The sequence below is a fragment of the Perca fluviatilis genome, chromosome 3 (assembly GCF_010015445.1).
Source record: "Perca fluviatilis chromosome 3, GENO_Pfluv_1.0, whole genome shotgun sequence".
NCBI classification, from domain to species: Eukaryota; Metazoa; Chordata; class Actinopteri; order Perciformes; family Percidae; genus Perca; species Perca fluviatilis.
In genome coordinates, this window is record NC_053114.1 from 5,911,538 (window position 1) to 6,174,174 (window position 262,637).

Sequence of the window (262,637 nt, forward strand, 5' to 3'; positions counted from 1 at the left end):
CAACACAAAAGTGACAGGAAACGGACATCGGCGAAAATACATGCACTATGTAACTTTTAGCGTGAGCTGTGGTTCCAATGAGACAACCTGTAGGGGGACCGAAGCAGGAAAAGTTACATAGTGTTGCTTCAAAATACCAAGACAAAGAAAGCGGAAGGAAACGGACATCGCCGAAAAGACATATATCCGGCAGAATTTCCTGCGGCAACGGAGCAATCCCGGAAGTGGAACGTTGTGGATATAGACTACAGTAGCGTTAACAGTTGTAGAAATGAAAAAAAACATCTCAGATATTATCAACATACTATTAGAACCAGAACCTTTACTGATTGTCCTTGGAACTTCTGGAAGAATAAGAAAACTCACCAAGTTCCAGCAACAACTCCTTTCTTACTGTTTCATCACAGCATAAAATATGACTCTTGATGCAACAGGACCTGACTAGTACATTACATCTGGAAAGGATAAGATATGTCATGGACAAACTAGCACAATACAGTAAGACTTGGCAGCCCTTTGTGGTGTACCTGTCACAGTGAAAGTTGTAGAATACACATACACACTGTTGTGTCTCTTTAGGGAGTTGGATGAGTACTAGGTTGAGCAATAGGAAGGGTAAGAGGAAATAAAGATCTCTTGTGTTTTTTTCATGTTTCATGTTTGTTTAAATTCTGTATTGTTGTACCAAATGTTCTGTATACAGATTAAAGATTGTAATCTTACTTTCAATTCCCTACAAAAATGAGCACTCATTTGACTATCTTAATGTCTGTAAAATAATCTTTGGCTCAATAAAAAACATTCTGATAAAAAGAAGAAAAAAAACAGTTGTAGAAATGGTAGTATTAGTATAAGCATAGTGCCATAAGATATTTTCTGGGTGTGCACAAATATGCTCCAACATTGGCGATAGTGGGAGACATGAGATGGGAATCATGTGAGGCTCGTTGGAAGATATGTATGGCCCAGTTATGGAATTGTGTATTAGATATGGACGCAAATAGGTTGACGAGGAAAATATTTCTCTGGGATAAACACATTCTTGGTCCTTGGTCTAAAGATATATGCAAACTGTTTTGCAAATATGGGTTTGGTGAGTTGTTTATTAATAATGAAAAGCTGAATATTGGTTTGTTCAAAGAATCTGTGTTTACTAAAGACAAAGAGCAGTGGGCCGATGATATATGAGCTAAGCCAAAATTCCGTATTTTTGTGATGATAAAACCAGAATATGGCCAAGGGAATTATGTTGTATATAATTTGTCAAAAAGGCAAAGATCTGTGTGCTCAAGTGAGATCTGGTGTTTTACCTTTGACTCTTGAAACAGGATGATATGTTAATGTAGAAGAGGAAAAACGGATCTGTCTCATATGTTTGAATGATATTGAAAATGAGTTCCATTTTGTCTTTTACTGTCCTTTTTATTGTGAACAGCGTGATTTTTTGTTTCGTAAGATAAAATCAGAGATTGATTTGGTAAATATGGATGATGCTCAAAGACTGAGATGGCTGTTCACATGTGAAACATATAAATTAGCCAATTATCTTGAGAAAGCCTGTGAGAAGAGGAAAAAGCTCTTTATCGAGATGATCTGTAGATGAGGATTTGTTTGTATATGCGGTGTGTGTGTGTGTATGTATGTATATATATATATATATATATATATATATATATATATATATATATATATATATGCGTATGTATACATGTGTATGTATATATTTGTATTCATGTATTTCTCCGAATGATTTGTATATGCAACCAGAAGATGTTTGCTAAATAAATTTGTGGTGTCTTGTAATCCCATGTGGGATGGGCCAAATGTTTGTCATGACACAGAAATAAAATTAAACTAACTAACTGACTATAAGCAGCAGAAGTAGCATACTGCGACTCCCACACAGCTTTGCCAGATGTAAGATAATTATCTTATTTTTACGATAATTATGCCCTCTGTTTGAGCAATAATGCCAAAAGTGCCTTAATGTATGATAATGCATGCATGCATCTGGCACACCAGTGGAGGATGTAGCCGCCACAGACAGCGACCCAGAGGTGGAGCTTGAACTTTCTCTGTAAGGTATGCTGTGTTCATGTTGAGTTGTTTTGAATGTTCCTGGAAGTTAACTTTTTTTCATGCAGAATATAAATGTAAATGTATTGTAATATTGGGCTATTAGAAAAATTGTGTGACCTTTGGACTTATGGATACTAGTCTGCATCAACGACGAATGTGTGTTACCGGTCTCGAACTCCGCTCGCTTCTGGAAACAACCACAAACTTCGATCTAGCAAGCTACACGCTGAAAATGGCAAGTTTTAAAGAAAATTTGGATGGTGCAACAAGACAGGCCTGTTTTTCTTTTTTTTCGGGGAATGATTGTAAAGATTTACAAAGAATATGTTTACGGCATTTCCTCTCAAACCGGGACGTTTTGGGACCGATTGGTGGGGATAGCTGTAGACGAAGTACACACGGCGATACACCGGAAAGAGCAAATTAGGTTTAACCACGTATCCAGCTCATTTAAACAGCTCACTGTAGCGACTTCTTTCCAACCTCCATAAGGCGCCGAGAGGCTGAGTCGGGGAACAACCCCCTGTACGACGCGCCGTTTGAATATTTCAGATCCACTTTCAAGAATTTATTGTTCATTTAAAAGTCGGAAAAAACATTAATAAACTAAATCCAGTTGCCTGAAAAATACTGCAAAAAGGTAAACGTAGATGTGGAGAAACTTGCGGTCGACAGAAAATGCAAAAACACAAGCTCACCCCCTCTCTAGCCTCCGCCATGCAGGTGTCCAGGTGTATAAATAGACTGATTATTGTGAGACCAACCCCCATGACGTCCTACGTTATGTAATCGGTGAAAACTATAAACCATAAACAAACATAATATACATGGCTCCTATACTTAATTTACTATATTGTGTGAACACTTAACTTCATTTTATTTTGTATGTGGAGTTTTCTTTTGCGCGTTGCAAATGTTCCACCAAAACACGTTCCGTCCTGAGACTGTTTTGCAGAGCCACCGTCTTTGCGTGCGGAGCGACTGTGATTGGTTTAAAGAAATCCAAACAACCCAGAGTGTTTTTATCTCCTATCCCTGAATGTATGTGTAGAGGAGCCAGACCTTACTCCACAGCGCTGGAGTCTACACAGGTCTGGCAATGCGAGACTAAATGGCTCTGTTTACACGTACATGGTTATTTTGAAAAACGGAGACATTTCCCTTCGTTTATGCCCTTCGTTTACACGCAAACAGAGAATTCCGCCTCTGAAAACTAGTCTTTCTAAAAACTCTGGCCAGAGTGGAGATTTTTTAACCCTCCTGTTATCCTCAAATTTACTAACATCTGTTATCCTTGGGGTCAATTTGACCCCAGGATTTTAAACCTCCAGAAAATGTTGGTAATTAAAAACTTTTACCAAATGTTTATGTTGATAGCCTAAACTGGCAGCTAGAAAATGTTGACAGCACCCCCCCCCCCCTTCCACACACACACACACACACACACACACATCCAGAATACCTATTACGTGACTATTGAAACATATGAAAATCACTACAAAATCTCCTAGATTCAACTTAAATTGAAAAGAAATCCAACCAGACCTTCATCCACAGTCACGTGGGGGCCTGGATTGTAGAGAAAGGGTAATCGCTGCACCCACTTGTCCCATACATCCCTTATTGCTGCCAATTTGTCACAAAAACATTGAATGTTTTCAGAGACAAAGTGGCTGGAAATATTGCCCTTCCAGTTTTAGCATTCCACAGGCTTGCTGTTGCTTCACTTTTTGACTTGTATACTCCTGTATACTCCTGCCAAAATGAGCAACCCAATGTAGGCATGGAGGCCTGTCACATCCACATCTTTCCAACTGTCAACATACACATGATTTCCCTCTAAATTTGTCATCTCAAGTATATCTTTTTCAACTGATGGTGTCATGTAACAACATGGTTGACAGCATATCTGGGGGGGCCTGGAATCATTTTTATCACATTAGCAGCACTAAGTCTACCCTGTCGTTCAAGTGGGGAGAGGGACCATAATAATTTTCTGTTTTTGGGTAAGGTAATGTGTCTGCTGGTGGTTGAGAGACAACAGAAGGGTCAACCCCAAGAGTCTCATTTTCTTCAGAGGAGGATGCCTCATAATCAGGGCCCTCCTCAACATTCTCCTCTGTGTCACTTTCAGTGTCAAAGAGCTGTAACAAAACTTTGCCGACAGAAAACCGTTTCTTGCAGGCCATTGTCAAATGAAAGAGAGAGCACATCGCGCACCAAGATAAATGGTTTAGAAGGCCGCGGTGCCTGCGTGTGAGCTTTTATATGTTCGCCCCTCCCCTGTGTATCATGTGATACAAACCATCCCTGCGAGAACCATAGACTGTATATTATTAATATTAACAGTCTATGGCGAGAACCATATTTTTCCTCCCTCAGAGTGCGGGAACAATATTTTTCCTCCCTCACAGAGGATGGGTGCGTGTGTGGGGTGGGGGTAGGGGAATTGAAGATTGTGAAATTGCAACAACCTGCATGAGAAAGTGACCTCAATATCAACCAAAACAATCTCAGCAAATTTGTGTAAAATGTTCATATTTTCTATGTTTTTTACAGCTAAAACAGCCTGGGGTCAAATTGACCCCAAGGAACACCGATGCGTACAAAATGCATACAGGACATTGAAAATATATCATCATGTTAATTTTATGTGTAACCAGTTGTCCCCATTAAATTAGGAAAAGTCATTCAATATGAAGCAAAAAAAAATGATGTCAAGCACTTTTTTAGAGATGTTAAACATTGAATGGGGTCAAATTGACCCCAAGGATAACAGGAGGGTTAAATCTACGTTCGCACGTTTGCGTGTGAACTGAGACAAACGGAGGTTTAGGCAGCCGAGGAAGTGAGGAAGAGAAGAGAGAGGAAGTCATTTGTTGCTGCTGTTGCTTTTTTGGAGATTCTGATTGGCTAATGTGGGCTTGAGCTTCTCGTTACACCGCCACCTACAGGTATGGCATGCTCTTGACGGCATTGACGGCATATGTACACGGGTGCGTGTAAACTAACACTTTTCTGAAAACTGACAGCTGTGCACGATGTTATTTTTGAAAACGTAGAGGTTGAAATGTCCGTTTATGAAAATAGCCGTCCACGTGTAAACGTGGCATATATGGACACATACCCCCTTCCATGCAGCATGTCAGCTTGCTTTAAAAACAAACAAACAGATGTGGGTAGATTTGAAGGCATGTCAACAGATCAAAATGTGTTTTGTTAAATGACATATTTACTCCTATTTGTTCTCGTGGCTATGACTTGCATACAATAATTGTCCTCTTATGTATATGATCATTTTAAGCCTCTGGTCTAATAGTTTAACATTTCCCATTAGGCAACGCTGCCACATTCTGTCCTCAGAATGTATAATGAATGTTGTAGGAAAACACACCAGGAGGGAGCCTTATTGTTGTTTGATGGGTTTGCTCAGGCAGATTCTGCTCTGCCATGTACTGAATGCCACATGCTTGCTGGCAAAAAAATAAAATAAAATAATAAAAAAAATCCCACATTTGAACTTTCTCTGTTCTATACAAATCTTGCTTTGATGTAAATTATGTTACTTTAGACCACAATTCCTTTCTTCAGAGTGAGCTCTCAGATGGGGGAATGTCAACACTTCCTGGCAGTCTCCTGCAAGTCCACACATGCCTGCATTGGAATGTCTGTCTCACCTGAGGCGACTCCATGTAGGCTGGGCTGAAATCATGCTGCCTGGGCCCACTGACATAACATAAAGATAAGAAATAACGGCAGCTGTTAGATCTCCTACCAAAATAACACTGGATTGTACAGGATGTATGTCTAGGTTTGTTTTATGGCTCTTGGCCAATCAGCAGTGCCATGACTTTCCATTGTGACGTTACATAATCCACCAATAACTTCATGTTCTCCCACAGCTGCTGCTGCTGTGTGGGAGGAGAGTTACCTGGGGAGTCCAGAAGCACTTCCTCCTCCGTGTCCTCTATGCTACCTGGCCAATACCTGCACTCATTCCTGTTTCCTGTCATTCCTACTTTCTAATCAGACGGATTTGTCTTTAACTCTGGAGAAAAGGTAAATAGAATTCATGTCATATTTACGCTCCTTTTGAATTAGTCCGAAACCTGCTTTCATTCATTTGCTTTGCCTGAAAATAGTTTTCACAGTTCACACAACTTATTTATATTTTTTTTTGCTGCACTTCAACTCCTACTAACACAGTAACTGGACAGCGTTTTTTTGACTCCGGTATGAAAATGAAGAGGGGAAAAGATTTGGGATTGTGCTTTTCGCGCTGATTGAGCGCGTCCTCGCGAACGACAGCGTGCAGGCGGAAAGCGTGTGTAACAGATGGGCTAGTTGTGCAGATAAACGGAAAAGAAACCACTTACTGGAGAAAACAGTTCATTTTTGTTGTTGTTTGGCACAACAACAACAACAACAACAACAACAACAACAACAACAAAAAGCGACAAAAAGGGGACTGTTTTGAGACATGTAATAGAACGTGACTGCAACTATTTTGGCCATTTGTGGATATTCTCCATGGAAACGGTTCACTAAAGCAGCTTAATTCAGAGAAATTCCTTCATATTGATCAATACGTGTTGCTGAAGTCGTTCAAATGATATTCCAACAGCTATCATGGTGTCCTATAGTGTGTATATATATAGACTCGGCTGTGATATGTGATGTTTTACGCGAGACCACTCCGGCATTCGCTCGTGCGCTCTGATCAGCTCGCGCATACCGGAGGATCCCGGCGCGAGTGGGCGGCACCAGATGGCGCAGTGATGCTCGAGAACAATGCTGCATTCAAATCCCATAGGGAATAATAAACACTTAAACGCATCACAGTTCAAGCAGCTGCTTTAAGAGCGTGTTCCCCATAATAATCTTTTTGGAAAATTGTAATCTTGATCATGAAAATGAATCAGGATCCACTGCACAACCCTGGTAGGAATAACTAGTGAAAAGCTGTGGTTAAAAGTTTCCAATGTATGTATTCCAAACGGATTAGTTGTGGCCAGGGAAGGCGGGGATATACCTTCTGTTCCTGTTTTCCTACGGAAACCGAACGCAACATCCTTCTAGCCCGTTTTGGCACGATCTTCGCTCAGCTTCCCTGCGCGTTCCCACTCTGCTGTGTGTGTGAGTGGATCATGTCATTAAGACAGACAGCGTCCTCACACACGGACCAGAGGTTTTAGCTTTGAACAGTCTCACTCGGACTCCTAATGTCGTTTAGGCAGACCTGAAATATATCTTCTGTAATCATCTCATAGAGATAAATAGCCTGTACTCAAATAAATAAATAGAACCAATCGCTTCATTTGGACAAATAGTTTTTAGTTTTTTTTGTTGCCAAATTCGATAGGGAACAGTTTGACAGTAGTCTATCAGCTTGTCCAGAAGAATGAATAAGTGGTAGCTCTCCATCCACTGTTTCCATGCAACAGCGCGTGTGGCTGTGAAGCACGCGGAGGGATCGATGCTGTAAGCAGAGAGCGACGGCACAGTAGAGCTGGACCCGGAGCGCCTTTTTAGACCCGATGGAGGGACACGATGTTGGAAATGAGCTGGCTCGGAGCGTAAACCATCCTGATAGTGCCGAAGAGCCCGGTAAGAGCGCCTTATTTCCACTTTTCCAAATTTGGCAAGAAACGCAGGGATGTGATGAGGATCTGTGCGCGCTGGCTGAGACGTAGCGAGGAAATAAATCTGTGCACATGCACTCAGTTTGATGATGTCCTTAAATTCCCTCTGGTTGGTTTAAGGGGGACTGTTGCTGCTGATAACGCACATGTGCGCACTGACGGTACCAGATGTTTGTATGGAGGGAGCCCTCACATCATAACACCTGCAGGTCTTTACATTAAGATGCTGATTTGACTAAAAGACATGATGGTCATTTTTAACATGCATGCTGGCAGGGGTTAAAGTGGGATCTGGCTTCTAGGAGATGGGTCAAGATGGATAAGCACATAAGAAGCTGGGTCCAGACTAGTTTAATGACAGCCAGACAGATTATTTTAAGAGGATGGAGGAATGAAGGGGTGCCGTCAATCCAGGAGTGGGCTTGTGAGATGGCTAGGGTGGCGGCGTTTGAAAAGATGTCATATAAACGGTTTGCAAGGCTGAATGTCTACATTAGGAAATGGGAAAATTCCTTAAACTTTTTGGAGGGCTCCTAAGAAGCTGTGTACCGTGGAAAGGCGTATGCTGTGCTTATTGTTTTATCACACATAAATATGTCTATTTGGTCTACAGTTGTCTATTTTGTTACGAGTTTATTGTATTGTCTTGAATATTTTTAATATTTTATCTTGTCTTTACTTTTTGTCTGAGGAAGTGTAACTGGGTGGACAGCCGAGGCCTACTGCATATGTGTTGATGACGAGTGGGGGGGTTCAGGAAGGGAGGGGATGTGTTGGTGTTGTAAATTGTATGTTTTGTTTACAGTAAAGAAGAAAAATAATAAACTGTTAAACTTGTACTATTACAAAAAAAAAAAGTTGGATCTGGCATGTGAGGGAACCCTAAATTCCGAGGGGTGGGGAAGACTTTAATGTCCACTACAATACTAAAAGAAAACTCACTTTTTAAAGCTAGCTCCTTCTTTGAAAACAGTGGTGAAAACAGCAGGAGCAATTGCCAGGAGCTGAGTTTTCATTAAATCAAAATTATGGCTGGTGTGTTAACTGCATGTCAAAATAATCAGAGCACACAAGGCCAAATTGCCTCCTAAGTTACTGTATAACCGGCTGCTGACAAGCATTTAAAAGACTTTTGTTTTTTAAAGTGGAGTCCGACGCCGTCACTCCACATAAAACGGCTGTCACTCCAGCTAACTTCACAGAGAACAATGAGAGCAAAATGGCATCATCGATCTGTTTTTAACTGAGTATTCTCTATCTGGCTCAGCTAAAAACATAAAAACTCAGAATCTGACAGCACCGCGCTGCTTAGCATGAATAAGGGAAACACTGGACAAACAAAGCACAGGCCATGTAACTGTTGCAGTTGTTTTTCTTGTGCAAACAGTCTGTTTTGGCTTACTTGAAGGCTTTCGCTTCATCCAATACTCTGGAGCTCTAAAAGGCAACCCAGCCACTGGTACCGACTGTAAGGCAGCATGGAAGCCATTAAATGCCGCAAATACCGTATATTGAGCTGTGGTCTTATGCACAGTGGCCAGCTTTATCAAAGAGACAGGACTCAACCTAGGAGGTTGGTCTGGATGAAACTATTTCCGCTTGGCTGTATAACCGGTCGAGTTGGGTACCATTCCTACAGATACAGATAGCTTAATTTATCCCAGGACAATTACGTTTCTACAGTCCACCGAAACATGTATACACATTCATGCTGCCAGTCATCAATGACCGAGGGAGCACAATAAAAAGGCGTATAGGACCGTGTGAGATCCACAAGTATACAACAAGAAAACTATTTGAAACAGGAACTGAATAAAGACGATAAAGTACGATAAAGAGAAACGAAATAAAATACTAAAAATCGATAAAATGCCGAGTGTATACGGACGGTATCTACCGGACCAAATGGTAACGTGGATTTCAGTGCCTCATTCCGATGTCACTTACATGATGTCTCTGGTGCTCCGAAACAGAATCATGACACCAGTTAACACTACACTTGGCAGCAGGAAACGTTAGTTAAAACTTTTTGTTACCTGGGGATACCAAATATTACAATCTGCTGTGTGAGAGTGAATGCCGATTTAAAATGTCCTCTAAATGTCCTCTAAACTGCAGTCCTTGCCACTGCATTTATTTAGCGCTTTTCTAGTCTTAAAGGTCCCATGGCATGAAGATTTCACTTTATGAGGTTTTTTAACATTAATATGAGTTCCCCCAGCGTCTAGAAATGGTGATAGGTGTAAACCGAGCCCTGGGTATCCTGCTCTGCCTTTGAAAAAATGAAAGCTCAGATGGGCCGATCTGGAATCTTGCTCTTTATGAGGTCATAAGGGGAAAGGTTACCTCCCCTTTCTTTGCCCGCCCAGAGAATTTTGCCCACCCATGAGAGAGAGACATCATGGCTTTCAAACGAGCAAAGTGAGAGTTGGTCAAGGCCACATCCCCACTCTCTACCTTGCCCCCTCCTTAATAGCTACAGTCACAGAAATGGCACATACTAAGGAAAGCTCATTGTGGGACTGGCTCTAGTGGCTGTAATTCTGCACCAAGGCTGAATTTCGGGAAAGAGACTTCAGGTATTAGGGGACCACTAAGGTCTATATAAAAGCATCCAAAGATTACCATGTCATGGGACCTTTTAACCACTACTCAAAGTGCTTTTTACATAGTACAGGCAACATTCACCATTCATCATTCACACACCTCTTAAAGATGAACTGAACTGAAATAATCTGCATTGATAATGTGTTGGTTATGGCAAATAAAAATGAATTACACTAAACATTTTAATTAAAAAAAATCAATATAGCTTTTTTTAAGCAACACTAAAATTACGTTTGTTAGTATTAGAACACTGACAATTTCGATGACGTCACTGGCATGGTAGGACCTGCGAAGGTATATAGGCTACAGTGCAGCATACACATGAAAATGAGTAATTTTAATGGCATAGGTTACGCATTTGAGCCTGTGAGGGACAGGCCTGCAGTGTCTGACTACCACCACATGGAGGACGATCAGTTTCAGGCTCCACCTGCAGTACAGGATCGTGTGGGGGGAAGTGACTGGTGTGTGTGTGGGCGCTGCCGGAGCATGGACACTGCAACTGAATCCATCTGTGATTGGACGAATTCATCCAATGGGATCGCTTGTTAAGTTACCTGCACGCAAAATGTTAAAACCAAAATAAATAAAGTTTGAAAAAGAAAAAAAAGTTCGCTGCACGTAGGAGAGTCACCCCAGGTTGACCATAGATGCACGGAGGATTCACGAGTTTTGCCGTTTACGTTAGGCTAGTGTAGAGTTGGCAGATTTTTTCCTTGTGGTCGTTGATGGATATTACACAAATGGATACTGCACAGATACCTTTTTACTATGGAAGTAGCGGCTTTTTCTGCGAGTTGAACTCCCTCTGCATCATCGATGTGCCCTGAGGCGGTGAACACCAGCTAGCATCAGGGTGAGTAGAAAGGGACTGGAGTCTGTTTACAGACCTGCTGTGGTTTAGTTAGCAGCTAGTAACGCATTATTATTGATCTGTGATATCGTCGGAGTCAGGATTTATTCATACAGTCTATGGTCGGAGTGCTAGCTTGTGGAGTTTGACATAAGTGTTTTCAACGTGTTTAGCTGCTAGCCCTTTCCCTAGGTTGGAGCGTGTGGTATCTAGCTTGGTTTTGTGACTCAATTTCAATGAATGGCCAGTGTGTCAGTCTCAGTTTTGTTGAACGCTATTATTTGTGTGTGTAAGTGAATATGTACGTGTTTTGTGTATGTGACAGCAACGTTACATCCAGCCCTTTGCCTAGTAGACTTGCTAGCATGCTGGATAACAGCTAAACATCCCTCTCTGTCCTCTGCCTGATGGGAGCGTTTCAGCGCCCTGTCTCTGCGGCAGATAGCATCGCTGGTGTTGGTACTTTCCGCTGGTCTATCGGTCGGCCCTGTACTGTAGCCTGAAAAGTTGATCTTTGAGGGTATGGCCTCAGGTTTCAGTCTGTTGGACTTAACCCTCACCAGTGACCCTGTTGTATCAAAAGTACAGCTCTCTAAATAGTCTGTCGCTAAAAAATGGTCGCTACAGACTCTAAATCCAGGGGCCGTCGGAGGGCTAGCCAGTTTTAAGGCAGCTAGCTATGAGTTGAGGACTGGTTTCCTTGTCAAAGGTAGCCTGTGGAAATGTATCATAACCCCAGCTGCCTTAGCCCTATACAACTCATTACTGCAGCCAGAGGTAATACAGTATGAACCCCCCTAAACCTGTTGGTTGCCGTTTCCTCAGCCATGTCCGTTAGCCTCTGACTGTTTACATTCCATGGCTGCTTACCATGCCAGTGACGTAGCAGGTTGTGGAATTCCAACATGGCGGCGCCCATGTAACAACAACAACACTTTCAATTTACCATTTTACCCCTTTTAACAAATTCAGCCATTTTAATCATTGTACCAACGAGAAGAAATAAAATACATCTGTTATATCACCTTTACTCAAATTCCAGTTCAGTTCATCTTTAAGGCTGTTTGTAGCCACCGACATGTGAAGCTGTCTATTGCAGCTGAACCACACAGCACTGGTGGGGTTGTGTGTTTTAACCCATTAACTGCAAACTACCTCACAAGCAACATTTTCCAGGTTTTCTGGAGCTTGAAGTACATACAGTCCTCAACCGATTATGACTCAAACATTTACAAACACTGACTGTATTTGGGCCCATTAACTAAATTGCTCTAATTTACATTATTGACATACCATGTGGTTTAAGACAGACTTTTTACCTGTCAGTGGTTTAGGGTAAGTTCATTACAAAGTAATCTAAGTGATGGATTATCTATTTGCAGCAAATTTCCAATATTGATATTGATTAGGGAAAAAATCATAATCACAGTTATGTGGGTCAATATTGAAATCATGATTATTTAATACGATTACTAGTTGACTTTTGGAAAGATGTCGCATTAATGAATTTAAAAATAACGGTGAAAACCGTTTGAAAACAAACTGTGAAATTTCTCTTAATACTTTTCCGGTTTGAACCTTTTTTTCATTCAGAACACAAGACAAAACAAGAGTTTACATGCAAAATTTAATGTGCAAAAAAAAATTTGCAATACGAGTAAATTACTTTACTATTTACTCTGTTTTTTACTATCTTCACTCGGCTGTTTTTAGTCAGTGTGTGTGTGTTTTTATGTTGGTCTTTTGTGCTTTTCGGTAAAATGTATTTTGCTACAGCTACTTTGCAGCAGTACTCTTTGCTTCTGTCATTAAATTCTCTCTCCAGTGTGCCACAAATATTACACCTGCTTTCCAGACATTAATGACCGAAAATTTCTTATGATGCATCCATCCATTTCAGCAGTTATTTGTGTACAGTTCAACTCCATTTTCCCATATTTTGCAGTCCTATGGAGGAACATCTAAATCCAAACACATATTTATTTGTGAAAAAGGTTAACAAACTCTAAATCGACCCAAATGTCTGAACAGGCAAAAGCAGCCTGCCACAGGCAAGGGGTATTAAACATGATTTAACATCATCTTACGAAAAGACTGACGTGTTTGGGCAGTACTAATACAGTATACGTACAGTTTATAGTATGCACAGTAGTGATCAGGCAGTGGAGCTGTGGTATTGAAGTCCCGCCCATACACCTGCCCAGCCAATCGCAAGTCAATCCCAGCTTTCAATCATGATGTTTTTATAGCTTAAAACTAATAAAAACCAAACTTATCAGAAAAATTAACAAGTGAACAAACATCAGCGTGATCATGACTACCTAAAATGACAAAAAAACATATTTGGGGAAGATGTATTTGCGGTGTACTTTGATTTTTTTTTTAGTTTGGCTCATGTCCCATCCATTAACATGGAGGGGGCAGGGTTTATGACCTATACTGCAGCCAGCCACCAGGGGGCGATCCAGATGTTTTGGCTTCACTTAAACATACTATGCATCTGCCCCTGGTAGGGACTTGAGGTCGAAGCGATTCCAGTTCCCAATACCCAACAGTGATGCGGCAGTTCAACGCTTTCGACAATGTTTCGGGAAAAATTTTCGGGACTCATACCGCGGGACTCCCGCGGCAATACCGTGACCGCGGTACGGGAGTTAATTTCACTATTGGTAATGTGATAGAGACAGAATAGAGCATAGAAATCAACGGGAGTGGGCGGGAGCGGGACGGAGAAATGTGTGTTTTGAGTGTGAGAAGATCTCCGTTAGGAATTACATAATGAAATCGCCTAGGCCTGCAGGTAATGCATGTATAGTGTAGCCTAAATTTCTGAGGCAACCTCAGTGATTTGACCGCGATTAACCAAACACACACACACACACACACAATATCAACTGGCTAGCTCCAGACAGCGACGGACAACGTTTCTTTTTCTTTCTCTCTTTTCCGCCGGGTGGCGCACGAGCCTGCTCGCAATGTGAAGTGTGTGTCCGCGACAGAGTCCGCTACAGAGTCCGCTACAGAGTCTGATAACTTTAGACAACATAGGGAAAGAAACGGCAGTGGGACGGGATTCGGGTGTCTTTCTCTCGGGATTTTGCAGGACATGATTTTTTTTTGGGTGGGGGGCAGTCACGTGATCTGACGAGAGTATTTTTGTGGACTCTGGGTGGGATGGGAGCGACAATTGATTCCCGTGTCACCCTCTATCCTGAAGTCAGGTGTCATCACTTTCGTCTAATCGATATTGAGAGACAGGTTGTTTTCCTGACACCAGAGTGCCATCCGATTCACCAAGCCTATATATGCTGTCTCATGTGAGAGAATCCAGGATCCAGTTACAAATGAAGGTTTTTACGCTCAGGGGGCCCACTTCCATGCCAGCTTCTGGGGAATGATTGAGTTGAATGCTGAACAGATTTGATGTGCCTCTCAGAGCACTTCATTGTGAATGATGTAAGTGCTAAAGATTAACATTGATGGGTCATTGAGGCAGGACCCAATTGACTTCATGGGCACTGGGATGATGGTGGTGGTCTTCAAGGCAAGACAAGGCAATTTTATTTATATAGCACATTTCAGCAACAGGGCAATTCAAAGTGCTTTACATAAAACATTACAGAGAAATTAAAAACAAATAAAATATATGTATTTTTAAACAGAAAAAAATACGAGAATAAAATTCACAGTAAAGAAAGGCAACATCAAAAAGAAAGGTCTTCAGCCTTGATTTAAAAGAACTGAGAGTTGCGGCAGACCTGCAGCTTTCTGGGAGGTTGTTCCAGATATGTGGAGCATAAAAACTGAACGCTGCTTCCCCCTGTTTAGTTCTGTCATCATGTGTGCTGTATGTCATGCATGTATAGCACATCTGACAATAAAGCTGACTTGACTTGACTTTAGAAATGTATTTTGGCCCTAAACCATTTAGTGATTTATAAACCAGCAGAAGTTTATATTTATTTGTTTAGGACAATGCACATTAATGAACATTTCTGTAAGTGCACCAGTGTTAGCCAGTCAGCTAATTTTCAACTGTAGTCCTAGTTGCCTAGCATGGGGTACTTTGAAATTAATTCTTTGAGGCACAGGAAGCCAGTGTAAAGACTTCAGAACTGGAGTGATGTGATCCACTTTCTTGGTTTTAGTGAGGACTTAAGCAGCAGCGTTCTGAATCAGCTGCAACTGTCTGATTGATTTTTTTTTTTTAGGTAGACCTGTGAGGACACCGTAACAATAGTCAAGTCTACTGAAGATAAAAGTATTTTCCAAATCCTGCTGAGACATGAGTCCTTTAACCCTTGATATATTCTTAAGGTGGTAATAGGCTGATTTTGTTATTGTCTTAACGTGGCTGATGAAATTCAGGTCTGAGTCCATGACTACACCAAGATTTCTGGCTTTTTCTGTTGTTTTTAACATTGCCGTTTGAAGCTGAGCACTGACTTTCAATCATTCCTCTTTTGCTCCAAAAACAATCACCTCAGTTTTTTCTTCATTTAATTTGAGAAAGTTCTGCCACATCCAGTCGTTAATTTGTTCAATGCACTTAGTCAGTTTTTGTATTGGACTATAGTCCCCAGGCGTTAAGGTTATGTAAATGTATGTGTCGTCTGCATAACTATGGTAATTTATCTTGTTGTTTTCCATAATCTGAGCGTTTAGATTGTTAAACAGAAGAGGCCCCAGAACGGAGTCTTGGGGAACTCCACACGTCATATTTGTATTATCAGATGCACAATTACACAAAATGACACAAAATAGTCCCTATTCTTTAAATAGGATTCAAACCAATTTACAGTGCCTTGCGAAAGTATTCGGCCCCCTTGAACGTTTCGACCTTTTGCCACATTTCAGGCCTCAAACATAAAGATATAAATCTGTAATTTTTGTGAAGAATCAACAACAAGTGGGTCCCAATTATGAAGTGGAACGAAATTCATTGGCTATTTCAAACTTTTTTAACAAATAAAAAACTGAAAAAGTGGGCGTGCAAAATTATTCAGCCCCTTTACTTTCAGTGCAGCAAACTCTCCAGAAGTTCAGTGAGGATCTCTGAATGATCCAATGTTGACCTAAATGACTAATGATGATAAATAGAATCCAGCTGTGTGTAATCAAGTCTCCGTATAAATGCACCTGCTCTGTGATAGTCTCAGAGGTCCGTGTAAAGCGCAGAGCATCATGAAGAACAAGGAACACACCAGGCAGGTCCAGATACTGTTGTGGAGAAGTTTAAAGCCGGATTTGGATACAAAAAGATTTCGCAAGCTTTAAAAACCCCAAGGAGCACTGTGCAAGCGATAATATTGAAATGGAAGGAGTATCGGACCACTACAAATCTACGAAGACCCGGGCCGTCCCTCTAAACTTTCAGCTCATACAATGAGAAGACTGATCAGAGATGCAGCCAAGAGGCCCATGATCACTCTGGATGAACTGCAGAGATCTACAGCTGAGGCGGGAGACTCTGTCCATAGGACAACAATCAGTCGTATACTGCACAAATCTGGCCTTTATGGAAGAGTGGCAAGAAGAAAGCCATTTCTTAAAGATATCCATAAAAAGTGTCGTTTTAAAGTTTGCCAAAGCCACCTGGGAGACACACCAAACATGTGGAAGAAGGTGCTCTGGTCAGATGAAACCAAAATCGAACTTTTGGCAACAATGCATAACGTTATGTTTGGCGTAAAAGCAACACAGCTCATCACCCCCTGAACACACCATCCCCAATGTCAAACATGGTGGTGGCAGCATCATGGTTTGGGCCTGCTTTTCTTCAGCAGGGACAGGGAAGATGGTTAAAATTGATGGGAAGATGGATGGAGCCAAATACAGGACCATTCTGGAAGAAAACCTGATGGAGTCTGCAAAAGACCTGAGACTCGGACGGAGATTTGTCTTCCAACAAGACAATGATCCCGAAACATAAAAGAAAATCTACAATGGAATGGTTCACAAATAAACATATCCAGGTGTTAGAATGGCCAAGTCAAAGTCCAGACCTGAATCCAATCGAGAATCTGTGGAAAGAACTGAAAAATGCTGTTCACAAACGCTCTCCATCCAACCTCACTGAGCTCGAGCTGTTTTGCAAGGAGGAATGGGCAAAAATGTCAGTCTCTCGATGTGCAAAACTGATAGAGACATACCCCAAGCGACTTACAGCTGTAATCGCAGCAAAAGGTGGCGCTACAAAGTATTAACTTAAGGGGGCTGAATAATTTTGCACGCCCAATATTTCAGTTTTTTATTTGTTTAAAAGGTTTGAAATATCCAATAAATTTCGTTCCACTTCATGATTGTGTCCCACTTGTTGTTGATTCTTCACAAAAAATTACAGTTTTATATCTTTATGTTTGAGGCCTGAAATGTGGCAAAAGGTCGAAAAGTTCAAGGGGGCCGAATACTTTCGCAAGGCACTGTAGTACTAAGCCAGAAAGGCCAACCCAGTTTTTCAATCGGTCTAGTAATATGTCATGGTCGACCGTGTCAAATGCAGAACTGAGATCAAGTAATACTAAGACTGAAGTTTTGCCACTATCTGTGTTTAAGTGAATGTCATTAAAGACTTTAACAAGAGTCCAAAGGGACGACTGGCTGGCTCAGGGACATATTAAAGATGTTTTTGCAAGACTTCTTGGTTTCAGTGAAGACAAAATCAGGAGTGCTTTTTATTTGCTTAACAAATGGAATGACGTGTGCATGAAATGTGCTTGAACAGAAATGTTATAATAAGATACATATCCCAACCCCAGGTTAATCAGTTCATTGAGAGCTGATGTGTCAGTGACATGACGTCACTGTGGAGGTGTGATGGGTTTATGCACCTTAATAGCTCATTTGCACACTCCCTGAGCACACATCCAGCACATTGGGTGCGGTATTTCTGATCTAAGGGCTACCATGTCCCCATATTCAAAGGCAACATCAGCAGCACATGGACCTCAGTAGACATCGGTGGCTTCTGGTTAGCATATATTGTGATGTTTTTGGAGTTAGTGACATCATGTGCTGCATACTCCTAAGTTACATGTTTGTGGGTGACGGCTTCCTTGAACACATTCCAGCCCAGTCTGGACAGTAAAAACAGTCTTGTGAGGCTAAGGTAGCTCCAACTGGCCACATTCTGATCTGCTTCGTCGTTAGTTTAACCTGTTTAACAACTGGTCCATAAACAAAAAAATGTCATGGTGGGGGCAGGGTGCAGCCTTAATTGAGTCACAGATTTTTGCCAGGCTCAGAGTTTTCACCCTTCTGTTGCAAAATTGACATGCTGATAAAATGTCAGAAAAACAGATTTGTGTGATTGAAATATGGCCACGATCAAGAAGCTGTGGGGATTAGCTGTTTGAAGTTCACTGATGGTGAAGAACTCATAGTGCATCTTCAGTGTTCATGCTGGGAGGGATGTAACTGCCACCAGTGGCGTTTTAGTATGTAAAAACAAATTAGATGGGGCACACTAAAAATGTTCAGACGTATACATAAGGAAAAAAATTTTGAGACCTGTCTCAGGAGCAAACTCTCGCGAGATCTGGTGACACAGATAAGCTAACGTCAACTAACATTTGTGAACATGGTATCAAAAAACTAATTTTGTAATGCTAAATATGTCTTTTAGCCATGTGAATTTCTAATGTTAGCAAAATAAATTAATAAATTATACAAATGTTACTTTTCATCCATCCACACAACGTTCACTACACTTTCAAATGAGGCCATGCCATCTTGCTATATTTAGTTATAATCTTTTTTTCCATGTAAGGAGGTAAGTTGTGGTGGTGGAGGGGTCAAACAAACACAGGATTTACCCAGGGGACCAGGGTTCATGTCCTGTCTGAAAATAAACAATTTTTTTTTTTTTTTACTTTACAGAACAAACGGTGCTACGTCACATTCTGCACCACATGCGTAACCGAAAGTGCAGTATATGTCTGAAGTCTGATTTGAACCCAAACCATGATATTTTTCTAAACTTACCTGGTGCCCAAACCCTAACCAAGTAGTTTTTGTGCCTAAACCTAACCAAACTGGGACCATTTCACAACGTCAACGACGTGTTTTAAACCTCTACTGCTAAGTTCGCTGGTTTAGATATGAGCTTGTATTTCCTGCCACCGCTAGGGGCGCTAACTTATGAAATGCTCCTGTGGTTGGTGTTAGAGGGGTAGGAATAAACGACCGATATCGTTGTATGGTTTGGAAGACTTGTATCTGTATGGAAAGAGGTTAGTCCGTATGGCTGCAATAGTTCAGTCCGCGATGTTCTCATGAAGCCATTTCTGGGTGAATATCTGATAAATGACAATATTTAATAATACTTAACTCTTAAACATTGACAACATCAAGTAATGCAATGAGAGTTGTGTCTTGCAGCGTGTACAATCAGTTATCCATTGACACTGATACTCATAACAAACACCCATGAGAGGCACATTAAACTGTTATCTTTGATTAATGATATCCGTTAGAGTTGATAGAACATTTTGTGCTTATTAGACTGTGGCACACTGTAGGAGAAGGTAGGAATATAGACTCGGAAAATTTACTTTTTCTTTTGATCTTATTGCTTTATTACACACTGAGGAAGGCCCTCTTGTTGGAATGTCTGTGCCATTTGTGCTCCCTAAGGAGAAAAACTAACTACTGCCTCATAAATCATTTGTGAGATAATTCTTAGCCTCAGCTGCGTTTCTACAGTAATGACATCACATGACAACTGGATCACTGTACAAAAAGAAGATGATCATTTTAGGGATATTACACAGGAACAGCTTGTATTATAACCCAACAGTTGAGCAAGCAAGGCGTCTATCAGTATCTATGGTGACAGCTGGTTCCTGTTTGTGTTTGAGAGGCAAGTGCATCCAGAAGTTTATCGGTTTCATCATCCCAAATTTAACTTATGTCCATGTTGGTCATAAAATGCCCCGTGGATATAATATGTTTTACTAAAATATAAAACATGCAGACACAACGAGAGAGGAGGTCACTTTTCTGATCTTTAGGTTTTCATGAAAGCGGAACTTTGGCCGGACTACACGCGCATTCAAGCCGAGCAGGTTTGGTGGGACACCGTGGCTGAAGTAGGCTCCTCTGTTTGATGTTTCTGTTTCCCCTGCAAATTCAGCGCATCTAATGACAGAACTATAGTGTTCACCAGGCAATGATTTAATAATTGGAAAACTGCATTGGAGAAAGAAAAGGGATCAGCAAGGTGAAGCTCTGCTCCTGGCGGGAGGATGAGCCACTACTGTCCGGCACCGAGCACTCAACCTCCTGCAGAAGCTCCGACTGCAGGTCGAAGGTGCAGCGAAGCAGATCTGGGTCCATCTTCGGTGGGCTGCTGAGCCATCTGATATCGTGGCATCGGTATTAAATTGAGACATTTTCATAACCGGTTAAAAACGTCTCGTACTGGTGGTAAATAGCAGTCCACTTCCGTGTTTTTGTACGGTTGGTTTACACCTGATATGATCAGTAGGCCTATGGCTGTACACATTAACTGCACTGAGACAAACTTTTCAAGTGGACTTAGATCACGGATCATGTTCACACTAATCACACTAGGGGTCAAGTGTACTCTGATCAGGGCCCAAGTCCCTGATGTAAAGCCCCCTTACTGCAATATAGCCTATGCCATTACATTTTTATATTTTGAATTGTCACCTGTATTATAAATAAGATGTTTCCACCATAAATTGGTGCATACAAATGTATCAGAATGCAGGAAATGAAGTGTTTGACGCTAATAAAAATCCTGGTTGAGGACCACCAGAACCCCCACTTAATAAGTCTCACCAAACGCACGTTATAAACCATGAAAAATCATACAGAAACTCTAGTTTTTGATGCCCAACCATTATCTCTTACTGCCTCCCCCCCCATTCAAATCAGTCCAGAACCCGGACTGATTGCGAGGCTACAGGAAAATGTCATTCAAATACACTAAGTAAGTAAAGTCATTTAAATGAGAACAGAAGAACAGCCCTGCTTTAAGAAAATAACAGCTGTATCTCAGGCTGTCTTTGATGGCTTCATAAAATATTAGCTATAGGGCCCTATTTTAATGATCTGAAATGCAAGTATGAAACGCAAAACGCAAGTAGCTTTGTGGGCGGATCTCGGGCGCTGTTGCTATTATAACGGCGGGATAAATGAGTCTTGCGCCCGACTGTATATCTAAAATGGGTTGGTCTCAAGTAGCTAGGTGTGGTTTGGGCGTAACATGAAAATAACCAATCAGAGCATCATCTCACATTCCCTTTTAAGAGCAGGCGCGCTTGTTCCATGGCGGATTGCTATTATGATGGCGGATTTGCCTGGCGCATGCCAGCGGGAGCTGTGGGTCTCCAAACGCACCACCTGCACCTGTTGTGCCCCTTCCTCCTCCAACTCCATCTCCGTCCACCCGCTCCATCAAGAGCACATCGCGCATTGCCACTCCCGGACCCTCAAGTGTCCAATCCCACCGTAGTTCAACATCACATCTCCTTAAGTCCTCTAATATTTCCTCATTTATGTCATCAACACATCCATGATTCATGGAAATGTTGTGTAAAACACAACAAGCCACAAAGAATGCTGCAACTTTTTGAGGACTGTACTGTAAAGTGCCTCCTGACCTATCCAAACACCTGAAGCGCATTTTTCAGTAATATTTTTCCCTTGTAATTATGTATGGTTTGCAAAAATGGGAACTGCTGCATCCGTGTAGATGAGGGAAGCAAGGTGTATGCGCGTTGTGTGCACGCTACATTATGGCTAAGCATTCGCCCCTAAAATAGCATCTGAATAACGCGCTACTGACTTTAGACCAGGTTTTTCCTGGTCAGTGGCGGAATTGTTTTCTGAAACTGCAAAATAGCATCAGGGAACATTTGCGCCTGAACACACCTCCTCTTTTCGCTGAACCACCCCCGGGAGCGCAAATTCATTCCCTAATTTACCGACGTGCGTCTGTGGAGGGAAAGGTCTGCTGTGCGTCAGGTGCAAAATAGAAATGATACATGCGTCGGTGTACAAAGTCAATTGCGCTGGGTGCAAGATAGGGCCCATAGTGTGCTGTTGTGTATACTATCTGTGCAGAGGTGTGTCAGTGTGCATCTGCTGTGGCAGGAAGCTTTGGGCAGGAGTGAGACAGCCTCTTATTATCTCCAGTGTGAAATAATAAATATTGAAGTTAATCTGTAGTTTGACAGCAGTGCTCGAGAGTTCTGCTTCACTTGCACAATGTCACTGAAAGAGCCGCTACAAACAAAAAGTCTTCTAGATTGGGTTTGTGTCTCTCTGGGTTTATGGGGTCCTCTTTCAGTCTGGGGGTCTTGTTATGTAGAAGGGGCTGGGAGGTTTTACCTGTCGGTCCCAGGTACTTATTGTCTCATAATCTTTGCATGACACAGGCAGACTTTGCAGGAATTTTTTTTTATCTTCACCGGGACAGCCATTCAAAAGTACAATAAAGAAAAAATCTAAAAAACAGGATTCATATAAGGCAGTGTGGAAATTGGGCTTTAAATGTAGCATGGGCAGTGCTATCTTTAACATAATAACTTGTATTTCTAATTAGAGCTGCAAAGATAAATCGATAAGTTGTCAACTATTAAATTAATCGCAACTATTTTGATAATCAAATCATTGGTTTAAGTCATTTTTAATGGAATAAAGTAAAAAATCTCTGATCCCAGGTTCTTTAATGTGAATATTTTCTAGTTTCTTCTCTCCTCTGTGACACTAAACTGAACCTCTTTGAGTTGTGGACAACACAAGACATTTGAGGACGTCATTTTGGGCTTTGGGAAACCGCTGATCGACATTTTTCACCATTTTCTGACATGTTATAGACCAAACAACTAATCCATCAATCCAGAAAATAATCAGTTTTTCAACAATGAAAATAATTGTTAGTTGCAGCACTATTTCTAATGCAAACCCATGTCTCTGTTCCTTTCCCAGGTTCTTCTTCCCTAGCCTGTGAGCACTATGGCAGCCCGCAGCAGGAGGTGACTGCCACGATGAGGAGGAACGACAATTACCTGCCAGTCCCTGGCGAAGAGAAGAGCCTGGATGTGGACTTTGTCAACACCAAGGACACGAGCGACGAGTCCATAGTAAGACACTACATCCATGTTATCATTCCAGTGCTACTGGGTTTCCGTGTAGAGCGACGGCTGAGGGCAGTGACTGCTGACCAGTAAAATGTTTTACCACGAGAAAAGCTAAACAAGGCAAAAAGAAAAAGTGAAATATTATTAAAATATCGAAGCCAAGACTATATGGATGGATAGGGGCCTGCTGTCGGCCACTCTGACAGTCAGGACAGGCACATTTATGCCCCTTTGAGAGAGTTTCTGTGTGGGTACCTGTGTTGTAGACGTGCTAGCATCTCTCCTACGAGCCACTCAGCTGCTGTGCGTTTGTAAGTCTCAGTACAAAAACGTAGCTCAGCTGTTTATCGCGGTTAAGTTAATGTAACTGTCTTATAAGCCGTACATATCTAGTGAAGCTCTGCCACTGAGTAGAAATAGATCTCTTGTTCATGTAAAACATGACTGGCTTCTACGTTATGAGGCTTAATTAGAACTAAAACTGTCCAAATGCTTCAGAGTTGCAGTTCTGAGAATAAGATACAGCGTTTTTTGTGTCCTTATACGGCTTAGGCGCAGCACCTAAGCGTTTTTGGGCCCCGCCTAAGCATATGAACGTAAAAACAATGTGGAAAGCATCTGGACAACCTCCTGTTGGGTGCTGGAGGGAGCATCCATTGGTTGTCGACAATGTTCACATGATTTAACTTCACTACCAAGACATCAAACTTAAGATAATATCATATGATTGATTTTGTGGGAACATCAAGACGGGTAAAAGACTGCCTGGGACTGAGTTTTATGAAATTTGTCTGCAACCATGGATTCGTTTGCACGATGACGTAACTGGAATGCAAATGAGCATATGACGTCATTAACACCTAAGTGCTTCAAAAACCCAGGGAAAACCCTGCATACAGTTTATTACATGTAGCTTCTTATAGTATTAGCAGTCCATGAATGTTCTATATATACTTGGGTCCTGTGTGTAGAAAAGTAGGTGATGATGCTCCTATCATGAGAAATAAATGAATTTCCCTGCTTGGACTGGTAGTCTTGTAAGAAGTAGTTAGGATCCAAGGGGTGCTGTTAAGGCACATTTTAATTTAAACCTAGTGTCAGTGAGGGAAAAGTATTCATTAAAATTTTGTTGATACATACATGTTATAAACCATGAAAAATCATACAGAAACTCTAGTTTTTGATGCCCAACCATTATCTCTTACTGCCTCCCCCCCCATTCAAATCAGTCCAGAACCCGGACTGATTGCGAGGCTACAGGAAAATGTCATTCAAATACACTAAATAAGTAAAGTCATTTAAATGAGAACAGAAGAACAGCCCTGCTTTAAGAAAATAACAGCTGTATCTCAGGCTGTCTTTGATGGCTTCATAAAATATTATCTATAGGGCCCTATTTTAATGATCTGAAATGCAAGTATGAAACGCAAAACGCAAGTAGCTTTGTGGGCGGATCTTGGGCGCTGTTGCTATTATAACGACGAGTCCATAGTAAGACACTACATCCATGTTATCATTCCAGTGCTACTGGGTTTCCGTGTAGAGCGACGGCTGAGGGCAGTGACTGCTGACCAGTAAAATGTTTTACCACGAGAAAAGCTAAACAAGGCAAAAAGAAAAAGTGAAATATTATTAAAATATCGAAGCCAAGACTATATGGATGGATAGGGGCCTGCTGTCGGCCACTCTGACAGTCAGGACAGGCACATTTATGCCCCTTTGAGAGAGTTTCTGTGTGGGTACCTGTGTTGTAGACGTGCTAGCATCTCTCCTACGAGCCACTCAGCTGCTGTGCGTTTGTAAGTCTCAGTACAAAAACGTAGCTCAGCTGTTTATCGCGGTTAAGTTAATGTAACTGTCTTATAAGCCGTACATATCTAGTAAAGCTCTGCCACTGAGGAGAAATAGATCTCTTGTTCATGTAAAACAGCATGATTTGACTCTACGTTATGAGGCTTAATTAGAACTAAAACTGTCCAAATGCTTCAGAGTTGCAGTTCTGAGAATAAGATACAGCGTTTTTGTGTCCTTATACGGCTTAGGCGCAGCACCTAAGCGTTTTGGGCCCCGCCTAAGCATATGAACGTAAAAACAATGTGGAAAGCATCTGGACAACCTCCTGTTTGGTGCTGGAGGGAGCATCCATTGGTTGTCGACAATGTTCACATGATTTAACTTCACTACCAAGACATCAAACTTAAGATAATATCATATGATTGATTTTGTGGGAACATCAAGACGGGTAAAAGACTGCCTGGGACTGAGTTTTATGAAATTTGTCTGCAACCATGGATTCGTTTGCGCGATGACGTAACTGGAATGCAAATGAGCATATGACGTCATTAGCACCAAAGTGCTTCAAAAACCCAGGGAAAACCCTGCATACAGTTTATTACATGTAGCTTCTTATAGTATTAGCAGTCCATGAATGTTCTATATATACTTGGGTCCTGTGTGTAGAAAAGTAGGTGATGATGCTCCTATCATGAGAAATAAATGAATTTACCTGCTTGGACTGGTAGTCTTGTAAGAAGTAGTTAGGATCCAAGGGGTGCTGTTAAGGCACATTTTAATTTAAACCTAGTGTCAGTGAGGGAAAAGTATTCATTAAAATTTTGTTGATACATACTGTAACCACAGTCCGTGCTGAAGCAACATTTACACACGTGTGTACCTGCTTACACAGCAATGTGGCAAACAATAAAATGATGATTTCCTTTTAGAAAACTTCATTTGATAGCAAATGTATCTTTAAAGGTACCCCGTGCAGTGTTTTAAGTATTTTATTAGCTAAAATCAATGTCTTCATTCATAAATATGTGCTCATTGGTGTAAAATGACCTCTCAATGATCTGACTTATCCTCGTAAGCAAAGAATTTCTTATCTGTATTTACATTGGAAGGGCAAGTCCAAGGAGGCTTCCATGTCGTTCCGCCATTTTGGAGAACTCTAATCGCTGAGAGGGACATAAAGCACTAGCCTACCTGTCTAGCTAATCCATAACGCGTTTTCGTTCCGAGCCAGCGTCACGTGTGAGATCATTGAGAGGCGCTCGTCACTGCCCCGGCAAATTTGAAAGCCTGCACTGCCCTTTAGTTCATAATGGAGGATCATACTTATGCCGAGCCACAGGAGAAGGAATCCTCGTCAACAAAAAAGCGAAAATTGGAAGACATGTTGTCATAGCTTCTTGGTACATAACTGCTACCGTAGTTGCAACACGCTTTTGAAAAAGCGAGGCGCTAGAGAGCACAGTTCGTTTGAATGCAAAATACAATTCCACCGCTAGATGGGAGAAATTCCTACACAGTGTACCTTTTTAAGTCTATCGGATCTGTGTTGTTCACTCTTGTCTCCTTGAGACTTTGGTGACTTACACAGAAGCATTTAATGAACTTTGATTGAGGAGATTTAGGATTTAACCGTACAGTTAACCACAATCTATTATTGTGTAGTGCCATTCCAATTCTGAAGGGTCTGTCTATTTCCAAAGAGCCATATAAACACTTACCTTTTTTTATTCTGCTCATGGAAACAGACACATTTTTTAATCCAACCATAAATTATTTGCTATATTACATTACATATCCATGATCGGGAAGGAGCTGGATGAAGACAAAAAATCTTATTTTACCAGCTCCTTGTTCATATGAGAAAATGAGCAGAAATAGATAACACTGTCGGGCAATTAACAGATCATTTTAGAGAGAAGAGCAAGTTAAAAAAAAATCCCCTTTTAGAATAACTCACCATAAACCAATTTTAAAAAATAACAATCTGGCAACTTCAAATTGTCTAATTTTTATTTTCATATACATTTTCTTGAACTGAAAGATATTGATACTACCCTTAAATCATTATCCATTCCAGTTTGAGACTTTGCTTTAAACTGTTTGTTTTTTTTGCGTACTGATGTTTAAAATAAAGTTTCCTTCCAGATCCTCATTTTCGAAAATAAAAAATACATCTCCTGCTGAAGCTGTCAAGTAGAGGATCATGCAAAGATATTAATGGCGCCATAACACAGGCACCACCAACACAGATACTCACCCTAATCCTGTTGTTCTGCAAGTTCAGTCTATCTCTCTCTGGAAAATAGGCTACGGTGTTTGTGAGGCCCCTGACCTTGTTTCCGCCTACAGTACCTTTTTGAAGGGATACGGATCCGGAACACTACTTTCCCTTATCATGTAGCAGCTTAGACCCTTTCAATCTCTAGAGACATACAATCATACTTGAACACAGGACAGGTTTAATGATGGAGTATGGCTGAATAGATCTCGTCCCCTCGCCTGTGCTCTAGGAGTGACATCATCTTACCTAAGTTTACCCCCTTGTCTTATCTTACCACAACATGGTGTTTTTAGAAATTCCACATCAGTGTTGCTCTGTGGCTCAGGTATATTGTGCACAGTTGAGTAGGGATGCACCAAATCCAGATTTTTGGGGTTTGGCCGAACACCGAATCCACTGGTTAAGATTCCGAATACAGAATCCTACTCCCATCCTCAGTCCATCAACACCGTAAACACATTATGAAGTAAACTACGTCCACAGCAGTGTATTTTTCATTTTATTTTATTTTAACTGTAAAAATTGTCTCTTTAACACAAGTTTTTATCTGTGACTGTCCTTCCTTTGCCGTACCTGAAGTTGCTGCATTTTGGCTGCTGTCTGTAGATTCCTTCATGCACAACTCGTATTCTTTCGGATGTTTCCTACGCAAATGTTTTAACAGCACCGATGTTGTGTATTGTTTAGGGTCCTTGCCACTGTGAGTCAAATCTGCATTGCAAATTGAACATGTAGATGGACTTGAATGGCCTTCTTTTGACTAAAAGTACTGCCGAACAACACTTTTTCTGCTCACAAGTTCCATTTTCACTTTCTCACAGCCTACTGCATTGAACGGTCCACCTACGTAAACACCTTTTAGAAAAAAATTCTAAGGTTTGGCAGAAACCGTACCCCGTCAAAAAGCCCAATATTTGGCCGAATCCGAACCCTAATCCTGGATTCGGTGCATCCCTACAGTAGAGTTCTGCATGTGCACCTGAAGAGCTAGGAACACACAAGCATGACTCAAAACACGCAAAGGTAAGTTCAAAAATAGAAAAGATTGATTCCAAACAGACAGGGGTCAATAACTAGAGAGAGAGAGAGAGAGAGAGAGAGAGAGAGGCAAACTAACCAGGCCTAAGAAGTCAAAACTGGGTGCAGTAACCAGGGTCAGGATAACGAGGAACAACACTGAAATGCAAATGCAACGCAAAAGACAATCTGGCAAAGGGCAGGTGAAAGGGGAAGCAGGTGAGCGAATGGGTGGAGCTGGTCAGGTGGGAGAATAGGCAAGAGCAGGGTTACTGGAGGACAGGAGAGAGTGACAATAGCTGTGTTCGAAACCGCTCTCGCATTCACTCACTCACTATTCCCTATATGGTGTTTAATTAAATAGTGAACTATATAGGGAATGACCAAACAAGATTTCGGACACTCACTGAAAACACATCGTTGCGTGACTTGCGTCAGGAGATGCGCCCGTTATTTGTGTGACGGAGGCGGGCGCGACCCAGCATCATGTAAACAAACTGAAACTAAAATACTTCTAATACGTCCCTGAAACAAACCCAGCACCCAGGAGGAAAGTAAAAGTTTGTGTGTATATGTTGCATGTTACATTTACGCTGTTAAGAAACGAAAGTCCGCTTCATTTTGGTATACGGCAGTGCTTGAAGTGGGGAAAAGAAAAGGTGCCGGTACTCTCTTTCAGAGATGGCAAAAGTACTCACTTCCCGTACTCAAGTAGAAGTACAGATATTTGTGTTAAAAAATACTCTGGTAAAGTAGAAGTACTGATTTAACTTCTTTACTCAAGTAAAAGTAACAAAGTACAGGCTTGGAAATTTACTTAAAAGTATAAAAGTAAAAGTAGCCTTGCGAATGAATACCATTTTTTATGAAAAGCTGCCTGGACCACACAAATCTAACTAGAGTGGTTGCTGAGAAACTTCAGTGGACTCTTTTTATGCCATTGCCTACATTTTAAATGGATGTCTGCCAATAGGCCTAAAACATGACATATATGATTATTGTGACCGAGTCTGGGACTCCAGGTTAATAAGATTCTGACTGAATAGCAATATATGTATTTAGTTGTGATTCTGTGAAAATTCACAGATCCAGTTTCTCTTTTTTAATCTTCCCCTTAACATTTAAAAGGAATCTACGTGTGTGTGTGTGTGTGTGTGTGTGTGTGTGTGTGTGTGTGTGTGTGTGTGTGTGTGTGTGTGTGTGTGTGTGTGTGTGTGTGTGTGTGTGTGTGTGTGTGTGTGTGTGTGTGTGTGTGTGTGTGTGTGTGTGTGTGTGTGTGTGTGTGTGTGTGTGTTCAAATATGGCTTCTGGAATGAAAGTAAAGAATTCAATATGAATTACTAAACAGACAACAAACAAACATCCATACTACTAGTGCTAACATTATCACCATCAAGCCACAATGCTTTGCCGCAAATGAATGCCGCCGAATCTGTCGAGTCGTTGCATTAAGTGCAACGTACAGTATATTCCCATCCAGTTATATTGAATCCGATATTGATGACGTGAAAAATAATAACGGTAACTCCAGTAAAATTATTTCAAAGTTGTTAGTTAGGACTAGATTAGGACTGTATTTAAAGCTGATTCTGGTTTCCAACTTTGGTGTGTCTGTTAAAACACGGACGGAGACAACCTCTCTCTTTTGATGCTTTAATAAGATCAAGCAACCTGCAACCTCGCTAACAGGTGAAGAACACAAACAACAAAATCACTAGCTAACTTACTTTAAGTTTGCAAGAACTATAGACCAATACAACAACAGGCTTAAATGAACTGACAACATAAGTTATACGACTTACAGTTATCAAGGACGCACACACACACACACACGATCTCAACTGATTTATCCTCTTTTCTCTCACTTTTTTCTCTGTGTGGCGCTCCGCTATTTTCCGACATGCACTAACAATCACTCCTGATAGACGACCTTTTGTACAAAACTAAAGTAACGAGCCAATTTTCTAAAATGTAAGGAGTAGAAAGTACCGATATTCTTGTTAAAATGTAAGGAGTAAAAGTAAAAAGTCACCACTAAAATAAATAGTAAAGTAAAAATATCAGAAAAATCTACTTGAGTACAGTAACGAAGTATTTGTACTTTGGTACTTCCCATCTCTGCTCTCTTTCCTCATCTCCGTTGCAATGTGGTCAAAATAAGGCGCATGTCTGTCGGAGTGCAGAACTCGGCCCATGTTCACTCCATTTAACTCCTGCAAAATTACATCCATTCGCATGTCTTTGAATGGACGCCCGTGCGTTTGAAAAAGCGAGGCGCTAGAGAGCGCTATTCGTTTGAATGCAAAATACAATTTCACCGGTAGATGGGAAAAATTCCTACACCATGTACATTTTAAGTCTATCGAATCCATATTGTTCACTCTTGACAAGAGCTTTGTTGTGTTTTGAGGACTGATAAAAATTCAGGAGCACACACAGTTGGGCCAAAACAGGCTCTACTTGTTACCTCTGACTTGAGATTATGTTTTATCACCGGGCGGCACACAGTTACCATGGCGCCGGAAACAAGTGATTGTTATGGAAAAACTCGGTAGCAGCTCGAATCATATTCCCATCAGGAAGAAGGTTCAGGAGACTTTGGTGACTTACACAGAAGCATTTAATGAACTTTGATTGAGGAGATTTAGGATTTAACCATACAGTTAACCACAATCTATTATTGTGTAGTGCCATCCCAATTCTGGAGGGTCTGTCTATTTCCAAAGAGCCATCTTCACACTTACCTTTTTTTATTCTGCTCATGGAAACAGACACATTTTTGAGTGCCGGTACTCTCCTCATCTCTGTCTTTGAATGGACGCCCATGCTTGCCAATTTTGTATGCAATTCGGAACACTCAAGATGTAGTTTCGTAGTTTCGCATAGATTGAACTTGCCTGCTCAGCTCATTGCGGGATGCCATCTCCGCTATGTCGGCTGCCTTAATGTGTGCTTTCGAATCTCTGTGGTCTTTCAATTTTTTGCGCAGTGACAGCTGTTGCTTCGCCTTGTCTCTGCCAAAGGCTTGAATTAAACATTCCCTCCATTCTCTTGACAGCTTCAGTCCCCTCTCTGTCTGGCCAGCAAGTGATGGGATACACGTTTTGCAGCCCAGTTTGTTATCTTTAAAAACGAGCTAGCTGTTCGTGGAGCAAAAAAATCATTTGGTCCCTTGACCAACAGTCAGGCCATCCATGTGTTTCGTTACTCACGTTATTGTTGACGTCGGTGTCATTGACTAAGGTAACGTTTAGGTTGGTAGCTGCACACTCCTCATTAGCGCTAGCTGTCCCGCTCACATCAACGTTAACGTTAGTTTGAAGCTCATGAGTCGTACCTGATGTTTCTGGTTGGACTTGGAGCTCTGTCGACGTGTCTGTCTCTGGCACACGCATTCTTTTAGTACCTTTTCTGAAGCCAGGCTAACATAACGACATACAAACTCAGGTTTTCAGCAGTGAAAAATCTTTTACGGTCAGGCCGCAGGCATCAGACAGCTTTTTCGAACTAGCGTCCATGGAGAAGCGAACTTCTGATAGGGTGGGCCGACTGCTTGCCTTTAAGTGATTCGTCAAGATCTGAGGTAAGTCATGTAGTGCCCTCTGGGTAGTGTAGTTTATGTAACGTTAGGGTTATTACCAATCTCTCTGACACTGACGTTTTCTCTGTCAGTGGTAGAGTACCGGCTACATGCGAGAAGTATCAGTACGCAAGAAAAAGTGCAGGTACGCTTAAGAGTAAAATGTAGAAGTACCGGCCCACTTCGAGCACTGGTATACGGGAGTAAAATGTAGGGTACATCGTATGTACACTCAAAATAGTAGTGCATTGTGGGTGTTTTATAGTAGACCGAGGAGAATTCGAACACCACTACAAAATGGCGAACACACTATATAGTGCACTATTTCCTTGATAGGGAACAGTTTTGAACACAGCTAATGACAACGTTTACATGCACATAATATTCCGTTTTTTGCCCTTATTCCGACAACGACGATATTCCGACTCAGCTATACATGGCTAATGAAAGTTAATAGTCCACTAATATTCCTATTTACATGTAGCCGTGCAAAATAGGATTTTTTCAAAAGGGTTCCAGCCAAAGAATTTCTAATATAGGAAGAAGTTCCACTCCCTCGTTACTTCCGGCTTCTGAACTGGTTGCAGTTCCACCAGAGTTCCATATAGGGGGCGCTCACAGGCCAGTGCAGAATGAAGGGGACTCTATGGAGCTATAGCCCTCAAAATCCACTTTTCTCAGGATACAATAAAATTTTTTGTCTAGTAATTTGAATGTTGCATTCGAAAGGGGAGGCAAAGAAAATACACACTGCTGGGTGTTAGATTTTTTTAAAGTCGCTTTTTTGTTCTAAAAAGCCTTTTAAAATGTCAATGACGTCATACACATATACAGCCAGAGATGCTGCTTTACGGCAAGCTCTGAGTCGCTTCCTTTGTTCTCTCGAGGCATCGACAACACAGCTGACAGGTTAGACTCTCCCTGTCAATATACGTGCTAGAAAGAGGTTTGCTAATGTTTTAAAGACCACGCCGAAATATTCACTCTGACATTCTGGCTCTGCTTCGGATGCCGTCAAGCGGGATCTCCGATCGTAATCAGTCCTTCACTGACCAATCAGCATTCATTAGCAGAACGCTAGCGTGTTATGGGCAACAACGACCCTGTAACAGCCCTGCAAACTGTTGGCTGGTTGGTTTGTGTACAACAACCATAGAGACGCACAGAGCTGACCACAAGCCGAAAACAGGCAAGAGGTCGTAAACGTTCACAAACTGCGGTAGAAACCCAGATTGAGACACATATTCCCAATGCGCTGTATACATGTCCAAAGAATGCCTCTAAAACCTGAATAATACCAGCATATCAAACATGTCTTAATCGGAAAATACTATATTTGGAAAAAGGTCTTATTCAGAATATCCAAACCGAATATGCTGTTTACATGACCTGTATCAAATTCGGGAATATTGTCATATTGGGAATAATAGTGGAATATTGGTGGGCATGTAAATGTACTCAATGAAAGGACAGACAGAATGATATAGTTTCCCAGGAAGGAGTTACACAGTGACATTTGTATATTTGCACAGTCTTCTGCTCTGGATAACACAGCAGTGATCAGGCCAACTCTAAAGCTTTTGCATGTGCTTTTAAATCAGCCAGTGTCAGGGGGAACACGAAGTGATTTGTTTTACAAAATATTAAAATGAAAAGGAGCTCTTTTTCTATTGAGCTTGAGCAGCAGTGAACAGACTGTGAAGAGAGCAGCACTTAAAGTGCCACTTGAGCTGAAGGCTATTCCTCCAGCTCAGCACCTTTCTTTAATCAGACCGCATTTTCACTGTCATTACAAGCAACACAAGAGAGCTCATTAATACTGGAGAACAAAGGTCTAGGAAATGAAACAAAACTAGACCGTGTTCATTAAACCTCACAGTACAAGTTGTTACGAGAGGACTTTCAGGAAGAGTATGGCTAGTTTTTTTTTATAAGGGTCAGAACTGATATGACATATGACACATGAGGGGGCGTGGTGTGTGACGCTGATTTAACCCGGCACAAGTGGCAGGTGGGAGAGATTTATTTAGAGATTCATTCAGGAAGAAAAAAAATGCAGGCCCTGAAAGCTCAACGTAATATTAATAATAATACATTTATTTTATATAGCGCTTTAAAAGGTATTGGGCGCCTGGATAGCTCACCTGGCGGAGCGCGCTCATTTAAAGAGGCTCAGTCCTCGGTCCAGCGGCCACGGGTTCAACTCCGACCTGCGGCCCTTTGCTGAATGTCATTCCCCCCTCTCTCTCCCCTTTCAAGTCGAAGCTGTACTGTCAGAAATAAAGGCCTAAAATGCCAAAAAATTTAAATAAATAAATAAATAAAGGCACTTTACAAGGTAAAAAAGAAAAGAAAAACAACAGCATGATCAGTATAAAAATATCAACACGCTGCAAACTAAAAAGAACACATGCAAATAGACACAACACATGCAAATGAAGAGACAAATTTACCAACTTGCGCAACATTTACAAAAGATCTTCACTGATTACAAAGAAAAAAGAAATATGAGCATGACAATACATAAATTGGTGTCTTGGGAAAATACAATAATTCAGATCAATCAGCTGTAACCATAACAAAAAATTATAATATAAAAAATAATAAAAGAATAATAAATCATGATCTTGGGATGACAGCACAACGCATTGTATAAGTGGGACTAAATAATAATTCCGTCCTGAATTGGTCCAAACAGGAAAGCAGCACAATTTATTGTAATATGTGGTCAAGACACTAATCATGTGGTAGGAATAAGGCTTAGGGGAAGTTTTGGTCCCAAATGTAATCCATAATGAATGCTGCTTCCTCTTTTCCTCTAGTGGGAAGAAGTATTTTAAAGGGTCGGTTTCTCACTTACCTCTTGTGGTATTTAGCTTTGGAAATACTTTCTGCCTAATAAACAGTCACTGTGAGAATTATCCAGAGATACAAGTTGTATCTCTGGATACAGTTATTTTGTGATTTGGGTGAACCGACCCTTGAAGTTACCATTTTCCTCCTGTCTATCTGTCATTTGAAGCCTTCAACGTGCAAAAATGTGTTCCAGCTGCTACATACTTGCTTACTGCTGCTGTGAAACATATTATTGACTTAAAAAAAACTGCTGGGTTGTCTCTGCCTTGAGCTTATTATTGCTCAGAAATGTGTGTTTGTGTGGGTGGCTGTGTGCATGTGGAAGCCCAGAGGAGAGGAGAACCTCATTTCCCGGTGGCTTAGTGAGAAAAGAGTTCCTATTGGTGAGTGATGCATACACCACCACATCCTCATGTGCCCTCTGAGAAGCCACCTCTGACCCTCACAGCTATGACTACTTCCTGTTGAGAGAGAACTGAAGGTGTGTGTGTGTGTGTGTGTGTGGTGGGGATGAGGAAGGGGGCTATATACAGTAATCTATAATATAAACACACATTCACACGCACCAGCAACACATGATACTTGTTATCACACACACACACACACACACACACACACAAACTGTTCTGTACCGTGGGTTGGTGGCTGTAAAGAAGAAAAGCTGTTCATTTCAGTACTAGTTTCAGTATTAGTTTTCTCTTTCATTGTTGAGCCAAGACCATGAAGGCAATTCACCTTCATTCAGCCTTCATTCATGACTCTTTTATTGACAGCACGCTGTCTGATCTACAACATGTATTGCCATGTGATTGTCTCTCTGTCTTCATGTAAACATCAGTGTTGGCTATCAGCTGCTTTTAATGCTGTCAACAATTCCTTCATAGTATGTGATGTCTTCAGTCTCCCATATCTCTCTCATCGTCTCTCTCACACTAATATGTCGATATTATATCGATATCGTGATATGAGACTAGATATCGTCTTAGATTTTGGATATCTTAATATTGTATTATGGCGTAAGTGTTGTCTTTTCCTGGTTTTAAAGGCTGCATTACAGTAAAGTGATGTCCTTTTCTGAACTTACCAGACTGTTGTAACTGTTCTATGATTTGCCTTTACCTACTTAGTCATTATAGCCACATTACTGATGATTATTTATCAAAAATCTCATTGTGTAAATATTTTGTGAAAGCACCAATAGTCAACACTACAATATTGTTGCGGTATCGATATCGAGGTATTTGGTAAAAAATATCGTGATCTTTGATTTTCTCCATATCGCCCAGCCCTAGTCACTTTATAAGGTACACCTGTGTAGCACTGGGGCTAGTCTGGATCAATGGAATTACATAAAAAAGACTGACATCGGTCAGGACAAAGCCTGACCGATTGTGATTGGTTTAAAGAAACAGAGTGTCTTATTTGCACCCCCGGTACGAATAGCCTCGGCCACACAGCTGAGCTATTCACACCATGTGACGTAACAACAAAAACACGTTGATCGCGTGCACCGAAATCATGGCGAACGTTCATCTTCCATGACCGCAGAAACTGGCATATTAGGAAAGTTTTGTCTCTAAAGTTTATAACAATTGAATTTCTAGTGGAAAATGGATACTACAGTTGCGCTTTCTGTCTTCAGTGAAAGCATACAACAGTTAGTTTGTTAGTTAGTACCTATTTTTTGTATACAGCATGGTTACCTAGCAACCGAGGCTTGAAGACACCAAGTGGTAAACAGTTGTACAGCATTCTGTAAGAACTGCTAGGTGAGTGGTTAGAACACTGAGCTTTGGTCTGGGAGTTTGGATTTCAATTCCCCGGTGAGGTGATTTTGGATTAGATCATTTGCATGCAATTGCGCAAGTCAGTGAACGTGAATTTTTTTTTGCAGGGTGGTAGGGGAAGACTCATGAATATGCCTGCTCTGGTTGGGTTGGTTAGGTTTAGGCAACAGGGGTGGGATTGGTTATGGTTAGGGTAAGAATGTCAGGGCGATAATATTCCAAAAAGGTGTAATACGTGAGTAGTATGGATAATTGTGTGTAAATATATGCCAAGGTACTGTAAATGCACAGGGGTGCAAATAGCATACATTGATATTTGTACCATACGGGGTATTAATAGAACACATTGCTGTGTGCACCGGCGGGTTACGAATAGCATTAATTTCTAATTGCACCAGGGTACGAATAGCATACACTGCTAATTGTACCAGGGGTGCAAATAGCCTCACCCTTAAAGAAATGTCAATAAACCCATCCCAGAATGCTGTGTGGATGTGGAAGCCAGACAGCTGTGGTCCCCTATTGGTTCTGCACTCTTGTTGGCTTTAAAAGATGAACTTTGCTCTGAACTTTGGGGCGGATATATCCCCTGGACGATGTGTCCTACTGACTGTGGTGATCCCCTGACTGACTAGCATCACCAACAGGTTGATATTTGTGGATCACAGTGAAATATTGGATAGATTGCCAGGAAGTTTGGAACAGACAATCGTGTTCCCACCAGGATAAATTATTATTATTCCTTAACTTTCCATTAAAGCCATCATCCGTTAAAAACATGAATTTGTCCAACACTTTGGTTCATGACCAAATAAAAATGTAGTTTGAGCACAAACTAGCACGTCAACAAATCTTAGCATGCTAACATGCTAAACTAAGATAAAGAACATGGCAAACATGGCTTCCAAAACATCATCTCTATTTCTGTATTTACTTTCTCATAACTGCTTAAACAAACAAACAAACAAACAAACAAACAAACAAACTTTAGACCTCAACTTGTATCTATCTTTTAATTTGATTTATTTTACAATGGAGGTGCTAGCATGGCTTGAAGCTAATTTTACGAAATTATATGGAAGACGATCTGTAGCACATATTTTTATTTTTAGAATTAAGTGTTTGTACAAGCCCACAGTTGTTTATACTCTATTTTAATGTCTATGTTCTATTTTCCCGCTAATTTTCTTTTAACATGAAATTATATGGAAGATTATCTGTAGCACATATTTTATTTTTAGAATTAAGTGTTTGTACAAGCCCACAGTTGTTTATACTCTATTTTAATGTCTATGTTCTATTTTCCCATCCACAGTGACACAATTTCCACCCAGGCGTCGTACATTCTCATGTAATGTAATCAAAACAAAGATTTATCTGTTAGTTTATACAGTGTGATAAACAGCTAGCCTTTTGTACTTATGTCAACTTGCCGGGGGTCAGTGGAACTAGCTAAGGATCTGAGTGTGTGTGACAGATGTGTGGGTTGGGGTTCTGTCAGATGGCCTGCAGAAAGTGTGTTCCTAAAATCTCAGCGAACGCAGACACACACACACACACACACACACACACACACACACACACACACACACACAGGGTTACAAGTACAAATACCCTAGAGTTTAATTCATCATGCAGGATACTACACTTCAGCTCTAATCGGACGGATATGACTTTTTTCTTTAGAATTACATGAGATCAGATCAGAAAATCAGTCATGAAAATAAAAATGCAACAAAATGATCCCAAAGATGTCATTTTTGGTAGTTCTTATCACGCTGATGTTTGTTCAAGTGTTCATTTTTCTGATGTTTGTTTTTTATTAGTTTCATTTTATTAATTTGATGCTTTAAAAACTGGGTGAAACGTCATGATTGACAGCTGGACAGGATGGAGACTCGTGATTGGTCTGGCGGGTGTAAGGGGTGGGACTTTGTTACCCCGGCTCCACCGCCTGATCACTACTACGCACACTCTGGCTCCAAAATGACAAGATGGTTGCGCCTGAATACACGGGATATTTTGGCTTCACTTTTGTACAATGGGAGGAAGTGGAGACATCTTTTTTTGTGATTTGCCTGAGTTCATCTAAAGGGGACTATTTTCAGCGGCAGATTAATACACATTTGGTGATTTAGTATCTGTGTCCGTTGTAGGGGTGTGAATCTTCACTGGTCGATTACGATTATCCTGTCAACGATTACATTTGAATCGATTTGAACAAGTTACCTCAGTAGGCAATAATCGATTATGGTCTGTCACTGCAGCGATGCAGAATCGTCCACATCCGCATCGATGCAATAATTAATTTCAACGCCCCTTGGTCATTGTAATTAAGGCCTCATTGATGGGTTCCTAATAGTTTATGGACAGCAATGGCTCTCTATGGCACAGAGGATTAAGATATGTTAGTGTTGCACACTAAGGGCATGTGTTTATACTACAAAATTAAATCTTCAACTACCTGGTTTACAGTATGGTTTTTCTTAGTCAAAATGCAAAGTATGAGGTGACATTTGTGCAGAGATACTAACATGTACAGTATAGGGCTTTATAATCCACAGCGATATGAACACAACAAGACCTTTCATTTAATGCAGTTGGGGATTGCAAATCATAAATAGACAGCACAAGATGCGTATCACTTTGTAGACACTACTGGCCAAGTAAGTTTAATATTTCATGAAATAGTCAACTACATGGTTCAGCTGGAGAAGCACGTGTTTGTTGTATGTTGTGTATGATGGGCACTATGTTATCTACTGGCCTTCTCCTCTGAATATCTTTGGGGACAGTAAGTGGTTTTACGTTGCAGTGTGAAAGTGTATGGTGCCCAGGAGTGCATAAGTGAACCAGAAGCTAAATATACTGCAGAGAATGAAAAGCAAAAACCCCTTTTAAATTGTAAATATGAGTTTGTATCTGCCAGAGCAAATCAATGGGTCCTAGGCTAACATCTCACCACATACATATAAGTACTGCAGAGATCGTTGAGCTTTTAGTATTTTGTATGTATTTGATAAATTGAGTTACAAGTTACTTTACAGATTTAAATTATGAATAGAAAATATCAACAAATGAGAGATGATATATTATTATAATAGATAAATCAAGTAGCCCTACCTTTACCAGCTGCAACATTAAAACCATATGTACGTTAGTCTATGAAATTATGGATTATGATCCAAGAATATGACATAAATTATTGGGAAATGCGCCATTCTGCATAATGAGTACTTTTGGTACTTTAAGTATGTTTTGATGCTAATACTTTTTGTACTTGAGAAAAGGTTTGAATGCAGGACATTAATATTTCTATGCTGTGGTATTACTTCTTTTACTTGAGTAAATGATCGGAGTACTTCTTCCACCCCTGCTTATTTTTAAGAAGTAATGAATGTTTCTATACATATACAGTAATCTATGATATTTTGTCTCTTTGTTTCTTGCTTCTAGCCAATGAAAAATCGTTATGCGGATGATGGCTCACCTCTGTATCCACGGCAAGGCCCTTACTTCTCTGATGGGCAGCGGCGGGTGGACTACGTGCTCACCTACCACATCCAGAAGCCCAACAGCATCCGGCGCCAGTCCTCCAGGTTTGGCGACAACAACTTCATCCGGCGGCTTTGGCGCAGCCTGAACATTAGAAGCCGAGGCGCTGAGGCGCAGCCAAAGGAAGACCCGGAGATCGCCGCCCAGGAGCAACGGACTGACTATCATGAGGATGACAAGCGCTTTAGGCGGGAGGAGTTTGAGGAAAACATCCGAGAGACGGGGCTGGAGCTGGAAATGGACGAAAGGGTGAGAGCTGAATGTGATGTGGTATTTTGACGATTTACCTTTTAGGTATTGTTGCTACGCCTTTCAAGCTGAAGAGCGATGTGACAGTTACCGAGGCTTCGTATCGCTTTCTCATCAAAAGCCAACTCCTTTTATGCCTTCCCCTCGATAACCCCCGCGTCTACTATGCCCTCTTCTGCCGTACAGCAACACCAGTTACCGTCAGCGGAGCGGATGTTTTGGTCTATATTAAAAGGAGTTATTTCAGATACTTCCCTGTCTGTTGTTTACGTTTTTTTTATTTGGCTGTTCACATTACCTTTTTAAAATGAGGCCTATATCAGATTCCAGTGTGAACTGTTTGCGGTTTTGAAATGACATCCGATGCAGCACGCTGTTGCACTAAAGTTAGGGAGGTTATGGACGAAGTAAGCATTTTCACTTTAATTTCAAAATGTTTGTGTAATGGCAGCCATAACATTAATGAGCTGGTGCTGAGGAGGAGAAGAATGAAGAGAAAGAGAGACAAATTGGCTATTTTGGCCTTTTGCGGGATTATGGCTGCAAATTGACTACAGAGGTCTTTGTAACCGGACGACCGATTTGCACGTCAGGAGCGCTACGGGCCTCCATCAGAGTTTCCTCCGGCTTCGCCCTCGCACGCGCTCACATGCTCCACCTCCCCGACGGTGCGTGCGAGACGGCCCTCAATTTCATTGCGCCACGGGGCCCTCTAACTCACGCGCGCGCGTTAAACTCCTTTGGCCATGTTTCAAGACAGGTCGGGTGGGCTGCCGACATCGCCTTTTTAAGTCAGCCGATTCCTGCCCTGGCGACGCAACGCGGTTGGGGCACACTGAGGACAGTCCGCCCCGGTTGACAGCTGCACCGGGAGCAGGGGGCCCCGCAGCGAAGGGCTGTGTTAGCGAGGTTATTGGGTTATTGAGGTAAAAGTCGCATCAAATCTGCCTTGGTTGTTCACACTGCGGCCGCATTGAAAAAAATCGGATCCGGATATGATTCAAGATCCACATATGGAAGTGGCCTGAATCTGATTTAAAAAAATCAGATCTAGTCTAGATTTAAGTGTTCACACTCCTTCTGAAGAAGTCTGACCTGGTCACTTGACCCCAAAAAACACTTTTGCCTGCTGTCTGAATGTAGCCTATGGGAAAAAGTATTTTTGTGCCAGAGGGCATCACATGACAGGCCGGGAGTTTCAATTCCACTTTTTCGGCCGCTATGTTCAATTTTCTTTAAAGTAGGGCTGTCAGCATTAACTGCGTTAATCGCGTTGCGATTAAGGGCCGAGCATAAAGCGAGCAAAAAGAGAGAGAGAGACTGCTGTCCGGAGGATAATCAGTTGAGATGGTGTGTGTGCGTCCTTGAGAACTGTAAGTCGTATAACTTATGTTGTCAGTTCATTTAAGCCTGTTGTATTATTGGTCTATAGTCCCTGCACAGCTAAAGTAGGTTAGCTAGTGATTTAGTTGTTTGTGTTCTTCACCTGTTAGCTAGCGCTAGGTTTCACGTTGCTTGTAAAGCATCAAAAGAGAGAAGTTGTCTCTGTCCGTGTTTTACAGACACACCTGGGGGGGAGGGGGGAGCGGAAGTTAAGTTTGAAACCAGCATCAGCTTTAAATACGGTCCTAATCTAGTCCTCACTAACAAGTTTCAAATAATTTCACTGGAGTTACCGTTATTATTTTTCACGGATCAATACCGAATTCAATCTATTTGGATGGGAATATACACGTGGGCTACGTTGTAACTGTAAGCCCACTACAAGACGAATCAGATTCGCGCGAATTCTGCATTCATTTGCCGGCAAATCATTGCAGCTTGAGGCGTGTAACGTTAGCACTAGTAGTATGGACGGCGACATGATTGAAAATGAAGAAAACAGAGATCCCAGAGATTAGGCAGACAAGCAGCAAGACATTCCCAATCATCCCTGGCCTTATCTGAGAGAGATGTTTGAGATAGGCTAGGAGGCATCAAGTATGACTCCTGGCCAATGTGCTGTGTAACTCTAAAAGTATGGGGAACTTCTTAATTAATCTATGTTTAGTAATTCATATTGTATATATGTAGATTCCTTTAAATGTTAAGGGGACAATTAAAAAAGAGAAACTGGATCTGTGAATTCTCACAGAATCACAATTGAATTCATATCTTGCTACTCAGTCAGAATCTTATTAAGCTGGAGTCCCAGTCTCTGTCACACTAATCATATATGTGATGTTTGGCAGACATCCATTTAAAATGTAGACATTGGCATATAAAGAGCCTGGTTTTTATGTCCACTGAAGTTTCTCATCTTGCACTCTAGTAACATGTGTGGTCCAGGTAGCTTTGCATAAAAAGTGGTTGTCATTCGCAAGGCTACTTTTATACTTTAAGTACATTTCAAAGCCTGTACTTTGTTACTTTTACTTAAGTAAAGAAGTTAAATCAGTACTTCTACTTTTACCAGAGTATTTTTTAACACAAGTATCTGTACTTCTACTTAAGTACGGGAAGTGAGTACTTTTGCCATCTCTGGTTAATGCTGTGCTCATTGTCCTTGGAAGCAATGTCCTAGGTTACTACTGTAGGTGGTAAGCTAGTTAGCCGGACTTATGTTATAGTTTTGTGTGTTTTTGGTTGAAATGTTGACCTTTTTAGCTAATCAAGACAGACCACTCTACAAACTCTTTAAATATTGAGTACCACTCTTAACACGGCCCCATGCACACCACTTTGGGTGGATAACACAAAAGCTCGACAGACCCCCTGTGCCTAGTTATGGTTGCTAACCTATGATCCTCTGTTTGGGGAGGGATTAAGCAAGGAATTATTTGTATCCTTTACATTTATGCTCATAGTTAACAGGGAAAGAATGGTTAAGAGAAAGCAGGTATAACATCCAGTAGCTCCCAAGGCTGATTCATGTGACTGATAGTGGAGAACCTGACAGGACCGAGTGGATGTCCTGGGAATTTGAATGTGTGTGTGAGAGATTTGAATCCCATTTCCATTTATCTTTGTCCCCTGTCTTGATACCTTTTGAGTTCAAATCTATTACCTTTTAAATTCAGCTGGACAAGCAGGAAAACTCAATACACTGATAATAGCAGAGTGATATATTGATCTGTTTAACAGCTGAATTTAAAAGGTAATAGTGTTGAACTCAAAAGGTATCAAGACAGAGGACAAAGATACATGGAAATGGGATTCAAATCTGCAGGGTTAATCCCGACAGCTAGCTATCTGTCCAGTCTGAGTTTTTGTTGCCCGACTAAAACAAGTTTGAACGGACACGTTCTACCAAAACAAGTTCCTTCCCGAGGCTATTTTGCAGAGGCAACGCTGCTCTGTTCAGCGCTTAGCACCGCCCGAGATGATTGTGATTGGTTTAAACAAATGGCAATAAACCAGAGCACGTTTTTCTCCCATCCCGGAATTCTGTGTGGTCTAGCCAGACCCTTCTCCACAGCGCTGTGGAGGAAGGTCTGGCAATGTGAGACTAGCGCTCCACTAACTTGAATGTGGAATAAATTATTTAATCATGCAGCTCTTCTAGACTTTCCAAATGTTATCAGACAGAACGGATCAAATTGGGCCAATGGGCATCACGTGATGGGCCCAGAGTTACAATCTCCCTGTTTGGCACACTATGTTCAATTTGCTGCAAAGACCGGGACACAGTTACACATATTGAGTACAATTGTGAGAAAAATCAAACAAATCAAATTTGCAATGGATTCCAGTGCATATCAAATGTGTCCTTTTTATTGGCATTCAAATAAAAGTGAATGAGGCAGATTCTGTTATCTTTTTGCCTTTCGAGCTGCAAATGAAAGGCACAATTTAGGCAATTAAGTTGATCTGTTTAATAACCTCCTAAGTGGATGTTTTCATTTGAACAATTGACAGTAATAAAATAAACGTCAAATAGGTTTAGATTTTAGAACGGACAGGTCTAAATTGGATCTGTTGACACTCAGATCAATTTCATTTTAGTCAATCCATCTTTGAATGGACTCCAGAGCATTACTGTGACGGTTGTTTTTTTATATCTTATCTCATCTAAACGTGGATGTTGGTTAGGCTACATTCCTTTGAACTCTTCTGTCACTGGTATGGATGTGCTACGTGAGTGGACCCATGAACACAAGGAGATTTGTTTTCATTACAGTAATAGAGAACCACAAATGGGGATAAATTGACTGTACACACAGTGAATCACCATTAAAAACTGAATGAGCAAACCTATGACATAACTTGATTTTAATAAGCTCTGAAAAAGGCTTTTCGCAGCTTACGGTGTCATATGATGTCACTCTAAATTACTTAAAATGTATGGGCAAACTTTGAAGACACTCTACTATGGACGCCTATGGAGTACAATTATTATTTTCTTTTACGTATCAGTACAGCTTGGTGTGTCTACTCATGGAGTCTGACTTAATGTCCCGCCCACAACACCATCTGACTATCTTTTACTCTTTCGTGTTGAACATTTCTAATTTATTAAATCAACGTTTCTAATTTATTAAAGCAACTCTATGTAACTTTTACCGCTTCGGTCCCCCTACAGGTTGTCTCATTGGAACTACAGCTCGCGCTAAAAGTTACATAGTGTTGCTTTAAATCATTACTTTAAGCATTTAAACAAGGTTTTGTGTTTGAGTTTGTAACATTCCAAAATCTTAATTTTCACTTAAAGATTTTCATTTTCACTGTATATGCATGTATATCTCTTCCAAATATCGGTAATCGGTTTCAATCGGCGTTCCATACAGATGCTAAAGGGTGTTTTTTGCACTGCTATTTGACCAAGCGTCAGTATTTGATGAGTTGGGAGTGACAGGTTGGTAATAACAACCCAGCCCAACTAATGACTAATGATTGAAGAACATTTTAAACATGTGATGACATGCACCTATACCAATTATATTTCTAATTACCATAGGGTTGGGTGTCATCTGTTTTTTTCCCCGATACCGTGCTGAAACTATACTTGCTTAGGATCATTTGTTAGTCTGTTTATTGAAGAAAAGTCAAATGGAGATAAATTGACTGTACACACAGTGAATCACCATTAAAAACTGAATGAGCAAACCTATGACATAACTTGATTTTAATAAGCTCTGAAAAAGGCTTTTCTCAGCTCACGGTGTCATATGATGTCACTCTAAATTACTTAAAATGTATGGGCAAACTTTGAAGACACTCTACTAACTTTGTAATTACCATAGGGTTGGGTGTCATCTGTTTTTTTTTTTCCCGATACGGTGCTGAAACTATACTTGCTTAGGATCAGTATACAGAAAAAAAAAAAACATTTGAATTTGATATTGAAGTAAATCTGGTAAATCTCTGTGATGTATAGCTTACAGTTAGTCAGCTAGCTTGAATTGGTTATGTATTTCTGTATCCAGACAGGTCAGTGTGCCAAGCTGGAGGGTGTGAAGTGAGTCTGGCAGTGTGTGAGTGGTTTTACATAACAGCAGAGGCTGCAGAGACAATCCCATATGCAGCAATAAAGATGTGTGTTTGTGCTGAAATTGTTGCAGAAGATTTTCCTGACAATCGGCTAGACAGTGCATCTCACAGAAGAGCAACATGCTGTTCTGTCTACTGCTCCCTTATGGCAACCAAATAAGTTTATATATCATCATTTTGAAAAAGTCATAAACTGTCTCATGTTTCTGCAGTGAGTACATAGAGAATAGGGATTAAATATCCAAACCTTGTATGTATTTCAGACCAATATCCCTGGAATCGGCTTCATGAAGGTCCATGCTCCTTGGAACGTTCTGTGTCGGGAGGCTGAGTTTATGAAGCTCAAGATGCCAACAAAGAAGGTACTCCACCCACCAGTAAATTGTCCCTTTTGTGAAATGCATATTTACCGTAGCTTTTTCTTGTCCTGAGGCTGATTGGACTGGCTCTCAGCGCTGCATTGCTGAGTGGGGACAAGTATGAAGATGAATGTTTCCTGTTCATCTGTCTTTGCATTCATGTAGCATTATAACACCACAGTGGGGCCAATTTGTGGTTGCAGTTCTCCCAAGTCTTGTAATGAGATGTTGATAGAAATCCAATGGGAATAAATAATGCATGAATAACCATCAGACATTTGTTAAGTGCCATACTGCACAATTCCGTCGTATTTACAAGGGGAGAATGTGCAACAAAAACCTCACTGCAATCTACCTTATAGTTAATTTTCAAAATCAGAGGTATTGGATATTGGCACAAAAAACAAGCGTGACTACATTATGATTCAACCTCAGAAGTCAGGATTTAGACATTGTACGCTGTCCTTTTAAGGACTAGATTGACAAGACATTAAATGGTTTTAATGCCATTTTCAGGTAGATTTAACGCAAGCCTACTGGTTCCAAGTAAAGTGCTTTTAAGGTTAGTGAAGGTGTCCCAGAAGGGTCTAGCTTGGGTCCTCTTTTGGTTACTGTATACATAAACCTACTGTATATATTCTCTTAATGCTTTCGATGCTTTTCAAATAACTCAAACAAAAGCTTTTTTTTAAATGCTGACAAAGCAGACTCCACTGTTCAGAGCCTTGCCTACTGCCCACGTCCAAACCCTTCAGGGCTCTCAGCCTTATAGATCTAGAAAAACTGACAAATTACCCTTGCTCTTGGATCACATCTAAATACAGTAGTTATGTCAGATCACAGGACATTTTCACTTCAGCTCTTGAAAAAGACATGCTGATGTCAACGAGACCACCTTTTTAAATATAGGATGCTGAGGAACAACATGCAGTAGCTCAGTCTGTAGGGAGTTGGGCTGGGAACTGGAGTGTAGCCGTTTCATGTCCCCAAAGTACGTTGGTGGACTGTTAGCTGGAGAGGTGCCAGTTCACCTCCTGCAAAGGTGCTCCTGAGCAAGGCACCGAACCCCGAACTGCTCAGGGCGGCTGTCCATCGACAGCTGCAGCCCCCTCACTCTGACATCTCTCAATTAGTGCATGTATAGGTACTGAGCATCTGTGTGTATTTCAGGCATTGTGTGTAATGTGTGTTCTAGCAACATGAAAAACATTGTAATTTCCCTTGCGGGATTAATAAAGTATACATTATTATTAATTTCCAGATACATGTATTTCTTTTGCCTCCTCTTCAGAGTTACGAAGTGAAACAAGGCAGTAATCTGGTGGAGAAGATCCGGCTGTTCATTCACAAAGTCACAGCTCCTCTCCACCCAGAAGTAGACCCCAACCGGCCACAAAGCGTCAAATTCCTCTCTCACCCTTTCTCCAGAGAGAAGCAGCATCTGTGAGTAACGTCTCTGCTGACTTTCTGCTTTCAGTTGTGAAGACTGGCCAGTCAAACTCTAACTTGTGTAGCTTTCTACACTTTTGCTTTGCTGTGTAATGCACACATAACGTCAGCCAAAGAGATTTTACACATCTGAATCTGTAGACAGAATGTTTACATGGGCATTTATAATTTGATCCTAACCCAATTAAGGCACTTATTTTATCTTAATTGGACTGTAGTCATCAGAGTGGGCATCATCTGGGTATCTATCCAGCTTTGCCATATTTTGATACACTTTACATTTGTAAAAATTTGTATTTTAATGTTACCTGAAAAACTTTTCCTGACCGGCAAACTGATTTTTATTCAATTTGTATTCAAATGGACTGTATTAGTCCACAGGTTACTGAAATAAACAGTAAACATTTAATAAGTAGCTAATGTGAAGCTATGCTAATGCTAATTCTATGATAATTGGGTTTATCATCTGTTTCATGTTGGATGCTGTGACCTATGTACCCAGTAAAAATGCTGCTACGTTTAATAATATGGACTATACTTAAAGCTGCAGTAATCAATATTCGTGTGTCATTAATGGTTCAAATGACATAAGTTAAGGTAAAGGGTTGGATGTAGTGATGAACCAATAGAGAATTATCACTTAACTCTGCAGCTCCCCTCGGCTCGATAAACCCACTGTACACTACCTGCCCAGCAACAATAGCACACAGACACAGTTAGAGACTAGCTGGTTAACAAAGTCTATATGAAACAAAGGAACGAATAGTCCAATATTCCTATTGAACAGCAAAATCCGAGTACAGTAGGTCACAACTGCCCTGTGTTTATAGCTTGTTCCGCTGCCCCCGGGCTAAAACATCTCTTCAATCGCGGCATCTCACTTCTCTTAAATTGCGTCCCTGGCTCCTCCTCTTGCCTCCCTTCCTTGCGTCTTAGTCGGTCCCACTGAGGAAGAATGGGAGAGATGCGAGGAAATCATGGGAGGAAAGAGGAAACGAGGAAATGTGTTTTAGAGGGATGAGACGTCCTTTCCTCTGAATCGATACGTGAATTCGTCAGTTGAATGGGCGGAGTTAGCAACTGCTGTCAGCTGCACGGCTACCGGGAAGGCTGCTCTCTGGATCATTGCTCAAAGATCCCTCCTTTGATGCTCGCTCCTCGTCCTCGGGGCAGGAATAACAGCTTTGAGACGGCCTTCATGAAGGAGGGCCAGAACAACCTCCAGTTCAGCAGAGGAGTGAGGAGCTATTAAATAAGAGATGGGAGATGTGAACTTCTTTGTCACCCTGAACGTCCTGCCGTCTTAAAGTGTTACTTGATACTCTATATGCAGTAAAGGAACCAATAGTTCAATATTCCTATTGAACAGCCAATTCCTATTACAGTAGGTCAAAACAGCTCGGTGTATATAGCTCGTTCTGCTGTAGCTAAAAACATCTGTTCAATGTTATTCAGGTGGTAAAATAGAGAAATAGGCTGAATCTCCCTGATATCTCCTCGGTCCTCGGCTGAACCTGAAGTTGTTCTGGCCCACTTCGTTAAGGCCTTCTCAAAGCCCTTATTCCTGCTCAGAGGAGGGAGGATGGAGGAGGGATCTCTGAGGAGCTATGAGTGAGGATACACAAGAGCAGCCTTTTCGTAAGCTGTGCAGCTTAAAGGGTTGCTAACGAATTCATGCGACGCTTCAGAGAAAAGGGCATCTCGTCCCTCTAAAACACATTTCCTTGTTTCCTCTCTCTTCCCATGATTTCCTCTGCTCTCCCATGCTTCATCGGTGGGACAGACTAAGACACGAGGAAGGGAGGCAAGTGGAGGAACCGGGGCTGCAATTTAGGGGAAGTGCGATGCAGCGATAGTGGCTCTCCATGGATGTTACCACTCTGGTAAAAAATCATAGGCCAGTGTTGTTGCACTGTGTGTGCTCAGAGTCAGAGATTTTAAGGGAAAAGGCCAAAATCATTTCAGTGGTGGAGTTAAAGATCAGTGAACAGTGAAAACACTGCCAAGGTGCCATGTTGCAACTGACTTAAAATTCAGCACATTTAAGTAGGAAAATCCCCCCCAAAACTGCCATCCTAATCTCCCAGTACAGTGAGATAATCCTGAAGCAAGAGATCATGGTGAGACATATGTCCAGCTAATAGATGCAAGTTATATCTGTGATTGTGAGACTCTTTTGCAAAAAAACAAGTTAGATAACCGGCAAATTTGCAGTTTTACCCACACAGACAGCACGGAGAGGTAACCACAGAGGTGTAGAATGGACTAAAACATCACGGCAGGAAGGCTGAAGCGTGACGCTCTCCTGCAGCATTCTGATGAAGCTCCCATCTCTCAGCTTTTTCTCCCCGGAGGAAACGCACACGGCTAGCAGGAATCATAAAAGTCATTTACATTTTCTCAACACTGTGTTGGAGGATTACGAAAATGGCTAAACGAAGCATTTAGACTCAGTAAAAGGATTGACTATACAGACAGACATCGTGACTTCTCAGACTCACCCGGTTCTGTCCCAACAAGTAAAACAACTTTCAAAGGCAGTGATCCGAGCGGAAGAATGTCTTAGCATTACCATCAGCCTGCTGGGATGTATGGAGGAGAGAGTGGGCAGTGCGCAGCTATATTTACAGCTCTGACTAACAGCTAGCAGGAGATCTCCCTCCACATCTTTTCCATCACCTAATCTTCATCAGTTTTGAAAGCACTCCAGGCCAGCTCCCTGAGATAAAGCCTAGATATAGATTACAGTCTATCTAAAGTCAATCTGGCTCCATCAGACATGGTGTTTAATGCCTCTACATCTAGGCTAGTCTTCAGCTCAATCATGTCATTTTCTGAGGGAATACTCGAGTCACTCCAGGACTAAATAGAGGATTATTTAAACTTCAGATTAAAGCTGTCTGTCAGTGGAGGCACAGGGACCATCTGGACTGTTTCAATGAAGGCCAACAAGCACCACCAGCAACACATGTATGACTGACAGAAGCTGCCCACTCAGTCCTTTGGATGAAATGCTTTCAGTGCACACACTTCCAAGTGCTTTCCTTCTAAGAATTGCATTCATATGTACTGAGTCTGACTGGCGTTTTTAACTCCTGCACATAAATAGGTAACTTTATGTCAGATTACTGTAACAGCAGGAAGTGATTGTTGTCATTAAGTCAGTTAGGGGTTGTGGCTAGAAGGGATACAGCTACGGCGTTTAGGCGAGAAAAAGTGAGTATCGTGTGGTGACGACGGTTAAGTTTAGGCACCAAAACGACTAGTTAAGGGTAACTACAGTTTTTTTCAACCTGGACCCTATTTTCCTATGTTTTTGTGTCTAAATGACTGATGGGAATAACAATCTTTGACAGTGGTCCAGTATTAAGCAAGATCGCTGCAGTCGGCAGCTACAATGTAGGCAACAGGGCAATTGTTCAGCTTGTATTTACCCTAACAAAAGTGCTGTTTTGCCACTGACAGGCAAAATACCGCCGTATGTCAATTCTTTTGGCCGGATGTCCGTCACCTTCCTCTTTCTTTGTGTTGGCATTCTAATTTCCGGTGGATTTATGAGGAGTATAATGGTTAACTGCTCCTCAGATCTCTGCAGGGTAAATCCAGACAGCTAGCTAGACTATCTGTCCAATCTGAGTTTTCTTTTGCACGACTAAAGCAACTTTTGAACGTACACACGTTCCACCAAAACAAGTTCCTTCCTGGGGCTATTTTGCAGTGGCACCGTGGCTCTGTCCGGCGCATAGCAACGCCCATGACGATTGTGATTGGTTTAAAGAAATGTCGATAAACCAGAGCACGTTTTTCTCCCATCCCGGGAATGCTGTGTGGACTAGCCAGACCCTCCTCCGCAGCGCTGTGGAGGAAGGTCTGGCAATGCAAGACTACCCTCCCAGTGACACTGTGCTACTCTACGTGCAAAATATACGCATCACTACAGAAATACTCTATTTAAGTGTCTACAATTAGCTCCAGCGGCAGAAACGCGGCGCACTTGCGCTGGTGGATCCAGGTCGGCTTGCACCAGCAGCCTCTGAACACAAACAAAATATGGAATCTGTCTCTGCTTAATTTTTGTTAACTTGCCCCACTAAAAATAAGGTTTTCCCTCACTGGGCCTCGAACTTTAAATCAAGTTTTAAATAAAAATAAAGCATACTGTACGTCCTGAATGGCAGTAAAAGTCACCAATGATGCTAATTGCTGCTGCGTATTAACTGCTTCTAAACTGACTGGTTGAGCCAGCAAGGATTAGTAAAGCTTTATCATGCCTTCTCCCTTTCATGTTTTTGTTGTGCATATTATAGCCTCCACCCTGTACTAAAACATAATGACACAAGCTCCCATTTCATTGTACTTGTGCCTGAACATACTTCATTGACTTTATTGTTATTGTACTTTTGATCCTGTCTGTGGCGGTCCTTTTACATCGAATCTTTAATCTCCGTTCATTGTGTGCTAGATAGACAGCATCTTACCGCTCAAGTCTCACGCATTGGGCATGAGACACACGCATTTCAACCCGTTCAGATGCTCACACGCCACACCTTGTATTTCTCACGCAGAGAAATTACCAGGATAACTCCCACCAAGTTGCGCCGCTATTTTTTTAAACAGTGGAACAGGTAGAGGAATCAAGTGAGTTCCCCATAGAGTTCAGAAGTCCCTGCCACGCACCAGCTGAGTGAGTGCGGATTTCAAGTTGCGGCTTTCGTCGCTGTTTGTGACTTTGCCTGAGATTGAGTGACAAGTGTACTCGCACTGTTGTTTATCTGGTTGCCATGACTTCGCGAGTGATGACGTCCTGTCACTGTTCCAGTTGAGGGGAGAGAGAGAGGATGACAGTTCGCTTGAGTTCAGTAGAGCACACGGCTCTGTAGAGTCGTGTAATTATGACTTTATATACTACATGTAGGCCTACATAGCGGAAACCCTGTTGTGCATCTGCCCTATTTCTGATACTGTGGCGGCAGAAATCAACATAGAGGAAACACTGGGTAGCTTTTGCGCTTATTATTATTATTATTATTGTTATTATTATTATAGCTACATGTTGATGTTGTCGGCTGCAGGGCTACTCTGACAGTTTTATATTTTTATAAAGATACCCATTTTATAATAGGCCTACCCATAATACTGTGGAATATTTTTAGTTTTTTCTTTCCTTTTATTTTTACCGCACAACCTCCCGGCCCCCATTTTGAAAACCTTTGGCCTAGGCTGTTTCATTATATTTTATCCAGACAATGCATAGTATTGATTATTGCACACACACACACACACACACACACACACACACACACACACACACACACACACACACACACACACACACACACACACACACACACACACACACACACACAAAGAAATGCTGAATTAAATAAACATTTTTTTATTTGTATATGCAATTTATGTGTCATTTATCAGATCAGACCCCCGTGTTTTCCCCAATATCTACTCTAAGGTCAAGTATGTTCTCTATCAGTCTGCGCTCTTTCTCTGGATCTGCAACTAAAACTGGACCTGTTGTGTTCTTTGTTACCAGATTCGACCTGTCTGACAGGGACAAGTTCTTTGACAGCAAGACCAGGAGCTCAATAGTAAGTATTGGTTTCAATAGATGACCTGTTTGAAGGTGGCTCCTTCAGGAAGCTACATAAGAAGTTTAATTCAGCCCAGTGGCAGCATCTGTGTGATATGTAGGATTTATGGTTGTAGTCCCCTCCTTAAAGGGTAACTTCGGGTTTTTCCAACCTGGACCCTAGTTCCCAATGTTTTGTGTCTAAAGCCTCTTTCCGACCAAGTAGTTACAGGAACATAGTTATAGGAACAGTCCACTTCTAAACAGTTCTACTAACTAACAGAGGAACTTAATAATCCCCAAATTGGTCCAGTCGGAACAGGAGAAAAAAAGGGTTCTATGAACGTTATGTTCTAGGAACTGCAAAAATCCCTCCGGCCGGAAAGCGGCTTTGAAGGAGAATTCTCCTGGGAACAACAATCTTTGAAATAGGTCCAATATTAAGCGAGACCTTTGCAATCGGCAGCTGCGAAACGAGCTACAATGTAATGTTAATGAGCAATTGTGCACCTTCAATTTACATCCATTAAGATTGCTGTTTTACCACGGACAGGCTCAGATTATTATTGATTAAGTGTCTGACAACCTCATGGAAAGGATCCCTTCAGAGGTAGACCATTTTGTTAAAGAGTAAGATCCTATGAAAAACAACCCCGATATTGCCATCGCCAGACCCACCAGACTCCTTTTAAATAAACCGTAATTTTATCAAAGTAAAACACACTTTTATTTTTTTCAACTCACATTAAAAGTCGACAGAAACCGTCAAAAGCCGTCTTGGTCCTGTTCCCACAATCACCACTCTGGTTTGGTTGAAATAAACCCTTAATTCACCTATTTACATGTGGAAATATTTTGCTCTACACACGCTAAAAGTACTGTTTATTTACATGGAATCTGGTGGGTTTGGCGATGGTGATTTTTGTTTCGGGTCAAACAAAAAGGATATCCGTCTTTAACAAAAAGGTCTATCTCTGTAGGGATCCTTTCCATAATGTTGTCAGACACTTAGAATAATAATCTGAGCGTGTCAGTGGCAAAAACAGCACTTTTAGTGGACGGAAACTGATGATGCGCATTTGCCCAATAGTACAACATTGGCGCTCGGTTTGCCTGCCGGCTACAGCGTTCTCGCTCAATACTGGACCAATTACAAAGATTTTTTTTTTGTGATTTACACATGGGGAAATGGGGGTCCAGATTACAGAAATACCGTCATTACCCTTAAAGTATAGACAAATGTGCTTTTCTACATACTTTGTAGATCTACTGTCACAACAAAGACCTGACACCCTGTTTGTGGGTTCCTCCAATAAGACCCCTATTGATATACTCACACCTCACATTACTTAACTAATGAATGGGTAGTGAGATTGACTTCTCATTATTGGATGGAGCTCCTCAATCCGTGCAGTTCTTGGCTCCCAACGGAGCCTCAGCCCTTATCAATAAAACTCTGTTTTACTCTGAGCTCATCCCCAGCCTCTCTGAGGACACACAGGCTGTACAAAACTAATTCTCCCTCTAACAATTTCACCTTTACTACTACACAAGTAAATATTTAGCTCATTCTCCTCATAGGGGTGTAAATCACAAGTTTTATCACAATACGATGTATTGATTCTTTGGGCAACAATACGATATTTGCTGACATCTTAGAGTCTGTCACGATACGATTTTGATTTCATTCAATACAGGAGCCTCCAAATGATATGAGACACTATCATAAGCCCATTTAACACAGTCACATTTATAGAAACTCAAAAAAGCAACTAAAATATAGTTTGACAATGTTATTACTGAGCTCTTCCAGACACTTAAATAATATTTTTAATAAAAAGAATAATATGGGGCATCTTACAGATGATCTGTATCAATATTTTCACTTTGCATCGATAATATTGGATCGTGGATAATTGAATCGTTATATCGATTTATCGCTACACCCCTACCCTACCTTCTCATCTGCATTCTCATGATTCTAAAATTTAACCTGTTTAGTTAAATGTGAGTTTTTTTATTTAACGTGTTGTTGTATCCTTAGGTGTATGAGGTACTAAAGAGGACTAGATGCACCAGAGCCACATACTCCATGGGTAAGACCTCTGCCTGTTCCTCAAATACGACAGATAAATCAATATGCAATTATTATCCTCAGAGTATAGTATAATTATCACCGGAGAAGATTGCAGGGTGTGCCGTCATGGTCTTTGAGCAACATATCCCCAAATCTCCAACTAATCGATGGATTTGCTTGAAATGGATTGAATCTTGATTTTGGTGACCATCTGAGCCATCCTCTGTCCTGGTCCCGGCCGTGACCCGGGGGTTTCCCTTGTGTTTCTCGGTCAGTGTGTTTACATGCAAAGCGGTTGCCCATTCTCCCTGTATATGAGTGGGGAAGAATGGGAAGAATGACAGGAGTAAGTCTACCTCTGGTACAGTAGTTGGCGCTCTGCAATTGACAGCTGGTCAGAATAAGGCTTTATCTTCCAGTTGACCTTTGACAAAATCATACCAACTAAGAAATGTGTCCTAGCATCCGTCCTGAAATGGGTCTTCTTGATAGTCCTTGCCATGGCAAAGTCCTCAGTGGGTTTAAAGGTTTAAAGCTTGTGTTGTTGTTGTTTTTAGTTCCGTTGCTTACAACTGCTATCTTATATTTCCGGGTCAAAACCCATTGCAGCTGTGCTGGGTACCGATTTCAATACTTTTTAGGCACCGACCGAATTGCCTCGAGTATCGAATATGCCTCGTCTTTCAATACCAAATTTCACAACATAAGGAGTAAATCTCTTCAGCTTCAGTAAGCCAGTAAGCATGCAGCATGCTTCTACCAAGATCTAATAATGTCTGTGATTGGCTGTCTGTAGAGGCAGGCATGAAAAACAATACGTTACACAGAGATGAGGCTCACGTAGCAGGAGCTGAAAAATAAATAAAAACATCTGTGCCGTAATGTGTCATTTTGTCATTTATTTTTTGTTAAAATGGATTTTATAAAATTAGTATCGAAAGAAGTATTGTTCAGAAACTGGTGTTGAAGTCACAGTATTGGTATTGGTAAGGGAAATGTTCGAAAGATACCCATCCCTAGGAATGAGAACTATGTCCTTTTTTTTTAAGGTCATTGGTGTGAGGTGTTTGAGAAACCGGAGTATTGCCTTAACCTGAATATAATCGGGTTTCATAATGCATATAAACGCACTGTATGTTTTCACCTCCCCTGTGTTGTCCTGTCTGTCTGTCTTTGTCTCTTCTCTGTCTGTCTCTCTCTCTGTGTATATGTCTGTGTCTATGTCTCTGTCTCTGTCTGTCTCTCTGTGTCTATGTCTGTCTTTGTCTGTGTCTGTCTCTGTCTCTGTCTGTCTTTCTGTGTATATGTCTGTCTTTGTCTGTGTCTGTCTCTGTCTCTGTCTGTCTTTCTGTGTATATGTCTGTGTCTCTGTCTGTCTCTCTGTGTCTATGTCCGTGGCGCTCCGCGCTCCTGTTTGCTGCTCATCGTCCACACCTGCCTTCCATCAACTGCAACCCTCTCCAGCATATCGGCCATTCGGCAACTCATCGACTGATGGTTCAGTCAACCGTGGTAGTTACACTTCAGGCCGCTCCTTGTTCTGAGCATTTGGTGCTTTTTCGCGAGTGTTTCTTATGCATAAACGAAGCCTGTTCTGCTGTGCTGCAGGATCACTCTCCTCTGCCTGCCTATTTTCGCCTGTACCCTTCAGCCAGCGCAGCAAACCACTTGAATCCCCGCTCACCCATCTGCCTTGCTCCAGCATCTTCAGCCATTAACCCTTACAACCAACGCTCTGCTTCTGCTAGCAGCCTCGTCCCTCATCCAGCCTCCAGTCCCCCTTTTTCATGAATGTACTCCTGAGTCGGAGTCTGCGTTTGAGTCTCTCTGTGAAGGCATATCATCCTCAGCTAAAATTTTAAATCCCTGTCTCCTTCTGTCCTCCAAGTTCAACTTTAACTCCCAAGTTGCTTCCAAGGTATTCTACAGTACTGCATCCTAGTGCTTCGGATGTGTTAAATGCAGAAGGGAAATTTCACCATGTTCTACTATGTCTGTTATGAATACTGTGTATTTGATGCTGTAGTGTCTCTAGCAACCCATCTCCATGTGGTCTCTTCCTATATATAATGTGTGTAATGTGATGTCCTGTGATATGTCCATCCCAGGATGTCTGTCAGGTTTTATCTAATCATCTGATGAACACTGGTAAAATGTCATTTCTTCAACATTTCCTGGCCGCATCACTGTGGTAATGATGATGTTAAAGCACACCTTCTAGTGTAATATTTCAGTTATACATACAACAGTTACCAACAAAAAAAAAGAAGACCTAATACAACTGTATTCATATTGTGGGACAGATTTGCTTAATGGTTGAGTGGCTTTTGGTGTTTCGTGGTTTAACTGGCTCTGCTATTGACTCTGTCCTGCCAGTGGGGCAAGTGAAGATGTTCTACATGTAATTCTTCTTCAGTGTAATTCTAAGTATTTGTGTGTGTGTGTGTGTGTGTGTGTGTGTGTGTGTGTGTGTGTGTGTGTGTGTGTGTGTGTGTGGGCTTGTTTAACTATATTCGTGGGGTCCAAAAACCAGGAGTCCAGTATACTTGTGGAGTCGCAACAGCTTTTGTGGGGCAAAAATGCTGGACCCCACAAGTTTAAAGGGCTGTTTGAGGGTTAAGACTTGTTTGTAGGATTAGGGATAGAATTAGGTTATGGTTAGGTGAGGGTAAGGGTTAAGGTTAGGCATTTAGTTGTGATGGTTAAGGTTAGGGTAAGGGGCTAGGGAATGCATTATGTCAATGGCCGGGTCCCCACAAAGATAGCGCCACAAACGTGTGTGTGTGTGTGTGTGTGTGTGTGTGTGTGTGTGTGTGTGTGTGTGTGTGTGTGTGTGTGTGTGTGTGTGTGTGTGTGTGTGTGTGTGTGTGTGTGTGTGTGTGTGTGTGTGTGTGTGTGTGTGTGTGTGTGTGTGTGTGTGTGAGAGAGACAGCGATTATAATCCTGTTGAATATGCTTTCCTACAGGGATCACCAGTCTGCTAGCCAATGGTGTCTATACGTCTGCTTATCCTCTGCATGACGTGAGTATCACCATCACACTGCATGGCCGCCTCTCCCTTACTGGCCTGAGAACAGTTGATACATTTTATATACTGAGAGAATTATTCCAATTCAGAGCTTCTGATACGAAAATGTCCAAACCATCTGCTGCTTATAGCCTAGAATTGATGTGAACTGATCCTATTTGTGACTAGAATTTCTCTCAGGTTTCTCTCAGGTCTCATATTTCTGTGTTGACTTAAAGGCATTTTTCCATAGCTTATATCAGGCTTTTCGCTGGCTCTTAAGTAGTCTAAAAAAAGTATAACATTTCAAAATCAGAATTTTAGGCCTTAAAAAGTCCTAAATTAGCTGAAGTATTGTGTTCTAGGTCTTAAATCATTTTAAACCATTCTTAATTTTCCTACTTCCATGTAACACTACCTCTAATGCTCATTGTAATGCTTTAGAATTATTATTTTTTGATTCCGTGGTGTTGTAGTTTTCTTTCGCTAGTCCAAATATATAATTTGCTGTATTTCGACTACAAATGAGACCAACCTGCAACTTATATTGCAGCCAATCAGCTTTCGTGTTATTGCCGCGAGTCTCTTTCGGCTTGTACCACAGACATAAAACTGATTTTATTCTTCAGCTATGGGGAAGTAGAAGTTTAGCGATACTTAGGGCTTGGTTAAAGCCAATTGCTAACAATGTATTTAAAGCCTGCTGCTCCTGCTATATGCATGATAAAGTGCATTTGTTGTTACAGGGAGACATCGAGGGGGCGAATGCAGAACCTAACGACAGGAAGGTAGGTAGAGCGGGTCCACCAGTCAATAAATGTAATCAAATGTCACCAAACCTACACTTTCAGTCAATTCCCAGATACTCTAAATGTCTCAGTTTAAATGCGTTTTGCACGTCTTGTTCTCTTCTTCATCTTAAAGTATAACTCTCGCCAAAATACAACCTAGGGTCTTTTTGTGAATGTACCCGAACTTTCATTTAAAAGCATAATTAGGACGGAAACGCCACTTTTAAGATTGACCGTATTTTCGTTTTCGGTCAAATGGCCTTTTGAATGGGAGTGCTAGGGGCACTACTATGATCGCATCAAAATCACTATTTTTAAAACACTGAGAAGGCTTGACACAACATGAAACTTTGCTCAAAGTAGTAGAGTTACGCTTAAAATGCAACACAGCATTATCTATAGAAGTGACTCAAACATGCCACTCAATTAGTTATACCATAAGGGATTTAAAAAAACAAACCAAGAGTAACGAAGGATGACAGACTGCCATGCTAACATGACAGCATGTGTGCATTTCTGAGCCTTTACCTCCTACTGTACAAAAAAATGAACCAGGCATTTGGAAAGAAAATAAAAGCTCATGCTGAGTCTGGAGTCATCTCCTCCCCTGCTAACACTCTCCATAATTATACTGTAGGCTGTGTGTCACTAAGGCAACAGCCTAATAATCCCTCCTCTGTTCTCAGGCATCAGAAAAGCTTTAGCTCTGTGCTTTCAAGTGCCTTCACAACAACATACTTTGAGATATATATATATATATATATATATATATATAATTATAATCCCACGTATACATGTTTAAGAAATAGGATTTCCTCGACTGTAGGGATGACAATGTTTAGTCTCAGGCCCCATTTCCATCTGGGATTAACATCCATCCTGAGTGATCCAATCACAAGTGGACAGCTCTACAAGTACAGCTGGGAATGCACCCAGGATGCATTGAGAGACGATCACTCAGACCACATTCAGAGGTGGTCCACATTCTTATAACGACGTGTACGTAAATGTGTCCTGGTCCACTTTCAGGAACGCCTACTCAACTTTGAGCAGAACTACGTTCTCATTCAAAATAGGGCTGGGCAATATATCAATATTATATCGATAGATATGTGAGGCTAGATATCGTCTTAGATTTTGGATATTGTAATATCGTAATGTGACGCAAGTGTTGTCTGGTTTTAAAGGCTGCATTACAGTAAAGTAATGTAATTTTCTTACCAGACTGTTCTAGCTGTTCAGTTATTTCCCTTTACCCACTTAGTCAATATATCCACATTACTGATGATTATTTATCACAAATCTCATTGGGTGAATTTTTTGTGAAAGCACCAATTGTCAACCCTGCAATATCGCCGCAATATCGACATCGAGGTATTTGGTCAAAAAATATCATGATATTTGATTTTCTCCATATTATATATTCAAAGTATTTTTCCTGTCACAGAAACCACTGGGACTGAATCGTGTGTTTTAGATGTTATCATCATACTGTCGGGGATGTGCCCCGCGGTTGCGCCGGCCCCTGGTTATACAATAAGCTTATATTTGGTTCCATAAAATGTACCTGAATTCACAAATATGATATTATAAGATATTGCTAGACATTCCTGCTCTTATGTTGCAACATCTGCTGTTGCTATTTAGAAGCCGGCGAGCCGGAGTGGGCAATGCAGCGGCTGGAAAACGGTTTCATTTCCTGTAGATTCTTGACAGTAAAATTGTTCGCTTTTATTCTGTTATTTAAAGCTTTCGTATGTAGCCTTTTGATGTTAATGAACGTCCGTTACATTCAAGCCATTGCCAAATGAGTTAATACAAAGCTAATTAAGACTATGAGCTCCACACAACTCTCTCTCTCTTTCTGTATTTCTCAGTATGGCTATGTTCATGTTATGTTGTCCGGCGACTATCACGTGCAGAAACTCGAGTGACGATAATGACCTCTTCTGAAGAGTCCATCATGTTTTAATCCTCCATGTCCTCCTGGGCTACTAGCTGCGCGATCATGGGAGGCTGTATCATGTGGACGCGCCAACAGTGTTGTTGTCATTACTTAGAATTCGTCATGGGGGAGACAGAAACTACGCACTATAGCTTTAAAAGCTTTTACTATAAGGAAATGTTGGGTCTTTATCAGCAGTAGTGTAACATGACTCCTACGGATAAGCAGACATGAAACTATAAAATATAAGCAGATATGATATATAAACTAAACTTGAAACCACAGAGATTCAGTCAGAAGCTACAAACGTACAGAAAGCTGAACACACTGAGACTTAAAAACCTCTTTCTCTCCTGCACAGGTCCCGGCGGCCGTCAGTAGACATCCTTATTGTTAGGTTCATAAAATATACGCGTTGAAAACATACTGTAACGCCGTTTGTCAGAGAAAGATTTTGTCCTTTGACACACTGTAGGCAGCACTTTTTTAGTCATCGCACGTTTGTAATGTACGATTTGAGAGAACAGACAATGATGTATGTGTTTATTTGCATATAGAGCGGGGAAGTGAGATCAGATCAGAAGTGGCCCCTCACGATACATGTGGAGACGCATTCTGCTGCCCGGTGTGAACACACATGGGTAGCTTTCCACTTGTGATCGGATTCCTGAGATCGGATATTAAAATGAGAACAGGACCTAAGTGTCGAAGCCCAATCTGATCTGCCATGTGAACGCTCCTGTGATAAAAGCCTTCAATTGCAGCCTCGCTGCTCTGCCTGTGAACGGAGTGTGATTGTGTGTGAAAAACCATTTCACAGTGATTTATGTGCTCGTTGCCTACTACTGTAGAAGGAACGGAGCACAGACTCAGTCAGCTGTTAGATAATCATTGTAAAGACCATAGCATACAGCAATGATTTGCATATAAATCACACACACACACACACACACACACACACACACACACACACACACACACACACACACACACACACATAAACAGACATCAAGGTTGTTTTATTTATCATTCATCACAGTCTTAAATTTACCACATAACTTAAATTATACATGACTAGAATTAACACCGCAATATATTCTAATTGGCTCAAATGCCTAGTCTGTTACAAAACACCCCAAACTCAACTAAATTGGTTACACTTTAACTTTTCTACATGAGACTGACATGACACTGTCATGAACGTGTCATAAAACATTATAAACAAGTCATAAACGTTTATGACATAACTCTTTTTAAGTAAGTGTCATTCGATTTTGTCATGACACGTTATGGTTAGAGTTAGGGTTAGGGTCAGGGTTCATGTGTCAGAACTGTCATGACAGTGTCATGTGAGTGTCATGTATTCATGACAGTGTCATGTCACTCTTATGTAGAAAACTTAAAGTAAAGTGTTACCACTAAATTTGCTACGGGTGGTTATGAGATAAGTTTCACCTGCCTGTGTTACTGTTACATACCCATGGTGGCATTTCGCTGTAACTTAAAAAATAATTTCAATGATACACATTCTAGAGCAAGTTCTCCAACCCTAAACGACCTAAAGGGTTGTCAGTGCCTTCCAAAACAACCTATATGACTGCCCAAAAATCCACCTTTATGGTTAAGTTTGGGCATCAAAACCTTGGTTAAGGACAAAGATCTTGATTAAAGTAAATCGGCTGTTCTCAGGAACCATTTGTGGATAGATTTACGAAAAGTAATGCACTGGACTTTGTATGTGTTCCACGTATGGGTGCATGATATATCAACTCAATATCGTTATCGCGATATCACGATGCACAATATTATATTGAAAGTGTCGCGATAAGTATTCAATATTTTGTTTTATTTTGTGGAGCGCTGCGTCCCGTCCGTTGGCTGTGTGGCTCTGTTGTGTTTTGATTTAGAGCCCGCTTGAAACGCTGTAATGATCATCTTTCATTGGCCAGTTACCGCGCCACTTGCACACGTTAGTGCACGTCAGCGCATGGGTCCACTACATGACAAACCCTATGGCGCGTACCACGTGACGTGTGTGCATATTTCAACAGAGTGTGAGTGAAGAAATGGATATAGACGAAATAAACGGAACGAATCAGAGAAGGGAAAGAAAAGAAAGGACCTAAAAAGAGAGTGAGGGGAGTGAGTGGAGCAAAAGAAAGAACACAAAAGTAAGAAAATGAGTGTTGCTCAGGGAGAAGACAAAATAACAGAGATTGAAGAGGAAACTTTAATGGACAAAAGTAATCCCATCCTGCATCTATTTCTCACCGGTAGCAATCCCGCAACTTTATAAACAGTATTTATGTGAGGCAGAGTTTGGAGTCGGAAATATTGAATATTTTTCATCCACGACCGACCTGTGGTCCAGCCGCACTACGGAGCCGTACATAAGTCTCAGTGTGCACTATATTGTTGTGAATCTATTTTGATGCGTTTTCCAACTTTTTTAATTTTGCATATGTTTAAAAATATCAAAATTAATATCGATATCGCAATATCACATTTTGTCAATATCGTACAACCCTAATTCCACGTATTCATTACTGCACGAACCACATTGACTGCATAATCCAGGAAAGAGATGCTCTGAGTTGATAAAAAGGGTCACCTTGAGTTATAACTGCGCACTTCAAACAAAAAGCTTTACGAGTGCAGCCAGCAGCGAGAGCTTTATGACAGCAGCCCTCCAGTTGGAGGAGCTGGGTACCGTACAGTCAGTTACCTGAGAGGTAGATCTGCACACAGCAAGGACTGCAATAAAGAACAGTGCTCTTCCTAAGTGAAGATGCAAATACAGCATTGAACCTAGCATTACAACTAAAAGTAATTTTTTGAAATACAGTTCACAAAACATTTTACCATTTCTATCATAAGAAACAATGACCAATTTGATCAAAATGTGTACATTGCTAGATTGATCGAAACGTATACAAATAAAATTTGTTTGTAATTTGCTTTTTAAAAATATACACATTACAATACACAGCCCTGGCTGGTTTAATGAAAAAAAAACAAAGGAGTGCACGAGCCACAAAACACTGCTCCAGCCAATCAGCAACAGGCGGTGACTGTTTGCGCAGTATCACTTACTGCACCTTTTAATGTCATTACTGCTTTTAAAAAGGTCTAGACCTGTGGAAATAGAACAGCATATATTTTGTGCATGCACAGTGATACATAATACCATAAATCATTAAATAAAAGCCAGTGGTGGAATCGTATCTGATGACCAGCATAAACTAGTGAAGGCTAGTCGCTAATAAAGGGGGGTCGATTGGCTCACATAGTTAATTCAGCATAATGTGTGTTTCCACAGAACCTTTTGCATCTTTCCAACAACAGAGTCATGTCATACTTACCACTCTGATGCTTTGAGTTTCTCTTGAGCGTCTGCTTCTTACAGTGCAGACGCTCTACTGCTTGCTCCTGCTTCTGCTTGCATATTTCTGCTGATAATCTTGCTTTTCCTCTGAGAGAAACTATGAGCAGCGGCTCTTGGATACTTATAAATCACTGGACTATACATTTTTTGTAGACATAGTAGGCTACTGTCATTTTTGAACATTTTTCTGGCGTGGCCGCGGGCCTACCAATAGCTTAAGCCTGTCCTAAAGTGACTGTAGCTAAAGCGAATTAGCAGCAAGATGCCACCCTTCTCCATAGAGGACTACTACAAACTCCTTCAGAAGATTGCAGTTCTGGAAACCAAAATTTACCGGTTAGAAGTAAACGTGGAAGTGAACAGATCATGTGGAAATGACACCACTTTACCAGTGACCCAAAACAATGGACAAAAGCTTGCTAACACACGGCTAACTAGCACCAGCAAGACCACAAAGAAACAAGAGGGCTGTGGAACGGATAATAAATCAACAAGTGGCAGTCCTCCCTGGAACTCTTTTGGTGCAAAGCCTAAGAGTAAATCATTTTCCTGGGAAATGGGAGGACGACTAACGGGCAGAGCACAGCGCCCTGAGATTTGTGATATGACCGGCTGGCCTGCATTACCACCCAGGCAGAGCCTCTCTTCAACCCTGTACTTAGCAGGACACAGTCGTGGACAGCTGCAAAAGGGAAAATCAGCAACAAAATGCCTCCCCAACAACTGAGTGTGCAGGTGAAGAACAGATTTGCTCCTCTGCTGTAGGACCCTGGACATGACCTGGATTACGTCTCATCGTCACACAGCAGGGTAAGGACTGAGAGCAATTCCAAAAGTAAAAGCTACAGGGAAAGCTAACAACTGGGCCCCAAACTCTGATTGTGGGTGACTCTGCTGTGAAAGATATAAAAAGCAGTAAAAACACCAAAATACTCTGTTTTCCCAAAGACATGGTGTCTGACTTGGCCCAAAGAATCCAGGATATCATAGCAGCACACCCAACTGTGAAGAACATTATACTGCATATAGGGTCAAATGATGTGTGTAAAGCAAGAGTCTGAAGTGCTGAATCGTGACTTTATGAATCTGCTGAACGCAGTCAGCTCCCTAAATGCAAAGGTGTTTATCAGTGGCCCTATACCGCCAGTCAGAGGAGGAGCTGAGAGATTCGGCAGACTGTTGGCACTGAACAGATGGCTTTCAACTGCATGTACCAACAACCATTCTCTGCAGTTCATTGACAATTTTAACATTTTCTGCAGACATCTTTTTAAAGCAGACGGACTATTCCTTAACAAGTCAGGAGTAAAGCTGTTCACCTCTAGCCTACTTTACTTTCTGCCGCCACACATCTGCTCCCTTGGCCAAGGACACGGACAAGATGAACCAAAACAAGAGGAAGACACAACAAAGTGCGGCAGTGAGCCACCACAGCCCCCACCTGAGCAAAGATTTAACCATGGGAGACCAAAGAGCCGGAGATGAGAAATCTCAACACCCCTTCTCACCCGCCCAACACTCCTCAAACCCCTTGGACAACCACGACAGCTTTGAGGACCTCTTTAAGGATACGTCGCTCTCCCCTCTTTTCCCCCATCCCCATGTTGGAGTCTGACTGATCAGATGAAGCAGCTGGTGAATGCTGGAACCAAGTATGCCCCCTTCCTTCTCCCATCGTAAAACGCCAGGCACCTCTGCCCCCTCAAGGACGGCAGCTAACTCCTTCTCCCCAAACTGATAAGGATGCTTGTGTGCAAAATGCAGCAAGCGTTAACTGATATGGGCCGGGTCCAGGCTGCATGCCTAGTAGCACTCATGACTCTTTCCAAGACAAGCCTGGGCCCTGCGTATTAGGTTCTTCCACAATTTATGTTGTGATAGGTAATTAAAAAAGAATGGCGAATAAGCACGTAACTGCAAACTTTGCAAATTTAACATCCATTCCTCGTCAGCCACAGTCTGTCCCAAAAATGAAAAGCCCCCACTAACACTAGCCCTACTAAACGTTAGGTCTTTGGCGGGTAAATCATTTTTAATCAATGATTTTATTATCAAGCACAATCTTGATTTTATGTTTTTAACTGAAACCTGGTTGGACCATAATAACAGTGCTGCTGTTCTCATTGAGTCAGCCCCTAACTTTAGTTTTATGAGTGAGAATAGAGTGAATAAGAAAGGAGGTGGGTGCGCCATTTTGTTTAATGACTCATTCCAATGCGCAATTATCTTACGGAAATTTTGCTTCTTTTGAATATGTGGCTCTTCAGCTAAGATCCTCCCCTCAAGCTCTACTTCTAAATATCTACAGGCCACCTAAATACTGTGCATCCTTCTTTGACGACTTTACTGAACTGCTGTCTATAATTTGTATTAACTTTGACCGTGTAATTATTGCTGGTGATTTTAACATTCATGTTGACAACCCCCAGGACAGAGGGACCAAAGAACTGTGTTGTGTTTTTGAGAGCTATGGACTGACTCAGCATGTGACACAGCCCACGCACAATAAGGGGCACACTCTGGACTTGATTATCACAAAGGGTCTGAACATTCCCAAGGTTGTGGTGACTGATGTTGTTGCTCTCTGATCATTCCTGTGTTTTCTTTAACGGCACTATCTCTGTGCAAAAAGTGTTCAAACAAAAGTAATAAGGAAAAGCGGTATATCACTGAAAACACCAGTGAAAAATTCATTCAGCTTTTCTCCTCTACACCCGCCCTTACTGGGGCCTCAGTCACTGAGCTTGTAGAGAATTTCAACTGTAAAATTACGAATGTTATTGATGCTATTGCTCCCACTAAGATCAAAGCTGTCTCTGGTAAGAAAAGATCTCCATGGAGAAATTTTATAGTTGTGAGAACAGAAAAAGAGAGTGTCGAAAAGCTGACACACGAGTTGGCGAAAATCTAATCTCCAGGTCCATTATAACACTTATAAAGAGAGACTTCGCATTTATAATCTGGAACTAAGAAATGCAAAGGCGGTCCTTCTTCTCTGACATTATTGCCAGAAACAATAATAATTCGCGTGCTTTGTTTGCTACTGTTGATAGATTAACTAACCCTCCAGTACCAGTAGCGCCGAAACTGTTGTCTACCAAGGCTTGCAATGACTTTGCCTCCTTCTTCACAGACAAAATTCAGAAAATTAGACAAACAGTAAGTGCTTCCATATCAAGTACAGGATATGTGTTGTCACAGTGTGCATGCAAAACAAATTCCAACATGACACAATTTCATACAATCAACCTTAAAAACCTGGAGGACATTATACAACATCTGAAAACCTCCTCCTGTTGCCTTGATATTCTACTAACGGGTGTTTTCAAAAATGTTTTGAATTGTTTGGCTTCAGATCTTCTACAGATTGTAAAACACATCTCTGCTCTCAGGTATCTTCCCACAGGCCCTGAAAACTGCAGTCATCAAGCCACTCCTAAAAAAGAACAATCTAGACACGACACTAATGAGCAACTATAGGCCAATATCAAACCTTCCATTTTTAAGTAAAATCATAGAAAAAGTGGTTTGTCAACAACTCAACCTTTTCTTATCGTTAAACAACAGTTTTGATGCCTTCCAGTCAGGTTTTCGACCACACCACAGCACTGAGACGGCTCTTGTTAAAGTCTTTAATGACATCCACTTAAACACAGATAGTGGCAAAATTTCAGTCTTAGTATTACTTGATCTCAGTGCTGCATTTGATACGGTAGACCATGACATATTGCTTGACCGATTGGAAAACTGGGTTGGTCTTTCTGGCTCAGTACTAAAGTGGTTTGAATCCTATTTAAAGAATAGGGACTACTTTGTGTCTATAGGTAATTATACATCTGAGCATACAAATATGACGTGCGGAGTTCCCCAAGGCTCAGTTCTGGGGCCTCTTCTGTTCAACATCTACATGCTTCCACCGGCTCAGATTATGGAAAACAACAAAATAAGTTACCATAGTTATGCGGATGACACCCAAATTTACATAACCTTATCACCAGGGAACTATAGCCCAATACAACAATTAAATATGTGCATTGAACAGATTAATGACTGGATGTGCCAGAACTCTCTTAAATTAAATGAAGAAAAAACGGAGGTGGTTGTTTTTGGAGCAAAAGAGGAACGATTGAAAGTCAGCGCTCAGCTTCAAACGACAATGTTAAAAACAACAGACAAAGCCAGAAATCTTGGTGTAGTCATGGACTCAGACCTGAATTTTAAAAGCCACATTAACATAATTAAAAAATCTGCCTATTATCACCTTAAAAATATATCAAGGGTTAAAGGACTTATGTCTCAGCAGGATCTGGAAAAACTTGTCCATGCTTTTATCTTCAGTAGACTTGACTACTGTAACGGAGTCTTTACAGGTCTTCCCAAAAACTCAATCAGACAGCTGCAGCTGATTCAGAACGCTGCTGCTCGAGTCCTCACTAAGACCAAGAAAGTGGATCACATCACTCCAGTACTGAAGTCTCTACACTGGCTTCCAGTGCCTCAAAGAATTGATTTCAAAATACTTTTACTGGTTTATAAATCACTAAACGGTTTAGGGCCAAAATACATTTCTGATCTGCTACTACATTATGACCCACCCAGACCTCTCAGGTCATCTGGGACAGGTCTACTTGTTGTACCCAGAGTCAGAACTAAACAGGGGGAAGCAGCGTTCAGTTTTTATGCTCCACATATCTGGAACAAACTCCCAGAAACCTGCAGGTCCGCTGCAACTCTCAGTTCTTTTAAATCTAAGCTAAAGACCTATCTTTTTGATGTTGCTTTTCTTTAAATAATCTATTAACTTTAATTTCTTATACTGCACTGTAACTTTTATTCTTATACTGCACTATCAATTTTATTCTTGTCTTTTAATGTTTTTAATTTGTTTATTAATGTTTTTAAATTGTTTTCAATTGTTTTTAACTGCTCTTTAATGTTTTATGTAAAGCACTTTGAATTGCCCTGTTGCTGAAATGTGCTATACAAATAAAGCTGCCTCTCCTTGCCTTTTTTATTCCAGACTCAAATTTAACTCAAATTCTATTGGTGTTAAAGGTCCCATATCATGATCCTTTTCAGGTTCACTTGTATTTTGAGTTTCTACTAGAAAAATGTACACGCGTTAATGTTAAAAAAAACATTTTATTTTTCTAATACTGTGTTTCTGAATATACCTGTATCCGTGTTACCCTCTGTCTGAAACGCTCCGTTTTAGCGCCTGTCTCTTTAAGCCCCCCTCCTAAAAAAGCCCAGTCTGCTCTGAATGGTCAGCATGTCTCAGCATCTGTGCTCCCTGAGTCTCTGCACCGTCACTGCAGTCGGGGAATGACTGTAGCAGCACTTTCTACACGTATAGATAGATAGATAGATAGATAGATAGATAGATAGATAGATAGATAGATAGATAGATAGATAGATAGATAGATAGATAGATAGATAGATAGATAGATAGATAGATAGATAGTATAGTTGTGACATCACAACCGTACGGAAAAAGTTACTTTTTACAATATGGAACCTTTCTGTTAATGACTCTTATACTTCCTGCACGTGTGTCACATTAAAAGCCCGCTCTTGCTACTAGAAGGCTTTTATTGTGAAACCAATGTGCAGGACGTTAATTGGCAATACAGTAGCTTAACACTGGAGCTGAAACAACTAATCGATTAGTCGATCAAAACAGAAATAATCAGCAGCCATTTTCATAATCAACTAATTGTTTTGGTAATTCTTTAAAGCAAACCTAGCAAAACCTCACTGGTTCCAGTCTCTCTCGTGTCTACATGTTCTGCTTTTTTCCACTATTTCATAGACCAAAAAAATAATCAATTTATTGAGAAAATAATCAGTAGGTTAAGGTATTAAAGAAACTAATTGCTGGGTACACCCCTACAACACTTATAAGCCCCTAGGGGGTTTCTTAATCTCACCTGCACAATCTTTATTTTATTTTATATTATTTTAATTTCTTTTGTTACTGTTGTCTTTATTTTATTGTGAAAAATGAACAAATTCAAACACTGAGTACAATTTTTTTGAATATTGTCAAAGGAGAAGGGACTGAAAGTAATTTGAGGGTGGAAACACTATTTGAATTTATCAAGACTAACAGGTAAACATGGAGGAAATATTGAGTGAATGAATAATTCATGTATAGCTTTGACAGCAAACAGCGTCACCAGAAAGACTTGCATGTAATGGCCTGTCTCTAATACATAATATAATATATGAGCATTCACGGTAATTATTATTACGTGACATTGTGTCATGATATATAATCCTTAATGATTGACTCGTGCTTCTCTTCACAGCTGCTGTACGAGCAGTGGGCCAGCTACAGCTTCTTCTACAAGTACCAGCCTATTGGACTCATCAGGTCAGATCAATACTGTTGCAGTGCTCTTGATACAGCCATCAGGTAAATCACAGACACATTCTCACACCGCGTCGATATCTGCCACGGCTCATGATCTCCCAGCAGCACTGGCTGCCTGCACCAGCCTGCAGGCAGGAGAGACACAGATCATAAGCAGATTGGTGCTCCACTGAAACATGATTCTCTCCTCCAAAAACAGTGCAGTGCTGAGCTGACTGTGGTCCAGGAAACTGACTGGCAATGTGAGCTGAATCTGATGGGATTTTCTTATCAAACACACTGTGCTCCGGGGACCGCAGCACTGATGTTACACGCTACACATATTACAAGCAAGATCACCATCATTTCATCATGAAATGGTCTTGTTTGCAAGATTGCTGCAGTATGCAGGGTTATGCAGTTGGTGGAGGATATGAGAAGCTGATTGGGAAATGATTTAAAACATCCAAACACAGCAGGAAGTACCTAATAGCGCGTTCTGCGATTTACCTCGAAAGCCGGAGCTGGGAATGACATCCCACCATAGGTTGAATGCGTTACATTTACAAGTCAGATTTGTCATTGTTTTCATTAGCTCTAGCCAGGTTAGCCATTGTTAGCAATACCAGTTGATAACAACACTGCCACTATAAACATAATAATGAGTCGTAATTCCTGCTTGAAGGAACGACTTATGTGGGCGTTTTTTCAGGGGAGGACAGCTTAATTTAATACTAACCATTACCTGATCTTATCAACCGTGATCTCATTGGTTAATGGTAAGGTGTCATAGAAACTTTGATGTTGTAAATGTAGCACCTTTTGACTTTTGGTATCTCCTCCTGCAGGAAGTATTTTGGGGAGAAGGTTGGACTGTACTTTGCCTGGTTAGGAGTCTACACACAGATGCTGATCCCTGCAGCCATAGTTGGAGTCATTGTATTCCTCTACGGCTGCGCCACTGTCGACGATAACATACCAAGGTATATACACACACACAGGCTCATGAAACACACACAGGCTCATGAAACCAGTCAATATGTTTACATGCACAGCAGTAACCGGGGTATGGTCTTAACCCGGTTAAGTGAATAATTGGGTTATGCCAGTTCTTCCCGTATACATGAGCGGGGAAGAATGGGGAGAATGACAGGACGGTATAGTAGGTGGCGCTCTGCCAACGCACAATGCTTTTTCTTCCGGTTGACCTGGTCAAAATTACACAGACCGATCACTAAATTAGTAAAATCTAACAACTTAATGTTTCATTTACACACTCTTGTCACAGCATAGGAGAGCACAGTGTTCCCGCCAGATGACTGACAACTTGTTCAGCTCATTATGACGTTATCTGTAACCAGTGTCGGGTGGAATTAGCAAGCTAACTTTGTTAGCTAGCTAACTAACATTAACGTTAGCCAGGGGCCGCAGCTGGGGTTGCTCGCTCCCTCCACTTTTTTGCGGAGACACAGCGTTGACAGACCCGGAGATGGATAGTCAGTTTAGCCATCTCGCGATATCCGCTGCTGCCTTGACAAGGAGTAAAACAGATGGACCGCAGGCTCTTTGCTGCCGATGGCCCGCTGATTGGGGTAAAGCCGCCTACACATGATTGGCGTCAAAACCGCTTTGCGCCGGCCATTCCATTGATTTCCTATGGGGAGAGCGGTATAGCCTAACTATGCGCTGCGCTAGCCCTGGTGTCGCCTACCGTGCTGATTTGCCGCTATGCGCTGCGCTCGAAGTTCAAATTATTTCAACTGTGACCAAGTTGCCACTGAGCTTTCGAAAGCGCAACCAATGAGAGGGAAATAGTTTCCTTGCCACCCTTGATGACGAATACCTGCGCTGTGCTTTGCTCTCCCGAATATAATCAGTTTTTTAAACTGCATGTAAAAGCACTGACTGAGCACCTTCTGTTACTGACAGCACCACACATTGAGCGCTAGCTTCAGAACAAAAGTTGAATAATACACTTCTAGAGACAATATATCACGAGACATTTCTAAGAAGAATGCACATCAAATGTCAGTCAGTCAGTCAGTCTGACGTTTATTTCATTTGTAAAGAAATTATGTAAAGAAGTACATAACATGGATTTTTTTTTCGGTCGGAAAACGGATATGATGTACTTGCTGTTGGTGGTACTGTATGAGCAGAAAATATTTAGGTTAATCATTGTTATAAAAATAATTAAAAATAATTGATTTTAAAAACCATTGGAAAAAATCACGATACATATGAATTTTGATTTCTTTCCCCACCCCTATCCTATATTGTTGCTGTCCGTCAGAAACGTTGTATCTCCATATTTCAGCATTTTTATGTTTTTTCTCATAAATCGATGATTATTTATTTTTATGTAGTTTGGTCTTGCATTTGTGACTGTCCTGTGTTTATGTCTTGCTGCAGAACCAATTGCCCTACGGGGACAAATAAAAGTCTAAACTAAACTATTGGTCACCCTTTGTCTGTCTGTCAGTCTGTCTGTCTGTCTGTCTGTGGGTTTCAGAAATATTTAAACAGTGACAAGGCGTTTTATAATTTGCCGTTTTTCATTTCCCGAAAAGCAACGGTTTTGGACAAGGCTTCCCCCCGAAAGCAATGATATGCATGTTGGCCGTTGTGTGGCTTGTTGTGCCATTACAACAACAACAAAAACAGTGCTTTATACTAGGGGTGTTGAAATTAATCATTGCATCGATGCATCGCGATGCGGACCTGGACAATTCTGCATCGATGCAGTGACAGGCCATCATCGATTATTGCCTACTGATGTTACTTGTTGATTTCCCGCTCGCTTTTTTTGGTTTTGCCTTTTGTCTGTTGTCTGCTGTTCAGACTCATTCAGGAAGTGTCTTTTTTAAGAGCAGATACAATATAAAGGGGAGTTTATATATATATATATATATATATATATATATATATATATATATATATATATATATATATATATACAGTGCCTTGCGAAAGTATTCGGCCCCCTTGAACTTTTCGACCTTTTGCCACATTTCAGGCCTCAAACATAAAGATATAAAACTGTAATTTTTTGTGAAGAATCAACAACAAGTGGGACACAATCATGAAGTGGAACGAAATTTATTGGATATTTCAAACCTTTTAAACAAATAAAAAACTGAAATATTGGGCGTGCAAAATTATTCAGCCCCCTTAAGTTAATACTTTGTAGCGCCACCTTTTGCTATCAGTTTTGCACATCGAGAGACTGACATTTTTGCCCATTCCTCTTTGCAAAACAGCTCGAGCTCAGTGAGGTTGGATGGCGAGCGTTTGTGAACAGCAGTTTTCAGTTCTTTCCACAGATTCTCGATTGGATTCAGGTCTGGACTTTGACTTGGCCATTCTAACACCTGGATATGTTTATTTGTGAACCATTCCATTGTAGATTTTGCTTTATGTTTTGGATCATTGTCTTGTTGGAAGACAAATCTCCGTCCCAGTCTCAGGTCTTTTGCAGACTCCATCAGGTTTTCTTCCAGAATGGTCCTGTATTTGGCTCCATCCATCTTCCCATCAATTTTAACCATCTTCCCTGTCCCTGCTGAAGAAAAGCAGGCCCAAACCATGATGCTGCCACCACCATGTTTGACAGTGGGGATGGTGTGTTCAGGGTGATGAGCTGTGTTGCTTTTACGCCAAACATAACGTTTTGCATTGTTGCCAAAAAGTTCGATTTTGGTTTCATCTGACCACAGCACCTTCTTCCACATGTTTGGTGTGTCTCCCAGGTGGCTTTTGGCAAACTTTAAACAACAGTTTTTATGGATATCTTTAAGAAATGGCTTTCTTCTTGCCACTCTTCCATAAAGGTCAGATTTGTGCAGTATACGACTGATTGTTGTCCTATGGACAGAGTCTCCCACCTCAGCTGTAGATCTCTGCAGTTCATCCAGCGTGATCATGGGCCTCTTGGCTGCATCTCTGATCAGTCTTCTCATTGTATGAGCTGAAAGTTTAGAGGGACGGCCGGGTCTTCATAGATTTGCAGTGGTCTGATACTCCTTCCATTTCAATATTATCGCTTGCACAGTGCTCCTTGGGATGTTTAAAGCTTGGGAAATCTTTTTGTATCCAAATCCGGCTTTAAACTTCTCCACAACAGTATCTCGGACCTGCCTGGTGTGTTCCTTGTTCTTCATGATGCTCTCTGCGCTTTACACGGACCTCTGAGACTATCACAGAGCAGGTGCATTTATACGGAGACTTGATTACACACAGCTAGATTCTATTTATCATCATTAGTCATTTAGGTCAACATTGGATCATTCAAAGATCCTCACTGAACTTCTGGAGAGAGTTTGCTGCACTGAAAGTAAAGGGGCTGAATAATTTTGCACGCCCACTTTTTCAGTTTTTTATTTGTTAAAAAAGTTTGAAATAGCCAATGAATTTCGTTCCACTTCATAATTGGGACCCACTTGTTGTTGATTCTTCACAAAAAATTACAGTTTTATATCTTTATGTTTGAGGCCTGAAATGTGGCAAAAGGTCGAAACGTTCAAGGGGGCCGAATACTTTCGCAAGGCACTGTATATATATATATATATATATATATATATATATATATATATATCGACTGCTTGAATTAGTTGGTGAAAACCACATCTAGCGATATATATATATATAACATTGAGGAGGTGAGGCATCGTGATGCATCGTGATATCGAGTCGATTCAAATCGTTGACAGGATAATGGTAATCGAATCTTGAGACCAGTAAAGGTTCACACCCCTACTTTATTCAGACAACATGCAGAAGCACAAAGTTGTGACATGTTATTTATTTTATTTTTTTGGCATGTACAGTAACCTGAATCTAAACCCTTGTTCAGATCTCTCTCCACATTCATCATTTCGCAGTCTTCCACCCCTTTCAATAACTCATCTCTTCCATCCATCCCTGTTTTGTCAGTATGGAGATTTGTGATCCCAGGCACAACATCACCATGTGTCCGCTGTGCGATCGCGCCTGCAGCTACTGGAAGCTGGTGACAGCGTGTGGTACAGCCCGAGCCAGCCACCTGTTTGATAACCCAGCCACTGTCTTTTTCTCCATCTTCATGGCCCTCTGGGGTAGGGACACATTCACACAAATAGCATCCAAAGAGTCAAATAAAGACATGCAGACAAGTCGAATGTTACAAATACAGGGTGTGCTTCTACGCATTGGTAGAACAGTTCAACTCAATAGACACTATCATTTAATAGGGATGTAACGAAACACTCAACTCATGATTCGATAGGATTCACAATTTTATACTACTTTCTCAGGAGTTTTTTTTAACAAAATGAGCTGCAGACAAATGACTTAAACTTATAACTTTATATAAACTGTGCAAAACAACAGATTTTTTGGCCTTTAATTAATAGGACAGCTGTAGAGAATAACAGGAGGGACAACAAGCAGCAAAGGGCCGCGGGTTGGAATCAAATCCGAGCCGCTGCGTCAAGGACTGAGCCTGTGTACATGGGGCGCACAATAATTAGATTTTTAAAACAAATCCCACATAAAAAAAATATAAAAAATAGAAAGAAAATCTCTTCAAATTAATAAACTAAGAAGGAGTAGTGCCGTCTGAAGTCAAACAAGTGAAATCAAAAGTAGATTACGTCCTAGGACGTTCAAAAAATGCATCTCAACCGGTTGTAATCTTTACGCATTTATATTGATTTTTAACTGATTCACGATGCATCGTTACAACCCTATCATTTAATCCAGGGATTTTCAACAGGGGTCCTCAGAGTCAATGCAAGGGGGCCCCCAAACTATTGTTTTAAATCCCCACTGCTTACTGGCCTGTACGTAAGGTAGTCACTAAGGTAGCCATCCACAGATACAGTTAATCCTTAGGAATGTATGTTTAACATTAAAAGATGATTTATAAAAGCATGCCAACAATTAGGCTATTTTAATAACTTGGTATTATATACAAAACAAAGGTATTTATAAAGGCTTTAGGCTGCCCTACAAATAATGTTAGGCCCAGATTAATAAGAAACTTCCTTTTATACAACATATGTAGTAGAGTGTCCCTGATCCGTCTCTTTGTCAGTTAAGGGGACCCCTGATTTAATCCATTCAGCAGAACACATGGAAACACATGTAATTATACAATAGGAATCGGCAAAGGTAACTCTGGAGTAAACACGGAGCCGGCCTTCCTCTGATGTCCTGCCAAACCACTCTGCCATCTGTTAGCAGCAGCAGGGCTGCAGACCAGCGAGGTGTTAGGTGTTTAGATGGAGCTAGTGTCTGACAGAGTCACAGCACGCCGGCCATCTGGGTTCACATACTGTAGTCCTGCATTTGTTGCCTCATTGTCCACTAATCCCAGGAAAAGACCCACACCAACAGTGGATGTCTCTGATCACAAGTATTGTGTGTGTTTCAAAGCCTGATATTGAGGATGTTTTTGTTAATAACAACTAAGAATATTTTCAATCATATTTTCAATGTGATTGCAAACGCCACAATCATCTAGTGCAGCATTAAGTGGGTTTAAATAGGCGCAAGCTGATGATAAGTCGCAACCGGTTTCAATCATATTCAACATCAACAAAACAATCCTTGATATTATAGTCTAAAACAATGATGCAATATGTCAGAACCCTACATAGTTAACAAGTCTCTGTAAAGAAAACATACAAATCACCTTATCAAATGTAAAGCTGTTGATTGCACAGACTTTGCATATGTGTAGGGCCTACATAACTTCATTTCCGTCTTATCAAACATTTTAGATACAGGCACCACATGTGCAGAATGATTAACGGTATAAAAGATACTAATTAATAGGTATTAAGCGTGTGTTTGAGCCTGTGTTTAGCTTGATGTGTATGCTTGGTTATGTAGCGGTTCTATTCATGGAGCACTGGAAGAGACGACAGATGCGACTCAACTATATCTGGGACCTGACAGGCTTCGGAGAGGAGGAGCAGGTGAGATAACGCTACAAATAACTTTACACCCATGCAGTTGTAATTGGTACAAAGGATTAACAACTGCATAAGAAAAGATGTGGTTCTTTGATAAAAAAATGTCTACGGTACCAAAGTCTAATGGTGCGTGTCCATTGTCAGCGTCATTTCCCCGCTTTCCTTTTATTTCTATGGGAGCAGCCGTGCAATGCATTCTGGTAGCATCGAGGGGACTTTGGAGAAGCGGGGGCTGCCTGCTCCTCATTTGCATAAAGTTGACTGGATTCAACCAGCTCGGCTCCTCTCAAAAGCTTACGAAAAATCTTTTAAACTGACAGTCAATCTCAAATGAAGACAGATTCAGCAACTGCATGGCCTTTTTCTCGCTTAAAATGTTTTCAGAAACTTGTTTCGGTGAACTATTTTCGTGAAATAAGAGATTGTGTTCCAAAACGAGTCACCATTATGGTCGGTTTTGAAATCCGGGAGCAGACAGACCCACGTGATGCGTTTGTCCAATCAGCTGCAGCCATCGCGGTTGTAGGAGGGTGGAGACTGTTTTCTTTGTTTGTCAGTGGTCATAAAAGAGATACTGGTGGTACGCCCACTAGCGTGTAATGCTGGGAAGTGGGGCGATCCCTTCGGTGAAAATAACGCATATATGGACACGTACCATAAGACCGTAGAAACATACATAACTAGAAGTTAGTATGACTCCTCAGGTCCTTTTTTTCAGTAAGAAACATCCAATTACAATAACCACTGCTCTGATTCTCGCCGTTGACTGGCTTCCTCTCAACAGCAACGGCGGTCGAGGCTCACGGGTATTATAGTAGTTTCAGCCGTCATTCCAAAATGACAGACAACACATGAATTTTCCGAAATTAAGTTGAAATAATTCAAACTGGTGATTGGAATGGATACGCTGGAGAGTAGAGCCCGACCGATATATCGGCCGGCCGATGTTATCGGCAGATATTAGGCATTTTCCAAACTATCGGTATCGGCATTTATAATGGCCGCTAAATGAATATCGGAATATCGGATTTTTAAATCCCCAAATATTTTTATTGATATCGGCCTTAAAAATCCTTTATCGGTCGGGCTCTACTGGAGAGACTTGTGTTTTCATTTTCCGTAACATTAAGGATATCCTTTAAAGAAAAATTTGAAATGGGAATACAGGATTGGGACAAACACTTCTGGAACCGGTCTCTCTTTATCTCCAGCATCTCCAAATCCCATTTTAAAGTTTGCAAACTGTACCATCTATTTGGATAAAATATTTTCAACTCCTAGTAACAGCTTATATAACATGTGAAGAGTGCTTTTCAATGCACTTAGCTTAAAATGCAGAAAGTAATAAGGATGACATTAAGGTCAGGATATGCATGTGAAAGTACCTCCTCTGTCTTTTGTGTGAGCTCTGTAGTGAGTCAGCCCTTAGCAAACATTTTCCCACATAAACATCACAGCCTCAGACATCAGTGTCTTTTAAAACCATAATGAAATGAAACTGAAACTGAAGTGCATTACTAACGTCTCTCGTGAAAAGATTTTTAGTTTTTATTATTTTTCTGTATTGCTCTAATAGTAACATGGAAGTGCTTTAATCTTCAGAGACAATGATTGCTGACCGACATCTTTTCCCTTATGTGTTTTTGTGTTTGTCTTCACAGGAGGAGCATAAGGTTAGGATCCAACTTTCCAGCTTTTGCTTTAACTTACCCTTTATTTTTTTTTACTTGCTGTTTAAGATCCATTCTGCGGCAACTAACACTGACCTTTTTCTCCCACAAGGTGTCTTAACAATCTGCCAGTCTTTTCACTTCACATGCTCTTTATCTCTTTGCTCCTATGTTCTGTTTTGTCTGCAGCTTTCTCTCTGAGGGGATGAACATCCTGATGCTGGCCATCCCTGTTAGTGTGGCACCTCAACACAGTGCTGTTGCTTCTTCTGTTTGTGTCTACTGATGGCAGCAGAGTTGACAGGAGAATTCGTTGACTCATAGCTCTTGTCTCTGTCCACCTCTTTACTCCACTTTTTTTATTTACTTTTATTTCTTTAGATATTTCCCCATAAAACGGACATAAATTGTGCTCTCCATATCCATAAGACAAGCAGCACACACAGTCCCAAAGTAAAGTAATATGCCTTTAAATAGAAGAAGTGGGCAAAACATTTCCTTTTTTAACATTGTGAAAGGAACAAAAATGGGCCGCCCTGGGGGGTCAATTCATTTTGAGCACGTTCTATGCTAATGGCATAATATAATTTATGTAATAGGTATAATTATTTCAGCCCTTGGTGACTGAAGTTTCTAATATTGTTGAGTTGGGCCAATGACAGAAGTGGCTATTAAAGGGGACCCTTCTCCTCACCCACAATAAACTCATAAAGGTCCACACAGTCACGTTGGACCAATTATACCACCTATTGTATTGGACCCATAAGAGCCCCACATAGTTAAAAAAGTTCCAGTCCATGTTCTCTTAGCTAACTTTAGCACTTATTGGGCCCAAATGGACATGTTGGCTGGGAAGACAGCGGCATGTCCAATCCATATACAGTATATATATATACAGTATCTCACAAAAGTGAGTACACCCCTCACATTTTAGTAAATATTTCATTATATCTTTTAATGGGACAACACTGAAGAAATTACACTTTGCTACAATGTAAAGTATTAAGTGTACAGTTTGTATAACAGTGTAAATATGCTGTCCCCTCAAAATAACTCAACACACAGCCATTAATGTCTAAACAGCTGGCAACAAAAGTGTGTACACCCCTATGTTAAATTCCCATAGAAGCAGGCAGATTTTTATTTTTAAAGGCCAGTTATTTCATGGATCCAGGATACTATGCATCCTGATAAAGTTCCCTTGGCCTTTGGAATTAAAATAACCACACATCATCACATAGCCTTCACCATACCCCCACATCATCACATACCCTTCACCATACCTAGAGATTGGCATGGTTTTATGTCGGTTAGCCTAATAGCTGGTTTGATTTGCATTGAGAAATGAGCTTATGGAAAGTAAGGTTCTGATTCATGTTGAATCAGTCTACACTCTTTTGAATTGTAAAAAAAGTCCAAGCTGAACTAAAAAGTATTTTTATACTACCAGAGGTGCAATGAATGTGCAATTTGAAAGGTGTTGATTGTAGTGATGAAAGCACAGAGAATGATCACCTGGCTCTGCAGTAACTCTCAGCTCTACTTCCAACTCATTATTTGGCTTTTTTGGCCCACAGCTTTACGGTCTTGGTTCAGTCTCACCGCTCTCCCTCTGCATCATCAAGCATTTAGCACCTACATTTGTTTCAGGAGTTAGTGGAGACCAAACCAGTGCTAGAAGCCCGGTGAATATGAGACAGATGGCAAAACATGACTCCAAATAATTCCTAGTGTTACTCTGTGTCTGCTGATGTTGTAAACAGCTGTTTGCTAACACGTGCACCGTGTCGACTTTGTATGGTGATAACATGTCCATGTTGTGTTCACAACTTTTTACAGTGAGGCAAAGTGGCCAAAAATGAACAGATGCAGTTTGAAGTTAAGCAGCAGTAATGATGGGCAGAGAGGACTGGTTTTGAAACAAATATCACATTAAATAATACAAGTAATTGTGAATTTTTACTTTAAGTAATCAAAGTCTTGCTGCTTTTTGTGTCTGTCTGTCTTCACTCCTGTCCATCCGTACATTAGCTTGACACGTGGACCTTCAGGCCAAAAGTGACCGTCTAACCCTCAGCTTTGTGTTTTAATAATACAGTTTCCTCTTTATTCGCAGCACTTCTTCATTCCTCTTGGCTAACTGCAGGCTGTATCACTATGACTGTATATGGGTACACAAACACTCATTTCTGACTGCATATTACATGGATTTAGAGTGTTAATCATATAGTCCTTACCATGAAAGGATTATTTGACAACAGTGTAAATTTGACACGCCACACCATGGAGCTTTGTGTATCAGAGGGAACACATGGATTTAGGAACATTAACACTAATTTACTGGACATTTTCGAATTTGGTATAATGGGCATGGTTTCTTTCTTACCCGGAGACGGATATGTGTGCACACTACAGGCAGAAGGTAGCTGTTACCAGTGGTGGAATCTAACCAAGTACATTTGCTCAAGTACTGTACTTAAGCACAAATGTTTAGGTACTTGTGCCTGAGTCTTTTCTTTTCTTTTCACTTTCTACTTCTACTCCGCTACATTTCAGAGAGAAATATTGTACTTTTTACTCCACTACATTCATCTGACAGCTTTAGTTACTAGTTACTTTACACATTACGATTTTTGCTCACAAAACACATATAGTTTATAAAAAAAAATATTTTATTGTAAATTAAACTACCCGACAATATAACGGCCTACAAGTCCAGCTGAAAAGATTAGCCCATTAAACACACAACTGTTTGGATCCTTTCCCGTTTCTAAAACGTGAGGATTTTTCTGCATTGAGTACTTTTACTTTTAATACTTTAAGTACATTTTCCTGATGATACTTACATACTTTTACTTAAGTAACATTTTCAATTCAGGACTTTTACCTGTAACGGAGTTATTTTTTACAGTGTGGTATTAGTACTTTTACTTAAGTAAAAAGTCTGAATGGATATCAGTCTGTGTGTGTCCACTACAGGCAGAACGTAGCTGTTTAGCTTAGCTGTTAGCTTAGCGGTTAGCCTTGATATCCCAAAGCTTGGGCCAACATATCAGCAACAAAACTGAAACTGCACCATAGTTTGAGTAACATGAGTTAAAAGTTGACTCTGGGTATTGTCGTGCTATTCAAACATCAAACTACTTTGCTTTTATTTTATATCCTCCGCTTAACCCTTTCATGGTGGGTCGATGCACTTTTTATTTTCTTGCACAGAACGCTGTACTTTTTTTAAAACACCATTTTCCAAAGCTTCATGCAAAAAAGGCTGTTCATTTCATTTATGGCTCCATTCTGAAATTCTATACTGATCTTTTCTACTGTTTATGGCTGTGTACACTTACTGCTTACTAACACATCTGGTATGATGAATCAGTAAATGTAACATCCAAACTGATTACTCTTCCAGGACCACAACCGAGCCGAGTACGAGTTCCGGGTCATGCGAAAGACAATAAGAAAGGAGAATCCAACCCTGAAGGTAAAACCCATTTCCGATATATTATTTTTGTGTTTAAAGCATAACTGCACAGTCAGATGAGTCGCCTTAAAAAGCAGGAAATGCCATCTTTCAGTAGTCATCAGGGCATCAAGGCTCTGGGTTGCCCTGCCTGAGAGAATTAGGCTTCTTCATTAGTCTTTCATGACAGGCTTTTATTGTTTTATGTATGTATCTGAGATTTTATGAAAACGTGGTAGTATAAAGAATGTTTTATTCTTGATCCTGGAGCAACCCCGTCATTCCCGTCATTCATTTTAATAACCACCTCCTGCTACTAAGTGAACTCAGTGACACATTTGTTGTTTGTCACAATTGTTTGGCAATTGATTACTTGAATATAAAAGGTAGCTCCTTTTCTGTCAGCAGCTTACTGTTACAACTTTCAGGTAACATGCAATCAGCACTGACTCGTGCAGAAATACAATTTAACGGCAGCTTCATCAGCGTTCTGAAGAGAAAGTGCTGACCAAACACCGAAACATGTTTGTATCAAGTCAAAAGCACTGATGCATGTTCTTTCCTCCAGCATGTTCTTTTTGATTATTATTATAAGCCTTTTGACTTTTGTCTTGTACCAAGGTCAGGTCTTTCTTGACACACACACACACACACACACACACACACACACACACACACACAGTCGCCTGAGATTTCTGACCTAATTCTCAGTAGGCTTGAATGTGACATGATAGCTTAGGGCAGAATTAGCTGTGCTCCACTGCAGCAACTGTGTGTGTGTGTGTGTGTGTGTGTGTGTGTGTGTGTGTGTGTGTGTGTGTGTGTGTGTGTGTGTGTGTGTGTGTGTGTGTGTGTGTGTGTGTGTGTGTGTGTGTGTGTGTGTGTGTGTGTGTGTGTGTGTGTGTGTGTGTGTGTGTGCGCGTGCGTGCGTGCGTGCGCATCTGCGTGCCCACGGCATTAAGAGCTGCTGCTGACAGAAAGACATGACACACAGGTCCAAACAGCTACAGATGTAGTTAATGTTTCAGACATGTTGTGTACTTTATGTCCTTTACACAACTGTGTGTGTGTTTTTGTGTGTGTGTGTTTTAGAGAGAGGAAAGTGAGAAGGTGAAAGTGAAGCTGACGTGTACAGACAGACTGCCAGCTTACCTGACTACTGTGGTGACGATGGTCTTCATGGTGAGTCTCCCTGCCAGTGCTACTTTAAATGGGACATATCAAGAAAAAGTCACGTTTTCAGTGCTCGTGCACATACATGTGGGTATTTGGAGTGCCTACCAACCCACAAACTGTGAAATAAGACAAACCAGTCCGCTTTTGTGGGCTGCCAGAAAACATGGGATTCAACAAGCCATTCAGATGTCAAATACAGGCTCATTAGAATAAGCCGCCCCCCCCCCCCATCTGAGTATCTTCACCCACGGCTTGAGAACAACCTTTGCATAATTTTCTACCAAGCCGATCAGAGTAGACTGGGCTTTTCAGGAGGGGGGCTTAAAGAGAAAGATGCTAAAATGGAGTGTTTCAGACAGAGGGTGAATATCAATCAATCAATATATCTGTCACGTCAAATCATATAAAATACAATTTCACTGAAATGTAATCCTTTCAGCTCCTTCAATTTATGCACCAATCGAGTTAAGGACTCAGGAATTTAAAGCATTTGTTAAGTATCTAAAATAGTCTTATAATATAATAATAATGTGTAACATAGGCTTCACACACGTCTTTTAAAGCCAGGCCGTTGCCTCGGATGCCCAGGCCTAACGGCGCTACTGCCATCCGCCCACTGCGTGACCAACTTGAAATACATGACACACATGGACACAGACCATAGGAACAGCCAAAGAGAGAGAGAATCAGCGGGAACCCTTCTAACCAAAACTGAATCCGAAACAAGCCAAAAATGTTACATAACAAATTGGTCCAAAAGTGACCCCAACCCAGATGCTCAATCTATAGACAGAATCACTGTGACGTCGCGCTAACACAAAAAAATCCCTTCCGGGTAGACAACTGTTAGAATATATTTTGTGAGAGTGAAGTAAGAGGTTGTTTTTTTTTGAGTTCATGAAGCTGACCTTGTTGTGTGTGTGAGATTGAGTGTGAGATATTCCATCAACAATGGAGCAGTGTTTTGCAAGCGCGGGATTTGTGACACAGGGTATGGAAATGACCTCGGCTCTCATGCTCTCCTTAAAGTCTGCAGAAGATTGAGAACACACAGGTATTCAAATCCAACAATAGCAACTTGTGTCTTTTGACCTGAGAATAGGAGAAGCCGAGGTCATGTTTTCATGCTGTGTGTTACATATCGTTAGGAGCCGACTGGAGCCAGAAGATCTGGACTGTATCCAAACTGTTGACAGCACCACCAGGGATGGGACAGAATTGAATAAATAAGACAGTATTTTAACTTAGCGGCACCAGATGCTGGGGGAATCTTTGTAGGTGAAAGATAGACCTGTATTGAAGTATCTGAGCCGTATGCATACGCTCTTGTATTCTGCAATATCATTCACTAAAGCTTGTTATAATTTTAACTGAACGAATCCTGAGTTTTCTTTCTCTGCTCTTCCAGTAAACGAACACTTTTCAGGGTGTATTGACCATAGAATTGGAGTCAGATTAAGTCTGGCCTTTTTAGGGCCAGACCGGTCATCGGTCACATTTTAGAATATTATCCTACACTACTAACAGTGGATTTGAATTGCGGAGATGTGTGTATGAAATCAGCAGGCTTGTTTATTTCTGTCGTCATGTTACACACGGAGGTCCGACCTGTCTGACCTCTCTGCTGTATTTTCTGTGTAGCTTTGCTAGCGTCTTTGATAAACCAAATCTAACATCACGATCAGCAACGTCAACGTAGGCAGAAAAACAGGTTTCATTATTATTTTCATTGTATAACTGTAACAGTGGTTAACGTGTGGTGTGTTTCAACAGGTGTGTACTTAACATCCTGGACTCTGGCTTTCTCTACTTGACTTCAACTTTCAATGTGTGTCACCTGCAGTGACTCTTTACATATGTTTTATATATATATATATTCTTTTTTATTTGTGCATGTAAAATAAAAAGAAGAAATATACAATAATATAATGCAAAGATGGCATTAACACATTTGCAAATGAACATGCATATTTTAAAAATATTTAAAGGAAAGAAAAAATATTTAAAGGAAAGAAGAAAAAAATCCAGACAAGGGGTACGACAGATAGAAAACAAAATATAATAATATTACACTAACATATTTACACTGTGTTTAGCCTTTATACTGTATGATAACTACATGTACATAGTGCTGTGCTCCATCAACAGAAGTTTATTAAGGTTGTTTTTTTTTAAATCATAAATGAAGAGTTAATTTCCTTTCAATATGTTTATGTATGCACCATCCACCAAGGAAAATTCCTTATACGTTTTACTTACTTGGCAATAAATCCTTTTCTGATTCTGATCTTCACCTTAATTGTTTTGTCAACGATTGTCAGATTGGGTGTTCTCCTCCTCCCCTCCCCTTCCCCCTCCCCCTCCTCCACCCCCCTTTTAGATCGTGGTGACGTTTGCCATAGTCTTCGGGGTCATCCTGTACCGGATTAGCATTAAAGCAGCGCTGCACATGAGCACCTACTCTGACCAGTCCAACATCAGAGCCACTGTCAAAGGCACGGCCGCCGTCATCAACCTCGTCGTCATCATCATCTTAGATGAAGTCTACGGCGCCATCGCCCGCTGGCTCACCACACTGGGTGAGGCACATTTCACTGTTAATTCCCTTAAAGGCGTGGTTGATCCTCAATCCAAATATTTGGTTTCTGACTACAGCAAAAATATTTTTATAACAAGCAAAAGCGTTTGTGGGAAAAGGGAAAATATTAAAAAGACAAAACTTATATCTTTTGGGGGGGTGTCAGTAGCTAGGGTTGGGAACCGGAGGGTCGCCGGTTCAAGTACCTGTACGAACCAAAGCACGCAGTGTGGATTGGTAGCTGGAGAGATGCCAGTTCACCTCCTGGGCACTGCCATAGTGCTCTTGAGCAAGGCGCCGTTTTGTGGGAAAACACGAATCATTATTCCAATTATTTTGAACAGGTACTGTATGCCTTTGACACATGTCTGGAAGGCATCTTTAAATAAAGAAAAGGCTTGACTTTGTGTATAAAATTCATACATGCTATCTCCATACACCATTCTGGATAAATGTTACTTTTAAAGGAAGAAATAATAAGCATGCTTTGACACCTACAGCAAAATGCCACGTACTTGCCTTTATAAATACACGGCAGTGAAATTTTTATAGAAATTCAAAATGAAAACACATAAATGGCTCATGAAGGGAAGGGAATTACAACCAAACATCTAGAAAAGTTAAAGCCCATCAACTCCACACACACACTGTCAGTTTGACAGTTTCAATAGCCTTTTATAATAGTGGTGCCAGTGGATAAGTGTGTGTGTGTGTGTGTGTGTGTGTGTGTGTGTGTGTGTGTGTGTGTGTGTGTGTGTGTGTGTGTGTGTGTGTGTGTGTGTGTGTGTGTGTGTGTGTGTGTGTGTGTGTGTGTGTGTGTGTGTGTGTGTCTGCGTTTGACAGTTTCAATAGCCTTTTATAATAGTGGTGCCACTGGATGTGTGTGTGAATGTTGCGTGCTCTCTGCATCTGCGTGCCCACGGCATTAAGAGCTGCTGCTGACAGAAAGACATGACACACAGGTCCAAACAGCTACAGATGCAGTTAATGTTTCAGACATGTTGTGTACTTTATGTCCTTTACACAACTGTGTGTGTGTGTGTGTGTGTGTGTCACGTCTCTCTTTCAGAGGTTCCAAAGACGGACAAGAGCTTTGAAGACCGCCTCATCTTCAAAACCTTTATCTTGAAGTTTGTCAATGCATTCACACCCATCGTCTACTTGGCCTTTTTCAGGGGCAGGTAAAAGAAAAACTTCTCACTGCTGTCTTTTTGTACATTTAGGTTAAATCCTTTTAAATAACTCTACTGTTGGTCATTAGTTTTAAAAAATACTGGCTCTCACCTGCCATTTGATAGACACTTTGATCTAAAACACTGTACCATGAGTATGTTTGGACTGTGTACGTGATCATGCTGTAAACTACCTGCTTTCCTCATCTCACATACAACATGGGATGGTTGTGTTTGGTTTCGCAGGCTCGTTGGGCGGCCCGGAAACTACTTGTATGTTGTTGGATCGTACCGAATGGAAGAGGTAATTCACACTAAACACTGTGCCACTTTAAAGGTCCCATGACATGCTTTTTGGATGCTTTTATATAGGCCTTAGTGGTCCCCTAATACTGTATCTGAAGTCTTTTCCCGAAATTCAGCCTTGGTGCAGAATTACAGCCACTAGAGCCAGTCCCACAATGAGCTTTCCTTAGGATGTGCCATTTCTGTGTCTGTAGCTTTAAATGCTATTGAGGAGGAGAGAGGGGGTGTGGCTTTGAACAACTGCCACTTTGCTCGTTTGAAAGCCATGATGTCTCTTTCTCATGGGTGGGCCAAATTCTCTGGGCGGGCAAAGCAGAGAAAGGGGAGGTAACCTTTCCCCTTATGACCTCATAAGGAGCAAGATTCCAGATCGGCCCATCTGAGCTTTCATTTTCTCAAAGGCAGAGCAGGATACCCAGGGCTCGGTTTACACCTATCGCCATTTCTAGCCACTGGGGGACCATAGGCAGGCTGGGGGAACTCATATTAATGTTAAAAAACCTCATAAAGTTAAATGTTCATGCCATAGGACCTTTAAGGTTACGGCTGTTGTTATTCCATATTTTTATATGTCAATAAATACCAGGAAAAGACTAACTGCGTTAGTCCGTGTCTCAAAAGTTTCCCACTCACCGTCCTACTCTGTCTGTGGCCTCATGCCAACTGGTTTCTACTGAAGACTACTGAGAAAATATATACACCACCATATGATACTGCGGTTTTTAACCAAATGAAACTCAAAGAGGAGGAAAGAGTGCATTTGTTTGGGACCATTTTCAACAGCGGATTAACCTGCATTTGTTGCTGTAGTGCAGTGGCTCCCAGTCTGTTTTAACATGAAGGACCCCTAAACTGAAACAGATTTTGAAAGACTGAAAGATTTTGCCCCAGGCCAGTCTGATAGGATTTTTGAAACCAATGACCAAAATAGTCATACATTCTGTTATCATGTTACTTACTGTATGGGTGGAATTATGGTGATACATTTTAGTGAAAAAAAAGGATTTCCCTTTTTTCTTGGGGATCCCCTAGAACCTCCTAATCCCCTAGAACCCATTTTGGGAACCACTGCTGTAGTGAGTATTTGTTGCAGCAGGACGGTGTGTGTGGGATTGAGTCAAAATAAAGTACTGTGTGTGTGTGTGTGTGTGTGTGTGTGTGTGTGTGTGTGTGTGTGTGTGTGTGTGTGTGTGTGTGTGTGTGTGTGTGTGTGTGTTTGTGTGTGTGTGTGTGTGTGTGTGTGTGTGTGTGTGTGTGTGTGTGTTCATGGTAATGAAGGAATTTGTCAGCCAGAGCAACAGTGTGGCTCACTGATGTGTTTTTAATAGTTTCTGGACAATAATGGAGCTCTCTAACACAGAGGACGAAGAAATATCACGCTTTTATACACACACATAACACTTGGTAGTAGATATATTCACTGTTGGTTTGGGTCTGCACAGGAAATTTGTTGGAAATAAAGAAAACATATCACCAGACCTATCCTTTTAAAGCTGAACATGTTTCTCTCTCCCACACAGATCTTTCAGTGCAACGTGACATCATGACTTTGCGTGAACATACACGGCACTTTCTAAAGCCAAGTGGCATGTTATCTGTACGCATTTTGAGCTATCCACATGTATGTCTACTCCGTATACAGCGGACGGGTTGCAGACTGATCTCCATCTCAATAAGTGGCGTATATATGACATGCCAATTCATATGCCATTTTGGTGTGTTATCAAGACGCATAATCACTTTTCGGACGGTTGGGTTTAGGAAAACAATAACGGGGTTGGGTTTAGGAAAAGAAGAATGGGACGGTTGGGTTTAAGAACACAATAACAGGGTTGGGTTCAGGAAAAGAAGAACGGCGTTGGGTTTTGGAAATGTGACACAAGGCACACGATCCCCGGTCTTCTGGGTGAAAGTATCCCCGGTCTCCTGGGTGAAAGTCCTGTGTTGTTTGACCCATCCACCACCCCAACCAACCGCCCTGTGCGGATTTTCGTACTTTCGTACTACTCACTAAGGCTTAAGTTGACACGCAATCGCAAGGTAATGTAAGTCAATGGAGGCCAAACGGCATTGATAAACACGCTAAAAGGCGATTATGCATCTTGATAACACGCCAAAATGGCATACGAATTGACGTGTCATACATACGCCACTTATTGAGATCAGTCTGTTCAGTGGTTGAACTGATCAGATGTATTTGATCGTATGAGTGTGTGCACTTTTTGGAGATCGGATCCAACCATTCACACGGAGTAACTCCTTGAACATAGACGTTGACTTTTTAATTTTGTTTTGCATTTTCATAAATTTCAATTTGTAAGAGCACATACAGCGAGGGGCTTTTTTTTAAATATTCAAACATGAATATTAAAGAAGGATCTTTGAATTTGGTAGTACACACGCTGGAGTGATGCGTTTTACGTCACCGCTGAGATAGGAAACTGTGGCGTTCATCTTTGGAGACGAAGAGGACATACAAGATTATTACCTCTAGAGTCCATGTTTTTTTTTTTCATCATCCGTGTCCTCCTTGATTTGAAGGGATAAACGCTACTAGCAGCTGTGTGGAGGAGGGGTGGGGGTGTGGGTGGTGTATAATGTGGATACTCCGACATTGTTGTTGTCATTATTTAGAATTCCTCATGGGGGAGACAGAAACTACGCACTATAGCTTTAAATAAAGTGTGGTCTTTTTCTGACCTCACTTTCCCTTTCTCCCCGTCTACTCTTTAAACTCCTCCATCCATCCCTCCCTCCCTCCCTACTTCCCTCCATGCTCTTCCGCCTCATTTTGGTCTTTACTTTCTTACGTTTGTTCTCTTTCTCTCTCTCTCTCTCTCTCTCTCTCTCTCTCTCTCTCTCTCTCTCTCTCTCTCCCTCCCTCTCTCTCTCCCTCTCTCTCCAGTGTGCCCATGCAGGCTGCCTCATGGAGCTGTGCATCCAGCTGTGCATCACTATGCTTGGCAAGCAGCTCATTCAGAACAACCTGTTTGAGATTGGCATACCGTGAGTGCAGAACATACACTTTCCATAACGCTAACACACAGAACATAAGCTGAACCGCAGCATGGGTCATAATACGTGGGTTCAGCAAGCCAGAGAACAAATTATACACTCCCATTAAGTTGTACTTGCGCCCGAGATGAATCATTTAAATGCCTGTCTGGTTTTCAGACACACTTACCTGGGAACTAGACAACACAACACCTTGCCGAACTCTGTCGGCCTGCAATTGTATCTGTCTTGCTTACTGCTTACAGTACTCCATAATGGAAATTAGTAAGTTTGTTGTACTCTATGTACCGTTCAGCACATGGTTGACCATAAGCACAGTTGTACACTGTGTCACAGATGTAGTTCACAGTCCAAGCAGGGTGCAAAATTAACTTTTTTGGCCACCAGCCAAATGGCCAGTAAATGTTCAACTTTCACCAGCCATTCAACAGATTACCATTGCTTTTTGGCTGGTGATTGAATCAAATCTACCAGCCACATACTGTACATTACCAGCATTTGGCTGGTGGTGGACGGTGCTAATTTTGCACCCTGAGTCCGACAATAAAACATATCCAAATGAATGTATCACCATTGCACCACCAATAATTTAGATGGCATGTATGACTAAGATGAGGACGGATCGAAGCATTTGAAGGATATCAAATGTAGCACCCCGAATTGACTTTAAAACAAATGTATAAATTAATTGTACTGTATTGAGATATACAGAGAGGTGTTTCTATTATTTTTCCACCCTATTTATATCAGTTAGGGTAGGCTAAATAAACGAAACACATCTCTGTATAACGCAATGCAGTTCAACATTATTATCGAAAAATGCTTTGTCATTCAATACACAATTTCAATACCTAAGAAGTCAATTTCATCAGCGTCAGTGAGCCAATAAGCATGCAGCATGCTTCTACCAAGATCTAATAATGTTTGATTGGCTGTCTAATGTTACACGTCGTACAGACACACAGGAAAACTCTGTTACACACAGACACGGGGCTCACTTAATTAGAGCAGAAAAATAAATGAAAAGATTAGTGCCATAATGTTGTAATTTATTTTTGTTTTATAAAATTGGTATCGAAAAAAGTATTGTTCAGGAACCGTTATTGAAGTCACGGTATGTGTATCGGTACCTGTATTGAACATTTTTGAACAATACACAGCTCTAGTTGTATCAGACTGCATTAGTGTCAGCTGGGCCTAGGTCTTTCAGAGGGATCTTAATCACTAATGTCCATTTGTTAAACGTCCAATAAAGATAAGGCTTCAGTAACAAGTCTTAAAGTGCTCATATTATGCTCATTTTCAGTTTCATAATTGTATTTAGAGGTTGTACCAGAATAGGTTTTAGCTACAGAGTGAGGCATCGCACTGCTGTTCCGTCTTTGTTGGGAGTCTCACATGCGCAGTAGCTAGGTAAGCACAGCTAGCCAGTCAGTTGCAGAGTATTAGGATGTGCCACACTAGCAGCTAGGTGAGCATTATAACTTGTTACAAAGTGCACGTTTGTCTAGAACTGTTTGGAGCAGTTTGTGAACAGTGTTTTATGTAAGAGATGGTGGACTTTGGGCTTTTTCACTTTGTAAACCTATAACGTTAACAAAAAATATATATAACACAATAAAGGAAAGGGAAAAAGCCAAAAAGCATAATATGAGCACTTTAATGTGTAATTTCCATAATCGGCTGTGGGTATGTTCAGGAAGCTGAAGAAGCTGCTCCGGAGGAGGAAGTCTGACTTGGACTCCAAGCAAGAGGAGGAGCTGAACAGGTCTCTGCATCGCCACGAGAAAGACCACATCCTGGGTCCTTTCGTCGGCCTCAGCCCTGAGTACATGGAGATGAGTGAGTCTATGCTGCATGCACACTGCTGCTCTCTTTGGTTTGTCTTTGGGCTGTACAGGTCATTGAACATCATTTAGACTTTTGGCTTTAGTTATTTCCTCGCCTGCCTGAACATGTATAATAACTACGACTGTCCTCAGCAGCAGTTTGGAGTTTATTTTTTGCCCCCAAAACATATTTATTGGATTTTTCTCTTTAACCTGTTAAAATCCACCACTTTTGCTTGATTTTTGTCTATTTCTCGTTCCCAAAGGGAAAATCTTATAACAGAAGAACTGCAAGGCCAAAATGCATGTATGAGGCTTCATTTGAAACCTATATTCTTCTAGTTCAGAACGAACATGAATTGAACCCCCCTCCAAAGCTCGTAATACAACATTCTCGGCCCAAATAATGAATATAATATATATATATATAATAATAATTATATATTTATTTATTTATTTATTTATTTATTTATTCATGGGCGCCTGGGTAGCTCACCTGGTGGAGCGCGCGTTCATATAGAAAGGCTTGGTCCTCGGCACGGTGGCCGTGGGTTCGTCTCCGACCTGCGGCCCTTTGCTGCATGTCATGCCCCCTCTCTTCCCCCTGTCAAGGGTTAGCTGTCCTGTCAGATATAAAGGCCTAAAATGCCCCAAAATAATCTTTATATTTCTGTGTATATATATATATATATATATATATATATATATATATACTCACCTGAAGGATTATTAGGAACACCTGTAAGATTTCTCATTAATGCAATTATCTAATCAACCAATCACATGGCAGCAGCTTCAATGCATTTAGGGATGTCGTCCAGGTCTAGACAATCTCCTGAACTCCAAAATGAATGTCAGAATGGGAAAGAAAGGTGATCTAAGCAACTTTGAGTGTGGCATGGTTGTTGGTGCCAGATGGGCTGGTCTGAGTATTTCACAATCTGCTCAGTTACTGGGATTTTCACGCACAACCATTTCTAGGGTTTACAAAGAATGGTCTGAAAAAGGAAAAACATCCAGTATGCTGCAGTCCTGTGGGCGAAAATGCCTTGTTGATGCTAGAGGTCAGAGGAGAATGGGCCGAGTGATTCCAACAGATAGAAGATCAATGTTGACTCAAATAACCACTTGTTACAACCGAGGTATGCAACAAAGCATTTGTGAAGCCACAACACGCACAACCTTAAGGCGGATGGGCTACACCAGCAGAAGACCCCACCGGGTACCACTCATCTCCACTAAAAATAGGAAAATGAGGCTACAATTTGCATAAGCTCACCAAAATTGGACAGTTGAAGACTGGAAAAATGTTGCCTGGTCTGATGAGTCTCGATTTCTGAGACATTCCGATGGTAGAGTCAGAATTTGGCGTAAACAGAATGAGAACATGGATCCGTCATGCCTTGTTACCACTGGGCAGGCTGCTGGTGGTGGTGTAATGGTGTGGGGAATGTTTTCTTGGCACACTTTAGGCCTCTTAGTACCAATTGGGCATCGTTTAAATGCCACAGCCTACCTGAGAATTGTTTCTGACCATGTCCATCCCTTTATGACCACCATGTACCCATCCTCTGATGGCTACTTCCAGCAGGATAATGCACCATGTCACAAAGCTCGTATCATTTCAAATTGGTTTCTTGAACATGACATTGAGTTCACTGTACTAAAATGGCCCCCACAGTCACCAGATCTCAACCCAATAGAACATCTTTGGGATGTTGTGGAACGCGAGCTTCGTGCCCTGGATGTGCATCCCACAAATCTCCATCAGCTGCAAGATGCTATCCTATTAATATGGGCCAACATTTCTAAAGAATGCTTCCAGCACCTTGTTGAATCAATGCCACGAAAAATTAAGGCAGTTCTGAAGGCGAAAGGGGGTCAAACACGGTATTAGTAGGGTGTTCCTAATAATCCTTTAGGTGACTGTCAGATATAAAGGCCTAAAATGCCCAAAAATAATCTTAAAGTATATATATATACATACACACACACACACACACACACACACACATTTATATGTATATATATACACACACACACACATTTATATATATACACACACACACATTTTTTAGCTTGAATCCAAGGAAATGGCGGACATGGTTGAAATGTGAAAGAACAGCAGTGGCAAAAACAATTAATAACAAAGCTAATGGCAAAATTCACTCGCTTCTGCTACGTGGCCGGGTATTCATTTAAGGCCTTGTTCCTCAGTAAGGTAGTCATTTTCCAGCTTGCCTGGTGTTTGCTGCAACAGCAAATGTCCTGATCTCTTCTATCAGAGTGGTGCCTTCTACCCTGATTCAAAGTAGATCCCTGAGAAACGCTCAGTGTTAATATCAACACCCTAACCTCTGCAGAGCCCATCATGTTAGGGCAAAACTAACATGCTTAATGGCTGCGAGCACTTTAAGAAAATCACTTAAATACCCTGCTTCTATGTGCCAACAAACCCTCTCCTGTTTCGTTGCTCCTGCTTCATGTCAGACCTTACAGATTGCAAATGTCAGCCCCTTTACAGCACAATGTGTTAGCTTCAGTGAGCGAACTAGCAAACACATTCCTCTGAGCTGACATACAAACTAATGGCCATGTTAAGGTGCACTGTATTTAAAAAGAAATCCAATTTCACAGCACGCAGACTGTCAATCAGTAATGTGAAAACCTTGATTAGATCATGCTTCATGTGCTGCAGAGATTTATGTGCATGTCTGTATACTGTATGTGTGTCTAATGAAGATAAGTAAATTTAAATGTCCGGCTTTCAATTTGGCCGATCAGAGTTAGTGGCTACTGTGGTCGTGTAATTGCTCTTTTTGGATCTTTATTATTAAGCAGTTCCATATATCTCACAAGGAAAGGAGATGCAATCAGTAAAGTGCACACTGAACATTGCGCACAATGTAGAGTGTGTAAGGTAGTCCAGCAATGACAAAACCCCGCCCCCACCCTCTTCTTTAGACAGAGCTGCAAGACACAACAAATCACTTCTCACAAGGCTCAGCATTGATTGTAGTAATTGCCACATAAGTCAGTCAGGTGTAACAAACTGTGGTTCCTGTGTGTAGTGATGGCCAAATGAAGTCTCGTGAAGCTTCGTGATTCATTTTCTTTATTTTCCGAGCCCACTGGATGGTGCTTTTGTTTTAAAGAAAAATGCTCAAGGAATGGCAATTCAGTATAGATGTCCAAGTGAAGCTTTGTGAAGCATTTTCTTTATTTCCTGAGCCCAGTAGATGGCGTTCTCTGTTCAACAAAGGGTTGAAAGCACACTGAATTTTCTTTGAACAAAGAGCGCCAACTAGTTGCGTTGTCACTGCCCAATGTGAGTCAAGTGCAGATGTGAGTCGCGCATGCTCAGATTTAAACGGTTTACGGCATAACGTGTCATCCCCGATGTTAGCCGAGTCAGACCGGCTCTGGTCGAGTGCAGATGTGAGTTGCGCATGCTCAGATTTAAACGGTTTACAGCATAACGTGTCTTACTGAAATTTGTGAAATCCATAAAATAATAAACGTTTCTCTTTACATACAATAACAGAAGATGGTAATCATTTCAAAAACGTTTTAGCTATCTATGATTGTTAACGTTAGCTCAAAATGCCATTCAAGTGTCAGCCTTAGTTGTGTTTGATTGCTAACTTGTAGCCAGCAGCAGCACACACTACAAAAAAGTTTTAGCTATGATTGTTTGATTGTTAGCTCATAGACTGTGCTTTAGCTCAGAAAGCCGTTAGCATCTTGGAGGCTACTTGTCGTAAAGTGACGCATGCGCAACTCACTTCTGCGCTCGACTCACATCGGGGAGTGACAGCGTCAACAAATACAAGTAATGGTTCGTGAAGCTTCGGTTGGACATCACTACAATTCAGTGTGCTTTGAACCTCTTGTTAAACAGAGAGCTCCATCTAGTGGGTTCAGGAAATAAAGAAAATGCTTCACGAAGCTTCGTGAGGCTTCATTTGACCATCACCACCTGTTCAATACAAAGTATATTAGCATAATAATCGTTTAACCTTCTAAACTGATGAGTATTGACTCACTTTTGCATTATTTCAGCCAGTAATAGAAAGTAACAAAATGAGCATGTGTGTACGGTATATGAATATGTCATGGATAATAGACCTTAAAGGTGCTGTAGGTAGGATTGTGAAGATCCAGGACTTAGCAAAAAAATTTGAACATCAACAACTTCTCAGTCCCCCCCCCTTTCCAAGGCCAAAACAGTGTCCTAAGCCCCCCCCCCCCCTACAAGGGAGAATGAATGCCTATGCATGAGCAGTGATTGACATTCAGTTAGCCCTGATTGGTGCATCTGAACAGGGAGCGGTGGATTTTTGCAAATCGCACTACAGGGTGTAGGTGGTGCCAGAGGAAAGTTAGTCTTACCTACTGCAGCGTTAAAGCTGCACTCATCAATATCTTTATATTACCAATGGCTCAAATGTGAAAGGAGTCGCTCATAGTGACAAACCCAACTAACGGTGCAGACGACTCAACGTGCAAACTGTGAAAACCACACCTAGGTTGCATAACATAATGAAGCCCAACAATGTAGGCAGCTGAAAGATCCATACTTTCAAAATCAAATGCAGTAAGACCTCGCATCACAAATCTCCCTGAAAATAATTAAAAGATAAAAGATTACCAAAAAAATCTGCTTCATTTCATAAGAAATTTCCATCAATGCCAGAGGGCGTCATGTACCGGCATAACAAATTCAAGATCACTCTCTCTCTCTCTCTCTCTGCAGTACCTACTTAATTTCTTAATTGCCTCTCCAAGGCAGAGCCTGAACAACCTCATTAGCCCATAAAACCATATCATTATGATAAGCATAGAAATATCTGGCTGCTGGGGATTTCTCATCATAATCCTAGACACAAATCCAAATCAATGCTAATGTGGCTCTGTGTTAGCTGGATGCCTAAATAGGCGACTCTTTTTTTAACAGCAACAGTAAATATAGTCAGATGTTGTATTTTCAGTTTGTTCTGCTGCTCCCGAGTGACAAAATAATAATGAACGCAGCTTTCATTCAACTGAGATTTCAGCCTCCACTGCAGCAGAGCTCCAATCTGCAAATCTCATCAGTCAGGCTCTAAAGGTCGCTACTCCATCCATCTGTTCCAACAGAACAGATTTAAAGATAGTCAGCTGAACATGTACACATGAAGAAAAACACTTACAAACACGCCTTCATTCCCACTGCCATAAACATCTTAAATAAAAAGGCATGACCCACACACCCACACAAACTATGCAAATTTGCACACACATACTGTCATTTTTACCCTGTGTAAATTATTTTTATAAGCTATTCTATGTTTACTGTCAGTTTATTTTTGTACTGTATGTTGGGGGCCACGTCTATGACGATTTTCTGTCATGACAGACAATAAAGTTTTTTTAATATGAATCGAGCAGTTTAGCAGGTTATTTGTACATGTATGCAGTGGCAATGGAGCATTTGTGCAGCTTTTTGGCCCCACACATTTCACCCAAACTTGGTGGATCACAGTGAGCCCACAGTCAGCTTCTCTTCTCTCTTTCTCTTGAGGCAAAACACAATGTGTCCAGAAACTTCTGCTAATTTCTTCTGTTGTCTGTGTCTTCAGTCATCCAGTTTGGGATGGTGACTCTGTTCGTGGCGTCCTTCCCTCTGGCTCCGCTCTTCGCTCTGCTCAACAACATCATCGAGATTCGCCTGGATGCCAAGAAGTTTGTTATGGAGCTGCGCAGGCCGATTGCAGCCAAAGCCAAAGACATCGGTAGGTGTCCACCACCCCAACTGAAATAATATTTTGGCTACATCGCCTTCATTAGGGTGAAAAAATCCCAAAGAAAAGCCTGTGCAAGAAGGAGAAGAGATATGCAATCGGTTTTGATATATCTTCACCTCACTCTGCGTGGGCTCTCTGTATTTCAAATGTAACTACCTCAGACAAGTTTCAACGTACACAGGCACGTGAATATTGTTTTAAAAACATGAATCTATCCTTTAACTGAAGGTGCTGACATAAGGACTCTGAATGCAGTGATTCTATCTTGGACGTCAGACCATCTTTAAATGTACCAAACATCCAGTATATTTTACATAATTACTAATACATACATACTAATAATAACCTTTATTTGTATAACACTTTTCAAAACCAATTTACAAAGGACTTTAATCATTATTGAAGCAAAAATGATTGGTACAATACAAAGAAGTCAAAAGTGACAGGTAACCTAAAGCAATGCAGAAATGCAAGTTTATAAAAATAATAGTTTTTAGTAGAGATTTAAAGGAAGTCACTGAAGTAGAAAGACATATTTCTGCAGGAAGGCTGTTTACACAGTTTGGGGCACAATCTCCTGTAGTTTTAGATTGGGGGACTGCTAGCACTGTTTTGTTGCAAGATCTGAGGTAGCCAAGGCAAGGCAAGGCTACTTTATTTAGCACATTTCAGCAACAAGGCAATTCAAAGTGCTTCACATAAAACATGAAAGAGCGGTTAAACACAATGAAAAACATTCTAAAATAGAATAAGACATCTATGAAATCCAACAATAAAAGTTAGTTAAAAACAAAATCTATAGAGGTTTATTCTTTGACGCAGAAGCTCAGGGTTCTGAACCCAACCTGCGGCAATTTCCTGCATGTCTTCCTGCTCTCTCTCCCCTTTCATATCTAAGCTGTCCTAATGATTAAAGGTGGACATACCCAAGGAAAAAAAAATAGTAATAATGGCAGCATCAAACAGAAACGTCTTCAGCCTTGATTTAAAAGAACAGAGTTGCAGCAAACCTGGAAGTTTGTTCCAGATGTGTGGTGGTGCATAACAACTGAACGCTGCTTCTCCCTGTTTAGTTCCGGTTCTGACTCAGACGACCTGAGATGAGAGCTCTGGATGGTTTTCACATGTATACTAACATGGAGAAATTAGTCTCAGAACCAAATAGAAATGGATTAAAACCACAACCAACCGTAGCTTTCCTACAACTCGACACACGGTTCAGTCTTTCCACCTCTGCGCTTGTGCCATCTAGTGGTGGCTGGCAGTCACTGACCCTGCTGTATACAGCATTGACATGTGGACATGGAGCTGCTGTTTGCACCTTAATCACAGTCCCTGTGTCCTTCTGCAGGTATCTGGTACAACCTGTTGAGAGGCCTCAGCAAGGTAGCAGTCATCGTTAACGTAAGTCTTGTATCTTTACAGTCACTAACTGTGTCTGAAAAATGAAAATGGATGAACATGTCAGAGTCAGATTTATACAGTCTACAGTGTCACCTTATGGAGTTTTTTGATTCTGTAAATCTAGAAATCAGGAAGGAGTCTTCGCCAGACCTTACACCAAACTTTTCAAGCGGACTCTTTCCACAGACTTTCCAATATCGGAATGAAATCATGAGAGTCTTGCTAGATTTAGGGTGTGCTCCCATCGTCTCAATCGTTTGGTGCAAGGTGGTCATAAAACTCAGTCTGAGTCAGTCTTTTTCCTGTCTCAATCAATTGTGTTTGATAATATCCTATAATATAAGTTTTAAGTCTTGGTAGTGGAGTCTGAATATGAAAAGCACTTGCTATTTTATCTCATCACTGACCCCCTCTCATGTGCGATTCTTATTTATTGATGTATGCATTTATATAAATGTTATGCCCTATGTGCATGTCTTGCTTTGTTTTTATTGTAAAATCTGTCTTTCACTGAACAGAAGAGCTCTCCAAATTTTGAAAAGACTAGTCTGACAATTCTCAGACAATCTGTCATAATAGTAAGATATTAGCCTAGTAAGATATTAGCCTTTATTGTCTTTGTACATGGTAAAAGTACAAGTCTTTTAGTGTATGGTAGGCATTAGTTTACCTCGGTCTTTTGATTTCATGAAGACACTGAGCAGATACGCAGTTCTCTGTCCCGCAGGCCTTTGTCATCTCCTTCACCTCCGACTTCATCCCACGGCTGGTCTACCAGTACATGTTCAGCGTTGACGGTACCATGCACGGCTTCGTCAACCACACTCTGTCTTACTTCAACGTCAGTGAGTTCCAGCCAGGCACAGACCCTCTGCAGCCATTGCACCTGGGCTACAGTGTAGAAATATGCAGGTAAGGATTCACTTTACAGCCGGCTGCAGTTAGTTCTGCTGGTGTGTTGGGATAATCATTGATATATTTTTAAATCATAGCTGTCAATCGATTAAAATATTTCATCGCGATCTATTGCAAATTATTTACATTTTTATCTGTTCAAGATGTACTATAAAGGGGATATCTTTCAAGTTTTTAGTGGTCATCACATATCCTTCACCATACCTAGAGATTGGCATGGGGTACTTTCCATAAAATCATCTCTCAATGCAAATCAAACCAGCTATTAGGCTAACCGACATAAAACCATACCAATCTCTAGGTATGGTGAAGGGTATGTGATGATGTGGGCCTATTTTAATTCCAAAGGCCAAGGGAACTTAATTAGGATGCTTAGTATCCTGGATCCATGAAATAACTAGCCTTTAAAAATATAAATCTGCCTGCCTCTATGGGAATTTAACATAGGGGTGTACTCACTTTTGTTGCTAGCGGTTAAGACATTAATGGCTGTGTGTTGAGTTATTTTGAGGGGACTGCACATTTACACTGTTATACAAGCTGTACACTTAATACTTTACATTGTAGCAAAGAGTATATTCTTCAGTGTGTCCCATTAAAAGATATAATGAAATATTTACTAAAATTTGAGGGGTGTACCCACTTTTGTGAGATACTGTACATAAATACTCTTCGTTTTTATGGGGAGTAGATGAAAAAATTGACAAATTGTAAAGTATCACATGAAATCTTTTAAAATGTGTCTTTAAATAATGGTTTGTCTTTCTGTCTCCAGATATAAGGACTACAGAGAGCCTCCCTGGTCCAGCACACCATATGAACTCTCCAAGGAGTTCTGGGTCGTTCTGGCCGCTCGCCTCGCCTTCGTTGTCGTCTTTCAGGTTTGGAACAACACACAGATATTAATATCCAAGCACACATACTGCATGCCTCGACATGCTTTCTTATAGGCATGTCTCTCACTTTGCCATCCATTTTTTATGCGGAGCAAGCAAACAAACGTGCAAACCTCTCATACATATTTGATGAATTTTCAGCCTCTGAGGGAATTAGGAGGTCATTTATTGAGTGAAAACATAAGGAATGAGTCTCTGTAGACTTGCATGTGACCGAGTCTTTGAGAGGAACAGGCTGTCTGCTTCTCTTCCATTCATTTTTTATTTTCCGATTTGATTGATTTCACATTATTCTCCAGTCAACAAGCAGGCCTACTACTGTTACCTCCATATGAAATGTCCACCTGTGTATTTGAAACAGTCCTATTTGCTATTTATCACTGTCGCTTTAATACAATTAAATGATGTTTAATTTACATGGAACCTCGTGGATTTGTGTGTTCCTGGTGTATGTTTAAGCAATAGCTCCGGACTGTGGTATTGGGATTATATCTGCTTAAATGGAGGCAGCGGTAGAGTAGCAAGTGTCAGTGTCCTGCGAGGTAAAAAGAGAGTCTGGTGGCTTTGAAGAGAGCAGAGATAACCGCTTCAGTTCCCTGTCGGGAAGTGCTGTCTGACAGCAAGGTATAGCGGTGGAAATATTCTAAATATAGTGTACACCTAAAGGGCTATTTTGCCAATTTTGAACCAGCTCTGTGTCATGGCAGTGTGTGCAGATGAACGGTGTGGCTTCCTTCCATGGCAGCAGCGCACAGAGCTCCTCGCGGAGCAGCGGAGGCCTGGGGATCTCGGCAGACCTCCGCTGCTCCAGAGATGGGTACTGCTCAATCCACTCCTACATAGTTAGGCCATACCATTTTGTATCGGGTTTTAGCTAGCTAACTTTGTTAGGCTTTCGGTTCATTAAGTTTTTTTTTCTCATACACGGAATGATGCTTATAGAGCTAAACAGTGTGGTTCTGGAAGTAAAAGTCTCATTCATTTTCTCCATAAGGATATTTATTATCAGCCATAATGTCAGAACCATCCGAAGTAGACTGGCCACGAGCTGTGAGATTGTGAAACAAAGGTTAATGTCCCTGTAGAAGCTAGAAGTCCGTATGATATTAAGCTTTTGAGAAAAACATGTTGTATTAACGATGTTATGGAGAAGTGTTACACTACCCACAATCTTAGGCACAACAGCGACGTCTCTGATTGGTGGAACTCGCTCTTACCATAAGAATGTTTACAGCACCTGCGAAACGGCAAACGGCTAGAGCTAGCTTCTACCATTCAAGTCTACGATAGTTTCTCTTGTAACTTTGCCTTTTTTGGCGTTTTCAAAATGTTCTTTTGCGCCGAATCAAATGTTTTTTATGGCCACCATTCATCTCGTAGCTGGTTGACTTGGTTCCAGGCTTAAAACTCTTTATAGTGACTTTGCGCTAACACAGAAATCACTTCTGGGTAGGTAAATAGCCGATTTGAATTGCAGATATATTGAAAAACAGCAAACTTGTTTATTTCTGCTGTCATATTCAGCTGTAACTGTAACGTTTAAAGATATATAGATAAAGACGGAGGTCCAACCTGTCTGACCTCTCTGCTGTGCTTATTTTCTCTCCTGTGTAGCTTTGCTAGTGTCTTTAAAAAACCAAATCTAGCGTTAGGAAACAGCATCATCTTACCGCCCGTCGGACTGACTGCTAGTTCGGGTGGTGTCATTTTCTTCAGTCTGTGGCCCAACCAGTAAATTAACTCTCCAAGCCAACGTTAGTCAAAGTGTTGACATATGAAAGCAGCAAACATTTTAGATGAAGGAGATGAGAGTAGATCCAGCGGTTTCTTGCTCAACGCCGTTAAATTTGTCTTACACAAAAAAAAACAATTTGATTATAACCTACAACAACTGTTACTAGATTTATTACCCCTTAATTACTGCGATTTTTTTTTTTTCCTTTTCCAGTTGATTGACAGATGGAGGGTTGCATGTAACGGCTAAGGTTACAGAGTTAAAGGTGCTCTAAGCGATGTTGGGTGACGTTACTTCTTGTTGACGTTCGAAGTATTGTTAAACAAGCTCGCACCTCCCTCCTCCTCATCCCGTCCCCTACCTTCCGCGCACTAATACATCCATGGCACTAACCCCCCCAACCCCCACCCCTAAATCCTTCCACTCTTTGTTATGTTTAGTGGTGCAGGTTGGCCAGATTGTTTTTGTTGAGCCTGGGCTGTCCACAGAGACCGCGTTTTTTTACAGTGTGTTCAGGGGACAGCCAGCTCGCGGATAGTGAGGAGATGTTTGCTGTATGTGACAAAAAATGTTGTAGCCTAAAAAAGACGTCACATCACTTAGAGCACCTTTAACGTTGCTATCAACGCAGTGTTCCAACCGTAGAGACGGAATGTCTGCGGAATGACTATTTTCTTTAGCAGAAGCAATATAATCTTTTTGAAATCAATAAAATCCTTTTTTTTATTTATTTTTTTACATTGTTATTGGGCATTTTAGCCTTCAATTGACAGGACAGTTGTAGACAGGAAAGGGGGGAAAGAGAGGGGGAAGACATGCAGCAAAGGGTTGCAGGTCGGAGTCGAACCCCGGGCCACTGTGGTAAGGACTGGGCCTTGGTACATGGGGCGCACACTCTACCAGGTGAGCTACAAGAGCACCACTAAAATCCTTTTTAAATCAATATTTTGTGTCAAATGATTGATTTATTTCGTAAGTAGCCGAGTAATAAGCAGGATAATGTAGAGCGAGGCAGAAGCGGGCCTATGTTCTCACAGCCCTATGTTCCCACATTTTCCAAAAATACTTTTTTCAAATTTAGGCCCTATGTTGCCACAGTTCCCACATTTCTAAGATTTTTTTTCCAAAATTAGGCCCTATGTTCCCACATTTCCTTTTTCATAAATGTGTATCCGATTTTATCCCCCTAACCCTAACCCCTAACCCTAAAAAAATCTTGTGGGAGGATAGGGCTTAAATTGAAGGGAAATGTAGGAACAGAAGACCTAATTTTGAAAATGTACTAGAAATGTGGGAACATAGGGCTGTGGGAACATAGGGCCTAATTTTAAGAAAAATCTTAAAAACATAGGGCTGACCTCAGCGAGGCAGTCGTTATAGCGTATACAAACCCCGAGATGTTCCTTTCTGAGCTGTTCCCGCTTGCTCTGTGTTCCCCCCTGTCCTGTGCAGAACGTGGTGATGCTTATGAGTGACTTTGTGGACTGGCTGATCCCAGACATCCCCAAGGACATCAGCCTCCAGATCCACAAGGAGAAGATCCTCATGGTGGAGCTGTTCATGAAGGAGGAGCAGGGCAAAAGGCTCGCAGCGCGGGACAACCACAACCAGGACAACTGCAACTCCCCCTCGTCAGCCAATCAGAGCCCGCCGCGGCCCCGCTCACGGCCAGCCTCGCACGCCAACTGCTGTTAAACTGCTAGCTGCGAGAAAAAACTGTATACAACAAAAAGCACCTGTATACAAACTGTCCATAAGGGAATCAGCTGCATAAAGCTAGCTGTTAAAGGTTAGAAAGGTTTTAAGGCATGATCAGTTTTTAATAATCAGCAAAAGTGCTTTTGCTGCGTTAATGTTGTTTGGGAATATTTGAAGTCAAGAATGACTTGACAGTTAAAACCAAAACTCTGACGCTTTCACATCAGAATTGTTGTTTACCTGTTTTAAAAAATGTTCCCATGTTAAGATGAAGCATTTTACAGCAGGCCAGCCATTAACCAAAAATCCAGCAAGCAACACCCATAGGATGTATGATCACAAAACATTATTTATTGGATGTACAGTACTGGATTTGAAGGGAACAAGCCATTAGCTTCACTTGACTCTGGGGAAATTCCTTGTCAATGACATCATCATTCAGGACGCCAAACCCCACCTGCAACCTAATTTGAATCCTATTTTCAAGCATCCAGTTCATACCTACCACGTCTCCCACGGGACCTGAATGCAGCGTTTGTATTGAAGACAGTGTCTGTCACAAGGGTCCTGCTGGGAAGACTTTCCTCCTGATGTCTTACTGGTGAGAACCTCCCACCTGCTCAGATAGGCCTTTCTTTTCTTTTCTTTTCTTTTCTTTTCTTTTCTTTTTTTGCACAATTATTTACAAAAGCAGGAATTTATCGATGTACTTCTTTGAATATGCAACATGGTCAAGCACATGTGCTTTGTTTTTTGGAGATGAACAGCAAGGTTTTGTCCAGCGGCCTGTTGATTTGTACTATTCTTTTGTAAGAGCACCATTTTGCTCATTTTTACATTTGTTACTCACCGTGCTCAGTGGCATTATTCCTAAAAATAAATAAATAAATAAAGCACAAGTCACATTATTCATTCCAATGAACTGGAATTCTTAAAACTGCCACTGACAAAATTTACAGCAAAAATAACCCCAAAGTGATGTCATGCTGTAGATAGTTCCTGTACATGTCCTGTTAAACCTTATCAAACTCTGCTATTATAGTATAGAGAGTATAGATAAACATTTGCCAAATTTGCTATTACATCAAATCATTCTATTTTTTAAAGCTGTATTAACCAAATTAATTTTATTTGCCACTTGGGGGCAGCAGACCAAGCTGAAAAAAAACACTGACATATTGTCGCCTTAAAAACAATTATTTACACATCCAACACAGAGTAACGTTAGGATTCATTGTGAGTGTTTGTGGCCACCCAGTCCAGTTTTTACTGTCATTTTAGCTGAAGCAGCTAATATATTTTTCTCAGGCTTTTTGATGAACATAGTTATAAGCTAAACTGATACCTTTATCGGTCTGCTCTGTGGTGTTGAGCAGATGCAGTGTGGAGTGGGTTTATCAGAGAAAACCTGTACCTGCTGCCGGAAAACGAAGGCAGATGCAAAGAAGTTTGTGGGCCGTAAAACCAAAACAATGAGCTGCAAGATGCTAAATGGCTCTGCAGGGCTAAAGGGAGCTGTTGATAATTATCTCTCTCTCTCTGTGGGTTTGGCACTACGAGCAAAGCCTTTTACACTACACTGTAATATCATCTATTTTTAGTGTATTTTTTTTTTAATGATTAGCTGCTATAATTAACATGACTCAAAATGAATGCTAATGCTACTCTGTGTCTGGTGGACTTGTAAATGCAACTGTTCGCTAACAAGTTCACCATCTCAACTTAGAAAGGGATGTCATGTCAGTCTTGTGTTTTCAGCTTGCGTCTGCTGCCCCACCGCGGCCACAAAATCCGTTCATGCAAGGTTAAATATCTGCAAGGAAGCTCTTTGTTCACAGGAAGAGAGTCCAGCATTCAATCTTTTGCCTCACTTGTTCATTTGGTGTCTTTTGGATCATGTACACTCCAGGGCAGAGTGCAGTTTACTGATGTCACCTTACAGAGTTTCTCCAGACCAAATTAATAATTCTTGACAGAATTCCTCATCTGTCATTTTTGACCCACCAATGGCAAATGTTGACTTATGCAGCTTTAAAGAGCCCAGAAGATGACAAGTAAATGTATTTATCTCACAGATTAAAAACATGAATGCCATTCACACCTTTGTCTATCGTTAGAGATGCTCAGCTGTGTTTATTAAATAATTAACGACAAGTGTGCTGATAGATTTAAGGTTGTGCACTAAAATTGGAATTTGAAGTCACACGTAGTCGTACAAGGAAGTGCATATATTACAGTGTGTGCCATCATGCTCATAAAACATCAGAAAACTGCATCTTGGAACAAATGCAAAATCAATAGCAATGTGAGCTCTTTATTTAAAAGGACAATGCATTTGTTTTTTTTACTAAAGTAGGAACTTTCAGCTTCTCGATGACTCTGGAATGCAGCACGTGTCTTGCTCAAGGGCACCCCAGTGTTGTTGAGCGAAGCAACAGCTTTACCGACTCCTACCCTGCCTTATATTCTCCCTAAACTATCGCTGGCTCATTTGAGATTTCCATTTAGCAGTTTTAAGGGGATACAGTGTATCAGTCGAACCAGAAAAGGATACACTGTTTCTATACTATTATCTTGCCTTATATTAACCTTATACATTCACTCTTTAACTAATCAAGCACAAATACTGAATAATATTTTGTTTTCTATTTATCAAACTGCAAAAAACTTATGTGGGAGTGACTGGATACCACTTTGAAGAACGTAAATGTACGGTGGACTGAAATAAGGCTAACAAGTACAGTCTACACTCATCCATGTGTCAAGTCCTGCCCCCTGCTGTAAATATATTGAACTATCCCAAATTTAAAGGGGCTGTATTCGATATTCAGAACATTAATATAGCTGCAAACAACTATTTGTAATGTAAAGTAATGGCAGCCTGAGCAGAGAATGAAGTCACACTCGGCGTGTGTTGTGATCCGAGCTTCTCTGTTTTGATTGCAGGTCAGGCTGCGCGTGCTGTTAGTTACTTGCATAGACATGAAAAGAATAGACGTAGCATCAGTGACGTCACCCGTTGGTTTGTGGACTGTGTTTTTGAAGCCTTGAATTTGTCGATATGGGCATCGCTGTCTTGTTTATGGTTGCAATGGCGATGCGTGAAGCTAAACGCAAGTTGAGGATTTCCAATCTTTCTGAACCAAGTCATCCAGCTGACCTGCTGGTAGTCTATATCGTCGACATTTCCCTCCTGGGACAGTTCCGGTGCCGCCAGAATTTCCACCGGATTGGTTTAAAGAAATGCCAATAAACCAGAGCATATTTTTCTCCCATCCTGGAATGTTGTGCGGACTAGACCTTCCTCCTCAGCGCTGTGGATGAAGGTCTGGCAATGCGAGAATAACCTGCTGGTAAACGCGGACCTCTGGGTACTGCAGCCATTCATCTGCATGTACAGTATTTTCCCATAGACTTCTATAGAAACATATTTTTTTGCAACCAGTGGAGTCTCCCCCTGCTGGAAATGAGATAGAATGCGAGTTCAAGGCACTTTAACATTGGCTTCACATTTCAGACCCAGAAGCTCCGTCCATTATTTTAACAGTCTATGACTCCTTGTTTGTCGATATCAGCCGTCGAGGGCCATGGCAAAGCGTTGGTACTTAACGGGTGGTCCGTGAGAGCTGTGTGGAGGCAATCCCAGACCACTTCATTTTCTGAATATCCACTACCGCCCCTTTAAGCCCTCAACCCAGACTAATAGAATGTATTATAAAATGTTTTCTTGTAGTTTAAAATGTTATAAATCTCCTCTTTTTTTATTTCATAACAGTGCAATTCTAAGTGCATTTAATGTATTGAAAGGGAATTATCAGCCCACAGGGGACCACTGATCTGTCAATGAGAGACTTTCACACTAACAGTGATATACTTTATTTTAGTGTCTTATTTTAGAATCCATGATTTAAAATTCTAGAAACCATCAATATGGACCTATGTCGCTGTATCTGAAAAGATGCCTGGGAAAACCTCTTCCGATACAGACTACAAAGACATTTGATCGCAACAGACGTTACTGTTTTTTGGGATATGACTTGGTCTTTTGAGCAAAGACTGCACATTTTATTTCTAGCTAATCTTAATATTATTACTACTCTGTATGTAAGTAGGGTTAGTGTTGATATTCAGTGATAGATTAGGCCCTACATGCTGCCACAGGGCTGTGTGGAGCCTGTGACAGCTATAATATTTCCTTCCTCTGAATCTCCTATAACCTGATGTCACATGTTCCCCTCCTTCCTGAGATGTCCTCCTGCCTGACTGTTGCCATGTTGTATTTACAGCATCAATAAGCACGTTGTGACATGCTTATATCTATTATAATGTATGTCAAAGCACATTTCACAACATGCAGGAGTGCAAATGCATGTATAACCTATTTGTCTGTCTCTGATAATCTCTGAGTCTTTTTTTGTGTTTAAACTTAGTGTAAATAAATGAGAGATGAACTGCTTGGAGTGTGCATTTATTGAAAATTCACTTTCTTTTTTGTTAGGAAACAATCTGATCACGATTGTGATCAACCCCAATAATCCAAACTGGCCGGGGTAATGGAGTCAAAGTGTATGAATGCTGTGGCGAGCAAATATTTTAATTGATAAGATATGCACAATTCTTAAAAAAAAATTTTTTTAAAAAGACAATCCAGAAACACGTGTAAGGTTTTGAATCTGCAGAAAGTTTGGAACAATACAGCAGATTGATTAATTAATTAATACTAATATTTACATAAACAAAGACATTTGCATGCAAAAAAGGCATGCAATTCACCAGAATGCAGGAAAATGTGATGCTCAAAATGTCCTGTGGGACGACCACTAAACACCCCTGTTATAATTTGTCCGCCCTAATGTTGAAACAAACGTTTTCGCTAGGTAGGTGGAGATCACAAAGGTTTAATATCCTGTGTCGCTGTCGCCAATGCTATGCACCTGTAACCCAGCCAAGGAAAGTTTTATTTTTTATTTATTTATTGTTTACACCTCATTATCATTTCATTTGATTCTGGTAGTCCAACTTTAGAAACTTTAGTCGTTTTTTCACACGTTCAATATTTAGCATTTATCCTCTGTTATAATAATAAATACAAATATTCATCGTTATCCAGTGAAATTACTGATTTAGCAGGGGAGGGGTTAACAGTTTTGCAAGGCACTGTATCCGTGTCACATTCTCATTAGGGGCTGAGCCCCCCTAAAGGTTTGAGCCTAGAATCGCCCCTGGTTGAAACTACAGTTACACCCTTGCACAAGGATAAATACATTTTCTAACAATCGCTCCAGTCACTTAGATGACGTGAGAGTAGATACCGTAGATAAAAAAAAGGGGCTCCAGAGGAAGGGAGGGTTGGTTCAAGGTAGGTTCACGCAGATAAATCTTCAGAAAGGAAAACAGTTTGTTTACAATGTATGATACAATTTTATGATACCAATTAAAATAGATGAGAGAGGCTTTGTTCAGAGTTTTCACAGAATGAAATGTAACAGATTGACAAAAATGTTGGTACTTTGATTAAATGCTAATTCCTATCACTAAAGTGCAATATCAACTAAGGTGGGTCTTTATTCATATTATTTTGTTTATTTTGTGGCAATCAAAGTGGTTATCAAGTGCCTGAAATGGGCCAGTACACCAGTACTGAGTACGGGCACTTCTGATGTTAGTCCACATGAGTACCCTTACTTCTAATTATTATTAATAGATGTATTAATAGGCTGAAAATAGGCTATATATCATGATTCATAAGTTAAAAAAAACCAAGCCATTCTATGTAAAATCAAACATTCAGCAGCCCCATATAGGCCGAATGATCCTTTGTTTCATAAGCACATTTTCAGACTGCGATGATTCAACTGTGAGACTGGCAGTCGAATCAGGCTCCTTAGATCAAATCATCAAACAGTTGACAATTCAGGGTCACGCCTACAAGATATACCTATGAATATAAATATTTTTCAAGCAGTTCCATGAAGGTCATGTCATGGAACTGCTGAATAATAGGCTACAGGCACTGTTTTTCTAACAATTCGGGCACTGTGGCAATGTCTTGTGGAGAGACCCTTTAGGAGCCTTTTAGCTCTTGTATTTGAAATTGTGCTCACAAGGTGCATATTCCTAATAAACATGATGTGTTTAATCAAATTACCACAAACTTAAACAAATAAAGTATTATTATTATTACTAGTTACTTTACACATTAAGATTTCACACAAAACACGTGCTTATGAAATACCATGTTTTATTCTAAATTAAACTAGCCAACAATATAACGGCCTACAAGTCCAACTGAAATTATTAGACCATTAAACAAACAACTGGTTGGATCCTTTAAACTTTCTAAAATGTGAGGATTTTTCTGGATCAAGACTCGAGTACTTTTACCTTTAATATTTCAAGTACATTTTCCTGATTATGCTTTTTGTCTTTTTCCCTTTCCTTTATTGTGTTATATATCTTTTTTGTGCACGTTATAGGTTTACAAAGTGAAAAATCCCAAAGTCCACCCCAAAGGGACTTACCATCTCCAACAGAAAACACTGTTCACCAACTGCTCCAAACAGCTCTATTGTAGTCCAGCCTTTACTTCAGAGACAAACGTGGGTCACTTTGTATCACACGTTATAATGCTCGCCTAGCTGCTAGCGTAGCACGCCCTCACATGCTTCTGACTGGCTAGCAATCCATACCTGCCAACATTTGGTTTTCAAAATCCGGGAGATTTGTGACCGGGCGGTACTATTAAGTGTACTGTAAGACCCGCTGTGTTTTAATATGCTGAGTAATGTCATTTTTCCCGCCGTGCGCTACATTAAAATCAATGCAACACACCTTAATAAAAGCGTGGAGATTGTCCATATGACTAGGTAAGATGCATGTAAATTGTTGCGGCCAACACTGTTGAAATTTACAGCTATATTTCGATTTCTTTGCGGGAACACTGCCTTTCCCTGCCATTTTTATCGGCTCGCTTTCGGGTCAGAACTTTCCGCGAAGCTTACACAGCTAGATCAACTGCGCAACTGGGTAATAGGTTGCCAGGTTGAGGTGACAAACAGGTTGAAAATGGTATATGGTGTGTGGATGTGTTTCATACAAGATCTGGCAACTGGTCAACATTAGACAAACATATTGGTCCGATTATTTATAAAGGAGTTTGGGCAATGCAAATTACGGGAGTTTCCTGGGAGAAATAACAAACCGGGAGGGGTCTGGGAGATAGGGCTAAAAAACGGGAGTGTTGGTAGTAGTCCTTACCTACTGTGCATGTGTGACTCCCAACAAAGATGGAACAGAAGTGCAACGCCTCACTCTGTAGCTACAACAGAGAGCTCAACACACAGGGTGAATAGAGGAGCTGCAGCAATGTGCAGAACAACAAAAATATGGTGTTTTTTGAAAATTAAACCACATAAACCTATTCTGGTATAACTTCTAAATACAATTATGAACCTGAAAATTAGCATAATATGAGCACTTTAAGTAACATTTTCAATGTGGGACTTTTGCTTGTTTTGTTTTACTTGTTAGAGTATTTTTTTTACAGTGTGGTATTAGTAGGCCTACTTTTACTTAAGTAACGGATCTGAATACCTAGCTACTTCTTCCCCCACTGCCCAGCTGATATTTGAGTTGATCCACAGCTGGATCCAGGGTTTGAAAGGAGGGGGGTCTGGGGGGGTCCCGGACCCCCCATAAGTCATTAGGGACCCCCTATAAGAATTTATTTTTAGATTTTGGGGGGTCCCCAACAAATATTTTTAACATTAAAAATGATTGTGAAAATTATAGGTCTTTAGTGACGTTTTATATTTATAACAATAATTTATTTATTTCCTAGCGCGATTGGGCAGCAATCAGGGCAGCTAATAGCATCACAGATTGTTAGTGGTCCTCCGGCGCATACAGTACAGTCTATGGCGCAGACACGTATGTTATTGTTGAACACGGCAAAAACGAAGCCTCACAAAGAGTGAAATCCCTAATGAAAATCCTGTAAGGAGGTCGCGATTATGTTTATATCTCCATAATAATTGCTTATTATAGTAAAATATTTGGAGTTGGTGTTCCTATATCAAAAGTTGCATTAACTAACTTAGATACCCAGTGTAACGTAATGATTAGAAGAGTTCGTTTGTCAACCTTTCTTGCTAGCTGTATGTGTATGAAGCATAGGTATGAAGCCAAATAATCTGCCAGCTAACAGCAGACATATAGCAGTTAGACTAGTTATTCAAAGCTAGCATAACAACCTAATTGTCCAGTCAGTGATTACGAAAGATAGCGAGGACTTAATTCAAGTCTGTGAGTTGATTAAAGTGAATGTAATTTGAGCATGAAAGAGTGTACATGAGCGCTTGGTAAGCTATCTAGGAAGCTAATATTATTTTTCTTAATTTAGAATCCTGCATCATGGAGAGAAAAAGAGGAAAAAGAAAGATCACCGACTTTTTTCAAGGGTAAATTGTGCCTTTGTTATACCATGGCTGTTGTTAGGTGAAATTGTAGATATATTGGTCAATTGTCCACAGGTGTCTTCATTAAAATTAATTTAATATAGCCACATGTTTTACCATAATAATAGTAATTAAAACAATATTTTGCACTATAGAATACAGTTAAAAAGGCCAGCTCACAGCAGCCCAGCCCAGCCCAGCCAAATCAAGCTCAGCTTAGGCCCAGTCCTGCTCCTGGAGAGCTACTGTTCTGTAGGTCTTCTCTCCAACCCCAGTTAACACTAACCTGATGAAGTTGTTAACAAATAAATAAAATATGTGCCTGGTCACTTAACATGTTGATTTGGAATAATGTGGTTACTATTGGATTATTGTCATTTTAATGGCTTTCAGTCATGTTCGAATATCGTACTTTTTTTTGTTAAACATGTCCCTAAAGATTTTAGTTCAGGTTATAGATTGACTACTTTAAAACAAAGTAAACCATCTAATGTAGGTACAGTCTTTATAGACATAATTATTATTCAATCCAGCGGCTAGTTGTTTTACAAATTCCATTAACATAAGGGATGAGAAATGCCATTTGTATTTGATCAAACCCTTTGAAGGTGGATGGTGCTGCCATAATGAGTACACCTGGTGGATTTAGGTAACTTAGTTAACTTCCTTGCTCAAGGAAAGAATGACCTGTTATCCACTTTGTCATGTCAGGGATTTATATAAAGTGCTGTAACTTTGTTGCTCCAGAATTAGAGGGTTACCTGTTAGATTATAGCCAATCCACTTCTCCAGACACCACTACAATACTGGGACTAGCCCAAACCATGAAAAACATCCCAAGACCATTATCCCACCTTCAAAATATGTCAATATAATTTTGCCTGCAGTATATAGTGTAGCAAGATAGTCTTCAGTATTTTTTATAATTACATTTTAGGGGACCCCCCAAGAGTCCTAAGTCATTTCGAACCCTGGCTGGATCTGACCCGCCAAAAGGATTCCACAGGAGCCTGTGAAGTATGTGAAGGAGATTAGCTGCCATAGCCTACTAACAGAGGCGGAAGTGAAAGTAAAACTCGAGTGTTTCCTAGTTCAGATCACATCGGCGTCTCAGTGGAGCCGCAAACATGAGCTCTTCCCAGTTTAACGCCGTTTTACTGAGTATATCTAACCAGCTGTCGGCTAAGGAGCTGGAGGATTTAAAGTTTCTGTGCATAGACATCATCGGCAAAAGGCAGCGGGATGATGTTAAGTCCGGAATCAAACTGTTCCAGCTCCTGATGGAGAGAGGCAAACTGGGAGCCGACAACACCAAGTGGCTGTCCGACTCCCTCACACACATTAATCGACAAGACCTCTCACACAAATTGAACAATTTTGAAAGCCAGTGTGAAATCACCGACGACCAACCGGACGACGACGAGAAAGGTACGAGCCCGCGGTGTTGTATCGAGTTGTGTTCTCCCGTCGAACTCTGCCCCCCCCCCCTAACGTTACATTAACCTGAACCAAACCTAACCTAACCCTAACCCCATAACTACCGGTATTCAGGCGACTCAAGGAAGAGCTACTATACTAACGTTAGGCTAATGCTATATTGCTTTTATTGCTATTATTAGGCTACTATAGGCTTCTACTTTTTCTTTGAGAGGTTGAAAACGGCTGAAAAGTCCCTTTACACGTAGGGAACTCCGTGCTTTGAGCCAATGTAAAGCCCCCACATTTCACAGTCTATCAGTTCTTTTTCTGAAATTTGTAGTTCCACGTTTGCTCCCACATTATGTTAGCCCTGTTACAGTCAATGGAAACTTGTAATCTTAATCTCATGTGTGTTCATGGATATTGAGTTAATTGTTTCTGGTGTCATAGCTTGATATGTAATTCACTGAGAGTCATGCCAGTCTAACTCAGTCTGTGAGTGTCATACAGTTGGTATGAGGCTCAGAAAGCACCTGACCTGCCAGTGATAATGCCTCCAGGTTAAAGTTTTTTTTTTTTCTTTCTTTTTTTATAACCTGGGCCCTATTTTCCCATGTTTTTATAAGTTACGGTTTTTTTTGGTACAGTATTAAGCGAGATCGCTGCAGTCGGCAGCACAGAAACAAGCTACAATGTAAGTTAAAGGGCAATGGTCCAGCTTGTATTTACGTTCACAAAAGTGCTCACTTGCAACTGACAGGCTCAGATTAATATTCTAAGTGTCTGACAACATTATGGTGAGGATTTCTAAGGAGGTCGACCTTTCTATTAACGAGTAAGATCCATTTTTTTTTAAAACCTCCTTGAAATTGTGTTTGCTAAAGCCACCAGACTTCATGTAAATAAATAATAATTTGAGCATTGTAAAATACACTTCATTCGAAGTCGACAGAAACAAAATAAAACTATGAAAAGCTGCTTTGGGTCGTCTTTCCACTTTTCCAACCATCACAACTCTAGTTTTGGTTGAAATGAACACATAGTTTACCGATTTACATGTGAATATATATTCGCTCTATGCACAATAAAAGTATTGTTTCTTTAAATGGAGTCTGGTGGGTTTAGCGCAGAGCTGTTTCTGGTTAAACCGAAAGGTCTCAAAGATGTTTTAAAAAGGTCTATCTCTGTAGGTAGGTATCTCTTGTCCGGGTAAAGATTTATAATTTTTTTTTGTGTGTGTGTTTTGCTAATGCAGAATTCGAACAAAGCGTTGAAAGCTGGTTTGAAAGAGGCTGATTTACCAAGGGATCCTTTAAAACCAGTAGCAACTTTACAGTTGAATATTAGCTGATATTTAACTATGTACATTTAACCGATACATAATTATTTTGTTTGAGTTTTAACTTGTCCAGTGGGGCAAGTACATTTCTCTTCCACTTGCCCTACAAAAAAATCCACTTGTCCCGGACAAGCGGACAAGCCTTAATGTTGAGCCCTGCTTTTAGTGGTAAAACAGCACGTTTAGTGGACCAAACTCACAACATTTGCCCCATAGGGTTACATTGCAGCCCGGTCTGTGGCTGCCAGTTACAGTGTTCACGTTTAATACTGGACCAATGTTAAAGATTGTTGTTCATATCAGTCACTTGCATACAAAAGCATAGGAAAATAGGTTTGAAAAAAGAAGGTAGTTACCCTTTGATATATTGAGCAAGACAATGTAACCTGTCAATGTCTTAGTAATATGACAACTTGACATTAACCTAGACAACATAACCTGTTACATATAGGCCTATGTCATAGCAGACTTATATAAAGAAGCTAGTATTTAGCTTTCTGTGTCAACATTAGGTGAAACTGTCAGGACTGTTTTGCACTGGGCAACAATTGTCGACAGCACTGGACTGGAAGTATTGGACAATGTTTTTCTAGATTAGCTTTATTCATTTATCATTTGAAAAAGGTCATCCTCAGCTTCATAAAGGCCAGTTTTACACCTGCAAACTGCTTCATGGGGTTCCCTGGCATTATAAGGCTTTAGGTGCAGCATCCAAGCCGTTTTGTGCACCACCTAAGCTGAATGAATGTAGAAATCAACGTGAGCATCAAAACTAACTTAATGACTTTCCTCAGATCTAATGATTGTAGTTGGTCCCCAGGACTTGTTTAGCCAGTTTTGTTTATAAGCTTTGTGACTGTTAATATCTGCTCTAGCTTTTCCAATGTTTTAGACACAGTTATGGTAATAATGATACTCCAAAATGATGTGGAATTGCATTCATAATTTTATTGAAAAATGTAACATGGACCCCTAAACCCCACTTTAAATATTTGCACCAAATTCTTGCACAAACCTAAGAAAAATGTAAACTACCGTATTGACCCTAATATAAGATGACCCCGATAATGGGACGCCCCCCTCCACCTTTTCAACACTCATCTTTTGGGAAAAAAGTATTTTATGAGGACCTAATCTTGTTTTAATAAAGATTTATTGATTTATTTGAAACTAGTCCCTCCTTTCGTTTTTCAATCACATATTTATGCACCCTGCGGTCAGTCTCATGGAAGCGGCCACCTATGTTGGTGAGAGATGGGCCAAATCAACCAATCGGATCAAAATCTTGCCGAAACCAGTCGGGAGAAGAGCAAAAACATCTTTTCCTCAGAGAAAAGCCTCCAGTGCCGTTTTCTTGCTCTTCTTTCAATGAAGGAATACTTTCTAATTCGGATAAAACTTCTGCGATAGCTACGCTTGTCTCATCCGTGGAAGCTGCCATGTTGTTTAGACTAACAGTCGCTTCTCATTGCGTCACACCTAAACCCGCCTCAAAAACAACACTGATTGGTCGGTCGTTGGGCGAACGGCTCCAAATTTTCTCTATCTCAAGATGCCAGACTGATCTGCGAGTGGAAAACTGGAGCTCGCGAGATCAGGACGGTCTCAAAAGGCTAATTTGGAGCCACCTGTTGTTGTAGATGTATATTGGTGTTTAAAAGTCTAGACCCCGAATATAGGACAAGCTGACTTTTTCAGATATATTCAAAGGGGGATAAAAAGTCTTTAATTTTCAGTCAATACAGTATATCAAACTGTTGACTGAAACTACTATTCAATACCTTGATATATGAATTTTAACATCTGCTTGCCATTCAGAAAGTAATTTTTCTGTGTCCTTAATAAAATAAATAGATGGATATATTAAAAGGCCAAGGTTCAACAAGAAGGGTTGCCCATTGGTCCGGGGCAAGTAAAGCGCCTTGTCTTCATCTAATTCACTTGAGTCTTTGTTATTCTATAAGCACTAATACAAAAATAAACAAAAAAATTGTTTAGGGGCCAGTAAAAATGGAATTTCTTTTCACTTGCCATACCAAATCAAGTTACAAAAAAAACAAAAAAAACATTGAACCCTTAGAGGGATTTTAATTAAATTGTTTAAGTTGTTATATTAACATAAAATGAACCTGTGAACATTATTCTATTGACTGTAAGGAGGGTTGAGTATCGTTAGGATTTCTTCTGATACTGGTGCTAAAACGATACTTTTAAAATGGTGACTGAACTGATTATTTAAAAAAAACAAAACAAATATATATATATATATATATATATATATATATATATATATATATATATATATATATATATATATATATATATATATATATATTTTTATTATTATTATTATTTTTTTTAAAGGAGCACAAAACGACAGTCGGCAACATTTAAGAACAGCCTTTTTATTGACAAGGCCTTAAAGAGCCAAAAGATTACCCATGATGCACTGGGCTGAGCGGCTGCCTGTGGAGGCTCGATGCTGGATGATTTGGCGTCACCTTTGACCTAAATTGAAATAAATTGATTCATTAAAAATGTTATAACAATAACTTTGTCATAACTTTACACAGTTTAGCTGTCAGCATTTTAACCGTGTTTATTCCAGCTGCTAGCTAACGGTAGGCTAACGTTACCTGCTGCCAAGTGTAATGTTAACCAGCGATGCTTCTGTTGCCTCTAACGTCCGTTTCGGAGCATCGGAGAGCAGCGCGGACATTTCAGTGGCACCGAAATGAGGCACAGAAATCCACGTTGTTAATCGGTCCGGTAGATATCGGTCGTTACTCGTTAAGGCAGCGGTGCAGCAACTGGTCTCAGTACCCAACCCTATATATATATATATATATATATATATATATATATATATATATATATATATATATATATATATATATATATATATATATATATATATAATGTAGCTTTCTGAGCTGCTTGGAACAGATGAATATGTAAAGACATACTTCTAAATCCATACGTAGAGGAGAAGTGGGACAGACCTTTGTCATTAATTAGCCCCGGACAGTTCCCAATGGTCTCCATAAGCTGCCAAATATCACCATTATCCTGTGGAGGGTGTTGGATTAGTTGTAGGGCTGGGCGATCTGGAGAAAATCAGATATCACGATATGCTTGACCAAATACCTCAATATCAATATTGCAGCGATATTCTAGGGTTGACAATTGGTGCTTTAACAAAATATGTTCAAACTTAGATTTTAGATAAATAATCATCAGTAATGTGAACATAATGTCAAAGTGTGGAAAAAGGCAAATATTAGAACAGAACAGTCTGGTAAGTTCAGAAAAGCACATCACTTTACTGTAATGCAGCCTTTAAAACCAGGAAAAGACAACACTTAAGTCATATTAGGATATGCAAAATCTAAGACGATATCTAGTCTCATATTGCCCTAATTAGTTGCATTAATGTTTTGCATAAAAAACGAGTCCATTGTTTCCCAAATAAGGACATATTTTCTTCTCTAAACCCGCAATGTCTCCTCTACTTTTGTCAGCCAAACTGGACGTTGCCACAGAGGTGATCGCCGAGCATCTGGGAAGGTCTTGGCGTAAACTGGGCCGCCGACTGGGTTTGAATGACGTGAAGCTGGACTCCATCTCCAGGAGGCATCCCACAGATCTGGAGGAGACGACGCGGGAGCTGCTGAAGGAGTGGAGGAAGAGTCGAAGAGCCGAGGCCCGAACAGCGCAGCTGGTCGAAGCCCTGAGAGCCTGCCAGCTCAACCTGACCGCTGATAAAGTGGAGGACCGACTCGCGTCCCCCTGATACTGATGGAGACTTACAGATAGGACTAAGATACACTTTGGGAATGAAAATGAGAGTTGTGATTAACTTTCAAGGAAAGAAATGATCTATCAGAGAAATTTATACGCAGATGTATATACCGTTATCCACAAGAGAAATCATCTTCTGATCAATAAATCGACTTCCTGAATGTCATGAAACGTATTATATTGGTCATGTTGCACGTTTTTATCTGAAGATGTACTCAGGTGACATTCTGATTCATGAAATAACGATAATTTAACTGAAATGGTGAACTTTACAAGTTAGTTATTAAAATGGCAAATATTCATCCTGCGACATGAGAGACTTCTGCCGGTGGTGGACACTATCACATATATGATAATAAAAATAACTTTCATTAGAAAGCACCTTTCAAAACCAAGTTACAGTGGTTTACAGTTAAAATAAAAAATAGAAGTAGATACAATCCAAAACTTAAAATATACACAAGATTAAATAGTTTAAATTATTACAAAAAAACCCTATCGGTTAAGAAAAAGACATGAGATAAAAGGGAGTTTCAAGAAGAGATTTAAAGTGGTGATAGACTGATTATATAGGGTATTTCACACTGTTCCTTATGGTCTCCTAATGGGGTATGTAACACTGGTTGGGCTGAAAATGGCCTGGTTGATGTTTTATTGGCCCTTATGCATCCCTGTGTTTTGGCCCTATTTGTAACAAGAGCTTTTCTTCCAAATATGGTATGGTCATGAATATTTAGATGAGCTGCGCGCTGATTGGTTGAGCGACTTGCCATTACACGCATATTAGAGACGCCAGCTGATTGGTTGAGCAAACTCCCAATACACATGCATTAGAGAAGCGACAGAATCTCATATTCCAGACACTGCAATGTTTCATTACCAAATTCACTTTTTAAGCGAAATCAACTATATAAAGCTGAAATATGGGCCGTTTTACAAAATTTGATGGCCTATTGCAAATTTGGTAAGACGTGTCGGACTTGAGGAGTTAGGAAGGTCTCACGGAAAGCGGCAGCCGCTGGGCTCCATACCCCGGGCAAAGTCACCCTTTGTGGATACTGCACTACGGGGCTCCGCTGCCAGCGCCGGCATAACTATAATATATTTACGGTTTGAATTTCGCGCCACTGCCTTGATTTTAAGGCATTTTTATGAACGTGAGGCGTCTTTGTAGGATGAGCAGCTGCTTGCAATATGTCCCATTCATTACAATGGGCACATAACTAGCAGCTACACCGTCGCCATAACTAAATTATATTTACAGTTTGAATTTCGGCCACGCCACTTATATAACATCATTCCCCAATGTCTTATAAAGCTAACCGTGTGTCCGATTTGATTTTAAGGCATTTTTAGCGAACGCGAGGCGTCTTTGTAGGAGAGCAGCTGCTTGCTATATGTCCCATTCATTATAATGGGGAAATACCGCAGCTAGCTAGCTACACTGTCGCCATAACTAAATTATATTTACAGTTTGAATTTCGTCACGCCACTTATATAACATCATTCCCCAATGTCTTATAAAGCTAACCGTGTGTCCGATTTGATTTTAAGGCATTTTTATGAACGTGAGGCGTCTAGGACCAGCAGCTGCTTGCAATATGTCCCATTCATTACAATGGGGAAATAGCGCGTAGCTAGCTACACTTTCGCCATAACTAAATTATATTTACAGTTTGAATTTCACACGCCACTTATATTACATCATTCCCCAATGTCTTATAAAGCTAACCGCGTTGTTCCGATTTGATTTTAAGGCATTTTTATGAACGCATCTAGCCTTTTTGTAGATACGAGCAGCTGCTTGCTATATGTCCCATTCATTACAATGGGGAAATATCGCAGCTTGCTCACTTTCGCATAACTAAAGTATATTTACAGTTTGAATTTCGTCACGGCATGAATATTACAGGTTCCTCAAGGTCTTACAAAGCTTAGCTAACACTTGTCCGATTTCGGATAGGGTGAGGCTATTTGCACCCCTGGTACAATTAGCAGTATGCTATTTGTACCCTGGTGCAATTAGAAGTGTATGCTATTTGCACCCCTGGTACAATTAGAAGTGTATGCTATTTGCACCCTGGTGCAATTAGAAGTGTATGCTATTTGCAGGAAGAAAAAAAAAAAAAACTTGTACAGCGAACATTTTAAATGTTATTTTTTACATCTAAGAGTTAGAATTAGAAGTGTATGCTATTTGCAGGAAAAAAAAAAAAAAAACTTGTACAGCGAACATTTTAAATGTTATTTTTTACATCTAAGAGTTAGAATTAGAAGTGTATGCTATTTGCACCCCTGGTACAAATATCAATGTATGCTATTTGCACCCCTGTGCATTTACAGTACCTTGGCATATATTTACACACAGTTATCCATACTACTCATGTATTACACCTTTTTGGAATATTATCGCCCTGACATTCTTACCCTAACCATAACCATCCCACTCCTCTTGCCTAAACCTAACCAACCCAACCAGAGCAGGCATATTCATGAAAATAAAAAATACGCGTTCGCGGGTCCTGACTTGCGCAATTGCATGCAAATTAGCAAATTATCCAAATTTAAAAAAAATAAGATCACCACACAGGGGAATCGAAAACCAAACTCCCATACCAAAGGCAAGCGCACTAACCACTCACCTAGCAATTCTTTCAGGAAATTGAACAACTTTTTACCACTTGGTTTCTTCAAGCCTCGGTTGCTAGGTAACCATACTGTATACAAAACAATAGGTACTAACTAACAAACTAACGGTTGTATGCTTTCACTGAAGACAGAAAGCGCAACTGTAGTATCCATTTTCCGCTAGAAATTCAATTGTTATAAACTTTAGAGACAAAACTTCCCTAATATGCCAGTTTCTGCGGTCATGGAAGATGAACGTCCGCCATGATTTCGGTGCACGCGAGCAACGTTTTTTTTGTTGTTACGTCACAGGGTGTAAATAGCTCAGCTGTGTGGCCGAGGCTATTCGTACCTGGGGTGCAAATAGACACTCCGTTTCGGATATCAATTGAATGTATTTTTGTGAATGTCAGAGTTAGGAGGAGGCTAGCTAGCTCTCATTGATGGACTCCATCTCACCGCGGCTCTATCAATGAGACTCGCGGACATGAGGCGTTTATTTCCCCAATTGTTTGTTTAAATAACTCAACACACATTCCCATTATAAGATTAACTGGAACCTGCGGGCTGCGGTAAAAGATTGCGGGCGTAATAAAGCTCGCTGACACTGCGGTCAGGGCGGCGATGTAGCAAACCCAGGCAGCACAAACACCGGCACTAAACTCCGCACACAGTCGGAGAAAATTTGCAATTAGCCATCCTTTCGTAAAGCGGCCCATATTTGAGCTTTATATGGTGGGTGTTTTCGCATAAAAAGTTTCAGAAGTGAATTTTGTAATGGAATAGCAGAGATCTCGTGCGCGACCTCAGCAAGATTCAGAACACTACCTGATCTAGGTCAGTTGTGTAGCCTATGTAAATATTGGGGCGTGACTGTTCTCTTAAGGTTCTGGATTTTGAGACGCCTTGCGTAAGCAACCTCGGCTTTGTTGGGATTCGCCCGTTTTCAGCGGCAGTTTCAAAATATGAGATTTTCATAGTAAAGGGGTGTCAGTGGGACTTTGAGCTTCTATGTATGTCCTATTTACCCACCGAACTGTCGTTATTCAACTATGACAGGGTAAAATCGGTTTTGCATTCTATCACCCCTTTAAAAGAGGATAGAGACAGGCAAATTCTCAAAAGGATTGCGCAGCATTTGCAACCGCTCAACCTGCACAAACAAGAAGCCGTGTGATTCTTAAAGGAACACGCCGACTTATTGTAATGGTAAGCTTATCACATAACCAGAGTTAGATAGTTCCATACATATTATTCTTCGTACGTAACGCTATCTCGACTCCAGCACTTAGCCGCCCAGCACAGATCCTGCAGGTAACTGGTCCATCTGAACGTGGTTCCAACTAGCCTACCGCCCGAATTGAGACAGCCAACATGTTCCTGTTTACATGTTAGGATTTGTAGAGTCATAGCGTGTACAAAAAATGTAACATTGCCGCCATCTTCTATCCGTAAACAAACCAGGAACTATATTCTCAGACAGGCTTGCTGCAAGCATATCACTCCGCCCAAGTACTATATTCTTCCGCCTGAGAATATAGTTCCCGCTTTGTTTACGGTTAGAAGATGGCTGTGTCTCATGTTAAGTTGTTTTTTGTACATGCTGTGACTCTACAAATCACAACATGTAAACAGGAACATGTTGGCATTATTTAGTCACTTATTCGGAGCAGTAGGATTACTGGAACCATTCACCTGCCTGTCCTGTTATGGCCTGATGCCGCTGGAGATGTCAGACAGCGTTACAGCACGCACGGAGATGAGAAGGGTATGTATCGGCTTGTCTAACTCTGGGGGTTACGGTGAATAAGCTAAATTCCCAATAAGTCGGCGTGTTCCTTTTTAAAGGTACACTGTGTAGGAATTTCTCCAATCTTTGCATTCAAACGAATAGTGCTCTCTAGCGCCTCGCTTTTTCAACTACGATAGCCGTTATGTACCAAGAAGCTATGACAACATGTCTTCCAATTTTTGCTTTTTTTGCGACGAGGATTCCTTCTCCTGTGGCTCGGCATAAGTATGATCCTCCGTTATGAACTAAAGTGCAGTGCAGGCTTTCAAATTTGCCGGGGCGGTGACGAGCGCCTCTCACTGATCTCCTCCGTTTCTGCCGGTTTCAGTCACGTGACGCTGGCTCCGAACAAAAACGCGTCGTGGATCAGCTAGACAGGTAGGCTAGAGCTTTATGTCCCTGTCAGCGATATTTATGAATGAAAACATTCATTTTAGCTAATAAAATACTTAAAACACTACACAGTGTACCTTTTTAAAGCACTGCGCTGCCTAACAAAGTGTCTGAGTGATCCTGTGCTATTTGCACGTGTTTAAATGAGGTAATATGAAAACATCTGGCACAAAGGTGGTCCCTTTCTATGCAAAAGCCACTTCAGCCAGGAGGAGCTGTAGCACGCCATCTGAAAATATCATTTTACTTTTTCTCTCTTTTTCTGCCGTCGTTCTGCCGACTGTGAGTTTGAGTTTCACAGCCGAGAGGCCCGGACAGCAAAGGACCCTTAGTGACAAGCGGAGACTCTGGAACCATTAGTAGGGCCCCGCCAGTGCCAGAGGATCTCAAGCAGCGATCATCAGGCACATCACTGATACAGGCCTAAGCATTCAAGGCTTTAAAAACAAGCAGGGACATCTTAACAGCAGTTCTATGCCTCACAGGTAACCAGTGAAAGGCAACAAGGAGTGGTCTCTTTCTACGGGTTAAAGGCCTGACCGCAGCGTTTTGTATCAGCTGCAGTATTTGGACGTTTCACCTGCTGATAACCAGAATCAAGTGCGCTGCAAAGGTCTGATGAAGATAAAAGCATGGATCACCTAAACCTAAGTAAAGTCCTATATCAGACAAGTTTTAAATTAAGTATAAATGGCTGTTATTTTTTGTTAAATGTACTATATAATAATAAAAAACAATGAAAAAGGGGCTGGAAGCACATCTACTCTTTCTCCCTCATTGAGAAGTTCTGGATCTGGCCTCGCTCTGTCCACCACCACTGTTCGTGCTAGGTTGAGACTAGTCTCGCATTGCCAGACCTTCCTCCACAGAGCTGTCTCGTTCTTCTTTTCCTAAACCCAACTGTCCCGTTCTTGTCCCGCGTGTTACGGAAACTTGCCTTTTATAAGCCCACCCACCACCTTTTCCTTAACCTAACTGCGTCAAAAAGCGACGCCAATAGTCCCGACCCAACGCGTTTAGATATTACGCCAAAGGAGACTTTTAGCGTCAATAACATCGCCAAAGGCACCTGACAGAGCGTCCGTATTTTACGCAATGGGAGTGAGAATGTGTTGGGATTCAATAAGAGTTGTTCACGTGTGATGATGTTAGTCCCCAAAGTAGCTACAGCTGTGTCGATACCAAAAAAATTACTTTGATACTAATACCATCTGAAAAATGCCATGAAATCTCCATATGTCAAAGGTTTTGGATACCAAATGACAGCGTGGATTTTTCTGTGGTGTCCCTCAAAGTCTTGGTGTCTTTATTATTTTATTGATCTATTTTAGGCTCTTCTTAGGCTCTTCTTAAGACACTTTGACAATTCATTCAGTCATTTTGAATGAATTATATTTTTTATGACTAAAGAAACTTGACACAGTGCTGCATCTCTAGCCCAGAAAGAGGCTAGCCCATTTCCAGCCTTTGTGCTAAGCTAAGCTAAGAAGTCTGCTGGCCATCGCTTCACATTTTACAGATATGAGAGTGGCACGGATCTTTTTTACCACAAAATGAATAAGCATATTTTCCAAAATGTCTAACTATTCCTATGTTTTCTGATTCAGAATCAAATGATTAGGAATGCATTGTAATACTGCAAGGGAAATTGCTTTATTTTCTGATCAGAAGCCATCAAACTACTTACACTACTGTGATGATTGATTTTTTTTTATGTGATATGAAAATAAAATCGGATGATCTTTCAAATGTGTCTCATTAACATCCCCAGAATCTACAGCGTGCCTATGGTCTTTGCCATTTTCATGAAACAGTGCAGCGGTAAGCAGTGTTTAATGCTTATGAAGTTACAGATTTATTGTTAAAGGGCAACCCAAACTGCCATCCACCCAAAACCCTCAATCTGCTTCATCGGCACGCTCTGATGTCATCAGGGCGCCAGGTCAAAGGTCACGCGCAGTTTCTGTAGAAGAAATGCATGTCAATAACGGAGACTTTTCACAAGAACAATGCTGAAGTGTGATTGATTACGTTGGCCCCGAAGGACAAAACACAACAGAAAAAGTAAATGAAAGTTTATTTTGTAAAATGTTGGGTTTTGTCCTTCACGTTCAACATAATTGATAGATGCTTCGCTGTGTGAATATTCCAATTATGTTGATTTTAACGTTAAAGAATAGTCCACAATAAGTCTGTCTTAAAACAATATTCATATTAGGGGTGTGCAAAAAAATCTATTCACATTCGAATCGCGATTCAAGCTCAACTGATTCAAAATCGATTCATAGAATTCCAAAAATCAATTTATATTTTAGTTTATTGTATGTCTGCAATCGCATGGGAAAAGTAACTACACTTACACGTTGTGAATCTTTTTTTGAATCGAGAATCGTTTTTGAATTGAAAATTGATTTTGAATTGAATCTTGAGCCTAAAAATCGATATAGAATCGAATCGTGACATTTTCTGAATCGTGCAGCCCTAATTCATATGCCCATATTAACTTTAAAAGAGTTTGTTTCTTCCTGTAATCCTTCCCCTGTTCTACTGGCTGTGTTACCAATGTTAATGATGGGGGATAAAATCCACAGTTCTTTGCAACAAAAAAAATTCTGCCAAAGTTTATCTGAAGTTATGAGGCTTTAACTGTCTGAGTTAAACTAGTCTCGCTTTGCCAGACCATCCACAGCGCTGCCAAACGGAGGAGGGTCTGGCTAGTCCACACAGCATTCTGGGATGGGAGAACAACATGCTCTGGTTTATTGGCATTTCTTTTAACCAATCACAATCATCATGGGCGGTGCTAAGCTCCTTAGTTGTGCGAGAGAAAACTCAGATTGGACAGATAGTCTAGCTAGCTGTCTTGATTTGCCCTGCAGAGATCTGATGAGCAGTTAACCATAGACCCCATAAATCCACCGGAGTTTAAAATTCCAACTTAAAGAAAGCGGAAGGTGAAGGACATCGGCGAAAAGACATGCATCCGGCGGAATTTCCTGCAGCACCGGAGCAATCCTGTAAGTGGAACGTCGTGGATCTAGACTAGAGTAAGACTAATCAACAATCAAGTTGCAGTCTGTTTTGGTACAAAATTCCCTCTTTGCGTGTCCCTAGCCAAGACAAAAAGTCCAAAGAAAAAAGAAAATTCCCGCACGCACTTGTCACCTCCGGATTGGTTGATTTGGTCGTTAATGTTTCAGTCACAAGGACCGTTCTCAATTCAATTAAATTGTATTAATAGTGTCAAATCATAACAGAAGTTATCACAGGACACTCTACAGATAGAGTAGGTCTAGACCACACTCTATAATTAACAAAGACCCAACATGTAGTAGTGACACCACTGCATAGTGCATAGTGCTTAAATACAAATCCCAATTACATGATGATCCACAGCTGTGTGTCACATATGATGAAAAGCATAACATTCTTCTAAGTACATGGTAAAACATAACTCAGGTTTATAATACACATCTGCCCGTCTCCTAACTTTCCAAGAAAAATACATTTTTCTCTTGTTTCTCTGTATCTTTCAACAAACACCCAAAGGTGCCTATGATGCAAAGTACATCAGTGGGCTCCAAAATCAGTTCACATTTTTAACCCACTGCACCCATGAGAACATAGGCACCTTTGGGTGTTTATTGAAATATACAGAGAAACAAGAGAAAAGGTGTTGTGTTGGAAAGTCAAGAGGCGGGCAGATGTATTATAAACCTGAGTTATGTCTTGTGTATGTACTATTGACTTTAAATTATTTATTTTTTTTGATCATGTGTGATCATGGACAACACAGCTGTGGATCATCATATAATCCTGATTTGTATGAACGTTTCAGTTTTTACTCTTTTTTTTTTTACTCCTACATATCATGAGAAAGGTCCTAGTGACCAAAATGTCAATGACCAAAAAAACACAATGCAGAGGTGACAACTGTGTGTGTAGACTTTGTTTTCATTATGAAAAAGGGACGTGGATTTTTTTTTCTCATGTGCGAAAGTATCTTGTGCTCACAAAAAAAAACTAATCTGAGTAGCAGTCAGAACGGCTGCCGAGGACGAGGTATCCATCTTCCTGAAAACGCAAAGAAATGTACCTGATAGTGTCATTAACAAACTTAAAGATGACAAGACAACTGTTAACCGATTTCATGCTGTGAATGTGAAATACTAACTTTAGCCACATAACGTTAGCAGTACTTTGTTAACATCATTTTGCTAGCCTTGGATTGGTTCCTCATGAGCGCGGGAAACTTTTGCGTGCTCACAAGAAAGATACAGAAAGTATCTTGCGCTCATTAGAAAGTTTCTTGTGCCCATCCGAAAGAACAAAAAATTTTCAAAAGAATTCACTGTGTCCCTTTAAGAGCTCCAAACATCCAAGACAACAAGTCCTCATCATTAAACAACACAATGTGTCATTTGTCCATGCTCTGTGGATTTTGTCCCCCATCATTTACGCTGGAAGCCCTTTAGGAAGGGATCTCATCAGGGCCAGCATGGGAGGAATGATCCCAGCAAGCAAAAAGTCTTTCAGTGTTCATACAGGCACCTGACTAAAACAGACTTGAAAAATGTGTTATTTCAGTTTTTTCACTGCAGTGAATTGACTTTGCTATGCATAGAGCTTTACTGTGACTTTGTGATCCTATAATCTTTTTGTACTTTTCCTTCCAGCTAAGCCACAGTATACTTACAGCACTGGTACAGCCTGTTCAGCCTATCAATGTCATTCCTACTCATCTGGGTGGCCTGGCCGAAGGATACGTTAGGGTCGGGAATGGGCATCATAGTGGGGCGGTTGTTCTTGGAGAAGGCGTACCTGGAGAATCACAGATACCACAATGCAAAGCGGGTTGAGCTTGGGTTTGATGACCTGGATGGAAACAAAAACCCTGATACTTGTGATAATGGTTTAAAAGTAGATCCAGGTTGGTTATACTGCTTCCAACAGAGTCACTGATAACACAAGCTCTTGTACAGGCCATCTATTACAGATAGTAGAATTCCCTAAAGTCACCCAGTAAGTGCCTGACTTAGCTGAGCCTCCAGTTTGTCCTGCTAGTCGGAGCAGTAGCTCATATAAGAGCAAAAGCTGCCTGTGTGATTGAATTGTCAGAATGTTACAAAGAAAAAGTGAGAAAAGCACAGGCACTGATAGCAAATACTTATATGCAGTAAAAGGGAAGTGAAAGAAAAATGTAAATAAAACATGAAGCTATCCATACTTCTCATATTGCATGACAGAGTTGTAGTCATAAGGAGTTCCCTGGTTCAGAGTGTTGATTATGTCGAAGTTGTACGACATTCCTGCAGAGACGAGAGAAAATATACATGTAAGTTCGCAGACATTTACGTTTAATAGTTAACCACAAACATTTGCTCAAGGGATGATAGAAAAGAACCAGCAGTTTAGCAGAATGCCAAATAAATATTGTAATAATCAGCTCTCACAGCTGACTAATGAAGCCCATACTGAAATGCTTTAAGCTGCAGTTCTACCTACGGCCACTAGATGGTGGCTCTTAAAAATAGAGCGAGTAACTTAACACTAAATACACTTACATGAGTAAGTAAGTTACGTGTACAGTCACTTTATTTATTATTTATATCTGTTGATTCCAACAAGTCCTCCAATCCATACGACTAGGAGCCTTTCATAAATTAGCACCCCTAGCGGTGGCAGGAAATACGATTTTTTTTCCCTCACACATAAACGTAACAGTCGCGGTTTTAAACACAACGTTAGCATTGTGAAGCGGTCGCAGTTTGGTTGTTTTGGTTAGGTTTAGGCACAAACACTACTTGTAGGTCTAGTAAAAACATTATTATGTTACTTCACAAAAGGTGTATTGGATTAACATCACTTACTCCACCTTTAATAAGCGCCTGTTTTGACATGGAAAAAGAATGTATGGATTAAAAAAGATATCTCCATTGCATTGATTTTGATCCCTTTTTTTAAACTGCCCATCGTTACTCTGATAATGTTATAGCAATGATAAATTGCCAAACTGAAAATCCAACTTGGAAGAATAATTTAGTTTCCTTTATATGTTTGCTTGATTGACAGGTGCCTATCAAAGTCAGCCATGGTGGTTGTTGCTCTTCCTGTCTCAGTTCCGCATACATTTCCTCCTTTTTCACCAATGTTTGATTTTCCGTCTAGTATTTTTTCATTGGGTTTCTGCTTAATGTATTTCTGCTTTTTTCCTTTCAATCATGTTTAACTCAAACAATGAGACTATTTCTGCCTCTACAGCAGCTCTGCCTCTAAGAGAGACTAAAAACAAGTCATGAAATAGATGGTGAAAAGTTCTAACCATCCTGGATGTTTTCCCAGTACACCTTGATGTAGCTGTCCCTGTCGGAGCGGGTCTGTTCATGGTTGAAGCCGAGGGCGTGGAGCAGCTCGTGCTGGACGGTGCTGTGGTACAGACATCCACTGCGGGCCAGAGACACAGTCTGAGCACCACCCTGACGACCCACGTAGGAGTAGCAGCTGGCGACACATAAACATACAGCAGTTTTAGAAATCATACGAGATATTACTACGTGGAAGTGTAAAGGGAAGAGCTGCTACAATCCTCGCAGAACAACAGTGTAAGAGAGTGTGCTGCATTCTGTCAGATCTTTGCTATTCAAACGTGACTATTCTGTATGTCCTGCTTATTCTACTAGTCACTGGTCACTATCAGTGGCTGCTTAAAATGGTTTTGGTCAAGCAAACGTGCGTCACCAGAGAATTAGTCTTGCATTGTCAGACCTATCTTGTTGCCTTGTTACGCGATCCAATTTTTCTTCAAAACTTAACATTTTCAGCACATAGCTTGCTAGTTCGAAGTTTGTTGTTGTTTCCCGAAGCTAACGGAGTTTGAGAACAGCAACGCACGGAGAGCAGGAGGTGAGCACGGAAGTACATGGACATGTACTTCCATTGATCCAGACTAAGAGAGCAAGTCCTGGTTAAAATACTCATCTCAAAGCATGCACTTTCAGGGCTAGATTTATCAAGCCGTTTGCGCCTGTTTCCAGGCGCTAATTGGTCGCAAAGACGGACGTAACCGATGCGGGCTATTTACTAACAGGGCGCACTTGGGTAGAATCGCAGATTGTCTGCCACATGAGCGAGAAGAGACAAGTTGCGCTTTCAATATGCGTTTGTGGGAGGGTCGTGGGGAAAGTGGGAGTTCCACCCAAAAGGTGGGAGGATAACGCAAGAGTCGCCCTAATTATATATTCCGTGGTATTTACAAAGACTGTCAGTAAGAGGCCTCTATTCTGCGGGGAAATTCTCCGCCTCTTAAAAGCAGGTGTAAACCAGCCGCAAATCGAAGTTTCCTCGTAGACCTTTATGCCGCTGGTGAAATGGCAACAGTAATTTGAGCAAGACGAAGACATAGGCGAGGCTGAAAATATTTTTAAACACAAGAATCACACTTTGTCAGTGAACACAACATCATTTAGCGTTACAGATCAAGCAGCCATGCAATATTAGAGTTACTGGAAGAAATCAAAGATGAAATTGAATCTCCCACTCAGCGTTCACATCCCATTCCAGCAGTTGTTAAACTCCTCGCAACATTACAAATATTGGCATCAGGATCATTTCAAACAGTCATAGCATCAGCAGTGGGAATATCGCAGTCTGCACTCAGCCATATCATAGCACAAGTACCGCTTTGCTACAGCGCAATTTACGGTATAGTGGGCGGAGAAAGACTCTGATTGCCTGATGGGTGTCAGGGTTGATAAATACTACGCAAAATGTGGAAGCATAGCGTGCGCTATTACCGAACTCGCATAAACAGACGCAGGGCAAACTGCGCTAGTGTTAGTAAATCAGGCCCTTTGTATCTAATGAAACGTAATCTGTGTTTCATTATAAGTGAATGAAAGGGAGGGCTGAGATGCTTTAAAGCTGCAATAGGCAACTTTTACAACAGAGGCTTCTAGACCGAGGTTTTATCCATGTACGACAGGCACAAGACTGGTTGAAGGTGTAAATGGTTGCAGTAAGAACATAAAAAACAGTCCACGTGTATGGTTTAAACCCTGCCGTGGAGTTGTGAACCTACAGCCGGACCCTTACCCGTTCCTGGACTCGATGCTCAGCCACTCATGATCACCGTTCTGGTAGGGTCTGAAACGGATGCAGGAAACTGAAGAGAAAGACTCCAATCCACGAGTGATGATGGCCGCTTCGCGGGAGGCTGGCAGGACAGATAAATAAAAATCTTAATGAGCATTCAACAATCATATACTGGATTAAAAGGCTGAGTATTGGATTTTTTGATTTTACACACTCAGATTAGATTCTAAAGCAGACCTGGGCATTGTGCGGCCCCCGGGCCACATCTGGCCCTTTGGCCCTAACCCTAACCGGCCCGCGTGAGGTCAATGGGAAGTTAGCAATCAAACGTAAATAAGTGTACATGCATGGAATACAACTGCATTGCTTTTATTTTGAAAACGACTGTTTTTTGTTGTTGCTTTTTTTTGTGTGCAAAAGTATGCAGCTTCTTCTTCTCTGGTTGCAAGTTGCAATTAAAAAGAAGTAGAAGAAGAACTGCAATGTGTCGGACCCCTGTGTCGGCGAGCCGCGAACTGAGCTCATGAGAGATGTTAGCATGGACGTGAATGAGCTGTAATCTCTAAAAATGTCAGCTCACGGGAAAGAAATAAAGGTCGATACAGAGTGCCGAGTTTTTAACCAAACATGGACTTCTAAGTATTTATTTACTGAAGTCAAAGGTAAAGCTGTATGCTTAGTTTGCGGAGAACAGATCGCTGTGTTAAAGGATTATAATTTGAATCGCCACAAAAGCAACAAGGCTTTTTTTTTTACCAAGCGTCAAGACCAGTTTTGTGATATCACACAAAATCGCCAAAACAGTAAAAGCCATTTTCTGAAGGGGAGTTTATTAAAGAGTGTTTGGTGGAGTCTGCTGCGCTAATACGCCCAGAGAAAAAAGAGATGTTTGAGAACGTGCCGCCTGACATAAAATTAATTTTGAGTAGAATTGAGTTTAGTCTATTGGTCCGGCCCTCCACAACAGTCCCTGTTTCTCATGTGGCCCCTTGGGAAAATGAATTGCCCACCCCAGTTCTAAAGGGTAATTCACTGTTTTCTATTACACACATATGGTGAATTTAACTTAATAACAAAGAAACAGTCTCACAGGGTTGCACGGAAATCAAAATATTCACAGGGAAGTCCATCTAAATTAGCTGTCACTGTGACTATAAAGTAAAATGTATATGTCCCTATGGGAATAAATCTAAACAAAACAATGGATGCTTACAGTATTGGTTGGAAATGTAGTAGGGAATGTAGACATTCCCATCGGCATTCTTTAGCCACAGGCAGCCTGTAGAGGTGCAGGGGTCAGCGTTTCTGTCGGCCCCTGGCTTCACAGCGATGTCTCCTCCAATCAGGGTGGGCTCGTCCAAGTCAGGGGCTGCAACACCAACACAGGTGTGAGTTTGAAATACACAGCAGGTTAGGAATGATTCATTTGGTGTACAGCAGGAGCGGGGCTGGAAGAGGGGCATGGGTTGGCACCGGCACCTCCTGAAATATGATTGGCCCTCCTCCCAATCCATGGGTTTAAGTACTGTCGATCTGACAATTGCGGTTTCCATTGGATCAGAGTACTGTCACTTGGCTGCCTGTTGTGCTAACTTTCCCAGCACTCCCAGTCACATGACCAATTAATGTTTCCATGACGACTATCCAAAATTCTGATACCATGGAATCAGCACTGGAGTTGTTTTAAAAAAAAAAGTGGCAGACTGAGCCTATAGAAAATGTGTATTGTAATATGTAATTTGTTAAGTGAAATTAATAATGAATGTGATTTTTTTTTTTTTGCAGAATTAGATAATGTTGTTCAATCCTGTCCAATATTTCCTATATTTCTAAGCAGATTTTCTATGCTGTATTCTGATGAAAAGACAATCTCCCAAAACCCAAATGAAAAAAACAATCTTGTGTAAGTAGATTGTAAAGTGTAAACAGAGTGTGTAAGTGAAGTATAACAAATAAATACACATACTGTAGGCCTTTTTATACAGATCACTCACTCGGGATCATGCATTCAGTGACAGTATTTTTGAATTAAAATAAAATATGGCCACTACAACATGGTTAAGGTCTGCTTAAGGTTAGGGGACTAACATAAAATAAAATAATATATATATAACATAAAATAGTTGGCTAAGGAAAGGCTGGACTTACTGCGGTCTCTGTTGGCTCTCTCCAGCAGCTGACCAACAGGCAGCTCCTTTGAAAAGTCCTCAAGGGTGGCAACATCTGCACAATACATGGTATATGACATCAGAATCACTTGGTTGCTCATCATCACATGTATACTTGTCAAATATCCAATGACACAAAAAGATTCCGTTTTTTTTTTTGAACTACTTTTATATTTTTTTATTGGAAGACAAACATTAAAGGTGCTGTAGGTAGGATTGTGAAGATCCAGGACTTGAACATCGACAACTTCTCAGTCCCTCACCCCTTTCTGCTAAAGCCCAAAACGGTCTCCTACGCCCCTCCGCCCACAAGGGAGAATGAATGTGTGTGCATGAGCAGTGATTGACACGCAGTTAGACCGCAGTTAGTGTGTGTCATTCTGGGACAAAGGCTAGATGGGTAAGAGATGGCTGGGGAACTAAGGGGGAGCATAAGGAATAAATAAAAATAATGAAAAACACTTATACAAATAAATAAATTAAACAATCAATAATAATATCAATAAACAATGAATCAAAAATGCTACTCTATTACCCCCACCAATACTATTACAGAAAAAATACAGATATCTATAATAATGATAATAATGAGTGTATATTAAAAAATACTAATAATAATAGAGTCCACTGGCAGTGAGCACAGTCGGGGCACTGCCAGGGAGCGGATCAGCAGGGCCAGCCGCATTATTGTTTCCTTTTGTAGTTAATGATATGAAATTAAATTTAGTTGGGATTTGTGCTTCCAATTTTTCTGGACTGATTTGTCCAGCTTTGGGTCACCCCCATAAACTTCAAGGATGGAGCTGGCCCATTGTGGGAAACATAAGGACGGGGCTTGTTTATTAGGGATATACAGTCAGATGTAGTTATTCTGTTGGCTGACAGGGTGTCCCAGCCTTCATTCCCCATGCCATGTCAATAATAATACTCTTACTACTATCACACCAAAACATGAATGAGTTTATAAATCAGCCAGGTACAGAGAATATGTAACGTAATTTTCCTAATGGTCAGTTTGTGTTTAAAGCTGGATCAAGAGTTTCATTCTTACCTTCCTGTAGTCGCCCACGGTGACATGGAAAAGAAGAGCAAAATGTTATGGAAGCTCAGTCACAAAGACAGAATACAATCAGCTCTGCTTGCTATGTACTGCTGTTTTGGTGCTGTGCAGGATTAGTGTGATGTAATTTCCACATATTGTTGCAAATTTTCTCTGTGCAGTAGCTTTATACTTGAATCTCAATCTATTTCAATGTCAGACGTAAATCTGCGCAAGGCAATTTATAGCTTGACATTTTCAAATTAACTTCCCAATATCCATTTGACATGCCAATATTTACCTTTTAAGATTTAAAAAGTACGATACCCGTGGTCTAAGACAGTCCAAACATATTAGTGAACAAGAACTGTCTCCCAAATCCATAAACTGGAGTGCTAAAACTCAAGAGGACAACACAGTCTACAGTAAAGAGTCTCCATGATAGGAGGAGGAGTTTGTGTTTGGTTATTCAGAATTTTCTAGAAACTCTATTCAAACTTTAAAATGTTAGGGTAGTATTCAACTTTCAAATCACATTAATACTTTTTAAAATATTCAACCATCTTTGAGGCTTAAAGCCCTTCTGACATTTTTACATTAGTGTGTTTTGGATATAATGTTGGGTATCTAACTGACTGAGTGAGGAGCAGCATATGCACATTTATTTTCACTTTGCTATACCATCCATAGTTTTAACTCTCATACATTTTTTTTAAATCAAAATGTAGGGAATGTTGTGTCCTTTCTAACGATACAAACAGAGCCAAAAGTGTAAGTCCGGTGAACTCCATGGTTACATGTCTGCGAACGGCACAAATATTCCTAGATTTTTGTCCAAAAAAAAAAAAATGTAGGGATAAACATTTTCAATGTTGTACAATGTGCCTTTCTAACAATGTACTTAAGGAGGCAAACAGACTTTCACATGAGGCACAGTGAGCTTCCAAGTGAAGCGGTGTCCACCAACTGCCACACTGCCTCCTGTATTAAATTATACAAGAAATACCAGGAGGAGTACAGAAACAGGCCCTTATCATAGATATCAATTGGGTATTAAAAAGTCAGTCTTCTATTCATTGTCTATGAAGCAGCTCCACACTAAAAACACATCTCTTCTGACTGCACCTTGACTAAGAAGATAATGGTTACAAAACAAATTAGCTCTTACATGTTGCCCTTGCATGTGGCACTTTGTAATCACTTTGTGATTCTTTCTGTTCTGAGACTGTACCTTCACGGTTGAATACATTTACTAGAAGTTGCTTTGGAGAAAAGTGTCAGCTAAATTAAATGTAATGAGAATCCATTGTCTGGTTTCTGGCTTTCTGAGAGAGCTGTTCATTTTAACAAAGTGATTGAACTTCTTTTCAGCATTTTTGGCAATTTCTTTCTGCTTTTGACACTTTTTAAAACAGTTTTGTCACTTCTTTCAAAGTTTTGTTTTAAATTCATGGTCAATAAACCTAATTTATGACATTTAAACCTCATTTTTTAGTTAAAAAGGCAGAAAGTATGAATGATTTTGACTAATAGTTAAGGTCAAAGGATGTTGAGTGGATCACAGACTGGTTTATGTCAAAGTTTAGTCAGGATACTGTTTTAAAACCGTTTAAACATGTTTTTTAAATGTTATAAAAATTGAATAAAACACCCAAAATCCAATTAAAATAATTACCTGCAAAGAACATCCATGCATCAATGTTATATTTGGGTTTTTTGGTTGAAAGAAACCCATATTTCTGATATAAAAAACTTTGAAAACGGGTCAAATTTGACCCGAGGACAACACAAGGGTTAATTTAGGTGGTGTTTCCCCTATTATTCTTATATTTTATACATGTTTAACTCTAATTTTGCTTGTTTTTCTTTTCTTTTCTCTTTAAAGAATGTTTTTAATTGCTCTTTAATGTTTTATTTAAAGTACTTAGGATTGCCTTGTCATTGAAATATATATATATGTATATATATGTATAAAATTGCTTTGCCTTTTGCCTGCTTGTCTCTAGTATTTGATTAAACATTACATATTTTCTCTATTCATTTTCCTCCTTCTGAATTAATTTGTTCTTGGGGTAGCTTCAACCTGAAAACATGACATTTCAGATCAAATAAAAGCTTTGTAACTTCTTTTTGGAATGTGTCCCCTTTTTCCATATTAACATTTATAATATTGATTTCTGATTTGCATGTTTGCATGCAGGCCTTCATGTCATGTCAGAGAGATGAGGGGGTTTCTGGGGTATTTTACCTCAGCCCAGGAAGAGGACACCAGCAGCAGGGTCACGAGAGACCAGGAGAAAACCAACATGGCTGCAACAGACCTGACAGAACCAAGAGAGGATGAAGGAGATGAAGTGAAAACATAATTCACACTGAGGAAATACACAAAATGAAAGTTAGTTTTTTAAAAGCATGTCATCATCACAAATATATAATCCATATTACTCTGAATGCAAAATGCCAATGTCCCATGCAGACTCAGGCTTTAAATGTAACCAAAGTCCCTGGCACTGTGTGTATGAACGATGAAGTGTGCAGACAGGGTTGTTACCTGAAAGACCGAAGAGACAAGTGTCTCGCTGTTACCAAGTGAGAGTTTTTATACTGGTCACGTATTCCAAGAACTAACGAACAACATTATATAACAAATTGTACAAACAGAGCCGCACACCTTTACCACTGTTAATGGAAAATCTTGAGTCCTTGCAACCTGTGGGAAACACTGCATCTGTTCGGGTGTGTGTGTGTGTGTGTGTGTGTGTGTGTGTGTGTGTATGTTTTTTTTTTTTTTAAGAATGGAAATGGAAGGAACATGGCCAATAAATAAAATGAAAAAAGCAAAAAAAGCCTTCATTTAACCGCCACATTCAGCCTTTATGCTATACTCACTTTTAACTGTCACACATTTCTTCACCCATACACTTTCACCGTTAAATTGAATGCAGTATAGAGGTGGATGAATAATGTCTTTGTCATCATGTATTTTTGTTTTGTTTTGCCAATGTATATGTCACCATTATGTGTACTTTTTAATTTAAAGTGAATGAGTGCTGTATGACTGCTGGCTGTTTCTATGTTAGTCCTATGTCACCTGCCTAGGGACTGCAGATGAAAAGTAGTTATTTTTTTACTAATTCTGGCATATTTACATGTTGTTTTTTATACAACAATGTTCATAAATATGCATGGTCCCTATCAAATAAACCAATAAAAAAAAAATATATATATATTTAGATCTTTTACTGCATTAAAAGTACTAATACCACACTGTGAAGTAAAAGTCCTTACATCGAAAACTTCATCATGCAGAAAAGCTTCCCTGTCGGTGTTTTACTATTATATCTAATTCTGGATTAATATTACTGCTGCATTAATGTGTATGTTGCATTTTACTGCTGTGGATTTTTAAAGGCAGGGTTGGTAACTATTTTCAATATACATGTACACTTTTAATTACACCCCGACAGCAATAAATAACTTATGGGCTCTGAAAAAGGAGGGGAAAAGATTAGTCATCTGTAGCTGCTTTAATCCTTTAAAAACGCCAACCAATCACTGCCTCGCAATACGAGCCAGAGTTTCTGCAAGTCTCAGCAAGAAAACTCAGCAGAAGTTGCCCTGCCACGGAGAGCCCCGAGGGCAGGGGGAGGGGTTAGACGGAGTCCCGAGGAGATGCTACTTTCAAATATTGCCAGCTTGTCAACATTCTCGTCCCTGCCTGTAAAGTTGTGTTATTTATACACAATCACCATTTTTCACAAAATGTGTTTAGATGCACTGTACAAGAAAGCTCTGTACCAGGATGGCCGAGTGGTTAAGGCGTTGGACTTAAGACCCAATGGGTGAATACCCACGTGGGTTCGATCCCCACTCCTGGTAATATGTTTGTACTTAAGTGCTGTTGCCTCCTTCTGTTTGGCTTATATACATTCTGAGACAAGTCATAAAATACATTGATCAAACTGCAAATACTGTAAGCACTGTACTAATAAAACATGCTAGACAACTAATCCCCAATTTCCAAACATGGTTCCTCAGAGTCTCAATTTGTTGAACTAGTATGTGGCACAAACAAAAGTGGTAGATTGGCTAGAGATTGCAGTTAAACATGAAGCACAGGCAGGCTAAAATGTGTCCGTTGTTAGGACTTCAATGGAAGTCAATGGGATACAGAGTGAATATTCGTGACCAAACAAGTTTTGCCGAAATAAGTGCAATGTGTAGCAGCAATAGAAGCGTGGATACGGCATTAGATCTAATGGGCAATTACCTACGTGGGGTTGAACCCCACTATTGGTAACAGTAAGTGCTTTGGTTAGTCAGCAACACCGCCATAGAAAAAACAGCCATGTTTTCAGCTTTGTGACAAAGCATTTTTCAGCTGATCCAAGAGGTTTTTTGAAGACTTTACATATTAAGCTTCAGAAGTAGGAGAATTTTCTTTACACATGAAGCAACACTTCATTCTTTGTGCATTGGGGACATTGAGATGTGGAAACACGAAAGGATCTTTCCCAAACTGTTGGGTATCTTCAAATAATAACGCATGTGTAATTACAAAAGGTATATTTTAGGCCGTAAACATCCATCCTATTTAAGTGTCGATGCGTAACTGAATAACAATATTAGGGGAGGGATTGCACTCAAAATGCAATAGAAACAATCCCTCCAGGGTTTTGGTATTTTGTCTTTTATCGTGAGTGCCCTGTCAATGTAGGGGTGTTACCAGGATGGCCGAGTGGTTAAGGCGTTGGGCTTAAGATCCAATGGGCGTATGTCCACGTGGGTTCGAGCCCCACTCCTGGTATTGTATTTGTGCTGTACAGTTGTGTTCTTGGCTTATCTTAACTGTTTGCTATCTATCTTAACTGTGTTAGAAGGAGGAAAGTGCCCGTAGTTTTAATTAGTATTCATTTCATTGAAAAGTTGAGTAACACCACTTACGTAAAAAAGATGTGGAATATTTAAAGTTTTTTTGAAAGTCAAGAGTGAATTATTTGCTTTAAAAGATGAATAATGTAGAAGATGTAGAACATTGTACGGTTTGAATTTATTTTCTAGCTGAAAGATATGTATAATAAAAGTCATAAAAAGTCAAAGTATAGTATGTCGAAAAAAGTTATCAAAAATTCATAGTGTAGCATGTCAAAAAAATGATGAAACTGTCATAGTATAGTATGTTGAAAAAGTCATAGTATAGTATGTCGAAAAAGTCATAGAAAAAGTCATAGTATAGCATGTCGAAAAAAGTGATCAAAAAGTCATAAAATGGGGCGCCTGGGTAGCTCGCCTGGTTGAGCATGTGCCCCATGTTAAAGGCTCAGCCCTCAACGCAGCAGCCAGGGGTTCGATTCTAACCTGCGGCGGTTTGCTGCATGTCATTCCAACCGCTCTCTCCCCTTTCAAGAATTCTTGAAAAGAATAGAATAGAAATTCAAGAATTTTGATAGGATATATCATATACATTATATATATATTAAAAAATGTTAATATAGAATCTCGAAAAAAAATGATGAAACGTCATAGTATAGTACAGTATGTTCGAAAAAGTCATAGTATAGTATGTCGAAAAAAGCGATAAAAAAGTCATAGTATAGCATGTCCAAAAAGTCATATTATAGTATATCAAAAGAAAGTGATAAAAAATATATATATAGCATGTCGAAAAAGTGATATAAAAGTTAAAAAGAAGTAGCTCACCTGGTAGAGGGTGTGCATGCGGCACACCCTCTACCAGGTGAGCTACTTATAAATTATAAATCATCTCGCTAGGGAAGGCTGAAATATCAATTTGCGGTGAAGAGGCTCAGTCTTTCTCCCAGTGGCGGCCCTTTGCTGCATGTCAATTCCCCTCTCCCTCCCTTTAAATGTCTAAGCTTTCCTATCAAATAAAGGCCTAAAATGCCCAATTGGCATTAAACCATAACAGTCCTTCACCCATGGGCACGCCTTTTCTGCACCGGGAAGGACCTCACCACCAGCATGGTAAACAAAGACAGAAAATAATGATTAATGTAACAGAAAACCTTACAATGTAGAAAAGAGTGCACTCCATTTAAACCATGTAAAGCTAAAGGAAATAAACGTACAATTATGAATGGTGTGGCTGACTGCACAATAAACTCATGTTTGCATGGGATGAAATTGTGTACCATATTACCAGTGCTGGCTGTTTTACCCTTGTGTTGTCTTCAGGTAAAATTTGACCCATTTTCCAAAAGTCTGTCTCAGAAATATGGGTTTCTTTGTTACTACCTAATTGTAATTACCCTAAAATAACACAGATGATTCCATACAACACAATACGACAAAAGATTGGCTCTCTACTTTCATTGAATTTGTTCAATCTTTTAGCATTTGAAAGAAAAATCTAAATGTTTCAAAACAGTATCCTGACTGAACGTTGACCTATACCCTTCTTTGATTATCCTTCCTTTTATTATTAGTCTGAATAATTCATAATTTCTGCTTTTTTATCTCCAGGATTAGGTATAATTTCCTATAAATAAGGTTTATTGACCATGAATTCCAAAAATAAGTGTAAAAGTAGTAATAAGTTGGTGTTAGTGGTGTCCATACATGGTAGTGAAAGGAAGTGTAAAAAGGAAGGGGGGGGAAAGGGGCCAAAAACATTGAAAACAGCGCCAAAAGTCAGAACATTTTTGACCCGGGAAGACGACAAGTGCATGATCGAATTGAAGACAACACAAGGGTTAACCTGTGTGGCCTTGGCCATCACAGAATGTAACTTCCCTAGGTTGGAAAAATTCACAGAAAGAATAACCAAATACTTGACCTCATTGAGGAGTTTAAATCATACAGTGTGAAAAAGGCTTTGAAGCTTGTGGTGTGAGATGAAATTGAAACAAAATATAATTCAAGTCATATTTGCACACAAATGGTGACACAAATGTAACTAAGTACTCAAGTAATAATAATAAGGCATACTTTCTTAATCCTGCAAGGGGAAATTACAATGTTTTCACCCTGTTATTATACACATTACACATAGGCCTGAATTACACACACACATGCTCAGTACCTATACATGCACTAATGGAGAGATGTCAGAATGAGGGAGCTGCCCATGGAAAGGCGCCCCGAACAGTTGGGGGTTCGGTGGGGGTTCTAGCTCAAGAGCACCTTGGCGGTGCCCAGGAGGTGAACTGGCACCTCTCCAGCTACCAGTCCACCACCATACTTTGGTCTGTGTAGGGACTTGAACCAGCGACCCTCCGGTTCCTGACCCAACTCCGTACAGACCAGCTACTGCCACCCCCAAGTACTGTACTGTACTACAAATGTGAGGTACTTGTACTTTGTACTTGTTTTTTCTTTTCATGCCACTTTCTACTTCTACTCCGCTACATTTCAGAGAGAAATATTGAACTTTTTACTCCACTACATTCATCTGTTACAGCTTTAGTTACTAGTTACTTTACAAATTAAGATTTCCGCACACAAAACGCATGTAGTTTATAAAATACAATATTTCATTATAAATTAAACTACCAACTGATAGACAAATAAACACTTTTGTTGATTGACAGAACTGTTTGGATCGTTTCCATTTTCTAAAATGTGAGGATTTTCCTTTTAATAGTTTAAGTTAATTTTCCTTATGATGCTTACATACTTTTGCTTTAGTGTAATTTTTTAATGCAGGACTTGTAACTTGTAACATAGTTTTTTTAAAACAGTGTGGTATAAGTACTTTTACTTAAGGAAAGAATCTGAATACTTCTTCTACCACTGTAATAATCAATACATTTTACAGACTTTTCTAACGGCACTGGGGTTGCTTTGAGGAGATTTAGGGAAGTTGTGCCATGAGTCTGTTAAAAATCCTGTTCTGTCTTTATTCGTGTAAAATGTCCTCTCCGGGCTTTTCTCGCTATCCTCCCACGCACTTAAATGTTATCTTTGAGAGCTGACAGAGTCTGAGTTTGAAACATCTGTCACTCTTTCTGAGAGAAAGAAAGTAAAACACGCTCCTCTACTCTTATCAGTGTGGGACATTCAGCACACTGCTGTCAGCATGAACCCACCCACAGCAGGAAACTGTGACAAGGCCAGTCATTCAAATGTGGAGTGGGGACTGTTCATTCCACCCACAGCTAACATTCAATTAAATTCAATTTCATTCATAGCAGGGGTCTTCAACATTTTTTTAAGCCAAGGACCCCTTAACTGAGAGTGAGACGGAGCAGGGACCCCCTACTACTAATATTGTATAAAATTAAGTTGTATAATTAACTGGGCCTACAATAACGTTTGGGCGGCCTAAAGCCTTTACACATACCTGTTTAGTGCATAGAATACTAAGCTATTAATATTTGTTGGCATGTTTTTATCAATCATGTTATAATGTTAAACATACATGTGGCAGAGTGAATCCTTAGGATGAACTGGATCTGTGGATGAGTACCTTAGTGATTTCCTTAACTATAGGCCAGTAAGCCTATCATCAGTGTTTGCTTTTGTCACAAATATGCTGATTTATATTTGCTAATAATATGTTGGATTCATGTTAAGAGATTTTTATTTATGAAAAAAACCCTCAACAAATTAACAATAATTTGGTGGCCCCCCTGCAGTAACTGGGGACCCCAAAGGGGCCCCAGATCCCCTGTTGAAGATCTCTGATTCATAGTGTCAAATCAAAACAGGAGTTATCTTGGGAAACTTTACATATAGTAGGTCTAGACCACACTCTAACACTAATTTACAGAGACCCAACAATTCCCCCATAACATGCCTTATACTATGTCAACATACAGTATGTCTCACTATATTCACTGATATATTGTGTTATACTGTATGACTCTAAAGGAATTAACTTTTAAAGCAACACTAAGCAACTTTTAGCTGCAGCTGTAGTTCCAATGAGACCACCTGTAGGGGGACGGTCCCCCTACAGGTATTCTCATTGGAACTGGCTCATAGTTCTCATAGTTCCAATGAGACCATTGGAACTACAACTCGTGTCGGGTCTAAAAGTTACATAGTGTTGCTTTAAAATGGAGGCTGATTTATTGCAGTTCTTGACTATATTCAACATGTTTAAAAAAATAAAAAAATAAAAACAGATTTACCTTACAGTTTCAGATATTATTTTGTTAATAATTTTACATTTCCATAATAACCCAACTAGACAGGCTAAGCATCTTCCTTTATATAAAACATCCATTGATCAGTTTTTTATTAAATTCTGATGAGAAAATGTAGATTTGATGGATTCCTCTGTGTTATTTGTTTTTATGTATATACAATTAGACTTAGAAATGCCCTTCTGCCTATACATTTTTTTATTCTTAGAAACTGTTGTTTATACGTTAAATATGGCAATTAATTTGGGTTTGTTTCCATTTTCTTCCTCTCTTTTTTATTCCTAAACATAATTCTACACTTATTTTATATGAAATGTTTGAACACTTATACTTAAAATGCACTTGTATGGTACATTGGTATGTCCTTTGGGTGTGTGTTTTTTATATAAACCCTTACAGGTTGCTACCACACCCTTATATTTCTTCAATAACAAATAAATAATAACTTAAATTAATTTGTGTCATTGTAGTAAATAGACAAAGACACCCTGAGCCTTTGAGATGTAAGACGTTGTTGGAAACCTTGTTTGACTGCTCCACCAAAGACAGAGTCTAGATTTTCAAACTGTTCACGCACAAAATAACGAGCCAACTACAGCTGTTTGCTTGTGTTCTGTTAAAGAAATAATTCACCATTTTGTGAAATACACATCTGGAATCAGGACATGGCTAGCCTAGCTAAGCATACAGACTGGAAACACAGGGAGAAACAGATGTCCACAGTTTACACGCCTACCAACACCTCTGAAGCTCACTGATAAACACATTTATCTGATTTGTGCCTCACTGTCTCCGAGAAGCTGCACACAGTCACTATAAGAAATAGTTCCAGCACATACAGTAGTTGGTCCTAAAACCACACATAATTCTGTTTAGCTGGATTTGTGTGTAAAAGCAGGGCCAAAGGCCATACTGTGTGTGTTTGCATGTGTAACTTCGATGTCACACACAGTGTGGGAATTTGGAGCACTGAGCTTCACGCATTTTTCAGCACTTCTCTTTTACTCAGTCTTTGTGTAACTTCATGTGTGCACTGCACACATACACATCATAATTACTTCCTACATTTTTTGTGTGATTTACAGTTACAGACGTTGGAATAATTTGTGAACATTGTTTCACAAACTGAAAAACTCAAACTCTTATTCATGTTTTTTGAGCCAATACCATTTGTAGATTTCTGTACACGGTTATACACATTTAGATGTTCTTGTACACGTTCCCAAATCTCCGAATGCTATTGGCCCCATATTTATTGTGAGTGTTGTAGTATGTGACTGTGTCCAATGGAGGGCAGTCGTCCTTTCTGAATGTGTCCATACTGAGGTTCTCAGATCCAGATCCAGAAAATGTTATTAATCCCCAATCAGTCCAGAGACGATATCAGCTACTCCAGTGTAACCTGTATGTTCATACTGTACTTACAAAATATTGCTCAAATTATTGAGTTTAAAAAATGTATATATGATAAGCGTTTATGGTTAATATTAGTGTGGAAGTAACTGACTGACTGAGACTACAACTACAACTCTCCACAGTCTCACATAGTGTGTGTGTGTGTGTGTGTGTGTGTGTGTGTGTGTGTGTGTGTGTGTGTGTGTGTGTGTGTGTGTGCGCGCGTGTGTGTGTCATCATGGCAAAATGTGGTCCTGGAGACACCTACTGTAGCGGGACTACCACAGATTTTGTTTTTTTTTAACAATGTTTGTATCGATTTTTAATTACTGTAATTACATTTTTAAAAGGATTTTTTATCTCAATGAGTCTTTACTCATGGTTAAATAAGAGGTACATTACATTTAAAAAAGAGTGTTATGATGGAGCATTACTGACATTTGTGTTATTTATGTTTGATATTATTTTTTTTTTGACAATATGCCAGTATTTGAGAGCCTTACTAATACAGTAACAATTAAGGCCAAAAAACATAAATGTAAACTGTATCATATTGTCATACTGAAGAAAAAAAAACATAAGAGTAAAGTAATACTGCAAATGTGTGCTTGCATGGCTACATGTACTGAATGTGGCTACTGTTGATGTATCTCTGTACTAATGTCTTGCTTTCTGTTGCAATGCATTGAATATATTGAGAAAGCTACTGTCTTTATGGTGCCTTGTTGTTTTCTGTTTATAATTTTTTAAGGACATTTTTTGGCCATTTTAGGCCTTTATTAGCTGAAGATAGGAAAGGGGTAGAAAGAGGGGGAATGACATGCAGGAAAGGGAGGAATCAAACCCACGGCCGCTGCGGCAAGGACTGAGCCTCTGTACATGGGGTGCATGCTCAACCAGGTGAGCTAACCAGGCGCCCACTGTCTGTACATTTTTAACTGATGTCTTGCTGTTTCTGGTTCCAAAACATCTTGCCAAAGGACTACAGTTGAAAATTAGCTGGCTGACTAACACTGGCACATTTACAGAAACGTTGATTAAGTTTAGCCTGACAAGCCAGACCCACATCAAGGGGCGGGATAAACAGTTGTCTTTCAAAATCTCTCTGCATGCGATAGGATAGCGCTACAACCAGGCAGAGCAACGAAGAAGGTAGGAGCTAGTTGATAGATTAAACCTTTGCTGTATCCGGTCGGTAAAATTCCAAACACATCTTCCTGTTTTAAGAAAGATTTCAGTGCCGTTCTTTATTCTTTTCTCAAAGAAAAGCTTAACTCCAAGTCTTCCAGAGTCATGGCCAAAGCCGACTCGAAAGACCGCTGTTCCCAGCAGCAGCAGCAGCAGCCATAAGCCCGCCAACCGACTCTATACACAATGTGATAGGCCAGGCAAAAATTTGGGTTTTTCCAGCTCACAAGCCAACGGAGATTTGCTAGACCCCCCTGGCTGCAAATCACATTTGCTGCCGCTAGGGAGCGTCTAGATTCTATGCTAGATTAATGTGTGTTGTCCTTATAAATAAATAAATTAAATGACAAGTGATTGCAAATTTTGATCTCTTACGTGACACTCCACAGACATTTGACCTTCAGCTTGTGATTGTATGGTGGATAGTATTAACAGTACATTCGGGTCAACCCTTGACACAGTGACTCCACTAAAACTGAAAAAGATGACTTCTAAACGATGAAATTAAACAATTGAAGACAAACTGTCAAACAGCTGACATACAAAAGCCCAAAACAATGCAGTCCAGGCGTTAAAGAACTAGTAATGTACTGTATAGATCTACTACATACTCAGAAAATAAAATACATTCACAACCAGATAAGAGAAAGTCACACAATATTCAACTTCCATCTGGGTCTGGTTAATATAACTAGCAGATTCTCTAAAAATAGCAATATTTGAGTGAGGTTTTGATTGTTTGAACATGAGGATTTTCTGACCAAACAAAGTGAGGTTTTCACGGTGCACTACTCAGTCATGTATGGAGACAGTAATGAGTCAGTGGAGTCAGCGTTTCATTCCAGTAGAAGTAACTTTATAGAATGATCATTGGCTGTTGTGCTGATGAGTTCAGGGCTGCAGCTTCTGTTGGTCAGGGAGCCTCTGATCGTCTGTCAGCACATCTGAAAACGCTTCTTCTGTAATAGTGAAACAGCACAGAGGGGGATTAGGTCCAAACTCAATGTTGAATAGGTGTATATGTATATTTATTTTTTATAACGTGCTCATGTTGACACTCACAGCACTTGTAGAGAGTGTTGAGCCTGGCTTTGTCATTGCGACTCATCTCCTTGGCATTGCCAAAGGACACGTTGGGGTTGGGGATGGGGACCATGGTGGGCTGGTTGTTCTTGGAGAAGGCGTACCTGCAAGAGCACACGGAGCAGTTAGGCTGGAGCACAGCACATCCTGGGAAACTTACTGTCAGTGTCATTTTGGAATCAGACTTCACATTCATCCCACACATGAATAAAGTTGTTCAGTCCTGTTTTCTGCATGTCAGGACCATCTCAAAATCAAAAACATATTGTCACAGCCCAGCTTCGAAAAGGTAGTTCATGCTAAGCGCCGGACACAATGACGGTGTGTCTGCAAAATAGCCTCAGGAAGGAACCTGTTTTGGTGGAACATGTGTACGTTTAAAAGTTGTTTTAGTCGTGCGAGAGAAAACTCAGATTGGACAGATAGTCTAGCTAGCTGTCTGGATTTACCCTGCAGAGATCTGAGGAGCAGTTAACCATAGTCCTCATAAATCCACCGGAGTTTAGAATGCCAACACAAAGAAAGAGGAAGGTGACGGACATCCGGCGAAATGAGAGACATCTGGTAGAACCACTATCCCCTACATAAAACGTCGATATAGACTAAGATTACTGCCACTCTCTTTTAACCGGCATTAACCAGAGATCACTCTCCCGCCTCCAGCTGCTCCAGCCAGGCTTCTCACCTGTTTGAACAGACGACATCACGCCAATCCTAGCTTCACTTCACTGGCTTCCTATTGGTTTTAGAATTGAGTTTAAGATTTTACTGATCAATTTTAAAGCTCATCAGGATCTATCACAGAAATGCTGACCCTATACGAGCCAGTTCGTAACCTTAGATCCTCGGGCAGGGCACTTCTAACGTTCCAAAGTCGAGACTTAAAGCTATAGTGCGTAGTTTCTGTCTCCCCCATGAGGAATTCTAAGTAATGACAACAACGCTGTCGGCGCGTCCACAAGATACAAGCCTTCTGTGATCGCACACTTAATAAACAGTTTTTAAAGGTGCCATACAAATAAAGTTATTATTATTATGCACACACAACACAGAAGTGAAGTCAGCTGTTCTCACTTGTGGTACTGCATGACAGAGTTGTAATCGTAGGGAGTGCCCTGGTTCAGGGTGGCGATCTTATTGAAGTTGTGCTGCATTCCTAAAAAGAAAAAAAAGAAAATAATAAAGTTAAGTTTAAAGTTACATTTGTTTGGTTTGTCTTCACATTGACTCTGGACAGAAAGGAGTCCAGCCGCTGGAGAAAAATCTCAATAATCTGCAGAGGTCCGTGGTTTGGTACTGATGGTTTTATGTTCAGAGAAGTGCAGTCACACAATGAGCTTCTGTTTCATGAAGGATCAGGGATTTGCTAAAACGTGGCGATCCCCTGGCAGTGTGATGTTCAGGCTCTTTTTGTCCACTAGGAGGCACCAGGGAGCCACCATACTTAAATTGCAAACAAGATGGGAAGAGACATTTCAATTATTCCCATATGAAGCAAAAGTTTCTGAAACATTTACATTTTTTTAAGGGAAATAATGTTTTTCTTACATGTTTGAAATGCATACATAGACATGATGGATGTAAGTATCTCTCTTTTGAGGAGCAGTGAAGCCTGATGGTCGTGATGAGAACAAGGATTTGGGAACTGTTCAAACGTGTAAGGACAGAGTCATTGATCAGCTCTCATGTAGCACACAGGCTGCTGGGCCCATGCTAGGTACAACTTCCTCTCAAAAGCACAGGACTACAAACAGAGATTAAAGCAGTTTCTAATCTTAAACAACCTTTTTCAAGTAGCTACAGAGCTTTTTAAACTCACTAAGAAATTTGAAAGTGCCATTTACAGTTAGCCCTCCTTAAAGAGTGACAGAATGTGGTTCATGGGAATAAACACAGCACATGAGTTGAACAAAAGCAGAACTGTCTAATATCACCAAGCTTGCCTGTCTGTAAGACAATGGTATAATAGTTTGAAATGTAACGTTCTATAAGTTTTATTTTATTTTAGTTTTGACTTTTCGATTTTCAGTTTAGTTGTGGTTAGTTCCAAGGCAAGGGTGGCCAGTGCACCTGTAATATTAAGCCTGGACCCCCGTCTGGCCCTGCTAACTGTGGCAAATATTTTCATACATTTTAACTCCACCTTTATCCCCAAAGAGGGAATATTGTTCATGTGCAGTGATAGATAAAATGTAGGTTAACACTTATGATTATGACAGATACTTATTCTTGTGTTTATTGTTATATGAGTAGCATTAGTCTTTTGTAAAACCAAATCTATGGAGGGTTAGTGGTATGTAACACTTGTCCTAAATGTATTTGGTACCCTTAAAATTACATGTGGCCCCAGCCTGCATGGCCTCCATTTTAAATGGTCTAGAACCACCACTGCCTGGCAAAATAGTTTCCGTTTAGTTTTTCTTGAAGGTTTTAGTTTTAATTTAGTTTCAGGTTACAAAAAATATTTTTCACTGATAATTTTCTTTTTAGTTTTAGTTTACTATAATAGGAGGTTTTGTGTATTTGTTCACAAGGTTTATGCATGAAATATTAACGTTAGGCCTGCATGATTTCTTGTAAAAAAAAATATATCTTATGAGTGTGTCTTATGTGAATGTACTTGTCTGCAGTTTCCTCTGAAACCAGTCTGAATAATAACCAGCTCCCTTACCAGACTGAACGTTTTGCAGCATGACTTTGATGTGGTTGTCCCTGTCAGAGCGGGTCTGTTCATGGTTGAAGCCCAGAGCGTGGAGCAGCTCGTGCTGCACCGTGCCATGGTAAAGGCATCCACTCCGGGCCAGAGACACCACCTGCTTCCCACCACGACGGCCAACGAAGGAGTAGCAGCTGGACAGGAGCACAGAGGAGTTGAAGAACACTGAAGTGTGATCTTCCAACTCAAAGTCTTCTATAACATCACTTTCTTACCCATTCTGGGACTCAATGCTCAGCCAGTCGCGGTCGCTGCTTCTGCTTGGCCTGAAGCGGATGCAGGAGAAGGAAGAGAAGGACTCCAGTCCACGGGTGATGATGGCCTTCTCCCGGTCGGCTGCCAGGACCACAGCACACAGCTTTTAGCTTCTTACCATCCAACAGCACACAGCATTTAGCTTCTTATCATCCCACAGCACACAACATTTAGCTTCTAGCCATCCCACAGCACACAGCATTTTTCTTCTTAGCATCCCACAGCACACAGCATTTAGCTTCTCTTCATCCCACAGCACACATTTAGCTTAGCTATTTCCATACCACAGCACAAATCATTTAGCTTATTAATATACCACAGCACACAACATTTAGCTTCTTATTATTCCACAGCACACAACATTTAGCTTTATACCATCCCACAGCAAACAACATTTAGGTTTAGCTTCTTAGCATCCAACAGCACACAATATTTAGTTTCTTAGCATACCACAGCACACATTTAGCTTCTTGCCATCCCATAGCACACAACATTTAGCTTCTTAGCATCCAACAACACACAACATTTAGCTTCTTAGCATGCCACAGCACAAGAACAACACAGTAACATAGTGGCCCCAATTATTTGACAACTTTTCTTTTTTTGGAAATTACATTTGAAAAAGACAATGGTATTATTATTCACAACAGCTTTTAGAATGGAGTGTAGTTTTCTGACACCTCATGTAACATGTTTTGTTGCTTCAGAGGAAAAAATAAATGACTGATGAGTGAAAGCACCTTGAGTGACTCAGCGGCTCTAAATGATTGCTTTTTTGAATCCTTACTGTGTTGGATTTGACTGTTTGCTGACTGTTGCATTGGTTGTAGGCCTACATCTGTTTTATTTTTATTTTTATTTGTAGTCATTCATGTCATGACTCCTGAGGACCTGACCTGGCAGAGCGGTGGGGGGATTTCTGGGGCTCCAGCCCCGAATGTTTTCTCCAATGGCCTGAATCTTTGAGGTTTCTAAAATACGTCAACTTTTTAATGCTACTACTATTACTACTACTAGCTATTCCCTAAAGAAATCTAATATAAGTAAGCAAATGTTGTTTTGGGGATCGTTGATTTACAGTTAGAGCAGCCCTGATTACTATGGGATGAATTCAAATATAGCAGATTTATCAGCTAAACACTCATTGTGTGACATCTACTCCAGCAGTGTGTGAAAAAAAAAGTTTTAGATTAGTAATGCTGTTTACGCCAAATTCATACCCTACCTATGTAGCCTAACAAATATAAAACAGGAACATCAGACAATGTTTTCCTGTGGCATGAGTGAAAATGAAAAAATCTGGTTTCAGAATGATGAAGACAAGTGGAGAACAGTTAGATACAAAACAGGATGTTGGCTCTACAGGATGATTTCTTGTCTTTGGCTATCATGTTTTTCTCAAATGATGTACAGATTTTTAGGCATTCTATTATCTCAAATGGCTTGAAAAAAAAAGTGTAAATAGCTGCCTCTAGACCCCTCCATGTTTGGGCTGAGCCCCGAATGTTTACAGCTTCTGGCTCAACTACTTTAACAGTGAGCAGCAAACAGGCCGCTGTCTTTTGTCAAAGTTGTTGCTACAATAGGCTGCATTAAATGAGGAAGCCTGCTGTATATGGACAGAGCATATGCGTGAGATGTGTGTGACACTTACAGAAGTGGTTGGTGATGTAATAAGGAACGTAGACCTTCCCATCAGTGTATTTGCCCCACATGCAGCCTTGGCTGGTGCAGGGGTCGGCGTTTCTCTCGTCCTCGCTGCCAATGGCGATGTCTCCTCCAGTCAGGATGGGATCATTGTCAGAACGGACTGAAACACATCACACACACACTCAGAAACATGTTGAACTGCTGCTGATAGAACAAGGAAATGTCATGTCTGCAGCAGCTCACACTCACTCAGATTACTGTTGGCTCTCTCCAGAAGTTCAGAGACAGAAAGCTCCGCTGAGTCATCCTCTGCACATCAACAACAACACCATTTCACTTTGTGTAAAAATACAGCAGTCACAGCACAATAGGGCTGATCATAAGAAGAGATTACATACCTGCCTGCAGGTTCAGCGTGGGGTTAGAGGGGGAAAAAAACAAACACGTTAGAGATAGATGGAAAGAAATGACTTGAAATAACAGCTAAAAGTTTACAGAAGAATCATTTTTAAGCGAAATAACCAAATTCTTTGATTTAAGGTAGCAAAGTACAAAAAGAGAGATTATGAAACACACATACAGCATTGTGGAACCTAAAATGTTATGTATGTTAGGGTTAGGGTTATCATCCAAACTGTATCATCATCTATGAGAAATTATCAAAATAGTACTAAAGAAATGTGCTTAAAAAAAAAGAAACATCTGCTCTGTATCACATGAGAAACGATTAGCTTCTCCTTGCAATGTTCTTTAAATATCTTCTTTAAGATTTGGCAGCCCTTCCCGGTATACATTGACTCTCTGACTCTCTCCATGCAGAAACTGATAACTAACTTTACTAACTTTTTAATGGTTTTATTTATTTTTGTTTTGCTTGTTTTCTGTCTCCATTTATTACTCTTATTTCTGAGATCTAAAGGGAATTATGCAATATAGTAAACCATGAAACTGAAAAAAAAAGAAACGCTCTAATTAATCTCCAATCTTACAGAATACTTGAGCCTTACTTTGATGTTTGTGACCGTTTTCACGAAAAAATTGGCACATCCAGCATTTCTTCTGTGCAGGTGCGTTGGGAAATATCACAGACATCTCGCACACTGCTCTTGCTCCAGCATCACCATTTATTAAAGAAAACTAATGTTTTGGCCCCTTTGGATCAAGAGTATTATAATTATATATATATAATAATAATAATATATAATTATAATATAATATCTTATTATTACATATTTATTACTTAATACCTAATATATTTACAGTACTCTTGACGAAGATCTGAAGGGACAGAAACATTTCCTTTAATAAATGGTGATGCTGCAGTAAGAGCAGTGTGCAAGATTTTCCTTTTTTCCATGTTTGTGACCATGACAGGCGAGGTTAAACATGCATTCTGTAACACCTAGAAGTGTTGTGTTGCAACGTGACGAATGACCAGATATCACACTGTGCTGTCATTGCTGATTGTTCCTTTTCCACTATGGTCCTACCTCATTGTCGGCCCAACAGCAGGCAGACAGCAGCAGCAGAGCCAGAGCTGAGAATCTGAAAACAGACATGCGAGCCATCCTAGCAGACCTGCAGGACACAGACCCAGCTTCCACTCAGAGGAAAGATATACAGAGTTTGAACCAAAAAATACAAACAGCTGAGGGTTCACACACTGAAAGAAAAAGTGCAGACTTCTTCATTGCATTCTGCTGCAGACATTTGAACTCACCTTGGATTCCTCTGTGTGGACTTGTGCAGCTTCACTCCAGGTTTTTATACAATGTACATGTACAAATGCGTCACTGAGCCCAAATATGGATTATCTGGGTACTGAGAAAGCTAAAGAAGCAGCTAAACTCACAGGCTTATCAGGCATACAGAAACATCTCAATGCCACTGTGGGTGGGAAAAGGGACACCTGTTGCATTTAACATCATAATGTCCAAACACACGGAAATAAGGAAGAAACAAAAGTCCCTGTTATTTTTGATTTGTTCTTATTATTTGCTCATTTTCTGTGGACTGTATTCTTTTATCACAGGTTTGCTAAAAAGTGTGATGAGTATTCAGGTACAGCACATGAAACGTTAAATGAAACCATATTTATGTGCTGTGATTACAAAGGTGAAGCTGGAGCAGGACACCTTACACATGCAGAGGTGGACAAAATAAAAGGAACACATGTACAGTGTAATGAAATGCACCGTTTGTAATTTTATCCAAAAAGACATGGACAAAATAAGAGCAACACCTATGCAGTGTAATACTTTCTTATTTTTTTGCATGGATTACTATATTGCATAATTCCCTCTAGATCTTAGAAATAAGAGTAAAGAGTGGAGACATAAAACAATCAAAAAGAAGAAAAAAAAGACTAAAAATATATTTATATATTATATTATATTATATATTTATATATATTTATATATATTTATAAATATATTTTATTATAAAATAATAAAATAAAATAAAAACATTATTAAAAAGTTAGTAAAGTTAGTTATCAGTTTCTGCATGGAGAGTCAGAGAGTCAATGTATACCGGGAAGGGCTGCCAAATCTTATAGAAGATATTTAAAGAACATTGCAAGGAGAAACTAATCTTTTCTCATGTGATACAGAGCAGATTGTTTTTAAGCACATTTCTTTAGTACTATTTTGATAATTTCTCATAGATGATGATACAGTTTGGATGATAACCCTAACCCTAACATACACAACATATTAGGTTCCACGATGTTGTACGTGTGTTTCATAATCTCTCTTTTTGTACTTTGCTACTTTAAATCACAGAATTTGGTGATTTGGCTTAAAAATGATTCTTCTGTAAAATTGTAGCTGTCATTTCAAGTAATTTCTTTCCCATCTATCGCTAACATTTGTTTTTTTCTCCTCTAATCCCACACTGAACCTGCAAGCAGGTATGTTATCTGTTCTAATGATCAGATCTATTGTGCTGCACTGACAAAATAAAAGGAACACCTGTTTTCCTCCAAAAAGACATGGACAAAATAAAATGAACACCTGTGCAGTGTAAGGGCCGTTACAGAGTCAACGCATCAGTACGCATATGCGTCCGCAAGGCTACGCATCGCTACGCTTCGGCCGCCAATATGCGTCGATGCGTAGCCAAATGTGTCATCCCAGTTTTTGATACGCGACGCGCCGGTGCGCAAAATACTATGCGTTGTCGGTGGGGGCGACACTGCATGTATTGTACTAGTGCCCTATATTTAAATATAGGATACTATATTGTACATTATTCAAAAATATTGAATCAGCTTAGCTGAGCAAATTCATCAAACATAGGACTACTGAGTCACATTTTTCGGTATGTATCAACGTTGTGTGTGTGTGTGTGTAGTCTGCTGTGTGCCCTCCTCAAGAGGCTGAAATAGCGTACAGCAGGAGAGAGAGAGAGAGAGAGAGAGAGAAAGAACCAAATGTATTTATATATTTTTAAAACCTGCTAAACCATGTTTACGTGACCTTTTATTAATGTATTGGTCAGTGCTACCCAATCGTAGCACACTGTACTGGTGGGGAAACACGCCAGCATCTGATAAAAAGAAGTCAGCCAGCCAGCTGCTCCCTGACGAGAGCCACTCTCTGGGAGGGTCTGGCTCTGCCGACCGAACACCGTGGAGCACTCTGCTGCCCCCTGTTGCGTGGGCGGTGTATTGCATTTCACGCATCGCCCGTGACGCTTGGGTCTACTTGCGTCCACTGTTTAGACTATGAAAGGGAGCGCGTCGCTCGCGTTGCTTGTTCGCGTTGCTCGTGTTGCTCGCGTTGCTCGCGTTGCTCGCGTTGACTCTGTAACGGCCCTAATGAAATGCACACTCTGACGTTTTGTCCAAAAAGACATGGACAAAATTAAAGGAACACTTTACAATCTAAGGGCGTTTTCACACATGAAGGTCCGGACCAAGGTTCATGTTTTTGTTACATTGTCTATTTGATCCGGTAAGTTTTGGTTTCACACTGCAGTTATGCAAGCGCATTAAAGAACTATACGTGACAAAACTACGTCCTGCCGTCATCACATACGTGAGCTGCGTCTCCAGATACTTATATTTGATTGGTTTGTAGACGGGCTTCCCCGTCCTCTCGTATCCTCTCTCTGTGTCTGAGTTTTTTCAACTGACTGCTGCTCCCACCTACTGGCGTGGCTCTTTTTGTTTTGTTGTGATGTTGAGAAGCAAAAAACGGGAACTTTCTTTCTGGAGCATTTATTCACAGACAAATGGAAACCTACACCGTACATTTACTAACAAATAAACTGCTGATGTATTCTCTGCTTTGATAGCCGACAGCTGTCTGCTCTGAATGCATTCACCGTCACTCTCTCTCACTAAGCACCGAGCTATTCCTTAAAGGAGCTTCCCCGGTCTTGTAACACAGGGAGAGCCTGCCAGAGCTTCTTGTATTTGGTCCAAAAGTTCAAAACATCCCAAAAATGCTTTCACACTATAAACGAACCGGACCATGGTTTAGTTTGGTCCGGACCGAGACCACCTCTTTTTATCGGACCAAAATTTGGTCTTTTGAGGTCCGGGGGAGGTTTCACACCTGTATTTTTGGTTCGGATCAAACTAAAAAGTCCGAAAGTCCGGACCAAATATGATATGTGTGAAAACGCCCTAAGACAGTCTGTTACTAAATGATTACAAATTGTCATAATGTGGAATTAAGTCCTTTTTTCACAAATCCAATATTTTATAAAGGCATTGTATGGTATGGTACAATATTTTACAGGGTTGTATGTTATCTTTTCAGAATTAAAAAGTGACTTATTGGCACAAGTGTGTGTGAGACTGTACGTCTGGTGTTCCGAGTAAAGAAAAAAGCCTTATCAACTACAGTACAGTATGTGCTACGTTTGATCACCTGTGTGTTTGTCTAGCAGCGTCACTGGGCTCTGGTCATGAAGGGCCTCCATGTGAGAATGACAGAAACTGTGAATATTGCTGATCACCTGCGTGGCTTTTTACTGAGTTCTGCTTCTACATGAATGTTGACCTTGTTTCTGGCTTAAATATTTTCTTATGGTGAGTGCTGGGGCTGGTACAACACTTCTATCTTCTCAGGTCACAATAAAACAAACAGACACAGGCTGAGGTTATGATGCGAATAAGCATGTTTTATTTATTATTAGTAATCAAGCTCAAAGTGGATATTTGCATTATTTGTGATGATGTCATTGGACACTTCATTTCTCATTAGGACAGCATGCAAGTTCATTTGATCAAATTCTGAATAAAAGCACATTCGTTAAGCACAAGATGCATTTCTGGTTTTGCTTGTAAAACATTTCATCTGTTTGCCTCATTTGCTCTGGATTTCCTGTTGGAAAAAAAGAGGGAATTTGTTCAAAAATATCAAATGAATATACATACACACACACACACACACACATGGGCATGCACATACCATACCCTAGGACACTTGAAGTCCTTAAGTTACAGGTCTGTTGACGACCATCACCAGGGGCGTCGGACTGGGGGGAAAAAGGGGACTGACTACCCAGGACCCTCATGTGAGGAGGGCCCAAAAAGATGCTAGAATTAATAGCTGTGGATGCGGGGAGGGGCCCATAGAAAATGCCTTTCTACAGGGCCCAGAATTTTTTGCTAGGCCCCTGACCATCACGTAACCCTAACACCCCTGTTACAATGTCAGGCTCCTCTCTCACTTCCCAGGTTTCTTTTTTCTCTTTCTACAATTGTTTTTATTCATGTGTATGCCTTCCACCGCAGGGTTTTGCGAACAAACTCTTACTAACTATGTAACTATTATTGTACGTTTTTATTTATTCATTTATTTTCTTTCACCTCTATTTTTTCTATTTTTATTTCATCTTTTGATGTTTGGTCGTTAACGTCTGGTTCGACCTGATCTGTCATGTATTTGTTCTACTGTTTGTTTTTGTGATTGTGGAATGTATGATTTTTTTTTTGGAATAAAATTAAAACTCTTACTAACTGAAGGATGTAATTTAATAATGTCCTAATTTACAAATAAACATACACTGTATATCATAGGTTAATGTCTGAATAACAGGAAACATGCATGCACATAAAGGTACATTCATGCTTCCTCTGTATCTGTCCTATAAGGGCAAAATGCCAGAGAAACAACAAAACGCATGATAAATGGAATGAATCATAAAGAAAAGCTACGAAACCCAAAAAGAGAGGAAATCTTCCGTCTGAAGACAGAATTCACAGCTAGGTTCAACTTAATGTTATTATTATTATACTTAAGTTAGATCACATTAAGGATAGCGCGTACATAGCAAGTTCGAAAAAAACATCGAACCACACAACTTACTTTCATTTTTAGAGGAAATGCTTTCTTTGGCCAGGTTTCAAGTAATGTCTGGAAGCAGTCGAATCTGAAATCAGAAAGAAAGCTAAATCTGTAAAAGCTGCTTGATTTCTTTATGGTACTGCTACAATGCACATGAACATAAGTATGATCTTCCAAGGTATCTGTTCAGTCTGACCTAGTCTGTCAATTTTAAAGGTCCCATGGCATGGAAATTTCACTTTATGAGGTTTTTTAACATTAAAATGCATTCCCCCAGCCTGCATATGGTCCCCCAGTTGCTAGAAATGGTGATAGGTGTAAACCGAGTCCTGGGTATCCTGCTCTGCCTTTGAGAAAATGAAAGCTCAGATGGGCCGATCTGGAATCTTGCTCCTTATGTAGTCATAAGGAGCAAAGTTACCTCCCCTTTCTTTGCCCGCCCAGAGAATTTAGCCCACCCATGAGAAAGAGACATCATGGCTTTCAAACGAGCAAAGTGGCAGTTGGTCAAGGCAACACCCCCACCCTCCACCTTGCACCCCCCTCTCTCCTCCTCAATAGCTACAGACACAGAAATGGCACATACTTAGGAAAGCTCATTGTGGGACTAGCTCTGTTGGCTGTAATTCTGCACCAAGGCTGAATTTCGGGAAAGAGATTTCAGATACAGTATTAGGGGACCACGAAGGTCTATATAAAAGCATCCAAAGAGCACCATGTCATGGGACCTTTAACAGTAGAAAGACAGCATGAGAGAGTACTGTTGGTAGGGGATAGCCCAGTAGAAAGACAAGTGAGAATGTAAATAACTCAGAGAAAATACACCACGGATACAGAAACAAGTAGGAAGTTATTTAGTTAGGGAGATGGTAAGGTATATGGGTAAAAAGGTACGTACTGCAGCCATACAGGCGGTTCACCCGAAGGATGTCATTAGGACTCATCTGGGTGGCTCTGCCAATGGCTACATTGTTGTCGGGGATAGGAACGATGGTTGGCTGCCTGTTACTAGAGAAGGCAAACCTACGGTACACAGTATTGATGAGAGGTTTAAACTGTATTGTTGAATGACAATTCGAAAGCTCATGTATGGATCCATACTGGGCATGAAGCGATTGTAAGTGATTTAGGGACAAAATCCACAAAGCTTGTTTTTTGTAAAAATGCATTCTTCAACAGTCTGAGTTATAGACAAATCAATTGAGTATATTCCAAATTATATATTCCTTTTAGTAGAAAATCCCCCCTTAATGTTTTCATGGACAGTGTTTCCTTGAGACTGACCTCCCCCAGAAAAATGCCCAAGCAGCAATTACGACCCATATTTACATATTTATTTATAGTGTTATCGCCCTCCAGTGTTCGCAGTAGTTACAATGGCAGCAAAGCCGGAAGTGAGGAGTGAGGTGACAAAGTATAAGAGTGCCACATTTCCATGTAAGAGGGTAAATTGGGGTGGTGGGTCAAACAAACAGTACTTTTACCCAGGAGACTGGGGTCCATGTCCTGTTTGAAAATAATAGTAAATGGAGACTTTTTTTTAACTTTACTGAACAGACAAAGATTTGTCAGGTTCTGTGTCACGTGCGTAACTGGAAGTGGAGGGTTAGGGCTCACACTAACCCCCTAATCCTAACCCCCCAACCCTGATTTTAACCCAAACCACAATATTATTTTCTAAACTTAAATACTTAGTGTTGGTGCCTTAACATAACCAAGTAGTTCTTTGCCTAAACCTAACCAAACTGTGACCATTTCACAATGTTAACTTTATTTAAAAACTGAGATTAAGATTTGCACAGAAGAAGGATGTGGATTTTGTCTCTTTCAGTGAAATTGCATTAGGAGAGGATCTCTTCATGGCCAGTTTGAAGAGTGTCTAAAGTGTCCCGTAACTTGTTCAACGTACATATAGGCATGTGAGTATTGTTTCAAGAAATACTTGAAAAATGGGAATATTTCATAGCTAGCATAGCATAAATACATTGTTGTAGTATATTATAATTAAGATCAGTGAGTGAATTATACCTTCCATATTGCATGACAGAGCCGTAGTCATAGGGAGTGCCAAGGTTCCTTGTTTGGACCTTGGTGAATTGGGACTCCAATCCTGCAGGTGATCACACAGCTTAATCAAATGTTTTTGAAAAGTGCAATAAGTAAAGGGGTTAACTTAACAGTTATATCTGCTGTAAACTACATGTCACGTTTTCTGTACATATGACTGCTCATTCTAGAGGTCTTGATAACTACATAATTTACATTCCTTGCTACTGAATAACTGCAACAATGATATGACACTTAATATTTTTCACTTGCACACTGTGTGGAAGTCTGGGACAGTGCCTAAGGAGTGGCAGATCAAGGTGGTGGTTCCCCTGTTCAAAAAGGGAGATCAGAGTGTGTGCCAATTAAAGGGGTATGACACTTCTCAGCCTTCCCGGTAAAGGCTAATCCAAATTGCTGGAAAGGAGGGTTCGGCCGAGAGTCAAACCTCAGATTGAAGAAAAACAATGCATATTTCGTCTTGGTCGTGGATCAACGGACTAGCTCTCCACTCTCGCAAGAATCCTGAAGAGGGCCTGGGAATATGCCCATTAGGTTTACATGTGTTTTGTGGATCTGGAGAAGGCATATGACCAGTCCCTATCACTATCCAATCCCTGCACGTCCAAAGCAATGGCTGTGTTGGCCTCCGCCAGGACTGTGCTTTGACACCAATCCTGTTTGTGATATTCACGGACAGGATATCGAGGCATAGTCGTGGTGGGGAGGGGTTGCGGTTCGATGAGCTGGGGATCTCATTGTTGTTTTTTGCAGATGATGTGGTCCTGATGGCATCATCGGTCTGTGACCTTCAGCACTCACTGGATTGGTTCGCAACCGTGTGTGAAGCAGCTGAGATGAGGATTGGCAACTCTACATCTGAGGCCATGGTTCTCAGCAGGAAACCGATGGAGTGCCTACTCCGGGTAGGAAATGAGTCTTTACCCCTAGTGAAGAAGTTCAAGTACCTCTGGGTCCTGTTCGCGTGTGAGGGGACAATGGAGCGGAGGATTGGCTGGTGAATCGGAGCAGCGGGGTCGGCATTGCATTTGCTTTACGGCACTGTTGCGATGAATAGAGAGCTGAGCCAAAAGGCAAAGTTCTCGATCTACCGGTCAATTTTTGTTCATACCCTCACCTATGGCAGTGTTTCCCATACATAGGTACTACTTGGGTGTCCCGCCCAGGTAGATTAAGACCCGCCCAAGAAGATAAAATCCGAATTAAATCTTTTCCACAATCAATAATGTATTTTTTACAGTGCACCCAGACCAGCGGCATCCAGCCCCTCCCCCTCATGGAGTTGTTAATATAGGCCTATATAACATTTAAACACCAGGTAATCAGGTATTTTATCTGCCGGACCATAACATTTATTTAACAAACCAACCAGATTTGATTGACAAAGCACATCAAAGGCTTCACTTTTAATCTTATTTAATCTTCTTTTTTTTTTTTTATAAATAGTCAATAAACCTTTGTTTGAACACAGCCATCACGCACCGTCACATCCTGCGCCACCTACCACCACAAGTAAATTCTCAACCTGTGGGAAACAATGTATGGTCATGAAGGCTTGGTCATGACCGAAATAACCAGATCCCAGGTACAAGTGGCAGAAATGGGGTTTCCCAGAAGGTGGCTGGCGTCTCCCTTAGCGATAGGATGAGATGCTCATCTGTTAGGAATTCGGAGTAGAGCCGCTGCTCGTTTGCGTGGAATGGAGCCAGTTAAGTTGGTTTTGGGGATCTGGTAAGGATGCCCCCTGGCATGTCCAGCTGGGAGAAGACATCGAGGAAGACCCAGGACTAGCTGTTGTCCCCGCGACCTGATTCCAGATAAGCGGATGACGTTGGATTTTTCACTTAAAAGTTTAGAGTAATAAAGGCCAGTTGTATCAATTGTAAGACCATAGCTGGTTGTTGTATCTTTTGCTTAAAGCATTACTAAAGCTCCATCTATAGTTTACATAAAGAAAGTTTGTAACTCAACCCACCAGGAATGACGTTCTGCAGCAGGATGCGAACATGCTCGTCCCTGTCTGACCGGTTCTGTTCATGGTGGAAGCCCAGGGCGTGGAGCAGCTCGTGTTGGATGATCTCCAGGAAAACACAGCCCTGGCGCATCAAAGACACTACCTGGCCATTACCACGACGCCCAATATATGAGAAACACCTGAAAGATAGAAGTAAACCAAACCATTGCCTAACTAAGAGTGTATTTGTGCAGGCATATGTGTGTTATGTGCATTGTGTGGTCCATACCCTCCGAGAGACTGGATGTCCACAAAGTCCCTCTGTCCGTTAGACAAGGGGGTGAAGCGGATGCAAGTGGACTGCGCAAAGGACTGCAGGCCTTGGACAATGGTTTGTCTCTCTCTTGTGGCTTGACAGTAAAAAAACAAACATAATCAGTTTAATGGGTTTTATTGCTGTCATCTTCACTCTGCCTTTATATTAAAAGGGGACGTTTAGCACTTTTACTATACAAGTAGACTACTATACTGCTACTTTTACTACTACTCCTACTACTATTCTGGTACCACAGCTACCACTACTGCTGCTGCTACTATTGCAATACTGGTGATGTTGCTCTTGCTACTACTGTACAAATCTACTACTTAGGGCTGCAACTTACAATTGTTTTCATTGTTGATTAATTGTTTTCTCGATTAATCGATTGGTCTATAAAATCTCAGAAAATGGTGAAAAATGTGGATCAGTGTTTCCCAAAGCTCAAGATGACGTCCTCAAATGTCTTGTTTTGTGCATATTTCAAATATATTTAGTTTACTAGTTTAGGACAGAAGAAACTAGAAAATATTCACAGTTAACAAGCTGAATTCAGATAATATTTACTTTTTTAATCTACTACTACACTGCTATTACTACTATCACTAGATTTAAAACTGTTATTGCTACTACTATTACCTTAATTGCTGCTACTTCTACTATTCTGCTTCTACTAGGCTATTATTTACTGCTGAATACAGAAGCAAAGTAAAAGCCAAGCCTTCAGTACTCACAGTACTCATCGGAGATGCGGTAGGGTACATAGACGTTGCCGTCGGTGGCTTTAGGCCACAGGCAGCCTCGTGCTGTGCAGGGATCAGCGTTCTGTAGACCTATTGGCACTGCTATGTCTCCAAATAACACCAGAGGGTCATCAAAGTTCTTTCCTGCAAAATGACATGAGAAGATCAAGGAAATATCTATCTATTCTTGTTGAACTGCATTTCATCATTTTTTTATTTAACTGCTGTGTTAAAAGCCTGTCAAATCTGGGTCTGATATAAGCTCTTCTTCCACAATGCAGTATCTCTGCTGTATACTTTCAGGTATGTACTGTAACACCAGCATTATTTATTATTTCTATATGTATGGTTAGATAAGTATTACTGTACATTTGCTGCTTGAGGGATAATGTCACCAAAGGGAATGAATAAAGCAGTTGCAGTGGAGACGAACATACCAAGATTAACATTGGCCTTCTCTAACAGCGTGGACACACTGAAATCGTCATCTTCAATGGTGTTGCCTATGGAGTAGAAATCTGTTCATCAATGTATCAGTTACACAATTTACAACTTTATATTTTTACAGAATTTTAATGTCTGAATGTCTTACCAGAGTTCTCGTCACGCTTTTCAAAGGAAGCCTATAATAAGACATAAAGTAATCGTTGGTTGAATACAGTTGAATCAATATGGAGCCACTGAATTTAAGATGTGAAAATTGGCTTCGAAGTTCAGAAAGTGTTTAGTTCAGTCAGTGATTTGACTTAACAATAGCATGTAGGCAGAAATAAAAATCATCAGCGGCACCTGTACTTCCTCCGCAAACTGAAGAGAGCGAGAGCCCCCCACCCATCATGTGTTCCTTCTACAGGGCACCACTGAGAGCATCCTGTCCAGCATCCTGCGCTGCCTCCAATCATAAGACCGGCAACGCATAGTGAAGGCTGCTGGGCGGATCATTGGTGTCCCACTCCCCTCACTCCTGGACATTTACCAAACCCGCCTCACACGCAAAGCAACCAGGATGGTGGGTGACCTCAACAACTGCTCAAACAGCCTCTTCAGCATCCTGCCATCAGGGAGAAGGTACCAGAGCATCCAAGCCTGTTCCACCAGACTGGCAGACAGCTACATTCCCCATGCAGTCAGGAAACTCAACACCCTCCCCTTTCTCCCTCCCCCTCCCATTTGCCCCCACAAACTCTTTCTATTGCACATTTCACAATCTTCATCTTAAGTTTTCAGTACTATTTGATTTTGTCTTACATTTGCACTATTCAGAATGTATTACTGTATTGTACATATTACTTATCTTTTTAATTGTATATATAACATATCCTTCTTTATCTTATTTATATATATTACTTATCTTTTTTTTATATTATACTTGTCGTACGTGTCCTTATTGCACCATGGGTCAGAGAGAAACATATTTTCAATTGCTCTGTATGTCTGGCACATATTGCAGAATTGACAATAAAGTTGTCTTTACTTGACCTGAACTTTGAAAGCTAGTATTTTTTTCTTCAAAATTGCAATGTACATCTTTCGAGGCAGAGAAAGCTAATTTATTGCAATCACGCACTGTATTAGAATGCAATGCAATCCTCAACCTACAAAGTATAAAAAGAAAGACAGAATCTCATTTTAACTTTTGCAATTTTACGGAAGCCCTGAAAGGCTTATCTCCTTTGCAGAAGATGTTATCGCTACAGAAAAGTACTGAGTTTAAAGTCATAATTCTGACTTAAAATTTAGAATTCTGACTATCACTCAGAATTACGAGTTTAAACTCGGAACTCAAATAAATTTTTCACATGAGGCCCTAATCCTCTTCGTATATCTCGTATGTACGAGAGATAATTTTAAAGTTGATCTTGCTTTGACCAACAGTGCCTGCTATTATTTTTTTTTCACCTTGCCTTTTCAGGGCTTCCACGCAATTTAAATTATCTTTGTTTACAAACAGTTTCCATATAAATTACCACACAATTATATAAAAAAAGTTCCCTCATAATGTACATTGGGCAATCAGACTGTACTGCAGATCCTTGTATATTATTGAAGAAAATTTTTATTATGCACTGTAAAATTTCAGAATGTATCACATTTAATTTAAAATTGTGTTATAAAAGTGTTGTATTTATCTCATTATTGATAAAGTAAGTGTCTGTCTGTGCATATGCATGCAAAGTTTTGGATGAGGTTTACCTGTATAGTAAAACTGTGGACAGAGAAGAAGAGGACACTGAGCACAGCCGCCTGGAGCATCATGGTTATAGGACAGCAACAGCAGCAGACTGGGGAGTGTTCCAACTTATATGGGTGTGAAAGCCAACTAACTTTCATCCTAATATGGCATACTGCTCACCAAAGACATGTTGACAAATTCTGATCAACTGAAAATGGCAGTTATTGCTAAAAGAGACAGTAGTTTGTGTAAGATGTGGGCTTTGTTTCCGGCTGTCTGTCCCCAGGCAGGAGCAGATAACACATTTTAGCAGTCAATGATACAAAAAAAGGTCAAACTGATCAATTTACTGACAAAAACGTCTATCTCTTTTTAGACTCCAACATTAAAAACAAATCCTAAATTAGTAGTCCCAAGGTATAAACGGCAGAAAGGCATATTTTTATTATTTTTTAGGAAAGGTTTAAAATCCCAGACCTAAAGCTGAAAAACTAAAACCTGTTAACAGTTTCTCAAAAATTTCACCAGACATATACTATATTTTCAGGATCTTCTCATGAACCATTTGTACATATAGCTTTGCTTTAAAAGAAAAGCATTGCAATTTGTATGTATGTATGTATTTCCATCTTTAAAATTGATAATTGGTCGCATAAAATTTAATGTATTAAGAATTAAAGTAGTGGATTGGCAAAATGATACTAAGGTCACTACATTTACACAAAATACAATTTACTGCAGATGCATTTTTGTAGTTGCTTTATTCACAACAACATAAGGCACTTAAATAGTAATGCCTGAGAATAATGGTCACCCAAGTAGGATATTTATGAATTTTACCTTTTGCCAACTTGTCTGAACACCTGAAATTTCTACACAATTTGTTTTCATTTGAGAGGTCACAAAGATGATTGCTGCATATGCCACCATTAATCATGTGTTATTTATCAATGTTAAAGATTAACAGGTCTGCTCTTTATTTCAAGGGACACGCACGATGAACAGCAGCTAGGCTTTCAGGGTCATCCGGTCTCAGAGAAAGGTATATCTATGTGTCAGTTATGGTTAGCATTATTGTACCTCAGCAAAGCTAACATTAAGGTTCCCTGACAGAAGCTCAGTCTCTTGGGACTTGGCTTATGAAACAAAGGGTTGTGGTTCGAGTCCCTATATGGACCAAGTATTGGTTGTTGACTGGCAGTGTCTGGAGAGGTGCCAGTTTACCTCCTAGGCACTGCTGAGGTTCCTTTTACCCTGCGCATGTCTGTTTTGCGTCTTGTGTAAGATACAACAACTGCCAACTACATGTAAATAAGTAAGAGTAAAAAGTGTGCTGAGACATTTTCACAAATCTTCAGAGACGTGTAATTACAGCATAAGGCAAAATTTTGATCGTGGTTAGAAATGACTGATACTGTAGGGATCAGTTATAGGCCATTGATGAAATCTACTTTTGGGTTGTCAGGAGACTAATGTCTCTAACTGATCTTTACACAAGTCTTCTGTGTGGTTAGAATCAGAGGTGCAGAGCTGTGAAAGCCTTTTTGTGTTTATATGACTTCTTCAAATTGTGGGCACAGTTGCAATATGTTATGTTTGCTTTACACGCAGTCTTGCAAAAAACAGGAACAATGAAAATTTGAAATAAAGCCTAAATAAAAAAAAGACAAACATTGTCTGAGACTACCTTAATGACAACATTACATTTACTTGAGTACTGTGCTTAAGTACAATTTTAGGGAGATTTGTACTTACTTATTTTCATTTTTGGAACATTATACTTCTACTCCACTACAATTTGGAAGCCAATTTAGTACTTTTTACTCCACTACATTTATTAGATCATGTTAGTTATTAGTTATTTTGCAGATACTGATGAAAACAAAATACTAATAAAACTAATAAATTATGATATTATGTTTTAATATTAATGATGCTTACATATCAATGCATCAATACTTATAATCCAATAATATATGTTATTTGAAAGGCCATTCTGCAAGATGAATACTTTTACTTTTGGTGCCAATACATATGTACTTTTACTTAAGTTATTATTTCAATACAGGACGCTTACTAGTATTTCTACACTGTGGTATTGCTACTTTTACTTTAGTAAAAGGTCTGAGTACTAGGGGCGCCCTGGTAGCTCACCTGCTGAGCATGTGCCCTATGTACTAATGTACTTTTCAAATAAAGTCCCAAAAAGCCCCCCAAAAAAATTATGAGATTTCGTTATTTTCATCTTTAATCTGACTGATCCTTCAACATGAAGACTAGGCTTACATTTGATGTCATTCAAAAATATACTTCAATATATTTGCTTCTCATTTGTTTACATTAACAAACACATCAAATTAACTAAATGTTGTAAAACAACTTAAATTAATAAATTATTAACTACATTAAAAATTGCTGAAATGATTGAATTGCTTCTAATACAGAATGTATTAAACCTGACAATTAATAGTTTCACTTCTTGATTGTCAAATGGTTTATGTCATCATCTGTACAAGCATATGCAATCCAGTCTGCTGCAACCATTTCTCATCACACTTAGACTCAGATTTCTAAACAGAGGTAATGTGGCTTTGTCTGGTGACATGTCTATTCTAGTTGATGTAAGAACGAGTGAGGAAAATGTCTCAGTATTGCATGTTTTGCTCTGTATACTCAGTGGTGGGATTTAAGGAGTACTGTAGTAGTACTGTAATTAATGGCTGAGCAGAAAAATCCATGTTCCCATGCATACTCACCAAACTTTGCACCAAGTCCAGTCCTATGCCAAACTTAAGCAGTGTGATTTGTGTGCTAACATTCCTGATGGTGGCGCTACAACAGCCATCTAAAATTCGACACTTTTAAAAATATATAACAAATTAACCATACATGCTACAACGTCACAACTTACGTCAAACTGTAGCCCCAATGGAGAAGAAACTATCCTCTGCTTTTGCCAGTAGCAATTTGAAGTCCATCACTCTACTTTTTGCAAAAACTGCTAAACTTGATGCACCATCACTGGGTAACCATAATTACCTCGGAGTCACAGTTTTAATGTTATGATTGTGGCTCAGGATTTTGTGGGCAGTTTTTTATATATATACATTTGGGTCTGGAAATATTTGGACAGTGACACAATTTTCATAACTAACACAATGGATTTGAAATGAAATCATTGAGGTGGAATTGTAGTGCAGACTTTCAGCTTTATTTTGAGGGTATGTACATCAAAATTGGAGGAAGGGTTTAGGAATTACACACATTTTCATACATAGTCCCCTTATTTCAAGGGACCTTAAGTAATTGGACAAATTAATATAATCATAAATAAAATGTCCATTCTTAATACTTTGTTGAGAATCCTTTGCAGGCGATGACTGCCTGAAGTCTGGAACCCATAGACATCACCAAACATTGGGTTTCCTCCTTTGTGATGCTTTGCCAGGCCTTGATTGCAGGTGTCTTCAGCTGTTGTTTGTTTGCAGGTCTTTCTGCCTTAAGTTTTGTCTTAAGCAAGTGGAACGCATGCTCTATCAGATTGAGATCAGGTAATTGACTCGGCCACTGTAGAATATTTCACTTCTTTGCCTTGAAAAACGCCTGGGTTGCTTTTGCAGTATGTTTTGGGTCATTGTCCATCTGTACTGTGAAGTGTCGTCCAATCAACTTTGTTGAATTTGGCTGAATATGAACAGACATAATGTTCCTATAGACTTCAGAATTCATGCGGCTGCTTCCATCTTCTGTCATATCATCAATAAACACTAGTGACCCAGTGCCACTGGAAGCCGTGCATGCCCATGCCATTGCACTGCATTACACTGCTTTTTTATTCTTGAGGCTTATGAATGGTTTGCACCTTGTGGTGAACCCTCTGTATTTGCTCTTGTGAAATCTTCTCTTTATGGTAGACTTGGATAATGATATGCCTACTTCCTGGAGAGTCTACTTCACTTCACTAGATGTTGTGAAGGGGTTCTACTTTACCATGGAAAGGATCCTGTGATCATCAACCACTGTTGTCTTCTGTGGATGTCTGGGCCTTTATGTATTGCTGAGCTCAGCGGTGCGTTCCTTTTTTCTCAGAATGTACCAAACTGTTGATTTGGCCACTCCTAATGTTTCTGCCATCTCTCGGATCGATTTTTTATTTTTCCACATCCTAAGGATGGCCTGCTTTACTTTCATTGAGAGCTCCTTTGACCACATGTTGTGGATTCACAGCAACAGCTTCCAAATGAAAATGTCACACCTGAAATCAACTCCAGACCTTTTATCTGCCTAACTGATTTTGAAATAATGAGGGAATAGCCCATACCTGCTCACGAAACAGCTTTTGACTCAATTGTCCAATTACTTTAGTTCCCATTTTTGAAAACCATACATAATTACAAAGAAAAATATTACTGAAAATGTGGTGTTTGGATAGATCAGGAGGCACTTTACAGTACAGTCCTCAAAGTCGCAGCGTTCTTTGTGGCTTGTTGTGTTTTACACAACATTTCCATGAATCATGGATGTGTTGATGACATAAATGAGGAAATATTAGGACTTAAAGGGGTGATAGAATGCAAAACCGATTTTACCCTGTCATAGTTGAATAACGACAGTTCGGTGGGTAAATAGGACATACATAGAAGCTCAAAATCCTATTGACACCCCTTTACTATGAAAATCTAAGCATCTCAAAATCCGGAACCTTTGTCACAGCCGTGGGTGTATTAAGAGAACAGTCACGCCCCAACATTTACATAGGCTACACAACTGACCTGAGATCAGGTAGTCTTCTGAATCTAGGTCACGCAGATCTCTGCTATTCCATTACAAAATTCACTTCTGAAACTTTTTTATGCGAGAAATCAACTATGTAAAGCTCAAATATGGGCTGTTTTACAAAAATTTATGTCTAATAGCAAATTTTGTCCGACTGTGTGTCGGACTTCAGCACCGGTTCTGCCTGTGTTTCTGCCTCGCCGCCTGGCCTGCCTTCCTTCACAGACCCCGGCCTGCTGTGTGCTCGATTGAGCCCCGTTACGGCTGGCAACCCACGTCACTTCATACCCGCGCAAAGTCACCGCTTTGTGGGCTAATGGACTACTACCAAACGCCGCTGCTCTGACAGAGCTCCAGGGCCTGCAGTTCCCCTCTTCCTAATGCCAGTTGTGTGTGAGTGAGAGCGCGGTCAGCGAGCTTGTTACGCCAGCAATCTCTTACCACAGGTTCCAGTTAATCTGTGTGTAATTATAATGTGTTGAGTTATTTAAACAAATGATCTGTGAAATACATGCCTGCGGTTGGATGTGATAGAGCCTGCGGCTGGATGGCGCTAGCTAGCCTCCTCTTAGAATTCCTCTGGAATTCACAAAAATTCATTAACTTGAAATCGGACTCCGTTGTTGGCTTTATAAGACAGTTAGATGTTGTATAAGTAAAATTCAAACTGTAAATATACTCAAATTAGGCCGAAAATGAAGCTGTGATTTGTAGCTACACACAGCTAGGATTGAAGGGACAGTCACAGCTGACGAAACACCTAGCCTTCACAAATATTCATTAACTTGAAATCGGACACCATTGTTAGCTTTATAAGACATTTAGTTAGATGTTGTATAAGTGGCGTGACATGTGTGTAACATGTGGTAAGAGATTGCTGGTGTAACAAGCTCGCTGACCGCACTCACACAATGGGCCATTTAGCTAGCAGGAAGAGGGAGTTGCAGGCCCTGGAGCTCTGTCAGGGCTGCCAGCCGTAATGGAGCTCACAGCAGGCCGGGGTCTGTGAAGGAAGGCAGGCCGGGCGGTGAGGCAGCAGCACCGCCGCTTAACTCCGACACACCGTCACAAATTTGCGTAAACTGCCTATATTTGAGCTTTATATAGTTGATTTCTCACAAAAAAGTCTCAGAAGTGAATTTGGTAAGGAAACATTGCAGTGTCTGGAATATGGGAATATGAGATTCTGTCGCTTCTCTAATGTGTGTGTATTGGGGATTCGCTCAACCAATCAGCGCGCAGCTCATCTAAATATTATATAATATAATATCATATCATATTTGGAAGAAAAGCTCTTGTTACAAATAGGGCCAAAACACAGGGATGCATAAGGGGCAATAAAATATCAACCAGGCCATTTTCAGCCCAACCAATGTTACATTCCACATTAGGAGACCATAAGGAACAGCGTGAAATACCCTATATAATCATTCCATCACCCCTTTAAGGTCACACAGGTCAGGATACAAACGGCGCCAAGACGAGGTTCAACTTTCAAAAGAATAATTTATTAAAATAAAAATCAATAAAGTTAAAAGCAATCAATTTAAAACACATTCTTACCAAAAAAGGGAAAAAATAATTGTGCTGAGGCTTACCAGTGGCAGAGAAGGGGGGTATGAGGGCAGTAAGGGGGATCCCAGGGAAAGTCAACCCGTGAAAACAGCAAATGAAAATGGGGAGACACAGCACACAGGGAAGGAGATACCACCACCCGGACACCAACATCTTCGGCTCTCAGCAACTAAACATGGGGAGAAATGGGACACACACACACACACACACACACACACACACACACACACACACTTTAAGTAGAAAACTCACTAAAGAAAAGAAAACTAAACAAAATATAACTGCAACTTTTAACTAAATTGAAAAGAAAGTAGAAAGAAAGTAAAGAAAGGTAGGGAGCCAAACCCCTCAGCTACAAAACAATGGCTCACATAAAACAGGTGGCTCATATATTGGCCCATTAGCCGTAAAGGCAAGACAGGCGCCAGTGGGTGACCGCTATGCGGCTACGACGATCTCCAGCTATACCAGCCCGGTTCATATTGTTTATAGAAAATAACTAATAACACAAAATTCTGAAGAATAAATCCTACCCCATTTAGCCTACGTACCAATCAACCAGCGTTTACGTCAACCTGAAGGAGGCAGCAGCCAAACCGCACGGCAAACTCAGTGATATCCGCTTTATTTGAAGGTGATTGAAATGGCGAGGTCAAAGACTGGCCTGCCAGCCGGAGATCTACAAGCGTTCAATACATAGTAAAATAACAGCAGCTGATAACAATGGAATGAGTGAGAGGCAATAAAGCCACTACCTCACCTGTAACGCAGCAGAGAAACACACACACGGAGTGAGCGACGCGGAAGTATGACGCACTTCCGTCACCAACGAGCAAAAGGGGGCTACTAGCTGTTTTTATACGGGGCCCTGAAGCTGTGATTGGCCAAAAGAGCGCCCGGAAGTTAGGAGTTCAACTCATACTGCTACACATGTTTTAGATGCGCCTCTGCATCAACACACCTGATTCAAATTAACAATCAGTTCACCTGTCTGAAATGATCAGCTCAATAGTTTGTGTCCTAGGTTAACATGCCGTTGTGTACTCTGGCTTCACGCTGTGGGGCCCGGAGACATTCTTAGAGGACCTGTAGCTTAACAAGGCTGATGCTAGTTTTCAGAGCAAGAGGTTCGGAATTCAAATCCTGTACGCACCACTCACCATCTCTCACTTAAACAATAGGCCTGTTTCTTGGGCTTAATCAACGTGATGAGCAGGAATGTTTGGCGGTAATGCTGACAGAACCCTCGTGTATTTGCCATTCTTCTCCATCCACCGCTTTTTAATTTTCCTCCTCAAAATGCTCGGCACCAACCGTTGCTGCAGAGCAGCAATAATTAAGAATACATTTGAGGTACTTATACTTTACTTGAATCTTTTCATGCCACTCTCTACTTGAAACACTGAGTTGATTGACAGAACTGTTTGGATCGTTTCCAGTTTCTAAAATGTGAGGATTGTTCTGCATTGAGTACTTTTAAATTTTTTTTTGGTACTTATATGCTATTAGTTAAGTAACATTTCCAATGCAGGATTTTTACTTAAGTATGTTTCCAGTGTGGTATTAGAACTTTTACCTAAGTATTACTTTACATATTGATTTGTCTCAGTTTTACCAGTGTGAGCAGAGTGTTGGAAATGTGTGATTGATTGATATGAAATGTCTATAGCATCAGATTTATAAACAGGACACAAACTAGAAGAGAAATCAGCAGATGGATAATGGATTTAAGAAGTGTGGAAGAGGGCAGACATTCTCCTTTTGTCCTGAAATAATCCAAAGATACTGTTGTACAGAATGTGTCGAGTAAAAAGAGAAGCAAATCAGCTGCCTGACATTTCCAGTCTTATATTTCCTCTATATAATAGAAACTATGAAGAAAGAGATGCAAATTTGCAACTACAGAATAGTAGCATATTTCCTCGATAGTCTACACAAAATGTTTGTTTTGTGTGTCTGACAAATCAAGATAATACTAACAGTGGTTTTCAAAGTGGGTTCTGTGGACCTTGAGGGGGTCATTTACTTTCACTTTAATTCCATCCTTAAAGGGGTGATAGAATGATTATATAGGGTATTTTACACTGTTCCTTAAGGTCTCCTAATGGGGTATGTAACATTGGTTGGGCTGAAAATTGCCCGAATGCTATTTTATTAGGCCCTTAACTACCCTGTGAATATGGCTCTATTTGGAACAAGAGCTTTTCTTCCAAATATGGTATGCTAATGAATATTCAGAATGAGCTACACGCTGATTGGTTTGAGCAAACTACATAGAAACACACGGGAGACTCGGCAGCAGGCCTCATATTTCAGACACTGCAAAGTTATACATTGTTTGTCGGGCTATTTCGTTATTAAATTCACTTCTGAGACTTTTTAAGCAAGAAATCAACTATATAAAGCTCAAATATGGGGGGCCTTTTACGAAAATTAATGGCTAATTGCAAATTTGGTGAATACGTGTGTCGGAGTTCAGCGCTGGTGCTGCTCTCACCGCCCGGTGCTTCCCTCGCCGCCCGGCCTGCCTTCCTTCACAGACCCGGCCTGCTATGAGGTACTTGGAGCTCGCCACGACTGGCAGCCCACAGCAGGGACTACACACCGCTGCCCTGACAGAGCTCCAGGGCCTTCAACTCCCTTTTTCCTGCTAGCTAAATGGCCCGTCTGTTGTGAGAGTGAGAGCGCCGTCAGCGAGCTTGTTACACCAGCAATCTCTTACCACATGTTACACACATGTCACGCCACTTATACAAAATCTAACTAAAGGTCTTATAAAGCTAACAACGGTGTCCAATTTCAAGTTAATGAATATTTGTGAAGACAAAGTGTTTCGTTAGCTGCGACTGTCCCATCAATCCTAGCTATGTGTAGCTACAAACCACGGATAGTTAGCTTCCTTTTCGCCTTAATTCGAGTATATTTACAGTTTGAATTTCGTCACGCCACTTACACAACATCTAACTAAATGTCTTATAAACCTAACAACGGTGTCCGATTTCAAGTTAATTAATATTTGTGAAGACTAGGTGTTTCGTTAGCTGTGACTGTGCCTTCAATCCTAGCTACAAATCACGGATAGTTAGCTTCCTTTTTGCCTTAATTTGAGTATATTTACAGTTTGAATTTCGTCACACCACTTACACAACATCTAACTATATGTCTTAGAAACCTAACAACGGTGTCCGATTTCAAGTTAATTTTTGTGAAGACTAGCTAGGTGTTTCGTTAGCTGTGACTGTCCCTTCAATCCTAGCTACAAATCACGGATAGTTAGCTTCCTTTTCGCCTTAATTCGAGTATATTTACAGTTTGAATTTTGTCACGCCACTTACACAACATCTAACTAAATGTCTTATAAACCTAACAATGGTGTCAGATTTCAAGTTAATGAATTTTTGTGAATTCCAGGAATTCTAAGAGGAGGCTAGCTAGCTAGCTCTCATTGATAGAGCTCCATCCAGCCGCAGGCTCTATCAATGAGACTCACGGACTCACCCCAATCGTTTTGTTTAAATAACACGTTATAATTACACACATTAAAAGAGTAACTGGAACCTGTGGTAAGAGAATGCTGGCGTAACAAGCTCGCTGACCGCGCTCTCACTCACATACACCGGACATTTAGCTAGCAGGAAGAGGGGAGTTGGAGGCCCTGGAGCTCTGTCAGAGCAGCGGCGTTTCGTAGTCCATTAGCCCAAAACGGTGACTGTGCGCGTGTATGGAGTGCTGTGGGTTGCCAGCCGTGACTGAGCTCCATCTACCTCACAGCAGGCCGGGGTCTGTGAAGGAAGGCAGCCCAGGCGGCGAGGCAGCTACACAGGCAGCACCAGCCTCTGAACTCCGACACAAAGTCGGACAAAATTTGCAATTAGACATCAATTTTCGTAAAACGGCCCGTATTTGACCTTTACATAGTTGATTTCTCGCATAAAAAAGTCTTAGAAGTTAATTTAATGGTAAAATAGCATATGAACAATGTATACAATTTCTGAGATCTGCACGACCTAGAGTCAGAAGACTAACTGATCTCAGGTCAGTTGTGTAACCTATGCAAATGTTGGGGCGTGACAAAGAGAGACTAGAGCCAAATGAGGAGGAGCCGCAATAGTTGACGTCAACTATGGGGCTCGTTGAGATTCGCCCGTTTTCAGAGGCAGTTTCAAATAGTTAGATTTGCAGAGAAAAGAGGTGTCAATGGGATTTAGAGGTTCTATGTATGTCCTAGTTACCCACTAAACTGTCATTATTCAACTATGACAAGGTAAAATCAGTTTTGCATTCTATCACCCCTTTAAGTAACACAATGACAGAATGTGCGACTATTTTTGGTCATTAATTTCACGCACTTTCTATAATAATACAAACATCTAAAAGCTAAAATCCTATCTGTGGTCCAATTTGTACCAGTTTAGGGGTTCTTGCCATGAAAAAGTTGGGAACCACTGCTTTAGAACACACAATTGTTCACAACATTCGTGGCAGCGTTAGCTCAGTTGGTAGAGCAGTTTGTTTATGTAGAGGTTTACTCCTTGACGCAGTGGCCGCGGGTTCGGCTCCGACCTGCGGCCCTTTGCTGCATGTCATTCCCCCTCTCTCTCCCCTTTCATGTCTTCATCTGTCCTGTGAAAAATAAAGGCCTAAAAATGCCCCCAAAAAAATAAATTTAATTGAACACATGTCCGTGCCCCTCGCCTTTGATTATGACTGTGTCAGATAAAAGCAAGTGCCTCGCAGTGGAAGGTGGTAAAATATGTGGACAATTTATTACAGGGAAAAATCCCACAAATTTGAAAGTACATTTGAGAAGCGTATCTTAACAAGGTAAAGGAGAACGCAAAGCCCCTTTTCCCCAAAACAGAAGGTAACCCCGGTACAGGGCATGGATGTGTGGCTACAGGACAGAGAACACTACAGGAGGCTGACAGCTGCTGGTTAATAAATACGCAGGAACACCAAAAGCGGGAAGAAGCGTGGGTTAATATGTGTATTGATACTGGGCTGTCTACACAACTGTGTGAGTAGATTGACTTCTAAAAGTTCACCACTTTACTTAAACCAAAGTTCAAAACACCTGTTCATGTATGTCTTCTTTAGTCTGTTGGCTATTTAGTTTTTTTTCCTGGAACATGTCACTTACACATTTTGCACTTACACATTTTGCACTTACTGCGGCGACTTGTGTAGACTGTTTAAATATTTATGACCATATATAGGCTACATTTCATGTACTGGTGTTATTGTTGAATACATTGTGAATACATATTTCTAAAATTGGTGGTGACTGATGTTGCTCTCTCTGATCATTCCTGTGTTTTCTTTAACGGCACTATCTCTGTGCCCAAAAGTGTTCAAACAAAGTTAATCAGAAAACGGTATATCACTGAAAACACCATTGAATCATTCATTCAGCTTTTCTCCTCTACACCCACCCTCACTGGGGCCTCAGTGACTGCGCTTGTAGATAATTTCAACTGTAAAATTACGAATGTTAATGATGCCATTGCTCCCACTAAGGTTAAAACTGTCTCTGGTAAGAAAAGATCTCCATGGAGAAATTTTGTAGTGGTGAGAACAAAAAAAAGAGTGTCGAAAACCTGAACGCAGTTGGCGAAAAACTAATCTCCAGGTCCATTATAACACCTATAAAGAGAGACTTCGCATTTATAATTTGGAACTAAGGAATGCAAGTCGGTCCTTTTTCTCTGACATTATTGCCAGAAACAATAATAATTCACGTGCTTTGTTTGTTACTGTCGATAGATTAACAAACCCTCCAGTACCAGTAGCATCTGAACTGTTGTCTACCAAGGCTTGCAACGACTTTGCCTCCTTCTTCACAGACAAAATTCAGAAAATTAGACAAACAGTCAGTACAGGATATGTGTTGTCACAGTGTTCACGCAAAACAAATTCCAACATGACACAATTTCATATGATCAACCATAAAAACACTGGAGGACATTATACAACATCTGAATACTTCCTCCTGTTACCTTGATATTCTACCAACGGATGTTTTCAAAAATGTTTTGACTTGTTTGGCTTCTGATCTTCTACAGATTGTAAACACATCTCTGCTCTCAGGTATTGTCCCACAGGCCCTAAAAACTGCAGTCATCAAGCCACTCCTAAAAAAGAACAATCTAGACACGTCACTAATGAGCAACTATAGGCCAATATCAAACCTTCCATTTTTAAGTAAAATCATAGAAAAAGCGGTTTTTCAACAACTCAACCTTTTCTTATAACTAAACAACAGTTTTGATGCCTTCCAGTCATGTTTTCGACCACACCACAGCACTTTGACGGCTCTTGTTAAAGTCTTTAATGACATCCACTTAAACAAAGATAGTGGCAAAATTTCAGTCTTAGTATTACTTGATCTCAGTGCTGCATTTGATATGGTCGACCATGACATATTACTTGACCGATTGAAAAACTGGGTTGGTCTTTCTGGCTCAGTACTAAAGTGGTTTGAATCCTATTTAAAGAATAGGGACTACTTTGTGTCTATAGGTAATTATACATCTGAGCATACAAATATGACGTGCGGAGTTCCCCAAGGCTCAGTTCTGAGGCCTCTTCTGTTCAACATCTACATGCTTCCACTGGCTCAGATTATGGAAAACAACAAAATAAGTTACCATAGTTACACGGATGACACACAAATTTAAAATTACAAGTCAGCGCTCAGCTTCAAACGACAATGTTAAAAACAACAGACAAAGCCAGAAATCTTGGTGTAGTCATGGACTCAGACCTGAATTTTAAAAGCCACATTAAGACAATTACAAAATCAGCCTATTATCACCTTAAAAATATATCAAGGGTTAAAGGACTTATGTCTCAGCAGGATTTGGAAAAACTTGTCCATGCTTTTGTCTTCAGTAGACTTGACTACTGTAACGGTGTCTTTACAGGTCTCCCTAAAAAATCAATCAGACAATTGCAGCTGATTCAGAACGCTGCTGCCCGAGTCCTCACTAAAACCAGGAAAGTGGATCACATCACTCCAGTACTGAAGTCTCTACACTGGCTTCCAGTGCCTCAAAGAATTGATTTCAAAATACTTTTGCTGGTTTATAAATCACTAAACGGTTTAGGGCCAAAATACATTTCTGATCTGCTACTACACTATGAGCCACACTGACCTCTCAGGTCGTCTGGGACAGGTCTACTTGTTGTCCCCAGAGTAAGAACTAAACAGGGGGAAGCAGCGTTCAGTTTTTATGCTCCACATATCTGGAACAAACTCCCAGAAAACTGCAGGTCCGCTTCAACTCTGTTCTTTTAAATCAAGGCTGAAGACCTATCTTTTTGATCTTGCCTTTCTTTAAATAACCTATTTTATCTGCTTTTATCAGAATCAGAATCAGAATCAGAAATACTTTAATAATCCCAGAGGGAAATAATTTTCACTCCAGAGGCCTGTACTACGAAGCAGGATTTGGCGTTAACGAGCTAACTTAAGGCACAACCCAGGATTTTCTGTACTACGAAGGTGAATCAGTTGTTATCGGGTTCAATCGCCGTGGTAACTCATGCTGAACACCTAACCTGGTCGGGAGCAGGTTAAGTTGGAGATCAGAGATAAACCGGTGTAAAAGCACCGCCTACTGACCAATCAATAGGTCGATTAATAACGGCGTCACCATTCTTAAAGAAGATCAGGCGGAGCTCGGTGCAGAGAGAGAGAGAGAGAGAGAGAGAGAGAGAGAGAGAGAGAGAGAGAGGGGTGCGCTCATAAAAGTTAAAACATTGAGAGACCAACAACCCCGTTAACATGGGTATTTTTATGAAATATAGCCTATATATTTTAATGGGAGGGAATTACATATCGGCTTCTTGAGCCATGTGTCGCCAATGTACACATCGGTTTGAATTATGTTTTTATATTTTTTATTTGCTCTCACGATCGCTTCCCACTGCCAGGGTTGCAACTGAAATAACAGGCTAAAGCAACGACAGTTTATGGAAAGCACAAGTGTAATTATGGTCAGATCTTCCTGACTGATGAGGAAGTGATATTAATAAGCGTTGTGATTTAAACATCTACAGCGTCGGCTATTTATTTATTTTTTTTTGCCAGCTTTCCTTCCTATTTTAGGAAGCAGTGACTGTATTGCGTTTTCCCTGGAAAACCGTGTCTGTGTTCTTCATATTTATGGAGAAATAACATGCGGCTCTGGTAGATGTTTGCGATTGGTCGTGGTGTGCAAACACCGCCTCTTTTATGTGAACGCGCGCGCCGCTGGATTGGGAAACCCTGAGTTGACTAAACTAGTTGATAACCAGCGTCGTAGTACAGGTTATGCAGGACCGCGGTTGTTAGGTTAGGTGAAGCCGGATTACTGAAAGAGATCCAGGACAAGTTGATCTTGCTTTGTAGTACAGGCCTCAGATATACAAACAACAAATAAAAACAACATATATTATCAATACTTTAAACATATATAATAAAAACAAATATACAGTAATAATATATAAGATATGAAATGTACAGCGATAATGTGCAAATAGTGCAATAAAAAAGAGAAAATGAATTGTCTGTTGAGATGATTATAGTGCGCAAAAAAAGAAGAAGTGATTGTCTATTGTCTATGTTTGAGATGAGATGCTTACAGAGGGGGGGGTGTGTGACTCTCTGAGGGAGGTGTTATAAAGTTTAATGACCACAGGCAGGAACGATTTCCTGTGGCGCTCTGTGGTGCATCTGGGTGAGAGGAGTCTTCTGCTGAAGGTGCTCCTCTGCTGGGCCAGTGTGTCGTAGAGAGGGTGGGAGACATTATCCAAGATGGACTGAAGCCTGGACAGCATCCTCCTATCAGCCACGGTCGTCAGTGTGTCCAGCTCCTCCCCCACAACATCACCAGCCCTCCTAATCAGTTTGTTCAGTCTGTTGGTGTCTGCTACCATCATCCCACTGCCCCAGCATGTGACAGCGAAGAAAATAGCACTGGCCACAACAGACTGATAGAACATCCTCAGCATCGTCCGGCAGATGTTAAAGGACCTCAGCCTCCTCAGGAAAAAGAGTCGACTTTGGCCCTTTTTGTAGACAGCCTCGGCGTGTCTAGTCCAGTCCAGTTTATTGTTTAAGTACACCCCCAGGTACTTGTACTCCTCAACAGTGTCCACAGGGACCCCCTGTATGGAAACAGGGGTCCCAGATGATTTTGCCCTCCTCAGATCCACTACAAGCTCCTTTGTTTTTGTCACATTGAGCTGCAGATGGTTAAGCTCACTCCAAGTGACAAAGTTGCCCACAACAGTCCTGTATTCATTCTCATCACCCTTTTCTATGCAGCCAACTATTGCTGAGTCATCAGAAAACTTCTGAAGGTGGCAGGACTCAGTGCAATAGTTGAAGTCCGAGGTGAAGACGGTGAAGAGGAAGGGAGAGAGGACAGTCCCCTGTGGAGCCCCCAGTGTTGCTGACCACCCTGTCAGACACACAGTTCTTTAAGGCGTACATTACTGTGGTCTGCCCGTCAGGTAATCAACAATCCAGGACACGGGGGGGCCTCCACCTGCATCGCAATCATCTTCTCACCCAGTAGAGCCGGACGGATGGTGTTGAAAGCACTGGAGAAGTCAAAGAACATGACTCTCACAGTGCTCGCAGGCTTGTCCAGATGAGTGTAGACTCTGTTCAGCAGGTAGATGATGCTGTCCTCAACTCCCAGGCTGGGCTGGTAGGCGGACTGTAGTGGATCAGTGAAGGGCCTGACCATAGGCCTTAGCTGCTCCAGGACGAGTCTCTCGAAGGTCTTCATGATGTGGGACGTCAGAGCCACCGGTCTGTAGTCCTATGTAGTCCTGTAGGGCCGCTGGGACGCGGCGTCTTTGGCACAGGAACGAGGCAGGACGTCTTCCACAGCACGGGGACCCTCTGTAGGTGCAGGCTAAGGCTGAAGACTAGACTTAGTACTCCACACAGCTGGAGGGCACAGGCTTTAACCACCCTGGGAAAAACACCGTCAGGGCCAGCAGCTTTTCCGGAGTGGAGTCTAGTCAGCTGTCTTCTAACCAGGTCAGGCGTGAAGGACACTGTAGAGGTGACTGTGGGGGGAGGGGTGAGGTCCTCAGGTTGTAGAGGACATGGTGTAGAGCAGGGGGAGGGGTGGAGTAGGAGGGTGTGAGTAGAGGTGGAGAGGTGCAGACAAAGGGCCTGTAAGGAGGAGGAGTAGGTAAAGTGGCAGTTTTTTTTGTGCAGCCAGCAGCAGAGACTTGTGGGGGATGGGCCGCAGTATCAAACCTATTGAAAAATAGGTTCAGATCATTGGCCTGGTCAACACGGCCCTCCAACCCCAAGCCACCAGTCTTCTGGAACCCAGTGATGGTTCTCATGCCGCTCCACACATCCCTCATGTTGTTATGCTGGAGTTTACTCTCCAGCTTTCTCCTATACCTGTCTTTAGCCTCCCTGATTTTGAGTTTGAGTAACCCCTGCACTCTGCTCACTTCATCACGGTTGCCATCTCTGAACGCCCTCTTCTTTTCATTCAGGATGGCCTTCATGCCCTTGATGATCCAGGGTTTATTATTGGCGTAGCAGGTTACAGTCCGAGCAGGGACACTGCAGTCCACACAGAAATTTATGTAGTCAGTGATGCACTCTGTGAGCCCATCAATGTCCTCCCCGTGGGGCTCACAGAGTGCAGGCCAGTCCGTCACTTCAAAGCAGTCCTGCAGTGCCTCATAAGCCTCCACCAACCACTTCCTCACTGTTCTTGTGGTTGTAGACTTCCTCTTCACCAGAGGCACATAGCAGGGCTTGAGGTGAACCAGGTTGTGATCTGACCTGCCAAGACGGGGGAGAGAAGAGGAGGTGTATGCTTCCTTAATGTTAGCATACATCAGGTCCAGGGTCCTCTCTTCTCTGGTAAGACAGCTCACATATTGTTTGAATGTCGGCAGAACTCTATCCATGGTGACATGGTTAAAGTCTCCCGACATGATGATGAGGGCACTGGGGTGTTGAGTCTGTAGTTTGGAGATGGTGGTATGAATGATGCTGCAGGCAGATGTTGGGTTTGCAGAGGGAGGGATGTACACAACAACGATGATGACATGCGGGATCTCTCTAGGCAGATGGTATGGACGGAGTCCAACGGCCAGTATTTCAGCATCCGGGCTACAGAGCTGTTCGATTAAAGAACAGCTCTGTAGCCCGGATGCTGAAATACTGGTTGTGTACATCAAAAAAAGTTTAAAAGTTTAACTGTTTTAATGTTTTACTTAACAGTACCTAATATTGCCTAACAGGGCTTAATAGTACCTAGAACAGTACCTAACAGTGCATACCTGTACATTTTATTTTTGTCTTTTATGTTTCTTTTTTTTTTTTAATTGTTTTTTTATTCTTATACTGCACTGTAAATTTTATTCTTGACTTTCAATGTTTTTAAATTGTTTTTAATTGTTTTCTGAATGCTCTTTCATGTTTTATGTAAAGCACTTTGAATTGCCCTTTTGCTGAAATGTGCTATTTAATAAAGCTGCCTTGCCTTGCCCTTGCCTAAAATTGTATGATGTTTTTGTTGAGTTATTATTACACAATACTTTTTCTGACCTTTTTTAATCTTGCCCCTGACAAATAACCCATATTACAAAAAAGACTAAAACTAATACTAAAACTAATAAAAACTAAACAAAAACTAAGCATTTTCCAAAAATTAAAACTAAACTAAACTAGCAAACCCCGCTTTAAAAACTAATTAAAACTAAACTGAATTTGAAAACAAAAAGTCAAAACGAAATAAAAATAAAAACTAATGAAAAATGCAAAACTATAATAACCTTGCTCCATACTGCCAATTTATTATTGATTAGCTGTAAAACTGTTTTCAGCCATGCTAGCAATGGAGCTCTAGGGATGGCAATATATGAGTCTGTCTGTTAGACCACCGATTTTTTGTCCAGACTGAAATATGTCAGTTACTGTCAGAAATATGGTTCAGACATTCATGGTCTCCAGATGATGAATCCTGCTTTGGTGATGAATTTTCCCTCTAGTGCCACCAACAGGGTTGACGTTTGTGGTATTGAGTAAAATGTCTCAACAACAATGGGGTGGATTGCCATGAAATTTGACGTTTGTAATGTAATCAATTTGGTCACCCCATGACTTCTCATCTAGCACCATCATCGAGTCAAATGTTTAATTTGTCCAAGACCTTGGTTTATGACCAGATACGAGCACAACTACATGATCATCAGCCTCAGATGGACATTATGTTTACTGTCAATTAGCAAATGTTGGGCAACATGGTCGAAATCATACCTGAAACATCAACATGTTAGCATAGTCATTGTTGGCATGTTAGCATGCGGATGTTAGCATTTACAGCTGTGCCTGATACAGCCTCACAGAGCTGCTAGCGTGTGTAGACTTTATGGAATTAGATCTGTGCCAATATATTCAAACAAAACGTCAAACAAAAATCACTAACTGAAGCAACAAAGAGTGTCATCTCAAAAGTAAAACGTATAATGCCTACCATCTACTAGAAGACATTGAACAGACTTTGACACCATCTTTTAAATCTAAAGACAATCATCTCACATCTAACTTTAAAGGCTGTCATAATATGTAAAGACTAGGGATCTTGCAGGGTCACACATTGCAAGACTACAACTAGATTCGTTTTGAAAAAATTCACCAAGCTAGATAGCTACCGCTAGCGTTAGCTGGTAACTTAAGGTAAAGTTTGCGGATTTTCTGTTCTGCCGTAAATGCATGTTAAAGGGTTGAAAATCTGCAACTTTGCCTCTTTAGCGTTTAGCTAAGCGTTGTCCCATAGCATCAAAAAACAACACTGGCTCTAACTGTTTGCAGCTTCCTGTTTGGTGCTGGAGGGAGCGCACCCATGGGTTGTTGACAATGTTCAGATGATTTAACTTCACTACCAAGCGTTCAAAATTAACGATAATATCAAACACGTTTGATTTTGTCGGAACGTCAAGACAGGAAAAAGACTAACTTGGACTGAGTTTTATAACCACCTTACACCAAACGATTGAGACGATGGGAGCGCTCCGGCTCTAGAAAGACTCTCAGGATTTCATTCTGCTATTGGAAATGAGTCTGCGACAGTGGAATCGCCTGAATGAATTTTGATGTAAGGTCGGCATAACTTGCAAACAAATTATTTTTGTGCTCGTAAACTATTGGCCTTTTACTCTTACCTATGGAATTAGATCGGTGACAAATTATTCAAACAAAACTTCAAACAAAAATCACTAACTGAAGCAAAAAAAGTGTCATCTCAAAAGTAAAAATGTATAAACAAATTATTTGTGTGATCTTAAACTATTAGGGCCCTATCTTGCACTCAGCGCAATTGCCTTTGTACACCGACGCATGTATCATTCCTATTTTGCACCCGACGCACAGCAGACTTTTCCCTCCACAGACGCATGTCGGTAAATTAGGGAATTTATTTGCGCTCCAGGGGGCGGTTCAGCGAAAAGAGGAGGCGTGTTCCGGCGCAAACGTTATGTGGTCCTATTTTGCAGTTTCAGAAAACAATTCCGCCACTGACCAGGAAAAACCTGGTCTAAAGTCAGTGGCGCTAGTCTAAAGTCAGTAGCGCCTTATTCAGATGCTATTTTAGGGGCGCATGCTTGGCCATAATGTAGCGTGTGCACAACGCGCATACACTTCTCTCATCTACAGCAGTCCCAATTTTTGAAAACCATACATAATTACAAAGAAAAATATTACTGAAAATGCGCTTCATGTGTTTGGATAGATCAGGAGGCATTTTACAGTACAATCCTCAAAAAGTCACAGCATTCTTTGTGGCTTGTTGTGTTTTACACATTTCCATGAATCATGGATGTGTGATGACATAAATGAGGAAATATTAGAGGACTTAAGGAGACGTGATGTTGAACTACGGTGGGATTGGACAGTCCGGCGGAATCTGGTCCGGGATATTGCGCATGCGGTCTTGGTGGACCCGGTGGACGGAGATGGAGTGGGGGGGAGGAAGGGGCACAACAGGAGCAGGTGGTGCATTTGGAGGCCCACGTTCCATGGCTGCAGAATCCTCTCCAGACTTGAGGAGATGCGCCCAAAAGGCCACAGCAACATCGCCACCCGGCTAAGACGGGCATTTATTACTTTGCCACATCCCGGACAGCTCCCGCTGGCGTGCGCCAGGCAAATCCGCCATCATAATAGCAGTCCGCCATGGAACAAGCGCGCCTGCTCTTAAAGGGAATGAGAGATGACGCTCTGATTGGTTATTTTCACGTTACGCCCAAACCACACCTAGCTACTTCAGACCAACCCATTTTAGATTTGCGTCTGGCGCAAGAGTCATTTATCCCGCCGGTATAATAGCAACAGCGCCCGAGATCCGCCCACAAAGCTACTTGCGTTTGGCGTTTCATACTTGCGTTTCAGATCGTTAAAATAGGGCCCTTTGTCTTGTACTTGTTATATTCAAAATTATTTGATTTTTGCTGTGCTTCTTTCTCACTGATGAGACTTGCTCTCTCTGTCAGCTTTGCAGACATGCTCCCAGCTCTCTTGTTTGTGTAGCCAGGTAGTCTGAGCATTCATTTTAAGAGTAAAGTCATCTTACAGTGATGATAATATTATTTGATTAAACTTTTATTATTATTAAACTTGAAAGCTTTCCTCAGGCTGCTTATTGGATGAACTGCTAGAATGAAATTCACTCACTACTCACTATAGGCCTGGGTCAAAATGGGCGGGCCCGGACCTAAAATTGTATTAAAATTGTATTATTAAAATTGCCCACACGGGCCCAATGGAAGCGCCGCGGGTGGAGGGTAGTAAGAGTAGTTTGTTTTTAGAACAAGCTTGAAAAAAAGAGAGACAAGAGAGAGAACGTGAACACAATAGTAGCGCCAGCAGGTAGCTCTTGTGTAGTTGAAATGGTCCAACTTGCTTTGATTAAAGTAGAAAACTAGCAACGATAAACAAGGAGAGATTCTTGAAAGTGTGAAAGAGAAGTTATACAACGGCTTGTGAATTGAATATTCCAGTGAGCTAATTAACAGCAAATTAGCATCTATCGATGTTTGTTAATCTTGAGAATTGTTGTTTGATTTGTGTTTTAAAACCAGTCGGAATTAGCTACTAACCTGATGAAGCTACAAAGGGTATGGTTAAAAAAAAAAAAATTGTTGGCATTGACACGTGTATTTTTTTTTTTTCATCCTTTTGTTGTGACTGCTATGTTTTCTGTAAGCTAGTCAATTAAGATGAACAAATAAGATTGAGTTTAAGCTAACATTGTTAAGTGAAATGTGGTTAAAATGTGTGGTATGTAAGCGTATTTTGTATCCCGAGGAGAAACACAAGTGAACTGTTACTATGGACAACTGAGTGATTATTCTGCACGTTTTGTGCAGGCTGTTTTTTTGGTGAGACTCTACTAGAGACAGACCTGTTCAAGTCACCGTCGTCATACTACCTCCTGGGTTTCATCTTCATCATCACCAAATTCTTACCGCTCACTGGATCTTCGCCATCATCATCTCCACTACAAGATTTTCCCGTCATCTACTAAAATTCTCTGAGGAGCCATGATGGACAGTTGTACCTGCTAAGGGTGGTGGTAGGAACTTGAGTGCACTCAAACTAATAAAACAGGGTTGAACAAATAAAGACTGATTTAGTATTCCCCTGGTTATCTCTACAAAAACCTGTTTCATTCTGAGATCTCAATTTTTGTTAATTAGGGGTCCAAGCCCGAGGGGGCAAGGGAACCGCGTGTTGCAAGGCAACGCGGTTCACACTCCAGCGGAGCGTGGAACCCTATTGTTTTTCTAAGGATTTTTTCTTCTTCTTCTTCTTCTTCTTCTTCTTCTTCTTCTTCTTCTTCTTCTTCGCGTAAAACTCCGACTGCAGCATAAACCGTACATGGTGGGGGGTTGCCCTTTTCAGGACTGGTCCAAAACCCCGCAAGGACCTCAGGCGCAAACATTGACCCATTTCCACCATTAGGTGGCGCTATAGCAGACAAAAACGCGTTTGGTGCTATAACTCCCACACCGTACACCCGACATTCAAAAACCATACATCCACGCGTTCCCTGGATCCAACTGAATCACGTGATATAGGCCACGCCCATTTCCGCCTATAGTTTTATGCGTGAAAAATCGTGATTTATCAAAAACCTACTTTTTCGAACTCCTCCTAGACCATGCGACTGATCTGCACGAAACTTGGACCGTAACATCTCCAGACTGACCTGACTAAAAGTTATGGAAAGAATTTATTCGATAAAAATTGGCGCCATAACGCACAAACAAATTTGTGTAGCTAACTATGAAAACACCAACTTTGGCATATCTCAGCCAAACTAAATGGTATCAACCCCAAACTTTAGGTTATTCTTTGCCATGCCCCTCTGGAAGTTACCCATGCGTTTTACCAAAATTGGTCACCACGGGGGTGCTACAAGTACAAAACGTTTATATATCATGAAACGGCTAATCCATTTATCACGAAATTTGATGGGTACCATCTGTGGCCAATTCTGAGGCCAACCCTAGAATGGAGTACCGAGGGGTCAAAGTGGGCGTGGCCTATGGGACCCAATGTGACCAAACTCTAGATTCACCACTTACACTAATGTGAACAACTTTAAATTTACAGGGTAGATGGACAATGGGCCGTGGATCAAACATACCAAAAATTAAACATGTGGACCACTATGTGGCGCTATAATGGTTTTCTGTCATTAACACCCACAATACACATCACACATTAGAAATTCTTACATCCACGTGTTCCTTGCATCATCCTGAATTGCCTGATATAGGCCGCGCCCATTTCCGCGCAAACGTTTTTTCGCAGTATCGCGCAACGTGCAAAACCAACTTTTTCGAACTCGTCCTAGGCCGTGCGACCGATCTGCACGAAACCTGGTAGTTAACATCTCCAGATGGACCTGACAAAAAGTTATGGAAATCATTTTGCTACGTTAAAGTATGCCAATTTGACAACCAAACAAATTGTCCTAGCTAGCTACCACACACGTATCATATCATATCTCGGTTAAATTTGAAGTTATCACCAAATAACTTGAGGTCCTTATTCAAAATTTCACTACAATACTCTGTACCAAATTTGGCGAAGATTGGCCTTTAGGGGGCGCTATAAGCAAAGTTGATTTGTTTCGCCCAATAACTCAACACATTTCAATGGGAAATTTGCTATTGCAATTTCTCTGCCACAGTAAATGCAATCAACACAAAACTTGTGAATCTCATTCGGCATGCTGCTCTGAGGCACTGTACCAAATGTGGCGAAGATCGGCCTTTAGGGGGCGCTATAAGCAACGTTTATTTGTTTTCCCGCCAATTTTCTCTATACATTTCAATGGGAAATTTCCAATTGCAATATCTCTGCAACAGTAGAAGCAATCAACACGAAATTTGTGATTGAAGATCGGCCATTAGGGGGCGCTATAATAGACATAAAAGTGTTTTGCCCTGTTAATCAATGTTAATAGAATATTTGCAATGGGAATGTATCAAAGACCTTGCAGCTCACACTTCTCAATATTTACTGATGTTTACCTACTACCGTTACGTTTTGGTTTTCGCATTTGCGTGCTCCCCTGGTGTTCTACAATAAACAAACTTCTTAAGCCACCTGACAAAGTTTCTACAACCTTCACAGTGGACAAAATGTAACTCTTTTCTCCCACTTTTTCAATCCAAAATCAACACCATTCATATGCGCTGATACTGTGCAAATAAACATTGCAGTTGGTGCTAAGTGGAGAGTCTGTCATAGTGTGATTGGGTATGTTGGTGGCATTGATTCTTAATTTCCCACGAAGGTGATCGTGGTTACGTGTCAGTTAAACTTCTCATCTCCAATCCTATCTGTATTTGTGAGAAGTGGCGCTGTCCTGAGTTGAAAGCCTACTTTACGGCTTTATTATCGAGTTAATAGGCGCGTGTGTTCGGTGTCGGTGCTTCGTCCCATTCCTAAGGTTTTGAAATGCAAACAACTTTTGACTACTTTTTTTTTTAACCACGCGCTCGTCTGAGCACCCACGGAGGAAAACATCAATCGGCGCCTATGACACCATTTACAACAATCTGACCACCTCCCCTGCTCTTTCAACCACCACACCTCCACCCTCTCAGTCACTCTCTCATTTCTCTCTGCTGTCCCCTGGGGCGGGGGTTAAGAAGTTTGTTTATAGTAGAGAATTGTTAAAAGCAGTCTGTATATGCGTGGAGATGAACTGTTAACCACTTTGCGAGACCTTGTGCATCAAACCTCTCGATATTCACTGTTTTGCCGCCCTACGTAATGCTTCGGGTCCCGCATTGGCGCAGCTTCGTGGGTCATCGGGGCGACTGGCGCGGCTCCCCGGGGCATTGCAGACGACTGGCATCGGAGGCGAATGGCATCGGAGGCGAATGGCATCGGAGGCGAATGGCATCGGAGGCGAATGGCATCGGAGGCTTGGGCCCCGTCATAACTGCTTGCAGTTCTAGTTTGTTTTTATATTTTTTATTTTCTTTGTCAGGTTTTTGATATTTAAGTTGTGGTTTCAGTACATTGGGTTTGAACTTAATTGGCCTATCTTAATTTGATTACCATACTGAATCATTTAGTTTAGCCATGCTAGACTTCTGGTAAAAGATTATTTTGCATAATCTCAAATTAAAAGTAGTAGCCTACTGGTTGTGGGTGGAATTTGTTTCAGGCCCAAAGTACGAGTTAAATGATTTCTGTGAGCAAAATGGAAAGCATAGTGCTGTAAATTAAAATACATAAGCAAGGTTATTTTCTAACTGAGAAGAAAGACAGGAAAAAGAACCAATAACCAGTCCCTCCAGAAAAACGCGATTATGCGATCACATGATTCAATGCATAATCAGCCAAAGTCCGCATATTAAAGGAGAACTCCGGGCAATTTTTACGTTAATCTTGATCGCTATATGTATATGAGTACTGCCGATAGCAAAAAAAAACGAGCCAAATCGGTGCTAGCAACATGGAGCTGCTGCAGCTAATGCCGAGAGCTCCCACTCAGCTAAAACGGCAGTTATGGGGGCATAAGATAAAGAGTGTCTCTTGTGTTGTCTTGCCTCTTAACAGACACAAAATGCAATTAAAATGTCTGTGCAACATGAACAGGGCCCTTACATGACAACAAGATGTGTTTAGCAACTTAGCCATTGTTTAAATTCACCTACCCTCTTAGCTGCTAGCTGCCGTCTGAGATGAGTGAGTGTGTTCAGCCAGGCTCCGGTAATAATCATCACGCAGCAGTTCCATGTGTATTTGTAGCATATATATCAATCGTTGGTGTCGTTGGTGAATATGAGTCTCTGCAGTTGCGAATTGTGTGGTAGTTTCCTTAGCCAGGCTAGCAGCCCCGACCGGGAATCCTTCTATTTCCTCCCCGCCTCCCTTGCCTGCCGCTGCCGACAACAATCCACAGGCGCCCGCTGGTCTGGTGGATGTCCTCCAGAGGACAGTTCATGCTTTCACGGCGAAATTTTGAAGTTTATTCCCCCCTCATAAATAGGTAATTGAGCACTGAAGTGATCCTATAAGTGACTATGTAACTACATGGAAACAGACCAAATGATGCCTGTTTCTTGTAATACTATTACGAATAGCGTTACTGAAGATTAGCTCTAGCTCCATAGTTACGTTACTCCAAGCTTCTTACCTTGTGAACACCTCCGTTCTTCACTCTTCACACACTACGCTCTGTTGTTTACCTTTTCCTGCTACAACTGAATTCCCACGGGGCTTCAGCGCAAGGCTACAGCCTTCTGTAATGCTAGTTACTTTACAAGAAACAGGCATCATTTGGTCTGTTTCCATGTAGTTACATAGTCTCTGATATGATCATAACCACTACAGTGCTCGATTACCTATTTTTGAGGGGGGAATAAACTTCAATATTTCGCCGTGAAAGCATGAACTGTCCTCTGGAGGACATCCACCAGACCAGTGGGCGCCTGTGGATTGTTGTCGGCAGCAGCAGGCGAGGGAGGCGGGGAGGAAGTAGAAGGATGCCCGGTCGGGGCTGCTAGCCTGGCTAAGGAAACTACCATACAATTCGCCACTGCAGAGACTCATATTCACCAACGACAGCACACAAAATGGATATATATGCTACAAATACACATGGAACTGCTGCGTGATGATTATTACCGGAGCCTGGCTGAACACACTCACTCATCCCAGACGGCAGCTAGCAGCTGTAGGTGAATTTAAACAATGGCTAAGTTGCTAAACGCATCTTGTTGTCATGTAAGGGCCCTGTTCATGTTGCACAGACATTTTAATTGCATTTTGTGTCTGTTAAGAGGCACAAAGACACTCTTTATCTTATGCCCCCATAACTGCCGTTTTAGCTGAGTGGGAGCTCTTGGCATTAGCTGCAGCAGCTCCGTGTTGCTAGCACCGATTTGGCAATTTTTTTTTGCTATCGACAGTACTCATATGCATATAGCGATCAAGATTAACGTAAAAATTGTTCTCCTTTAATGCGGGGGCCGCATTTTTTCAAATATGCTGCACTTTCGCCGCATAAATTGCCGATTTCCGCGCAAAATATGCAGTGCTTGCATGATTTCATAATCCCTGCATTTTCGTTGCAAAAAAGTCACATATATCTTAGCAGAAAGTTGAAAAAATGTTGCGTTTACTTCACACAAGAGCAGCCATTTTCCCCTGTTGCCATGGGAACGTTATGAAGTGACGAAATTACGCGACGTGAACATCATCGAAAAGCAGGTGTTGAAGGTTGATACTTTGAGACTCTTAAGTTGGTATCCAATAAGAAGATCTTAATATCTGATGTCTACTCAAATTTCTTTGTTTAAGTGCTCCTGCTGTCTATGTTATTAACGATTTTTGAAAGACTGTCTCTTTGGTATCTTTTATTTCCCCCTGTTTAGACTATTACTTTTATTTTTACTTTAATATTATATTATTTGTATATATTTTTGTATCTTATTTGTTTACTTATTGCAATGACTGAATATCTGTAAACTATTTTTGGAAATTAAGTTTAAAAAAGCATGGTGTTTTAATCAAACCGCAGTTTTTGCAAGTTCCCGCAATTTTTGCAAGTTCCCACAATTTTTGCAAGTTCCCGCAATTTTTGCAAGTTCCTGCATTTTTTGCAAGTTCCCACAATTTCATCGCATAAAATTGCATAAATATCCTGCATATTCCATCGCATTTTTTAAGAAAACGTGCCGCATAATCAAGGATTTTTGCCCGCAACAATCACAAAAAAATTCCACGTTTTTCTGGAAGGACTGAATAACACACTACTGTTAAATGCAAAGTTACTCTGTTGTTTGTGTGAGTTATAAAGGGAAAGTTTAAGAAATTGAGCGTCAGCTTCAGTTCTGGCAGGCCAGGTAGTCAAGTCGCTGCTAACGCTATTGGCCAACAACACGGTCTCATCAGATGATCTGCTCCTGCTGAGCTGCATCAGCTGATCTGGATTAGCGCATCAGCTGGTCAACACCCCTCGCTGCTTAATGGCTAAGCTCAAGACAGGGTGCCCTATTTAAAGCAGATTCAGTTTGCTCCTACCTGCTTGCTTCTCTGCCGTTGTTTCTGTCTGCTCGTTAAACGCTCATGTTGTTGTTTGGCCCCGCTCGTCTGGTCCTACTCACCCTGCTGTTGGCCATGACTTCCACCGCTGTCGAGGAGGATTCCTGGCAACTTGACTCCTCCGATGACACCCGGCCGGTTCAACCGGATCAGGGGCAGGATGCCTGCCCGGATGACACCGCCGCCGTCCGTCGAAGCTCTCGGCGGTTGGCGAGTAAATCCACGTCTCCTCCCTGCATTGACGATTGGCCCGTGGCCAAGATACTATATTCCGCTTCCGAGTGGCGCTTCTCACGAGGATTTATTTGTCCTCCTCTGTGACTCTCTGATTGTTCCAGCGGTCGACTTATTGCCGGAGCTCCTCCCCAGTCCTCGCTCAGAAGCGTAAAAATCCCGAGCCGACCAGCAGGCCTGTTGCGCAAAAACGGGCCGGCGGCCTTGTTTGTCCGGGCCTTGGTGCTTCTCCAGCGGCTGACCCGGTGCTTATGGCGCTGTCTGACGTCCAATCTTCTCTCCATGATATAGCTGCCAGATTATCTGCACTTTCAGACTCCTCCACTTTCAGACTCCTCCACTTTCAGACTCCTCCACTTTCAGACTCCTCCACTTTCAGACCTTCCTCAACCCCAGTCTCCGCTCCTTCGGCGTCCACCTCTGCTTCGGCTGCCTCCGCCGTCTCCGACCTGCGACACCACCTGCGCCGGCCTCTGCGTGATGACGTCACCCCGGAGTTCGTTCCTAGAGGGACACTGGCACCCGCTGTACCTCTGTCCTCGGGCTCGCCTTTTTTCCCGCCGGCTGCTGCCATCTCACATCAGCTGAGGGGCCAGATTTTGGCAGGTAATGTCATTAATCTTGTTAAACTCCTGCTGGGTTCTGAGCTGTGTGAGCGGCGTATTGTGGACTGTGGCGATGTATCTGTCAAGTTAAAGGATGGGGACCCTAGACTGTCTAAAACTCTGACTTTTCCTGAGTTCTGTGTTGCATTTGGTGTGTATAGAGATGTAATTTGTGATGTTCAACCGGCGCGCAGAGCTGAACTCGATACTTATTTGGCCATTATTTCCGACCTGGCTCTCTCTTATGGTGGGGTCTTGTTTTATAAGTATCACAAGTCTTTTTCTGCAAAGGCAGCCATGTTCATTCAGCGCTTCAACCAAAGACTGGACTGGTCCGTGGTCGACCTCGCGCTCATAAGTCAACACTTCACGGGGCACCAAATCCTGTCCTGCTCCATCTGTGGCTCTCTCTCGCACTCTACTACCCTTTGCTCTAAATCTAGGCCTACCCCTTATATGTCCCATCCTGGCCCGAGCCGTAATTCTGGCTCCCAGGTGAATAACTTTGCTACTCCTCTTTGCTATAATTTTAATGAAAATGTTTGTAGGATGCATAATTGTAAATATCTCCATGTCTGTAGCTACTGTGGGGATGCCCATCACAAGTCTGTATGCCCGAGGAGAACCCACTTCATGAAAGCGGAGTGAAAGAAATGAGAAGGAGGTTCAAAAGGGTTTTATGATAGGTCCATTCGATAGGTCTCCTTTTCCAGTTTTCAGGTTAAGTCCTTTAGGGATCGCCACTCGAAAGTATTCGGGCAGGAAACGTTTAATCATTGACCTTTCCGCTCCCCACAATGGTTTGGCTGACAGCGTCAATAGCCTTATTCCTTTAGCCCCTTTTTCCCTGTTTTATAGCACTGTCGATGACGCTATCAATTTCATTAAAAGGGCAGGACGTGGAGCTTGCAAAGGCAGATATTTCCGGTGCTTTTAAAGTCATGGCCTTGCATCCTTCTCAGTGGCATTTGTTTGGCGTTCGGTGGCGGGAAAAATTTATTTCTCGGTTAGACTTGAAAAATATCGAAAAATATTCGATACCTTATCAGAGGCCTTGTGCTGGATTCTTCTTAATAACGACAAATTATCATTCGTCCTTTATCTTTTAGATGATTTTCTCCTGGTGGACTTTCCGTCCGCGAAATCGGATTATTCTATCTCAGCTCTTAAACGCACCTTTTTCAATTTGGGCGTTCCACTCTCGGAGGAAAAGACCGTGGGTCCCGTTAAAGTTATCGAATTTTTGGGCATTACTCTCGACGCCATCCATATGCAAGCTTCGCTGCCCCTTGAGAAATTATCCCGCATACGGCAAGTTATGAACGTCGCTCTAAATTCTAGGTCCTTTTCCAAACGGGACTTGCTGTCTCTTTTGGGCCACCTTAATTTTGTAGTGAGGGTAATTCCTCAAGGCAGGTCATTTATCTCCAGGCTTCTTGACCTAAAATCTGCAAAAGCTCTCACTGACATTGTTGCCTTGGATGCTGGATGTCGATCTGAGCTGCACTTTTGGTCTCTGCTCCTAGATGAATGGAATGGTGTTTCATTTTTTCTTAATGATTTTTTGGAATCGTCTGTGGCTCTGAATCTGTATACGGATGCTGCGCCTTCCGTAGGGTTTGGGGGGGGTTTTCAACAACGAATAGTTTGCGTGTGCCTGGCCGAAAGAATTGCTCGTTACCTGCCGGTGATTCCTCAATAGCCCTACTAGAGCTGTATCCTATTGTTGTGGCATGCATTCTCTGGGGTAAACATTGGGCTAGGGAGCACTTTTTTTTTTTCTGCGACAACGAAGCTACTGTTAATATCATTAATAAGAGGCGCTCATCGGTCCCATTCATAAATATGTTCCTGCGACGTCTTACATGGCTGTCAATTTTGGGGAATTTTCATTTTCGCGCTGAGCATATTCCTGGTTTGAATAACCAAGTGGCCGATTCTTTGTCTCGATTTAATTTTCAGAAATTCCATCTCCTGTGTCCAGCTGCAGCCCACTCGAGACTGGAATGCCCTCCTTTCAGCCAGACCATTCTAGATTGAATAACCCTCTCCAATCTTATGTGCGCTCAGCTGCGCAGTACATGCGGGGGGGTCTGGCTAGCTCTACATTAAAATCGTATGACTCGGCTTATTTCATCACCTTTTGTGCTTCTTTATCTGTAGCTGCTCTGCCTGTCAATTTATTGTATATTAGTGCTTTTATAGTTCACTGCTTTGAGGATCGAAAACTGCAGCCTTCTTCCATCAAAAGTACTGTGCTGGCATTCAATTCCATCTGCACTGCCTGGATCCCTCTGCCTCCAGTATTTTGGAAAACCCATCCATTCGCCTTTTGCTGAACGGCCTCAAAAGACAGACACCACGAGGCAATGATAAACGTCTCCCTTTTACTTTACCTTTGGTTAAACAAATCATATCTCAATTACGGAATGGGTGTTTTGGGCCTTACACCGATCAGTTATTAGAGACAGTCGTTCTCACAGCTTTTTTTGGTTCTCTAAGGGGTGGTGAAATTTCTTCACACACATTTTCCTTTGATCCAAATCACAATCTGACAATTTCTGATGGTTCACTTAATGATCACCATTTCACATTGTTTCTGAAACACTCCAAAACTGCTAGAAATGGTGAAGGTGTTGTCGTATATATTTCCGAGTCTAACACTGTCTTTTGTCCTCTGGTTTCCATGCTGACCTACTTGAGGTGCCGTCCTGGTGCTGGTCCACAGGAGCCGCTGTTTGTCATGAAGGAGGGGAAACCAATGTCGCGAGCCTGGTTTGCTTCTCACCTGCGCCTCCTCTGCCAGTTCTGTGGACTGCCTCTAGACCGTTATACTGCTCATTCTCTACGCATTGGTGCAGCAACTACAGCGGCGGCATCCGCTCCGGTTTTAACCCTTAAAGCCATGGGGCGCTGGTCTTCTGCTGCTTATGAATGTTACCTTCGTCCTGATGTTCGAGCTATTCTTGATGCTCAGAAGGCTATGAGCTTAGTTCCCAATTGGTTTGTCTTAATAATCAATTGTGCCTCATCAACTAATCTCTAATTCTTGTGAGCGTCCCCTAATGCTGTTGCTGACTTTCTGCTAAATTCATGGTGCTCATGAATGGTCAGGGGACTCATCTGATCAGATTGCCAAATTAATTCGTAAATTTATTCATAAAGATTCCAAGCATTTTTAATTGTCTAATTCCATTCTCTTGTTTTCATTTCCCATGAGGATTGCCAGGTGTGGTTTGTTTGGGGGGAATAGTTCAGCTCTCACAGTCCTAAACTGTGTGAGCGTTCCCTAATGCTGCTGCTGTCCTCTGACTCTCTGCTATTTCATGGTGCTCATGAAAGGTCAGAGGACTCCCTGAACAGAGCCATACCGCCAAAGAAAATTTAATTCAGAATTTATTAACTGAAATGCAATTTATTCAATAAAAATGTCCTAAATCATTTTTATTGTCATGTGTGTTCTGACTTAATGAACCTGACAGAAATTGAGCGTCAGCATCAGTTCTGGCAGGCCAGGTAGTCAAGACGCTGCTGGCCAACAACACGGTCTCATCAGCTGATCTGCTCCTGCTGAGCTGCATCAGCTGATCTGGATTAGCGCATCAGCTGGTCAACACCCCTCGCTGCTTAATGGCTACGCTCAAGACAGGGCGCCCTATTTAAAGCAGATCCAGTTTGCTCCTACCTGCTTGCTGCTCTCTTCTCTGCCGCCCGAAAATTTAATTCTGAATTTATTAACTGAAATGCAATTTATTCAATACAAATTTCCTAAATCATTTTTATTGTCATGTGTGTTCTTGACTTAATGGACCTGAAAGAAATTCTATTCTGTACTTCACTACTTCAAAGTATGCCAGTCTCCTCTTAGAACCTAGACACTTAGATATACCTGCTAAAACTTAGCCACAAATGCGCTAAGTAGGGTTACATTTGCATTCTGACAAACCTGGTCCCATGGGCAGGACTTTTAGGGGTGCGTCCCCATTGGCTAATGAGTTTTTGACTGCTTTAGAATGACAGCTCAGTGCCTGGCCGAACTGTTCAGGGCAGCTAGCAAGAGTTTGTAGGACACAGACACCCTACACACTGTAGGGTTTTCATATTTTAGGTGATTTTGATCATTGGAAACTTGAGTCTGCTTTACCGGGATTCAATCAATATGTGGATCGTAATACCAGAGATGAAAATATTCTGGACAAATGTTATGTCCATGTTATGCGTACACAGCTAAGGTTAATCCACCTTTAGGGACTTCTGATCACAATGCTGTCCACTTAATTCCCATGTATAAGTCCCTGCTTAAAAGTGGCAAACTACAGATACATATACACTCCCCTTAAAGATTATTAGGAACACCTGTAAGATTTCTCGTTAATGTGATTATCTAATCAACCAATCACATTGCAGCTGCTTCAATGCATTTAGAGGTGTGGTCCAAAATGCCTTGTTGATGCTAGAGGTCAGAGGAGAATGGGCCGACTGATTCCAGCTGATAGAAGATCAACTTTGACTCCAATAATCACTTGATACAACTGAGGTATGCAGCAAAGCATTTGTGAAGCCACAACACGCACACCTCGAGGCAGATGGGCTACACCAGCAGATGACCCCACCGGGTACCACTCATCTCCACTAAAAATAGGAAAACGAGGCTACAATTTGCACGAGCTCACCAAAATTGGACAGTTGAAGACTGGAAAAATGTTGCCTGGTCTGATGAGTCTTGATTTCTGTTGAGACATTCAGATAGTAGACTCAGAATTTGGCGTAAACAGAATGAGAACATGGATCCGTCATGCCTTGTTACCACTGGGCAGGCTGCTGGTGGTGGTGTAATGGTGTGGGGAATGTTTTCTTGGCACACTTTAGGCCCCTTAGTACCAATTGGGCATCGTTTAAATGCCACAGCCTACCTGAGCATTGTTTCTGACCATGTCCATCCCTTTATGACCACCATCTACCCATCCTCTGATGGCTACTTCCAGCAGGTTAATGCACCATGTCACAAAGCTCGAATAATTTCAAATTGGTTTCTTGAACCTGACAATGAGTTCACTGTAATAAAATGGCCCCCACAGTCACTAGATCACAACCCAATAGAACATCTTTGGGATGTGGTGGAACAGGACCTTCGTGCCCTGGATGTGCATCCCACAAATCTCCATCAACTGCAAGATGCTATCCTATCAATAAGGGACAACATTTGTAAAGAATGCTTCCAGCACCTTGTTGAATTAATGCCACGAACAATTAAGGCAGTTCTGAAGGCAAAAGGGGGTCAAACACGGCATTAGTAGGGTTTTCCTAATAATCCTTTAGGTGAGTGTATATATTAGTGCTGTCAGTTAAACGCATTATTAACGATGTTAACGCAAACCCATTTTAATGGCGTACATTTTTTTTATTGCAAGATTAACGTTCTTTTTGGCCTAGCAAACTTTGTAGTTTTTTCACATGCTGTTGCAACAACTAGTAATGTTAGAAAAACTACAACACCACACCGGATCTAGCTAGACCGGCAACAAAACAACAGGCACGCTGCACACACTTGTTTGGGCTTGCGAGCTGGCCAAAGAGTAGTACATACCTGCAAAGTAGTCGCTTTTTGGCAAAAATCATCGTTTTGAATGGAAAAATGTCATCCACGTGAATCTTGTAGATGCAAAGAGTTTTTATTGGGGGTGGGGGGGGGTCCGGGGGGTGCCTTTATGACCGTTATCTACCGGACCGAATAGCAACGCGGAATTCGGTGTCTTATTTAGGTGCCACTGAAATGCCTGCACTTCTCTCTGATGCTCCAAAAACGGAAGTTAGAGGGAACTGAAACATCGCCATATTTTACAGGGTTGTGTGTTATCTTTTCAGAATTAAAAAGTGGCTTACTGGCACAAGTGTGTGTGAGACTGTATGTCTGATGTTCCGAGTAAAGAAAAAAGCCTTAGCAACTACAGTACAGTATGTGCTACGTTTGATCACCTGTGTGTTTGTCATTGGGCTCTGTTCATGAAGGCCATTGATGTGAGAATGACAGAAACTGTGAATATTGCTGATCACCTGCGTGGCTTTTTACTGAGTTTTGCTTCTACATGAATGTTGACCTTGTTTCTGGCTTAAATCTTTTCTTATGTTGAGTGCTGGGGCTGGTACAACACTTCTATCTTCTCAGGTCACAATAAAACAGACACAGGCTGAGGTTATGATGCAAATAAGCATGTTTTATTTATTATTAGTAATCAAGCTCAAAACGGATATTTGCGTTATTTGTGATGATGTCATTGGACACTTAATTTCTCATTAGGACAGCATGCAAGCTCATTTGATCAAATTCTGAATAAAAGCAAATTCATTAAGCACAAGATGCATTTCTGGTTTTGCTTGTAAAACATTTCATCTGTTTGCCTCATTTGCTCTGGATTTCCTGTTGGAAAAAAAGAGGGAATTTGTTCAAAAATATCAAATGAATATATACACACACACACACACACACACACACACACACACACACACACACACACGGGCATGCACAGACAATTGAAGTCCTTAAGTTACAGGTCTGTTGACGACCATCACCAGGGGCGTCGGACTGGGGGTAAAAAGGGGACTGAGTACCCAGGGCCCTCATGTGAGGAGGGCCCAAAAAGATGCTAGAATGAATAGCTGTGGATGCGGGGAGGGGCTTAGAATGCAACTATTATTGTAAGTTTTTATTTATTTGCATTTTCTTTCACCTCTATTTTTTTCTATTTTTATTTAATCTATTGATGTTTGGTTGTTAACTTCTGGTTCGACCTGATCTGTCATGTATTTGTTCTACTGTTTGTTTTTGTGTTTGTGGAATGTATGATTTTTTTGTGGAGTAAAATAAAAACTCTTACTACTTACTCTTACTACTTACTACTTACTCTTACTAACTGAAGGATGTAATTTAATATTGCTCAAATTTACAAATAAACATAAACTGTATATCAGGGGTTAATGTCTGAATAATAGGAAACATGCATGCACATAAAGGTACATTCATGCTTCCTCTCTGTATCTGTCCTATAAGGGCAAAATGCCAGAGAAACAACAAAATGCATGATAAATGGAATGAATCATAAAGAAAAGCTACGAAACACAAAAAGAGAGGAAAACTTCCATCTGAAGACAGAATTCACAGCTAGGTTCAATTAAATGTTATTATTATTATACTTAAGTTAGATCACATTAAGGATAGCGTGTACATAGCAAGTTCGAAAAAAACATCGAACCACACAACTTACTTTCATTTTTAGAGGAAATGCTTTCTTTGGCCAGGTTTCAAGTGACGTCTGGAAGCAGTCGAATCTGAAATCAGAAAGAAAGCTAAATCTGTAAAAGCTGCTTGATTTCTTTATGGTACTGCTACAATGCACATGAACATAAGTATGATCTTCTAAGGTATCTATTCAGTCTGACCTAGTCTGTCAATTTTAACAGTAGAAAGACAGCATGAGAGAGTACTGTTTGTTACTGAGAGTACGGTAGGGGGTAGCCAGGTAGAAAGACAAGTGAGAATGTAAGTAACTCAGAGAAAATACACCATGGATACAGAAACAAGCAGGAAGTTATTTAGTTAGGGAGATGGTAGGTTATATGGGTAAAAAGGTACGTACTGCAGCCATACAGGCGGTTCACCCGAAGGATGTCATTAGGACTCATCTGGGTGGCTCTGCCAATGGATACATTGTTGTCGGGGATAGGAACGATGGTTGGCTGCCTATTTCTAGAGAAGGCAAACCTACGGTACACAGTAGTGATGAGAGGTTTAAACTGTATTGTTGAATGACAACGGAAGCTGATGTATGGATCCATACTGGGCATGAAGTGATTGTAGGTGATTTAGGGACAAAATCCACAGTGCATGTTATTTGTAAAAATGCATTCTTCAACAGTCTTAGTTATAGACAAATCAATGGAGTATTTTCCAAAGTTATAGTCCTTAAATTAAATTCCCCCTTTATGTTTACTTGAGACTGACCTCCCCCAGAAAAACGGCGAAGCAGCAATTACGACCCATATTTAAAGTGATGGTTCGGAGTAATTTCACCTGCGGTCCATGCCGCACTGACCTCGACAAAAAAAAAAACCAGAAGCTTTTTTCACCTGGGTCTAACATTGAGAAAGTAAGGTAGCGTTATCAGCTGAATAGCTTAGAATCGCATAGGCTAATGGACCCCCTTTGCTATTGTAATCACCACTAATTCAATACCAATGATACCAAACGTTTTTTTCTACACTAGTACAAAAATATAGTTGAATGCACTCATAAAACGATGGATTGGAAAGTTTGTAAGTACACCAGAAGTTTATGAACACTTGCCTGCTCTCTTCTGCTCTCTGTTGCTGCTGCTGCTGCTGCTCGCGTGTGAGGGGACAATGGAGCGGGGAACTGGCTGGTGAATCGGCGCAGCAGGGTCGGCATTGCATTTGCTTTACGGCACCGTTGCGATGAATAGAGAGCTGAGCCAAAAGGCAAAGTTCTCGATCTACCGGTCAATTTTCGTTCATACCCTACCTGCAGTTAGACGAGTGCTTAGGGCCGTCTACAAATTACTACACCGAAAAGAGATACAACAAAAATATTTATTAATTTAATGATTAAATAAGGTAATGTCTCCAAACTTACCTCAATTATTACTTAATTCCTGCTAGTTATACTACAGCACTTACTTAAAAAAAAAGTTAAATTAAAAAATATTTTTGTTGCATCTCTTTTCGGTGTTGTAATTTGTAGACATCCCTAAGCACTCGCCTTACATTAGCAACAACAACAGCAGAGACCAGAAGCCAGCAGGCAAGTGTTATTTACATAAACTTCTGGTGTACTTACAAACTTTCCAATCAATCGTTTTATGAGTGCATAACCTATATGTACTAGTGTAGACGTTTGGTATCATTTCGGGCATTATTGGTGGGGTTATTTACGAGATACAAACGTGGGTGCATTAGCCCCTGCGCTAAGCTATTCAGCTGATAACGCTACTCTACGCTAACGCTCCCAATATTAGACCCAGGTGAAAAAAGCTTCTGGGGGGGTGTTTGGCTCGAGGTCATGGTGCAAAGGACCCTTGAGTGAAATTACTCTGAACCATCACTTTAACTTGATAGTGTTATCGCCCTCCAGTGGCCGTAGTAGTTACAATGGCAGCAAAGCTGGAAGTGAGGAGTGAGGTGACAAAGTATAAGAGTGCCACATTTCCATTGAAGAGGGTAAATTGGGGTGGTGGGTCAAACAAACACAGGACTTTCACCCAGGAGACTGGGGTCCATGTCCTGTTTGAAAATAAAAGTAAATGGTGAGTTTTTTTTTTACTTTACTGACCAGACAAAGATTTGTCAGTTTCTGTGTCACGTGCATAACTGAAAGTAAGTGAGGGGTTAGGGCTCACACTAACCCCCTAATCCTAACCCCCTAACCCTGATTTTAACCCAAACCACAATATTTTATTAAACTTAAATACTTAATGTTGGTTCCCTAATATAACCAAGTAGTTCTTTGTCTAAACCTAACCAAACTGTGACCATTTCACAATAATTTTTTTTTAAACTGAGTTTAAGATTTGCACAGAAGAAGGATGTGGATTTTGTCTCTTTCAGTGGAATTGCATTAGGAGAGGATCTCTTCATGGCCAGTATAATGAGTGTCTAAAGTGTCCCGTAACTTGTTCAACGTACATATAGGCATGTGAGTATTTTTTCAAGAAATACTTGAAAATGGAAAATCCTCCATTAAAAATGCATAGTTACGTTATATGTTATACATTATTTCCTAGTTAACATAGCATAAATACATTGTTGTAGAATATTATAATTAAGTTCAGTGAGTGAATTTTACCTGTCATATTGCATGACAGAGCCGTAGTCATAGGGAGTGCCAAGGTTCCTTGTTTGGACCTTGGTAAATTGGGACTCCAATCCTGCAGGGGACCACACAGCTTAATCAAATGTTTTTATAACAGCTTGTCAGTCAAAATGGCTGAAAAGTGCAATAAGTAAAGGGGTTAACTTAATAGGTATATCTGCAGTAAACTACATGTCACGTTTTCTGTACACATGGCTGCTCATTCTAGAGGTCTTGATAACTACATAATTGACATCCCTTGCTACTGAATAACTGCAACAATGATATGACACTTAACATTTTTCACTTAGACACTCCTTTTCAACACTGTGTGGAAGTCTGGTACAGTGCCTAAAGAGTGGCACAGAGATCAGAGTGTGTGACAATTACAGTGGTATGACACTTCTCAGCCTCCCTGGTAAAGGCTAATCCAAAGTGCTGGAAAGGAGGGTTCGGCCAAGAGTCAAACCTCAGATTGAAGAGAAACTCGCCCTGGTCGTGGATCAACGGACCAGCTCTTCACTCTGGCAAGGATCCTGGAGTATTCCCATTGGGTTTACATGTGTTTTGTGGATCTAGAGAAGGCATATGACCGGGTCCTCCAGGAGGTACTGCGGGAAGGTGCTGCAGGAGTATGGGGTACCTTCTTAGGGCTATCCAATCCCTGCAAGTCCAAAGCAATAGCTGTGTTGGCCTCCGCCAGGGCTGCGCTTTGACACCAATACTGTTTGTGATTTTCATGGACAGGATATCGAGGCATAGTTGTGGTGGGGAGGTGTTGCAGTTCGATGAGCGTTTTTTTGCAGATGATGTGGTCCTGATGGCATCATCGGTCTGTGACCTTCAGCACTCACTGGATCTGAAGCAGCTGGGATGAGGATCGGCACCTCTACATCTGAGGCCATGGTTCTCAGCAGGAAACCGATGGAGTGCCTACTCCGGGTAGGAAATGAGTCTTTACCCCAAGTGAAGAAATTCAAGTACCTCTGGGTCCTGTTCGCGTGTGAGGGGACAATGGAGCGGGGAACTGGCTGGTGAATCGGCGCAGCAGGGTCGGCATTGCATTTGCTTTACGGCACCGTTGCGATGAATAGAGAGCTGAGCCAAAAGGCAAAGTTCTCGATCTACCGGTCAATTTTCGTTCATACCCTCACCTATGGCAGTGTTTCCCATACATATGTACTACTTGGGTGCCCCGCCAAGGTCGATTAAGACCGGCCCAGGTAGATAAAATCCAAATTAAATCTTTTCCACAATCAATGTATTTTTAACAGCGCACCCAGATCAGCGGCATCCAGCCCCTCCCCCTCATAAAGTTGTTAATATAGGCCTATATAACATTTAAACACCAGGTAATCAGGTATTTTATCTGCTGGACCATAACATTTATTTAACAAACCAACCAGATTTGATTGACAAATCATATCAAAGGCTACACTTCATCTGAATTGATCTGTATCATCTTCTAGTCTTCTAGTTTGTTTAATATGTAATATTAAAGTTATTATAGTTAATGTTATTCAGTACTTTTTTTTCAATAAATAGTTCATAAACCTTCATTTGACTAGCTTATTTCTGAACCCAGCCATCATGCACTGTCACATCCTATGCCACCTACCACCACAAGTAAATTCTCAACCTGTGGGAAACACCGTACTCAGGTACAAGCGGCAGAAATGTTTTTTTTCCAGAAGGTGGCTGGCTCCCTTAGAGATAGGATGAGAAGCTCATCTGTTAGGAAGAAGAGCCGCTGCTCCTTTGCGTGGAATGGAGCCAGTTAAGTTGGTTTTTGCATCTGGTAAGGATGCCCCCTGGCATGTCCAGCTGGGAGAAGGCATCAGCCCTCAAGACCCAGGACTGGCTGCTGTCCCTGCGACCCAATTCCGGATAAGCGGATGAAGATGGATAGATGGATTTTTTACTTAAAAGTTTAGAGTAATAAAGGCCAGTTGTATTAATTGTATCTTTTGCTTAAAACATTTCTAAAGCTCCATCTATATTTGACATAAAGAAAGTCTGTTACTCGACCCACCAGGCTCGACGTTCTCCAGCAGGATGCGAACATGCTCGTCCCTGTCTGACCGGTTCTGTTCATGGTGGAAGCCCAGGGCGTGGAGCAGCTCGTGTTGGATGATCTCCAGGAAAACACAGCCCCGGCGCATCAAAGACACTACCTGGCCATTACCACGACGCCCGATAAATGAGAAACACCTGAAAGATAGAAGTAAACCAAACCTTTGACTAACTAAGAGTGTATTTGTGCAGACATATGTGTTATGTGCATTGTGTGGTCCATACCCTTCGCGAGACTGGATGTCCACAAAGTCCCTCTGTCCATTAGCCAAGGGGGTGAAGCGGATGCAAGTGGACTGCGCAAATGAACGCAGGCCTTGGATGATGGTTTCTCTCTCTCTTGTGGCTTGACAGTAAGAAAAACAACATTATCAGTTTAATGGGTTTTATTGCTGTCATCTTCTAATTCACTCTGCTTTCATATTAAAAGGAGACGTTTAGCACTTTTACTATACGAGTAGACTACTATACTACTACTTTTACTATTACCCCTACTACTATTCTGGTACCACAACTACCACTACAACTACTACTGCTGCTCCTATTGCAATACTAGTGCTTTTGCTCTTGCTACTGCTGTACAAATCTACTACTTAGGGCTGCAACTTACAATTATTTTCATTGTTGATTAATCTTTTGATAATTTTCTCGATTAATAGATTGGTCTATAAAATCTCAGAAAATGGCGAAAAATGTTGATCAGTGTTTCCCAAAGCCCAAGATGACGTCCTAAAATGTCTTGTTTTGTGCATATTTCAAATATATTAAGTTTACTAGTTTGCTGCTGCTACTTCTACAATTGTGCTTCTACTAGGCTATTATTTACTGCTGAATACAGAAGCAAAGTAAAAGCCAAGCCTTCAGTACTCACAGTACTGGTTGGAGATGCGGTAGGGTACATAGACGTTGCCGTCGGTGGCTTTAGGCCACAGGCAGCCTCGTGCTGTGCAGGGATCAGCGTTCTGTAGACCTGTTGGCACTGCTATGTCTCCAAATAACACCAGAGGGTCATCAACGTTCTTTCCTGCAAAATCACATGACAAGATTGATTAATGTTTTCATCTATTCTTATTGATCTGCATTTCATAATATTTTTTATTTAACTGCTGCGTTAAAAGCCCGTCAAATCTGGGTCTGATATAAGCTCTTCTTCCACTATGCAGGATCTCTGCTGTATACTTTCAGGTATGTACTGTAACACCAGCATTATTTATTATTTATATATGTAAGGTTAGATAAGTATTACTGTACATTTGCTGCTTGAGTTATAATGTCACCAAAGGGAATGAATAAAGCAGTTGCAGTGGAGATGAACATACCAAGATTAACATTGGCCTTCTCTAACAGCGTGGACACACTGAAATCGTCTTCTTCAATGGTGTTGCCTGTGGAGTAGAAACTATTTGGTCATGTATCAGTTACACGATGGCCGACTATATTTTTACAGAATTTTTACTGTCTGAAAAGTAGCCCAGTCTTACCAGAGTTCTCCTCACGCTTTTCAAAGGAAGCCTGTCATAAGACACAAAGTAATCGTTGGTTAAATACAGTTGAATCGTTATAGAGACACTGAATTTAAGATGTGAAAATTGGCTTTTAAGTTCAGAAAGTGTTTAGTTCAGTCAGTGATTTGACTTTTATTCCAAGACTACTATGGTCTCATAACAATAGCATGTAGGCAGAAATAAAAATCATCAGCGGCGCCTCTACTTCCTCCGCAAACTGAAGAGAGCGAGAGCCCCCCCACCCATCATGTGTTCCTTCTACAGGGGAACCATTGAGAGCATCCTGTCCAGCATCCTCCGCTGCCTCCAATCGTAAGACCCTGCAACGCATAGGCTGCTGGGCAGATCATTGGTGTCCCACTCCCCTCACTCCTGGACATTTACCAAACCTGCCTCACCCGCAAAGCAACCAGCATTGTGGGTGACCTCAGCCACCCCTCAAACAGCCTCCTGCCATGTGGGAGAAGGTACTGGAGCATCTGTGCCTGTTCCACCAGACTGGCAAACAGCTTCATTCCCCAGGCAGTCAGGAAGCTCAACACCCTCCCCTCTCTCCATCCCTCTCACCTTTGCCCCCAAGAACTCTGGACTCTGAAACCCTCCTCCCCCCATCATGATCAGCACCAGCCACTTTATAATGAAGACATTCAGGACTCTTCCTTTTATATTTCACAATATTTATCTTAAAGCAACACCAAAGATTCTTTTGTACCTTAAAGGGGCACTATGCAGTTTTGGCCATTTCTTCGCTGTTTTCTCGTTTTTGCTCGCAGGTTTCTCTATAGAGCTCCCCCAACAGCTTCGGAAAAGATATTTCGTGCTTACGATGCTTACTCGTGTCTGACTCCTCAGTCGGTCAGTCTGCCGTTTCCTCTTTCTCTCTTCCTCCGACGATGCTTTCCCAGCTTTCTGCTTCTTTTTTCCCGGCTCAGCCATGACGATAGTGTGAAAAACTCCATTGCTACCTTGTTCTTATAGCTAGCCGGTTCCTGTATGTGTGCAGTGCCGTGAAGCAATTTGTTACATGGCAAGACCTGATATCATGTGATACGTCCTGACGCTGAGGCAAGCAGCCTGCTGGCCAAAAGTTGCAAGGGTGTTTTTTCTGCTCACAGGCTCTAGGGGAAAGCGAGATGACCACCATTCAACCCCCCAAAAAGTCAAATAACCATTCCACTTGTAACAGGGTGAACGGCACTTCTGCAATCGGTTTGCGGCCCTCTATCGGCTATAACCGCATTATGCAAGTTTGCCAGATCGAGTAGCGGATCTGTAGTTCAAATTAATGTAGTTCGGTAATGGACAATTCCACTTCCAACCTGTAGGGGGACCGAAGAGGAAAAGTGCTTTGGTGTTGCTCTAAGTAGTCTGTACTATTTCAGTGTAACGTATCTGAGTGTAGATTTTATAGGAAATACCTGGCAAAAAGTTGCCAATAAAGTCTTGTAAAAGTGCTGTTAATTACTGTAGAAAATAATTACAGTATATTACAGGATACCTTTTACAGGTTTTTGTTGTGTATAAACTACAGCAATTACTTTTTAACAGAAAAAAATTAATTGTAATCTTGGTTACAACATGATCTTGTACTCTATTTAAATTACAGAAGTTACCTGGCAACTTGAGTTGCCAGTACATAGCTGTTAATACTACACAATACAATATGTTGTTTTTACAGTATTTTTTCATGTGTTTTTTCCCGTTAAGTGTTTTGAACTACACCATTGTATTAGATTCTCTTCACCTGTTAATTAAAACCAGAGTCAGAGCTGCAACAAAACAAAACTTTTATTAAAATCAATAGAGCGTTACAATCCACATGTAAATATTTTTTGACAGTTAAATCAAAAAAACATAAAGATTGTAGCTAAAAAAGGATTGACGTGAGCTCTTCTTCTCATGCACCTTCTTACGTCTTTGGCTGTCCAGCTTTACCATCTTGGTGCCACTGGTTGGGTCGATTCCAATTAAATATCTGAAATCACAAAAAGAAACTGAAAAGAAACTGTTTATAAGGAAATGTAGGTGATAGTCATCACTGTTGTCTTCAGCTGTGGCGCCCACTGGTCGTGCTTCCCTCTGCACCTGTAGCTAGATGACACACGTAATGTAGATTAGCGTCACATTCGGTTACTGATAAGGTTGTGTAACTTAAAACTCCGCAGCCAACATTAATGAATGGAGCTAATGTCTAATAATATCAGTGATGACTCAACCTATCACATCTAATATACATTCAAAAATCTTTCCACTGGACCAAAAAGCCTGTAGTCTGACGGCCATTTATCCCAAAATCAAAAGCCCACCTTGTCTGACGTTATGTAACTGTAGAACTGTAGAAGTTAAATGTCAGCCGACATTACAAGTATTTCTTAAAGCAACACCAAAGCACTTTTCCTCTTTTGTCCCCCTACAGGTTGGAAGCAGAATTGTCCATTATCAAACTACATTCTTTCATTCATTCCAACTACAGATCCGCTACCCAATCTGGCAAACTTGCATAGTGCGGTTATAGCCGATAGAGGGCTGCAAAGCGAATGCAGAAGTGCCGTTCACCCTGTTACGAGTTGATGAACCACTAAAATGATTTTTTTTAGTGTTGCTTTAAAGAGTCATACAAAGTCGAATGTTATGATTACGCTATGATTTATACATTGTATTATGATTTATCTGTTAAATTGAGCAATATCTAAAGAGAGTCTGCAAAGTCACTGGACTTACCGTGTTTTCGGAACAACGGGCATTCAAAGCAGTTGGCTTTTGTTTTCAGGGTAGCAACACATCGGACTAACATTATGGGCTTTCGGTCCAATAGATTTTTTTGTAACTATTCAGAATACAGATGGGGCAGTCCCCATACTTCAGGACATAGGGTTAATGTAGGCTATGAATGTAGGCTAACGCTAGCTAGTGTTAGCTTCACTAACTGTTTTCTAAAGAAAAAATACCTTAGCTAAAATAATGTGAAATTACAGTCACTGTAACATTATCACTTAACTTTAGATTTAGATTTAACTTACATTATTGAAAAGTAAAGCACTCCGACCGTTCCTCCTCTTCTTCAGTTGTCAGATGCTCCTGTTAGTGATGTGCGATACCACTTAATTCCTGTTCGATCCGATACCAAGTAATACCCAGGCTGGTATTGCCGATACCGATACCAATACCAATACTTTTTACGTATTTTATTTGTAGTGTGATGTGACAAATAGTTTAAAGTAAAATAAAAAAGTAGGCTGTAGGCTTACCAATTCCAAAGTAGGCTATAGCTGCATAAAGTCAAGACAATAAACTACTCTCATATTATTTAATTATAAAGAAAATCTCAGAGACTTGTACAGTAAAACAGGTTGAAAATTACACACAAATAAAAAAATGTCCACACACAGCGTCACTGCTGTCTTTACAGCTAAAATACAGCCAGACATGACTCCTTTTGCGGTCAGCCATAGTCACTTTGCAGTCTGCAGTCTTCATAGCGGGAAATTAAAGAAGGGCTGCTGCAGCGGCCGGCTCCGTCACAGAGCCGCAGTGCACACACAACTGACCGGCGGAAGGAGAAGTAGTTCCTTCCCCTAACCGGTTATAATCAGACTTTTCAGGTGACAACAAGTTACTTATGATAACATAAACACTCACTCCAAATTACTGAGTTTAAATATCGATCTTTTTATATGAGAATCGATACTAGAGCAGGAGACGTTGGGATCGTAAATATCGATACTTTAGTATCGATCCGCACATCACTAGCCCCTGTTTCAAACCGTCTTGTGCAACGCAGTATTAACAATATTAAACTGTATATGCATAATTTACAGTCAGAACGCAACTTGCCTGTAATTTAACAATATGTTACCATGGAAAAATGCTGTCAGCTAGTGTAATTATTTTGGACCCACAATGTGATATAAAGCTAAACTTTGTAAAATGTCAGAACAAGAAGTAACTGTAAAGTTTTACAGTGTTACAGCGTTGATTTTGCCTTACATTTGCACTATTCAGAATGTATTACTGTATTGTACATATTACTTATCTTTTTAATTGTATATATAACTTATCTTTCTTTATCATATTTGTATATATTCCTTGTCTTTTTTATAGTATACTTGTCGTACGTGTCCTTATTGCACTGTGGGTCGGAGACAAACATATTTTCAATTGCTCTGTATGTCTGGCACATATTGCAGAATTGACAATAAAGTTGACTTGACTTGAACTTTGAAAACTAGCATTTTTTTCTTCAAAATTGCAATGTACATCTTTCGAGGCAGAAAAAACTAATTTCTTGCAATCACTTACTGTATCTAAGTTTTAAGTCTGACTATCACTCAGAATTACGAGTTTAAACTCAGAACTCAAATAATTTTTTTACATGAGGCCCTAATCCTCTTCCGTATCACACGAGAGATAATCTTAAAGTTGATCTTGGTTTCGCAAATTTTATTTTTTCACCTTGCCTTACAGGGCTTCCACACAATTTACCAAATTATCTTTGTTTACAGTTTCCATATAAATTACCACACAATTAAATAGAAAAAGTTCCATGATACTGTACATTGAGCAGTCAGACTATACTGCAGATCCTTGTATATTATTGAAGACAAATTAAACTATGCGCTGTTAAATTTCAGAATGTATTACATTTCATTTCAAATTGTGTCATAAAATGTTAGTGTTTATCTTTTTATAGAGAAAGTAATGCAAAGTGTCTGATGAGGTTTACCTGTATAGTAAAACTGTGGACAGAGAAGAAGAGGACACTGAGCACAGCCGCCTGGAGCATCATGGTTATAGGACAGCAGCAGCAGGAGACTCAGAAAGAACTGGGGAGTGTTCCAACTTATATGGGTGTGAAAGCCAACTAACTTTCATCCTAATATGGCAAACTGCTCACCAAAGACATGTTGACAAATTCTGATCAACTGAAAGTGGCAGTTATTGCTAAAAGGGACAGTAGTTTGCGTAAGATATGGGCTTTGTTTCCGGCTCTCTGTCCCCAGGCAGGAGCAGATAACATATTTTAGCAGTCAATGATACAAAAAAAGGTGAAATTGATCAATTTACTGACAAAAAACGTATCTCTTTTTAGACTCCAACATAAAAAACAAATCCTACATTAGTAAGGTATAAATGGCAGAAAGGCATGTTTTTATTTATTTTTTAGGAAAGGTTTTAAATCCCAGACCTAAAGCTGAAAAATTAAAACCTGTTCACAGTTTCTCAAAAAATTTGCTAGACATATATTTTATATTTTCAGGATCTTCTCATGAACCATTTGTACATATAACTTTGAAAAGTAAAGCATTGCAATTTGTAAGTATTCCTTGTATATTTTGCTGTATGAACCACAGTAACAGATGCTGTATAAGACCACTCTGGTTGACTTGTAAAACACAGGACTTCCAAGCAGGGGAACAGAGTTCATGTCCTGGGGAGAACACTAAACTTTCACTACTTAGGGTCAGGGCTGTAGTCAAGTCCACCTTAGTACAGTCCAAGACAAGTCCAACACCAGGGTCCTCATTTATATGTGTGCGTCTTTATGTGGTCGTGTCTGATTGTAGGTGTCTGTTTGTGGGAATGTTGTCTTTCTGCACCTGCTATTCCCAAACAGTTATCATACAAGTTACCAAATTGTTACATTTCAAGCACTTTCACCTGTTTTGCACCAATAATGATCCAAAATCTTGTTTCTATTTTTACCTTTTTAATAACTGAATTTCCTTTCTCACAAAAAACGAAAATGATCATATGATCATAAATGTGATCTCACAGGGGTAAATGGCAAATATGAACCATAAATGATTTATATATCATTGGTAATTGAGCTAAATCTGTTAAGTATTAAGGCTGCGTAACAACAATATGAACACTAGGGTTACGGCTTCCAAACAGGATTTTGTTTCGCTGTTCTACCTCTGTTAGGAGCACATCGATCTCACAATCACTGAATCGTGTTTTTTCCCCATTTTCCCGTTTCGTGATTGGTGATCAAGGGCTCCTTTCAAGTCTGGAATATTCATTGATTGATTAACATGGACCTTATTAGGACAAATATGGGACGACCTTGGGAGGAGCGTGAGGCTCGTGCAGGACCGCATAAGGTAACGCACGTCCGTATTTATAACGAGAAGAGTGCGTACCGGTGTGCGCCGCAAGGTGTTATAAATCAGAATATTGTTTTTGCGTACGAAAATTCTGACTTTTTTGCGCACGAAATCTTTCAGAATAGAATCTACGCACAGTTTTATAAATGAGGCCCCAGGACTAGTCGAGTCAAGACCAAGTCCAAAGAGGTTCAAGTCCAAGTCAAGACCGAGCCCAAAAAAGTTTGAGTCCAAGTCAAGACTGAGGCTGAATGAGTGACAGTCAGGATAGGGTCAAATTAGGCCACATTATTTACTTAAAATATAAAATGGAAATGTTCCCATTCTTAAACTTATTACTTGTCCTGAATAATCCATTGTACAAAGAGCTCGCTGGCATTGTGTCTGTGGCCAAAATGAAGATGATTGATAACTGATGATTGAGGTATATGATGCAGCCAGGCATAAACCAGGAGACCAATCTCGATGCCTGTTCTAGATGGATTTTTTATTAAACTAATACCTGTTTTCTGAAGTTACTTTAGAATTAAAGCATATAGTGCATGCACACTAACCCCTACCCCTCCCCCAACCATTTTGTCGGTGATAGGCTGGAACGTGATTATTACATTACATGGTAACACTTTATAATAACCATCATTAATAGATGGAAAATTGATAGTTAATTCATCTTTAGTTAATTGTCATTTAACTGTTAGCAAACAGTAATTTTACTGTTAACAAACAATTCAATTATAATTAATAATGTTTACTAATTATTAGTAGTGCTGTAAATTAACAGTTTATTGTAACACATTATATCCCTCATATACTATATTAGGTATTAACCTTTAAGAAACCATTTTTAAAACATCTATAAACATTACATAGATGGACCAGATATTCCTAACACTTTGTTAAGGGTTACTAGTTGGTTTGTAAACTGTCTAGAAACACTGTCTGAATGGTTATTATAAAGTTGCAACAGATGACTTGTTAAATAATTAATAAATACTTTGTAAACCATCTATAAACATTATTTGGATAGATAGTTAATACTTTGTCAGTGGTTACTAGTTGGTTTGTAAACTGTCTATAAGCAGTGTCTGGATGGTTATTATAAAGTTGCAACAGATCAGGCACTGCTGAGGTTTGTTTTGCGTCTTGTGTAAGATACATTACATGATATACATTTCAACTGCCAACCACATGTAAGTAAGTAAAAGTAAAAAGTGTGCTGAGACATTTTCACAAATCTTCAGAGACATGTAATTACAGCATAAGGCAACCTTTTGATTCATGGTTAGAAATTACAGATACTGTAGGGATCAGTTATAGGCTATTGATGAAATCTACTTTTGGGTTGCCAGGAGGCTAATGCCTTTAACTGATCTTTACACAACTCTTCTGTGTGGTTAGAATCAGAGGTGCAGAGTTGTGAAAGCCTTTTTCTGTTTATATGACTTCTCCAAATTGAGGGGCACATGTTATGTTTGCTTTACACGCAGTCTTGCAAAAAACAGAAACATTGACAATTTGAAATAAAGCCTAAATTAAAAAAAGACAAACATTGTCTGAGACTACCTTAATGACAACATTACATTTACTTGAGTACTGTGCTTAAGAACAATTTTAGGGAGATTTGTACTTACTTATTTTCATTTTTGGAACATTATACTTCTACTCCATTACAATTTGGAAGCCAATTTTGTACTTTTTACTCCACTACATTTATTTGATCATGTTAGTTATTAGTTATTTTGCAGATTCAGATGAAAACAAAATACTAATAAAACTAATAAATTATGATATTATGGTTTAAGCTACCCAGCAGTATCTAAAGTAGCTGAAATTAGCCCCAGATTTACCAGCTATAATACTAATGATGCTTACATATCAATGCATCAATAAGTATAATCCAATACTATATGTTATTTGATGGCCATTCTGCAAGATGAGTACTTTTACTTTTAGTACTTTTTGGTACTTTAAGTATAACTTGATGCCAATACATATGTACTTTTACTTAAGTTAGTATTTCAATACAGGACGCTTACTAGTACTTCTACACTGTTGTATTGCTACTTTTACTTTAGTAAAAGATCTGAGTAGTGGGGAGCCCTGGTAGCTCACCTGTTGCCCCATGTACTAAGGCTCGGTTCTAACCACAGTGGCCGGGTTCGATTCAGACCCGCGGCCCTTTGCTGTATGTCACCCAACTCTCTCTCCCCTTTCCTGTCTTCAGCTGTCCTTTCAAATAAAGGCCAAAAAAGCCTTAAAAAACTATCATGCGATTTTGTTATTTTCATCTTTAATCTGACTGATCCTTCAACATAAAGACTAGGCCTACATTTTATGTCATTCAAATACATACTTCAATATATTTGCTTCTCATTTGTTTACATTAACAAACACATATCAAATTAACTAAATGTTGTAAAACAACTCAAATTAATTAATTAACTACATTAAAAATTGCTGAAATGATTGAATTGTTTCTAATACAGAATGTATTAAACCTGACAATTAATAGTTTCACTTCTTGATTGTCAAATGGTTTATGTTACCATCTGTAATCCAGTCTGCTGCAACCATTTCTCATCACACTTAGACTTAGATTTCTAAACAGAGGTAATGTGGCTTTGTCTTGTGACATGTCTATTGATGTAAGAACAAGTGAGGAAAATGTCTCAGTATTGCATGTTTTGCTCTGTATACTCAGTGGTGGGATGTAAGTAAATTTACTCAAGTACTGTAATTAAGGGCCGAGCAGCGAAATCCATGTTCCCATGCATACTCACAAAACTTTGCATTAAGTCCAGTCCTATGCCAAATGTAAGCAGTGCAATTTGTGTGCTAAAAGTCCTGATGGTGGCGTTACAACAGCCATCTAAAATTCAAAACATTTAAAAATTTAAAACAAATTAACCATACATGCTACAATGTCCCAACTTACGTCAAACTGTAGCCCCAGTGGAGAAACTATCCTCCGCTTTTGCCAGTAGCAATTTTGAAGTCCATAACTCTACTTTTTGCAAAATCTGCTAAACTTGTTAAACCTATCTCTTCCCACATTTTTGTCAAAAATGTAGCCCACAGTGCATTAACACGTCTTACAGCATACAGTAGTATAAACAAATACTGCAATTTTTTCCAAATTAAATATTGATCCTGATGTTTATGGGGAAAAAAATCACAACATTTAGAGGTCACTTTAGATTTAATGTGCAAAACTGTGATTTCTTTCTTAAAATATTTGAATTGTGTCCTCATCTTCGCCATTGCAGTCAATGCAAATACTGCATCTTTAAACATCAGTTTGTCATTTATTGTAATTTGTGAAAACGCATTATTAGAGGCATCTCTATGTTGTCTAGACAAAAGTACACAAATTCTCAGAATCTTTGGTTACACTTTACTTGAAGGTATCTACATAAGAGTGACATGACACTGTCATGAATGTGTCAAACATTATAAACAAGTCACAAACGTTTATGACATAACGCTTCTTTTTTCATTCGGTTTTTGTCACGACAAGTTAGGGTTAGGGTTAGGGTTAGGAGTCATGTGTCATGACTGTGTCTTAAGTGTCGTGTTCATGACAGTGTCATGTCACTCTTATGTAGATACCTTCAAGTGAAGTGTTACCGAATTTTCAAATTTTTGACAGTACTTTAAAATTCTGCATTTTCATGCTGTCCTTCCCATTGTCTTTTCGTTTTTGTGAAGCTCACAGTCATCATCTGGCCTCACTGAGATCACCACTTGCCTTCAGTCCCAAATGTTATGAGTTCAAGCCCCCAGTGTTACAAGGGGACCATCTTAAAGCGCCCATATTATGCTCATTTTCAGGTTCATAACTGTATTTTAAGGTTGTACCAGAATAGGTTTACATGGTTTAATTTTCAAAAAACACCATATTTTTGTTGTACTGCACAGCTCTCTCTAACTGCTGTAGATCCTCTTTTCACCTGGTTTCTGTTTTAGCTACAGAGTGAGACCTCTTTTCATTTTCTTCTTCTGTACTATCTTTGACTGCACTCGCACATGCTCAGTAGTTCAGATGTAGATCTTGTCAGCTAGCTAACTCTAGAGACAGTAAAAGAAAGCCTGTTTCTCCAACTTTGGTCAGTTACAAGGCAGGATTAGCTGGGAGACTTCTAAATGAGGGCACACATGTAAGTAATTCTTTTGTAGATTATAGTGAACTTGTGTGTGTTGTAGCAGTGCTTTGCTATTGAGAACGACGTAGCATGCTAGCGTTAGCATTAGCGTTAGCATGCTAATGCTATAGGTTAGCATGCTAACGAGCTAACGGTTGTGGTTAGCCAGCTCATTTCGGACTGTGATGTCACCGATTTTAAACAGCTCACCAGGAGACTGAAGGCAGGACACATTCAGAAACTGTATCTCACTCAAAACAACAGACACAAAAGAACACCCCAAATCCCAGAAAAAGTGTTTTTTTCATAATATGGGCACTTTAAACCCAATCAGCCATTGTGCTTTCGACTCCTTCAATGCATGTTTTATATGCGCCTCTGCATCAACACACCTGATTCAAATTAGAGGTCAACTCAATAGTTTGTGTCCTAGGTTAACATGCCATTGTGTACTCTGGCTTCACGCTGTGGGGCCCGGAGACACATAGGCTTCTTAGAGGAGCTGTAACTTCAGAGCAAGAGTTCAAATCCCATATGCACCTCTCACCATCCCTCACATAAAAAATAGGCCTGTTTCTTGGGCATAATCAACATGATGAGCAGGAATGTTTGGCATTAATGCTGACAGAACCCTTGTGTATTTGCCATTCTTCTCCATCCACCGCTTTTTAATTTTCCTCCTCAAAATGCTCGGCACCGACCATTGCTATAAGCAGCTATAATTAAGAATACATTTGAGGTACTTGTACTTTACTTGAGTCTTTTGTTTTCATGCCACTCTCTACTTGCTTGATTTACCAGCTATAATACTAATGATGCTTACGTATCAATGCATCAATAATTATAATCCAATACTATATGTTATTTGAAGGGCCATTCTGCAAAATGAGTACTTTTACTTTTAGTACTTTTTGGTACTTTAAGTATAACTTGATGCCAATACATATGTACTTTTTCTTAAGTTAGTATTTCAATACAGGACGCTTACTAGTACTTCTACACTGTTGTATTGCTACTTTTACTTTAGTAAAAGAGCTGAGTAGTGTGGCGCCCTGGTAGCTCACCTGTTGCCCCATGTACTAAGGCTCGGTTCTAACCACAGTGGCCGGGTTCGATTCAGACCCGCGGCCCTTTGCTGTATGTCACCCAACTCTCTCTCCCCTTTCCTGTCTTCAGCTGTCCTTTCAAATAAAGGCCAAAAAAGCCTTAAAAAACTATCATGCGATTTTGTTATTTTCATCTTTAATCTGACTGATCCTTCAACATAAAGACTGGGCCTACATTTTATGTCATTCAAATACATACTTCAATATATTTGCTTCTCATTTGTTTACATTAACAAACACACATCAAATTAACTAAATGTTGTAAAATAACTCAAATTAATTAATTAACTACATTAAAAATTGCTGAAATGATTGAATTGTTTCTAATACAGAATGTATTAAACCTGACAATTAATAGTTTCACTTCTTGATTGTCAAATGGTTTATGTTACCATCTGTAATCCAGTCTGCTGCAACCATTTCTCATCACACTTAGACTTAGATTTCTAAACAGAGGTAATGTGGCTTTGTCTTGTGACATGTCTATTGATGTAAGAACAAGTGAGGAAAATGTCTCAGTATTGCATGTTTTGCTCTGTATAATCAGTGGTGGGATGTAAGTAAATTTACTCAAGTACTGTAATTAAGGGCCGAGCAGCGAAATCCATGTTCCCATTAGGGCTGGGCGATATGGACCAAAAGTCATATCCCGATATATTTTGGCTGAATATCGATATACGATATATATCGCGATATTTTTTCCGCAAAGTGAGAGCAAATGTTCAGTCAAAGCCCAAATCAAATATGACATGTCACAAGTAGTTTCATAGAAACAGTTGCAAAATCAAATAAATAATAAACCGGTTTCTTCACCTGGTTCATGATTAAATGCTCAGCTGTTCAAATAACAATAAAATGTAAACCTAAATACTGTATAACAGGAGTAACTTTTTTGAAATCAAAGCTCCATAGGCTATTTGTGATTTGTTCCAAAGGTCAATTAAGCTTTTGATATTAATATAATCTACTTTGTTCAAAATGTAATGCCTCATGCCTGTAACTATGAGGTAATATGGTAAACGTGAGAGCTTGTATACCGTAGAACAAAAATTTATCTTTACAGTTTGCACTGTAAATAAAATGGACTAGAAATGTAATTTCAACCAGGTGTCAGGTTGCACTCTGTAAAATAAAATGCGCACTTTGTAAAAGGCCTTCAGACCAAATGGTAATTGTGTACTAAAATACTTGAAAAAAACATGAGAAAGCTGGTAAAGGTCTGAAATTTGCACTTGTAGAAAATATTCATAAATGTGTAGATTGATATTTGCAGCATTTAGTCTGTAATGCAACATTTACTCATGTACTTTTTTGTTTCAGGTTGATTTTCCATCACAACCACAACTCAGGATTGCAACCTTCGTCTGTCACTGACAGCGTCACATCACAAAGAGGCGACGCTTCGACTTTGCAACACTTTGCATGCATATTTGGCAAAACCAATTTGTACCTGTGGATACTGTGGCTCGATCGACAGAGCGGGAAGCAGGGTTTATCGCCAGATGAGGGAAACTCGTTTAGCTATGTCGCATGGAAGCCTGGTTGAATAGCAAGCTAGTCTTAGCAACTAACCAACCAGCCTGATTCTCAAGTAAATCCTTTTAATTATCTTAACATTTTTAACAGTCAAACTGAAACACTGGCGGTGAGCTCCAGGTCCTGCAGACGGACCGTCACCAGCCGGTATCGCCAGCCGGAGCAACATCGCTATTATTGCCAGAAAGCTTCGCCGCACCTTCGACCTGCAGTCGGAGCTCCAGCGGACACAGAGAGCCCCCGCGGTGACGGTCCGCCTGCAGGACCTGGAGCTCACCGCCAGTGTTTCAGTTTGACTGTTAAAAAGTGTTAAGATAATTAAAAGGTATTTATTTAGAATCAGGCTGGTTGGTTAGTTAGCTAACAGGGACATAGCAAGCTAGTCCACCCATCCGCTTATGGAGCAAAAAACCTGATAAGCAGCTGGTATCTGGCGAAAACCTGCGTTTCCCGCCCTGTTGGATCAACCGTGTCCACAGGTACAAATTAGTTTTGCACAATAAAATGTATCGCAACAAGTGTTGCGTAAAGTCGGTGCCAGATTCCTTTGTGATGCGCAGAGAGCGATACAGAGACAGATTCGAGAGGTTGTAATCACGAGTTGTGGTTGTGATGGAAAATCAACCTGAGTAAAAAAAAGTACATGAGTAAATGTTGCATTACAAGTTTGCAGCTGTCATTGTGTTCATGCAAATATCAATCTACACATTTGTGAATATTTTTCTACAAGTGCAAATTTCCAATTTACAAGTTCAGATTTTTTACAAGCTCTCATGTTTTTTCTTTGTGACTTCAAATGTGAATAATTTTACAAGTGCAAATTTTATTTTACAAGTGCAAATTTTATTTTACAAGTGCACATTTTTATTTTACAAGTGCAAATTTTTATTTTACAAGTGCAAATTTTTATTTTACAAGTGCAAATTTTTATTTTACAAGTGCAAATTTTAACATACAAGTTAAATTTTTTTGTTCTGCAAGTTCTCACATTGTATTCTACAAGCTCTCACGTTTTGCACCATATTTACCTTCATAGGTAAACCTAGGTTATAGTCCCATTCTTCCACTTGATACTGCTTCCACTTAAGTAAACTAAAAGATGAACTATCGACTACAAAACAAAGAAATTTATTATGATCGGTTCACAGATCTGAGTCCAAACGGAAACTTCACCCTTCTGAACTAAGAGTTTCTGCTTCAAGGTGAAGTTTAAACAGACTGAAATGTCCAGGCTCATTCCTCCACTATTTATTTCTGTATGTATTTAAGCCGTTACATGTAATTTTAACGGGCACTGAGCTCCAGATCCTGCAGCCGCAGACGGTCGCGTCCCCGCTGTAGCTTCTTTCCGTCCGCCTGCCGCGGCAAACTTAGTGGAACTTTCCGCCGATATCGACATACAGTTCGTTCCGACTACGTGTAAGATCCTACCGGTCACAACTCTGTCTTTGGCTGGTCCGATCTGGATCAGCGGGGACCGAACGCGAGCGCAGGCGAAGCTGTGTTTTTGCCCGGGGAAGAGACGCCGTGTCGGCCACGGGGCTCTCTCCGCCTCCCGCCCGCGGAGCTCAGATTGCTGGTCGGCGGCATATATAATCATAAAACACATTGTCACCTGTTAAATGTTATCCATGCTGTTTGTTCTTTTCATTTCCTTTATCGAACATAATTAAGCAGTACAAAAGTCCGGCATCTTTAGCGTTGATCTGAATGCTTCGGACCCCTGTTCCAAGATGGCGGCGGGTTTTGACGTATGTTTAGAACCTCACGGCGACATATCTATGGGAGCAAGGATCACATTTGAACTATATCGATATATGCGATATGGTCTAATTCCATATCTCATTTAAAAATATATCGATATATTTGTTTATATCGATATATCGCCCAGCCCTAGTTCCCATGCATACTCACAAAACTTTGCATTAAGTCCAGTCCTATGCCAAATGTAAGCAGTGCAATTTGTGTGCTAAAAGTCCTGATGGTGGCGTTACAACAGCCATCTAAAATTCAAAACTTTTAAAAATTTAAAACAAATTAACCATACATGCTACAACGTCCCAACTTACGTCAAACTGTAGCCCCAGTGGAGAAACTATCCTCCGCTTTTGCCAGTAGCAATTTTGAAGTCCATAACTCTACTTTTTGCAAAATCTGCTAAACTTGTTAAACCTATCTCTTCCCACATTTTTGTCAAAAATGTAGCCCACAGTGCATTAACACGTCTTACAGCATACAGTAGTATAAACAAATACTGCAATTTCTTCCAAATTAAATATTGATCCTGATGTTTATGGGGAAAAAAATCACAACATTTAGAGGTCACTTTAGATTTAATGTGCAAAACTGTGATTTCTTTCTTAAAATATTTGAATTGTGTCCTCATCTTCGCCATTGCAGTCAATGCAAATACTGCATCTTTAAACATCAGTTTGTCATTTATTGTAATTTGTGAAAACGCATTATTAGAGGCATCTCTATGTTGTCTAGACAAAAGTACACAAATTCTCAGAATCTTCGGTTACACTTTACTTGAAGGTATCTACCTAAGAGTGACTTGACACTGTCATGAACGTGTCAAACATTATAAACAAGTCAAAAACGTTTATGACATAACGCTTCTTTTTTCATTCGGTTTTTGTCACGACAAGTTAGGGTTAGGGTTAGGAGTCATGTGTCATGACTGTGTCATAACAGTGTCGTGTTCATGACAGTGTCATGTCACTCTTATGTAGATACCTTCAATTGAAGTGTTACCGAATTTTCAAATTTTTGACAGTACTTTAAAATTCTGCATCTTCATGCAGTCCTTCCCATTGTCTTTTCGTTTTTTGTGAAGCTTACAGTCATCATCTGGCCTCACTGAGATCACCACTTGCCTTCAGTCCCAAATGTTATGAGTTCAAGCCCCTAGTGTTACAAGGGGACCATCTTAAACCCAATCAGCCATTGTGCTTTCGACTCCTTCAATGCATGTTTTATATGCGCCTCTGCATCAACACACCTGATTCAAATTAACAATCAGTTCACCTGTCTGAAATGATCAACTCAATAGTTTGTGTCCTAGGTTAACATGCCATTGTGTACTCTGGCTTCACGCTGTGGGGCCCGGAGACACATAGGCCTCTTAGAGGAGCTGTAACTTCAGAGCAAGAGTTCAAATCCCATATGCACCACTCACCATCCCTCACATAAAAAATAGGCCTATTTCTTGGGCATAATCAACATGATGAGCAGGAATGTTTGGCGCTAATGCTGACAGAACCCTCGTGTATTTTCCATTCTTCTCCATCCACCGCTTTTTAATTTTCCTCCTCAAAATGCTCGGCACTGACCATTGCTATAAGCAGCTATAATTAAGAATACATTTGAGGTACTTGTACTTTACTTGAGTCTTTTGTTTTCATGCCACTCTCTACTTGAAACACTGAGTTGATCGACAGAACTGTTTGGATCATTTCCAGTTTCTAAAATGTGAGGATTTTTCTGCATTGAGTACTTTTACTTTTAATACTTTACATTTTTTATTGGTTCTTATACTATTACTTAAAGTGATGGTTCGGTATTACCTAGGGTTCCATTGCACCGACCTCGCGCCAAACACCTCAGTTTTTTCACCTGGGTCTAACATTGGGAGTTAGTTTAGACAAGCAGTTGAATAGCTTAGCGCGGGGCTAATGGACCCACGTTTGTATCTCTTAAATGACTAATAATGCCCGAAATGATACCAAAGGTCTACACTAGTACATATAGGTTATGTACTCATAAAACGATGGATTGGAAAGTTTGTAAGTACACCAGAAGTTTATGTAAATAACACTTGCCTGCTCTCTTCTGCTCTCTGCTGTTGTTGTTGCTGCTGTAAGACAAGTGCTTAGGTCCGTCTACAAATTACAACACCGAAAAGAGATGCAACAAAGTCTAACTGCAGGTAGCAGCAGCAGCAGCAGCAGCAGAGAGCTGAAGAGAGCAGGCAAGTGTTCATAAACTTCTGGTGTACTTACAAACTTTCCAATCCATCGTTTTATGAGTGCATAACCTATTTGTACTAGTGTAGACCTTTGGTATCATTTCGGGCATTATTAGTCATTTAAGAGATACAAACGTGGGTCCATTAGCCCTGCAATAAGCTATTCAGCGGCTAACGCTACTCTACGTCTCGCCCAATGTTAGACCCAGGTGAAAAAAGCTTCTGGGGGGGTGTTTGGCTCGAGGTCGTGGTGCAAAGGACCCTAGGGTAAATTACTCCGAACCATCACTTTAAGTAACATTTTCAATGCAGGTCTTTTACTTGAGTATGTTTCCAGTGTAGTATTAGAACTTTTACTTAAGTATTACTTAACTACATATTGATTTGTCTCAGTTTTACCAGTGTGAGCAGAGTGTTGGAAATGTGTGATTGATTGATATGAAATGTCAGACTTTCTACAGCATCAGATTTATAAACAGGACACAAACTAGAAGAGAAATCAGCAGATGGATAATGGATTCAAGAAGTGTGGAAGAGGGCAGACATTCTCCTTTTGCCCTCAAATAATCCAAAGCTACTGTTGTGCAGAATGTGAAGAGAGAGAGATGCAAATTTGCAACTACAGAATAGTAGCATATTGCCTCCATAATCCAAACAAAATCTTTGTGTTGGGTGTCTGATAAATCAAGATAATACTAACAGTGGTTTTCAAAGTGGGTTCTTGGGACCCCAAGGGGTCCTTGATGGGGTCCCCAGCAAAAAGGGGAATCATTTACTTTCACTTTAATTCCATCCTTAAGAAAAAGAATGACAGAATGTGCGACTATTTTTGGTCATTAATTTTACGCACTTTCTATAATAATACAAATATCTAAAAGCAAAAATCCTATCTGTGGTCTAATTTGTACCAGTTTAGGGGTCCTTGACATGAAGAAGTTGGGAACCACTGCTTTAGAACACACAATTGTCTCCATACTGCCACTTTATTATTGATTAGCTCTAGAATTGTTTTCAGCCATGCTAGCAACGGAGCTGTAGGGATGGCAATATATGTGTCTGTCCGATTTTTTGTCCAGACTGAAATATGTCAGTTACTGTGAGAAATATGGTTCAGACATTCATGGTCTCCAGATGATGAATCCTGCTGACTTTGGTGATGAATTTTCCCTCTAGTGCCACCAGCAGGGTTGACGTTTGTGGTCTTGAGTAAAATTTCTCAACAACAATGGGATGGATTGCCATGAAATTTGATATAGACATTTATGTTCCCCTGAAATGTAATCACTTTGGTGACCCCATGACTTCTCATCAAGCACCATCATCGAGTCAAATGTTTTATTTGTCCAAGACCTTGGTTTATGACCAGATACGAGCACAACTACATGACCATCAGCCTCAGATGGACATTATGTTTACTGCCAATAGAGAGCCAAAGTCACGCCCTTCTACTTCCGGTCCATGGGACCTTAAAGGGATACTTCACCGATTTAGCATTCAGCTTTGTATCAGTAGAAACCCGATAGTATTTCTGAATGACCGTGCCTCCCTCCCTCATGTCCCCCTGAGACGAGAGATTTCTGCATTTGAGGCCTGGAAAAAATCTTCCGATGACGTAAAATGACGATTTTTGCGTCATTGGAAGATTTTTGGGCCAGAGGCAAAGGACTACAGCCAGTAGTAGGATCTACTTCCGCATGTTTTCAACATGCCCACAGGGGGTTGGACTGCCGAGTCTGGCTGAGGTATTCCGAATGAAAACGACTGTCAGCCATCTTGAATCTTCGCTAAACAGGCTTTCGGTTTTCAGCAGAAAACATTTACAACAATTATCTGCATTCAAACTACCGGACGTGTGTACCACCGGGATACATCGGTACAGATCGGAGAATATGGAGGAAACGTTATTACAGACGCAATACTCGGCACACTACGTGAGCTCGCACGGAGACCAGCGGTAGTCGCTAAAATGCGCCGCTTAGTCGGCTAGGGGCCATCCTCATCGGCTAGGTGGAAAGCTAACGCTAGCTGTCCACCTGTCCCAGCCATCCTGCTTGCAAGTGTCTGCTCATTAAACAACAAGCTGGACTACATCCTCCTTCAACGAAACTCTCAACGTGAGTTCAGTGACTGCTGTGTTTTTGTTGTTGTGGAAACATGTCTGAACAACAGTGTACCGGAACCGGGACTATCCAGCTACCAGGCTGCTCTCGCCGGCCCGTGGAGGTGGACTGGTGTAGAAATAAAATCCAACTAGCTACTGCTAACTGCTGATGGAGCTTGTGACTGTTAAATGCCGACCATTCAACATTCCACGCTAATTCACGCCTGTGTTTATACTCTGTGTTTAGCTACACCAATGCTAGTATGCGTTAGCTGAACTTTACGGATCCTGCTTGCAAGTGTCCGCTCATTTAGACCACAAACTGGACTACATCCAACTTCAACGAAATTCCCAACGTGAGTTCAGAGACTTTGTGTTTTTGTTGTGGAAACATGCCTGAATAGTGTACCGGACTGTCCAGCTACCAGGCCTGCTAGCCCTCCGAGCTAGAGATGCTCTGTCGCCAGGTAAAAGAGGTGGGCTGTGTTAACACCGAGTGGTGCAGAAATGTGGTGATTTGTATCCATTTAACTGCTAACTGCTGGTGGAGTTTGTGACTGTTAAATGCCGACCATTCTACATTACACACTAATTCACGGCTGTGTTTATGCTCGGTGTTTACAGCCCACCAAGCGCTAATGCTAGTATGCGTTAGCTGAACTTTGCGGAGCCTATAAAGTGTGTGTACTAAATGTAGCCTGTTTCGTATGTCGTTTTTATATAATGTCGTTTTTATATATGTTAAATGTGTAACACCACTTGAGTCACGATGAAACGTTTCGTGTATATGGTTGAAATGACAATAAAACACGCTTGAGTTGAGTTGAATGCCTCTGTCGGTCTGTCAAGCGGTAGGCGTGGCTTGGGAGTGGACTCAAAGCAATGAAGCAGGTGCATTCTGGGATTTGGTGTTTTTCATCCATATAAGACCAAAACACATTTTCTGGCTTTTCTCGGCCTAGAAGGCACCAATTAAATTTTTTTTTCACATTTCTACTACATAAGTGACCCAATTTAAAGATATATTCAGCTTTCCAGCGGTGAAATATTCCTTTAATTTGGAAAAAATATGAACGAGAGTCAATGGAGAGATAATAATTATTTTTTGATTTTTTTGAATTGAGCCATGGATTACAAATATGATGTTCGTCAATTTAAAACATAATTTTTCAACCGAAGAAAGTCTCAGTCTATTGTTAAACTGTTGAAGTATAAGACTGTGAAAATACGTAATTAGAAAGACTACACACTTCATGGATGACGTCTCGCTGAAGCTACGATGTCTCTGTGTATCGTACCCGGGATGTAACGTTACTCTAATAAACAGAGGATCTTGCTTGTTCTTTTGTTTCTCTGCTGAAAACACTTTATTGGATAAAACACAGCAGTTAAGATAACGTTACATGTGTTGTTTAACAGAGCTAAGCTAGCTAGCTAGCTATCAAGCCGAGCATCAAGCTAGGTGAGGTAGACTGTATGAGACGGGAGATGTAGTTCACTGAGCGGTTTCACACTAAACTAAGTGGTCATATGACAAACCTACGGCTAACTGAGACTTTCTTCGGTTGAAATATTATCTTTTAAATTGACGAACGTCATATTTGTAATCCATGGCTCAATTCAAACGGGATCAAAAAATAATTTGCTTCTCCCCTTTCACTACCGTTCATATTTTTTCTGAGTTAAGGTCCCATGAGGTCCACCGGAAGGGGCGTGACTTCGGCTATCTATTAGCAAATGTTGGGCAACATGGTCAACATCATACCTGCAACATCAACATGTTAGCATAGTCATTGTTGGCATGTTAGCATGCTGATGTTAGCATTTACAGCTGATACAGCCTCACAGAGCTGCTAGCATGTGTAGACTTTATGGAATTAGATCTGTGCCTATATATTCAAACAAAACGTCAAACAAAAATCACTAACTGAAACAAAAAAGTGTCATTTCAAAGTAAAACGTAGATAGCCTACCATCTACTAGAAAACTTTGAACAGAATTTGAAAAGACTGAAGTCTGACACCATCTCACATCTAAAGACAATCATCTCACATCTAACTTTAAAGACTGTCATAATATGTAAATACTGGGGATCTTGCAGAGTCACACATTGCAAAACTACAACTTTCTGTTCTGCCGTACATGCAGATGAATGGCAGCAATACCCGGATGCCGGTAAAACTCCCGTTGGATGATGCGCTTCAGAAGGGTTGAAAATCGTCAACTTTGCCTCTTTAGCGTTTAGCTTAGCATGGTGCCATAGCAATAATAAACAACACTGGCTCTAGCCGTTTGCTGCTTCCTGTTTGGATTGGTTGTTGACAATGTTTACCTAATTTAACTTTACTACCAAGCGTTCAAACTTACGATAATATTAAACACGTTTGATTTTGCCGGAACTTTAAAGCGCCCATATTATGCTCATTTTCAGGTTCATAACTGTATTTTAAGGTTGTACCAGAATAGGTTTACATGGTTTAATTTTCAAAAAACACCATATTTTTGTTGTACTGCACAGCTCTCTCTCACTGCTGCAGATCCTCTTTTCACCTGGTTTCTGTTTTAGCTACAGAGTGAGACCTCTTTTCATCTTCTTCTGTACTATCTTTGATTGCACTCGCACATGCTCAGTAGTTCAGATGTAGATCATGTCAGCTAGCTAACTCTAGAGACAGTAAAAGAAAGCCTGTTTCTCCAACTTTGGTCAGTTACAAGGCAGGATTAGCTGGGAGACTTCTAAATGAGGCCATGTACGTAGTTCTTTTGTAGATTATGGTGAACTTGTGTGTGTTGTAGCAGTGCTTTGCTATTGAGAAACCAGCATGCTAGCGTTAGCATTAGCGTTAGCATGCTAATGCTAACGGTTAGCATGCTAACGAGCTAACGGTTGTGGTTAGCCAGCTCATTTCGGACTGTGATGTCACAGTCCGAGCCGATTTTGAACAGCTCACTAGGAGACTGAAGGCAGGACACATTCAGAAACCGTATCTCACTCAAAACAGCATGGATGGATTTTTTTCAAAGTTTGTATGTGTGTGGAAGCACCAGAGACTCAAAAGAACACCCCAAATCCCAGAAAAAGTGATTTTTTCATAATATGGGCACTTTAAGACGGGACAAGGACTGAGTTTTATGACTACCTTACACCAAATTATTGAGACGATGGGAGCGCCCCGACTATAGCAAGACTCTAAGGATTTCATTCCGATATTGGAAATTAGTCTGCGACAGTGGAATCGCTTGAAAAGTCGTTTACGGTGGCCCTGAGAGGCCACAGCATGCAACATTAAGACAACACATGCAAATAAACCACAGCACGCAACAATAAGACAACACATGCAAATAAACCACAGCATTGGCGTTTCCAGTTCATAGACAGACCAACAACAGGACAATTTTCGCCATTTTATTCATCACTAAATTCACTTCTGAGTACATTTTAGGCGAGAAATTAACTCTTTAGATTTTCAATATAGGCAGTCTTGCGAAAATCGTTGCCAAATTGACAATTTGCTTCAAAGTTTTCGGAATTGACAGCCAGCTAGCACCTGCCGGGGCCGCTAGCTCATCACTCAGATAGTCATGCTCAGAGACCCCGCTCTAAGCTGGAGGTCTCTCAGACCGGTCTCGTAAATAAGAGGCTTTTATTTTGTCGTTGATGGTTCGTTTGTTTAAATATCACAACACATGTCCATCATAAGATTAACGGGAACCTGTGGTTAACTGCATTTTCAGAGTGTGTGTGTGTGACGGCCGGCCAGTGAGGTTGTTAAGCCTGAAAGCGCTTGTGGAGTTTAACTCCGAAAATGAAGCTAACCACAAGTTCCCATTAACTTATGATGGTTGATGATGTGTTGTGATATTTAAACAAACGATCCATCAACGGCGAAATAAAAGGCTCTTATTTATGAGACTGGTCTGAGAGAACTCCAGCTTAGAGCGGGGTCTCTGAGCATGACTGTCTGAGCAACGAGCTAGCAGCCCCGGCAGGCGCTAGCTGGCTGTCGCGTCACTTTATGGAGCTACTCAATTCCGAAAACTTGTTGTCAACTTGGTAACGATTTTTGCAAGACTGCTTATATTCGAAATCTAAAGAGTTCATTTCTCGCCTAAAATGTACTCAGAAGTGAATTTAGTGATGAATAAAATGGCGAAAATTGTCCTGTTGGTCTGTCTATGTACTGGAAACGCCAATGATTGAGGCACGTGTGCATCACTTAAAAGTGTCCCCTGGAAACACTTCCATTGTAGTGTGGACTATTTGCATGTGTTGTCTTAATGTTGTGTGCTGTGGTTTATTTGCATGTGTTGTCTTATTGTTGCGTGTTGTGGTTTATTTGCATGTGTTGTCTTATTGTTGCATTGTGTGGTTTATTTGCATGTGTTGTCTTATTGTTGCGTGCTGTGGCCTCTCAGGGCCACCGTACTTTTGCTCTCTCTGTCAGTTTGTATTTCTGACACAAACCTATCGCGTGGGCAGGACTTTCTGGTGTGCATCCCCATTGTTTTTGAATGCTTTAGAATGACAGCTCAGTGCCTGACCAAACTGTTCAGGGCAGCTAGCAAGAGTTTGTAGGACACAGACACCCAAAACATTTAGGTTTTTCATACTTTAGGTGATTTAAATCATTGGAAACTTGAGTCTGCTTTACCGGGGTTCAATCAATATGTGTATTGTTATACCAAAGATACAAATATTCTGGACAAATGTTAAGGTTAAACCGCCTTTAGGGTCTGCTGATAACAATGCTGTCCACTTAATTCCCATGTATAAGTCCCTGCTTAAAAGCAGCAAACTACATATATAGCAAAAAAAATACAGCAAACTACATATGCTGAAACAGGTGCATCCCAACATTAACATTTTAATATAACATTATAGTCATTATGTCCTTTAGAAAAATGTTTTTTGTGGAGGTGGGGTAGCCTAGTGCACTATAGGCCCCTGTGGGGCGGCATAAGCTTTTGTCCTTAATGGCATTTTTTCCCCTTACATTACTTTTATTTTTATACTTTAAGTAGTTTTGAAACCAGTACTTTTACACTTTTACTTGAGTAAAAAGCTTGAGTTGATACTTCAGCTTCTACAGAAGTATTTTCAAACCCTAGTATCTATACTTCTACCTGAGTAATGAATGTGAATACTTTTGACACCTCTGCAATTAAACAAACAGACACAGGCTAAAGTTATGATTTGAATAAGCATGTTTTATTTATTAGTATATAATCAAGCTCACAAGCAGTTATTCATGTAAGTGTACATTTATGATGATGTCACTGGACACTTCATTTCTTATTAGGACAGCATGCAAGCTAATTTAATCAAATTCTGAATAAAAGCACATTCATTAAGCACAAGATGCATTTCTGGTTTTGCTTGTACAACGTTGCATCAGTTTGCCTCATTTGCTCTGGATTTCCTGTTGGAAAAAAAGAGGGAATTTGTTCAAAAATATTGAAAGAATATGTGTACATGTGCAAACACACAAACACATTGGAATGCGCATACAGGTACCTCAAGGGAGATGTAAGACACAGAACAGAGTGCAGCGGAACAGACAGCAGCAACACACATCGCCGGAACACCCACCACCCAATGTTCTAGCATAATTTCAGGAGCAGGGCCACACCTCAAACACGGCTCTTCCAGTATTCTTAAGAATACCCACCTAACCCTCTCTTTTTATTTAATCTTGTATTCTGTGCCCCACCCTCCCTGTTTCTTTTTCCTTTTCTTTAGGTCCTAGGGGGGTCTGTCGTGCCCGGCTGCTACAGTGGATTCCCTACTGAAACTTCCCTACAAGGTCAAGGAGTCTTTATTATCCCCGAGGAGCAATTCGTTGGGCAGCAATAGAATGCAACATAAACAACACATAGGCTATACAAATAACAGACACCATCAATAGAGGACAAATAAACATAAATAATAAATATATAAATATACAACGCAGTCAACAAACGGATTACTACAAGCAACTGCCTCACACACCAATCATCTTTCATCAATCAATAGTTTAAGCATATCTGATCAATGGTGTGGTCTTTGCTAGTGAAATGTACATTCATGTTAACTGTCTTTATCTGACCTATAACGGCAAAATGCCAGAAAACAACAAAAATGTATGATTAAGAAAATGAATTAATAAATAAAAGCCACTAAACATATAAAAAGAGGGAAACTTCCATCTGAAGACAGAATTCACAGCATAGATATAGAACAATATATGATTCACAGCTAGGTTCAACTAAATGGTATTATTATAACTAAAGGTGCCCTGCCACACGTATTTCATTACTTTGTGGTAATGTCTAAAGTTCTACCATGGACTCTGTAAAAAATGTTGTGGAAAAAATGCCTTGGTTACCTTGTTTCAAGCCATTCTAGTGTGGTATAGAAAGCCTACAGGAAGATTCAGCTCGACTTCTGCCAGTTCTCATTAATATTCAACAAGCTAAGCTGTTTGAATCTGATTGGCTAACAGCTAGCCAATGAGAGCTTGGCTGTCAGAATCCTTTACCCAGCCCAACTGGGCGAGCAAATGAATAGTAATGAGCTCAGGTAATATGATGTCAGACTGACCAGCTTTTGTAATTGGCCTGATTTCTCTGCTTATTTCTTTTCAGTGGCTAGAGCTAACAGAAGAAGTAGCAGTTCATTTTCACATTCACAACATAACACAAACACATATGGACCTAACATATTTCAAAAAATGCAAGTAAAAACGGTTTTGTATGGCAGGGCACCTTTAAGTTAGATCACATTGAGGATAGCGTGTAGCATGTTCCGAACATTTTCACAACTTACTTTCATTTCTAGAGGAAGTGCTTTCTTTGCACAGGTTTCAGGTCACGTCTGGAAACAGTCGAATCTGAAATGAATTCAGAAAGAAAGCAAAATCTGTAAAAGCTGCTTGATTCCTATATAGTACTGCTACAGTGCATATGAACATGTTTTGATCTTCCTAGGTATCTGTTCAGTCTGACATAGTCTGTCAATTTTATCAGTAGAAAGACAGCATGAGAGAGTACTGTTGGTAGGTGAAAAGCCAGGAAGGAAGACAGGTGAGAATGCAGTGAGAATGTAAGTAACTCAGAGAAAATACACTGCAGATACAGAAACAAGCAGGAAGTTATTTAGTTAGGGAGATGGTATGCTATATGGGTAAAAAGGTACGTACTGCAGCCATACAGGCGGTTCACCCGAAGGATGTCAGTAGGACTCATCTGGGTGGCTCTGCCAATGACTACATTGTTGTCGGGGATAGGAATGATGGTTGGCTGCCTGTTACTAGAGAAGGCAAACCTATGGTGCAAAAACACAGTAGTGATGAGAGGTTTAAACTGTACACCTGTACTGTTGAATAACCACAAAAACCTGATATATGGATCCATACTGGGCATGAAGAGACTGCAAGTGATTTACGGAAAAAAATCCACTGTGCTTGTTCTTTGTAAAAATGCATTCTAAAGTTAATCTAAAGCTACTATTGGACTTCATTCTAGTACATAATCCCCCCCTATGTTTTCATGGACAGTGTTTGAGACTGTCCTCAAAAAACGCCCAGTTTGTTTTTTCAAGCAACAATTACAACTCATATTTACAGGTTTACAGTGGCACACATAAGGAGGTAAGTTGGGGTGGTGGGTCAAACAAACACAGGACTTTCATCCAGGAGACACATTCGAAAATAAAATCAAACAGTGAGTTTTTTTACTATTAGGAACAAACTGAGCTTCGTAACGTAATATATGCATATATTACATGATCATAGTTGCATAATTACATTGTTGTTATATATTATAATTAAGTTCAGTGAGTGAATGCTACCTTCCGTAGTGCATGACAGAGCCGTAGTCATAGGGAGTGCCAAGGTTCCTTGTTTCGATCTTCCTGAAATTGTGCTCCATGCCTGCAGGCAATCATACAGCTTGATTAAATGTTTTTGTTACAGCTTGCCAGTCAAAATGGCTGAAAAGTGCAGTAAGTGAAATAAGCGAATAGTTATGTCTGCAGGAAACTACATGTCATTATTTCTGTACACAAGGTTGTTAATTCTAGAGGTCTTCATAAGCATATATTTCAAGCTGGTCTCAAGAACAATTTCTAGACATAGCTACGAAAAGTAAAGCACTGTAGTTTGTATGTATTCCACGTACTGTATGCACCACATTGACGGCTGCTGTGTAAGACTGATATGATCCGCATAGGGACATAACTCATGTCATGTGACTAGTCGACACGTGACCAGCCAGTGTTAATTTTGTAGGATATCATAGGAATTGTGCATAAGTTTCGTACAATATCATATGACCCTATTCATGAGAATGCGGCACATAAATCAGATTCCTAGCTACTGTATTCCAGCTACGATGATATGATAAAGTCATATTTTTATTCATTTATTTGTATGTAACATTTTTCACTTAAAAGTTCAGAGCTTGAATGTCATAAAGGCCAGTTGTCTTAATTGTAAGACCCCATTTTGGTTGTTGTATCATTGTAAAAGCATTACTAAAGCTCCATCTATAGTTGACAAAAAGAAAGTCTGTAACTCGACCCACCAGGAATGACGTTCTGCAGCTGAATGCTAACATGCTCGTCCCTGTCGGACCGAGTCTGTTCATGGTTGAAGCCCAGGGCGTGGAGCAGCTCGTGTTGGATGATCTGCCGGAAAACACAGCCCTGGCGCATCAAAGACACTACCTGGCCTCTACCACGACGTCCAACAAATGAGAAACACCTGAAAGATAGAAGTAAACCAAACCTTTGACTGACTGTGTACTCGTGCAGGCATATGTGATATGTGCATTGTGTGTGTGGTCCATACCCTTGGCGAGACTGTATGTCAACAAAGTCCCTTTGTCCGTTAGCCAAGGGGGTGAAGCGGATGCAAGTGGACTCAGCAAATGACCGCAGGCCTTCGACGATGGTTTCTCTCTCGCGTGTGGCTTGACATTAAAAAAAAACATTAATTAACATTTTGGTGGGTTTTTATAATGTCATCTTCTAATTCACTCTGCCATTACATTGAAAGGGGCCTTTAACCCCTTTTACTACTATTCTAGTACTACAACTACTGCTGAGACTGTCCTCCCCCCAAAAATGCTCCCTAAGTTTGTTTGTTCAAGCAGCAATTAAGACCTATATTTACGTTTATAGCAACCAACTCTCTGGTGTCTGTATTAGTTATGGCGTGAGCAAAGCAGAACGTAAGGTGACAAAGTAAGAGTGTCAAATTTCCACAACAAGGTAGTTTGAGGCAGGATGGGGTAGTGGAAGGGTCAAACAAACCCAAGGACTTTCACCCAGGAAAGCAGGGTTTGAGTGCCCGTGTAAAAGGAGAAAGTGAGGTTGTTGTTTTTTTACTTTTATGAATGTGGCTTTGAACGTCTGATTAAGTAAGTACTTTCTGAACCTTACCAAAGTGACCATTTCACTAAGTTAAAAAACCTGTTTAAAACCTGTACCTTCATGGTTTAAACTTTGACCGACATTTTCTGTTTTAGTATAGTGCACGGAAAACTCTCCTGTGGGTCGTATTAGAGGGTTGGAACATACCTATATCGTCGTATGGTTAGTTGTTTGGTCTATAAAATGTCAGAAAATGAAAACAAATGTCCATCAGTGTTTGCCAAAGCCCAAGATGACGTCCTCCAATGTCTCTTCTTGTCCACAACTCAAAAATATTCAGTTTACTGTCACAGAGGAGAGAAGAAAACTAGAAAATATAGTAAATAGTTTGGGATTCTTTTAATAGTAGACAACTAATCGATTAATCTCTGAAATTCTACTACTTCTATACTGCTATAGTCTATATCAATGACGATTCATTTAGGGGATTTCATCCGCCAGATGTCCCTCATTTAGGCCGGATGTCCGTCACCTTCTACTGTCGTGTCTGCGTTCTAAACTCCGTTGGAATCATGAGGACTATGGTTAACTGCTCCTCAGATCTCTGCAGGGTAAATCCAGACAGATAGCTAGACTTTCGATCCAATCTGAGTTTTCTGTTTTGCATGACTAAAACTACTTTTGAACGAGCACATGTTCCACCAAAACAAATTCCTTCTCGAGTCTAGGCGCTTAGCGCTGCCCATGATGATTGTGATTGGTTTAAAAAAATGCCATGAACCAGAGCATGTTTTTCTCCCATCCCGGAATGCTGTGTGGACTAGCCAGACCTTCCCCTGCAGCGCTGTGGAGGAGGGTCTGGCAATGCAAGACTATACTGCCACTACTACTACCGCTAGATTTAAAACTGCTATTACTACTACTATTACCTTAAAGTGATGGTTTGGAGTAATTCACCCTAGGGTCCTTTGCACCATGACCTCGAGCCAAACACCCCCCAGAAGCTTTTTTCACCTGGGTCAAACATTGGGAGAGTTAGCTAGAGTAGCGTTATCAGCTGAATAGCTTAGCGCAGGGGCTAATGGACCCACGTTTGTATCTTGTAAGTTACCCCACTAATAATGCCCGAAATGATACCAAACGTCTACAAGTAGTACAAATAGGTTATGCTCTCATAAAACGATGGATTGGAAAGTTTGTAAGTACACCAGACGTTTATGAACCACGCCTGCTCTCTTCAGCTCTCTGCTGCTGCTGCGCTACCTGCAGTTAGACGAGTGCTTAGGGCCGTCTACAAATTACTACAACAAAGAGATACAACAAAAATATTTATTAATTTAATGATTAAATAAGGTAATGTCACCCAAACGTACCACAATTATAACTTGTCTCCTGCTAGTTATACTACAGCACTTACTTTAAAAAAAGTAAATTAAAAATATTTTTGTTGCATCTCTTTTCGGTGTTTAATGTAGACGGACCTAAGCACTACATCTTCCAACAACAACAGCAGAGAGCAGAAGCCAGCAGGCAAGTGTTATTTACATAAACTTCTGGTGTTTACAAACTTTCCAATCCATCGTTTTATGAGAGCATAACCTATTTGTACAATGTAGACGTTGGTATAATTTCGGGCATTATTAGTGGGAACGATAACTAAACACAACGATGAGTCCGCTTAAGCTATTCGCTAGATCAGCTGATAACGCTACTCTACGCTAAATCTCCCAGTGTTAGACCCAGGTGAAAAAAGCTTCAGGGGGGGTGTTTGGCTCGAGGTCATGGTGCAAAGTGAATACTGATATAGATGCAAAGTAAAAGCCAAGCCTTCAGTACTCACAGTACTCGTCTGAGATGGTGTAGGGTACGTAGACATTGCCGTCGGTGGCTTTAGGCCACAGGCAACCTCGTGCTGTGCAGGGATCAGCGTTCTGTAGACCTGTTGGTACTGCTATGTCTCCAAATAACACCAGAGGGTCATCAAAGTTCTTTCCTGCAAAATGACATGACAAGATCGAGTAAATGTTTTCATCTTTTTTGCTTTTTTTTAATTGCATTTCATTTTCTTGATTTAACTGCTGTGTTAAAAACCAGTCAAATCTGGGATCTGGGAATCTGGATATAAGCTCTTCTTCCACAATGCAGTATACCTGCTGTATACTTTCAGGTATGTACTGCAACACCAGCATTATTGATTATGTATATATTTAGGGTAAAATCATTATTATTGTACATTTGCTGCTTGAGTGATAATGTCACCAAAGGGAATAAATAAAGCAGTTGCAGTGGAGATGAACATACCAAGATTAACATTGGCCTTCTCCAACAGGGTGGACACACTGAAATCGTCATCCTCAATGGTGTTGCCTGTGGAGTAGAAACAATTTGGTCATGTATCAGTTACACAATGCACGACTCTATTTTTACAGACTTTTTACTGTCTGAAAAGTAGCCAAGTCTTTACCAGAGTTCTCCTCACGCTTTTCAAAGGAAGCCTGTAAGAAAACAGAGTGTAAACATTGGTTAAATACAGTTGAAAGGATTGGGAGCCACTGAATTCAATTGTGAAAAGTGGCTTCTAAGATCAGATAGAATTTAATCAGTGTTAGAGATTTGACTTTGATTTTTGACTATAGGTGATCCTATGGAAATAGCATGTATGGGGAAATAAAAAGCATGGTGAAAACTATTATTTCTATTTCAAAATTGTACTGACATCTTTCAAGGCAGAGAAAGCACATTTCTTGCAAACATGTACTGTATTAGAATGCAATCCACAAAACTTCAAAGTATAAAAAGAAAAACAATCACATTTAGCTTTTTGCAAATTTACGAAAGCCCTGAAAGGCAAGGTGAAATCAAAAGTTAATCTCCTGCATAGGAGATGTTCTCTTAAACTTTATATACATTTTTTTTTACCTTGCGTTTCAGGGCTTCCATTCAATTTACCAAAATATCTTCTATTAGAAACTGTTTCCATGTCAGTTTCCCCACAATAAAAAAAAACAATACCACAATAATGTTCATTGAGCATTGTATTGATCATTGTATATTATTGAAAAAAAACATGTACTGTATTAGAATGTAATATAATCCACAAGGTATAAAAAGAATGACAAAATCACATTTAGCTTTTTGCAATTTTACGGAAGCCCTGAAAGGCAAGGTGAAAAAAGATTTATATATAGTATAGTATATAATTCTATGAGTTTATCTTATATGTATGAGATATTATTTTAAAGTTTAGCTACAATGTAGGACATATTTCCTGCGTACTGTAGGAGACATAAAATTAGTTTTTGGCAATTAAATCAAATCAAATTTTGCTATTTGCAATACATGGAAGCCCTGAAATCCAAGGTGAAAAAAAATGCACGTTACATGTCAATCTCCTAGGAGATAAACTTCAAGATAATGTTTCATTCGTCATTTCTTTTTTTTACCTTTTAGGCCTTTCAATTTTTGTTTAAAAACAGTTTCCATATCAATTTCCCCACAATTAAATTTAAAATGTTCCCCGATACTGTACGTTGAGCATTGAGTGAATATACTGCTGATCATTGTATATTGTACAGGCAATTTTCAGAATGTATTACATTTAATTTGAAATAGTGTCATAGAAAAGTGTATGTATTTATCTAATTATTGAGAAAGTAAGTGTCTGTCTGTGCATATGCATGCACAGTGTCTGATGAGGTTTACCTGTATAGTAAAACTGTAGACTGAGAAGAAGAGGACACTGAGCACAGCCGCCTGGAGCATCATGGTTTAAGGGAAGCAGCAGCAGAGAACCTGGGGAAACACAAGAGTTCCAACTTATATGGGTGTGAAAGCCATCTAACTTTCATCCTTATATGGTATACTGCTTACCAAAGACATGTTGACAAATTCTGCTCTACTGGAAGTGGCAGTTATTACTTAAAGAAGACGGTTGTTGTGTAAGATGTGGGCTGTTTCTGGCTGTCTGTCCCCAGGCAGGAGCAGATAACACATTTTCGCAGTCAATTATATAAAAATGGTCAAACTTATCAGTCAACTGACCAAAACATTTTTCTGGTTTGAGAATCAGACTTTAAAAAACACGTCTAAATTTAGTAATATTAAGGTATAAATGGCAGAAAGGCATGTTTTTGTTACTTTTTAAAGAAAGGTTTTACATCAGATCTCAGTTAAAGCTGAAACTCGATGAATGAAGTCTTTACCTCACCAAATTAAAGTGTGTTACCATGTAATAGCCAAAGTAAATTTAGACGGATGCAGAAACAGGATTGGGTGATTAGTTGAAGTGCCTATCAACACTCGGGTGCTAATATCATACAATTCAGTTCAGTTCAGTCATGGTATTATCCTTATTGGGAAACTTGACTTGCAATCAGGCCCATAAGATTAAAACAAGTGGTGGAATGTAACTTAGTACCTACCTTGTCCCTAACATTTATATCTAGTTTATTGTCTGTTAAGTTCCTATCTATCAAAGAGTAGGTTAAACAATGGTGATTCAGCACATGACCCACTGATGAAATCGCTTGTATTTGCTGCTTTGTCAAGTAATACAATCTTACTGTCAGGGGCGACATTCCTGCCCTACATTTAAATGGAGCGCACAGTTAGTGACCCTTTTTACGTCACTCAGCAGGGGTTGGTCTCACCCCATCTGTCCCAGGTGGACCTTGTAACTGCAGATTATGCTGCTTTCGATTTGCAAAGAAACGGTACGTATGGGTCTACATTTCATTACTCGTGACTCACAATGGGGGACCAACAGACCGAGAAAGAAGAGTCCAAAGAACAATAAACAAAAAACTAAACTCCTACACCCACAAGAGGACCGAGCTGATGCTGGCTGAGATCACATGTCAACCTTTGCCATCGACTGCAGCCGGTCAATGTGTGCAGCTCAGACCACACTCTCTCTGAGGCGCCTATTGGGACGAATATTCAGGAAATGATAGCCATGCTAGAAGCTAGCGGTAAAGCCTCAGAACAGCTGGGCTCTAATCTCCGCCCGCAGCCGTCACGGTGCCGACAGCAGGTTCGGCAGTGCTGCTAGCCCTCGGAGAGCTTCGGGGATAGGACTGCCACTTGCCATCCCAGACCTGCTTACCAACTCCCACCTCGGTCTTCAGGCAGACGCATGCTGTTTTCGTCAGATTTTGAGAGACTCTAGTCACGCTCATTCCGCTCGCCATTTCCAGGTGAGTCCAGACTGCCCTGTCTCCGACTGAACATGTCAGGTCAGCCAAAAGAAAGGCCGATAGCCCCTCAGACGGACGACGGCACGGAACACACCGAACAGACTCGAGTCACTGACCTCGCCAGACTGTCCAACGGCCGATTATCGGGTTAGTGTGTTAGCGCCTTAACAGGAAACATGGATGCACATAATTGAAACTACGTAGCATAATTTCAGGAGCAGGGCCGCACCTCAAACACGGCTCTTCCAGTATTCCTATGAATACCCATCCAACCCTTTCTTGTCATTTGCTCTCAAATTCTGTGCCCCTCTCTACCTGTTTGTTTTCCCCTCTCCTTTTTCGTCCTAGGGGGTTCTGTCGTGCCCGGGTGCTATGGTGAATTCCCTTTCTTACATTCATGTTTCCTGTCTTTTCAATCTGCCTTCCATTGTGTTTTATTAAATGAATCTGGTGTGATTGGGGACACTCCTCCCCATATTGGAGCATATACCTGTGTTACCTGTGTCCATCTTTTAAATGCTTCTCCAATATTTACCTGTGTTTTACCACGTCTCTGGTCATGCAACTGTTTAGTAAGATACCAAGTTTTTTTTTAGGTGGGGTAGAATGACCCATGTGTCAAAATGGGCAATTGACAACAACACACAGGCCAAAACAAAAACAGACATTCCCAGGATGGATATTTCAAATGAGAAAACTGGCTTTAACATTCCTGTCAGAGAATAGTATTTCAACTTGGCATGTTTCCTTAATATCTGATGACATATTGTGGTAATTTTCTTTATTTAATTCAGTAAAGATATTACATATTGCTCCTTTAATGATAACATAGGCAAATATTTTTGATTCATCCTATCCCTCTACCCTTATCCCTTACACTACCCCCATCCCTTCATCCTTGGTTACTCGGTGTCTACCGTAACGTTAGCTCTGTGCCCTAAGATCACACAGTGCCTTGTGTTGCCCACTCCTGCTAACTTTATTGTTCATCAGACATGACATGACAAAAGCATTTTGTTTTACATAAGAAGAGCGAGAGTCGCTAACGTTAGCCAACACATTTATTAAAAAATAGACATTTGAATAGTAATTTCAGCATTTGAATACTGATTTTTTTTTTACCATCCGTATTATATTTGACTTTCGGAATACATTCCAACAGCCCTGGTTGTTAACATATTCACATGTATGTGTCTGAACCATATGTGACTGATAAGCCTGTTAGTTTAGCTGATTCTTGGGCATTCTCATTACCCAGATAATCCATATTTGGGCTCAGTGACAGTGAAAGCTGTAGCTGGACTTTCTTGTTGGAATTTATTGTTCTGTATTTGTGTATTATATGTGAATAATGTGAAAAACTATATCAATGGTGTATGGTGTGTGCTGGTACACTTCTATCTTCTCAGGTCACAATAAAACAAACAGACACAGGCTGAGGTTATGAATTGAATAAGCATGGTTTATTTATAATATATAATCAAGCTCACAAGCAGTTATTGTGTGATGATATCAGTGGACACTTCATTTCTCATTAGGACAGCATGCAAGCTAATTTGTTCAAATTCTGAATAAAAGCACATTCGTTAAGCACAATATGCATTTCTGGTTTTGCTTGTACAACGTTTCATCAGTTTGCCTCATTTGCTCTGGATTTCCTGTTGAAAAAAATATTTAATGAATATGTGTACATGTACAAAAACACACACACACACATGGGCATGCGCATACAGGTACCGTAAGACACTTGAAGTTGAGTAAAAAAAGCTTAACTCTTTTTTTCAGCTTTGTTAAGGAGACCATCTTAAGCCCTTTTCTTTTTCTCTTTTTGTAAGATTCTTTCATTGATTTTCATGCCTTCCACCGCAGGGTTTTGCGAGCATACTCTTACTAACTTAAGGAAGCAATTTCATAATCACAAATTTACAAATAAACATGAACTGTATATCATTGGTTAATGTCTGGTAGTCTTGCATTGCCAGACCTATCTACAAAGCGCTGCTGAGTAAGGTCTGGCCCCTCCATACATAAATTCCTGGATAGGAGAAAAAACACTCTGGGTTATTTGCATTTCTTTAAACCAATCACAATCATCTCGGGCAGAGCTAAGCTCCGGTTGCAAAGACGGTGGCTCTGCAAAAAAGTCTCAGGAAGGAACTTGTTTTAGTCAACGCATTCTCATGAACGGGTTTGTATGATATCCTAAGAACAGTTATGCACACTAAAACATATGATATCATACGAAAACTAGGAGACCGCCGGCTGGTCACGTAACATCGGCTACAGAGCTCCATGACGCCGAGAGGCAGTTGCTAGTTGTTTACCCAAGTGAGCTATATAAATTAGCTGGATACATGGTTAAACCTTATTTGCTCTTACCAGTGTATCGACACTTGTATTTTATCCCTAGCAATCCCACCAATTGGTCCCAAAACGTCCCAGTTATAAAGTAAATACCGTAAAAATATTCTTTGTCAATCTTTTCCTGAAAGGAACCAAGCAGGCCTTCCTTGTTGCACGGTCCAAATTTTCTTTAAAACTTGCCATTTTCAGCACGTAGCTTGCTAGCTCAAAGGTTGTTGTTGTTTTCCGAAAAGAACAGAGTGCAGCGGAACAGACAGCGGCAACACACATCGCTGGAACACTCACCACCCAATGTTCTGGCGAGTATCCTGGAAATGAATGATCGTCGATCCAGACTAACAGTCTGATTAACAAGAAACATGGATGCACATAATTGAAGCTAGCTAGCATAATTTGAGGAGCAGGGCCGTACCTCAAACACGCCTCTTCCAGTATTCCTATGAATACCCACCTAACCCACGTCTTGTCATTCGCTCTCGTATTCTGTGACCCTCCCTCCCCTGTTTCTTTTTCCCTCTCTTTTCCTTTAGGTCCTAGGAGAATCTGTCGTGCCTGGGTGCTACACTGGATTCCCTACTGAAACTTCCCTACAATGCAGTCAACAAACAGATTACTACAAGCAACTGCCTCGCACACCAATCATCTTTATCAATCAGTAGTTTAAGCATATCTGGTTAATGGTGTGGTTTTGCTAGGGAAATGTACATTCATGTTTCCTGTCTTTATCTGACCTATAACGGCAAAGTGCCAGAAAAACAACAAAAAATGTATGATTAAGAAAATTAATTAATAAATAAAAGCTACTAAACACATAAAAAGAGGGAACTTCCATCTGATGACAGAATTCACAGATATAGAAAAATATATGATTCACAGCTAGGTACAACTAAATGGTATTATTATACTTAAGTTGGATCACATTGAGGATAGCGTGTAGCATGTTCAGAACCCAGAACTTACTTTCATTTCTAGAGGAAGTGCTTTCTTTGCACAGGTTTCAGGTCACGTCTGGAAGCAGTCAATTCTGACATGAATTCAAAAAGCAAAATCTGTAAAAGCTGCTTGATTCCTATGAACACAAGTATGTTTTGATCTTCCTAGGTATCTGTTTAGTCTGTTCAGATTTTATCTGTAGAAAGGCATGCGAGAGTACTGTTGGTAGGTGAAAAGCAAGGAAGGAAGACAGGTGAGAATGCAGTGAGAATGTAAGTAACTCAGAGAAAATACACTGCAGATACAGAAACAAGCAGAAAGTTATTTATTTAGGAAGATGGTATGCTATATGGGTAAAAAGGTACATACTGCAGCCATACAGGCGGTTCACCCGAAGGATGTCAGTAGGACTCATCTGGGTGGCTCGGCCAATGGGTACATTGTTGTCGGGGATGGGAATGATGGTTGGCTGACAGTTCTTAGAGAAGGCAAACCTATGGTGCAAAAACACAGTAGTGATGAGAGGTTTAAACTGTACACCGGTAGTGTTGAATAACCACAAAAACCTGATATATGGATCCATAAAGCTACTTTTGGACTTTAACAGTCTGAGTTCCAGACAAATCAAGTTCTAGTCATTCTAGTACATAATCCCCCCCTATGTTTTCATGGACAGTATTTGAGACTGTCCTCAAGATCAGTTTGTTTTTTTCAAGCAGCAATTACAACTCATATTTACAGGTTTACAGTGGCACACATAAGGAGGTAAGTTGGGGTGGTGGGTCAAAGAAACACAGGACTTTCATCCAGGAGACACATTCAAAAATCAAATCAAACGCTGAGTTTTTTTTACTATACGGAACAAACTGAGCTTCGTAACGTAATATATGCATATATATATATTACATGATCATAGTTGCATAATTACATTGTTGTTGTATATTATAATTAAGTTCAGTGAGTGAATGCTACCTTCCGTATTGCATGACAGAGCCGTAGTCATAGGGAGTGCCAAGGTTCCTTGTTTCGATCTTCCTGAAAGCGAACTCCAATCCTGAAGGCAATCACACAGCTTGATTAAATGTTTTTATTACAGCTTGCCAGTCAAATTGGCTGAAAAGTGCAGTAAGTGAAATAAGTGAATAGTTATATCTGCAGGAAACTACATGTCATTATTTCTGTAGACAAGGTTGTTCATTCTAGAGGTCTTCATAAGGATATATTTCAAGCTGTTCTCACGAACAATTTCTAGACATAGCTACGAAAAGTAAAGCACTGTAGTTTGTATGCATTCCACATATTTATTAATGTATGCACAACATTGACGGTTGCTGTGTAAGACTGATGTGGTCCGCATAGGGCCATAACTGTCATGTGACTAGTTGACCCGTGACTGGCCAGTGTTACTTAATTTTGTAAGATATCATAGGAATTGTTCATAAGTTTCGTACGATATCATATGACCCCGTTCATGAGAATGCGTCACATAATTCGGATTCCTAGCTACTGTATACTGCTACGATATGATAAAGTCACATTTTTATTCATTTATTTGTACATAACATTTTACGCTTAAAAGCTCAAAGCTTAAATGTCATAAAGGTCAGTTGTCTTAATTGTAAGACCCCATTGTTGGTTGTTGTATCATTGGAAAAGCATTACTAAAGCTCCATCTATAGTTTTTTTTTGTAAAGATCTTTTTTGGGGGGGGATTTTCCTTATTTATTATAGTGACAGTGGATAGACATGAAACGGGAAGAAAGATGGGGGATGACACGCAGCAAAGGGTAGCAGGTCAGATTCAAACCCGCGCCGATGCAGGACTCAGCCCACATGGAGCGACCGCTCTTACTGGGTGAGCTAGAGGTCACCCCTAAGCTCCATCTATAGTTGACATAAAGAAAGTCTGTAACTTGACCCACCAGGCTCGATGTTCTCCAGCAAGATGCGAACATGCTGGTCCCTGTCGGACCGAGTCTGTTCATGGTTGAAGCCCAGGGCGTGGAGCAGCTCGTGTTGGATGACCTGGTGGTAAACACAGCCCGGACGTTTCAAAGACACTACTTGGCCATTACCACGACGCCCAACAAATGAGTAACACCTGAAAGAAGTAAACCAAACTTATGACTGACTGTGTACTCGTGCAGGCATATGTGGTACGTGCATTTTTTGCTCCATACCCTTCGCGAGACTGGATGTCAATAAAGTCCTCCTGTCCGTTAGTCAAGGGGGTGAAGCGGATGCAAGTGGACTCAGCAAATGACCGCAGGCCTTGGACTATGGTTTCTCTCTCTCTTGTGGCTTGACAGTAAAAAAACATTAATTAACAGTTTTTATAATGCCGTCTTCTAATTCACTCTGCCATTACATTGAAAGGGGACTTTTACCCATTTTACTACAAACCTAGACTACTATATTACTACTACTATTCTAGTACTACAACTACTTCTGCTGAGACTGTCCTCCACCCAAAAATGCTCCCAAAGGTTGTTTGTTCAAGCAGCAATTAAGACCTATATTTACGTTTATAGCAACCAGCTCTCCAGTGTCGTAGTAGTTATGGCGTGAGCAAAGCAGAACGTAAGGTGACAAAGTAAGAGTGTCAAATTTCCACAACAAGGTAGTTTGAGGCAGGATGGGATTGTGGAAGGGTCGAACAAACCCAAGGACTTTCACCCAGGAAAGCAGGGCTTGAGTGCCCGTGTAAAAGGAACAAGTGAGGTTGTTGTTTTTGTACTTTTATGAATGTGGCTTTGAACGTCTGATTTTAACCCAAGCCACATATTAATAAGTACTCTCTGAACCTTACCAAACTGACCATTTCATTAAGTTAAAAAATGTGTTTAAAACCTGTACCTTTATATTCTAAACCTTGACCGTCATTTTCTGTTTTAGTATTGTGCACGGAAAACTCTCCTGTGGGTTGTATTAGAGGGTTGGAACAAACAACGTATATCGTCGTATGGTTAGTTGTTTGGTCTATAAAATGTCAGAAAATTGTGAAAAATGTCCATCAGTGTTTCCCAAAGCCCAAGATGACTTCCTCCAATGTTTCTTTTTGTCCAAAACTCAAAAATATTCAGTTTACTGTCACAGAGGAGAGAAGAAAACTAGAAAATACAGTAAATAGTTTGGGATTCATTTAAGTTGACAACTAATCGATTAATCTTTGCAATTCTACTACTACTATATTGCTATAGTCTATATCAATGATGATTCATTTAGGGGATTTCATCCGCCAGATGTCCCTCATTTAGGCCGGATGTCCGTCACCTTCTACTGTTGTTGTGTTTGCGTTCTAAACTCCGTTGGAATCATGAGGACTATGGTTAACTGCTCCTCAGATCTCTGCAGGGTAAATCCAGACAGATAGCTAGACTTTCTATCCAATCTGAGTTTTCTGTTGCACGACTAAAACAACTTTTGAACGAGCACATGTTCCACCAAAACAAGTTCCTTCTCGAGTCTATTTTGCAGAGGCGCCGTTGCTCCGTCTGGCGCTTAGCGCCGCCCATGACGATTGGTTTAAAAAAAAAAAATGCCATGAACCAGAGCATGTTTTTCTCATATCCCGGAATGCTGTGTGGACTAGCCAGACCTTCCTCTGCAGCGCTGTGGAGGAAGGTCTGGCAATGCGAGACTATACAGTTACTACTACTACCACCAGATTTAAAACTGCTATTGCTACTACTATTACCTTAACTGCTGCTACTTCTACTATTCTGCTAGTACTAGGCTATTATTTACTGCTGAATATTACTATAGATGCAAAGTAAGAGCCAAGCCTTCAGTACTCACAGTACTCGTCTGAGATGCGGTAGGGTACGTAGACATTGCCGTCGGTGGCTTTAGGCCACAGGCAGCCTCGTGCTGTGCAGGGATCAGCGTTCTGTAGACCTGTTGGCACTGCTATGTCTCCAAATAACACCAGAGGGTCATCAAAGTTCTTTCCTGCAAAATGACATGACTGCATTTCATTTTCTTGATTTAACTGCTGTGTTAAAAACCAGTCAAATCTGATATAAGCTATTCTTCCACAAATGCAGTATCTCTGCTGTATACTTTCAGGCATGTACTGTAACACCAGCATTATTTATTATTTATATATTTAGGGTAAGATTATTATTATTGTACATTCGCTGCTCGAGCAATAATGTCACCAAAGGGAAAGAATAAAGCAGTTGCAGTGGAGATGAACATACCAAGATTAACATTGGCCTTCTCCAACAGCGTGGACACACTGAAATCGTCATCTTCAATGGTGTTGCCTGTGGAGTAGAAATAATTTGGTCATGTATCAGTTACACGATGCCCGACTATATTTTTATCTGTCTGAAAAGTAGCCAAGTCTTTACCAGAGTTCTCCTCACACTTTTCAAAGGAAGCCTGTAAGAAAAAAAGAAAAACACATTGTAAACATTGGTTAAATACAGTTGAATGGATCTGGAGCCACTGAATTCAAATGTGAAAAGTGGCTTCTAAGTTCAGATAATAATAATAATGTAATAATAATGTATACTTTATTAATCCCTCAAGGGGAAATAAAAATGTTTTTTACTTTGTTGTTATTACACACATTACACACAGGTCTGAATTACACACACATGCTCAGTACCTATACAGTGCCTTGCGAAAGTATTCGGCCCCCTTGAACTTTTCGACCTTTTGCCACATTTCAGGCTTCAAACATAAAGATATAAAACTGTAATTTTTTGTGAAGAATCAACAACAAGTGGGACACAATCATGAAGTGGAACGAAATTTATTGGATATTTCAAACTTTTTTAACAAACAAAAAACTGAAAAATTGGGCGTGCAAAATTATTCAGCCCCCTTAAGTTAATACTTTGTAGCGCCACCTTTTGCTGCGATTACAGCTGTAAGTCGCTTGGGGTATGTCTCTATCAGTTTTGCACATCGAGAGACTGACATTTTTGCCCATTCCTCCTTGCAAAACAGCTCAAGCTCAGTGAGGTTGGATGGAGAGCGTTTGTGAACAGCAGTTTTCAGTTCTTTCCACAGATTCTCGATTGGATTCAGATCTGGACTTTGACTTGGCCATTCTAACACCTGGATATGTTTATTTGTGAACCATTTAATTGTAGATTTTGCTTTATGTTTTGGATCATTGTCTTGTTGGAAGACAAATCTCCGTCCCACTCTCAGGTCTTTTGCAGACTCCATCAGGTTTTCTTCCAGAATGGTCCTGTATTTGGCTCCATCCATCTTCCCATCAATTTTAACCATCTTCCCTGTCCCTGCTGAAGAAAAGCAGGCCCAAACCATGATGCTGCCACCACCATGTTTGACAGTGGGGATGGTGTGTTCAGGGTGATGAGCTGTGTTGCTTTTACGCCAAACATAACGTTTTGCATTGTTGCCAAAAAGTTCGATTTTGGTTTCATCTGACCAGAGCACCTTCTTCCACATGTTTGGTGTGTCTCCCAGGTGGCTTGTGGCAAACTTTAAACAACACTTTTTATGGATATCTTTAAGAAATGGCTTTCTTCTTGCCACTCTTCCATAAACGCCAGATTTGTGCAGTATACGACTGATTGTTGTCCTATGGACAGAGTCTACCACCTCAGCTGTAGATCTCTGCAGTTCATCCAGAGTGATCATGGGCCTCTTGGCTGCATCTCTGATCAGTCTACTCCTTGTACGAGCTGAAAGTTTAGAGGGACGGCCGGGTCTTCGTAGATTTGCAGTGGTCTGATACTCCTTCCATTTCAATATTATCGCTTGCACAGTGCTCCTTGGGATGTTTAAAGCTTGGGAAATATTTTTGTATCAAAATCCGGCTTTAAACTTCTCCACAACAGTATCTCGGACCAGCCTGGTGTGTTCCTTGTTCTTCATGATGCTTTCTGCGCTTTAAACGGACCTCTGAGATTATCACAGAGCAGGTGCATTTATACGGAGACTTGATTACACACAGGTGGATTCTATTTATCATCATTAGTCATTTAGGTCAACATTGGATCATTCAGAGATCCTCACTGAACTTCTGGAGAGAGTTTGCTGCACTGAAAGTAAAGGGGCTGAATAATTTTGCACGTCCAATTTTTCAGTTTTTTATTTGTTAAAAAAGTTTGAAATATCCAATAAATTTCGTTCCACTTCATGATTGTGTCCCACTTGTTGTTGATTCTTCACAAAAAATTACAGTTTTATATCTTTATGTTTGAAGCCTGAAATGTGGCAAAAGGTCAAAAAGTTCAAGGGGGCCGAATACTTTCGCAAGGCACTGTACATGCACTAACGGAGTGATGTCAGATTGAGGGAGCTGCCCATGGAAAGGCACCCCGAGCAGATGGGGGTTCGGTGCCTTGCTCAAGAGCACCTTGGAAGTGAACTGGCACCTCTCCAGGAAGTGGCACCTCTCCAGGAAGTGAACTGGCACCTGTCCAGCTACCAGTCCACCACCATACTTTGGTCCGTATGGGGACTTGAACCAGCGACCAGTTCCCAACCCAACTCCCTACTGACTGAGCTACTGCCACCCTCAGATAGAGTTTAATCAGTGTTAGAGATTTGACTTTGATTTGAGGCTACTGTGGTAGCATGTATGAGGAAATAAAAAGCATGGTGAAAACTATTATTTCTATTTCAAAATTGTATTGACATCTTTCAAGGCAGAGAAAGCACATTTCTTGCAATCATGTTCTGTATTAGAATGTAATGCAATCCACAAAACTTCAAAGTATAAAAAGAAAGACAAATCACATTTTGCTTTTTGCTAGTTTACGAAAGCCCTCAAAGGCAAGTTGAAATCAAAATTGCAGGCAATGTTGGTGAAGTTTATCTCCTACGTAGGAAATGTTCTCTTAAAGTTTATGCACTCAGGTTTTGACCAACATTTATTTTACCTTGCGTTTCAGGGCTTCCATTCAATTTACCAAGTTATCTTCGATTAGAAACAGTTTCCATGTCAAATTTAAAAACACTGGACAGTTCGTGGCAAACATTTACACAAAAACTGCTATTAAATCATCATATATCAATATTTTTTTCTGCTTTTTTTTTTATAAATCACTTAAACAACTTCTAACTTGCTCAAAACTACCAAACATTCAATCATTTTCAGGAGTTAACCCTTTAAATGCCAGTTTATTTATTTGAAGTATTTCATTATTTATTACAAAAGAACACAAAAAAATATTTTTTTTCCATATAATGAATAATATGGAGATGGAGCTTTGGTGGGGATTAGAGTCTTGGTTATGTTAAAGATTAACAACACACACACACACGCACACACACACACACACACACATAATATAACTGGCAAAAATACAATAATTTCATGCCTTCAAAGGGAAAATGGTTGAATCTGGTGGAATACAGTAAAAATGTCAAATGTCACCACTTTTGTTCAAAATTAAATGCTGACATTACAAAATGCATGGTTTTATACTGTAAAGGCAGTGAGATAAAAACATGTGGTTATAATGGAAGTCAACGAGGCATTTTTGTCCACAAAGGTGTCCAGAGGGACTATCTGGAACTACTTAAAAAGTACTAATGCCATCAAATCAGTTTTGTTTATAATCTTTGACATATCCAAGACTCTAATCACCACCAAAGCTCCATTCCCGTACGATTTATTTTTTGGAAAATAATTAATGTTCTGTTGGGTTTTTCATAAATAATAATTACTTTAAGAATTAAACTGGCATTTAAAGGGTTAAAATCATTTAAATGATTGAATGTTTGGTAGTTTTGAACAAGTTAGAAATTGGTTAAGTGATTTATGAAAAAAAGCAGAAATAAATATTGATATATGATGATTTAATAATAATTTTTTTGGACATGTACATTTTTGCCAAGAAGGTGTCCAGAGGGAGTATCTGGCACTATGTAGAAAATACTAATGCAATCAAATTAATTTTGTTGCTTATCTTTGACATATCCAAGACTCTAATCCCCACCAAAGCCCCATCTCCATATTATTCATTATATGGAAAAAAAAAAATTGTGTTTTTTTTTTAATAAATAATGAAATACTTCAAATAAATAAACTAGCATTTAAAGGGTTAAAATCTTGAAAATGATTGAATGTTTGGTAGTTTTGAGCAAGTTAGAAGTTGTTTAAGTGATTTATGAAAAAAAGCAGAAAAAAATATTGATATACTGTATGACGATTTAATAGCAGTTTTTGTGTGCGTGTACATTTTTGCCACAAAGGTGTCCAGAGGGTACAAAATTAATCAATCAAGTATAAAAAACATGTAAGAGTAAATAACACTGGATTTAAAAATCTTGACCAAAAAGAAAGGTTCCTACAAAATGTCATGCCATAAGCAGTAACACAGCAAAAATTATCACAAAATGAAAAAAGAAACTTGAGAAAAATGTACAAAAAAGCCTGAAGAGGGCATGAGGGTTAAATAAAAAAACAATACCACAATACTGTTCATTGAGCATTGTATTGATCATTGTATATTATTGAAAAAATGCACTGTAGAATGTAATATAATCCACAAGGTATAAAAAGAATGACAAAATGGCATTTAGCTTTTTGCAATTTTACGGAAACCCTGAAAGGCAAGGTAAAAGAAAATTGTAATTATAGTATATAATTATAAAAGTTTATCTTTTATGCATGAGATATTATTTTAAAGTTTATCTACAACGTAGGAGATATTCCTGCATACTGTAGGTGTTGGCCAACTTTGCTTGCATTTTCTTTCAGTCTATTCAAATGTAATCCACAAAGTACTAAAAGAAAGACATAATAAAATTATTGCTGTTTGCAAATTCATGGACGCCCTGAAATGCAAGATGAAAAAAATGCATGTTACATGTCAATCTCCAAGGAGATAAACTTCAAGATAATGTTTCACTCGTAAGAGGGAGATATAGGTTTTGGCCAACATTTCCTGCAATTTATTTTTCTACCTTGCCTTTTAGGGCTTCCAATTTCACAATTTGGCTTTTTTTTATTTTTTTTTTATTGTGTGGCCGGTTAGAGCAGGTGCACATAGAGGTTTATTCCTCGATGCAGAAGGTCCAGGGTTCAAGTCCGACCTATGGCGGTTTTCCTGCATGTCTTCCCCCTCTCTCTCCCTTTTCATGTCTGAGTTGTCCTACCATTAAAGGCTGAAATGCCCATAATAAATCTTTAAAAAAACAATATCAATTTCCCCACAATTAAATTTTAAAAGTTCCCCGATACTGCATGTTAAGCATTGAGTGAATATGCTGATTATCTCTGTATATTCAGTACATTTTCAGAATGTATTAAATTTCATTTGAAATTGTGTTATAGAAAAGTGTATGTATTAATCTACTTATTGAAAAAGTAAGTGTCTCTCTGTCCGCATGCAAAGTGTCTGATGAGGTTTACCTGTGTAGTAAAACTGTGGAAAGAGAAGAAGAGGACACTGAGCACAGCCGCCTGGAGCATCATGGTTATAGGACAGCAGCAGCAGACTAAGAAAGAACCTGGGGAAACACAAGTGTTCCTACTTATATGGGTGTGAAAGCCAACTACCTTTCATCCTAATATGGTATACTGCTTACCAAAGAAGTTGACAAATTCTGATAAACTGGAAGTGGCAGTTATTACTTAGAAGAGACTGTAGTTTCTAGAAGATGTGGGCTTTGTTTTCATCTGTCTGTCCTCAGGCAGGAGCAGATTACACATTTTAGCAGTCAATGATATATAATGAAAATGTTAAATTAATTAATCAACTGACAAAACATGTATCTCGTTTGAGGTTGCAATATTAAAAAAACAGCATAATTTAGTAATCTCAAGGTATAAATAAGCAGAAAGGCATGTTTTTATTTCTTCTTTCATTTTTTTACTTCTTTTTATATCTCAGATCTCAGTTAAAGCTGAAAAATGGGCATTCACAAAACATAGATGAAATGTTTTTTTTATGGTTGCAGCACTAGACCAAATAAAAAATATTCCATTCCTGTGCATCATTTTATACACATTTATCCCAAAATTCAGCCATAAATGATAAAGAGACTTTTTTAGGTTGAAGCCTTCTTGAAAGTCGGGCAGGACTGTAAAGACCTACAAGTTCAGTAAAAAACAAACTTGATAAATTGCTCACAATACCTTCCAAATCAACACACATTTTGAGTGTACTTGGACAGAAAGGAGGCCCCAATGATGTCATGTTATATTAAATGCATCACTTCACTGTTTTATTGTTTCACATTTGGTTATTTTAGATAATTATCAATAAGGTGCTGTTTTTGATCGGTTCTGGCCTGTAGCTAAGCAACAGAACTGTGTAAGTAATGATTAAAACAAAGGCAGATTGCTCCGGTGCCGCTGGAAATTTCCCCAGATTTCACTCTTTTCGTCCGGATGTCACCTTCCTCTTGTTTTGTGTTGGCATTCTAAACTCCAGTGGATTTATGATGACTACGGTTAACTGCTCCTCAGATCTCTGCAGGGTAAATCCAGACAGCTAGCTAGACTATCTGTCCAACCTGAGTTTTCTGTTGCACGACTAAAACAACTTTTGAACGTACACGTGTTCCACCAAAACAAGTTCCTTCCCAAGGCTATTTTGCAGAGGCGCCGTTGCTCCGTCCGGTGCCTAGCGCCGCTCAAGACGATTGCTATTTGTTTAAAGAAATGCCAATAAACCAGAGCACATTTTTCCCCCATCCCGGAATGCTGTGTGGACTAGCCAGACCCTCCTCCGCAGCGCTGTGAAGGAAGATCTGGACTGGCAAAGCGAGACTACGAGAACCTCAACCTGTAAACACCTGTTGCAGCACGGCTCGATCAGTCGTGGCTCGGCTGCGGCTCATCTAGAGATTCAGCATGTCCCCTATATCCTCATTAGTAGGGTAGACAGCAATGACTTTTTGGCAAGACACCTGTAGCCGGTGAACCGCAATCAATGAACCTTGTAGTGATTCAGCAACTCCCAGCCCCCGCTGTTGTAGGCTACTGCGCATGTGTGTGGACACACAGAGATATCCCAATTTACAGATAGATATATGTAGTAGGGGGGCCCTGATCTGTCTCTCTCAGTTAAGGGGTCCTTAAACCATTGAAGAACTCTTCTCTAAGGGACCGTTCGGTATTTATGGAATGGACCACCAGGAAAATAGGGGGGGGCGGGGGGGATTATGTCTTTTTATTCTTTGCTGTGGGGAGGGTCGCCCAAAAACATTTTTCACCCAACTTTTGTATTCATGAAAAGAGCAACATTTCAAAGTGGCTTGTTTGGTGCATATTTTTCCATGTAGCTCTCAGTCTCAGCCCCCCATCAGCACCCTGGCAGATGGGTCTGACCCCATACGTGGAGTTTACTGGGGGCAAGAGGAGCACTGCCTCCCTGGTGGCTGAAACGGGTAATTGCATTGTTTAAAAATGTAGTGGAATAATTACGTTTGGCATGACCAGATATATATGAATATTTTAAATAACACAAAACCACTAAATGGTGGTAGGTAATACATCTGATTTCATATACTGCTTTAGTAAAAAAAAATATTACATGGCTGACGATGGGAGCAGCAGGACGCAAAAAACGAAAATTACTGTTGCACTGGACATCTTGCCATGCCAACGTTGCCATAAAGGTTTCCTAAATGCCATGTATATGAAATTGACGTCAGCTTGATTGCGCGTTTTGTGTAGATTTGGACTTTTTTACGTTTAAACGGCGAAGTGGAGAGACCTCGTTCACCTGTTTGGAGCTGGCTGGTGAATGTGACGCTCGTATAGGCCTTTCTGGATACATCGTGACATTTTTTGTGGATCTACTGATCGCTGTGGATTACTTTTTTTTCGTGTCATTGGATTACGGCAAAATACAGAAAAAAACAATGGGCAACAATGAAATGTTGGGGAGGGTCATGCCTCTTTTCCTAATCATTTTGGAGGGTCTTACAAAATGTATTACCGGCGAAGAGAGAGTCAAGTCTTTTTTGACGAAAGGTCCCAAAACTCCTCTCATGGCCCCTTAAATAAATAATGAACAGTCCCTAATTAGTGTTTTCACAAACCCTCTGTGTGGTTAGAATGAGAGGTGCAGAGTTGTGAAAGCCTTTTTGTGTTTATATGACTTCTCCAAATTGTGGGCACAGTTGCAATATGTGTTTGCCTCACACACAGTCTTGCAAAGTTCTTCCAAAGAACAGGAACATTGACTATTTGAAAAAAAGAAATGTAATTAAAAAATACCAACATTGTCTTAATGACAACATTACATTTACTCAAGTACAATTTTGAGGGACTTGTACTTATTTCCATTTTTGGAACTTTATACTTCTACTCCACTACAAATTGCGAGCCAACATTGTACTTTTTACTCCACTACATTTATTTGATAGTAGTTATTAGTTATTTGGCAGAATAAGATTCAAACAAAATACAAATCAACTAATAAGTTATGATATAATGGATTAGGCTGCCCAGCATATGGACTTTTGTATTCATGAAAACAGCAAAATTTCAAAGTGGCTTGTCTGGTGCATATTTTTGCTCTCAAAAGCCACCAAAATTACACAAGACTGTTCTCACCCTGTTCGCCCACTGTTTGAACTCTTTCCCTCAGGGAGACGCTACAGATGTCTTAAAACAAGGACTAGTAGATTTAGGAATAGCTTCTTTCCCGAAGCAATAACAGTCTTAAATTATGAAGCTAAACTTCTTAAACTTTTTAAATGATGCGGTTTGCAGAGTTACTCAGCGCTTTATCACATTAGAATATTTATTAACCACTTAGTGTGAGAGTGGGCAAGTTGTGTTCTTATGCTTTTGTGTTAGGATGTGCTGGTAGGAAACACGTGATAGTATGAATGATGGGTGAGATGTATTCGGTGTGTGTGTGTGTGTGTGTGTGTGTGTGTGTGTGTGTGTGTGTGTGTGTGTGTGTGTGTGTGTGCGCACAATGAATGTGCCGCAAGATCAGTTTTACATATTTACTGTATGTTTTATAATGATGCTGTAGGATTCACGTAGGGTACAGATTTGATCATTGGCAAATTATCAAAAGATGTTTTATCAATATTAATAAAGTTATGAATATGGTTATTAATAAATATCAAATCAACAAACAATCAAAACAGGGCACCACCCTGCTTGTCAGGGACCAATAATCAAACTGTGGAACAGTCTCATTTCTGTAAAAATCCTTTAAAAGGAATTAAAGGAAGGGGTGATTTCGAGCGCGACCCATTCGACCAGCAATTATCACAACAAATACACAAATAATCACCAGCAACTGCTAATTAAGTATAATCGAATTTATTAACGTCACAATTATCAGTAGCCAATCAATAATCCTTCAATAATAAAACGTATATACATTTTACAATATCACAACCAAACAAAGCAAAAACAAAAGCAGCATGCCTTGTGGACACGTCTGTGTGTGTGTGTGTGTGTGAGTGTGTGTGTGTGTGTGTGTGTGTGTGTGTGTGTGTGTGTGTGTGTGTGTGTGTGTGTGTGTGTGTGTGTGTGTGTGAGAGAGAGAGAGTGAGTGAAAGAGGAGGGGGCGGTGTCGAGATGTAGTTCTAATACAAAAACAACTCCAAAAAATGGCTACTCCTGTGAGCTGCACATAACTATTCAGCTTCAAGAGGGCGGTAGTGGTGCTGGGTGCCCGGAGAGGGCTGAAGAAGCCGAGGTGGGGGTTGCTAGGCAACGCGCACGTTTATACCATATGCTAGGTTACCCATTAGCTCTATACAGACTACACGTGGTCAAAGTAGCAGCGTTAGCTCGGGAGCTACGTGGCTAGCTTATATGTCCGTGTGTGTGTTAGTAAAAGGAACAGAATAAAGAGGAAAAGAAAAGAAACACTCTGATCTTAGTTATCGATAATGGCCAGCTCCCTCAGCCACCCAGGTCTGGACCCCACGTGTAGTTAGGACAGACTGAGACTTTTGATTTACCGAGGGAAACGGCCACTATAACCACTCTAGTGGCTAACAGCTGATTCACCGCGATTATCTCGCGGACAGTAACTAACTCCGTGAAAGGAGTGGTCTAGCAGGTAGCGCTTACCCAGCTACTTACCACAACAAAATCAAATGGTATAATGATCAGTTATACATTCACAGAAACAGATTAGTAACCAGATATGGCCAACACATGATTACAATCAGATCACATTAATGGCACAGCGGTAGCGAACCCTTTGCTTATTAATAACAAACCAAAACGCACTAGTTCTAACATCTGCCCAGAACTGTGTAAAGCCTTACGGTGTGCGTTGTTTGTCAGTTAAATCTCTTGCCAGAGTTTAACGATCCGTTTTGCCCAGAGCAGTGGACGAGCCGTAATCCATGTCGACAAGCAAGAAACAGAACGCTGTCCTTTTCTTGAATCCAGGCTGATTAAACCCGCTGCAGATAGAGGGAATACCCGGCCAGTATTTCCTCAGATCCCCTTTGTATATCAGACCAATATACAATTGTCCCAGCTCAACTCAACCAGCGAGGTGATGCTGGCTAGCTAGTCCAGACTAGAGTGCTTCCTGTAGTGACCTGGGTCACCGTGGAAAGAGCAAAGAAACACACAGTGCCAACAGCTTTTATCCTACCTCCGCCTCCTAGTGGCGGGGTGGTGCATTCAAAGACCCGACAGCCAATGGGAAAGCGCAACCTTCTCACAGGTGTGAAGCAGTTCTTTGTCTCACCACCAGTCTGCCTTGCCCTCCACGTGTTGAATGTAGAATCTCCATCTTAGGGACTCTGCTTCCAAGTAGCAGCCTGTAGGAGTTTGGTGAAACTAGCTTTGGGATTCACATGTAGGCCAAGATCCCTTTGTCTGTGCAGTCAACTCAATCTGAGCCAAATCACTGTTTAACCAGCTTCTTGGTCCCCAACAATGCACCTTACTAGAGTGGCTCTACAATCTCATTGTACGTAAATGCAATGACAATAAAGGCATTAATTCATTCATTTTTCCATGTAGCTCTCAGTCTAGGTCCCCCATCGCTAGCTGATGGGCCCCTCCCTGTTTAGTCAGCCAGACAATTTGAGCTATAGCTTTGTAGAGACCGTGGGATTTCCCAAACTGAATAAATCCCGCCCGCACATATAAACACAAAACTGCTTTGATAGCTCCATCGTGTTGTAACTAAGACATCTGCTGACAAAAATGATTGTATTCATTAGCATGATTGCCGTACTTTTAAGTTAAAAAACATCCAAAACACCAGAGTACGAATACATAGCGGACCAGACGCAAGCTTTTATTTTGAAAAGTCGAAGCTCGGGGACAGCACCAGCCGGGAGGGCATGAGACGGAAGGTCTCCAGGCTAATCATCATAACCCCCAATATACAATTCTTTTACAAACTTGCCACGGCGTGGAACATTCTCATATCAGACATGATATTGTATGCTGACAACTCAATTTTCTACAAGTGTTCCCTTCCCACCCATAGAGTTTAGGCATACATCTTTCAAATGTGTGTCCGAACCATTTGTGACCAATAAGCTTGTGAGTTTAGCTGATTCTTTAGCTTTCTCAGTACCAGAGGTGTCAAAAGTATTCACATTCATTACTCAAGTAGAAGTATAGATACTAGGGTTTGAAAAGACTTCTGTAGAAGTTGAAGTATCAACTCAAGCTTTTTACTCAAGTAAAAGTGTAAAAGTACTGAGTTCAAAACTACTTAAAGTATAAAAGTAAAAGTAATGTAAGGGGAAAAAAATACCATTAAGGACAAAAGCTTAGCCCCCACAGGGGCCTATAGTGCACTACCCCACCTCCACACCTAAAGGCCATAATGACTATAATGTTATATTAAAATCATACCTGCAAACTCAGAAGGGGTGAAAAGGATGACAGGACAGGACATTTCTCTCTCACACACATATACTTTCTTTTTCTTTTATATTTTTTTTTATATATATATATATATATATATATATATATATTTAAAAAAGGAGCACATTGTTCAATTGTATTTGTCTGTTCAAAAAAATAATAAAAAGTTGATTAACGGCTTGTGTATTGCTAAGGCTACTGGGTCAAAATTAAATGATTTATTAAAAATGTAATAACAATAACTTATAACAATAACTTATTTCAGGCTGAGTGTGTGTTTTCAGACAATGGCAGCTACAGTCTTGTGTTAGAATCCTCTCCAGTGA

The 262,637-nt window shown here is 40.5% G+C and overlaps 8 protein-coding genes, 1 long non-coding RNA gene and 2 other non-coding genes across 20 annotated transcripts; 4 read left to right on the top strand and 7 right to left on the bottom strand.

Annotated features, from left to right (window-relative positions):
• Positions 1-6,018: 6,018 nt before the first annotated feature.
• Positions 6,019-109,883, top strand: ano1a (anoctamin 1, calcium activated chloride channel a). Of its 7 annotated transcripts, XM_039795081.1 has the most exons (28): positions 6,036-6,138; positions 7,524-7,686; positions 23,140-23,294; positions 40,063-40,410; positions 46,143-46,241; positions 47,530-47,681; positions 53,236-53,290; positions 55,316-55,367; positions 56,813-56,860; positions 58,315-58,370; positions 59,102-59,143; positions 70,788-70,852; positions 71,680-71,814; positions 75,764-75,924; positions 77,705-77,790; positions 79,449-79,460; positions 82,867-82,938; positions 84,010-84,099; positions 86,474-86,672; positions 87,741-87,852; positions 88,090-88,147; positions 91,055-91,155; positions 92,864-93,006; positions 98,615-98,767; positions 100,131-100,183; positions 100,911-101,095; positions 101,874-101,979; positions 105,182-109,883. In XM_039795081.1, the coding sequence occupies exons 2-28, from the start codon at positions 7,617-7,619 to the stop codon at positions 105,422-105,424; spliced, it is 3,051 nt and encodes a 1,016-aa protein (XP_039651015.1). In that variant the 5' UTR covers positions 6,036-6,138; positions 7,524-7,616; the 3' UTR covers positions 105,425-109,883. The 7 variants fall into 7 exon arrangements, with proteins under 7 accessions (XP_039651021.1, XP_039651015.1, XP_039651014.1 ...); XM_039795087.1 differs by lacking the exon at positions 7,524-7,686 and having other exon boundaries at positions 6,019-6,138; XM_039795080.1 differs by lacking the exon at positions 6,036-6,138 and having other exon boundaries at positions 7,218-7,686.
• A 5,014-nt stretch (positions 109,884-114,897) lies between these two features.
• On the top strand, positions 114,898-120,617 carry fadd (Fas (tnfrsf6)-associated via death domain). The gene is made up of 2 exons (XM_039794097.1): positions 114,898-115,311; positions 120,163-120,617. Exons 1-2 carry the CDS (start codon positions 115,011-115,013, stop codon positions 120,432-120,434), a joined length of 573 nt encoding a protein of 190 aa, XP_039650031.1. The 5' UTR covers positions 114,898-115,010; the 3' UTR covers positions 120,435-120,617.
• A 6,270-nt stretch (positions 120,618-126,887) lies between these two features.
• LOC120555531 (high choriolytic enzyme 1-like) lies at positions 126,888-139,152 on the bottom strand. Of its 2 annotated transcripts, none has more exons than XM_039794276.1 (10): positions 139,105-139,152; positions 138,802-138,874; positions 136,566-136,569; positions 135,495-135,569; positions 134,560-134,715; positions 133,347-133,467; positions 131,578-131,756; positions 130,483-130,564; positions 129,952-130,076; positions 126,888-127,218 (listed from the first exon to the last, which is right to left on the bottom strand). In XM_039794276.1, coding segments are annotated over exons 2-10 (804 nt in total). In that variant the 5' UTR covers positions 138,862-138,874; positions 139,105-139,152; the 3' UTR covers positions 126,888-127,216. The 2 variants fall into 2 exon arrangements, with proteins under 2 accessions (XP_039650210.1, XP_039650211.1); XM_039794277.1 differs by lacking the exon at positions 139,105-139,152 and adding an exon at positions 138,999-139,045.
• A 1,197-nt stretch (positions 139,153-140,349) lies between these two features.
• trnal-uaa lies at positions 140,350-140,432 on the top strand. Its single transcript has one exon. It is a non-coding gene; the product is annotated as a tRNA-Leu (tRNA).
• An 845-nt stretch (positions 140,433-141,277) lies between these two features.
• trnal-uaa lies at positions 141,278-141,360 on the top strand. The gene has a single exon. It is a non-coding gene; the product is annotated as a tRNA-Leu (tRNA).
• A 7,720-nt stretch (positions 141,361-149,080) lies between these two features.
• On the bottom strand, positions 149,081-155,689 carry LOC120555530 (low choriolytic enzyme-like). Its single transcript, XM_039794275.1, has 9 exons — positions 155,671-155,689; positions 155,441-155,528; positions 154,200-154,263; positions 153,955-154,110; positions 152,261-152,381; positions 152,001-152,179; positions 150,404-150,485; positions 149,309-149,433; positions 149,081-149,205 (listed from the first exon to the last, which is right to left on the bottom strand). Coding segments are annotated over exons 2-9 (807 nt in total). The 5' UTR covers positions 155,519-155,528; positions 155,671-155,689; the 3' UTR covers positions 149,081-149,203.
• Positions 155,690-159,062: 3,373 nt separating this feature from the next.
• On the bottom strand, positions 159,063-167,630 carry LOC120555529 (low choriolytic enzyme-like). The gene is made up of 10 exons (XM_039794274.1): positions 167,526-167,630; positions 165,925-165,955; positions 165,770-165,835; positions 165,324-165,476; positions 164,563-164,683; positions 164,295-164,473; positions 162,281-162,362; positions 161,151-161,275; positions 160,274-160,337; positions 159,063-159,286 (listed from the first exon to the last, which is right to left on the bottom strand). The coding sequence occupies exons 1-9, from the start codon at positions 167,586-167,588 to the stop codon at positions 160,282-160,284; spliced, it is 876 nt and encodes a 291-aa protein (XP_039650208.1). The 5' UTR covers positions 167,589-167,630; the 3' UTR covers positions 159,063-159,286; positions 160,274-160,281.
• Positions 167,631-202,673: 35,043 nt separating this feature from the next.
• On the bottom strand, positions 202,674-214,591 carry LOC120555532 (low choriolytic enzyme-like). Its single transcript, XM_039794279.1, has 10 exons — positions 214,463-214,591; positions 209,716-209,746; positions 209,554-209,619; positions 209,106-209,258; positions 208,460-208,580; positions 208,194-208,372; positions 206,156-206,237; positions 203,934-204,058; positions 203,562-203,625; positions 202,674-202,717 (listed from the first exon to the last, which is right to left on the bottom strand). The coding sequence occupies exons 1-9, from the start codon at positions 214,523-214,525 to the stop codon at positions 203,570-203,572; spliced, it is 876 nt and encodes a 291-aa protein (XP_039650213.1). The 5' UTR covers positions 214,526-214,591; the 3' UTR covers positions 202,674-202,717; positions 203,562-203,569.
• Positions 211,510-214,453, bottom strand: LOC120555539. 2 transcript variants are annotated; one of them, XR_005638728.1, is made up of 2 exons: positions 212,760-214,453; positions 211,510-211,824 (listed from the first exon to the last, which is right to left on the bottom strand). It is a non-coding gene; the product is annotated as an uncharacterized LOC120555539 (long non-coding RNA). The 2 variants fall into 2 exon arrangements; XR_005638727.1 differs by having other exon boundaries at positions 211,510-211,830.
• A 19,300-nt stretch (positions 214,592-233,891) lies between the features above and the next one.
• Positions 233,892-241,876, bottom strand: LOC120555533 (low choriolytic enzyme-like). Its single transcript, XM_039794280.1, has 10 exons — positions 241,756-241,876; positions 240,518-240,548; positions 240,355-240,420; positions 239,894-240,046; positions 237,530-237,650; positions 237,264-237,442; positions 236,530-236,611; positions 235,880-236,004; positions 235,507-235,570; positions 233,892-234,121 (listed from the first exon to the last, which is right to left on the bottom strand). Exons 1-9 carry the CDS (start codon positions 241,816-241,818, stop codon positions 235,515-235,517), a joined length of 876 nt encoding a protein of 291 aa, XP_039650214.1. The 5' UTR covers positions 241,819-241,876; the 3' UTR covers positions 233,892-234,121; positions 235,507-235,514.
• Positions 241,877-244,684: 2,808 nt separating this feature from the next.
• LOC120555534 (low choriolytic enzyme-like) lies at positions 244,685-255,992 on the bottom strand. Of its 2 annotated transcripts, none has more exons than XR_005638726.1 (10): positions 255,895-255,992; positions 250,901-250,931; positions 250,748-250,813; positions 250,344-250,496; positions 248,726-248,846; positions 248,468-248,570; positions 247,518-247,599; positions 246,915-247,039; positions 246,573-246,636; positions 244,685-244,906 (listed from the first exon to the last, which is right to left on the bottom strand). XR_005638726.1 is itself a non-coding variant. In XM_039794281.1 (10 exons), exons 1-9 carry the CDS (start codon positions 255,955-255,957, stop codon positions 246,581-246,583), a joined length of 876 nt encoding a protein of 291 aa, XP_039650215.1. In that variant the 5' UTR covers positions 255,958-255,992; the 3' UTR covers positions 244,685-244,906; positions 246,573-246,580. The 2 variants fall into 2 exon arrangements, 1 of the variants encoding a protein (XP_039650215.1); XM_039794281.1 differs by having other exon boundaries at positions 248,468-248,646.
• Positions 255,993-262,637: the final 6,645 nt, after the last annotated feature.

Bases quoted from the DNA above. Each gene is read 5' to 3' on its own strand.
- ano1a (XM_039795081.1), top strand. From the start codon at position 7,617: ATGGAGGGACACGATGTTGGAAATGAGCTGGCTCGGAGCGTAAACCAT. The intron at 59,144-70,787 runs GTAGGTAGAGCG...TTCTCTTCACAG, and splicing joins CAGAACCTAACGACAGGAAG to CTGCTGTACGAGCAGTGGGC. The intron at 82,939-84,009 runs GTAAAACCCATT...TGTGTGTTTTAG, and splicing joins AGGAGAATCCAACCCTGAAG to AGAGAGGAAAGTGAGAAGGT.
- fadd (XM_039794097.1), top strand. From the start codon at position 115,011: ATGAGCTCTTCCCAGTTTAACGCCGTTTTACTGAGTATATCTAACCAG. The intron at 115,312-120,162 runs GTACGAGCCCGC...TACTTTTGTCAG, and splicing joins ACCGGACGACGACGAGAAAG to CCAAACTGGACGTTGCCACA.
- LOC120555531 (XM_039794276.1), bottom strand. From the start codon at position 138,861: ATGTTGGTTTTCTCCTGGTCTCTCGTGACCCTGCTGCTGGTGTCCTCT. The intron at 130,565-131,577 runs GTTAGAACTTTT...TCGTCTCTGCAG, and splicing joins CTGGGAAAACATCCAGGATG to GAATGTCGTACAACTTCGAC. The intron at 130,077-130,482 runs GTATGGATAGCT...GTGATTCTCCAG, and splicing joins TCTGTCATGCAATATGAGAA to GTACGCCTTCTCCAAGAACA.
- LOC120555530 (XM_039794275.1), bottom strand. From the start codon at position 155,518: ATGGCTCGCATGTCTGTTTTCAGATTCTCAGCTCTGGCTCTGCTGCTG. The intron at 152,382-153,954 runs GTAAGTGTCACA...TGGTCCTGGCAG, and splicing joins TTACATCACCAACCACTTCT to CCGACCGGGAGAAGGCCATC. The intron at 150,486-152,000 runs GTAAGGGAGCTG...TTTTCTTTTTAG, and splicing joins GCTGCAAAACGTTCAGTCTG to GAATGCAGCACAACTTCAAT.
- LOC120555529 (XM_039794274.1), bottom strand. From the start codon at position 167,588: ATGATGCTCCAGGCGGCTGTGCTCAGTGTCCTCTTCTTCTCTGTCCAC. The intron at 164,684-165,323 runs GTGAGTACTGAA...TTTACTGTCAAG, and splicing joins CCGCATCTCCGATGAGTACT to CCACAAGAGAGAGACAAACC. The intron at 164,474-164,562 runs GTATGGACCACA...TCTATCTTTCAG, and splicing joins GACATCCAGTCTCTCGGAGG to GTGTTTCTCATATATTGGGC.
- LOC120555532 (XM_039794279.1), bottom strand. From the start codon at position 214,525: ATGATGCTCCAGGCGGCTGTGCTCAGTGTCCTCTTCTTCTCTGTCCAC. The intron at 209,259-209,553 runs GTATGTTCATCT...GTGATTTTGCAG, and splicing joins GAAGGCCAATGTTAATCTTG to GAAAGAACGTTGATGACCCT. The intron at 204,059-206,155 runs GTAAAATTCACT...TGTGTACCGTAG, and splicing joins TCTGTCATGCAATATGACAG to GTTTGCCTTCTCTAGAAATA.
- LOC120555533 (XM_039794280.1), bottom strand. From the start codon at position 241,818: ATGATGCTCCAGGCGGCTGTGCTCAGTGTCCTCTTCTTCTCAGTCTAC. The intron at 240,421-240,517 runs GTAAAGACTTGG...TCTACTCCACAG, and splicing joins AAAGCGTGAGGAGAACTCTG to GCAACACCATTGAGGATGAC. The intron at 236,005-236,529 runs GTAGCATTCACT...TTTGCACCATAG, and splicing joins TCTGTCATGCACTACGGAAG to GTTTGCCTTCTCTAGTAACA.
- LOC120555534 (XM_039794281.1), bottom strand. From the start codon at position 255,957: ATGATGCTCCAGGCGGCTGTGCTCAGTGTCCTCTTCTTCTCTTTCCAC. The intron at 248,847-250,343 runs GTGAGTACTGAA...TTTACTGTCAAG, and splicing joins CCGCATCTCAGACGAGTACT to CCACAAGAGAGAGAGAAACC. The intron at 246,637-246,914 runs GTATGTACCTTT...AATTCATGTCAG, and splicing joins GAACCGCCTGTATGGCTGCA to AATTGACTGCTTCCAGACGT.